Here is a 288,358-nt window from a genome sequence, read left to right as displayed (position 1 = left end):
AGTTCGTTAGATTATATTCAACAGGGAGTTAGATATGGCCCTTATGGCCAAAAGGATCAAGGGGTATGGAGAGAAAGCAGGAAAGGGGTACTGAGGGAATGATCAGCCATGATCTTATTGAAAGGTGGTGCAGGCTCGAAGGACCGAATGGCCTACTCCTGCACCTATTTTCTATGTTTCCCTCAGCACTGCACTGGGAGTGTCAGCCTGGCTTTTCTTCTTTTAAAGGTTGCTTTTGTTGCATATACACATAGTGAGCAACAGAGGGCAGCACTGAGAGGGGAACCGGGACAAGGTGACATTCCTTCTCTTTCTCTGTAGCATTTAATACAACGTGTGAGGGGTTCACTGCTGGGTGGGGGAACCTTCCTCTTGCTAAAGTCAGCAGAATTCTCTCAGCTTTTGGAACGTGCTTAACGTGATTCCATTCAGAGACATTAGAACAGAGTGGCTGAGCATTTAAAAAAAGACTTGCATTTATATAGCGCCTATCATGACTTGGATGTTACAAAGTGCTTTACAGCCAATGAAGTACTTTTGGAGTGCAGTCACTAGTGTAATGCAGGAAACACAGCAGCCAATTTGCGCACAGCAAGCTCCCACAAACGGCAATGTGATAATGACCAGATCTTCTGTTTTATTGATTGAGGAATAAATATTGGCCCCAGGACACCGGGGATACCACCCTTGCTCTTCTTCAAAATAGCACCACAGGATCTTTTATGTCCACCTGAGAGGGCAGACGGGGCCTCGGTTTAATATCAATCTGAACAACAGCACCTCCAGCAGAGCAGCACTCCCTTAGCACTACACTGGGCACGTCAGCCTTAATATTTTTGCTCTCGAGTCACTGGAGTGAGACTTGAACCCACAACCTTCTGACTCAGAGGTGAAGGTGCTGCTCACTGTGCCACAGTTGACACTGCTGTGTCTGTGCTGAGCACTTGAACAAAGCAGGCTGATCTGAGAATGCCGACGTTGGTTTGTGAACGGTTTCAAGTCTCATGCGAAAGGCAGCACCTCCACCAGTGCAGCCCTCCCTCAGCACTGCACTGGAGTAGGGAGTTGGTTAAGAGGTAAGAGCCAGAGAGTAGGGATAATGGGTATGTACTCCAGTTGGCAGGATGTGACTAGTGGTGTGCCCCAGGGATCTGCGCTGGGTACCTTCAGCTTTTCACTATAATTATACGGCAGACATTTCAAATTGCTGGAGAAATACCATTAGCGATGCCTCCACAAGATCCTGCAAATCCCCTGGGAGGACAGACGCACCAACGTTAGTGTCCTCGATCAGGCCAACATCCCCAGCATCGAAGCACTGACCACACTCGACCAGCTCCATTGGTCGGGCCACATCGCCCGCATGCCCCGACACGAGACTCCCAAAGCAAGCGCTCTACTCATGCCGGGAATGTGTGAAACGGTTTTGTGGGATCCAGTGGGAGAACATGTTGGAAAGTCAGAACTTGTGAAAGAGTAGTTGGGATGGACGCAGGAAAAGCACTTCGTGGTTCAGTAACATGCTGGGGTTTTTCCCAGAGAGGTTATTGGCATCAGACATATCTCAATGCTGATGGTATATACCTGGCTTGTCAGAAATCTTCTGGCACCTGTGCTGAATGGTTTAAGGGAGAGAGTTATGAAATGAGACTGCACGGAAACTTAATTGGGAAATTTTAAATCAGGAAGTTACGATTGGCATCGGGGTCGGTCTTTGTTGTTTTTAATCTAAAGATTTGGACAAGGGTTTTGTCATGTCTGTAGACCATGTATACTAACTGTATAGTCACATAAGGTGTACCACCAGAGGGCACTGCAGTGGGAGACCTGAGGGTCACCTGCCTAGGTGTGCAGGGCCCAGTATAAAAGGCTGCCCACCATGCTTGTGCCTCACTCTGGAGTTACAATAAATGGGACTAAGGTCACAACAGCTCAAGTCCAATACTAGACCTCGTGGAGACATTCATGAGAGTATTAAAGGCATAACACGAACAATTGAAAACACCGGCGCATACATGAGGGAACATGTGACGTCAAAAAAAACTGGTCTAGAAAAATCGTAACTAAGTCAGTTACGCCGGCGCACAGCGCAGGGGGAAACTTTGAAAAAATTAAATACGCCCAAAATAGCAGCCTGCTCCAAAAAAACGGCGCAAATCGCTGGGGAAAATTGAGCCCATTGAAAGTAAACTAGCACAAAATATAAAACCAGATAGTAAGAGTTTCTACAGGTACATACAAAGGAAAAGAGTGGCTAAAGTAAATGTTGGTCCCTTAGAGGATGAGACTGGGGAATTAATAATGGGGAACAGGGAAATGGCAGAGACTTTGAACAAGTATTTTGTATCGGTCTTCACGGTAGAAGACACTAAAAACATCCCAATAGTGGATAATCAAGGGGCTATAGGGAGGGAGGAACTAAATACAATCACTATTATGAAAGAAGTAGTACTCATTAACATAATAATGGGACTAAAGGGGGACAAGACCCCGGGACCTGATAGCTTGCATCCCAGGGTCCTAAAAGAAGTGGCTGCAGAAATAGTGGATGCATTGGTTGTAATCTACCAAAATTCCCTGGATTCTGGGGAGCTCCCAGCGGATTGGAAAACCGCAAATTTAACACCCCTGTTTAAAAAAGGAGGCAGACCGAAATCAGGAAACTATAGACCAGTTAGTCTAACATCTGTCGTTGAGAAAATGCTGGAGTCCATTATTAAGGAAGCAGTAGCAGGACATTTGGACAAGCATGATTCAATCAATCAGAGTCAGCTTGGTTTTATGAAAGGGAAATGGTGCTTGACAAATTTGCTGGAGTTCTTTGAGGATGTGACGAGCAGGGTGGATAAAGGGGAACCAGTGGATGTGTTGTATTTGGATTTCCAGAAGGCATTCGATACGGTGCCATACAAAAGGTTACTGCATAAGAGAAAAGTTCACGGGGTTGGGGGCTATATATTAGCATGGATAGAGGATTGGCTGACTAACATAAAACAGAGGGTCGGGATAAACGAGTCATTTTCTGGTTGGCAAACAGTAACTAGTGCGGTGCCGCAGGGATCAGTGCTGGGTCCTCAACTATTTACAATCTTTATTCATGACTTGGATGAAGGGACCGAGTGTAATGTAACCAAATTTAATGATGGTACAAAGATAGGTGGGAAAGCAAGTTGTGAGGAGGACGCAAAGAATGTGCAAAGAGATTTGGACAGGCGAAGAGAGTGGGCAAAAATTTGGAAGATGGAGTAAATTGTGGGAAAATGTGAGATAATCCACTTTAGTGATTTGTGTACTCGGACCCTGAATCTCTCTGCACCTCCACAGTTCCTAGCTTCTCACCATTTAGAAAATACCCTGATCTATCTTCCGTGGGTCCAAACTGGATGGCCTCGCACTTCTCCACACTGAGCAGCATCTGCCACAGCTTTGCCCACTCACTTAATCTCTCAATATCGCTTTGCAACGTTCTGCTCACGTTGAGGAGCAGGCAATTCGGCCCTTCGAGCCTGCACCACCATTCAATAAGATCATGGCTGATCATTCACCTCAGTACCCCTTTCCTGCTTTCTCTCCATACCCCTTGATTTCTTTAGCCATAAGGGCCATATCTAACTCCCTCTTGAATATATCCAATGAACTGGCATCAACAACTCTCTGCGGTAGATAATTCCACAGGTTAACAACTCTCTGAGTGAAGAAGTTTCTCCTCATCTCGGTCCTAAATGGCTTACCCCTTATCCTTAGACTACATCCCCTCGTTCTGGACATCCCCAACATCGGGAACATTCTTCCTGCATCTAACCTGTCCAGTCCCGTCAGAATTTTATATGTTTCTATGAGATCCCCTCTCATCCTTCTAAACTCCAGTGAATACAGGCCCAGTTGATCCAGTCTCTCCTCATATGTCAGTCAGCCACGATTTACGGAGGCTCCTAACTGGGAGTCGTCAGCAAACCTGGATGTACGGCGCTTTGTTCCTTCATCTGTGTTACTTATTGAAACTATAATTGATTCAGTCAGGATGTCAGCGACGAGCAGATCCTATTATGTGACGGGAGTCTCCAGCACGTCCTGTTATTTAGCGCAGGGCCCGGTTCCCAAAGTCGGTTAGCAAATGAATCACAGACCGATGCACAATTGGCAAAGGGATATAGACAGGCTAAGTGAGTGGGCAAACATTTGGCAGAAGGAGTACAATGTGGGCAAATATGAGGTTTATCCATTTAGGCAGAAAAAATAGAAAAGCAAATTATAATTTAAATGGAGAAAAATTGCAAAGTGCTGCAGTACAGAGGGACCTGGGGGGTCCTTGTGCATGAAACACAAACAGTTAGTATGCAGGTACAGCAAGTAGTCAGGAAGGCAAGTGGAATGTTGGCCTTTATTGTGAGGGGGATGGAGTGTAAAAGCAGAGAAGTCCTGATACAACTGTACAGGGTATTGGTGAGGCCACACCTGGAGTACTGCGTACAGTGTTGGTCTCCGTATTTAAGCAAGGATATACTTGCACTGGAGGCTGTTTAGAGAATGTTCACGAGGTTGGTTCCGGAGATGAGGGGGTTGACTATTGAAGATAGATTGAATAAGTTGGGCCTTTACTCATTGGAGTTCAGAAGAATGAGAGGTGATCTTATCGAAACATATAAAATAATGAGGGGACTCGACAAGGTGGATACAGAGAGGATATTTCCTCCCTCATTATTGCCACTCCAACAGTGCAGCAGTCCTTCAGTACTGTCCCTTCGACAGCGCAGTGCTCCCTCAGTACTGCCCCTCCGACAGTGCGGTGCTCCCTCAGTACTGCCCCTCCAACAGTGCGGCGCTCCCTCAGTACTGCCCCTCCAACAGTGCGGCGCTCCCTCAGTACTGCCCCTCCAACAGCGCAGTGCTCCCTCAGTACTCCCCCTCCGACAGTGCGGTGCTCCCTCAGTACTGCCCCTCCAACAATGCGGCGCTCCCTCAGTACTGTCCCTCCGACAGTGCAGTGTCCCTCACTCCACTGCAGCCCGTGTGGTGAAGGTGCTCCCACAGTGCTGTAGGGCGGGAGTTCCAGGATTTTGACCCGGCGACGATGAAGGAACGGCCGATATATTTCCAAGTCAGGATGGTGCATGACTTGGAGGAGAATGTGGAGGTGGTGGTGTTCCCATGCGCCTGCTGCCCTTGTCCGTGGGTTTGGGAGGTGCTGCCGAAGAAGCCTTGGCGAGTTGCTGCAGTGCATCTTGTAGATGGTACACACTGCAGCCAGGGGGCGCCGGTGGTGGAGGGAGTGAATGTTGAAGGTGGTGGATGGGGGGGCCGATCAAGGGGGCTGCTTTGTCCTGGATGGTGTCGAGCTTCATGAGTGTTGCTGGAGCTGCACTCATCCAGGCAAGTGGAGAGTATTCCCTCACACTCCTGACTTGTGCCTTGTAGATGGTGAAGAGGCTTTTATCTTCCAGTTCTAGTTCTTCAATCTCTCTTATTCCCAATCCACCTTTGCTTCTTGGGAATTAGCACGTGTTCATGCTATCCGGAAGGAGATTCCTCCCACCTTCCTAACCATTCTTACATCCTTATGTCCTTAACTCTAGAAGTGTCAGCTGTGACTCAGTGGGAAGCACACTCACCTCTGAGTCACAAGGTTGTGGGTTCAAGCCTCTCTCCAGGGACCTGAGCACATAAATCGAGGCTGACACTCCCAGTGCAGTGCTGAGGGAGTGCTGCACTGTTGGAGGTGCTGTCTTTGGATGAGATGTTAAACCGAGGCCCCGTCTGTCCTCTCAGGTGGATGTAAAAGATCCCATGGCACTATTTTGAAGAAGCGCAGGGGATTTATCCCCGGTGTCCGGTGGCCAATATTTATCCCTCAATCAACATAACAAAAAACCAGATTATCTGGTCACTATCACATTGCTGTTTGTGGGAGCTTGCTGTGCACAAATTGGCTGCCGTGTTTCCCACAATCAATCAATCATAGGTGGTCCCACAAATGAGGATGACTTGCTTCCACAAACGTTCACAGGTGTTTCGATGAAGGACCCGATGTTCCAGTCCTGAACTCCAATTGAGGGGGTGGAAGATGCCTGTGTGTGGATGTTTTTAACATGCGGTGATAGTTGCACATCAGCCTCCATACCGGGCTGGACAGAGCTCGGCCTTTATCCAGTGGCAAGGGCTGAACCAGGACGACTGGAGACCTGCTCCGCTGCACGGACCTTCTCCCACGATGTTCCAGGGCCCAGCGTTCCAGCTCTATTTATAGCCCCGACCTACGGTGATGTTCTCACATGGGGTGGGGCAGCTCACGATGTTGACAATATAGAACCATTTACTCACAACTTTCGTTGTGCAGATGAAGATGGTTACGGATAAAGTCCCTGGATTATATACAATGTTTCCTACATTACAACAGTGACTACACTCCAATAGTACAGCATTGGCTGCAAAGTGCTTGGGACATCTGGTGGTCATGAAGGCGCTATAGAGATGCAAGTCTTTCCTTCAAATTATCCAACATGTTGGAAGCAGTGAGGTAATCCATGTTTAAGACTGGTTATAGAATACGGACCGAAGAACACAAAGGGGGTCATCTGGATTCTGTGCGATAATGTAAAACGCATGATAACAAGTTAGCCCTCCTTACATCTCTCCACATTTTTTGTCCCGTTGACTTCTTTAACAGCAGTGCTTTTAAAGCACTTCATTGGCTGTAAAGTACCGTAGGAATGCCCCGTCATTTAAACCACTTTTACGGGGGTTTCAAAAGAAAAAAGAATTACCTGCATTTATATCGAGCCTTTCACGACCATCGGACATCGCAAAGCGCTTTACAGACAATGAAGTATTTTTGGAGTGTAGTCACTGTTGTAATGTGGGAAATGCGGCAGCCAAATTGCGCACAGCAAGCTCCCACAAACAGCAATGTGATAATGACCAGATAATCAGTTTTTTTGTTATGTTGATTGCGGGATAAATCTTGCCCCAGGATACTGGGGATAACTCCCCTGCTCTTCTTCAAAATAGTGCCATGGGATCTTTTACGCCCACCTGAGAGAGCAGACGGGTGTAAGATTAATGCCTTATGTGAAAGACGGCACCTCCAACAATGCAGTGCTCCCTCAGTACTGCCCCTCCGACAGTGTAGCGCTCCCTCAGTACTGTCTCTGAGACAGTTCGGTGTTCCCTCAATACTGCCCCTCCGACAGTGCAGCGCTCCCTCAGTCCTGCCCCTCCGACAGTGCAGCATTCCCTCAGTACTGCCCCTCCGACAGTGTAGCGCTCCCTCAGTACTGTCTCTGAGACAGTTCGGTGTTCCCTCAGTACTGCCCCTCCGACAGTGCAGCGCTCCCTCTGTACTGCCCCTCAGACAGTGCAGCGCTCCCTCAGTACTGCCCCTCCGACAGTGCGGCGCTCCCTCAGTACTGCCCTTCCGACAGTGCAGTGCTCCCTCAGTACTGCCCCTCCGACAGTGCAGCCCTCCCTCAGTACTGTCCCTCCGACAGTGCGGCCCTCCCTCAGTACTGTCCCTCCGACAATGCGGCGCTCCCTCAGTCCTGCCCCTCCGACAGTGCAGTGCTCCCTCAGTACTGCCCCTCCGACAGTGCAGTGCTCCCTCAGTACTGATCATCGGGACATTAGGGAACCTCCCCCTCGACCCCCTCAGAAATTCTGTCCTGCAAAGTCCATGGGAACCAGGTCGGGCTGGTTGCTGCTGGAGTCGGTGAGGATTTGGGTGCTTTGCTCTCGGGGCTAACTGGGACGTAACCCCAGCAAGAATCAGGACCTGCGGGCGAGCAAGGGCAGGTAACTGGGTAAAAACAAAAGCACCGGCTCTCTGCGGCCAATACATAGGCCACCTCACTGATTCAGAACGGGATGCGTCTTTCCGGATTACTGAAGACTCTGGGATATCCAGGTTGTGAATCAGCTCTGTATCAATCAAGGATAGAGTCCGGTTTAGCATCCCTTGGCTACGGAGGGGGAAAACGAGTCCAAAAAAGTACACAAGGTACAAACTGAAGCACGTTCTGCTCATCCCTTGGAAAATACTGGCAACGGTTTCGGCCGACACTCCAGCTTAATGTTGACGCGGCATAATCAATTCTGTCAAATATTGCAGCTCAGAGTAACACTGCTGGACGATGCATACAGGGTCAGATGTTGGACGACACTACCAGACAGCGGCGGACACTGTCAGCCGTGGCTCAGTGGGCAGCACTCTCGTCTCTCAGTCAGAAAGTTGTGGGTTCAAGTCACCTCCAGGGACTTGAGCACAGAATCCAGGCTGACACTCCCAGTGCAGCACTGAGGGAGTGCAGCACTGTCGGAGGGACAGTACTGAGGGAGAGCCTCACTGTCGGAGGTGCAGTACTGAGGGGGCGCCGCACTGTCGGAGGGGCAGTACTGAGGGAGAGCCTCACTGTCGGAGGTGCAGTACTGAGGGAGAGCCTCACTGTCGGAGGTGCAGTACTGAGGGAGAGCCTCACTGTCGGAGGGACAGTACTGAGGGAGAGCCTCACTGTCGGAGGTGCAGTACTGAGGGAGAGCCTCACTGTCGGAGGTGCAGTACTGAGGGAGAGCCTCACTGTCGGAGGTGCAGTACTGAGGGAGAGCCTCACTGTCGGAGGTGCAGTACTGAGGGAGAGCCTCACTGTCGGAGGTGCAGTACTGAGGGAGAGCCTCACTGTCGGAGGTGCAGTACTGAGGGAGAGCCTCACTGTCGGAGGGACAGTACTGAGGGAGAGCCTCACTGTCGGAGGTGCAGTACTGAGGGGGCGCCGCACTGTCGGAGGGGCAGTTTTTTTTATTTCAAAATATACTTTATTCATATAAAAATTTGTACAGTACATTCAAAAGCAGTTCAGTACGTTTAGCTACGGTCAGCAATCCCATACACTACATTTGGGTGCTGACGGCAGTTCCGTTCGATACATTTCCTCGCTTTTCAGTTCAAGTACAATTCGGTCCAATATGGGATACATTGTAGTACATTCAAACAAATTACATTACATGTGTCACTATACAGTACACGGAATGGGTGACGATACATTTACATTTTTTTTCAACGTGCATTACGCAACAGACCTTGCATTGTACATGGCACTACATAGGTGTTTACTGATCATGGTGCTCCATGTACACAAAAAAGAAGTTACAAGTACGGCCCGAGGGGAGTTTTATACTGATTCCAGCCCCTGGGTTTACCGTGGCGGAAGGGCTTTAAACTGTGGCCCTTCCCCACCGTGCCTTTGCGGCGACTGCACCAATTTTCAGTGCGTCCCTCAGCACGTACTCCTGGATCTTGGATTGCGGCAGTCTGCAACACGCAGACGTGGACATCTCCTTGCTCTGGAAGACCAGCAAGTTTCAGCAAGACCAAAGAGCGTCTTTGACCGAGTTGATGGCCCTCCAGCAGCAGGTGATGTCTGTCTCGGTGTGTGTCCCTGGGAACAGCCCGTAGAGCACAGAGTCCTGTGTTACGGAGCTGCTCGGGATGAACCTCGACAGCAACCACTGCATCTCTTTCCAGACCTGCCTTGCGAAGGCGCAATCCTGAAGGAGATGGGTGACAGTCTTGTCCGCCCCGCAGCCGACTCAGGGGCACCGTGCCGTGCTGCTGAGACGTCGGCTGTGCATGAAAGCTCTGACGGGTAAGGCCCTCCTCACCGCCAACCAAGCTACATCTTGGTGCTTGTGTGAAAGCTCTGGCGATGAGACGTTCTGCCAAACGAGTTCGACAGTCCGCTCAGGGAACCAACCGACAGGGTCCCCCCTCTCCTTTCGTAGGGCGTCCAGGACCTTACGTGCTGACCACTGTTTTATGGCCTTGTGGTCAAAGGGGTTTCTTGTGAAAAACTTTTCCATGAAGGACAGGTGGACAGGCATGGTCCAACTGGTGGGGGCATTTCACAGCAACATGGCCAGACCCATCCTTCGCAACACCGGGGACAGATAGAACCTCAGCACGTAGTGACACTTGGTGTTTGCGTACCGGGGGTCTGTGCACAGCTTGATGCAGCCGCACACAAAGGTGGCCATCAGGATGAGGGCCACATTCGGAACGTCCTTTCCTCCACTGTCCAGATATTTGTATATCGTGTCTCTGCGGACACGGTCCATTTTGGATCTCCAGACAAAGTGGAAGACGGCCTGGGTGACTGCCACGGCGCAGGAGCGTGAGATGGGCCAGACCTGTGCCACGTGCAGCAACCCGGAGAGCACCTCACTCCTGATGACCAGGCTCTTGCCTGTGATGGAAAGGGAGCGCTGCTCCCACAATGCCAGTTTTTGTTTGACCTTGGCGATATGCTCGTCCCAGTTTTTGGCGCACGCCCCGTCCGCTCCGAACCATATTCCCAACACCTTCAGGAAATCTGGCTTGACGGTGAAGGGAATGGAGGCTCGGTTGGTCCAGTTGCCAAAGAGCATGGCCTCGCTCTTGCTGCGATTGACCTTTGCTCCCGAGGCCAGTTCAAACTGGTCGCAGATTGTGAGCAATCTGCGGACCGACCGCGGATCCGAGCAAAAAACGGCGACGTCGTCCATGTACAGGGAGGTCTTGACCTGAGCGCCTCCGCTGCCTGGGATCGTCGCCCCTCTAATGTCCTGATGGACTTGGCAAAGGGCTCGATACAACACACAAACAAGACAGAGGAGAGGGGACAGCCTTGCCTGACTCCAGATCTGATTGGAACGCTTTCAGTTTACCACCCGTTGATTAGAACTGCACTACTGATGTCTGTGTAGAGCAGTTGGACCCAATTGCGGATACCCTCCCCAAACCCCATTTTGGAGAGCACGTCCATCAGGAACGTGTGCTATAATCTGTCAAAGGCTTTCTCCTGGTCTAAGCTGATTAAGCAGGTGTCCACCCTCCTGTCCCGTATGTAGGCGATCGTATCCCTGAGTAGCGCGAGGCTATCAGAGATCTTCCTGCCGGGGACAGTGCAGGTCTGGTCCGGGTGAATCACCAGCTCAAGAGCAGACTTGACCCTGTTGGCGATGACCTTTGACAGGATCTTGTAGTTCACATTGAGCAGCGAAATGGGCCGCCAGTTTTTGATTTCCTCCCTCTCCCCCTTCTGCTTGTAGATGAGGGTGATGATGCCTTTCCTCATTGATTCTGACATACTGCCGGCCAGAAGCATACCCCCGTACACTTCCAGCAGGTCTGGGCCCATCCAGTCCCACAGAGCTGAATACAACTCGACCGGTAAGCCGTCGCTTCCGGGAGTTTTATTCGTCTCGAAGGACCGGACCGTCTTTGTCAGCTCGTCCAGAGTTAGCGGGTGGTCCAGACTCTCCCGCTCGCTGTTGTCTAAGACCTCCGAAATAGACGACAGCAAAGACAGAACACCTTTGAGGATGAAGAACAGCTTGATGTTCGTCTTGATTGTTTCTCACCAGTGCATTGGCCGAGAAGCATGAAAAGAGACAGCATTCTCTTTCAGGACTTCCTCCGATGGTGCTTATTCTGTACAACTGAGTGGCTTGCAAGGCCTCTCGCAGGTCAGGGTAGCACACGATGTTCCAGTCTCAGAGACAGTACTGAGGGAGCGCCGCACTGTCGGAGGGGCAGTACATGGGAGCACCGCACTGTCGGAGGGCAGTACTGAGGGAGCACTGCATTGTCGGAGGTGCCGTCTTTCACATAAGGCATTAATCTTACGCCCGTCTGCTCTCTCAGGTGGGCGTAAAAGATCCCATGGCACTATTTTGAAGAAGAGCAGGGGAGTTATCCCCAGTATCCTGGGGCAAGATTTATCCCGCAATCAACATAACAAAAAAACAGATTATCTGGTCATTACCACATTGCTGTTTGTGGGAGCTTGCTGTGCGCAAATTGGCTGCCGCATTTCCCACATTACAACAGTGACTACACTCCAAAAATACTTCATTGTCTGTAAAGCGCTTTGCGATGTCCGATGGTCGTGAAAGGCTCTATATAAATGCAGGTATTTCTTTTTTCTTTTGAAACCCCCGTAAAAGTGGTTTAAATGACGGGGCATTCCTACGGTACTTTACAGCCAATGAAGTGCTTTAAAAGCACTGCTGTTAAAGAAGTCAACGGGACAAAAAATGTGGAGAGATGTAAGGAGGGCTAACTTGTTATCATGTGTTTTACATTATCGCACAGAATCCAAATGACCCCCTTTTGTGTTCTTCGATCCGTATTCTATAACCAGTCTTAAACATGGATTACCTCACTGCTTTCAACATGTTGGATAATTTGAAAGAAAGACTTGAATCTCTATAGCGCCTTCACGACGACCAGATGTCTCAATGCACTTTGCAGCCAATGATGTACTATTGGAGTGTAGTCACTGTTGTGATGTAGGAAACATAGAAACATAGAAAATAGGTGCAGGAGTAGGCCATTCAGCCCTTCTAGCCTGCACTGCCATTCAATGAGTTCATGGCTGAACATGCAACTTCAGTACCCCCTTCCTGCTTTCTCGCCATACCCCTTGATCCCCCTAGTAGTAAGGACTTCATCTAACTCCCTTTTGAATATATTTAGTGAATTGGCCTCAACAACTTTCTGTGGTAGAGAATTCCACAGGTTCACCACTCTCTGGGTGAAGAAGTTTCTCCTCATCTCGGTCCTAAATGGCTTACCCCTTATCCTTAGACTGTGACCCCTGGTTCTGGACTTCCCCAACATCGGGAACATTCTTCCTGCATCTAACCTGTCTAAACCCGTCAGAATTTTAAACGTTTCTATGAGGTCCCCTCTCATTCTTCTGAACTCCAGTGAATACAAGCCCAGTTGATCCAGTCTTTCTTGATAGGTCAGTCCCACCATCCCGGGAATCAGTCTGGTGAATCTTCGCTGCACTTCCTCAATAGCAAGAATGTCCTTCCTCACGTTAGGAGACCAAAATTGTACACAATACTCCAGATGTGGCCTCACCAAGGCCCTGTACAACTGTAGCAAAACCTCCCTGCCCCTGTACTCAAATCCCCTCGCTATGAAGGCCAACATGCCATTTGCTTTCTAAACCGCCTGCTGTACCTGCATGCCAACCTTCAATGACTGATGTACCATGACACCCAGGTCTCATTGCACCTCCCCTTTTCCTAATCTGTCACCATTCAGATAATAGTCTGTCTCTCTGTTTTTGCCACCAAAGTGGATAACCTCACATTTATCCACATTATACTTCATCTGCCATGCATTTGCCCACTCACCTAACCTATCCAAGTCACTCTGCAGCCTCATAGCATCCTCCTCGCAGCTCACACTGCCACCCAACTTAGTGTCATCCGCAAATTTGGAGATACTACATTTAATCCCCTCGTCTAAATCATTAATGTACAATGTAAACAGCTGGGGCCCCAGCACAGAACCTTGCGGTACCCCACTAGTCACTACCTGCCATTCTGAAAAGTACCCATTTACTCCTACTCTTTGCTTCCTGTCTGACAACCAGTTCTCAATCCACGTCAACACACTACCCCCAATCCCATGTGCTTTAACTTTGCACATTAATCTCTTGTGTGGGACCTTGTCGAAAGCCTTCTGAAAGTCCAAATATACCACATCAACTGGTTCTCCCTTGTCCACTTTACTGGAAACATCCTCAAAAAATTCCAGATTTGTCAAGCATGATTTCCCTTTCACAAATCCATGCTGACTTGGACCTATCATGTCACCTTTTTCCAAATGCGCTGCTATGACATCCTTAATAATTGATTCCATCATTTTACCCACTACTGAGGTCAGGCTGACCGGTCTATAATTCCCTGTTTTCTCTCTCCCTCCTTTTTTAAAAAGTGGGGTTACATTGGCTACCCTCCACTCGATAGGAACTGATCCAGAGTCAATGGAATGTTGGAAAATGACTGTCAATGCATCCGCTATTTCCAAGGCCACCTCCTTAAGTACTCTGGGATGCAGTCCATCAGGCCCTGGGGATTTATCGGCCTTCAATCCCATCAATTTCCCCAACACAATTTCCCGACTAATAAGGATTTCCCTCAGTTTCTCCTCCTTACTAGACCCTCTAACCATTTTATATCCGGAAGGTTGTTTGTGTCCTCCTTAGTGAATACCGAATCAAAGTACTTGTTCAATTGGTCCGCCATTTCTTTATTCCCCGTTATGACTTCCCCTGATTCTGACTGCAGGGGACCTACGTTTGTCTTTACTAACCTTTTTCTCTTTACATATCTATAGAAACTTTTGCAATCCGCCTTAATGTTCCCTGCAAGCTCCTTCTCGTACTCCATTTTCCCTGCCCTAATCAAACCCTTTGTCCTCCTCTGCTGAGTTCTAAATTTCTCCCAGTCCCCGGGTTCGCTGCTATTTCTGGCCAATTTGTATGCCACTTCCTTGGCTTTAATACTATCCCTGATTTCCCTTGATAGCCACGGTTGAGCCACCTTCCCTTTTTTATTTTTACGCCAGACAGGAATGTACAATTGTTGTAGTTCATCCATGCGGTCTCTAAATGTCTGCCATTGCCCATCCACAGTCAACCCCTTAAGTATCATTCGCCAATCTATCCAAGCCAATTCATGCCTCATACCTTCAAAGTTACCCTTCTTTAAGTTCTGGACCATGGTCTCTGAATTAACTGTTTCATTCTCCATCCTAATGCAGAATTCCACCATATTATGGTCACTCTTCCCCAGGGGCCTCGCACAATGAGATTGCTAATTAATCCTCTCTCATTACACAACACCCAGTCTAAGATGGCCTCCCCCCTAGTTGGTTCCTCGACATATTGGTCTAGAAAACCATCCCTTATGCACTCCAGGAAATCCTCCTCCACCGTATTGCTTCCAGTTTGGCTAGCCCAATCTATGTGCATATTAAAGTGACCCATTATAACTGCTGCACCTTTATTGCATGCACCCCTAATTTCATGTTTGATGCCCTCCCCAACATCACTACTACTGTTTGGAGGTCTGTACACAACTCCCACTAATGTTTTTTGTCCTTTGGTGTTCTGCAGCTCTACCCATATAGATTCCACATCATCCAAGCTAATGTCTTTCCTAACTATTGCATTAATCTCCTCTTTAACCAGCAATGCTACCCCACCTCCTTTTCCTTTTATTCTATCCTTCCTGAATGTTGAATACCCCTGGATGTTGAGTTCCCAGCCCTGATCATCCTGGAGCCACGTCTCCGTAATCCCAATCACATCATATTTGTTAACATCTATTTGCACAGTTAATTCATCCACCTTATTGCGGATACTCCTTGCATTAAGACACAAAGCCTTCAGGATTGTTTTTTTTAACACCCTTTGCCCTTTTAGAATTTTGCTGTACAGTGGCCCTTTTTGTTCTTTGCCTTGGGTTTCTCTGCCCTCCACTTTTCTTCATCTCCTTTCTGTCTTTTGCTTTTGCCTCCTTTTTGTTTCCCTCTGTCTCCCTGCATTGGTTCCCATCCCCCTGCCATATTAGTTTAACTCCTCCCCAACAGCACTAGCAAACACTCACCCTAGGACATTGGTTCCGGTCCTGCCCAGGTGCAGACCGTCCGGTTTGTACTGGCCCCACCTCCCCCAGAACCGGTTCCAATGCCCCAGGAATTTGAATCCCTCCCTGCTGCACCACTGCTCAAGCCATGTATTCATCTGCGCTATCCTGCGATTCCTACTCTGACTAACACGTGGCACTGGTAGCAATCCCGAGATTACTACTTTGGAGGTCCTACTTTTTAATTTAGCTCCTAGCTCCTTAAATTCGTTTCGTAGGACTTAATCCCTTTTTTTACCTATGTCGTTGGTACCAATGTGCACCACGACAACTGGCTGTTCTCCCTCCCTTTTCAGAATGTCCTGCACCCGCTCCGAGACATCCTTGACCCTTGCACCAGGGAGGCAACATACCATCCTGGAGTCTCGGTTGTATATAATCCAGGGACTTTATCCGTAACCGTCTTCATCTGCACAACGAAAGTTGTGAGTAAATGGTTCTATATTGTCAACATCGTGAGCTGCCCCACCCCATGTGAGAACATCACCGTAGGTCGGGGCTATAAATAGAGCTGGAACGCTGGGCCCTGGAACATCGTGGGAGAAGGTCCGTGCAGCGGAGCAGGTCTCCAGTCGTCCTGGTTCAGCCCTTGCCACTGGATAAAGGCCGAGCTCTGTCCAACCCGGTATGGAGGCTGATGTGCAACTATCACCGCATGTTAAAAACATCCACACACAGGCATCTTCCACCCCCTCAATTGGAGTTCAGGACTGGAACATCGGGTCCTTCATCGAAACATCTGTGAACGTTTGTGGAAGCAAGTCATCCTCATTTGTGGGACCACCTATGATTGATTGATTGTAGGAAACACGGCAGCCAATTTGTGCACAGCAAGCTCCCACAAACAGAAATGTGATAGTGACCAGATAATCTGTTTTTTTTGTGAGGTTGATTGAGGGATAAATATTGGCCCCCGGACACCGGGGATAACTCCCCTGCTCTTCTTCAAAATAGTGCCATGGGATCTTTTACATCCACCTGAGCGGACAGACGGGGCCTCGGTTTAACATCTCATCCAAAGACAGCACCTCCAACAGTGCAGCACTCCCTCAGCACTGCACTGGGAGTGTCAGCCTGGATTTATGTGCTCAGGTCCCTGGAGAGAGGCTTGAACCCACAACCTTCTGACTCAGAGGTGAGTGTGCTTCCCACTGAGTCACAGCTGACACTTCTAGAGCTAAGGACATAAGGATGTAAGAATGGTCAGGAAGGTGAGAGGAATCTCCTTCCGGATGGCATGAACACGTGCTAATTCCCAAGAAGCAAAGGTGGATTGGGAATAAGAGAGATTGAAGAACTAGAACTGGAAGATAAAAACCTTTTCACCATCTACAAGGCACAGGTCAGGAGTGTGAGGGAATACTCTCCACTTGCCTGGATGAGTGCAGCTCCAACAACACTCAAGAAGCTCGACACCATCCAGGACAAAGCAGCCCGCTTGATCGGCACGCTACCCACCACCTTCAACATTCACTCTCTCCACCACCGGCGCCCCCTGGCTGCAGTGTGTACCATCTAGAAGACGCACTGCAGCAACTCGCCAAGGCTTCTTCGGCAGCACCTCCCAAACCCACGGACAAGGGCAGCAGGCGCATGGGAACACCATCACCTCCACATTCCCCTCCAAGTCATGCACCATCCTGACTTGGAAATATATCGGCCATTCCTTCATCGTCGCTGGGTCAAAACCCTGGAACTCCCGCCCTACAGCACTGTGGGAGCACCTTCACCACACGGGCTGCAGTGGACGCAGTAAAAGACGCCAAGCTGTGCGACGTCTTCAGCAACCCTGCAGACGGAGCACCGCTCAGATACACCTGGTCGAGACCAGACGGGTCCGTCCGTTCCAGAATAGACTTCCTGTTTGTGTCCCACACGCTCAAGGTCAGATCCACCAACGTCACGCCGGTGTTCTTCTCTGACCACTGCCTCCTACTGGCCGACTGTCGCCCACAGGAAAACCAGAAAGTTGGCAGAGGGATATGGAAGCTGAACGTGAAACTGTTGACTCTGGAAAACGTTGAGGAACTAAAGAGGGATTACAAAGGTTGGAGAACCGTAAAGCCCCTCTGCGATTCCCCGATGCATTGGTGGGAAATAATCAAGAGGTTCTTCATCCTCAAAGGTGTTCAGGAGGCGAGAGGGAGACAGAGGGAATTGTCCCAACTCCAGACGAATATGCAAAACCTGCTCCTGTCGATTGGGGTCGATGTCGCGGAGGAACTCGAAGAGGTGAAGGGCCAGCAAGCCTCGTTCTTTGCCTCAGAGTCCTCCAAAATCATTTTCCGCTCCAGAGTCCGCTCCGTCGAGCAGGATGAGACGTGTTCGTGCTTCTTCTTCCAAAAGGTACACAGGGGGAGCTCTGTGATCACCAGCCTAAAGGAAGAAGAAGGTTCTGTGACGTTTTCGCAGCCTGACGTGCAGAGGATCAGCAAATCCTTCTATGCCAGGCTGATTGACGTCAAGCCCACAGACCGCGCGGCCTCCCAGTCTTTCCTGTCGTCTATCATGGAGGTCCTAAACGACAGCGAGCGGGAGAGTCTGGACCACCCGTTAACTCTGGACGAGATGACAAAGGCCGTCCGGTCCTTTGAGACGAATAAAACTCCCGGAAGCGACGGCTTACCGGTCGAGTTGTATTCAGCTCTGTGGGACTGGATGGGCCCAGACCTGCTGGAAGTGTACGGGGGTATGCTTCTGGCCGGCAGCATGTCAGAATCGATGAGGAAAGGCATCATCACCCTCATCTACAAGCAGAAGGGGGAGAGGGAGGAAATCAAAAACTGGCGGCCCATTTCGCTGCTCAATGTGGACTGCAAGATCCTGTCAAAGGTCATCGCCAACAGGGTCAAGTCTGCTCTTGAGCTGGTGATTCACCCGGACCAGACCTGCACTGACCCCGGCAGGAAGATCTCTGATAGCCTCGCGCTACTCAGGGATACGATCGCCTACATACGGGACAGGAGGGTGGACACCAGCTTAATCAGCTTAGACCAGGAGAAAGCCTTTGACAGGATATCACACACATTCCTGATGCACGTGCTCTCCAAAATGGGGTTTGGGGAGGGTATCCGCAATTGGGTCCAACTGCTCTACACAGACATCAGTAGTGCAGTTCTAATCAACGGGTGGGAAACTGAAAGCTTTCCGATCAGATCTGGAGTCAGGCAAGGCTGTCCCCTCTCCTCTGTCTTGTTTGTGTGTTGTATCGAGCCCTTTGCCGAGTCCATCAGGAAGGATGCGGGCATTAGAGGGGTGACGATCCCAGGCAGCGGAGGCGCTCAGGTCAAGACCTCCCTGTACATGGATGACGTCATCGTCTTTTGCTCGGATCCGCAGTCGGTCCGCAGATTGCTGACAATCTGCGACCAGTTTGAACTGGCCTCGGGAGCAAAGGTCAATCGCAGCAAAAGCGAGGCCGTGTTCTTTGGCAACTGGGCCGACCGATCCTTTATTCCCTTCACCGTTAAGCCAGATTACCTGAAGGTGTTGGGAATATGGTTCAGAGCGGACGGGGCATGCGCCAAAAACTGGGAAGAGCGTATCGCCAAAGTGAAGCAAAAACTGGGATGGTGGAAGCTGTGCTTCCTCTCCATGGCAGGAAAGAACCTGGTCATCAGGAGTGAGGTGCTCTCGGGGTTGCTACACGTGGCACAGGTCTGGCCCATCTCACGCTCCTGAGCCGCGGCAGTCACCCGGGCCGTCTTCCACTTTGTCTGGAGGTCCAAAATGGACCATGTCCGCAGAGACACGATGTACAAATCTCTGGACAGTGGAGGAAAGGACGTTCCGAATGTGGCCCTCATCCTGATGGCCACCTTTGTGTGCGGCTGCATCAAGCTGTGCACAGACCCCCGGTACGCAAACACCAAGTGTCACTACGTGCTGAGGTTCTATCTGTCCCCGGTGTTGCGAAGGATGGGTCTGGCCATGCTGCCGCGAAACGCCCCCACCAGTTGGACCATGCCTGTCCACCTGTCCTTCGTGGAAAAGTTTTTCACAAAAAACCCCTTTGACCACAAGGCCATAAAACAGTGGTCAGCACGTAAGGTCCTGGACGCCCTACGAAAGGAGAGGGTGGACCCTGTCGGGTGGTTCCCTGAGCGGACTGTCGAACTCGTTTGGCAGAACGTCTCATCGCCAGAGCTTTCACACAAGCACCAAGACGTAGCTTGGTTGGCGGTGAGGAGGGCCTTACCCGTCAGAGCTTTCATGCACAGCCGACGTCTCAGCAGCACGGCACGGTGCCCCAGAGACGGCTGCGGGGCGGACGAGACTGTCACCCATCTCCTTCAGGATTGCGCCTTCGCAAGGCAGGTCTGGAAAGAGATGCAGTGGTTGCTGTCGAGGTTCATCCCGAGCAGCTCCGTAACACAGGACTCTGTGCTCTACGGGCTGTTCCCAGGGACACACACCGAGACAGACATCACCTGCTGCTGGAGGGCCATCAACTCGGTCAAAGACGCTCTTTGGTCTTGCCGAAACTTGCTGGTCTTCCAGAGCAAGGAGATGTCCACGTCTGCGTGTTGCAGACTGGCGCAATCCAAGATCCAGGATTACGTGCTGAGGGACGCACTTAAAATTGGTGCAGTCGCCGCAAAGGCACGGTGGGGAAGGGCCACAGTTTAAAGCCCTTCCGTCACGGTAAACCCAGGGGCAGGAATTAGTACAAACCCCCCTCGGGCCGTACTTGTAACTTTTTTTTTGTGTACATGGAGCACCATGGTCAGTAAACACCTATGGAGTGCCATGTACAATGCAAGGTCTGTTGCGTAATGCACGTTGAAAAAAAATGTAAATGTACCGTCACCCATTCCGTGTACTGTATAGTGACACATGTAATGTAATTTGTTTGAATGTATTACAATGTATCCCGTATTGGACCGAATTGTACTTGAAATGAAAAGCAAGGAAATGTATCGAACGGAACTGCCGTCAGCACCCAAATGGAGTGTATGGGATTGCTGACCGCAGCTAAACGTACTGAACTGCTTTTGAATGTACTGTACAAATTTTTACATGAATAAAGTATATTTTGAAATTTTAAAAAAACACGGGCTGCAGTGGAGTGAGGGACACTGCACTGTCGGAGGGGCAGTACTGAAGGAGCGCTGCACTGTCGGAGGGGCAGTACTGAGGGAGCACTGCACTGTCGGAGGGGCAGTACTGAAGGACCGCTGCACTGTCGGAGGGGCAGTACTGAGGGAGCACTGCACTGTCGGAGGGGCAGTACTGAGGGAGCGCCGCACTGTCGGAGGGGCAGTACTGAGGGAGCACTGCGCTGTCGAAGGGACAGTACTGAAGGACCGCTGCACTGTTGGAGTGGCAATAATGAGGGAGGAAATATCCTCTCTGTATCCGCCTTGTCGAGCCTCCTCATTATTTTATATGTTTCGATAAGATCACCTCTCATTCTTCTGAACTCCAATGAGTAAAGGCCCAACTTATTCAATCTATCTTCAATAGTCAACCCCCTCATCTCCGGAATCAACCTCGTGAAGATTCTCTAAACAGCCTCCAGTGTAAGTATATCCTTGCTTAAATACGGAGACCAACACTGTACGCAGTACTCCAGGTGTGGCCTCACCAATACCCTGTACAGTTGTATCAGGACTTCTCTGCTTTTACACTCCATCCCCCTCACAATAAAGGCCAACATTCCACTTGCCTTCCTGACTACTTGCTGTACCTGCATACTAACTGTTTGTGTTTCATGCACAAGGACCCCCAGGTCCCTCTGTACTGCAGCACTTTGCAATTTTTCTCCATTTAAATTATAATTTGCTTTTCTATTTTTTCTGCCTAAATGGATAAACCTCATATTTTCCCACATTGTACTCCTTCTGCCAAATGTTTGCCCACTCACTTAGCCTGTCTATATCCCTTTGTAAATTGTGGATCGGTCTGTGATTCATTTGCTAACCGACTGTGGGAACCGGGCCCTGCGCTAAATAACAGGACGTGCTGGAGCCTCCCGTCACATAATAGGATCTGCTCGTCGCTAACATCCTGAATGAATCAATTATAGTTTCAATAAGTAACTCAGATGAAGGAACAGAGCGCCGTACATCCAGGTTTGCTGACGACTCCCAGTTAGGAGCCTCCGTAAATCGTGGCTGACTGACATATGAGGAGAGACTGGATCAACTGGGCCTGTATTCACTGGAGTTTAGAAGAATGAGACGGGATCTCAAAGAAACATAAAAGATTCTGACGGGACTGGACAGGTTAGATGCAGGAAGAATGTTCCTGATGTTGGGGAAGTCAAGAACTAGGGGACACAGTCTAAGGATAAGGGGTAAGCCATTTAGGACCGAGATGAGGAGAAACTTCTTCACTCAGAGAGTTGTTAACCTGTGGAATTATCTACCGCAGAGAGTTGTTGATGCCAGTTCATTGGATATATTCAAGAGGGAGTTAGATATGGCCCTTATGACTAAAGAAATCAAGGGGTATGGAGAGAAAGCAGGAAAGGGGTACTGAGGTGAATGATCAGCCATGATCTTATTGAATGGTGGTGCAGGCTCGAAGGGCCGAATGGCCTGCTCCTGCACCTATTTTCTATGTTTCTATGTGTCAATGTGAGCAGAACATTGCAAAGGGACATTGAGGGATCAAGTGAGTGGGCAAAGCTGTGGCAGATGCTGTTCAGTGTGGAGAAGTGCGAGGCCATCCAGTTTGGACCCACGGAAGATAGATCAGGGTATTTTCTAAATGGTGAGAAGCTAGGAACTGTGGAGGTGCAGAGAGATTCAGGGTCCGAGTACACAAATCACTAAAGTGGATTATCTCACATTTTCCCACAATTTACTCCATCTGCCAAATTTTTGCCCACTCTCTTCGCCTGTCTATATCTCTTTGCACATTCTTTGCGTCCTCCTCACAACTTGCTTTCCCACCTATCTTTGTACCATCATTAAATTTGGTTACATTACACTCGGTTCCTTCATCCAAGTCATTAATAAAGATTGTAAATAGTTGAGGACCCAGCACCGATCCCTGCGGCACCCCACTAGTTACTGTTTGCCAACCAGAAAATGACCTGTTTATCCAGACCCTCTGTTTTATGTTAGTCAGCCAATCCTCTATCCATGCTAATATATAGCCCCCAACCCCGTGAACTTTTCTCTTATGCAGTAACCTTTTATATGGCACCGTATCGAATGCCTTCTGGAAATCCAAATACAACACATCCACTGGTTCCCCCTTATCCACCCTGCTCGTCACATCCTCAAAGAACTCCAGCAAATTTGTCAAACACCATTTCCCTTTCATAAAACCAAGCTGACTCTGCTTGATTGAATCATGCTTGTCCAAATGTCCCGCTACTGCTTCCTTAATAATGGACTCCAGCATTTTCCCAACCACAGATGTTAGACTAACTGGTCTATAGTTTCCTGATTTCAATCTGCCTCCTTTTTTAAATAGGGGTGTTACATTTGCGGTTTTCCAATCAGCTGGGACCTCCCCAGAATCCAGGGAATTTTGGTAGATTACAACCAATGCATCCACTATTTCTGCAGCCACTTCTTTTAGGATCCTGGGATGCAAGCTATCAGGTCCCGGGGTCTTGTCCCCCTTTAGTCCCATTATTATGTTAATGAGTACTACTTCTTTCATAATAGTGATTGTATTTAGTTCCTCCCTCCCTATAGCCCCTTGATTATCCACTATTGGGATGTTTTTAGTGTCTTCTACCGTGAAGACCGATACAAAATATTTGTTCAACGTCTCTGCCATCTCCCTGTTCCCCATTATTAATTCCCCAGTCTCATCCTCTAAGGGACCAACATTTACTTTAGCCACTCTTTTCCTTTTTATGTACCTGTAGAAACTCTTACTATCTGGTTTTATATTTTGTACTTTCAATGGGCTCAATTTTCCCCAGCGATTTGCGCCGTTTTTTTGGAGCAGGCTGCTATTTTGGGCGTATTTAATTTTTTCAAAGTTTCCCCCTGCGCTGTGCGCCGGCGTAACTGACTTAGTTACGATTTTTCTAGACCAGTTTTTTTTGACGTCACACGTTCCCTCATGTCTGTGCCGGTGTTTTCAATTGTTCGTGTTATGCCTTTAATACTCTCATGAATGTCTCCACGAGGTCTAGTATTGGACTTGAGCTGTTGTGACCTTAGTCCCATTTATTGTAACTCCAGAGTGAGGAACAAGCATGGTGGGCAGCCTTTTATATTGGGCCCTGCACACCTAGGCAGGTGACCCTCAGGTCTCCCACTGCAGTGCCCTCTGGTGGTACACCTTATGTGACTATACAGTTAGTATACATGGTCTACAGACATGACAAAACCCTTGTCCAAATCTTTAGATTAAAAACAACAAAGACCGACCCCGATGCCAATCGTAACTTCCTGATTTAAAATTTCCCAATTAAGTTTCCATGCAGTCTCATTTCATAACTCTCTCCCTTAAACCATTCAGCATAGGTGCCAGAAGATTTCTGACAAGCCAGGTATATACCATCAGCATTGCGATATGTCTGATGCCAGTAACCTCTCTGGGAAAAACCCCAGCATGTTACTGAACCACGAAGTGCTTTTCCTGCGTCCATCCCAACTATTCTTTCACAAGTTCTGACTTTCCAACATGTTCTCCCACTGGATCCCACAAAACCGTTTCACACATTCCCGGCATGAGTAGAGCGCTTGCTTTGGGAGTCTCGTGTCGGGCACGCGGGCGATGTGGCCCGACCAATGGAGCTGGTCGAGTGTGGTCAGTGCTTCGATGCTGGGGATGTTGGCCTGATCGAGGACACTAACGTTGGTGCGTCTGTCCTCCCAGGGGATTTGCAGGATCTTGTGGAGTCAGCGCTGATGGTACTTCTCCAGCAATTTGAAATGTCTGCTGTATAATTATAGTGAAAAGCTGAAGGTACCCAGCGCAGATCCCTGGGGCACACCACTTGTCACATCCTGCCAACTGGAGTACATACCCATTATCCCTAATCTCTGGCTCTTACCTCTTAACCAACTCCCTACTCCAGTGCAGTGCTGAGGGAGGGCTGCACTGGTGGAGGTGCTGCCTTTCGGATGAGACTTGAAACCGTTCACAAACCAATGTCGGCATTCTCAGATCAGCCTGCTTTGTTCAAGTGCTCAGCACAGACACAGCAGTGTCAACTGTGGCACAGTGAGCAGCACCTTCACCTCTGAGTCAGAAGGTTGTGGGTTCAAGTCTCACTCCAGTGACTCGAGAGCAAAAATATTAAGGCTGACGTGCCCAGTGTAGTGCTAAGGGAGTGCTGTTCTGCTGGAGGTGCTGTCGTTCAGATGAGATATTAAACCGGGGCCCTGTCTGCCCTCTCAGGTGGACATAAAAGATCCTGTGGTGCTATTTTGAAGAAGAGCAGGGGTGGTATCCCCGGTGTCCTGGGGCCAATATTTATTCCTCAATCAATAAAACAGAAGATCTGGTCATTATCACATTGCCGTTTGTGGGAGCTTGCTGTGTGCAAATTGGCTGCTGCGTTTCCTACATTACACCAGTGACTACACTCCAAAAGTACTTCATTGGCTGTAAAGCACTTTGTAACATCCAATAGTCATGATAGGTGCTATATAAATGCAAGTCTTTTTTTTAAATGCTCAGCCACTCTGTTCTAATGTCTCTGAATGGAATCATGTTAAGCACGTTCCAAAAGCTGAGAGAATTCTGCTGACTTTAGCAAGAGGAAGGTTCCCCCACCCAGCAGTGAACCCCTCACACGTTGTATTAAATGCTACAGAGAAAGAGAAGGAATGTCACCTTGTCCCGGTTCCCCTCTCAGTGCTGCCCTCTGTTGCTCACTATATGTACATGCAACAAAAGCGACCTTTAAAAGAACAAAAGCCAGGCTGACACTTCCAGCACAGTGCTGAGGGAAACATAGAAAATAGGTGCAGGAGTAGGCCATTCGGCCCTTCAAGCCTGCGCCACCTTTCAATAAGATCATGGCTGATCATTCCCTCAGTACCCATTTCCTGCTTTCTCTCCATACCCCTTGATCCTTTTGGCCATAAGGGCCATATCTAACTCCCTGTTGAATATAATCTAACGAACTGGCTTCAACAACTTTCTGCGGTAGAGATTTCCACAGGTTCACAATTCTCTGAGAGAAGAAGTTTCTCCTCATCTTGGTCCTAAGCTTACCCCTTATTCTTAGACTGTGACCCGTAGTTCTGGAACTCCGCAGCAACAGGAACATTCTTCTTCCTGCCTCTAACCTGTCCAATCCCGTCAGAATTTTATATGTTTCTGTGAGATCCCCTCTCAGTCTTCTAAACTCCAGTGGATACAGGCCCAGTTGATCCAGTCTCTCCTCATATGTCAGTCCTGCCATCCCAGGAATCAGTCTGGTGAACCTTCGCTGTACATCCACCACCCAGCTTAGTGACATCTGCAAACTTGGAGATATTACATTTAATTCCTTCATCTAAATCATTGATGTATATTGTAAATAGCTGGGGTCCCAGCACTGAACCCTGTGGCATGCCACTGGTCACTGCCTGTCATTCTGTAAAGGAAATGTTTATTCCTACTCTTTGCTTCCTGTCTGCCAACCAGTTCTCTATCCACATCAATACATTACCCCCAATACCATGTGCTTTAATTTTGCACACTAATCTCTTGTGTGGGACCTTGTCAAAAGCCTTTTGAAAGTCCAAATATACCAAATACTCCCATCCACTCTACTAGTTACATCCTCAAAAAATTCTAGAAGATTTGTCAAGCATGATTTCCCTTTCATAAATCCATGGTGACTTGGACCGATCCTGTCACTGCTTTCCAAATGAGCTGCTATTTCATCTTTAATAATTGATTCCAACATTTTCCCCACCACCGATGTCAGGCTAACCAGTCTATAATTCCCTGTTTTCTCTCTCCCTCCTTTTTTAAAAAATGGTGTTACATTAGTTACCCTCCAGTCCATAGGAACTGATCCAGAGTCGATAGAATGTTGGAAAATGATCACCAGTACATGCATTATTTCTAGGGCCACTTCCTTGAGTAATCTGGGATGCAGCCTATCAGGCCCTGGGAATTTATCAGCCTTCAATCCCATCAATTTCCCTCACAAAACTTCTGACTAATAAGGATTTCCTTCAGTTCCTCCTTCTCGCTAAACTCTCGATCCCCTAGTATTTCCGGAAGGTTATTTGTGTCTTCCTTAGTGAAAACAGATCCAAAGTATTTGTTCAATTGGTCTGCTCTTTCTTTGTTCCCTATTATAAATTCACCTGATTCTGACTGCAAAGGACCTACGTGGTCTTCACTAATCTTTTTCTCTTCACATATCTATTGAAGCTTTTGCAGTCAGTTTTTATGTTCCCAGCAAGCTTCTTCTCACTCTATTTTCCCCCTCTTAATTAGACCCTTTGTCCTCCTCTGCTGAATTTTAAATTTCTCCCAGTCCTCAGGGAGCTATCTTCCCCATTTTATTTTTACTCCAGACAGGGATGTACAATTGTTGAAGTTCATCCATGTAATCTATAAATGTCTGCAATTGCCTATGCACCGTCAACTCTTTAAGTATCATTTGCCAGTCTATCCTCGCCAATTCACGTCCCATACCATCGAAGTTACCTTTCCTTAAGTTCAGGACCCTTCTCTGAGTTAACATTGTCATGCTCCATCTTAATAAGGAATTCTACCATATTATGGTCACTCTTCCCCAAGGGGCCTCGCACAACAAGATTGCTAATTAGTCCTCTCTCATTACACAACACCCAGTCTAGAATGGCCACCTGTCTATTTGGTTCCTCGACATATTGGTCTAGAAAGCCATCCCTAATGCACTCCAGGAAATCCTCCTCCACCGCATTGTCACCAGCTTGGTTAGCCCAATCTATATGTAGATTAAAGTTGCCCATGATAACTGCTGTACCTTTATTGCACGCATCCCTAATTTCTTGTTTGATGCCATCCCCAACCTCACTACTATTGTTTGTTGGGCCCCGCACTGTCGGAGGTGCCATCCTTCGGATGAGACGTTAAACCGAGGGCCCACCTGCTCTCTCAGATGGGACGTAACAGATCCCATGGCACTATTTTGAAGAAGAACAGGGGAGATATTCCCGGTGTCCTTGGGCCAATATTTATCCCTCAATCAACATAACAAAAACAGATTATTTGCTCATTTATCACACCGCTGTTTGTGGCAGCTTGCTGTGCGCATAAGAATATAAGAAATAGGAGCAGAAGTGGGCCATTCGGCCTCTCGAGCCAGCTCCGCCATTTAATAAGATCATGGTCGATCTGATCTTGGGCTCAGCTCCACTTTCCCGCCCGCTCCCCATAACCCTTGACTCCCTTATCGTTCAAAAATCTGTCTATCTCCACCTTCAATACATTCAATGACCAAGCCTCCACGGCTCTCGGAGGCAGAGAATTCCACAGACTTACAACCCTCTGAGAGAAGAAATTCCTCCTCATTTCTGTTTTAAGTGGGCGGCCCCTTATTCTGAAACTATAGCCCCCCAGTTCTGGATCGCCCCACAAGGGGAAACATCCCTCTCTGCATCCACCTTGCTGAATATTGGCTGCCGCGTTTCCCACATTACAACAGTGACTTCAAAAGTACTTCATTGGACTGTAAAGCGCTTTGGGACATCCTGAGGTTGTGAAAGGCGCTATATAAATGCAAGTTTTTTCCCTTTATTCAATAAGCCGCTGGCTGCTGCTCTGTCGAAGCTTCAACAGTGAAATCGGTATAACGTGAAATGGCCGTTTGCTGACGTCATTGCTGTGAGGACCAATGTGTCTTTCTACCCACCTGATGAAATGGAACAGGATGCATTTAAATTACTGCTACGTGTGACTATCTGTGTGTGTGAGAGAGACGAGTAGTACCCGCCCTCTTTCAATGGCATAAAGCTTTAAGGCCACAGCACGAGACAGCAGAGGTAGAGACCGAGGGACCCTCAGACTGAGCAAGTGCCGGCACTGAATCGATAACTTGCAGAGTCTGTTGTTCCAGCGACACCAGATGAAATCGGGTAGGTGCTTTATGTTTATTTTTAAATTGATATCCGTTAGATTATAACTCGTTCATCGTATTTAATATCTACGTTTCCTAAAGGCACAGCTGAGAGTCCCCGGGTTTCGTTCCCAGTCTGCGCTGAGTTAGCTGGGGTTGGGGGCAGGAGAATGAGTGAAGGGGATGGAAATATCAGCTAGGGTTCCAGTTCCTGATCTCTCTGCAGGGATCTGAGCTGAAAAGATGACTGTGTGTGGATGCTGGTTATGGAGGGCTCGGGCTGAGCCATGGGGCAACCCCCCCACCACCCCCCAATGACACCGGTCTCACGCCAGGAGGGAGGCTGCTTTGGTCTGCGAGACCAGAACGCCCTGTCGGATATCGCGCCGGTGTTATCTCTGACAGGTGAGCATTAGCTGGTGAGCGCTGCTGGGCTATTCAACCGTGAGCATCCTCGCAGCCGAGCCCGATCCGGAGAGGCTATTCAACCACGGGGCACCTCGCAGCCAAGTCCCGATCTGAGTAGGCTACTCAACCACAGGGCACCTCACAGGGTTAGATGCAGAGTAAAGCTCACTCGACAGTGTCCCATCAAACACTCCCAGGGCAGGTACGGCACTGGGTTAGATACAGAGTAAAGCTCCCTCTACAGTGTCCCATCAAACATACCCAGGGCAGGTACAGCACGGGTTAGATACAGCGTAAAGCTCCCTCTACACTGTCCCATAAAACACTCCCAGGGCAGGTACAGCACGGGGTTAGGTACAGAGTAAAGCTCCCTCTACACTGTCCTGTTGATGTGGGTTATCCCCTCACTGCAATTCCATTTACCAGGTGAGATTGCTGGGTGAGTTTGCCAGTGCAGTAACCATGCCTTGCAATGGACTCACTCACAGCTGCCAGGGAATTATTGGAGTTTAAATAGGAACATTGTATATTGTTCACGTTGAGCAATCATTGACCATAAATCACGCGACAATGGCGGTGAAGGTGTGTTGACAATCTTTATAGTTTAATGCAAGAGAGGTGACACATGTTAAAACAGTGATAACATTTCAAAAGTACTTCTTATCTGTCTCATAACATGGTTGGCCAAATCATCAATGGAATGTCCCAACTCCTCCCTTACCTTACCTCGGCTGCAAAGCACTTTGGGACGTCGTGAGTTTGTGCAAGGCACTATATCAATGCAAGTCCTGCTACTCTATCTCTTTCTGTCCATAGTCCCTCTCTCAAACCCAGGTGTTGTGAGCCGGGCTTTCTGCTCCTCACTGCCATCTGGTGCCCACTGCTGGACAGTGCACGTGTCTGCCTGGAACCTCACCGACTCACCTGATGCTCAGCGTCTGGGCTTGGGGAGCGGGCTAGGGGTTAGGGGGGGAGTGGTGCTGGGGATGCAAGGGGGCAGTGGGGGGTAGGGGGACAGTGGGGGAAGGGAGACAGTGGGAGGAGGGGGGCTGGGGAGTAGGGGGGGTGGGGGGGGAGTGGGGCTGGGGGGCAAGGGGGGAGTGAGGGGTAGGGGGACAGTGGGGGGTGGGAGACAGTGGGAGGAGGGGGGTTGCTGTCGGGATGTCGGGGCCGGCAGATACCCCGCCAAGAAGCAGGGCCGGACCGTTCACCATCTCAGGACGTCACAAAGCGCTTCACAGCCAATGAAGTACTTTGTGGAGAGCAGTCATCAGAAACACAAGAAATAGGAGCAGGAGTCGGCCATTTTCGGCCCCTTGAGCCTGCTCCGCCATTCAATAAGATTCATGGCTGATCTGTCGCTGCTGTAATGTGGGAAACGCGGCAGCCAATTTGCACATAGCAAGCTCCCGCAAACAGCGACAAGGTAATGAGCAGATCATCTGTTTCCGTGATGTTGCTTGAGGGATAAATATTGGATGGGGGCGGGGCACTGGGGAGAACTCCAAACCTTTCACACGAGAATGTGTAAAGTTCCCCGGGTAACTGCGGAGCGTAGTATTGGGGACGGCCAGCTGCTGAGGCCCGTAGCAGCAGTTACCATGACCCTGAGCCTCGTGGACTCCCGCATCCGCTGGAGAAAGCCTCTCCCACTCAGCAAAGGGTGGACGGGTCAGCGTGGGCCCGGTTCCCGCGTCTCCCCATCGCAACACGCTGCTCCCGGTACAATGTGATTAACGGTGCAACCTGTGGGTTTTCAGATCGGGTGACCATGGCGTTGATGCTTGTCCTGGTCGCAGTGCTGTATTTACAGACCGGAGCTCTCGGCGAACCACAGGGGCCAGAGGACACCGACAGGTGAGAGATCGCCGCACACCTCTGTTACATTCGGGTCTGTTTGCAAACAACAACAGCGCACCTAACGCGGTGAACAGTCCATGAGGCGCTCTGCAGGAGTGTAATCAAACACATAGTGGACCCAGAGCCTCTTCGGCCGATATTAGGACAGGCTGGGTCAAAGAGGGAGGTTTTAGGGAGTGTCTTGAAGGAGCCTTATGATGATAGATTGAGTAGACTGGGTCTTTACTCGTTGGAGTTCAGAAGGATGAGGGGTGATCTTATAGAAACATTTAAAATAATGAAAGGGATAGACAAGATAGAAGCAGAGAGGTTGTTTCCACTGGTCGGGGAGACTAGAACTAGGGGGCACAGCCTCAAAATACGGGGGAGCCAATTTAAAACCGAGTTGAGAAGGAATTTCTTCTCCCAGAGGGTTGTGAATCTGTGGAATTCTCTGCCCAAGGAAGCAGTTGAGGCTAGCTCATTGAATATATTCAAGTCAAAGATAGATAGATTTTTAACCAATAAGGGAATTAAGGGTTATGAGGAGTGGGCAGGTAAGTGGAGCTGAGTCCACATCCAGATCAGCCATGATCTTATTGAATGGCGGAGCAGGCTCGAGGGGCTAGATAGCCTACTCCTGTTCCTAATTCTTATGTAGGAGAGAAAGGTGAGCTCACAGTGCTGGAAGCACAGGTGCAAACTCATTTAACACATATTCAGCACAGTGGAAAGACTTGCATTTATATAGCACCTGTCACGACCACTGGACTTGCGTCACAGCCAATGAAGTACTTTTGGAGTGCAGTCACTTTTGTAATGTGGGAAACGCGGCAGCCAATTTGCGCACAGCAAGCTCCCACAAACAGCAACGTGAACAACGATCCAGATAATCTGTTTCTGTTGATTGAAGGATAAATATTGGCCAGGACACTGGGGATAACAACCCCTGATCTTCTTTGCAATAGTGCCACGGGGTCTTTTACATCCACCTGAGAGCAGACAGGTTGCAGTTTAATGTCTCGCGCGAAAGACGGCACCTCCGACAGTGCAGCACTCGCTCAGCACTGTACTGGGAGTGTCAGCCTGGATTTTTGTGCTCAAGTCCCTGGAGTGGGACTTGAACCCACAACCTTCTGACTCAGAGACGAGAGTGCTCCCCACTGAGCCACAGCTGACAGTGTGGCTCACTCCAGCACAGTGAGTGTGAGACCTGTCAGATATCTCGGTCAGGTTGTGCAGCTGTGTATTGAAGGTGCTGTGACAGTCGAGACTGACTGGAGGGTCTAATTTTTCTTTCTCTTGCCTTTCTCCCCCTCCCCCGCCTGCAGACTGATGCCCTCCCTCCTCCCACTCCTCCAGAAGCTGAAAGACTCCAGGGTGGATGTGCTGGAAAATTACCCCAGCTCCCCTCGAGAATTCCTCAACTTGAAATCGGAGGACACTGAGGAAAGCACCGATGACAGGTAATCAGCGATTACTGAGGCTGCCGGGTGTAACGCCCCCTATTGGTTCGGTTGGGGTGTGGGCACAGTCTGCCGTGGCGCTGAGCACGGACAGCATAGGAAGATCCCACACAGGGCCCTTTGGCCAACGTTCCTGCTCCCGATGGCCAGCCGCTAATCCCGGCCGGAAAGTGGGCACTGGGACAGAATACCAATGGCTGTGATGCCCTCACAATCGAAGAACAGAAGAATTAGGAGCAGGAGTCGGCCATTCGGCCCCTCGAGCCTGCTCCGCCATTCAATGAGATCCTGGCTGATCTTCGACCTCAACTCCACTTTCCTGCACTATCCCCATATTCCTTGATTCCCTTAAAATCCAAAAATCTATCGATCTCTCAGTCGTTGAATATACTCAAAGACTGAGCCTCCACAGCCCTCTGGGGCAGAGAATTCCAAAGATTCACCACCCTCTGAGTGAAGAAATTTCTCCTCATCTCAGTCCTAAATGGCCGACCCCTTATTCTGAGACTGTGCCCCCTGGTTCTAGACTCCCCAGGCAGCCTCCCTGCATCTACCCTGTCAAGCCCTGTAAGAAATTTGTATGTTTCAATGAGATCAACTCTCATTCTTCTAAACTCAAGAGAATATCGGCCTAGTCTGCTCAATCGCTCCTCATAGGACAATCCCCCCATCCCAGGAATCAGTCTGGTGAACCTTCGTTGCACTCCCTCTACGGCAAGTATATCCTTCCTTAGCTAAGGAGACCAGAACTGTGCACACTACTCCAGGTGTGGTCTCACCAGGGCCCTGTATAATTGCAGTAAGGCGTCTTTGCTCTTAGACAGGTGCAACGTCCCCAATCCAGAATTCTGACAACCGCAATTGTCTGAAAACCGGACATTTCGGCGGGTGCCGAGGTCCGAAATCCGGCAAAACCCCAAATCCGGCACGGATTCGGTCCCGAGGATTCCGGATTTCAGTCATTGTTGCTGTACTCAAATCCTCTTGTAATAAATCGCGATTAAATGCTGCTGTTGTTGTTGTTGTGAGAGTCTACGGTTACACCGACGGACGGACTGACTGACTGTGTGTGTGTTTTTTTTCCGTTTGTGTTTTGATTCCAGCCACACGCCGCACAGCCGAGTCAAGGGGAACAAGCAGGGCTCGGGGCACCGCCTCAGCCCCCACTCCAGATGCCCGCTGAGCATATGCGCGACCCAGAGACTGCTCCACGTTCTGTTCCTGCTGTCCAAGGACAATCCCAACAACGAGGAAATCGGCGAAAATACCGGCCCCTTCAGCTTCGGCAAGAGACGGAGACGTCGGAGGTCCCTCCTCCCTGCGGACCACGCTGACAGCCTGCCCGCCCGCGCGGGGGCCTGACGCTTCGCTAGACACTGGGCTCGACGCCTCCGCTCCCCTCTCCCCTTGTGCAGCGAGAGAGGGGAAGGCGGCGGGGGAGGGGGGGAATAAGGAAGAATCACCCCACGCCTCAAAATAAAAAAAAATCGCAGGGTTTTAAACAACAAACACATTCAAATCAAATAAATAAATAAATAAGCAAGTTACTCTCTCGCTGTGATTATATCCACTCCGCTCCTGCGTCAGCTATTTATTTGTTATGTATTCCTTTTTTTCTTTTTAATCAAGTGCCCCCTGATTAAAGGAGGGCGGGGCACTAAAAACATAGAAACATAGAAAATAGGTGCAGGAGTAGGCTATTCGGCCCTTCGAGCCTGCACCACCATTCAATAAGATCATGGCTGATCATTCACCTCAGTGCCCCTTTCCTGCTTTCTCTCCACACCCCTTGATCCCTTTAGCCGTAAGGGCCATATCTAACTCTCTCTTGAATATATCCAATGAACTGGCATCAACAACTCTCTGCGGTAGGGAATTCCACAGGTTAACAACTCTCTGAATGAAGAAGTTTCTCCTCATCTCAGTCTTAAATGGTTTACACCTTTTCCTTAGACTAAGTCGCCTGGTTCTGGACTTCCCCAACATCGGGAACATTCTTCCTGCATCTAACCTGTCCAATCCCGTCAGAATTTTATATGTTTCTATGAGATCCCCTCTCATCCGTCTAAACTCCAGTGAATACAAGCCCAGTCGATCCAGTCTCTCGTCATATGTCAGTCCTGCCATCCCAGGAATCAGATTGGTGAACCTTCGCTGCAATCCCTCAATAGCAAAAACGTCCTTCCTCAGATTAGGAGACCAAAACTGAACACAATATTCCAGGTGAGGACTCACCAAGGCCCTGTACAACTGCAGTAAGATCTCCCTGCTCCTATACTCAAATCCCCCAGCTATGAAGACCAACACACCATTTGCCTTCTTCACTGCCTGCTGTACCTGTATGCCAACCTTCAATGACTGATGAACCATGACAACCAGGTCTCGTTGCACCTCCTCTTTTCCTAATCTGCCGTATTCAGATAATATTCTGCCTTCGTGTTATTGCCACCAAAGTGGATAACCTCACATTTATCCACATTATACTGCATCTGCCATGCGTTTGCCCACTCACCTAACCTGTCCAAGTCACCCTGCAGCCTCTTAGTGTCCCCCTCACAGCTCACACGCCACCCAGCTTAGTGTCATCTGCAAACTTGGAGATATTATACTCAATTCCTTCATCTAAATCATTAATGTATATTGTAAATAGCTGGGGTCCCAGCACTGGGCCCTGCGGCACCCAACTAGTCACTGCCTGCCATTCTGAAAAGGACCGGTTTATCCCGACTCTCTGCTTCCTCTCTGCCAACCAGTTCTCTATCCACGTCAGTATCTTACCCCCAAGACCATGTGCTTTAATTTTGCACACCAATCTCTTATGTGGGACCTTGTCAAAAGCCTTTTGAAAGTCCAAACACACCACATCCACTGGTTCTCCCTTGGCCACTCTACCAGTTACATCCTCAAAAAATTCTAGAAGATTTGTCAAGCATGATTTCATAAATCCATGCTGGTTTGGACTGATCCTGTCACTGCTTTCCAAATGCGCTGCTATTTCATCTTTAATAATTGATTCCAACATTTTCCCCACTACTGATGTTAGGCTAACTGGTCTATAATTACCCGTTTTCTCTCTCTCTCCTTTCTTAAAAAGTGGTGTTACATTAGCTACCCTCCAGTCCATAGGAACTGATCCAGAGTCGATAGACTGACACATTAAATAAATTAAACTTTGGACAGTAACTTAAATCAATGTAAAATTTGGTTGCCGGGGGTGATGATGCACTCCAGTCCCTCCGGCGCCCATCTCTCGCGGAAGGCCGCGAGTGTACTAGTGTATGTATTCCTTTTTACTGATGGGAAGTTGTCGATTTGTAGGACAGGAACGTCCTCTAGTATTAGCATAACAAAAAAACAGATTATCTGATCGTTGTCACATTGCTGTGTGTGGGAGCTTGCTGTGTGCAAATTGGCTGCCGCGTTTCCCACATTACAACAGTGACTACACTGCAAAAAGTACTTGATTGGCTGTCATCATCATAGGCAGTCCCTCGGAATTGAGGAAGACTTGTTTCCACTCTTAGAATGAGTCCTTAGGTGGCTGAACAATCCAATACGAAAGCCACAGTCCCTGTTACAGGTGGGACAGACAGGCGTTGAGGGTAAGGGAGGGTGGGACAGGGTTTGCCGTAAGTTCTTTCCGCTGCCTGCGCTTGATTTCTGCATGCTCTCGGCGATGAGACTCGAGGCGTTCAGCGCTCTCCCGGATGCTCTTCCTCCACTTAGGGCGGTCTTTGGCCAGGGACTTCCAGGTGTTAGTGGGGAGGTTGCACTTTATCAGGGAAGCTTTGAGGGTGTCCTTGTAACGTTTCCTCTGCCCACCTTTGGTTCGTTTTCCGTGAAGGAGTTCCGAGTAGAGAGCTTGCTTTGGGAGTCTCGTGTCTGGCATGCAGACAATGTGGCCCACCGAACGGAACTGATCGAGTGTGGTCAGTGCTTCGATGCTGGGGATGTTGGCCTGATCGAGGACACTAATGTTGGTGTGTCTGTCCTCCCAGGGGATTTATAGGATCTTGCGGAGGCATCGTTGGTGGTATTTCTCCAGCGACTTGAGGTATCTACTGTACGTGGTTGTTGGGGCAAAAGGAATGCTTCTCTCCCTCGGGGCGGAGTGCCTGATACAGGTAATCCACACCTCACCCATCGCCCTCCGTATAACGACCATGGAAGTAAACAAACAAAACCGGCTTTATTTCCAGCAATGTAAGGGAAAGTTCAATCGTGGAACCTTCAAAATACAAGAGGCTTTGAGTATAATTTATACAGGTTTTGGAGAGGTGCTACCCTGCTACAAAATCATCGATAGGTCTATTGCTATCGGCGGAGTTACATTGATTTGTCGACTCTTATCAGGCTGGCTCTGAGTGGTACATGCAATTGTCCATCTCCCATCATATCTTAATTGTGTTGGTCCATCATTTGCACTTTGCCACAGTCTGAATGTTACCGAAAGTAACTGTTCCCAAAATACTGACTTTCTTATCTCTTCCTCAGAGACTTCTAATCAAAATTAGCAACTGCTGACTTCGCCTGTTTTAGTGTTACTAAGATTAACCATAGAGTTTTAATGTGATATAAGTGTGCTATACCGACATAAGCAAGTGTTACATATATAGGCAACTCCTCAGACCCTCCTAATACTGATTAGTTCACCACTTTCAGCATTGTGTTGTGACCACCTATCTGTCTGTCTGCTCTTTTGCCTGCTACAATTTATATCCCTTACAATTCCCCCTAATGGCCCTTGGCTATATGCTCAAGATAGGCCATTTCCCAATTAATTCCTCATGGGTGAGCTTCCAGGTTTGTCCTTTCGCTTGGGGAGTGCTACTTCCCGAGCTGCAGGACCTACCTGTTACCTTTCCCATCAAGGTTATACTAAATAAGTCCTTTCTGCCGGACTGTCTATATTCCCTTTATTGAATGTTTAACTATAGTATGGGCTAGGGCCTTCCTCTTATGCCGGTTACACCTTTTTACAGGATAATACCAGCAAGGTGAGTTCCCTTGTACCATTCATAGATGTTGAATGAAACCGGCATTCTCTTCCCCCGGGTGCAGTATCTTTGTCCCTCCTGATTATAAGACACACCGTGGTCTTATTCCCACCAATTATTGGTCCCGTATTACTGGCCCATCACCAATGTTGTTTCGTTTCCTTGTTACGTTGTTTTATGCCCGTTATTTAAGTCTACTGTTGCTCCATCCGTCACCATCAATGTTTTTGATTCTCTATTAAACTAATATTGCCCGAGTCCCTGTAATACAGGCCTTGCCGTCCCTCAGCCTGTTGTCCTTGATATGAGGCTGCGTTATCCCACGTTGTTGCCACGAGTAGCAGAGTCCCGCAAAAAAACAATATTCTCCGGTCGTTACCGGTTAGTTCGTGACCATGCTTTTTTAACTGGGTCCGGTGTTTCCACTTGCCGATACCCCTTATAACTACACAGGCGCACATGTCCCTAACCATCCTCACCATCACCTGATTGGTCCCTTTGGGGTATTTGGGCCTTCTATTCCTTAGCGTTCTTCTCGAAATCCTTGATTACTTGCTGATCTCTAGCCTGTGCTTTTAAGTCATGTAACTGTTTACAGAGTTCCATCACCAACCTCCGTATCCTGTCTTTATTAGGTCCTTCGTCGTCGCTTCCTGTAACCAAGACTTCCGGCAGTCTCATTGCCCTTCCAGTCATTAGTTCAAAGGGTGTCAGTCTTGTCGTCCGACTAGGGGTTACCCCGAGCTTCATCAGTACTCGGGGTAGCATCTCTACCCATCCTTTCCCAGTTTCCTCGGTTGTTTTAGCTCGGGTTGCTTTTAAGGTCCTATTCATTGGTTCCACCAATCCGGAGGATATGGAACCTTTGCCTAAATCCCTGGTAAAGCGCAGGCCTGTTTCATCACCTTCCCTGTGAAGTGGGTACCTTGATCTGAGTCTAGCTACAGTGGCATTTCCTGTTGGGGTATTATCACTGGGCAGTATGCCTTCCCCTTGTTGCTGGGTAACGGTCCAGTAAAATCTATCTGTAAGTTTTCCCAGGGTCCTTTCGGTCGGGGCTGATGTCCCATTCTGACCTTTACTTTCCCCCCTGAGTTGTATTTTGCACATGTCACGCACCTTCTACAGTGATCCTCTATATCTCTACCCATTCCCTTCCATCCATTCCCTTCCATCACCAGCATCTGGACATCGAGCTTATCATGTTGGTTCTACCTGTATGGACATACCCATGGTATCAATTTAGTCGGCTCCCCTGGATACATTCCAGGGCCACCACATTCCCGTCTTTCCTCCATATCCCATCGGTCCCTTGTTGGGCCTCTGTTGATGTTGAGCGGTAATTATCGCACACTCTTGGGGTAGGAGGGAGGCTTCCATTCATTGTTTAACAATCTCCTCATGTTTAATTGGCCCTCCTCCTGAGGTCATGTATCCCCGTCCACTCCAGGCTATCATATGATCCTGCACTACTCCAAAAGCATACCGACTGTCTGTATAGATATTTACTTGTTTTCCCCTAGCCAGCCTCAGAGCCTCAGTGAGAACCGCCAATTCAGCCACTTGAGCTGATAGACCCCCTTCTAACCGTCCTTCCCTTTTGACCTCTCCGCTGCTATCTACCACGGCCCATCCCGTCCGTGGTGTCCCGTTGATATAGTGCCGAGACCCATCGACATGTCGATCCATGTCTGCCTCCTCAAGCGGGGTTTCATTCGGCTGACTACTTTCCTCGTCTTCTCCTGTCGAGCGACATTGATGCTCGTCTCCCTGCGTAATGATCCACCCTGCAGGGTTGTTACAGTTGTCTTTTATTGTTACCATCCCGTTGGGGGGGTAAGAGCATTGCTTCCCACCTCGCCCTTCGCGTGTCGGATACCGGTTTTAGCCTTCCTGTGTTAAGCAATTCTACTCAGGTATGCTGGGTATGTGTCCCGACATTACTATGCCACTGGCCAAGGCCTGTCCCCATGTAATGATCTTTACTGTGGTGGGTGTAGATGTGGAAGGGCCTATTCTGGTCGGGTAATCCCAGGGCTGGAGCACTTGTGAGAGCTTGTTTTAACCTTACAACCATAATTTCCTGATCTTGGCATTTCTGCAGTAGTTGAATAGCCTGAGTAGCTGCCTGACTCCCTTCATGGTTCCTGGCCTGGCCATTGATTGAATTGCCCCCTTTCTGTTCTCAGGCATCTGTCTTTTCCCTTTGGTATTATGTATCCTAGATATGTTACTTCGCTCCTTCCCACCTGCACTTTCCTAGGATTTATTTTTAATCCAGCACTCTGTAGAGATCCTAGCACTGTAATTACAGCTAGTACGTGTTGTTGTTCGGAGCTGGAGGCAGTAAGGATATCATCCACATACTGCAAAAGGGTGCTTCCTTCTCCTACGTCTACTGGTTACACAATCCCTGACAATACTCGATGAAATATGCTCGGACTATTACGGAATCCCTGTGGCACTCTGGTCCATGTGTATTGTTTTCCCTTTACAGTGAAGGCAAATTTTCCTTTGGACTCATCGTCTAAGGGTATGGCCCAAAATCCATTCGCTATATCCAGCACGGGGAATATCTTATGTTCTGGATCCAGGCCATTAAATATTGTGACCGGACTGCCACGAACGGGTGTTCTCGGGGAGTCCCCTTATTCAGGGCGGTATAATCGCTAGTCGGTCGGTAAGACCTGCCGGCTTTCTTTACCGGCCACACAGGTGAATTAGTGGAGACTATTACCTGTTTCACTCCCCCTTGCTCCTCTAATTCCTGTACTATCTGACAGACCGCTGCCTCAGCTTCGGATCTTAGTGGGTACTGTCGGTGAGCTTTGTGTTCGCGTCCAGGAATTCTGATGGGTGGTATCTCTGCTAATCCACAACCCTGCTTGTATTGAGCCCTCAGAGTCGGGTATAATTGGCACACGCCACACTCCATACACCCTTTGTTTGGATTAGGATTATTCTGGCCACTCGTTGCTGCTGGTGTCCCGGGTGTTCGAACTTCATTTGGTTTTCCTGCTTATCCCCCAAAATTATCCGGTTACGCTGGGGATCTATCAGTACCCCTATCTCCCTTAATGTATCGATTTTTTTTTTTTTTTTTAAATTCGTAGCCAATCGTTCCAATTCTTTGTCAAATCACAAACGCCAGAGGTCACCTTGCACATGCCAAGGATCACTGTGCGCCAATGCTCTTAGCCAAAAGGCCTAGAGCCACTGCACCGTTCCTGGAAGTACTGCAATACCAGGTTCGTGCCATGGAGGTGGATGGGTCAAGCCACCCCACACACCTCCGTGGAGGTGGATGGGTCAAGCCACCCCACCCACCTCCTGTTTCCAAAAAAGCAAGCATATACCTTCCTGACCAGGGAGAAACCACCCGGAGGTCATGGTGGCTGGTCAGGTCAGTTACGCATGATCTTAGCCAAAAGGCCGAGAAGCCCAATATGGTGCCCTCTGTGTTCTGACAGCAGCAGAACTGAGTAGGTAGCATTACTCCCTGTACTTTGAACAACACCATCTCACTTAGGGTTGCTTTCTGATATCCCCCACCCACTCCTTGTATGTTGACGGTCCTACGGGTCAGAGGCAAATCTAAGTTGGTTATGGAAATGGACGCTCCTGTGTCTACTAGCATATCGCAGTGCTGTCCCCCTAACACTGCGCTTGGTGGTAGATTTGAAGGCCTGGTCTGCAAACACTCTTTTCCTCAGGCAGCCGAAGGTTGCACTGGTGCACGGGAGGCATGTTGAATCTCCTCGTCACTGTCTGCTTTTGTTGATAAAAGGCTCCCGGTGTCCAGAGCCGCGCTGTGGATCTTGATGACTGGGGGGCAGTGCTGTGCGGCGAGGATAGGCTGGTGGTGGACCTTTGTCTTACGGATGTTTAGCGTAAGGCCCATGCTTTCATACGCCGAGTAAATATGTCGACTATGTCCTGGAATTCAGCCTCTGAATATGCGCAGGCGCAGGGGTCATCCGCGTACTGTAGCTCGACAACAGAGGTTGGGGTGGTCTTTAATCTGGCCTGGAGACGGTGAAGGTTGAACAGCTTCCCACTGGTTCTGTCGTTTAGTTCCACTCCAGCGGGGAGCTTGTTGGCTGAGAGGTGGAGCATGGCAGCGAGGAAGATTGAGAAGAGGGTTGGGGCGATGCGCAGCCCTGTTTGACCCCGGCCGGACGTGGATTGGGTCTGTAATGGATCCGTTGGTAGCAGGCGGATGATGTTGACAAACCTTTGGGGGCATCCAAAACGGAGGACGACGGTCCATAGACCCTCGCGGTTGACACTGTCAAAGGTCTATGTAAGGCCGAAGAAGGCCATGTATAAGTGTAAGGTGACCTTGGGGTGTAGGTTCGAATCCACACTCCCCTGAGGTTCTGTACGTGCGATTTATGAGGATGGGTGAGTAACGAGGCACCAGACACAGTGGGTAAGAATGCAAAATGGCTAATGTTGTTTATTTAGAAGAGTAAACACAAAGATAGAGGGCATAGGAAGAGGTCGTAAATAGCAGTACTGGCACAATCTCACTCAACAACACAAAAAATTCTCGCAACAAAGATGGGGAAGATAAGAGGTTGAAACATTCTACTCACACACAACCACACCTCCCACTTCCACCCAATTACTATCCTAAATTGAGTCTGTGAGGGGGTTTGAGCTATACTCACAATCCTATCAACTCCGGGGTTCTGGGGGCACTTATTTCAGCTCGGGGTCCCTCTGGGGTGGGTTTTACCTTGTTGGTCGGTTCGGTTTTCCTCCTCGATGTTGCGTCGGTTTCTTCTATTTGCCTCTCGGTTGGCTCCTGAGCAAAAACCTGCTGGAGTTAAGCACACCTTCCCCAGAGCGAGGGCCCTGTGAAAAGCTGACTCAACTCCCCTTTAACTCAACTCAACCACAACAAAAACTGACTCCCACCTTCTTAACTCAACTCTACAACTCAATGCAAAAGCTGACTCCAACCTCCAACCTCCAACCTCCAACCTCCAAAACCTCCAACCTCCAACCTCCAACCTCCAACCTCAAAAACCTCCAACCTCCAACCTCCAACCTCAAAAACCTCCAACCTCCAACCTCCAACCTCAAAAACCTCCTTGTGTGTTTTTGCAGCTTTTTCTGATAGTCCGTTCATCTTCGCGCCAAAACTGCATGCCGTTGTCTTGGGTCTTCCTTGAATAAAATGGGGTGTGAATGGCAGTTCGATGTGTATCGATCTGTCTGGAATGGGAGATTAGCCACACCTCCTGTATCCTGTCGCTCGCTGATGGGGTGAATGAAGATGATTGTTCACTATCTCGACAGAGGTGCCACTCTATCTGGGCTGGTCAAAATGATTGCATCAGACCTGTGGGCCTTTGTTTAATTATTCAAACTGATACCCTTTGTGTTGCCTTGTGTATTACTGGGCAGATTTTGCCTGGACATGTTGCCTCTTCTGTGAGGGTTTTACACGAAAAGCTGGAGAAATGTCCTTTTAAAATATAAAGTTGCCTTGTATCTATTTTTCTGGAAGAACTGAATGTACCCTTTACCCCCTTATGGTAGCTGGCTGATCCCCCGTTCGGGTTCCGTGCCCCTACAACACTGTCTGTTCCTGTACAGGATGGCCAGAGTCCCATCATCCTCCACGGGTTACAGGCTGTTGGCTGCAGTTGGTCATTTGAAACATGGCATCTTCCCATTCTCCCTGCTGCATGTCTCCGTGGTTGGTTTTGCAGAACCTTGCACCGATGCTAGGAACCACGGCATCAGCCCCAAGAGCAGGCAACTTGAGCAAGCACAGCGCCACCACCAGACTGCAGGGACACCATCCAGCAGTTCTGGAACTAGTTGTCCTTACGCACCGGTCACCGATCCCCACTACGCATCGATAAGGTATCTCATCAGTCGAACGTACTTGTCTCACAACTGAACCGCAAATATAATACAAACTTGTTTTTCTGATATGAGCTTCTGGCATAATGTATATGTAGTGTGGGGAGGGGTCGGGGGGGGGGTTGAGGGTGGAGAGAATGGAGTGGTCAGGGACACACACACAAACAGCAACCACCAGCACTCTACTGCGCCAACCACTCACACAAGCTTGAAACGACCTGCCAAGAGTCAATCAGATAGAGCCCAGATAGAGCTAAGCTCAGAGCACGGTCAATGCAGAGGCGATTTACACTAAAGGCTTGGGGGAGGGTGATGTCATGTGTCCTACATGGCTACTGTTGGTACTATCACAAGGTGTGCCACCAGAGGGCACAACAGTGGGAGACTTGTAGGTTACCTGTACAGGTGTGCCTGGCCTAGTATAAAAGGCAGGTGTGATCCTCACTCTGGAGTTAACAAATAAAGGACTAAGGTCACTACAGTTCAAGTACAACACATTGCCTCGTGGAGTCATTGTTAGAGCATCTAAGGACACAGTGTGCAGGTACAACAAGTGATCAGAAAGATTAATGGAATCTTGGCCTTTATTGCAAAGGGGATGGAGTATAAAAGCAGGGAAGTCTTACTACAGTTATACAGGGTACTGATGAGGCCACACCTGGAGTACTGCGTGCAGTTTTGATTTCCATATTTACGAAAGGATATACTTGCTTTGGAGGCAGTTCAGAGAAGGTTCACTCGGTTGATTCCGGAGATGAGGGAGTTGACTTATGAGGAAAGGTTGAGTAGGTTGGGCCTCTACTCATTGGAATTCAGAAGAATGAGAGGTGATCTTATCGAAACGTATAAGATTATGAGGGGGTTTGACAAGGTGGATGCAGAGAGGTTGTTTCCACTGATGGGGGAGACTAGAACTAGGGGGAATGATCTTAGAATAAGGGGCTGCATATTTAAAACTGAAATGATGAAGAATTTCTTCTCTCAGAAGGTTGTAAATCTGTGAATTTGCTGCCTCAGAGAGCTATGGAAGCTGGGTTATTGAATATATTTATGACAGAAATAGACAGTATCTTAACAGATAAGGGATTAAGGGGTTATGGGGAGCGGGCGGGGAATAGGACCTGAGTCCATGATCAGATCAGCCGTGATCTTATTGAATGGCGGAGCAGGCTCGAGGGGCCGTATGGCCTACTCCTGCTCCTATTTCTTATATTCTTATGTACTTATGTACATTCCCCCCTAACTTTGATAGGCTGCCTGATAGTGAGGGTGGGTGGGTGAGGTGGGCATCTGGATATATAATTGGGTCTTGAGTTTCTGTACTGACCAACCCCCAATCAACCCCTCTCCTCAGCACGCAGTCAACCTCTTGGTCAACCTGCCTCTGACATGCTCCTCGTTCCGAAGTTTGATCCGGGATCCGCAGAGTACATGCGAATGAACATGGACACGGTGCAGATTCTGCTGGACTTCATGGACAAGAGGTTGGACAGGATAAGGGACAAGGAAAGGTCACAGGGCATAGGTCACTGAAGAAAGATTGGATAGGCTGGGGTCTGTTTTCTTTTGTACAGAGGAGGCAGAGTGAAGATCTGATTGAGGTGTATAAAATTATGAGGGGCCGAGATAGTCGGAGGGGCAGTACTGAGGGAGTGCCGCACTGTCGGAGGGGCAGTACTGAGGGAGTGCTGCACTGTCGGACGGGCAGTACTGAGGGAGCGCTGCACTGTCGGAGGGGCAGTACTGAGGGAGTTCTGCACTGTCGGAGTGGCAGGACTGAGGGAGCGCCGCACAGTTGCAGGGGCAGTACTGAGGGAGCGGCACACTGTCGGAGGGGCAGTACTGAGGGAGGGCCGCATTGTCGGAGGGACAGTACTGAGGGAGGGCCGCACTGTCGGAGGGGCAGTACTGAGGGAGCGGCGCACTGCCGGAGGGGCAGTACTGAGGGAGAGCCACACTGTCGGAGGGGCAGTACTGAGGGAGCGTTGCACTGTCGGAGGGGCAGTACTGAGGGAGGGCCGCACTGTCGGAGGGGCAGTACTGAGGGAGGGCCGCACTGTCGGAGGGGCAGTACTGAGGGAGAGCCGCAGAGTCGGAGGGGCAGTACTGAGGGAGAGCCGCACAGTTGGAGGGGCAGTACTGAGGGAGGGCCGCACTGTCGGAGGGGCAGTACTGAGGGAGGGCCGCACTGTCGGAGGGGCAGTACTGAGGGAGAGCCGCAGAGTCGGAGGGGCAGTACTGAGGGAGAGCCGCACAGTTGGAGGGGCAGTACTGAGGGACTGCTGCGCTGTTGGAGTGGCAGTACTGAGGGAGTAAATATCCTCTCTGTATCCACCTTGTCGAGTCCCCTCATTATTTTATATGTTTCGATAAGATCACCTCTCATTCTTCTGAACTCCAATGAGTAAAGGCCCAACTTATTCAATCTATCTTCATAAGTCAACCCCCTCATCTCCGGAATCAACCTCATGAACATTCTCTAAACAGCCTCCAATGTAAGTATATCCTTGCTTAAATACGGAGACCAACACTGTATGCAGTACTCCAGGTGTGGCCTCACCAATACCCTGTACAGTTGTATCAGGACTTCTCTGCTTTTACACTCCATCCCCCTCACAATAAAGGCCAACATTCCACTTGCCTTCCTGACTACTTGCTGTACCTGCATACTAACTGTTTATGTTTCATGCACAAGGACCCCCAGGTCCCTCTGTACTGCAGCACTTTGCAATTTTTCTCCATTTAAATTATAATTTGCTTTTCTATTTTTTCTGCCTAAATGGATAAACCTCATATTTTCCCACATTGTACTCCTTCTGCCAAATGTTTGCCCACTCACTTAGCCTGTCTATATCCCTTTGTAAATTGTGGATCGGTCTGTGATTCATTTGCTAACCGACTGTGGGAACCGGGCCCTGCGCTAAATAACAGGACATGCTGGAGCCTCCCGTCACATAATCGGATCTGCCTCGTCGCTGACATCCTGAATGAATCAATTATAGTTTCAATAAGTAACTCAGATGAAGGAACAGAGCGTCGTACATCCAGGTTTGCTGACGACTCCCAGTTAGGAGCCTCCGTAAATCGTGTCTGACTGACATATGAGGCGAGACTGGATCGACTGGGCCTGCATTCACTGGAGTTTAGAAGGATGAGAGGGGATCCCATAGAAACATAAAAGATTCTGACGGGACTGGACAGGTTAGATGCAGGAAGAATGTTCCCGATGTTGGGGAAGTCCAGAACCAGAGGTCACAGTCTAAGGATAAGGGGTAAGCCATTTAGGACCGAGATGAGGAAAAACTTCTTCACTCAGAGAGTTGTTAACCTGTGGAATTTCCTGCCACAGAGAGCTGTTGATGCCAGTTCATTGGATATATTCAAAAAGGAGTTAGATATGGCACTTATGGCTAAAGGGATCAAGGGGTATGGAGAGAAAGCAGGAAAGGGGTACTGAGGTGAATGATCAGCCAAGATCTTATTGAATGGCGGTGCAGGCTCGAAGGGCCGAATGGCCTGCTCCTGCACCTATTTTCTATGTTTCTATGTGTCAATGTGAGCAGAACATTGCAAAGGGACATTGAGGGATCAAGTGAGTGGGCAAAGCTGTGGCAGATGCTGTTCAGTGTGGAGAAGTGCGAGGCCATCCAGTTTGACCCACGGAAGATAGATCAGGGTATTTTCTAAATGGTGAGAAGCTAGGAACTGTGGAGGTGCAGAGAGATTCAGGGTCCGAGTACACAAATCACTAAAGTGGATTATCTCACATTTTCCCACAATTTACTCCATCTGCCAAATTTTTGCCCACTCTCTTCACCTGTCCAAATCTCTTTGCACATTCTTTGCGTCCTCCTCACAACTTGCTTTCCCACCTATCTTTGTACCATCATTAAATTTGGTTACATTACACTAGGTCCCTTCATCCAAGTCATTAATAAAGATTGTAAATAGTTGAGGACCCAGCACTGATCCCTGCGGCACCCCACTAGTTACTGTTTGCCAACCGGAAAATGACTCGTTTATCTCGACCCTCTGTTTTATGTTAGTCAGCCAATCCTCTATCCATGCTAATATATTGCCCCCAGCAGTGAACCCCTCTAAAATTGTATTAAATGCTACAGAGAAAGAGAAGGAATGTCACCTTGTCCCGGTTCGCCACTCAGTGCTGCCCTCTGTCGATCACTATGTGTACATGCAACAAAAGCGACCTTTAAAACAACAAAATCCCAGATGACACTCCCAGCGCAGTGCTGAGGGAAACATAGAAACATCGAAAATAGGTGCAGGAGTAGGGCATTCGGTCCTTCGAGCCTGCACCACCGTTCAATGAGTTCATGGCTGATCATTCCCTCAGTACCCCTTTCCTGCTTTCTCTCCATACCCCTTGATCCCTTTGGCCATAAGAGCCATATCTAACTCCCTGTTGAATGTAATCTAACGAACTGGCTTCAACAACTCTCTGTGGTAGAGAATTCCACAGGTTAACCACTCTCTGAGTGAAGCAGTTTCTCCTCATCTCGGTCCTAAATGGCTTACCCCTTATTCTTAGACTGTGACCTCTGGTTCTGGAACTCCCCAGCAACAGGAACATTCTTCCTGCTCTAACCTGTCCAATCCCGTCAGAATTTTATATGTTTCTATGAGATCCCCTCTCATTCTTCGAAACTCCAGTGGATACAAGCCCAGTTGATCCAGTCTCTCCTCATATGTCAGTCCTGCCATCCCAGGGATCAGTCTGATGAACCTTCGTTGTACTCCCTCAATAGCAAGAATGTCCTTCCTCAGATTAGGAGATCAAAACTGAACACAATATTCCAGGTGTGGCCTCACCAAGGCTTTGTACAACTGCAGTAAGATCTCCCTGCTCCTATACTCAAATCTTCTAGCTATGAAGGCCAACATGCCATTTGCCTTCTTCACCGCCTGCTGTACCTGCAAGCCAACCTTCAATGACTGATGTACCATGACACCCAGGTCTCGTTGCACCTCCCCTTTTCCTAATCTATCACCATTCAGATAATATTCTGTCTTCCTGTTTTTGCCACCAAAGTGGATAACCTCACATTTATCCACATTATACTGCATCTGCCATGCATTTGTCCACTCATCTAACCTGTCTAAGTCACCCTGAAGCCTCTTCGCATCCTCCTCACAGCTCACACTGCCACCCAGCTTAGTGGTATCTGTAAACTTGGAGATATTACATTCAATTCCTTCATCTAAATCATTGATGTACATTGTAAATAGCTGGGGTCCCAGCACTGAACCCTGTGGCACCCCACTAGTCACTGCCTGTCATTCTTAAAAGGACTCGTTTATTCCTACTCTTTGCTTCCTGTCTGCCAACCAGTTCTCTATCCACATCAATACATTACCCCCAATACCATGTGCTTTTATTTTGCACACTAATCTCTTGTGTGGGACCTTGTCAAAAGCCTTTTGAAAGTCCAAATAAACCAAATACTCCCTTGTCCACTCTACTAGTTACATCCTCAAAAAATTCTAGAAGATTTGTCAAGCATGATTTCCCTTTCATAAATTCATGCTGACTTGGACCGATCCAAATGAGCTGCTATTTCATCTTTAATAATTGATTCCAACATTTTTCCCACCACCGATATCAGGCTAACCGGTCTATAATTCCCTGTTTTCTCTCTCCCTCCTTTTCCAGTCCGTAGGAACTGATCCTGAGTCAATAGAATGTTGGGAAATGATCACCAATACATCCACTATTTCTAGGGCCACTTCCTTAAGTACTCTGGGATGCAGCCTATCAGGCCCTGTGGATTTATCGGCCTTCAATCCCATCAATTCCCCGAACACAATTTCCTGACTAATAAGGATTTCCTTCAGTTCCTCCTTCTCGCTAGACTCTCGGTCCCCTAGTATTTCTGGAAGGTTATTTGTGTCTTCCTTTGTGAAGACAGATCCAAAGTATTTCTTCAATTGGTCTGCCATTTCTTTGTTACCCATTATAAATTCACCTGATTCAGACTGCAAAGGACCTATGTTGGTCTTCACTAATCTTTTTCTCTTCACATATCTATTGAAGCTTTTGCAGTCAGTTTTTAAGTTCCCAGCAAGCTTCTTCTCACTCTATTTTCCCCCTCTTAATTATACCCTTTGTCCTACTCTGCTGAATTCTAAATTTCTCCCAGTCCTCAGGGAGCTACCTTCCCCATTTTATTTTTACTTCAGACAGGGATGTACAATTGTTGAAGTTCATCCATGTAATCTATAAATGTCTGCAATTGCCTATGCACCGTCAACTCTTTAAGTATCATTTGCCAGTCTATCCTCGCCAATTCACGTCCCATACCATCGAAGTTACCTTTCCTTAAGTTCAGGACCCTTCTCTGAGTTAACATTGTCATGCTCCATCTTAATAAGGAATTCTACCATATTATGGTCACTCTTCCCAAAGGGGCCTGGCACAACAAGATTGCTAATTAGTCCTCTCTCATTACACAACACCCAGTCTAGGATGGCCAGTTCTCTATTTGGTTCCTCGACATATTGGTCGAGAAAGCCATCCCTAATCCCTAATGCACTCCAGGAAATCCTCCTCCACCGCATTGCCACTAGCTTGGTTAGCCCAATCAATATGTAGATTAAAGTTGCCCATGATAACTGCTGTACCTTTATTGCACGCATCCCTAATTTCTTGTTTGATGCCATCCCCAACCTCACTACTATTGTTTGATGGGCGCCGCACTGTCGGAGGTGCCATCCTTCGGATGAGACGTTAAACCGAGGCCCCGCCTGTTCTCTCAGATGGGACGTAACAGATCCCATGGCACTATTTTGAAGAAGAACAGGGGAGTTATTCCCGGTGTCCTTGGGCCAATATTTATCCCTCAATCAACATAACAAAAACAGATTATTTGCTCATTTATCACACCGCTGTTTGTGGCAGCTTGCTGTGCGCATAAGAATATACGAAATAGGAGCAGGAGTGGGCCATTCGGCCCCTCGAGCCAGCTCCGCCATTTAATAAGATCATGGTCGATCTGATCTTGGGCTCAGCTCCACTTTCCCGCCCACTCCCCACAACCCTTGACTCCCTTATCGTTCAAAAATCTGTCGATCCCCACCTTCAATACATTCAATGACCCAGCCTCCACAGCTCTCGGAGGCAGAGAATTCCACAGATTTACAACCCTCTGAGAGAAGAAATTCCTCCTCATTTCCGTTTTAAGTGGGCGGCCCCTTATTCTGAAACTATAGCCCCCCAGTTCTGGATTGCCCCACAAGGGGAAACATCCCTCTCTGCATCCACCTTGCTGAATATTGGCTGCCGCGTTTCCCAAATTACAACAGTGACTTCAAAAGTACTTCATTGGACTGTAAAGCGCTTTGGGACATCCTGAGGTTGTGAAAGGCGCTATATAAATGCAAGTTTTTTCCCTTTATTCAATAAGCCGCTGGCTGCTGCTCTGTCGAAGCTTCAACAGTGAAATCGGTATAACGTGAAATGGCCGTTTGCTGACGTCATTGCTGTGAGGACCAATGTGTCTTTCTACCCACCTGATGAAATGGAACAGGATGCATTTAAATTACTGCTACGTGTGACTATCTGTGTGTGAGAGAGAGACGAGTAGTACCCGCCCTCCTTCAATGGCATAAAGCTTTAAGGCCACAGCACGAGACAGCAGAGGTAGAGACCGAGGGACCCTCAGACTGAGCAAGTGCCGGCACTGAATCGATAACTTGCAGAGTCTGTTGTTCCAGCGACACCGGATGAAATCGGGTAGGTGCTTTATGTTTATTTTTAAATAGATATCCGTTAGATTATAACTCGTTCATCGTATTTAATATCTACGTTTCCTAAAGGCACAGCTGAGAGTCCCCGGGTTTCATTCCCAGTCTGCGCTGAGTTAGCTGGGGTTGGGGGCAGGAGAATGAGTGAAGGGGGTGGAAATATCAGCGAGGGTTCCAGTTCCTGATCTCTCTGCAGGGATCTGAGCTGAAAAGATGACTGTGTGTGGATGCTGGTTATGGAGGGCTCGGGCTGAGCCATGGGGCAACCCCCCACCACCCCCCAATGACACCGGTATCACGCCAGGAGGGAGGCTGCGTTGGTCTGCGAGACCAGAACGCCCTGTCGGATATCGCCCCGGTGTTATCTCTGACAGGTGAGCTTAGCTGGTGAGCACTGCTGGGCTATTCAACCGTGAGCGTCCTCGCAGCCGAGCCCGATCCGGAGAGGCTATTCAACCACGGAGCACCTCGCAGCCAAGTCCCGATCTGAGTAGGCTATTCAACCACAGGGCACCTCGCATCCGAGCACAACCCCCCAGATAGGCTATTCAACCACAGGGCACCTCATAGGGTTAGATACAGAGTAAAGCTCCCTCTACAGTGTTCCATCAAACACACCCAGGGCAGGTACAGCATGGGGTTAGATACAGAGTAAAGCTCCCTCAACACTATCCCATCAAACACTCCAGGGCAGGTAAAGCATGGGGCTAGGTACAGAGTAAAGCTCCCTCTATACTGTCCCATCAAACACTCCCAGCACAGGTACAGCATGGGGTTAGGTACAGAGTAAAGTTCCCTCTATACTGTCCCATCAAACACTCCCAGGGCAGGTACAGCACGGGGTTAGATACAGAGTAAAGCTCCCTCTATGCTGTCCCATCAAACACTCCCAGGGCAGGAACAGCATGGGGTTAGGTACAGAGTAGAGCTCCCTCTACACTGTCCTGTTGATGTGGGTTAACCCCTCACTGCAGTTCCATTTCCCACGTGGGCTACCTGTGTGGTGTTGCCAGGTGAGATTGCTGGGTGAGTTTGCCAGTGCAGTAACCATGCCTTGCAGTGGACTCACTCACAGCTGCCAGGGAATTATTGGAGTTTAAATTGGAACATTGTATATTGTTCACGTTTAGCAATCATTGATCATAAATCACGCGACAATGGCGGTGAAGGTGTGTTGACAATCTTTATAGTTTAATGCAAGAGAGGTGGCACATTGTTAAAACAGTGATAATATTTCAAAAGTACTTCTTATCTGTCTCATAATATGGTTGGCCAAATCATCAATGGAATATCCCGACTCGTCCCTTACCTTACCTCGGCTGCAAAGCACTTTGGGACGTCGTGAGTTTGTGCAAGGAACTATATAAATGCAAGTCCTGCTACTCTATCTCTGTCTGTCCATAGTCCCTCTCTCAAACCCAGGCGTTGTGAGCCGGGCTTTCTGCTCCTCACTGCCATCTGGTGCACGTGTCTGCCTGGAACCTCACCGACTCACCTGATGCTCAGCGTCTGGGCTTGGGGAGAGGGCTGGGGGTTAGGGGGGAGGAGGGTTGGGGAGTGGGGGGGAGTAGTGCTGGGGTGGCGGGGGGAGTGGGGCTGGGGTGTGGGGCGGTGGGGGGTGAGTGGGGCTGGGGGGTGGGGGGTAGTGGGGCTGGGGGTGTAAGGGGGGCTGGGTGGCAAGGGGGGAGTGGGGCTGGGGGGTGGGCGTTGGGGGGGTGAGTTAGGCTGGAAGGTAAGGGGGGAGAGCGGGGTGGGGGTAGGGGGGAGTGGGGATTGGGGGGGGAGTGGGGCTGGGGGTGAGTGGGGCTGGGGGTGTAAGGGGGCTGGGTGGCAAGGGGGGAGTGGTGCTGGGGGTAGGGAGGGATTGGGGCTGGGGGTAGGGAGGGAGTGGGGCTGGGGGTAAGGGGGAGTGGGGGGAGGGGGAGTGGGGCTGGGGGTAGGGGGGAGTGGGGGGAGGGGGAGTGGGGCTGGGGGTGGGGGGGAGTGGGGCTGGTGGGTAAGGGGGGCTGGGGGGCAAGGGGGGAGTGAGGGGTAGGGGGACAGTGGGGGGTGGGAGACAGTGGGAGGAGGGGGGGTTGCTGTCTGGATGTCAGGGCCGGCAGATACCCCACCAAGAAGCAGGGCCGGACCGTTCACCATCTCAGAACGTCACAAAGCGCTTCACAGCCAATGAAGTACTTTGTGGAGAGCAGTCATCAGAAACACAAGAAATAGGAGCAGGAGTCGGCCATTCGGCCCCTTGAGCCTGCTCCGACATTCAATAAGATTCATGGCTGATCTGTCGCTGCTGTAATGTGGGAAACGCGGCAGCCAATTTGCGCACAGCAAGCTCCCACAAACAGCGACGAAGTAATGAGCAGATCATCTGTTTCCGTGATGTTGCTTGAGGGATAAATATTGGCCGGGGGTGGGGGCACCGGGAAGAACTCCAAACCTTTCACACGAGGATGTGTAAAGTTCCCCGGGTAACCGCGGAGCGTAGTATTGGGGACGGCCAGCTGCTGAGGCCCGTAGCAGCAGTTACCGTGACCCTGAGCCTCGCGGACTCCCGCATCCGCTGGAGAAAGCCTCTCCCACTCAGCAAAGGGTGGACGGGTCAGCGTGGGCCCAGTTCCTGCGTCTCCCCATCGCAACACGCTGCTCCCGGTACAATGTGATTAACGGTGCAACCTGCTGATTTTCAGATCGGGAGACCATGGCGGTGATAAGAACATAAGAACATAAGAATTAGGAACAGGAGTAGGCCATCTAGCCCCTCGAGACTGCTCCGCCATTCAATAAGATCATGGCTGATCTGGTCGTGGACTCAGCTCCACTTAGCTGCCCTCTCCCCGTAACCCTTAATTCCCTTATTGGTTAAAAATCTATCTATCTTTGACTTGAAAATATTCAATGAGCTAGCCTCAACTGCTTCCTTGGGCAGAGAATTCCACAGATTCACAACCCTCTGGGAGAAGAAATTCTTTCTCAACTCCCCCGTATTTTGAGGCTGTGCCCCCTAGTTCTAGTCTCCCCTACCAGTGGAAACAACCTCACTGCCTCTATCTTGTCTATCCCTTTCATGATTTTAAATGTTTCTATAAGATCACCCCTCAACCTTCTGAACTCCAACGAGTAAAGACCCAGTCTACTCAATCTATCATCATAAGGTAATCCCCTCATTTCTGGAATCAGCCTAGTGAATCATCTCTGTACCCCTTCCAAAGCTAGTATATCCTTCCTTAAGTAAGGTGACCAAAACTGCACGCAGTACTCCAGGTGCAGCCTTACCAATACCCTGTACAGTTGCAGCAGGACCTCCCTGCTTTTGTACTCCATCCCTTTCGCAATGAAGGCCGACATTCCATTTGCCTTCCTGATTACCTGCTGCACCTGCAAACTAACCTTTTGGGATTCATGCACAAGAAGCCCCCTGGTCCCTCTGCACCACAGCATGTTGTAATTTCTCCCCATTCAAATAATATTCCCTTTTACTGTTTTTTTTCCCAAGGTGGATGACCTCACACTTTTCGACATTGTATTCCATCTGCCAAACCTTAGCCCATTCGCTTAACCTATCCAAAGATCCTTGCAGCCTCTCTGAGTCCTCTACACAACCCGCTTTCCCACTAATCTTAGTGTCATCTGCAAATTTTGTTGCACTACACTCTGTCCCCTCTTCTAGGTCATCTATGTATATTGTAAACAGTTGTGGTCCCAGCACTGATCCCTGTGGCACACCACTAACCACTGATTTCCAACCGGAAAAGGACCCATTTATCCCAACTCTCTGCTTTCTGTTCGCCAGCCAATTCTCTATCCATGCTAATACATTTCCACTGACTCCGCGTACCTTTATCTTCTGCAGTAACCTTTTGTGTGGCACCTTATCGAATGCCTTTTGGAAATCTAAATACACCACATCCATCGGTACACCTCTATCCACCATGCTCGTTATATCCTCAAAGAATTCCAGTAAGTTAGTTAAACATGATTTCCCTTTCATGAATCCATGTTGCGTCTGCTTGATTGCACTATTCCTATCTAGATGTCCCGCTATTTCTTCCTTAATGATAGCTTCAAGCATTTTCCCCACTACAGATGTTAAACTAACCGGCCTTTTGCCTGCCCCCTTTTTTAAACAGAGGCGTTACATTAGCTGCTTTCCAATCCGATGGTACCTTCCCAGAGTCCAGAGAATTTTGGTAGATTATAACGAATGCATCTGCTATAACTTCCGCCATCTCTTTTAATACCCTGGGATGTATTTCATCAGGACCAGGGGACTTGTCTACCTTCAGTCCCATTAGCCTGTCCAGCACTACCCTCCTCGTGATAGTGATTGTCTCAAGGTTCTCCCTTCCCACATTCCTGTGGCCTGCAAATTTTGGCATTGTTTTTGTGTCTTCCACTGTGAAGACGGAAGCAAAATAAGTGTTTAAGGTCTCAGCCATTTCCACATTTCCCATTATTAAATCCCCCTTTTCATCTTCTAAGGGACCAACATTTACTTTCGTCACTCTTTTCCGTTTTATATATCTGTAAAAGCTTTTACTATCTGTTTTTATGTTTTGCGCAAGTTTACCTTCGTAATCTATCTTCCCTTTCTTTATTGCTTTTTTAGTCATTCTTTGCTGTTGCTTAAAATTTTCCCAATCCTCTAGTTTCCCACTAACCGTGGCCACTTTATACGCATTGGTCTTTGATTTGATACTTTCCTTTATTTCTTTGGTTATCCACGGCTGGTTATCCCTTCTCTTGCCGCCATTCTTTTTCACTGGAATATATTTTTGTTGCGCACTATGAAAGAGGTCCTTAAAAATCCTCCACTGTTCCTCAATTGTGCCACCGTTTAGTCCTTGTTTCCAGTCTACTTTCGCCAACTCTGCCCTCATCCCACTGTAGTCCCCTTTGTTTAAGCATAGTACGCTCGTTTCTGACACAACTTCCTCATCCTCAATCTGTATTACAAATTCAGCCATACTGTGATCACTCATTCCGAGAGGATCTTTTACGAGGAGATCGTTTATTTTTCCTGTCTCATTACACAGGACCAGATCTAAGATGGCTGGTCTTGGTCGCAGTGCTGTATTTACAGACCGGAGCTCTCGGTGAACCACAGGGGCCAGAGGACACCGACAGGTGAGAGATCGCCGCACACCTCTGTTACATTCGGGTCTGTTTGCAAACAACAACAGCGCACCTAACGCGGTGAACAGTCCATGAGGCGCTCTGCAGGAGTGTAATCAAACACATATTGGACCCGAAGCCTCTTCGGCCAATATTAGGACAGGCTGGGTCAAAGAGGGAGGTTTTAGGGAGCGTCTTGAAGGAGGAGAGAAAGGTGAGCTCACAGTGCGGGAGGCACAGGTGCAAACTCATTTAATACATATTCAGCACAGTGGAAAGACTTGCATTTATATAGCGCCTGTCACGACCACTGGACTTGCGTCACAGCCAATGAAGTACTTTTGGAGTGCAGTCACTTTTGTAATGTGGGAAACGCGGCAGCCAATTTGCAAGCACCCACAAACAGCAAGTGACAATGATCCAGATAATCTGTTTTTGTTGATTGAGGGATAAATATTGGCCAGGACACCAGGGATAACTCCCCTTGCACTTCTTCAAAATCGTGCTGCGGGATCTTTTACATCCACCTGAGAGCAGACAGGTTGCAGTTTAATGTCTCGTGTGAAAGACGGCACCTCCGACAGTGCAGCACTCGCTCAGCACTGTACTGGGAGTGTCAGCCTGGATTTTTGTGCTCAAGTCCCTGGAGTGGGATTTGAACCCACAACCTTCTGACTCAGAGACGAGAGTGCTCCCCACTGAGTCACAGCTGACAGTGTGGCTCACTCCAGCACAGTGAGTGTGAGACCTGTCAGATATCTCGGTCAGGTTGTGCAGCTGTGTATTGAAGGTGCTGTGACGGTCAAGACTGACTGGAGGGTCTAATTTTTCTTTCTTTTGTCTTTCTCCCCTCCCCCGCCTGCAGACTGTTGCCCTCCCTCCTCCCACTCCTTCAGCAGCTGAAAGACTCCAGGGTGGATGTGCTGGAAAATTACCCCAGCTCCCCTCGAGAATTCCTCAACTTGAAATCGGAGGACACTGAGGAAAGCACCGATGACAGGTAATCAGCGATTACTGAGGCTGCCGGGTGTAACGCCCCCTATTGGTTCGGTTGGGGCGTGGGCACAGTCTGCCGTAGGAAGATCCCACACAGGGCCCTTTGGCCAACGTTCCTGCTCCCGATGGCCAGCCGCTGATCCCGGCTGGAAAGTGGGCACTTGGACAGAATGGCTGTGATGCCCTCACAATCGAAGAACAGAAGAATTAGGACCAGGAGTCGGCCATTCGGCCCCTCGAGCCTGCTCCGCCATTCAATGAGATAAGAACATAAGAACATAAGAATTAGGAACAGAAGTAGGCCATCTAGCCCCTCGAGCCTGCTCCGCCATTCAACAAGATCATGGCTGATCTGGCCGTGGACTCAGCTCCACTTACCCGCCTGCTCCCCATAACCCTTAATTCCCCTATTGGTTAAAAATCTATCTATCTGTGACTTGAATATATTCAATGAGCTAGCCTCAACTGCTTCCTTGGGCAGAGACTTCCACAGATTCACAACCCTCTGGGAGAAGAAATTCCTTCTCAACTTGGTTTTAAATTGGCTCCCCCGTATTTTGAGGCTGTGCCCCCTAGTTCTAGTCTCCCCGACCAGTGGAAACAACCTCTCTGCCTCTATCTTGTCGATCCCTTTCATTATTTTAAATGTTTCGATAAGATCACCTCTCATCCTTCTGAACGAGTAAAGACCCAGTCTACTCAACCTATCATCATAAGGTAACTCCCTCATCTCCGAAATCAGCCTAGTGAATCATCTCTGTACCCCCTCCAAAGCTAGTATATCCTTCCTTAAGTAAGGTGACCAAAACTGCACGCAGTACTCTAGGTGCGGCCTCACCAATACCCTGTACAGTTGCAGCAGGACCTCCCTGCTTTTGTACTCCATCCCTCTCGCAATGAAGGCCAACATTGCATTCACCTTCCTGATTACCTGCTGCACCTGCAAACTAACTTTTTGGGATTCATGCACAAGGACCCCCAGGTCCCTCTGCACCACAGCATGTTGTAATTTCTCCCCGTTCAAATAATATTCCCTTTTACTGTTTTTTTTCCCAAGGTGGATGACCTCACATTTTCCGACATTGTATTCCATCTGCCAAACCTTAGCCCATTCGCTTAACCTATCTAAATCTCTTTGCAGCCTCTCTGTGTCCTCTACATAACCCGCTTTCCCACTAATCTTTGTGTCATCTGCAAATTTTGTTACACTACACTCTGTCTCCTCTTCCAGGTCATCTATGTATATTGTAAACAGTTGTGGTCCCAGCACCGATCCCTGTGGCACACCACTAACCACCGATTTCCAACCCGAAAAGGACCCATTTATCCCGACTCTCTGCTTTCGGTTAGCTAGCCAATTCTCTATCCATGCTAATACATTTCCTCTGACTCTGCGTACCTTTATCTTCTGCAGTAACCTATTGTGTGGCACCTTATCGAATGCCTTTTGGAAATCTAAATACACCACATCCTTCGGTACACCTTTGTCCACCATGCTCATTATATCCTCAAAGATTTCCAGTAAATTAGTTAAACATGATTTCCCCTTCACGAATCCATGTTGCGTCTGCTTGATTGCACTATTTCTATCTCGATGTCCCGCTATTTCTTCCTTAATGATAGCTTCAAGCATTTTCCCCACTACAGATGTTAAACTAACCGGCCTATAGTTACCTGCCTTTTGTCTGCCCTCTTTTTTAAACAGTGGCATTACATTAGCTGCTTTCCAATCCGCTGGTACCTCCACAGAGTCCAGAGAATTTTGGTAGATTATAACGAATGCATCTGCTATAACTTCCGCCATCTCTTTTAATACCCTGGGATGCATTTCATCAGGACCAGGGGACTTGTCTACCTTGAGTCCCATTAGCCTGTCCAGCACTACCCCCCTAGTGATAGTGATTGTCTCAAGCTCCTCCCTTCCCACAGTCCCGTGACCAGCAATTTTTGGTGAATTCCACTGTGAAGACCGAAGCAAAATAATTATTTAAGGTCTCAGCCATTTCCACATTTCCCATCAATAAATCCCCCTTCTCATCTTCTAAGGGACCAACATTTACTTTAGTCACTCTCTTCCGTTTTATATATCGGTAAAAGCTTTTACTATCTGTTTTTATGTTTTGCACAAGTTTACTTTCGTAATCTATCTTTCCTTTCTTTATTGCTTTCTTAGTCATTCTTTGCTGTTGTTTAAAATTTTCCCAATCTGCTAGTTTCCCACTAACCTTGGCCACCTTATACGCATTGGTTTTTAATTTGATACTCTACTTTATTTCCTTGGTTATCAACGGCTGGTTATCCCTTCTCTTACCGCCCTTCTTTTTCACTGGAATATATTTTTGTTGAGCACTATGAAAAAGCTCCTTAAAAGTCCTCCACTGTTCCTCAATTGTGCCACCATTTAATCTGTGTTTCCAGTCTACTTTAGCCAACTCTGCCCTCATCCCACTGTAGTCCCCTTTGTTTAAGCATAGTACGCTTGTTTGAGACACTACTTCCTCACCCTCAATCTGTATTACAAATTCAACCATACTGTGATCACTCATTCCTAGAGGATCTTTTACTAGGAGATCGTTTATTATTCCTGTCTCATTACACAGGACCAGATCTAAGATAGCTTGCTCCCTTTTAGCTTCTGTAACATACTGTTCTAAGAAACAATCCCGTATGCATTCTATAAATTCCTCCTCAAGGCTACCCCGTGCACTTTGATTTGACTAATCGATATGTAGGTTAAAATTCCCCATGATTACTTTTTCACATGCCTCCATTATTCCCTTGATTATTGCCCGCCCCACCGTGAAGTTATTATTTGGGGGCCTATAAACTATGCCCACCAGTGACTTTTTCCCCTTACTATCTCTAATCTCCACCCACAATGATTCAACATTTTGTTCATTAGAGCCAATATCGTCTCTCACAACTGCCCTGATATCATCCTTTATTAACAGAGCTACCCCACCTCCTTTCCCTTCTTGTCTATTTTTCCGAATTGTCAGATACCTCTGTATGTTTAATTCCCAGTCTTGGCCACCCTGCAACCACGTTTCTGTAATGGCCAGCAAATCATACCCATTTGTAATGATTTGTGCCGTCAACTCATTTACTTTATTTGGAATGCTGCGTGCTGGTTGATCTTTTACCTCAACTCCCCTTTTCTGCACTATCCCCATATCCCTTGATTCCCTTAAAATCCAAAAATTTATCGATCTCTGTCTTGAATATACTCAACGACTGAGCCTCCATAGCCCTCTGGGGCAGAGAATTCCAAAGATTCACCACCCTCTGAGTGAAGAGGTTTCTCCTCATCTCAGTCCTAAATGGCCGACCCCTAATTCTGAGACTGTGACCCCTGGTTCTAGACTCCCCAGCCCGGGGGAAACATCCTCCCTGCATCTACCCTGTAAGAATTGTGTATGTTTCAATGAGATCACCTCTCATTCTTCGAAACACTAGAGAATATCGGCCTAGTCTGCTCAATCGCTCCTCACAGGACAATCCCCCCATCCCAAGAATCAGTCTAGTGAATCTTTGTTGCACTCCCTCTATGACAAGTATATCCTTCCTTAGGTAAGGAGACCAGAACTGTGCACACTACTCCAGGTGTGGTCTCACCAGGGCCCTAATTGCAGTAGGACGTCTTTGCTCTTATACAGGTGCAATGTCCCGAATCCAGAATTCTAAAAACCGGAATTGTCTGAAAACCGGACATTTCGGCGGGTGCCGAGGTCAGAAATCCGGCAAACCCCAAATTCCGGCACAGATTCGGTCCCGAGGATTCCGAATTTCAGACTCTCGATTTTCTTGTCTGAAATCCGGCAAAACGCAAAAACCGGCACGGATTCAGTCCCGAAGATTCCGAATTTCAGTCATTGTTGCTGTACTCAAATCCTCTTGTAATAAATCGCGATTAAATGCTGCTGTTGTTGTTGTTGTGAGAGTCTACGGTTACACTGACGGACGGACTGACTGACTCTGTGTGTTTTTTTCTGTTTGTGTTTTGATTCCAGCCACGCGCCGCACAGCCGAGTCAAGGGTAACAAGCAGGGCTCGGGGCACCGCCTCAGACCCCGCGCTCCCTGCATGCTGACCACATGCGCGACCCTGAGACTGGGCACCGTTCTCACCCTGCTGACCAAGACCAAGGGCTTGGACACCTCGGCGCCCATCGAAATGAGCAACCCCTACAGCTACGGCAAGAGACGGAGACGTCGGAGGTCCCTCCTCCCCCCGCCTGCCCGCCCGAGCGTGGGCAGTGACGCTTGGCTAGACACTGGGCTCGACGCCTCCCCTCCCCCCTCCCCTCTCCCCTTCTGCAGCGAGAGAGGGGAAGGTGGCGGGAGAGGGGGGAATAAGGAAGAATCACTCCCCCCCCACCCCTCAAAATAAAAAAATCGCAGGGTTTTAAACAACAAACACATTGAAATCAAAGAAATTACTAAATCAGCAAGTTACTCTCTCGCTGTGATTATATCCAGTCCGCTCCTGCGTCAGCTATTTGTTTCTTATGTATCCTTTTTTTTTAATCAAGTGCCACCTGATTAAAGGGGGGGCACTAAGAACACAGAAACATAGAAACATGCTATGAATTCTTAATCAAAGAACACAAAAAGCAAATATAGTACAGTAGGAAATAATCAACAATCACAAGGGTTCATAGAAACATTGAAAATAGGTGCAGGAGTAGGCCATTCGGCCCTTCGAGCCTGCACCACCATTCAATAAGATCATGGCTGAACATTCACCTCAGTACCCCATTCCTGCTTTCTCTCCATACCACTTGATCCCTTTAGCCGTAAGGGCCATATCTAACTCCCTCTTGCATATATCCAATGAACTGGCATCAACAATTCTCTGCGGCAGGGAATTCCACAGGTTAACAACTCTCTGAGTGAAGATGTTTCTCCTCATCTCAGTCCTAAATGGCTTACCCTTTATCCTTAGACTATGTCCTCTGAATCTGGACTTCCCCAACATCGGGAACATTCTTCCTGCATCTAACCTGTCCAATCCCGTCAGAATTTTATATGTTTCTATGAGATCCCCTCTCATCCTTCTAAACTCCAGTGAATACAGGCCCAGTCGATCCAGTCTCGCCTCATATGTCAGTCCTGCCATCCCGAGAATCAGTCTGGTGAACCTTCGCTGCACTCCCTCAATAGCAAGAACGTCCTTCCTCAGATTGGAGATCAAAACTGAACACAATATTCCAGGTGAGGCCTCTGTACAACTGCAGTAAGACCTCTCTGCTCCTATACTCAAATCTCCTAGCTTTGAAGGCCAACATACCATTTTCCTTCTTCACCACCTGCTGTACCTGCATGCCAACTTTCAATGACTGATGTACCATGACACCCAGGTCTCGTTGCACCTCCTCTTTTCCTCATCTGCTGCCATTCAGATAATATTCTGCCTTCGTGTTTTTGCCACCAAAGTGAATAACCTCACATTTATCCACATTATACTGCATCTGCCATGCATTTGCCCACTCACCTAACCTGTCCAAGTCACTCTGCAGCCTCTTAGCGTCCTCCTCACAGCTCACACCGCCACCCAGCTTAGTGTCATCTGCAAACTTGGAGATATTATACTCAATTCCTTCATCTAAATCATTAATGTATATTGTAAATAGCTAGGGTCCCAGCACTGAGCCCTGTGGCACCCCACTAGTCACTGCCTGCCGTTCTGAAAAGGACCGGTTTATCCCGACTCTTTGCTTCCTCTCTGCCAACCAGTTCTCTATCCACGTCAGTACATTACCCCCAATACCACGTGCTTTAATTTTGCACACCAATCTCTTATGTAGGACCTTGCCAAAAGCCTTTTGAAAGTCCAAATACACCTCATCCACTGGTTCTCCCTTGTCCACTCTACCAGTTACAACCTCAAAAAATTCTAGAAGATTTGTCAAGCATGATTTCCCTTTCATAAATCCATGCTGACTTGGACTGATCCTATCACTGCTTTCCAAATGCGCTGCTATTTCATCTTTAATAATTGATTCCAACATTTTCCCCACTACTGATGTCAGGCTAACTGGTCTATAATTACCCGTTTTCTCTCTCTCTCCTTTCTTAAAAAGTGGTGTTACATTAGCTACCCTCCAGTCCATAGGAACTGATCCAGAATTGATAGACTGACATATTAAACAATTAAACTTTGGACAGTAACTTAAGTCAAAGTAAAATTTGGTTGCCGGGGGTGATGATGCACTCCAGTCCCTCCGGCGCCCATATCTCGCGGAAGGCCACGAGTGTACTAGTGTATGTATTCCTTTTTACTGATGGGAAGTTGTCGATTTGTAGGACAGGACACTTCCTCTGGTATCAGCATAACAAAAAAACAGATTTTCTGATTGTTGTCACATTGCTGTGTGTGGGAGCTTGCTGTGTGCAAATTGGCTGCCGCGTTTCCCACATTACAACAGTGACTACACTGCAAAAAGTACTTCATTGGCTGTCATCATCATAGACAGTCATAGAATCGAGGAAGACTTGTTTCCACTCTTAGAATGAGTCCTTTGGTGGCTGAACAGTCCAATACGAAAGCCACAGTCCCTGTCACAGGTGGGACAGACAGGCGTTGAGGGTAAGGGAGGGTGGGACAGGGTTTGCCGTAAGTTTTTTCCGCTGCCTGCGCTTGATTTCTGCATGCTCTCGGCGATGAGACTCAAGGCATTCAGCGCCCTCCCGGGTGCTCTTCCTCCACTTAGGGCGGTCTTTGGCCAGGGACTTCCAGGTGTCAGTGGGGAGGTTGCACTTTATCAGGGAAGCTTTGAGGGTGTCCTTGTAACGTTTCCTCTGTCCACCTTTGGTTCGTTTGCCATGAAGGAGTTCCGAGTAGAGAGCTTGCTTTGGGAGTCTCGTGTCTGGCATGCAGACAATGTGGCCCACCGAATGGAACTGATCGAGTGTGGTCAGTGCTTCAATGCTGGGGATGTTGACCTGGTCGAGGACACTAATGTTGGTGTGTCTGTCCTCCCAGGGGATTTATAGGATCTTGCGGAGGCATCGTTGGTGATATTTCTCCAGCAACTTGAGGTATCTACTGTACGTGGTTGTTGGGGTAAAAGGAAGGCTTCTCTCCCTCGGGGCGGAGTGCCTGATACAGATAATCCACATCTCGCCCGTTGCCCTCCGTATAACGACCATGGAAGTACACAAACTAAACCGGCTTTATTTCCAGCAATGTAAGGGAAAGTTCAATCGTGGAACCTTCAAAATACAAGAGGCTTTGAGTATAATTTATACTGGTTTTGGAGAGGTGCTACCTGCTTCAAAATCATCGATAGGTCTATTGCTATCGGCGGAGTTACATTGATTTGTCGACTCTTATCAGGCTGGCTCTGAGTGGTACATGCAATTGTCCATCTCCCATCATATCTTAATTGTGTTGGTCCATCATTTGCACTTTGCCACAGTCTGTATGTTGCCTAAAGTAACTGTTCCCAAAATACTGACTTTCTTATCTCTTCCTCAGAGACTTCTAATCAAAATTTGCAACTGCTGACTTCGCCTGTTTTAGTGTTACTAAGATTAACCATACAGTTTTAATGCGTTATAAGTGTGCTATACCGACATAAGCAAGTGTTACATACATAGGCAATTCCTCAGACCCTCCTAATACTGATTAGTTCATCACATTCAGCATTGTGTTGTGACCATCTATCTGGTTGCTCTTTTGCCTGCTACAATTCATATCCTTTACAATGGTCCATGTCTCTGATCCATACAGGAGGGCGGGTATTACTACAGCCCTGTAGACCATGAGGTTGGTGGTAGATTTGAAGGCCTGGTCTGCAAACACTCTTTTCCTCAGGCGGCCGAAGGTTGCACTGGTGCACGGGAGGCATGTTGAATCTCCTCGTCACTGACTGCTTTTGTTGATAAAAGGCTCCCGGGGTTGGGGAAATGGTGTCCAGAGCCGCGCTGTGGATCTTGATGACTGGGGGGCAGTGCTGTGCGGCGAGGATAGGCTGGTGGAGGACCTTTGTCTTACGGATGTTTAGCGTAAGGCCCATGCTTTCATACGCCTAGTAAATATGTCGACTATGTCCTGGAATTCAGCCTCTGAATATGCGCAGACGCAGGGGTCGTCCGCGTACTGTAGCTCGACAACAGAGGTTGGGGTGATCTTGGACCTGGCCTGGAGACGGTGAAGGTTGAACAGCTTCCCACTGGTTCTGTAGTTTAGTTCCACTCCAGCGGGGAGCTTGTTGGCTGAGAGGTGGAGCATGGCAGCGAGGAAGATTGAGAAGAGGGTTGGAGCGATGACGCAGCCCTGTTTGACCCCGGTCCGGACGTGGATTGGGTCTGTGATGGATCCGTTGGTCAGGATCACGGCCTGCATGTCGTCGTGGAGCAGGCGGAGGATGGTGACAAACTTTTGGGGGCATCTGAAACGGAGGACGACGCTCCATAGACCCTCGCGGTTGACACTGTCAAAGGCCGATGTAAGGCTGAAGAAGGCCATGTATAAGGGCTGGTGCTGCTCCCTGTATTTTTCCTGCAGCTGTTGCGCTGCAAAGATCATGTCCATTGTGCCCCGTAGGGGATGAAATCCGCACTGTGACCCCGGGAGGTGTAAAGCACTTTGGGACGGCCAGTGGTCATGAAAGGCGCTATAGAAATGCGAGTCTTTCTTTTTTTCTATCCAGCGCAGCCTCAGCACCAGAACCAACGCAGGCGTGGGATTACCAGCCTTAAAGGGGCCCTCCCGCCACTCCTCCCGTCACTCCCCCCGCCACCCCCAAAAAACCCTCAATTATTACTTGGAGACCTGTGGGCCCAACGCATTACGAAAGCTGGCCCTGCAGCGAGTGGATTCGCTTGTCGTGTGGAGCCGGTGAACTTGTGGGCCCCACCCTCCCTCAGACAGAGAGTCGATACCTTTTTAATTTGACCAGACCTTGATGTACGTGTTAAATTTCTCAGCTTTGAGCCTGCTCCGGGTTCTATCACTCCCGCTGCGAGATAGTAAAATGACTGTCGTTGATGCCGTGCTGGAGAAATACCACCAGCGATGTCTCCGCAAGATCCTGAAAATCCCCTGGGAGGACAGACGCACAAACATTAGTGTCCTCGTCCAGGCCAACATCCCCAGCATTGAAGCACTGACCACACTTGATCAGCTCCGCTGGGCAGGCCACATAGTTCGCATGCCAGACACGAGACTCCCAAAGCAAGCGCTCTACTCGGAACTTGTCCATGGTGAACGAGCCAAAGGTGGGCAGAGGAAATGTTACAAGGGCACCCTCAAAGCCTCCCTGATAAAGTGCAACATTCCCACTGACACCTGGGAGTCCCTGGCTATTCCCTAAGTGGAGGAAGTGCATCCGGGAGGGCGCTGAGCACCTCGAGTATCGTCGCCGAGAGCATGCAGAAATCAAGTGCAGGCAGCGGAAGGAGTGTACGGCAAATCAGGCTCCCTGCCTACCCTTTCCCTCAACGACTATCTGTCCCACCTGTGACAGAGGCTGGTTCTCATATTGGACTGTTCAGTCACCTGAGAACTCATACTAAGAGTGGAAGCAAGTCTTCCTCGATTCCAAGGGCCTGCCTGTGATGATTATGATGATGATGATGATTGAGATTGTGCCTCCCGGCAGTCCCAGTGTATATGCCCTACCCTCTGCCAAGAACTTGCAAAAACCGTGGGGTGTGTGAAGGTTGCATCAGCAGGAAGAGGAATGTTATTCTCTCTCGCTGGGTGCTAAAAGCTCTTTGCCTCAATGCTGGCAGATGTTATATGGCCACCGGGTTGTGGGCTTCGAGTCTCAGGATTGCCTGTCACTTCAATCTGTCTCAGGACCGCACCCTCCCCACACCTCCCCCCCGCAATTTAACAAGTAGTTCATCACTTTGTTCTCAGGTTAGTGGAGCAGCTCTGCCCCAAGTGGCGGTGGAGGGGAATGGCAGGGGACAATGAAAGAAAGGCAGGTTTGGATTTATATAGCGCCTTCCACGGCCACCGGACGACTCAAAGCACTTTAAAGCCAATGAAATACCTTTTTGAAGTGCAGTCGCTGTTGTAATGTGGGAAACGCAGCAGCCAATTTGCGCACAGCAAGCTTCCGCAAACAGCAATGTGATAATGACCAGATCATCTGGGGTTTTTTTGTTATGTTGATGGAGGGATAAATGTTGGCCCAGAACACTGTGGATAACTCCCCTGCTCTTCTTCAAAATAGTGCCATCTGAGAGAGCAGAAGGGGCCTCAGTTTATCGTCTCATCTGAAAGACGGCACCTCCAACAGTGCAGCACTCCCTCAGTACTGCACTGGGAGTGTCAGCCGAGATTTTGTGCTCAAGTCCCTGGAGAGTGAACCCACAACCTTCTGACTCAGAGGCGAGAGTGCTGCCCACTGAGCCACGGCTGACAGAGACCAAAGCCAGCGGCTGTAAATATAAGATAGTCACTAATCAATCCAATAAATAATTGAGGAGGAACATCTTTACCCAGAGAGTGGTGAGAATGTGGAACTCGGTACTGCAGGGAGTGGTTGAGGCGAATAGCAAAGATGTATAGAAACATAGAAATTTACAGCGCAGAAGGAGGCCATTTCGGCCCATCGTGTCCACGCCGGCCGACAAAGAGCCACACGGCTCTCGGTCAACAGCCCCGAAGGTTACATATAAACCTATGAACAATGGCGGAAAGGCAAAGAGCACCCGGCCCAACCAGTCCGCCCCACACAACTGCGACACCCCTTACACCGAAACATTCTACACTCCACCCCAACCAGAGCCATGTGATCTCCTGGGAGAGACAAAAACCAGATAAACACCCAGGACAATTGGGGGATAAAACAAAAATCTGGGAAAATTCCTCTCCGATCCATCCAGGCGATCGAAACTAATCCAGGAGATCACCCTGGCTGTATTCGATTCCCTGCAGTACTTACCATCGTATCTACGCTGGCCAACAAGAGGTTATCCAGTCTAATCCCAATTGTCAGCTCTAGCTCCGTAACTCTGCAGGTTACGGTACTTTAAGTGCCCATCCATACACCTTTTAAACGTGGTGACGGTTTCTGCATCCACCACCCTTCCAGGCAGCGAGTTCCAGACCCCCACAACCCTCTGTGTGACGAAGCGCTCCCCCCCACCCCCCCCAAATCCCCTCTGAACCTTCCACCAACCACATTAAAACTATTCCCCCTCGTAATTGACCCTTCCACCAATGGAAATAGGCCCTTATTATCCACTATATCCAGACCTCTCAAAATTTTGTACACCTCAATGAGGTCTCCTCTCAACCTCCTCTGTTCCAATGAGAACAAACCCAGCCTATCCAATCTTTTCTCATAGCTAAGTTTCTCCATTCCAGGCAGCATTCTAGTAAATCTCCTCTGCACCCTCTGTAGTGCAATCACATCCTTCCTATAATACGGCGACCAGAACTGCATGCAGTACTCCAGCTGTGGCCTAACCAGAGTACTTTACAATTTAAACATAACCTCTCTGCTCTTGTATTCTCCGCCTCGGCCAATAAAGGCAAGATTCCGTATGCCTTCTTAACTACCTTATCCACCTGGCCTGCTACTTTCAGAGATCTGTGGACAAGCACTCCAAGGTCCCTTTGTTCATCGACATTATTAAGTGGCCTACCGCTTAATGTGTATATCCTTTCCTTATTAGCCCTCCCAAAGTGCATTATCTCACACTTCTCCGAATTAAATTCCATTTGCCACTGCTCTGCCCACCTGACCATTTAAGGAGAAGCTGGATCAGTAGCTAGATGAGGGAGCATGGTCTAGAAGGTTATGCTGATGGGGTGAGATGAAGAGGGGTGAGAGGAGGCTCGTGTGGAGCGTAAGCACCAGCACGGACCTGTCGAGCCGAATGGCCTGTTTCTGCGCTGTACATTCAATGTAATTCTGTGTCAGAATTATGATGGAGATCAGCATGAGAATCAGAGCAAGTAACCGACACAGCAAGTACATGCATCTGCAAGACTTTTAACACATTAAATATATACACAGACAGCACAGGAAGGAAATATAACCACCCATGTATATAAATAGGTTTGCAATCAGTCATCCCTTTTTGGATACAATGAAAGCAGAACACTGCGGATGCTGGAAATCTGAAATAGAAACAGAAAATGCCGGACACACTCAAAGAGCTAACGTCAATCATACCTTTCATCAGAACTAGAAGACGTGGGAGATGAACAGCTTTTTTGCAAGTACAGAGCCAGGGGAAAGGGGGTTAACAAAGAAACAAAGGGAGAGGTTTGTGATAGGGTTGAGGGCAGGGGTGATTATAGGACAAAATGGATAATGAGGCAAGGCAAAAGGAGGTGATAACGGGACAAGTAAAGAACCTGAAAGATGGGTCTAGAGTAAGTGTAAATGTTACAGGATGTACGAGAGGGCTGAAGCTGTTAAACTCAATATGGTCAAACAACCACGGTGTCATATTTGACCTTGAAATGAGCTTCCGACCACATATCTGCAGTATAACTAAGGCCGCCTATTTCCACCGCCTGTCTCCGCCCTTGCCTCAGCTCATCCGCTGCTGAAGCCTCATCCATGCCTTTGTTACCTCTAGACTTGACTATTCCCACACACTCCTGACTGGCCTCCCACATTCTACCCTACATAAACTAGGGTTGATCCAAAACTCGGCTGCCCGTGTCCTAACTCGTACCAAGTCCCTTAAAAGGTGCGATGTAAGGTCGTCGACCTGAAACGTTAACTCTGTTTCTCTCTCCACAGATGCTGCCTGACCCGCTGAGTATTTCCAGCATTTTCTGTTTCTTTATTATCTATTGGCCGAGGCATAGGGTACAAGAGCAGTGAGGTTATGCTTGAACTGTGTACAACACCAGTTAGGCCACAGCTGGAGTACTGCGTGCAGTGCTGGTCACCACATTACAGGAAGGATGTGATTGCATTCAGCATCATCATAGGCAGTCCCTCGAAATCAAGGAAGACTTGCTTCCACTCTAAAAGTGAGTTCTCAGGTGATTGTACAATCCAATACGGGAATTACAGTCTCTGTCACAGGTGGGACAGACAGTGGTTGAAGGAAAGGGTGGGTGGGGAGTCTGGTTTACCGCACGCTCCTTCCGCTGCCTGCGCTTGCTTTCTGCATGCTCTCGGCGACAAGACTCAAGGTGCTCAGCGCCATCCCGGATGCACTTCCTCCACTTAGGGCGGTCTTTGGCCAGGAACTCCCAGGTATTGGTGGGGATGTTGCATTTTATCAAGGAGGCTTTGAGGGTGGCCTTGAAACGTTTCTGTAAAGTCCTTACACAATACCACAAATCCACACGAGGCACATTCTATGAACAAGGTCACTCTGTGACCTGCACCTTTATTCACAGTACCAAGAAGTGATGACCCTGCGTGGGACCTCCCTTTATATACCTGGATGACCAGGTGAGGAGTGTCTCCCACAAGTTCACCCCCTGTGGTCAATGTGTGCATTTCTCAAGTATATACAGTATTGCAGTGTTGTTACATGAAGGTTACATACATGACATCACCTCCCCCCAACGTCTTATTGGGATCACAGGTTAAGTCTTTCGGGTGGTCTGCGCTCCCTCGTGGAACGCCGCAGTTGGGGCTCTGGCTGTTGAGCCTTGGTATGCGTCTCTGTCCCCTGTGGTGATTCCGGCCTGTCCGGGCTGACCGCAGGGACTGTGAATGCGGCTGAATTTTCTTGTTGCTCGTTCACTGGCGGTGGTGTGAATACCATCTCATGATCTTCCTCAGGTTCCTCAGTGTCCATGCTGAACCTTTTTTAAAACTTGGTCCAGATGCTTGCGGCATATCTGTCCATTGTTAAGTTTAACCACGATGACCCTATTCCCCTCTTTGTCTATTACAGTACCTTCAAGCCATTTGGGCCCCAAAGCGTGATTGAGAACAATTACGGGTTCACCAAATTCTATACATCTCCCCCTTGAATTACGGTCATGGTACTCATTTTGGGACTGGCGCTTGCCTTCAACAATGTCGGACAAGACAGGATGAATGAGGGAAGCCGTTTCATAAGGAGCTCCGCAGGCGGGACCTCCGTGAGCGAGTGCGGTCGGAAGCTATAGGCCAGCAGGAGGTGTGATAGGCGGCATTGAAGGGAGGGACCTTGAATCCTGAGCATGCCTTGTTTTATGATTTGGACCGCACGTTCCGCCTGGCCATTGGAGGCCGGCTTGAACGGTGCTGTCCTGACATGGTTGAATCCATTACCCGACATGAACTCCCGGAACTCGTAGCTAGTGAAACATGGGCCATTATCGCTAACTAGGATGTCCGGCAAACCGTGGGTCGCAAAGGGCGCACGTAGACTCTCCACAGTGGTGGATGTCGTGCACGAATTCAAAATGATGCACTCAATCCATTTCGAGTACACATCAACCATGATGAGAAACATGGGCCCGCATAGTCTTTGTGAATGCGTGACCATGGCCTGGTGGGCCAGGGCCACGGGCTGAGCGGAGCCTCCCTGGGGGCATTTCCCAGCTGAGCACACGTCGTGCACCTGCGAACACAGTGTTCCAGGTCTGAATCAATTCCCGGCCTGGGCACTCGTCGAATTGCCTCCGGTTTGGATTCGGTAGGCCGAATCCCGTCTGCAGCAACCCTCCTGCCCAGAAACTCGACTTCGGGAGCCAAAAACACACACTTAGGTATCTTGAGTCGCAGGCCTACCCGGTCCAGTCGGCGCAGCACCTCTTCCAGGTTGTGGAGGTGTTCCTCGGTGTCCCGACCCATGATGAGGATATCGTCCTGGAATACGATCGTTCCAGGAATGGATTTGTGCAGGCTTTCCATGTTTCTTTGAAAGATCGCAGCTGCTGATCGAATGCCAAACGGGCACCTGTTGTAAACAAACAGTCCCTTGTGCGTGGTGATTGTGGTCAGTAGTTTGGATTCGTCGGCCAGTTCCTGGGTCATGTAGGCTGAAGTGAGGTCCAACTTGGTGAACAGCTTGCCGCCTGCCAGCGTAGCAAAAAGATCCTCCGCTCTCGGAAGCGGGTATTGGTCTTGTAGGGACACCCGGTTGATAGTGGCCTTGTAGTCGCCACAGATCCTGACCGAGCCATCCGCTTTTAGGATGGGAACAATGGGGCTCGCCCAGTCGCTGAATTCAACGGGCGAGATGATGCCCTCTCTCAGCAACCGGTCCAACTTGCTCTCAATTTTCTCCCGCATCACATACAGCACAGCTCTGGCTTTGTGGTGCACTGGTCTGGCGTCCGGGGTGATGCGTATCACTACTTTGGTACCTTTGAACATCCTGACGCCAGGTTGGAATAGTGATTCAAATTGCTGTAGGACCTGTGCGCATGAACTTCGCTCCACAGATGACACTGCGTGCACATCCCCCCATTTCCAGTTCATCTCAGCTAACCAGCTCCTCCCCAACAGTGCGGGTCCATTGCCCGGGACAATCCAGAGAGGCAGCCGGTTCACTGATCCATTGTGTGTGACAGCCAACATTGCACTGCCTAGCACTGGAATGATTTCTTTGGTGTACGTCTGTAGTTGAGTCTCAATGCGTTCTAGTTTGGGTCTGCTGGCTTTGAGTGGCCATAGCTTTTCGAATTGTTGAACACTCATGAGTGACTGGCTGGCCCCCGTGTCCACCTCCATGCATACCGGGATGCCGTTTAATAGGACTTTCATCATCATAGGTGGCGTTTTGGTATATGAGCTGTGAATGTTTGCTACGTGAACCCGCTGAACTTTAGCATCCATTGATTTGCCCCACACGTCATCCTGCCTCACAGACCCCTCTTCTGGTCCATCCACCTCATAAATTAGCCTGGTCACAGGCTTCCTGCACATTCTAGCTAAATGGGCCAGTGAGGTTACAATTTCTGCAGGCGAACTGTTGAACCCTGCAAGTCCTGGCAGCATGTCTGCCCCCACACCTCCAGCATGAACTGAGATTCCCATTGTTGTGAACAAAAGAGCTGTTACCAGGCATTCCCCGCTGATTGTCCCTTTGACTGCTCTTGAGCACCCTGTTAGTGGGTGTCAATGGCCCCATCCCAGAACACATTGTCCACTGGGATGACATAAATGTCCGTTCAGCCTGCCATTGTCTGTGTTGAAAACCTGTTCTGGGGTCTATTGCTGCCTGGGGTGTGTCAAACTGCACTTGCCTGCCTGCTGGGCTCTGAGTCGTGTTTATGATATTGACCCCCGCCACATTGGAGTCAGAGTTGCGCACGTATATTATCTTGGTTTCCTCCTCCCCCGCCATAAAAGTCTGAGCCAGCAACACCGCCACTTCCAAGGTCAAGTCCTTGGTCTCAACTAACTTTCTGAAAATCCCGGCATGACCGATGCCCTCAAAAAAGAAATCCCTTTGCATCTCCCCCTGCAGGTGTCTGTGAACTTACAGAGGCTGGCCAAGTGCCGGAGGTCCGCAACGAAGTCCGGTATGCTCTGTCCTTCCCAACGTCGGTGGGTATAAAATCTGTGTCGGGCCATGTGTATGCTGCTCACCGGTTTGAGGTGCTCACTGATTAGCTTGCTGAACTCATCAAAGGTTTTGTCTGCTAGCTTCTCGGGTGCTAGCAGGTCTTTCATGAGCGCGTAAGTCTTAGATCGACAGCTGGTCAGTAGATGAGCCCTTCGCTTGTCGGCCGCTGCATCTCCCAGCCAGTCCTTCATGACAAAGCTCTGCTGAAGCCTCTCAATGAAATCGTCCCAGTCCTCACCAACACAGTACCGTTCCTCTGTGCTACCGGTGGCCATTCTCGTGGGTCGTTGATTCCTGTTTCTCGTCGCCACTGTAAAGTCCTTACACAATACCACAAATCCACATGAGGCACATTCTATGAACAAGGTCACTCTGTGACCTGAACCTTTATTCACAGGTCCAAGAAGTGATGATCCTGCGTGGGACCACCTTTTATATGCCTGGATGACCAGGTGAGGAATGTCTCCCACAAGTTCACCCCCTGTGGTCAATGTGTGCATTTCTCAAGTATATACAGTATTGCAGTGTTGTTACATGAAGGTTACATACATGACAGTTTCCTCTGCCCACTGGAGAGGCACAGAGGAGATTTACGAGGGTGTTGCTAGGACTGGAGAGTTTTAGCTATGAGGAAAGATTGGATAGGTTGCGTTTGTTTTCTTTGGAACTGTGGAGGCTGAGGGGAGACCTTATTGAGGTGTACAACATTATGAGGAGCCTGGATAGAGTGGATAGAAAGGACCTATTTCCCTTGGCAGAGGGGTCAACAACCAGGGGGCATAGATTGAAAGTAATTGGTAGGAGATTTAGAGGGGCGTTGAGGGGACATTTATTCACCCAGAGGGTGGTGGGGGTCTGGAACTCAATTGCTGGAACATAAGAACATGAGAAATAGGAGCAGGATTAGACCATTTGGCCCCTCCGCCATTTAATAAGATCATGGACTCAGCTCCACTTCGCTGCCCGCTCCCCATAACCCCTTATCACTCAAAGATCTGTCTATCTCCGCCTTAAATATATTCAATGTCCCAGCCTCCACAGCTCTCTGGGCAGAGAATTCCACAGATTTACAACCCTCTGAAAGAAGAAATTCTTCATCTCCGTTTTAAATGGGCGGCCCCTTATTCTGAGATTTAGTTTTAGTTTCCTAAACTAGTTTTAGATTCCCCTATGAGTGGAAATATCCTCTCTGCAACCACCTTGTCGAGACCTCTCATTAGCTTACATGTTTCAATAAGATCACCTCTCATTCTAGTGAACTCCAATGAGCATACCTACAGGGCTACGGACCAAGAGCTGGAAAATTGGATTAGGCTGGATAGCTCTTTGTCGGCTGGTGCGGACACGATGGGCTGAATTGGCCTCATTCCGTGCTGTAAATTTCTATGATTCTATATTGGCTATGGACATAAATAATATAAACATTGAGTAGGGTTGGGTATCTTATGTCACCCATCCCATCCAAGGTGCAAAAAAAAATAAATCCATCTCTATAAATAAACGTTTTCATGAAAACTTTCCCCCCCCCTCTCCTCCTCTCTTCCCCCCCTTCCTTCCTCCCCCACCCCCTTCCTTTATTCCCCCCACCTCCTTCCTTCCCTCCCTTCCCCCCCTCTCCCTTCCTTCCCCCCCCCTCTCCCTTCCCTTCCCCCCCCCTCTCCCTTCCCCCCCCTCTCCCTTCCCTTCCCCCCCCCTCTCCCTTCCCTTCCCCCCCCCTCTCCCTTCCCTTCCCTTCCCCCTCCTACACCCCCCCTCTCCCTTCCTCCCCCTCCCCTCCCCCTCCTTCCCACCCCCCCTCTCCCTTCCCTCCTCCCCTCCCCCTCCTCTCCCTTCCCTTCCCACCCCCCCTCTCCCTTCCCTCCTCCTCCTCCTCTCCCTTCCCACCCCCCCTCTCCCTTCCCTCCTCCTTCCCCTCCCCCCCACCCCCCCTCTCTCTCTTCCTTCCCTTCCCCCCTCCCCTCTCACCCCCCCTCTCTCCCTTCCTTTCCTTCCCTTCTCCCCTCCCCTCCCCTCTCCCTTCCTTCCTTCCTTCTTCCCCCTTCCCCCTTCCCCCCTCTCCCTCTCCCTCTCCCCCCCCAAGGTGCAGTGCATGCCTCTGGGACATTGCTCTGGTTAAGGAAGCCTCTCCCTTTACATTCATTGGCAACATTTGCCTTGGGATGAGGTGTCGGGGGGGGGGGGAAGCGAGCTCTTCCGCGTCACGTGACCAAACACGTCGTACGTCGCGGCGGCCCGAGTCCGGGGGACCCGCTGGCCGATGACGCGCGGGGGCGGGGTCAGCAGACGCGGCAGTTTGGCGCGCGCTACTGGCCCGAGGCACGGATTGGCGGAGAGCGGGCGGCGGAGGGAGAGCGCGAGAGCAGCGCGAGCTGGGGCGGAGAGAGAGAGAGAGAGAGACAGGCGGCAGCTGCCCCTCCACCCCGGGCCGGCCGGTGAGTGAGGGACACACACAGCACAACACAACCATCGGCATCCGGTGCTGGGGATCAGCGGCTCAACGCAGGTGGAAGGCTGACCGAGTGAGGGAGTGAGGGGAGTGGTCGCCGAGTGAGTGAGGGAGTGAGGGGAGGGGTCACCGAGTGAGGGGAGGGGTCGCCGAGTGAGGGAGTGAGGGGAGGGGTCGCCGAGTGAGGGAGTGAGGGGAGGGGTCGCCGAGTGAGGGGAGAGGTCGCCGAGTGAGGGGAGGGGTCGCCGAGTGAGGGGAGGGGTCACCGAGTGAGGGAGTGAGGGGAGGGGTCACCGAGTGAGGGAGTGAGGGGAGGGGTCGCCGAGTGAGGGGAGGGGTCACCGAGTGAGGGAGTGAGGGGAGGGGTCGCTGAGTGAGGGAGTGAGGGGAGGGGTCGCTGAGGGAGTGAGGGGAGGGGTCGCCGAGTGAGGGTGTGAGGGGAGGGGTCACGGAGTGAGGTCGCCGGAGCTTCACTTTTAAAGGTCTCTAAGGGCAGGGGTCAGTGAGTAGGGGAGGGGGGTTATATTAATGGGAGACGTCAGCATAAGGGGCATCACTTTAAGGGAGGGTGGTCAGTGAGGGAGGGGTCACTTTAATAACAACTTATTTATATAGCACCTTTAACGTAGTAAATTGTCCCAAGGTGCTTCACAACAGCGTTACAAGGCAAAACAGATACATTTGATACCGAGCCACAAAAGAAGAAATTATGACAGATGACCAAATGCTTGTTTAAAAAGGAAGGTTTTAAGAAGCGTCTTGAAGGAGGAAAAAGAGGTAGAGGCAGAGAAGTTTAGGGTGGGAGTTCCAGAGCTTAGGACCCAGGCAGCTGAAGGCTCATCCACCGATGGTTGAGCAGTTATAATGAGGGATGGTCAAGAGGCCAGCATTCGAGGAGCGCAGAGATCTTGTGGGGTTGGGAGGCTGAAAAAGATTAGAGATAGGGAGGGGGTGAGGCAATGGAGTAATTTGTAAAGAAGGATGAGAATTTTGAAATCGAGGCGTTGTTTAACTGGGAACCAATCAATGTAGGTCGGCAAGCACAGGGGTGATTGATGGGTGATCACTTTAAGGGGAGGGGTCACTTGCACAGAATCGGTGTGGCCTCAACTGGCTGAATGGTCTTCCATGCTGCAACCATTCTATGATTCTATAATCACTTGAAGGGGAGGGATCACTTGAAGGGGGTCACTTTAAGGGGAATCACTATAGGGAACGGTAACGTTAAGGGAGGGTCACTAAGAGGAGGGTGTTACTAAGAAGGATCATGATAACGGAAGGGATTAATTTACCAGGTGTCACTTTAAGGGCGAATCACTTTAAAGGAGGGGTCACTAAGGGGAATCACTTTAAGGGACGAGGTAATTGAAAGGGGAAGGATTCCTCTGGGCAGTGTCTTAAGTCCAATGATCTTCTCATCATCCTAGGCAGTCCCTCGGAATTGAGGAAGACTTGCTTCCACTCCTGAAGTGAGTTCTTTGGTGGCTGAACAGTCTGATTCATCAATGACCTTTCCTCTATTAAAAGGTCAGAAGTAGGGATGTTCACTGATGACTGCACAGTGTTCAGTTCCATTCGCAACTGCTCAGATAATGAAGTAGTCTGTACCAGCATGCTGCAAGACCTGGATGACATTCAGGCTCGGGCTGATAAGTGGCAAGTAACATTCGTGCCACACAAGTGCCAAGCAATGACTATCTCCAACAAGAGAGAGTCTAACTACCTCCCCTTGACATTCAATTACTTTACCATTGTCAAATCACCCACCATCAACATCCTGGGGTCACCAGAAACTTAACTGGAGTAGCCACATAAACACTGTGGTTACAAGAACAGGCCAGAAGTTGGGTATTCTGCAGCGAGTGACTCACCCCCTGATTTACCAAAGCCTTTCCACCATCTACAAGGCACAAGTCAGGGGTGTGATAGAATAACACTCGAGAAGCTCGACATCATCTAGGACAAAGCAGCCTGCTTGATCAGTGCGCCATCCACCACATGGACTGCAGCGGTTCAAGAAGGCTGCTCACCACCACCTTCTCGAGGGCACTTAGGGATGGGCAATAAATACTGGCCTTGCCAGCGACGCCCACATCCCATGAATGAATTTTTAAAAAAAAGGAGAGGTGTCAGGTTGATGGGTCATAAAGTGAGGGGAGGTGTCACAAAGTGATGGACGTGTCACAGATTGAAGGAGAGGTCACATTTTGAGGGAGGGGTCACAGGGAGACAGGTCACAGACTGAGGAATGGTTTTATGGGAAGATTGGTCAAAGAAGGGGGGGGCGGGTGTCACAGAATCACTGTCATCATGGGATGGGTCATGCGGACAGGAAGGGACCAAGGAGACGGATTACAGATGAAGAGGTACCATGGGGATATTAGTCACAGACAAAGAAGGAGGGGGTCATGGGCTCATAGAATCAAAGGATTGTGAGGAGCTGGGTGACAGAGGGGGCTGGCAGACCTTAAGAGGGTTGATGGAGACACACAAAATCAGGGGAGCCTGAGATATCAACCAAGGACAGAGGGGTAATAGACAGATTGGTCACTGACTGAGGGCTTCACGGGGATGGAGAGACGGGTCACAGACTGAGAACTGTGTCAAGGGACAGGTCACAGACTGGGAGAAGTGTTGGGGGAGGCACTGACAGAGGAGGGTTACAGAGATGGGTCACAGAGGAGTGACAGAGGACGTGAGTCACAGACTGAGAGAGGGGTGACTGGGGAGCTATGTCACAAACTCAAGGACAGCAGGCGGTGCCATCCATGAGGGAGGTAGATGAGGTGGTAGTGGAAAAGGATTTGGAGTAAGAAGGAACAGGTGGATAAATGCCTCGGTGAGGAAGAGAGAAAAACCCTGACAGGTGCATTTCACACGCTTGTACACATTCCAGTCAGGAATTCAGGCAAAACTGCTTTACCCAGAGAGTGGTGAGAATGTGGAACTCGCTGGGAGTGGTTGAGGCGAATAGCGTAGATGCATTTAAGAGGAAGCTTGATAAGCACATGAGGAAGAAAGCAATAGGATATGCTGTAAGGGTGAGATGAAGAGGGGTGTGAGGAGGCTCGTGTGGAGCATAAACACCGGCACGGACAAGTTGGGTCGAATGGCCTGTTTCTGTGCTGTAAATACTATCTGTCGATCAATTTTTTTTCCTGTCACTTATGAGAGACGTCAAATTGAGGAATACAGCTCTGGGTTTAAAGTAATGGGTGATAATTTGCGTACTGTGTTTGCTTGAGCTGTGTAAAACAGCTAGCAGTATGAATGCAGATTTTTCTCTGCTAAACTTGGATTGTGCTTCCAGTGAATATTTTAATTTATATATTTTATAACTGTTGGCTATTTCCCTTCTTGGTACAGTTACTGCCAGAATGCCTTGTGGTGAGTTATAGACAGGCTCAAATGGGAATAGGGTGGTTAGCGACACTCAAGGTGTAAATTGGGATGCAGAATGTAATTGAAGTCAAACTTAAAACTGTTAAAGGGGAGTGCCACAACATTCTGAAAGACTTTGCAGAAATGCTCCCTGTATGCTGCACTTTGTTCTGCGCGGTCCGTTTCTTTTAATGCGCCGTCCCTTTAAATTTCAGCGCATGTAAAAGCCGGTGAGTGGTCCGCGGGGGGTCTTGCAGATGGCGCTGATCCGGGAGGGCGCTGAGCACCTCGAGTCTCATTGCTGAGAGCATGCAGAAATCAAGCGTAGGCAGCGGAAAGAGCGTGCAGCAAATCCGTCCCACCCACCCCTTCCCTCAACGACTATCTGTCCCACCTGTGACAGGGACTGTGGCTCTCTTATTGGATTGTTCAGCCACCTAAGAACTCATTCTAAGTGTGGAAGCAAGTCTTCCTCGATTCCAAGGGACTGCCTATGATAATGATGATGATGATGCAGATGGCTGCGCGTGCACAGCTTAGCGGGAACATTTCTTTGGAGAGCCTCGGTACGCATTTAAACCTATTACTGTATCAGTCTTTGCCATGACTAAAGTGCACTAAAGAGCAGCAGGGGACTTGGAGGCAAAAATGAAGGTACATGAAACTCAAAAAGTGAGTATGCAGCTACAGCAAGTAATCAGGAAGGAAAATGGAATGTTGGCCTTTATTGCAAGGGGGAGAGAGTATAAAAGCAGGGAAGTTCTGCTACAACTGTACAGGATATTGGTGAGGCCACACCTGGAGTACTGCGTGCAGTTCTAGTCTTCATATTTAAGGAAGGATATACTTGCATTGGAGGCTGTTCAGAGAAGGCTCACTAGGTTGATTCCGGAGATGAGGGGGTTGACTTATGAAGATAAGTTGAGTAGGTTGACCCTATACACATTGGAATTCAGAAGAATGAGAGGTGATATTGAAACATAAAATAATAAGGGGGCTCGACAAGTTGGATGCAGAGAAGATATTTCCACTCATAGGAGAAATTAAAACTAGGAGGCATAGTCTCAGAATAAGGGGCCACCCTTTTAAAACTGAGATGAAGAGGAATTTCTTCTTTCAGAGGGTTGTAAATCTGTGGAATTCTCTGCCCCAGAGAGCTGTGGAGGCTGCGTCATTGAATATATTTAAGGCGGAGATGGACAGATTTTTGAGAGGTAAAGGGTTATGGGGAGTGGGCAGGAAAGTGGACCCGAGTCCATGATTAGATCAGCCATTAAATGGTGGAGCAGGCTTGAGGGGCCAAATGGCCTACTCCTGCTCCTATTTCTTATGTTCTTATGTAAAGAACACCCAGGCATGTGTGCAGGCATGTGTCAGACGAGATGAGGACTGAACTGCGTATTTGCTGGCTGTTGAAGTAGAGCTGGTGCTGCATGAGGTGATTAGTCTCTTTGATGCTCCACTCTATCATCCCCTTGTGTTCGTTTGGCAAGTGTGCCTTTGTTCTTGCAGCAGACAAATAAAATAACTTGGCCAAGCAGACATTTGTTGCGGTAGACAAATGCTTGCACCTCTGCTGATCCACATCCTGAGATGCCTGCTGCCAACGGTCATTGCCAGCAAGGTGTGCCAGGGCCCATAGAAATAGCGGCAGAAACGGCAGCATCTTTGTAGTGTCAGCTGTGGCTCAGTGGGCAGCACACTCGCCTCTGAGTCAAAAGGCTGTGGGTTCAAGTTCCACTCCAGGGACTTGAGTACATAAATCTAGGCTGACACTCCCAGAGCAGTGCTGAGGGAGCGCTGCACTGTCGGAGGTGCGTCTTTCAGATGAGACGTTAAACCGAGGCCCTGTCTGCTCTCTCGGGTGGACGTAAAAGATCCCGTGGCCACTATTTTAAAGAAGAGCAGGGGGAGTTATCCCTGATGTCCTGGAGCCAATATTTATCCCTCAGTCAACATAACAAAAAAAAAACACATGATCTGGTCATTATCACATTGCTGTTTGTGGGAGCTTGCTGTGTGCAAGTTGGCTGCCGCGTTTCTCATATTACAATAGCGACTACACTTCAAAAGTTCTTCATTGGCTGTAAAGCGCTTTGTGACATCCAGTGGTTGTGAACGGCGCTATATAAACGCAAGTTTTCTTTCTTTGACGGGTGGAGCTAGTTGGGCTCTTGATAACTCTGACATGCCGCCTTTCATGCATTGCGCTGAAAGCATGGCATACAGCGATTTGGAGTCCTTATGAGGAAGCATCTTAACTGTGAGTCAGTCATTCTCTGGCAAGAGGAACCTCCGCCCGCTCCAGTGGTCTGCTTGGCTGTGTTATTTTAAACTCTGCTTGTAGATAACCACCGAATATCTCTTGTGCAGCCCGACTTGCCTGGCATCCCTCATCCATAGACCCATTTCTTTCAAATGGGGGGGGTGCGAATTCCCATCAGAAACCCTCAGGTACCTGCAGTAATCTTGGAGGAGGGAGGAAATTTCTAATTCACATCGGTTGACACAGTGGCTCATGACAAGCTAACTTTTGACGGGGGGGGGGGGGGGAAGAAATCAGAAAGAGTTAAGAAATGGCTAAAATACACTTAGCCATGTGTGACAGCAGCCTTTCCGTGCCCCCCAGGATACGCCCCCAGGGGTATGTGTCGGAATCTCCTGCACGTCTGCCCATTTGAGACCAGCACTTCTGCCATCCATGATTCCTGTCACTGCCGATGTGCTGAAACGCAAACCCTGCTGCCTTCCCGCCGTGGCAGCACTTCTGCTGATTTTCCCTATCCACCCGCTGTAATCAACAACAACTTGTATATATATAGTGCCTTTAAGGTAGTGAAATGTCCCAAGGTACTTCACAGGAGTATTGAGAGATACTCTCAATTGGTAAAGATGAGCAACATATAGGCATATATGTCTGTCGCTGGTGGCAGTAGCAATTTGTGGGGGCGGATTGAGTGATACACAAAACGTTTATTGCCCAGAACTTCATTACAACAGTGACTAGAATTTCAAAGTACTTCATTGGCTGTAAAGCGCTTTGGGACATCCTGAGGTTGTGAAAGGTTTTCTTTCTATTAAGTGCAGTGATTAAAGTGTAAGTAGGCCCCTGTCCAAGCAAACCCTGTAATACTGAAATGCCAGAATTATCGAACAGTTCAAATGGCTGCCCATCTGCTTTTCAAAGCCTCCTCCATCTATTTCTCCATTGATCAGCGTTTTAATTAAATTGAATTTAATCAATTGACATTGCACTGCCAGTCACAGCTGGTCTGACAATCAATATGAGTTCAATCTACTCCTTGACACTTGCATTCAGACACTCATTGAAACAGTGGTTGAACCATGTGGTTGGCTGTAAGACCAGCTGGTTACAGTAAAAGAAAGACTTGTATTTATATAGCTCCTTTCATGACCACCGGACGTCTCAAATCGCTTTACAGCCAATGAAATACTTTTGAAGTGTAGTAGTCACTGTTATAATGTGGGAAGTATTACCAGCTAATAACCTTCTTCAAGAGGGAAAGGCAGAACACCAGCATTTTAAAACACTCTTATGTTTAAACAAAGGCGCTGTTAAGTGGAGAGGCCTTTCACAGCATCAGAACTCGGGTGGACAAACAACCTTCTGAAAACAACAGTGACACAACCATTGCTGCTAAATGTTTAGTTAATTGAATGGATTCTGGCTCGGACCACTCTGGTAGGGTCCATCTGGTAGGACACTGAGAAGTGTAGAGGTACAAAGGGGATCTTGCAGTGCATATCTCCAAGTTTGCAGATGACACTAAGCTGCGTGACGGTGTGAGCTGTGAGGAGGATGCTAAGAGACTGCAGGATGATTTAGACAGGTTAGGTGAGTGGGCAAATGCATGGCAGATGCAGTATAATGTGGATAAATGTGGGGTTATCCACTTTGGTGGCAAAAACAGGAAGACAGAATATTATCTGAATGGTGACAGATTAGGAAAAGGGGAGGTGCAACGAGACCTGGGTGTCATGGTACATCAGTCATTGAAGGTTGGCATGCAGGTACAGCAGGCGGTGAAGAAGGCAAATGGCATGTTGGCCTTCATAGCTAGAGGATTTGAGAATAAGAGCAGGGAGGTCTTACTGCAGTTGTACAGAGCCTTGGTGAGGCCACACCTGGAATATTGTGTTCACTTTTGGTCCCCTAATCTGAGGAAGGACCTTCTTGCTATAGAGGGAGTGCAGCGAAGGTTCACCAGATTGATTCCCGGGATGGCAGGACTGACATGAGGAGAGACTGGATCAACTGGGCTTGTATCCACTGGAGTTTAAAAGAATGAGGGGATCTCATAGAAACATATAAAATTCTGACAGGATTGGACAGGTTAGAGGCAGGAAGAATGTTCCCGTTGCTGGGGAGTTCCAGAACTAGGGGTCACAGTCTAAGAATAAGGGGTAAGCCATTTAGGACCGAGATGAGGAGAAACTTCTTCACTGAGAGTGATTAACCTGTGGAATTCTCAACCGCAGAAAGTTGTTGAGGCCAGTTCGTTAGATATATTCAAAAGGGAGTTAGATATGGCCCTTACAACCAAAAGGATCAAGGGGTATGGAGAGAAAGCAGGAAAGGGGTACTGAAGTTGAATGATCAGCCATGATCTTATTGAATGGTGGTGCAGGCCCGAAGGGCCGAATGGCCTGCTCCTAATTTCTATGTTTCTATCCCTGAAGATAGCAGGACAGGCAAATAAGATGGTTAAGAATGCTTGCCTTTATTAGCCAAGGCATAGAATACAAGAGCAGGGAGGTTATGCTTGAACTGTATAAAATGCTAGTTAGGCCACAGCTTGAGTACTGCATGCAGTTCTGGTCACCACATTACAGGAAAGATGTGATTTCACTGGAGAGGGTACAGAGGAGATTTATGAGGATGGACTGGCGAGTTTTAGCTATGAGGATAGACTGGGGTTGTTTTCTTTGGAACAGAGGAGGCTGAGGGGAGACCTAATTGAGCTGTATAAAATTATGAGGAGCCGAGATAGAGTGGATAGGAAGGACCTGTTTCCCTTAGCAGAGAGGTGAAGAACCAGGGGGTATAGATTTAAAGTAATTGGTAGGAGATTTAGAGGGGATTTGAGGGGAAATGTTTTCACCCTGAGGGTGGTGGGAATCTGGAACTCACTGCCTGAAAGGCAGAAACCCTCATCACATTTAAAAAGTACTTGGATGTGCACTTGAAGTGCCGTAACCTACAGGGATATGGACCAAGAGCTGGAAAGTGGAATTAGACTGGCGTGGACATGATGGGTCAAAATGGCCTCCTTCCGTGCTGTAAATTTCTGTGAAGTCAAATACTATTCTCCTTACTGTTCACTACAAGTTTAGTGTCATCTACAAATTTTGAAATGATGGTCTGTATACCCAAGTCCAGGCCATTAATATACATCAAAAAGAGAAATAGTCCTAATACTGACTCGTAGGGGTACCAGTCGCATACTTCCCTCCAGTCTGAAAAACAACCGATCACTGCTCTCTGTCTTTGGATTCACGTTGCCACTGTCCCTTTAATCCCATTGGCTTCAGGTTTGCTAACAACTCTATTATGTGGCACTTTATCAAATGCCTTTTACACACTGTTGATATTATCAGCGTTCCCGCTGCAGCTTAAACACTGAAGGTTGTGTGCTTAAGTCCCACTCCAGAGACTTGAGCAAATAACTCAGGAGATCTCAAAATGCTTTAGAGCCAATTCAGTACTTTTTTTTTTTGAAGTGTAGTCATTGTTGTAATGTCGGAAAAATGCCAACCAATTTGTGCACGGCAAGCTCCCACAAACAGCAATGACCAGATTGTCTGTTTTAGTGATGTTGGTTGTGGGATCAATATTGGCCAGCACACCGGGGATAACTCCCCTGCTCTTCTTCGAAATAGTGCCGCGGGATCTTTTAAGCCCACCTGAGAGGGGCTTTGCTTTAAAGTCTCATCGGAATGACCGGCACCTCCGATAATGCAGGACTCGCTCAGCACTGCATTGAAATGTCAGATTAGATTACGTTATCAAATTCCTGGAGTAGGACTTGAACGTTTTGACTTGGAGGCAAGAGTGCTGCCCACTGAGCCCAGGCTAATAACCAAAATGAAATCTTTAGTTGGTCCTTGCCTAAATATTAAATTCAGTTTCACAATTTGCCGTAGTATGATTTGAACTCATGGGGGGGGGCAGTAATTGCCTTTTTTTTTTTAAGAGCAGTGAGGCGTTAATGACGGGGAAAAACTCATTGGACTTTCCGACTTTCGGGACATTGCCCTCCTGATTCTTTGAGGAGGACCGCCTGCTCCCCGCCCTGGAAGCGACATTGACCTCAAATAATCAAACGACTGCTTGCCGGTGCCCCTGACAGCTTCACGTGGCAGGAAGCTGCCAGTGGCTGGGCGGCACATCCGCCCTTAAAGGCGAGGGCACACCGCTGCGGCCGCCATTTTATTTTAATTGTCGGCCGACTCTGCAATCGGTCCGACAGTGGCGGCAGCGGGTTCGGCCGGGCTTGTAGCCCGGCACCCCCTCTTGGGTGCCAGCCCGCTGGCCTGGCCAAGGCCCTCCCTGGTGGCCCAGTTGACGTCAAGTAGGCCTCGCAGCCTCCCTCCCCTTTAAGTGAAGTGGAGGGACGTAGCTAAGCGTCAGTGTGACGCGGTCATCAGCATCGCACTAACTTGCTCACCGCGGCGCTGATGGCACCTTCCACCCCGCTCCCGACTCGCTTCTGCCCCTCTGCCACGCCACACACCGTCTCAATGATTTTTCCGAAGAAGTGGGCAATTTCCCTCTGTTCCCCGTCCCATCGATTGGGGCGGTAACTCACTAGATAATTTTAATTATCCGCCCCAAATGGGGCAGAGGGCAAATTTGGCCCATGATCTTTGCTCATCCAGTATCACTAGTGTATTGGGTGGGCACTGAGCCAGGCTCTGTTGGTGGGTGGGGGGTGCATTCTTGTGAACCTCTTTCACAGAGCTCACGACAGGCATGTGGAGTGGGCTCATTGTTTGGCATATCATGAATTGCATGATTGTTAGGCTTGTAAGTTTGAATATTCGGGACGCCTGTTACTCAAACATAATTGCTATAGTTTGGCAGGGACTTGTCTGTTGGCACTGTGGCTCAATGGGGTGTTGAATAAAGCAAAGGGAGATGGCATTGGCACCAAGGAGTGGAAAATATTTGTGCTGATTTTGAGAGTGTTCGCAACTGGAGCTCTTTTACAAACCAGATATACGAAGCTTGTTAATTTTTGACTTCATTTAAATTGTGAGCACAAATTGCATCTTTGAGCCCTAAATTCGACGGCATTGCTAAGTTTCTGTAGTGTAGTGCGAACACTGGCAGTGATGCTTCTCTCGAACCTATCGAATTCAATTAGTCTATCCACATGGACGCAGTTTAATCTTGTCATTATTCTAAAGACCTCAAATGTTGTTTGATAACGCTCCAGTGAAGCACGTTAGGAGGTTTTACTCCGTTAAAGGCGCTATAGAAATGCAAGTTGTTGTTGTAATCAAATACCATTCTATGGCTTTGCAGCCCACTGGAAAACATTCAAGTGCAAACTTAACAAACTACTCTCGGTATGTCGTTGTCCCTGTTACTGTGGAATGCACGAACTGCATGTTTGCATAATGACCGGTATTTCTTGTTCCCTCTTTCCTTTCCCCCCCTCCCTCCCTCCCAAATTATTCCTGAATGTATTTGGCTGTTTGAGAAATGGTTGTTTCACAATGAGACTGAATTTGGGCGGATCCAGTAAATATTTTTTTCTTGGCAGTGGATTCGACACGGGTAAATTGAGACAGTAATGCTACCTTCTGCATGCTCGTTATCCCTGGGATCATTGTTGTTGACGCCGTTTTTTGGCTGCGTGGCCTGTTCAAATTTTTACATTGAAAAACTGGTGAGCGACCTGTGCGGGATCTCCAGACCGCTGCCTGTGTTGGCTGCACAGCTTTGGAGATATTTGGGCAGATGACCCAAAGCTTGGTCAAAGAGGTAGGTTTTAAGGAGCGATTTAAAAGGAGCAGAGAGCGGCGGAGAGGTTTAGTGAGGGAATTCCAGTGCTTAAGAGACCAGCGGGACCGTTGGTTATAGACCTGTGCCTTATCTGTGAATGCATTCTGGCAACCTTGAGCCACAGGCATTTGTGAGGGATTGCATAGAATTTACAGCGCAGAAACAGGCCATTTGACCCAACTGGGCTCTACCAGTTTTTATGCTCCATACGAGCCTTCTCCCATTCTACTTTATCTCACCCAATTTGCCGATCCTGTTTCTTTCTCCCTCATGTATGTATCCAGCATCCCCTTAAATGCATTTATGCTAATCGAATTGAAACAACAATAAGAATGAAAGACTTGCATTTACATAGTGCCTTTTTCACGACAAACGAGCCAAAGGTGGGCAGAGGAAACGTTACAAGGACACCCTCAAAGTTTCCCTGATAAAGTGCAACATCCCCACTGACACCTAGGAGTCCCTGGCCAAAGACCGCCCTAAGTGGAGGAAGTGCATCTGGGAGGGCGCTGAGCACCTCGAGTCTCATCACCGAGAGCATGCAGAAATCAAGCGCAGGCAGCGGAAGGTGCGTGCGGCAAACCTGTCCCACCCACCCCTTCCCTCAACGACTATCTGCCCCACCTGTGACAGGGACTGTGGCTCTCGTATTGGACTGTTCAGCCACCTAAGGACTCATTTTAAGAGTGGAAGCAAGTCTTCCTAGATTCCGAGGGACTGCCTATGATGATGATGATTCACAAGCACTGGACGTCTCCAAGCACTTCACAGCCAATGAAGTACTTTAGGAGTGTAGTCGCTGTTGTAAAGTGGGAAACGCGACAGCCAATTTGCACAGCAAGCTCGCACAAACAGCAATGTGATAATGACCAGATAATCTGTTTTTGTTATGTTGATTGAGGGATAAATATTGGCCAGGACATGGGACAGTCAGCATAGATTTGTTCAGGGAAGGTCACGTCTGACTAACTTGATTGAATTTTTCGAGGAGGTAACCAGGAGGGTCGATGAGGACAGTGCGTATGATGTAGTGTATATGGATTTTAGCAAAGCTTTTGATAAGGTCCCACATGGCAGACTGGTCATGAATGTAAAAGCCCATGGGATCCAGGGCAAAGTGGCAAGTTGGATCCAAAATTGGCTCAGAGGCAGGAAGCAAAGGGTAATGATTGATGGGTGTTTTTGTGACTGGAAGGCTGTATCCAGTGGGGTTCCGCAGGGCTCAGTACTGGGTCCCTTGCTTTTTATGGTATATATCAATGACTTGGACTTGATATGATTAAGAAGTTTGCAGATGAGACTAAAATAGGCTGTGTGGTTGATAATGAAGAAGAAAGCTGCGGAATGCAGGAAGATATCAATGTACTGGTCAGGTGGGTGGAACTGTGGCAAATGGAATTCAATCTGGATAAGTGTGAGGTAATGCATTTGGGGGAGGTATAACAAGGCAAGGGAATACACATTAAATGGTACGACACTGAAAAGTGTAGAGGAACAAAGGGACTTTGGAGTGTAGGTCCACAGATCTCTGAAGGTAGCAGGTCAGGTAGATAAGGTGGTTAAGAAAGCATATGGAATACTTGCCTTTATAAGTCGAGTTATGGAATACAGGAGCAAGGAGGTTATGCTTGAACTGTATAAAACACTGGTTAGGCCGCAGCTGGAGTACTGCTTGCAGTTCTGGTCACCACACTACAGGAAAGATGTGATTGTACTGGAAAGGGAGCAGAGGAGATTTACAACAATGTTGCCTGGACTGGAGAATTTTGAGATGCTGGGTCTGTTTTCTTTGGGACAGAGGAGAGACCTGATTGAGGCGTATAAAATTATGAGGGGCCTGGATAGAGTGGATAGGAAGGACCTGTTTCTCTTGGCAGAGGGGTCAACAACCAGGGGACACAGATTTAAAGTAATTGGGGGAGATTTAGAGGAGATATGAGGGGAAATTTCTTCACCCATAGGTAGTGGGGGCTTGGAACTCACTGCCTGAAAGGGTGGTAGAAACCCTCATCACATTTAAAAGATTCTTGGATGTGCAGTTAAGGTGCTGTAACCTACAGGGCTACGGACCAAGGGCTGGAAAGTGGGATTAGGCTGGAAAGCTCTTTGTCAGCCGGCACGGACACGATGGGCCGAAATGGCCGCCTCCTGTGCTGTAAATTTCTATGATTCTCTGAATTCCCCAAGCTTCATTCCCTGATCTGAACAGGGTTAGCCGATCTGAATAAATGCTGCAGTACAGAGGGACCTGGGGGTCCTTGTACATGAAACACAAAAAGTTAGTATGCAGGTATAGCAAGTAATCAGGAATGCAAATGGAATATTGCCCTTTATTGTAAGGGGGATAGAGTAGAGAATTCCTGCTAAAGGGTATTGGTGAGGCTACATCTTGAGTACTGTGTACAGTTTTGGTCTCCGTATTTAAGGAAGGATACGGGGTGGAATTCTCTACCCCAGAGGACTTGTGGAGACTCAGTCGTTAAGTATATTCAAGACAGATTAATCAGAGAAGGTTCACTAGGTTGATTCCGGAGATGAGGGGGTTGACTTGCGAAGATAGGTTGAGTAGATTGAGCCTATACTCATGGGATTTAGAAGAATGAGAGGTGATCTTATTGAAACATATAAGATACTGAGGGGGCTCAACAAGGTAGATGCAGAGAGGATATTTTCACTCATAGAGGAAACTAAAACTAGGGGACATAGCAGTCTCAGAGTAAGGGGCCGCACATTTAAAACTGAGATGAGGAGGAATTTCTTCTCTGAGAGTCGTAAATCTGTGGAATTCTCTTCCCCAGAGAGCTGTGGAGGCTGGGTCATTGAATATATTTAAGGCGGAGATAGACAGATTTTTGAGCGATAAGGGAATAAAGGGTTATGGGGAGTGGGCAGGGAAGTGGAGCTGAGTCCATGATCAGATTAGCCATGATCTTATTGAATGGCGGAGCAGGCTCGAGGGGCCAAATGGCCGACTCCTGCTCCAATTTCTTATGTTCTTAATAGGACTGGCAGTAGGGGTGCTGCAGTCAGTTAGAATTCCCACTTTGGCTGCAAAAAAGTGCGCACGCGGATACTGGATGAGGAAGGATCAGGCTTAGCTGTGATGCGCCAAGTGCTCGAATTGACCACCAACACGATCAAGGATGACACATGAAGAATGGCAGCATTGAAAGGTGCACCATGACAGTTTACTGTCTATGAAAATCTCTCAGCAAAACTGAATGCCTTTGGGAGAAAATTGATGGGGAAAAAACTCAGTAACTGTACTGGTAAATCAAGTGCTGAGTGGCAACTTTTCATGTTTTCATCATCATCATAGGCAGTCCCTCGGAATCGTGAAAGACTTGCTTCCACTCCTGAAGTGAGTTCTTTGGTGGCTGAACAATCCACTTCGAGAGCCACAGACTCTATCACAGGTGGGACAGATATTCGCCGAGGGAGTGAAACTGGTTTGCTGCACGCTCCTTCCGCTGCCTGTGCTTGACCTCTTCACGCTCTCGGCGTTGAGATTCAAAGAGCTCAACGCCCTCCTGGATGCACTTTCTCCACCTAGGGCGGTCTTCGGCCAGGGACTCCCAGGTGTCAGTGGTGATGTCGCACTTTATCAGGGAGACTTTGAGGGTGTCCTTGTAACGTTTCCGCTGCCCACCTTTGGCTCATTTGCCGTGAAGGAGCTCCGCATAGAGCATTTGTTTAGGAAATCTCGTGTTTGGCATGCGAAATATGTGGCCTGCCCAGCGAAGCTGATCGAGTGTGGTGTCGAAATCTCGAATCTCCGATAAATGACTCAGACACCTTCAGCTCCGGCAGAAGTTTCTTTTAATTTACTTGCTAGCAAGGGAAAGGTCACACTCAGTCAATGGTTAAGTGAACACCTCCGAAATGGTACAGTTTCACAAGATATTTATACAGTAAAACCCAAGTTATGGCCTCTCCCTGTGTATTGGCTCTGTCTCGCAGTCAGTGAATACAGATAAAGAGTTAATTACTACATCCTTGTCCTGACATGGTTTCCAGATATTTCCTTTTGTCAGGGTTATTAGTTGGCCAGCCGGCCATTACTCCATGAGAGTGTGGTAATGAGCTATTACCTGTCTTGCATTGTGTCAGGATTGTCCAGTTTCCTGGTCAGTTATCTTTTTGCATCAAATGGATGAGGTCTCTACAAGAGATAATGGCTGGTGGTTCGAGTACTTCGAAAAGGGTGGGGTGGAGTGGAGTGGAACTGGTGTTATATAGACAATAGGAGAGCACCATGGGGTTGGGGGGGGGGGTGTTACTTGTCTCAGCAGGACTTGCCTCCTAGCTGTCTGGTGGCTATCAGCCCTTTCAAGCCAGGTTTAGCTGTTTATGCAAGCCGACTGCTTTATGCAGAAATTTCTGGAAGGACCAGGACTCCATTTTGTTATATATTAAAAAGGGCACAAAAATACCTGTGGTTCCAGCTTAGATAAAAATACATTTCCACAGTGGTCAGTGCTTCAATGATGGGGATGTTAGCCTGGACGAGGACACTGATGTTGGTGCGCCTGTCCTCCCAGGGGATTTGCAGGATCTTGCAGAGGTGATATATCTCCAGTGACTTGAGGTGTCTTCTGTACATCGTCCATGCCTCTGAACCATACAGGAGAGTGGGTATTACTACAGCCCTGTGCTTTGTGGTAGATTTGAAGGCCTGGTCTTCGAACATTCTTTTCCTCAGGTGGCCGAAGGCTGCATTGGAGCACTGGAGGTGGTGTTGAATCTCTGCACCAGCAGAGTGGACAAGGGAGAACCAGTTGATGTGGTGTATTTGGACTTTCAGAAGGCCTTCGACAAGGTCCCACACAAAAGATTAATGTGCAAAGTTAAAGCACATGGGATTGGGGGTAGTGTGCTGACGTGGATTGAGAACTGGTTGGCAGACAGGAAGCAAAGAGTAGGAGTAAATGGGGACTTTTCAGAATGGCAGTGACTAGTGGGGTACCGCAAGGTTCTGTGCTGGGGCCCCAGCTGTTTACATTGTACATTAATGATTTAGACGAGGGGATTAAATGTAATATCTCCAAAGTTGCGGATGACACTAAGTTTGGTGGCAGTGTGAGCTGCGAGGAAGATGCTATGAGGCTGCAGAGTGACTTGGATAGGTTAGGTGAGTTAGCAAATGCATGGCAGATGCAGTATAATGTGGATAAATGTGAGGTTATCCACTTTGGTGGATAAATGTGAGGTTATCCACTTTGGTGGTAAAATAGAGAGACAGACTATTATCTGAATGGTGACAGATTAGGAAAAGGGGAGGTGCAACGAGACCTGGGTGTCATGGTACATCAGTCATTGAAGGTTGGCATGCAGGTACAGCAGGCGGTTAAGAAAGCAAATGGCATGTTGGCCTTCATAGCGAGGGGATTTGAGTATAGGGGCAGGGAGGTGTTACTACAGTTGTACAGGGCCTTGGTGAGGCCACACCTGGAGTATTGTGTACAGTTTTGGTCTCCTAACTTGAGGAAGGACATTCTTGCTATTGAGGGAGTGCAGCGAAGGTTCACCAGACTGATTCCCGGGATGGCGGGACTGACATATCAAGAAAAACTGGATCAACTGGGCTTGTATTCACTGGAGTTCAGAAGAATGAGAGGGGATCTCATAGAAACGTTTAAAATTCTGATGGGTTTAGACAGGTTAGATGCAGGAAGAATGTTCCCAATGTTAGGGAAGTCCAGAACCAGGGGTCACAGTCTAAGGATAAGGGGTGAGACCGAGATGAGGAGAAACTTCTTCACCCAGAGAGTGGTGAACCTGTGGAATTCTCTACCACAGGAAGTAGTTGAGGCCAATTCACTAAATATATTCAAAAAGGAGTTAGATGTAGTCCTTACTACTAGGGGGATCAAGGGGTATAGCGAGAAAGCAGAAATGGGGTACTGAAGTTGCATGTTCAGCCATGAACTCATTGAATGGCGATGCAGGCTCGAAGGGCCTATTTTCTATGTTTCTATGTCTGCTCTTGTTGATAAGAAGCTCCCGAGGTATGGGAAATGGTCCAAGTTGCCGAGGGCTGCGCCGTAAATCTTGATGACTGGGGGACAGTGCTGTGCGGTGAGGACAGGCTGGTGGAGGACCTTTGTCTTACGGATGTTAAGCATAAGGCCCATGCTTTCACATGCCTCAGTGAATACATTGACTATATCCTGGAGTTCAGCCTCAGAATGTTTTATGACTTGCATAGCTACAGTGATTTATGAGGCGATATGAGTGATCTTTTGCAGTGGTTTTGCTTGCAACATTTTTTAAAATGTTAATTGGCTCTTTTTTTAATTCATTCACAGGATCTGGGCGTCGCTGGCAAGGCCAGCATTTATTGCCTATCCCTAATTGCTGCTTGAGAAGGTGAGTCACCTTCTTGAACCGCTGCAGTCCATGTGATGAAGGTACTTCCGCAATGCTGTTAGGTAGGGAGCAATGTTCCATCTTTTTTGGGGGTGTGCATGACCCATTCAAACTTCCGCACATGCACGGTTTTTCCATTGAAAAACGGGCAAGCATTGGTATGGAGTTTCAGGATTTTAATCCAGTGACGATGAAGGAACACTGATACAGGTTGAACCTCTCTGGTCTGGGACTCTCTGGTCCGGAAACATCCGTGGTTCGGCAATAGGTTGCGGAACTGCCGCTTTGCGTGGGTGGCGTCCCGGTTTCTCGCACTTCCGCAAAGTTTGTTTACATCCGGCCGGCTGTCCTGGCTCTCAGTGTTCTGTTATTATTTCACTCTAATTCACCCCTAAATGAGAAGGAGCGCGGTGAGCAGCACTCTACAAGTGTATGCTCATGTCGGGTGTATCGGTACAGTTATATACTGATCTCCCGTGGTTCGGAAAATTCTCTGTTTCGGCACCGGTCCAGTCCCAAGGGTGCCGGACCACAGAGGTCCAGCCTGCATATTATATGTATCAGAATGGTGTGTGACTTGGAGATGGTGGTGCCCTTGTCCTAGTTGGTATAAGTCGCAGGTTTGGGAGGTGCTGCCGAAGAAGTCTTGGCGAGTTGCTGCAGTGCGTCTTGTAGATGGAACACATAGTAGCCACGGTGTGCCGGTGGTGGAGGGAGTGAATGTTGAAAGTGGTGGATGGGGTGCCGATCAAGCGGGCTGCTTTGTCCTGGATGGTGTTGAGCAAGTGGAGAGTATTCCATCACACTCCTGACTACCATAACTAAAACAAACACTTGCTTTATTCAGGTGAATGAGCTTGTATTGTCACTGGGCTGATTTTTTTTTCATAGTGTGATTTTTGGCAACAATATGACCGTAAAATTTATGCCAATGTTCCATTCTTCCTAACTTACTACTGGCGTGACATGTTGAAAAATGCAGTTCTGACAAAGGATGTACATCTGAAACGTTCACCAATATCTTCCTCTTGAAATACTAAATTAGCTGCTGTGTACTTCCACCAATTTTCTGCTTTTACTTCCAGCACATTTTTTATCTTTTGTCATTACTGATCTGTGCAAGTCTGACCTCTGAAAAACCACTAGTGATGCAAAATGATTCCAAAACGTCAAATAGTTTTAAGTTAACAAAAAAAAAAATTGAGACTCGAAATATAAATGTGAGTCTTGCCCCACCCTCCTGATGTCCCTTCCCTTTTCCTGCTGGAATTGCACGTTACACAGTGAAGGTGCCAGCTTGTTAAGCCTGTCTGTGAAGAACCGGTTGTATTTAACTCTGTGTGTAGCTTGACTACTTGCTGGTGGTGTTTTACCTTTATCGAAGGCAATGCAAAACACTAGGTAAGAAAATTCAATGACATAACTCGGTTAATCATTCCTTGGGACTTGTGGAGTATGAAACTGGATGGGAATGTTAGCAATATGGGCTTTACTCTGTGGCAGCTCTGTATGTAAAAGCACTACTGCCTGGAATTGGTCCTTCCAGATTGTGACATACCCCTGTGACTCCTACACTAAAACTCAGCACTTGTGGATCATGTTACGAGTTTAGTACACAAACCCATTGACCTCATTGCTTGGATTCCTTGTTTTGAGCTTGGCAATCTGTAGGAGAGCACAGTGGGCAGTCTGAATGAGAGGCTTGTGGCAAAAAAATTCTGTTCCTAGTGAGGCATGAATTTCACCAACTAGCCAAGAGGGATCACAATGAGAAGTTGGTTTTGGTAGATTCAACACTAGTTCATTTAGAAACTCTAAATTCCTCCAGGGAATGTTGATTGTTGCTGAGGTACAAAACACCTCACTTAAGTGGCCATTGTGCATATACGAGTGGAATTGGGCTGTTCAGTCATGGGGACCACCATAGTTGAACCTCAGCTCTTCACTTGATGTATGCAACAATGCGCTTTCAAACACAACAAATTGTACTTATATAGCACTTTTAAAGTAGTGAAACGTCCCAAGGTGCTTCACAGGTTATTGAGATAAAGAATTTGACCTGCGCTAGTAGAAATTAGCGCAGGTGAGCTTGGTGAAAGAGTTAGGTTTTAAGGAGTGTCTTGAAGGAGGAAAGAGAGGCGGAGGGGTTTAGACAGGGAGTTCCAGAGCTTGGGGCCTTGGCAACAGAAGGCACGGCCACTGATTGTTGACTGATTATAATCAGGGATGCTCAAAAGGGCAGAATTAGAGGAGCGCAGACATCTTGGTGACGGGTTGGGGGGGCGGGGGGGCTGGAGGAGATTAGAGATATGGAGGGGTTTGAAAACCAGGATGAGAATTTTGAAATCGAAGTATTGCTTAACCGGAAGCCAGTTTAGGTGAGTGAGCACAGGGGGTGATGGGTGAGCGTGACTTGGTGCGAGTTAGGACACGGGCAGCCGAGTTTTGGATCACCACGAGTTTACGTAGGGTAGAATGTGGGAGGCCAGCCAAGAGTGCGTTGGAATAATCAAGTCTAGATAACACAGGCATCGACAAGGGCTTCAGCAGCGGATGAGCTGAGGCAAGGGCTGAGACAGGGGATGTTACGGAGGTGCAAATAGAGGGGTCTTAGTTATGCTTCAGGGTGGATCACTGGGTAATGATGGGTGCACTAAGGATGCATGTTTGTATTGTCCCACCCTCCCCTTACCTCTCACTCTGCCGTTCCTGATCTCAGCCACCGCCACCCTCCTACGGGGGGTGGGGGGGGGGGTAGATGGGGGGATGCTGAGCAGAAACCACAATTAGAGAGAATGTCATCATCTCCCAGCAGCTAGTCCAGAGCAACTTTGCTGGAGCACTGGGACTGCGTTCCTTGCTGAGCTCCAGGAGCAAGCCCATCGGAGAGTCGAGAGAAAAATAATTTAATGATTCATTCTTGGCCTTGGTGATCCCGGAAATGGATCAATCCATTGGCTAGTGTGGTGCTAAGGCATACTACATATCCGAAGAGTCCAACAACATCTCCCTATATTGGAGAAGAACCATGTTGGCAAACGTTAACAAAGCCACATGGTGCTGGAGGCTGCCTATCTTTTCTTTTTGACTGCTTACAGCCTCTGGTTTTACCTTATTCAGGTTTTGCAGAATTGCACCATTTGCATAGCGCTAAAAAGAATGCATGATGCATTCTTTCAGCTTCTGGATTTCTAAATTGAGTGCCAAGATTGCAAAGAATAAAGAATTTCTTGCCTTTCTGTAGCGCCTTTCACGACCACCGGACATCCCAAAGCGCTTTACAGCCAATGAAGTATTTTTAAAGTGCAGTTACAGTTAATGTAGGAAACGCGGCAGCCAATTTGCATTCAGCAAGCTCCCACAAACAGCAATGTGATAATGACCAGATAATCTATTTTCGTAATGTTGATTGAGGGGTAAATATTGGCCCCAGGACACCGGGGTTAACTCCCCTGCTCTTCTTCGAAATAATACCGAGGGATCTTTTACACCCACCTGAGAGAGCAGATATGGCCTCGGTTTAATGTCTCATCTGAAAGATGGTACCTCCGACAGTGCAGCGCTTCCTCAGCACTTCACTGGGAGTGTCAGCCTAGCTTTTTGTGCTCAAGTCTCTGAACTTGAACCCACAACCTTCTGACTGAGGTGAGGGTGGTACCCACTGAGGCATGGCTGACATTGCAAATAATCTAGATTGACACTGCAGCGCCGCTGAGAAAGTGCTACGTTGTCGGTGAAGCCAACCTTCAGATGTGACACTAAAGCAAAGCCTCATCTGCCTGTTCTCATGGGATCAGGTGGACATTAAAGAACCCATGACACTATTTTTAAAGAACAGAGCGTTCTCCTGATGTCCAGGCCAACATTCCTTCCTCAAACAACACCTGCGTGTGTAATGTATGCATCTGTGAGGATGCTCACAGGTTTGTAGAGCTGTTGAGTTGGGAGCGGCTTAGCCAGTCACGTGATGTTCACAAGACTCAATAAAACCCCAGCCAGTTGGGTTCGGGGGATCCACTGCGAGGCAGGTGAAATGTGAGCCTGGTGGATGAACTGGTAGCGCGTAGTGTGATTGTTAAACCGTTGCTAATAAACCAATTAGTTCTTAATAGCAATGTGTTGCTATGAATTCTTAAGCAAAGAACACATGAAGCAAATACATTACAGATTAACTGTTTCTTTCCCATTTCATTGCTGTTTGTGGGATCGCACTCTGCGATGGTTGCCGTATTTACTACCTACATAACATTCTGTGATGGTCTCTATGCATTATTTGTTGTATGTGAAAAACTTTGGGACTTCAATGTTTCAATATAAGGGGTGTCGCAGTTGTGTGGGGCGGACTGGTTGGGCCGGGTGCTCTTTGCCTTTCCGCCATTGTTCATAGGTTTATATGTAACCTTCAGGGCTGCTGACCAAGGGCCGTGTGGCTCTTTGTTGGCCGGCGTGGACACGATGGGCTGAAATGGCCTCCTGCGCTGTAAATTTCTGTGTTTCTACGTTTACTGAAATACATGATACGAGTTCAGAGCGAGATATTGGATGTGTTCGCCTTGAGCTTTAATCCAGTATTAGTTTATTTAAATTTTACTGGTCATATTCAGCAGCCATGGACAATTATTTGCAGTCTGCTTTATGCATATATATTCTGGCAAGTTTGAAATGCGTCCTACTTGTGCATACAGCTACGTCCTGGTAGTAACTGCCTGTGGTTAATTTTAAAACCTTGCCAAGTCCCCTCCCAGCGTGCGTTTTTGCTGGCTATAACCTCTCACCTACTTTTCTCAGTCATATGCCTTGTCAGCGTAGTGCAGCTCCCGCCTCACGCTGCATTGACTCTGCCCTTTGGCAAGCTTGCTCAGTCTGCTCAAACTGGAGCTACGAAACTACTGTAAGCGTGAGGCACACTGTAACTTTGAGCTCCGGCTGGCTGCTGAATTCGGGTGACATCCTTTAAACATCGGCTGGAGTTCACAGGGTACATTGTATTCTGCTTTTTGTAAAATTGTATTTTTAGTTTCCTTATTGCCATTAACCAGCATCCATAATTAAACTGCATGATTTGGACTGAAGTGATTTAATTATAGCATGTGATTTGAAGGTGTAGTATTATTGCACTGTGTTCTATAGAAAATGATACATTCTGTGTTTATTATCACAATAGATGATATATTGCTGTTGATGAATGATAAGGCAGTGGCTATAAATTGACCAGTATATTTGTCAATAATTAACTGTTCTCCCTGATTGCCTTAAATCTCTGGCAATCCTCTATTATTATTTGCAATGTTAAGAGGATGTAGTTTAAAAAAAGAGATTTATCCAGTGTTCTCCCATCTTCTCAAGGCATCAATGTGTGCTGGGATGACATGATTCTGTGGGCACTGGCTATTTTCATGCGTGGGCTGGGACAGAGAGTGTTCATTCGGGCTATTTGACCGCAGAGGGCATCGTAAGCAAGCCAGACTCTGCACCTGACGTTTATATATGTGAATTTAGATAGAGTAAATAAAGAGAAACTGTTTCCAATGCCTGAATGGCCGAAATCGAGGGGGCACAAGTTTAAGGTGATTGGCAAAAGAACCTTTTTACCAGTAGTTGGGTATTGGAATGCGCTGCCTGATAGGGTGGTGGATACAGATTCAGTAGTAGCCTTCAGAAGGGAATTGGATAAATACTTGAAGGAGAGGAAATTGCAGGAATATCGGGAAAGAGCGGGGCTAACTTGATTGCTCTTCGAAAGAGCGGGCGCAGACTCAATAGGCGGAATGGCCTCCTTCTGTAATATACTATTCTATGATTTATGTGCACTTCCCAGCAATTGATATTGGATGGCAATCAGGAGTTAGGAAACCACCTTCTCCCCTGCTACAGAGAATAGTGTGCGTATCGAGGTGTTATAATAATGTTAAATCCCATGAATTCTTACAAATGATGCTTTTATTGTAGTTGATGGTGAATTTTCAGATAATTCTGCATGTTGTATAATTTAGTTGACCTGATTACTGCCTAAAAGAAAGAGCTACTCTGGATGACCCTAAGTTCTTTACAGCCAATTAAGAACTTTCTTATTTGAAAGTGTGGTCACTGTTGTATTGTGGAGGCTGAACCAGACTGTTCGCAACCTTGGAGTTATATGTGACCCTGAAATGAGATTTCAACCACATATCTGCAGCATAACTAAAACCGCCTATTTTCATCTCTGTAACATCGCCCATCTCTGCCCTTTCTTCAGCTCTTCTGCTGCTGAAGCCCTCATCCATGCCTTTGTTACCTCTAGACTTGACTATTCCAACTCCTGGCTGGCGTCCCACATTCTACCTTATGTAAACTTGAGGTGAACCAAAACTCAGCTGCCCATGTCCTAATTCGCACCAAGTCCCGCTTATCCGTCATCATCATCATAGGCAGTCCTTCGGAATCGAGGATGCTTCCAGTCCTGAAGTGAGTTCTTTGGTGGCTGAACAGTCCAATACGAGATCCACAGACTCTGTCACAGATGGGACAGATAGTCGTTGAGAGAAGGGGTGGGTGGGACTGGTTTGCCGCACTCTCTTTCCGCTGCCTGCGCTTGATTTCTGCATGCTCTCGGCATTGAGCCTTGAGGAGCTCAGCGCCCTCTCGGATACACTTCCTCCACTTAGGGCGGTCTTTGGCCAGGGACTCTCAGGTGTCAGTGGGGATGTCAGTCTTTATCAGGGAGGCTTTGAGGATGTCCTTGTAGGAATTTCCGCTCCCACCTTTGGCTCATTTGCCGTGAAGGAGCTCCGAGTAGAGCACTTGCTTTGGGAGCCTTGTGACTGGAAGGCGAACTATGTGGCCTGCCCAGCGGAGCTGATCGAGGTGGTAAGTGCTTCAATGCTGGGGATGTTAGCCTGGATGAGGACGCTGATGTTGGTGCGCCTATCCTCCCAGGGAATTTGTAGGATCTTGCGGAGACGTCGTTGGTGATATTTCTCCAGCAACTTGAGGTGTCTGCTGTACATGGTCCATGTCTCTGAACCATACTGGATGGCGGGTATTACTACAGCCCTGTAGACCATGAGATTGGTGGCAGTTTTGAGGGCCTGATCTTCAAATACTCTTTTCCTCAGGTGGCCGAAGGCTGCACTGGCACACGAGGCGAAGTTGGATCTCGTCGTCGATGCCTGCTCTTGTTGATAGGAGGCTCCCGAGATATGGGGTATGGTCCAGGGCTGCGCCGAGGATCTTGATGACTGGGGGGCCGCAGTGCTGTGCGGTGAGGACAGGCTGGTGGAGTTACTTTGTCTTAGACGTTTAGCGTAAGGCCCATGCTTTCGTACGCCTCAGTAAATATGTCGACTGTGTCCTGGAGTTCTGCCTCTCCGCGTACTGTAGCTCGACGACAGAGGTTGGGGTGATCTTGGACCTGGCGCGGAGACGGCGCAGGTTGACCAGGTTCCCACTGGTTCTGTAGTTTAGTTCCACTCCAGCGGGAAGTTTGTTGACTGTGAGGTGGAGCATGGCGGCGAGAAAGATTGAGAAGAGGATTGGGGCAATGACACAGCCCTGTTTGACCCCGGTCCGGACGTGGATTGGCTCTGTGATGGATCCGTTGGTAAGGATCATGGCCCGCATGTCGTCATGGAGCAGGCGGAGGATGTTGACGAACTCTTGGGGGCATCTGAAATGGAGGAGGACGCTCCATAGACCCTCATTTGACCGTGTCAGGGGCCTTTGTAAGGTCGAAGAAGGCCACGTATAAGGGCTGGTGCTGTTGCCTGCATTTTTCCTGTAGCTGTCGTGCTGCAAAGATCATAGATCATGTCCGTTGTGCCACGTAGGGGACGAAATCTGCACGGTGACTCCGGGAGGAGCTCTTCAGCCATGGGAAGAAGACGGTTGAGGAGGACTCTAGCGACGACTTTCCCAGTGGCTGATAGCAGGGAGAGTCCTCTGTAGTTGCCGCAGTCGGACTTGACCCCTTTCTTAAACATGGTCATGATTACTGCATCTCTGAGATCCCCGGCATGCTCTCCCCCCTCCAGATGACAGATATGAGGTTGTATATTCGCGCCAGCAATGCCTCTCCGCCATACTTCAGTGCCTCAGCAGGGATTCCGTCCGCAGCTGTAGCCTTGTTTTTAAGCTGTCTTATGGCTTTTTCTACCTCGTGCAGTGTTGGGGTCTCACTGAGGTGGTGGCGGGTCGCATGCTGCGGGATGGATACTCGAGTCAAAGTCAGAGTCTCGATTGAGGAGATCTTCAAAGTGCTCCTTCCAGCGGGCCCTGACTGCCTCAGTGTCCTTGATGAGTGTTTCCCCGTTCTTGGTCAGCAATGAGATGGGGCCTTGGGTGTTTGGCCCGAAGATAGTCTTGGCTGTGATGAAGAATCCTCGCACATCATGGTTGTCGGCCAGCTGCTGTATCTCCTGTGCTCTCTCCATCCACCACCTGTTCTTTAGGTCCCGGGTTTTTTGTTGGACCTCAGCCTTGAACCGTCTGTAATGCTGATTTGCTGTTCCCGCGTGGGTTGTTGTTCAAGGCTCAGAAAGCTCACCCATCACCCCCTGTGCTCGCTGACCTACATTGGCTGCCAGTTCGTCAGCGCCTCGATTTCAAAATTCACATCCTTGTTTACAAATCACTCCATGGCCTCGCCCCTCCCTATCTCTGTAATCTCCTCCAGCCCCACAACCCCCCGAGATGTCTGCGCTCCTCTAATTCTGCCCTCTTGAGCATCCCATTGGTGGTCGTGCCTTCTGTTGCCTAGGTCCCAAGCTCTGGAATTTCCTACCTAAACCTTCTCTTCCTCTCTCTCCTCCTTTAAGACACCTTAAAACCTACCTCTTTGACTAAGCTTTTGATCACCTGCCCTAATTTCTCCTTATGTCAAATGTTTTGTCTCATAATACTCCTATGAAGCGCCTTGGGACGTTTCACCACATTAAAGGCACTATATAAATACAAGATTTTGTTGTTGTAGGAATTGCGGCAGCCAATTTGAGCACAGCAAGCTCCCGCAAACAGCAGTGTGATAATGGCCAGATAATTTGTTTTTGTTATGTTGATTGAGGGATAAATATTGGCCCAGAACACCGGGGAGAACTCCCCTGCTCTTCTTCAAAATAGTGCTGTGGGATCTTTTACGTCCACCTGAGAGCAGACGGGGCCTCGGTTTAACGTCTCATCGGAAAGACGGCATCTCCGACAGTGCAGCGCTCCCTCAGCACTGCACTGGGAGTGTCGGTGTAGATTTTTGTGCTGAGCCACAACCTTCTGACTCAGAGGAGAGTGTGTTACCAGTCTTACAATTAATAAATAAGTTACTGGGTTGTAAATTGCATTTGTTGATATTGTAATATTGGGCAAATTGCGTGAGAGGAAGCATATTTAATTAGGGCAAGTAACATGGTACCCATTTAGAATTTCCCAGCAATCAATTGTATAATCCATCATTATGCTTTACTGATAATGCCCCTCCCTTATTCTATGGGCTTTCCAGTTTGCTTGTACTGGACTTTAGCTCCTGGACTTCAGTTACGCTGTTCTGAATATATGTCTCCAACATATGGAAGGCTTGGCTCAGGAGGAGTATTTGATGATCAGGATAATTAATTGCAGACTTTGTGAGGGAGAGACATTCTCTTTAAAAACAACGGCGTTTTACAGTTGGCTTCGTAGATATAAGCGGTGAGGTGCCGTGCTCTTTAGACGAGAGTGTTGGAGGCCGGACCCTAGTTTGTGTTGTTATCTGATTTCAATCCGGGTGGCAGTGGAATGCTGTAATGGGCCACAGTGAACCCGGGATATGAAGTGGGAAATCGACCTTGGTCGCCTTTTCTGATTTGTCATCCAGTGGAAAAGAAACACTTGCATTTATATAGCACCTTTCACGACCTTGGGACGTCCCAATGCGCTCTACAGCCAACGAAATGGTTTTTAAGTGTTGTCACTGTTGTAATGTAGGAAACGCGACAGCCAATTTGTGCACATCAATCTCCCACAAGCAGCAAAGTGATAATGACCAGATGCTGATTTAAGGGATAAATATTGGCCAGGACACCGGGGATAACTCCCCTGCTCTTCTTCGAAATAGTGCTGTGGGATCTTTTACGTCCACCTGAGAGCAGACGGGGCCTGGGTCTAATGTCTCATCTGAAAGACGGCACCTCCGACAGTGCAGCACTGCCCTGGAGTGTCAGCCTAGATTTTTGTGCTCAAGTCTCTGGAGTGGGCTTTGAACCTACAACCTCCTGACAGAGGCGAGAGTGCTGCCCAATGAGCCACGGCTGATGTGGATGCTGAATGAGGATAGAATCGGGTCGGTACTGTAGCCTAACATAATCAATAGCCTTCTAATGTTCATTATATATGGTAGGAGAGCTGTGGAGCCAAGTTCCATAATTAGTAACTGCCTTTGGAAGGGCAGGGCAGTTAAGAGGAGAAAAATCCTAGTGAGAAAAGAAGAGAAGGCATTGCCAGATAATGAGCATCCCACATCAGATGGTTCAAACAAATCTCACCTGTCAATACTGTCCTCCTCTGAACCTCAGGAACTCACCGGGCCAGAAGTTGTAGCAAGATAGCAATCACTCTACTTTTCTGTGTTCTATTGTCAGCACTTCCCCTCTGATTATAGTAAATAGTCACTGAGTGTGCTGTTAGTTTACTTCCTTTGGAGCAGTCAATCTCTTCTGATAAATATTTCCCACATTACAACTGTGACTACACTTCAGAAGCACTTCATTGTCTGTCAAGTGCTTTGCGACATCCTGAGGTGGTGAAAGCCACGATAAAAATGCAAATTCTTTCTTGCTTTCTTTCAGTAATTGAAATTGGAAAAAACAGGTAGTCTTCAAAGCGGTCATTTTGGAGAATTTTCAAAATGGCTGTATTGGGCAGGGTGTTCAGCATTGTCGGTGGGAGACCAACAATAAACTCTTCTCACGGCTAACATTTTGAAAAAAACAATGGCAATTTGTGACGTCAATGGCATTTTCTAATTTAGGTTTAAATGATGGAACTTGGAGTGAAGGAAAGGTTTGCATTTATATACTACCTTTCACATTGTCAGGATGTCACAAAGTGCTTCATAGCCAACAAATTGTTTTTAAAGTGTAGTTCCTGTTGGTGTGTAGGGAAATGTGTCAGCCAATTTGCACATAGCAACCTCCCTCGTTCAGCAAAAACCAGTTAATCTGTCTTGGCGATTGAATGAGGAATATTGGACAGGACAGCTTCCCTTCTTCAAATTGTGTCATGGGATCACATTATACATCGAGCTGCACAAGGACTTTGATTTAACGTCTCATCCAAAAGATCGCACCTCTGGCAATGCAGCGTCCCTCAGGACTGCACTGAAGTGTTTCTCTGGATTATGTGCTCAAATCAGTAGCAAGGCTTGAACTCTGATTCAGAGACAGGAGAGATGCTATTGAGTCAAACTGACCTATTTAGATTACGAAGAGCAAGTTTGTTTATATGCTGATGGGGGATGGTGGACTTTGGAGGAACACTCCGTTTTATAAAAGTGCAAAACTGGACCCGTATGCAAATTGGGGGCCGGGAAGAGAAGCTCAGCCAACAATGCATGAAGATTTTTACTAATCTAATTATCTCATTTTGCAGTAGCCAATCTGATCCTGTTTAAACACTGGGGCAGCTAACTAAGTACAGTTCACTAGTAGCTTTTGTCGAAGTCAAGCCAAGGACGGTGTGCATTTTCAAAATAGAGACTGACAGAGTCATAAGGAGTTGTTGTTTCTGATTCACTTTTCACTAGCCAATCTCCTGTTTTGGTTGCTCGCTACTACTGGAAGTGTGGTTTGTGCACTCAAATCTAACAGCAGTTTGCCTGTGTTCTGATAAAGCAAATTCACTGAAGCAACCGGTCAGATGATTGTGCAACATTTTGTGCCATAGTACTGATCCTGAAAGAGTAGGGCTTAAAGTTACATTACTGATCATAAGATTGATTGCTGGGATGAAAGAGCTGTCTTATGAGGAGAGATTGTGTAGACTGGCCTACACTCTCTGGAGTTTAGAAGAATGAGAGGTGATCTCATTGAAAGATTCTGAGGGGGATTGACAAGGTAGATGCTGAGGAGGCTGTTTCCCCCTGATTGGAGTGTCTAGAACCAGGGGGCACAGTCTCAGGATAAGGGGTTGGCCGTTTAAGACAGAGATGAGGAGGAAATTCGTCCCTCAGAGGGTGGTGAATCTTTGGAATTCTCTGCCCCAGGAGGCTGTGGTTGCTGAGTCTCTGAATCTATTCAAGGCTGAGATAGATTTTTTTTGGAGTCTAGGGGAATCAAGGGATATGGAGATCGGGCGGGAAAGTAGAGTTGAGGTTGATGATCAGCCATGATCTTATTGAATGGCGGAGCAGGCTCGAGGGCCGAAGGGCTGCTCCTCTCCTATTTCTTATGTTCTTATGATCATGCTATTTTACCCACATTATTGCTGAAATTGCTTAATGCACATAACTGTTCTTCTATCAAACAAAACCCCTCTTGTTCTCAGTTCCTTGCAGAGTAAAATGTATATATTTTTTTCTTTTTAAAAATTCGTTCTTGGGATGTGGGGATCGCTGGCAAGGCCGGCATTTATTGCCCAACCCTATTTGCCCTTGAACTGAGTGGCTCGCTCGGCCGTGTCAGAGGGCAGTTAAGAGTCAACCACATTGCTGTGGGTCTGGAGTATCTGTGTCGACTCCCAATGATAGACATGCAAGAATTGCAAGTATTCGTACATGTTCCTCTCTTCCTTCCTCAAGCGTTTGGTTATTGGTTACATGCGTAATTTAAAAAGATGAACTGAAACGGAGCAGGAGACAAAGGGTCAGAGAGCGGTTAACAAGTATAGAGAAGCTGCAGGACAGAGACTCTATGGCATGGGAACTGAACTGTACTCTTGTGTTTCATGGTGTGACGATCCAGTTGTTATCTGTTGCACCTTACTGCGCACATCCCCACTGGTTTGATTGAAAAGTTGAAAATTTGAAGACTTGGGAGAGGAGAAAAAAGGGACGAGTCTTACATTTATATACCCATAACTTTTTAATTTCCTTGATTTATGTGAGTTTGTGGAGTTGCAGTTATTTGCTACCATTGGCTCTGCAAGGTCAGTTGAACAAAGGTTGTTTGCAAGATTTGCACTGCTCAACTTGAGATAAGGTCACATAATGCAACTGATTAAACATGCTGCTGATTCTAAAATAAAGCAAAATAGTGTTTAAGCAGCGACCCGATGATTTCATCTTAATGTACTAAGCTGTATAGATCAGAAGATTCCATGTAGCATAGTGGGTTATGTTATGTTACTAGACTAGTAATCCAGAAGCCTGCATTAATGATCCGGAGATATGTGTACAAATCCCACCACGGCAGCTGGGGAATTTAAATTCAATTAAATACATAAATCTGGAATAAAAAGCTTGTCTCAGTAAGAAACTAACAGATTGTCGTAAAAACCCATCTGGTTCACTCGTCCTTTAGTGAATAAATCTGCCGTCCTTTACCCGGTCTGGCCTATATGTGACTCCAGACCCACAGCAATGTGATTTACTCTTGACTGCCCTCTGAAATGGCCCAGCGAGACACTCAGTTGTTTTCATGAAGGCAGCTCACCAGGTTCTCGAGGGCAGGTAGGGATGGGCAATAAATGCCGGACTTGTTGGGACACCCACATCCCGTGAATGAATTTAAAAAAAAAAGTTCAGTTCCTGGACTGTTCCAGACTGAGATAGCTGGTCTGATTTGAAACATTCCTCAACATCGCAGGAAGGCGGGATCGAGTCCGGTTCTGAGTTCCTTCACTGTCGAATACCGTGCCTACACTCTTGTCTAGGCTCCCTCATTAAGGATGGTAACTTGGTTGCTAAGCGATGCTGGTGCCTGTGGAATAGTTTCAGGAGATGAGAGGGGAAATGATCCTAATGTAGATGGATTCGCCTCGGAATCATTGATTCGAGGAAGGATTTGTTTACAAGGGAACAGGTTGCAGTTGAATGGCTTGTCTCAGTTCCCGTGGATGTTGATTATTATATTGTGGGTGATATGCCGGCACACATTTTACTGACTGCACCACATCCACCAACCGCCATCTGCGCAGTCAACCTGTCCACCCCACTCCGAACACTCCCCGCACCAAGGCACAGAGCCCCCAGTCCTGACCCTCCAACACACTTCGCTGCAATGTGGCCCCTCCTGTCCCCTGCCCTGGGTTTCTCCGCCCCCCCACCTCCACCACTCTCCCCTCCATCCCCCGCCCCCGTCTCCCCATATCTTCCCTCTGCCTCCCCCCATCTTGGGGGCGGTAACCTTCTGAGGCAGGGAATTTTAGCTCCCAGCGTGGAAGTCCTGCTCCCGCCGCAGAATTGGCCTTACCACCCCTCAATGGAAGCGGAGTGCAATTTCCCACACTCCACTGCCTTTGGGGGCAGTTACCGGGGTACGACTGGGTGCTCCTGTGACAGTGGGAACTGGTGCCCTTCACTCTCTGTCCTGTGACAGTGGAAACTAGTGCTCTCCACTCTCTGTCCTGTGACAGTGTGAACTGGTGCTCTCCACTCTCTGTCCTGTGACAGTTGGCGTCGCGGGGGCATGGTTCCGGGGTGGCCGGTTTGGTCCGGAGCCCGGGGGGGGGGGGGCGGGGCATGCTCTTGGGATGGGGGGTGGGCTGTTTGGGGCTGGGATTGGGAGAGACGACTTCACTCGGGGAGTTGTTGGCCTGTGGGGTTCCCTGCCGCGGAGAGTTGTTGATGCCAGTTGATTGGATGTGTTCGGGAGGGAGTTGGATGTGGTCCTTGCGGCTGGGGGGGTGTGGAGGGGGCGTGGGGGGGAGGTGCTGCGGTGGATGATCTTGTTGAATGGTGGTGCAGGCTCGAAGTGCCGAATGGCCTACTCCTGCACCTATTTTCTATGTTTCTATGTTACTATTATCGTGCTACAGTAAGGTATGAAGCAAAGTTACAGAAGGACTAGTGACTGGCAGGGAAACTTGCACCTGAGAGAGACATCTGTGCAAGTAAATGATGCTGTTTCATATTGTCTAGCACACTGCAGTTGGTGCACCGTCTCCTTCAGTACCTCCCTGGTGCACGCTGTCCCTCAGTACCCCCCCCCCCACCCCCAGTGCACACTGTCCCTCACTACCCCCCCCCCCCCCGATGCACGCTCTCCCTCACTACCTCCCCTGATGCACGCTCTCCCTCACTACCCCCCCCCCCCCCCGATGCACGCTCTCCCTCACTACCTCCCCTGATGCACGCTCTCCCTCACTACCGCCCCCCCCGATGCACGCTCTCCCTCACTACCTCCCCTGATGCACGCTCTCCCTCACTACCGCCCCCCCCGATGCACGCTCTCCCTCACTACCTCCCCTGATGCACGCTCTCCCTCACTACCTACCTCCCCTGATGCACGCTCTCCCTCACTACCGCCCCCCCCGATGCACGCTCTCCCTCACTACCCCCCCTGATGCACGCTCTCCCTCACTACCCCCCCTGATGCACGCTCTCCCTCACTACCCCCCCTGATACACGCTCTCCCTCACTACCCCCTCTGATGCAAGCGCTCTCCCTCACTACCCCCCCCGGTGCACGCGCTCTCCCTCAGTACCGTCCCGGTGCACGCTGTCCCTCAGAATACTCCTGCTGTTGTACTGTTGGTCTGGTTAATATAATCCAAGTGAACAGTGGACTGAAGTGTAGAAAGCAACAAAATATTTGGATGCTCCATGGAAATATTTTCATTGTTAGAGTCATTACAAAAACAGATTATCTGGTCATTATCACGTTACTGTTTGTGGGAGCTTGCTGTGCGCAATTTGTCTGCTGCGTTTTCTACATTAGAACAGTGACTACACTCCAAAAGTACTTAATTGGCTGTAAAGCGCTTTGAGATGTCCGGTGGTCGTGAAAGGCGCTGTATAAATCCAAGTCTTTCTTTCAGGTAATGCCAAACTGGATGATATTGTTACTAATGACACCTACATAACAATATGAGAACTAGGAGCAGGAGGAGGCCATTCGGCCCTTCGAGCATGCTCCACCGTTCATCAGATTATGGCCTCAACTCCACTTTCCCACCCGATCCCCATATCCCTTGATTACTGTATTGCCGAAGAATCTATCTATCTCAGCCTTGAATGACTGAGCATCCACAGCCCTCTGTGATAGAGAATTCCAAAGATTCACAACCCTCTGAGTGAGGAAATGCCTCCTCCTCATAGTCCTAAATGATCCCTACTGACAATTAACCAGTGTGGCTAAGTATTAGGGTGAGGAGGTTGCTTTTAAATAATGGAGGCTGTTTTACATTAGCTGTATAAGAGGAAAATGATCAAAACTGTGTCTGGTAATTAATAGCTTGAGAGATCTGTAACATCTTGAAGACTTTTAAACTGCAATCTACATTTAATTTGAATAATTGGATAATTTGAATATTTTTTCGAGGTTAAAAAAAAATTAAAATTAACAGGAAGCAAAGTACTGCTGGATATTTGAAACAGAATCAGAAAAAGCTATGAATGCTGAGCAGGTCAGGCAGCATCTGTGGAGAAAGGAAGGTAGAGTTAACATTTCAGCTTTATGACCCTGCGTCAGAACCACAAGATGTTACAGATGAACAGCTTATAAGGAGGAACTCAGTGTGCTAGGGAAAAGCAGCAGGGAGGCGAAGAATAAAAGTGACCTTGTCCACAAAAAATATGAGCTGTAAAATGATCGTGGAGGACAGGAGATGCTTAAAGGACAGAGTGATAGTGCAAGACAAAAGAAAGACTTGCATTCATATAGTCCCTCTCACGTCTCATAAGAACATAAGACATAGGAGCAGGAGTAGGCCATACAGCCCCTCGAGCCTGCTCCGCCATTTAATACAACCATGGTTGATCCGATCATGGACTCAGCTCCACTTACCTGCCCACTCCCCATAACCCTTTATTCCTTTATCGGTTAAGAAACTGTCTATCTCTGTCTTAAATTTATTCAATGTCCCAGCTTCCACAGCTCTCTGAGGCAGTGAATTCCACAGATTTACAACCCTCAGAGAAGAAATTTCTCCTCATCTCAGTTTTAAATGGGCAGCCCCTTATTCTAAGATTATGCCCCCTAGTTCTCGTCTTCCCCCTATCAGTGGAAACATTCTCTCTGCATCCACCATGTCAAGCCTCCTCATAATCTTATATGTTTCGATAAGATCACCTCTCATTCTTTTGAACTCCAATGAGTAGAGGCCCAACCTACTCAACCTTTCCTCATAAGTCAACCCCCTCATCCCCAGAATCAACCTAGTGAACCTTCTCTGAACTGCCTCCAAAGCAAGTATATCCTTTCGTAAATATGGAAACCAAAACTGCACGCATTGTTCCAGGTGTGGCCTCACCAATACTCTGTATAACTGTAGCAAGACTTCCATGGAGTGTGGTCACTGTTGTAAAGGAGGCAATAATGAGAGAAATGAAAGATATATCCGAGACGCGGTGGCTATGTGAATGGTTACAGCAGAGGGGGAGGGAAGCATGGAAAATCTGATAAGTGGACACTGCTCTGGTGCCACAGTAATGTTAAAGACAGATGGACACCAGGGATGTGGACCTCCTTGCCAGCCTTGCACAGATAGGGGATTCCCCACCCCAAGCACTAACCCACACTCCCTCCCCTCATCTTGGAAGCGCTGATTGCACCCACCATCAGCTAACCGAGAATAAAGGAGAGCTGTGGTTAAGGCCTGAAGCTGTTCAAATCAGCGTTGAGTCGAGAGCGCTGCAAAGTGCCAGTTAGAAACTCTAGGTGCTGTGTTCCTCTCGAGCTTGAGTGGAACTTTATTGCAATGGTGTCGGAGGCCAGGGACAGAGGTCAGTTTGTGGGGGCTGGGTCAAACTATTAAAGTGGCAAGCGTCCGGTAGATATCTGTTTCCTCCATTGAACAATGTGGCTAATAGCTGGGGAAAAAAGTAATGCTGATCGTCCACAAATGATTTCCTCTTGCACGCAGAATACAATACCTGAGGTAGGATAACTCCACATCACAGTCACAGACTGAAACACGTTGGGCCGGTCCAGCTTTACAGAAGGAATCGTCTTTCTCGTAGCAATCTGATCTTTGTGGAGTTATTTGTGGTATGCACTACTATGGAAACTCAAACCATATAGAAATAGGTTGGGCAGCTGCCAGGCTAGACCGCACAGTACAGTGGCATTGATTGGCCATTAAGGGAAGATTTTAAGATTGTGTCCTTTTTATGAGCTTTCTCCTTGATTTGCTTCCACATTTTCTGCCAAATCATTCCTGTGTTTTTAATTTCAATGGCTCAAGCACTTTGTTAATTGAGGTGAGAGCTCAGACAATTCAGGGGAAAGTTTTACTGTTTTGCCTCAATCTCCCTGTCCCCGCCCCACCTCCGCCCTTTTAACAATCCTCAGGCCAACAGTCAATACGCTACCCCCTGTATTAGTTGCTCTCCCCTTCCAGCTGTCCTTGAGGCCTCTCCCAATGAGATTGCTCATTTATACTGAATCGCAAACACTTTTGCACCGTTGAGTTGTGCTCTGATGCGCTGAACCTATACAGCTGTCACACGGAGGAATCTTGTATTTTTCTGGGTGGTCGGGAGTCCCAAATCTGCGATAGCTGACTGCACCGTCGTTCCCCAGTCAGACCTCATTCCTGTACTGTAGGTGCTCATCTGTTTAATGTCAGACAAGTAAGCTGTTAAACTGAGTGAAAGGCACGAGTTTTTATTGCCACTTGTCGCTAACTGCAGAAAGAGAGGGTGTGAAGCAATTGGTTGGAACGCAGGTTTGTTCTGGCATCGTAAAGCAATAATACTCCTGGCACAGTCCAGTTATTTCGATGTGTGGAATGCGCACCTGAAACATTAACTGTCTGCTCTCTCCTCCTGAGAGGCCGCCTGACCTTCTGAGTGTTTCCAGCCTTTTCTGTTTTGTCTCAAATTTCCAGCATCTGCAGCATTTGAACTTTTTTGTTCGTACTCCTAAAACGTCCACTTAGAACATAAGAAATAGGAGCCGGAGTAGGATCCTCGAGCCTGCTCCGCCATTTAATACGATCATGGCTGATCCGATCATGGACTCAGCTCCACTTCCCTGCCCACTCCCCATAACCCTTCACTCCCTTATCGCTCAAAAATCTGCCTTAAATATATTCAATGATCCAGCCTCCACAGTTCTCTGGGGCAGTGAATTTCAAAGATTCATCACCCTCAGAGAGGAAATTCCTCCTCATCTCAGTTCTAAATGGGCGACCGCTTATTCTGAAACTATGCCCCCTAGTTCTAGATTCCCCCACAAGGGGAAACATCCTCTCTGCATCTGCCTTGTTGAGCCCCCTCAGTATCTTACATGTTTCAATAAGATCACCTCTCACTTGCTGTCTACTGCCACCCCTCCCCCTTGCCTGTCGCCCTCAGCATACCTGCCTCGTGCTGTATGACTGTAACTCAAGCACACTGCTTGCTAGTTTTGGGATGTAACCAGAGCCAGAAAATTGGGTGGTGGGGGGGGATGGGGAGGTGAGGAAAAAACAATTAAAAAAATTGCTTTATGGTACGTCTCAGAAAATTGATTTGAGAAAATCACTGCTGGGATTGTGGCCTGAGGGGGCCGGACAGGGTAGCTGCAGAGAGAATGTTTCCCCTCGTGTGGAAATCTAGAACTAGTGGGCATAGTTTCAGAATAAGTGGTCGCCCATTTAAAACGGAATTTCTTCTCTCAGAGGGTCATGAATCTGTAGAATTCTCTGCCCCAGAGAGCTGTGGAAGCTGGGCCATTGAATATATTTAAGGTGGATTTTTGAACTACAGGGGAGTCGAGGGTTATGGAGAGCAGGCAAGGAATTGGAGTTGAGGCCAAGATCAGATCAGCCATGATCTTATTGAATAGCGGAGCAGGCTTGGGGGGCCAAATGGCCGACTCCTGCTAATTGTTATGTTCTTATGACCCTCAGCAAAGGGTTAACGTTGTCCCTGCTCAATTTTTCCCTTCCTTCTGTGTTGAAATTTCTTAAATAAGTCGATTACTTTCTGCAGTGGCGAGAATCTCGAACTTGTTGCCACATGGGATGTGTTGAAGCAGATTGTTGCATAAAAGAGAAAGAAGGGGATAGAGGGGCACCGAGGCAGGGTGGGAATGGGTAACTAGAATGGGAGGCTCGTATGGTGTATAAACAGTTGGGCTGCATGGCCTATTTCTGTGCTGTAGATTCTATGCACTTCTCTAGTTGCTGCAGTCGTTTCAATGCTACTTTTGATGAAGTCTCCCATGTGAAAGGACGCTAACAGTGTTTAAGTCTGGTTGATGTGGAGAAAACAAAAATATGATTGCCTCACCAAAAAAAATGTTTCAAAGTAGGTAGAGACATCGGAAAAACTGAGACAGGAACAGATGGCCTTTAGGATGTATCAGCTGTGGCCCAGTGGGTAGCACTCTCGCCTCGTGAGTCAGAAGGTTGTGGGTTCGAGTCTCATTCCAGGGAATTGAGCATAAAATCTACTCCAGTGCAGTGAGCGAGTGTTGCGCTATCGGATGTGCAGTCTTTCTGGCGTTAAACCGAGGCCTGTCTGCTTTCTAAAGTGGATGTAAAAGACACTGTGGCACTATTTTGAAGAAAAGCAGTTGAGTTATCCCCGGTGTCCTGGCCAATATTTATCCGTCAATCAACATCACTAAAAACAGATTATCTGTGTCATTATCACATTGCTGTTTTTGGGAGCTTGCTGTGCGCAAATTGGCCGTGTTTTCTACATAACATTAGTCACTACACTTTAAAAGTACTTCATTGGCTATAAAGTGCTTTGGAACGTCCTGACATCATGAATTCGCTATATAAATAAACAGAAAGTCTTTTTCATTCTATCAGTAGCTGTAATGGTGCCGTCCTCCATTGTTGTTTTGCAGGTAGTTGCATAACGTGCGAACATGGCAGAAGCTCATCAGGCCGTCGCATTTCAGTTCACAGTCACTCCAGAGGGCATCGATCTCCAACTCAGCCATAATGCATTGAAAGAGATCTACCTCTCGGGCATCAGGTCCTGGAAGAAGAAATGTATCAGACTCAAGGTAAGTGCTTTCCATTCAAAATCAAGTGTACCCATAGAGTGAACCCTCTGCGTATTTTTTTATAATTTGTTCCTGCACTATGGGTGTCACTGATAAGGGCATTTATTGCCCATCCCGAATTGCCCTGGAGAAGGCGGTGCTTCTTGAACCGCTGCACTCCCGTGTGGTGAAGGTGCTCCCACAGCGCTGTTAGGGAGGGAGTTACAGGATTTTGACCCAGCGACGACGAAGGAACGGCCGATATATTTCCAAGTCAGGATGGTGTGTGACTTGGAGGGGAAAGTGGAGGTGATGGTGTTCCCATGCGCCTGCTGCCCTTGTCCTTCTAGGGGGTAGAGGTCGCGGGTTTGGGAGGTGCTGCCGAAGAAGCCTTGGCAAGTTGCTGCAGTGCACCTTTTAGATGGTACACACTGCAGCCACGGTGCGCCGGTGGTGGAGGGAGTGAATGTTGAAGGTGGTGGATGGGGTGCCGATCAAGCGGGCTGCTTTGTCCTGGATGGTGAATATGATTATGTGTGCAAAATGTGGGGGAATAATTCATCAAGATAGTAGAGGTAAAAGCAGTGGGTTGTTTAAAATATGCCATGACGGGGAAGTTAATGTACTGCAGGGTTAAGCTTTGATGGGCCTTTCCCCACTTGTGATAACCAAAGGCGTTTTCACACTCACTTTCCCCCACCCCCCACATCTCCCTTCTCCCTTCCACGCAAGCCCCATTTCACCCCAAGAAAGAGCACATCCGATGATTCACATCATCTTGTAGCCAGCGACAACAATATTCACAGAGGCCCTGGAAGGCGGGGCGGGGTGACTGCCTGCTCTCTTGGGATGGTGAAACCGAAGAAGAAAGAGGTAAAATAGAAAATAAATAAAAACTGAGGCAAAAACCCTTGCTGTATTTGAGCTGCTGCTGTTCCACAATGGGGCAAGTATGGAGTTTTCTGTGTCCAGTGCAATCTTCTATAAATATATATTTATGTAAATAATGTTTGAGAAATGAAAGGGTAATTTAACATTATATATGATGCTGGGAAATTTTAGGCTGTGGTTTTGTTACCCCACTATAAGATGTGACTGTATGGTCTGACATAAGCTCGTGCAAACTTCCTTCTTGTATTAAAGGGATTTTTTTTTTCTAATATTGTTTTTTTTTCCTTTGCCTCTTTGCAGAACAACTTTGTGAGCGGTGTTTACCCTGCCAGCCCATCCAGCTGGCTCTTTGTAGTGTTGACTGTCGTCGGTACGATGTATACACGGGTCGATCCCTCGATGGGAATGATAGCCAAGCTCAAGGACCACCTCCCTCTACAGTGAGCGGCTCTCAGTGACTTGGACTTGAGCTTCACGCGGCGGTCTGGAGCTCCTGTGCAGCAGGCACACCGGCTTTTCAAATGGGAAAAAACGCGCATGTGCGGAATTTTGAATGGGCCGCGTAGCCCGTTAAAGGGGCCGCGCGGCTCCAAAACTAAAATTGGAGGGAACATTGCCTAGGACGTTTTGTTACATCAAGGGCTTTTGGACTCCCATTACCCTTTGGTTTTTAGAGTAACAGAAAAAACAAGTCCTTCCCCTGATGATCCAACAGTGGGATTTGTTAAGAGGGACACTCGCACTTGTGTCATCTTTAACTCCCTCAAGCCAACAGTAACTACGCTTCAAGAGCTCTTTGTTGGCTCTGAATTACTTTGGGATGCCCTGCAGATTTGCTATTTTACAACCACCTTTTAACATATTGTGTTTGTCTGTCTTTTATAGAAGATACTTATCACACCAGGGTCAGAGCGTGGTGAGCGCACTGCTGTTTGCAACGGGGCTGTGGCTGGCACTGATTTTTGTGATGCAGCAGATCCTCAAATCCCTCCTCTCCTACCACGGCTGGATGTTTGAAGAGCATGGCAATGTGTCCGCTACCACCAAAGTCTGGTTTGTAAGTGCTGACGCATCACCTTCGTGTCACTGCCCCATGCATGAAATAACCAAATTTCTTCCCATTTTCTCCCTTTTGCGTCTCCGTGCCCGCTGTCGTGAATGTGTTCGACTGCTTGCTGTGGACACCGTTCCACTGGCAGCCTCTGATCCCTTGTCCAAGTTGCCCTGTGTGAGCATGACCATGAATGTTGATAATGATAGTCAACCACGGGAACAGGAGGAAGCCATTTAGCTCCCCTGACCCAGTTCCGCCATTTAATTAGATCATGGCTGATCTGTGACATAACTCCATATACCCACCGTTGCCCCATATCTCTTAATACCGTTGCTTAATAAAAATCTATTTGTCTCAGATTTAAAATTAACAATTGACCCAGCATCAATTGCCTTTTTGCAGAAGAGTGTTCCAAACTTCTACCACCCTTTGCATGTAGAAGTGTTTCCTAACTTCACTCTTGAAAGACCTGGCTCTAATTTTTCGACTATGTCCCCAGTCCGAGATTCCCCAACCAGCAGAAATAGTTTCTCCCTCTACCCTATTAGTCACATATGAGCAATGACGAACAGGTAAAGACCCTCTGGTCCATCAAGCCTGTCCCACACAATTGCGATACCTTGTGCATCGCAACATATACACTCTCCGCCCCACCTGAAACCATGTGATCTCCTGGGAGAGGCAAAAAAAACAGATTAAAAAAAACCCAGGCCAATTTGGGGGGAACTAATCTGCTTAATACCTTGAAAACTTTGACCAAATCATCCCTTAACCATCTAAATTCCAGGGAATGCAACCCTAGTTTGTGTAATCGCTCCTCGTAATTTTACCCTTGCGGTCCAGGTATCATTGTGGTAAACCTAAGCTGCACTCCCTCCAAGGCCAGTATATCCTTCCTAAGGTGTGATGCCCGGAACTGAATACCAGTATTCCAGGTGTGGTCTAACCAGGGCTTTTTATAGCTGTAGCATAACTTCTACCCCCTCGGATTCTAGTTCTTTAAATATATTAGCCTTTTTGATAATTTTCTGTATCTGTCCTTGACATTGTAATGATATTGAGCTATATTCTGTGTTTGGCTGCCACCCACCAATGTGCACTTGCAGCGAGAATTGCTTTATAGACATCAGGAGTGGTAGCCTGGCTGACTTCTCTCTTCCTAACTCAACCGTTCTAATGCCTATTGCAGTGCCCCTATCATTACTGTGGCTCAGACCCAACACCAGCGGCGCACCATGGCAACACCATCAGCTCAAGTTCAACCCAAATCACACATCATCCTTACTTTCAAATTTATCGCCGTTCCTTCATCGTCGCAGGGTCAAAATCCTAGAACTCCCTCCCTAACAGCACTGTGGGAGCATATTCACCAACAGGACTGCAACGGTTCAACAGGCGGCTCCTTCTCAAGGGCAATTAGGGCTGGGCAATAAATGCTGGCCTTGCCAGCGATGCCCACATCCCGTCAATTAAAAAAATAGCACAGACTGTGGTTTGAACTTGGGACCCTCCTAGTTTGTGCATCTTAATTACTCACCAGCTGAATTTATGCAACAATGAGGCAATAGCAATAGGAAGAGCCATTTTTGAAAACCTATGAATTTCAAACAGAAGAAACTAGTGAGTAAGAAATGCAAACACAAGTAGAACTGAGTTGCTTGAGCTTACTGGGCTGGATTGCCATGACCTCTGCACCAATATTCTCCCTCTAAGCTGTGCGGCTGCATAGCAATGGGAAAGGTTACGTGCAGGCCGCTCACTGACTTACATTTATATAGTGCCTTTCACGACCCTGGACGTCCCAAAGTGCTTTATAGCCAATGCAGTATTTTCAAAGTGAAGTCACTGCTGTAATGTAGCCAATTTGCACACAGCAAGCTCCCACAAACAGCAGTGTGATAATGACCAGATCATTTGTTTTTGTTACGTTGATTGAGGGATAATAATTGGCCAGGACACCAGGGATACCTCCCCTGCTCTTTGAAATAGTGCCACAGGATCTTTTACGTCCACCTGAGAGAGTAGACGGGGCCTCGATTTAAAGCATCAGCCTCATCTGACAGTGCAGCACTCCCTCAGCACTGCACTTGGAGTGTCAGCTTAGTGCTCAAGTCTCTGGAGTGGGACTTGAACCCCCACAGCCTTCTGACTCGGGTGAGGGAGCGACAGCAGAAATTTAAAGGGACGGCGCACTAAAAGAAACAGGCCGTGCAGAACAAAGCGCAGCTCACAGCGAACATTGTTGTGCTCTGCAGGCGGCCCTCGAGTCTTTGATTAGATACTCTTGCATTCAGCAGTGCAAACTAGGACTCTTGATTCCCTGCCTGGTCTCAGCTAGCTGAGCCCAGCTGGGGTAGAAGTTGGGAGTGTTAGAGTGGCCTCAGTACACTGGACGAGGGAGAGGAGAAATCTTTCAGGGTTGCCACTCCTGATCACTGTTCCTCACCCCTAATGCGGAGTACTGGGTGTGGATCTTGGCTGAGGACAGGCTGAGCTCTGATAGCTCCCACGAGCGAATAGCCTGCTGACTGATTCATCTTGCATGTGAAAAAGGTTCAAGCGGGTCCCCAGCGCCAATGGATCTGCACCTCAGAAGGAATCAGTCCTTCAGGAAAGTCTGGGAGTAAAGCTGGAAAGAAGGAAAAATAACTTATAGTTTATATATTTTTTTTCAGACTCTGGTGAAGATCTTCTCGGGTCGTAAACCGATGTTGTACAGTTTCCAGAACTCCCTCCCACGTCTGCCTGTTCCATCGGTAAAAGACACCTTACGAAGGGTAAGGTGAAGATCTTTAATAGTCAAGCGAAGTTTGGCTAGCTGTGGGGCAAGAGCAAAGTACTTGATCAACTCTCAACCTAGTCAAGTATAAAACCTATGAATCATTAACTTGAGCCTCTGAGGCTCAATGAGATTTTATCAGTATGTTTGTAAGTCTGGGAGAAACACCGGGGAGTTAAATAACAAGATCCAGCTTGGACAGAAACCTGGAATTGGGACAGAGCAGAGTTATATGTGGGCTAGTTTAAGATTTTCTGTTTGCTTTAGGTAGGATTTTCCTTATTGATGCATGTTTAATTTTAATTGCTCCACCATCGGCGGCCATGCCTTCAGCTGTCAAGGCCCTAAGCTCTGGAACTCCCTCCCTAACCTTTCTGCATCTCTACCTCTCTTTCCACCTTTAAGATGCTCCTTGAAACCTACCTCTTTGACCAAGCTCTGCCCTTGTATCTCCTTGTGTGGCTCGGTGTCAAACTTTGTTTGATAACACCCCAGTGAAGCGCCTTGGAACGCTTTACTATGTTAAAGGCGCTGTATAAATGTAAGTTGTTTAATATGTAGTGTTCCAGCCTTGGTTACAATATTCATCTTTCCTTGAAATTGCTTTATGTTAAGAGTTCCCTTCTACCCCCCCACCCCCAAAAGAACAATAAATCTCAGGTGTAAGTATTTTTATTCCAAGATAAAAGTGTCATTTATTTAAAATGAGTGTGTACCACATTGAGGTCAGTGAAATGCATGACGTGCAGAGATTGCTGGCTTCGACCTCCTTCAAAGACAGTGTGGACAGCGCTCAACTGAATCCACACAGGGTCTTCTTAGGCGGTCTCTCGTATCGAGGATGACTTGCTTCCACATCATAAAGGGATGAGTTCACAGGTGTTTCGATGAGGACCTGATATTCCAAGTTCTGAACTGCATGAAGGGTGGAAGATGCCTGTGCCTGGATTTTTTTAACGTGGGGTGGCCGTTGCATACCAGACACCACACGGGCTTGACAGAGCTAGGTCTTGGTCCAGTGGCAAGGGTTAACCAAGATGACTGGAGACCAGCTCTGCTGCACGGACCTAGTGCGCACACATATCGCAGTGTGGGCTGGGCCCGTGCTGTCCCATGGCCCACGCCTCTCCTGCGCCCCGATCATGTCGCTCATGTGCCCCAATCGCGCTCCATTTTTCTGTCCCGATCATTTGCCGCACCTCTGCTGTACCTAGGCCCCGCCGAAGTTCCTGCCCATACTCCAATAGGCGACGTTTTGGTGACGTCGCCCAGTATGACGCATAAGGTATGGCCAATGCGGCCACCTGCCCCACAAGTGGAAGATGAAGGATGACCCGAAGTGTGGCCATAAGTCCCAGACCGCTGAACACATGACATCAACCTGCCCGCTGAGATCTGTTGCTTCACTCGGCATCTCAGGAGGCCGTCGAATGGATAGACATCCCATTATAAGCTTTTCCCGTCATTCGAAACAAGAGAATGAATACACTTGCACTAATTGTCTTTGAGCAGCAGATTTTAAACTTCAGAAGCACCTTGATGCATTCCATAGTACAGACAGGGTTAAAAGATGTAGGACCAAAATGCTTCACACATCATGGAATGCCCAGAGCTTGGTCACTCCAATGGACTTTTTCCTATTCCTGCACTTCATATTTTCTTACCCTGGGACTCTAACCCACAACATTCACAGCCAGAAGGCAAATCCACCCTACACTGCTTTTTGTACACTTAGCCCCGGTAGCTTACGAACATACGAAATAGGAGCAGGGGTCGGCCATTTGGCCCCTCGAGCCTGCTTCGCCATTCAATAAGATCATGGCTGATCTGATCTTGGCCTCAACTCTACTTCCCCGTCCGCTCCCCATAACCCTTGACTCCCTTATCATTCAAAAATCTGTCTATCTCCACCTTAAATATATTCAATGATCCAGCCTCCACAGCTCTCTGGGTAGAGAATTCCAAAGATTCACGACCCTCTGAGAGAAGAAATTCCTCCTCATTTCCGTTTTAAATGGGCGACCCCTTATTCTGAAACTATGAAGAAAAGTTGAGCAGTTTGGGCTTGTACTCATTGGAGCTTCGAAGAATGAGAGGTGATCTTACTAGTTCTAGATTCCCCCACGAGGGGAAACATCCTCTCTGCATCTACCCTGTCAAGCCCCCTCAAAATCTTACGCGTTTCAGTAAGATCACCTCTCATTCTTCTAAACTCCAATGAGTACAAGCCCAACCTGCTCAACTTTTCTTCATAAAGACAACCCCTTCTCTTCGGGAATCTTGTGTGCTCTTCAGTGAGTGTGTTTGAAATGTGTTCATCTTTTTCCTCCTATTTTCCCCCCCATCCCCCTCAAGTTTTTGGAGTCGGTGAGGCCTCTGATGAACGAAGAGGACTTCGGACGAACAAAGGCCTTGGCGAAAGACTTTGAACGGAACCTGGGTTCTCGGCTGCAGTGGTACCTTAAACTCAAGTCTTGGTGGGCTGCCAACTATGTGAGTTAAGTGCTGTATTTTAGTTAAATAATGCCTTCTAAAATGGCTGGCTGCATATTTTTCCACACCAGGGCCCACGTAGATTAACAATTAATCGGGCTGCTTTCAGTAACTGGCTCTAGGTACTGATTTGGTCCTACTTGTTTAAATCGAGCCTTGGCTGTCAGCTTTTGCACTTGGGAGTGGTGCAGCCTGTTGATTCTTTGTGCTCAGTTAATGGGAGCGACCAGAGAAACGGGTTGATCTCCTTCGAGCAGAGAAGGTTGAGGGGCGATTTGATTTGAGGTGTTCAAAATCGCTAAAGGGTTTTGATAGAGTAAATAAGGAGAAATTGTTTTCACTGGCAGAAGGATCAGAAACCAGAGGACACAGATTTACGGTAGTTGGCAAAAGAACCAGAGGCGACACGAGGGAAAAAAAAATTAGCCAGCGTGTTATGATCTGGAATGCACGACCTGCAAGGTCGGTGGAAGCAGATTCAGTAATAACTGGGAATTGGATAACTGTTTGAAGGGGGAACTTTTGCAGGGTTATGGGGAAAGAGCAAAGTAGAGGTGCCAATTGGATAGCTCTTTGAAAGAGCCGGCACAGATGGGTTGAATGCTGTATCAGTTTATGATTCTAATGGCTCAGGATCTGTGCTCGTATGAGCTGGTCCATTTTTCATGCCACATGTTGTTCAACTGTGGGAGCTGTACAACCTGGGGCGGCCACTCTGGATGAAAAATTAGGCTTGGTCCTTGATGAGTGGGGGCCCCTTGCTCTTTGGAGTTTAAAATTATTGCTTTAATTGACTTGTGCAGCAAACAAACTCTCCGAATGGAGGGGACGACGCAGCGCAGGGTTTTATTAATGGGGCTATTTTACTGTCCTGTCATTGCACCATTCCAGGTGAGCGACTGGTGGGAGCAGTACGTCTACCTGCAGGGTCGAGAGCCAATTATGGTCAACAGCAACTACTATGCCATGGTAAGGATTTCATGTGAATATCATGCATGGGGTTAGGTTCGAAGTATCTTTCAATTTGAGGGGCCAAAGTCCACTCTCGCCTCTGAGTCAGAAGGTTGTGGGTTCAAATCCCACTCCAATGAGTTCATGGCTGAACATGCAACTTCAGTACCCCATTCCTGCTTTCTCGCCATACCCCTTGATTCCCCCTAGTAGTAAGGACTACATCTAACTCCTTTTTGAATATATTTAGTGAATTGGCCTCAACAACTTTCTGTGGTAGAGAATTCCACAGGTTCACCACTCTCTGGGTGAAGAAGTTTCTCCTCATCCCTGGTGTCCTGGAAAATATACCACAATCAACATAACAAAAAACAGATTATCTGGTCATTATCACATTGCTGTTTGTGGGAGCTTGCTTGTAAGCAAATTGGCTGCTGCGTTTCCCACATTTTAACAGTGACTACACTTTTTTTTTTTAAAAGCACTTCATTGGCTGCAAAGCGCTTTGAGATGTGCTGTGGTTGTGAAAGGCGCTATATACATCCAAGTCTTTCTCTCTTTCTATGGCTCAGTGTTGTTCTGGTCTCCAAGCCATGGTGGGGGAGGGGGGGGGCAGTTTAATGTATTCTCTCGAACTGAGAATAATTGCTATCTTTCTAACTTCAGGATTTCTTGTATGTGACTCCAACAACAATTCAAGCTGCACGCGCTGGTAATCTGGTCCACGCTTTGCTCCTTTATAGACGGAAACTTAGTCGTGAGGAGATCCCACCGGTAAGTACTTAACCTTAATGATGCACCGATGTACTCTTACAATGACTGACTGGATGTTTGAAGGGCAGAGCGTCTGAGCAGAGAATAGCAGGGAGTTCTACCACTGCCTGAGCTGCAGGATGGGGTTATTTTAGCTGGATTTTTCCTCTAGTTCCTTCCAGTTGTAATTGCAGAAATGCCTTCCAGAAACTCCCTGCTCTTTTCTCCCAGCCTGGTTGAGAACCAGCAATATTCCATGCAAACTTAATATTGAATAGGCAAGCTCTCATATTGACAGCTGTCATCTAATAGGGCTGGGGAGCTGCCTGCGGTATGGCTGGAGTAACTGGGCGAACCTCTGCCCATCTCCCCACGTGAAAGTATCAGCTATTATTACGGTATAGTTCCCCTAATCCCGGTCACCCGCTGCGCCCGTGACTATTCTTACTGTACGAAACAGTACAGGCAGAGTGTTGACAGGCTGTTTGACCATGAAGGGCATCACAAGCCGAATCCTGTCCCCTCCTGATGTTCAGACATATTAGACTGGGTCCTTCCCGGTCTTTATGGCTCACTCAAACACTGCCTTTACCAACTGACTCATCGGGGGACTGTTACTTTCACGGTTTGGTGTCTATGCACTCCATTACTGTTCGGTGAATAAACTGTATTGTCCTATATTTTTGCCTACATTGCACATTTGGAGGACTGGATCTGCTCTTACTGGGGTAGGTGGATCTCACCAGGTTTTTAAATTGTATTGAAAGGAATGAGACGGAACTTGCTGCCTCTGACTGGGGCCTTATCAGTTTGCTCAGCAAACACGGCTCAAACCGCACTGAAGTTAGGACCTGGGATTTGCATCTGCAATTCGTTGCAACCAGTTCCCAGTTGTGTTTATGGCAGAGGGACGCATTGCACTCCACTCAAGGCCACACTCTGAGGGATGGGGAAGTCTGAAGGCTGATTGAATATACCCTATTCTTGCACATCCTCTGGCAGCTAGTTATGGCGCAGATGCCTTAAAACAGGTGGTGTACCAGCCCTCTCTGTCAGGAATGGTGCTTTGAATTTAGGGGAGGGGAACATAGGAACAGAAGGAGGCCATTTAGCCCCTGGAGCCTGTTCTGCCATTCAGTGAGATCGCGGCTGATCTGTGACCTAACTCCATATACCTGCCGTTGCCCCAAATCCCTTAATACCTTCTGGTTGACAAAAATCTATCAATCTCCGATTTAAAATGAACAATTGACCCAGCATCCATTGCCGTTTGCGGAAGAGAGTTCCAAACTTCTACCACCCTTTGCGTAGAACTGTTTCCGAATTTCACTCCTGAAAGGCCTGGCTTTAACTTTTAGGCTATGTCCCCTAGTCTTAGACTCCCTAGGGAGTGGGGGGAAGAACATTGCATTAGTAATTGGGAATTACTTTTAGATTTTAAAAAAAAAGTAATTTACAAGCAGAAATGGGAATTGGTGTTTTCAGAGTTGATTGTAAATAAGTTGATTGTTTACTGAGAAAAATGGTAAAATATTAACTATTTATAGTTATAGGGTATTAGCAACAACTTGCATTTATATAGCCTTTCACACAGTAAAACGTCCCTCCCAGGTAATGTTGGTGTCAATCACACTGGACATCATTCAGGGTGATCTTTATTTTAGGTTGTCACCACACAGCTATGCAAGACAGGAACACTTGCTCTATTTTCCAGGTGGCAAACCCACATCCCTGTAAGACATGGTATAGGAAAGGGGACTGTGTTTAATCCAGTGTATCATTTATTTAAGCTACCAAAGGGATGAGCTTCAGTGGGCTGAATGGTCCTTTTAAAAAAAAAAATAAATAAAAAAAAAAAAATTCTTGTCCTTCAGCTGCCCAGTTTCTAAGCTCTGGAACTCCCTCCCTAAACCTCTCCGCCTCTCTACCTCTCTTTCCTCCTTTAAGATGCTCCTTAAAACCTACCTCTTTGACCAAGCTTTTGATCACCTGCCCTAATTTTTCCTTATGTGGCTCGGTGTTAAATTTTTGTCTCCTGTGAAGTGTCCTGGGATTACTACGTTAAAGGTGCTATATAAATACACGTTGTTGCTGCAAAAAAGTAATTTGGGGACGGGAGGCTGGGATCTTGCCTGGAATTGAGGGCTAAAATCAATCGGTTACTGTGGCAACAAATGCATTTTGTATAGATTAAGTTTTCTTTTTAATGATTGCATAGAACTAAAATGAAAGGACAAAGAATTTTTACCCCCTCCCCCTTATTTCCTCAGCCTCCACCGCTCCCCTGGAAGGCACTGTTGGGGTGCGTTTCCACTGGGGGCAGACAGCCCTCTGGGTACTTAGTTTAGATGAAGTAGGGTGGGAGAAGGCTCGTGTGGAGCATAAACACCAGCACAGAACAGTTGTGCTGAATTACTTGTGTCTGTGCTGTAAATTCTATGTAAATTGGAAAGTGAGCATCAGTGGACTATTCGACAGCGAGGGCATCACCACGAAGCCCGGTCCAGCCCTCGCCTGCCACCCATACTTGTGCATCTTCCGGCAGGAATCATTGTACAGTGATCAGGATCTGATTGCACTTTTTAAACAAGCAGTAAACGAAGCAGCTGGATCATTATTTTAAAATGTGTTTCTTGCCATTTTAAGCTTCCCTTGTATTTCCTTTTAGGACCCTCATGTATACCACCCTCTTGTCTCCCAACTGTGAGGGCCTGGTAGGGCCTGGTCTGTGCAGCCTCTGACTTGCCCTCTCTGCCTGATGGTGCCACTGAGATTAGCCGTTCCAAGTCTGTGGGTACTTACGGGCACACCAAGCTGCGAACGATTCAAATTGAGAGAGCAAGTAGCAATCTTGCCCCCAGGTGCCCCCAATGCTAGTGCAGCAGGGTTAAAGGTGGTTTATTACCTCCGCTTAGTGTCTCCCCCAAGTGGTCCTCAAGCTAGATCTGACTGGTTCAGAGCTGAGTCCGACCACTTTGCAGTGTGTGGACAACTCCGTAACCTGCTGTACCAACCTGTTCACTCATTTTTAATTACAGCTTAGATTTATAACTATAGTTTTTTTTTAAAAAAAGGGTTGTTGTCTTGTCTATTAGTTTTGCTTTTTTAAAAAAACAATGTCATAAAATAGAGGATAAACTAATTTATAATTTTTTTTTTTTTACATTTTTTCCCCCCCCCTCCAATATCTGCCCATTTATGGCGATGTGAACTGACTTTTTCCACCTCCTAACATCTAACACTAATTCCGTGGGTCTTGAATGCCTCCCCTGCCCCGCCCTCCCCTGCCCCCACACACACTGTTTGGGCGCAGAGTACTCTGCCAGGGTTCCCAATACCTCTGTGTTCAGCACAGTGGGAACGAATGTTCAACACGACGCGACTGCCAGGCGAGGAGACAGGTAAGATTGAAAGGCTGTGGACGCAGTGCTGCTTGTAACCGCTCGGGGCAGGGGTGGTGGGGAAAGCTGCCCACATGTCTCACACGATTCGCGATTCCGCAGCTGCCTTACTAACACTGATGGGTTAATCAGTACAGAGCGAATTAAACCACATTGGAATATTTAGGGGCAAGCCCGGTGGTAGAATTCATCGGACCTCCAGTTGACAATGCTATGGAGCAGCAGGTTTGCACTCCTATATGGCGAAGTATTAGTAACAGGCGTGCCCTCACAGACAGGGGATGAGCAGGGACTAGAATGTCTCCAGAGAGGCAGAGTCCCAATCAATCTTCCCCCTAATTTTTTTTTGGGGTGGGCATCGTTGCTTTAACCGGCTACACAGCCCACTCACAGTTTCACGCATGCGCAGCGTTTAACATCGGAAAGGCCATTCATGACCACTGGATGTCCCAAAGCGCTTTACATCCAATCAGGTACTTTATTGAAGTGTAGTCACTGTTGTAACATAACATAAGAAATAGGATCAGGAGTAGGCCATACGGCCCCTCGAGCCTGCTCCGCCATTTAATACGATCATGGCTGATTCGATCACGGACTCAGATCCACTTCCCTGCCCGCTCCCCATAACCCTTTATCCCCTTATCGTTTAAGAAACTGCTTATTTCTATCTTAAATTTATTCAATGTTGCAGCTTTCATAGCTCTCTGAGGCAGCAAATTCCACAGATCCACAACCCTCTAAGAGAAGAAATTTCTCCTCATCTCTGTTCTAAATGGGCGGCCCCTTATTCTAAGATCATGCCCCCTAGTTCTAGTCTCCCCTATCAGTGGAAACATCCTCTCTGCATTCACCTTGTCAAGCCCCCTCATAATCTTATACATTTTGATAAGATCACCCCTCATTCTTCTGAATTCCAATGAGTAGAGGCCCAACCTAGGAACGTAGGAAACGTGGCAGCCAATCTGTGCACGGCAAGAGCCCTCAAAACAGCAATGTGACAATGATCAGATGATCTGTTTTAGTGATCTTGATTGAGGGATAAATATTGGCTCGGGCACCGGGGATAACTCCCCTGCTCTTCAAAATTTAACGTCTCATCCGAAAAATGGCGACTCCGACAGTGCAGTGCTCCCTGTGGATTTTTGCATAGCTTGGTATGGAGGCTCTTAAACATGGCGACATGTTTCTGCCCATGTTGGACAGCCGCTGACAAAAACAAAATGTAACCACACTTGTGCGGTTTTGCTGGGCGGTCTCGATACTTGCAGCTAATGCTGGAGAAGCCGTCTGGGCTCGAGAGTGCAACGTAGCCCATTACAGACAGCTAACAGGGCCAACAGGTGTCAAGGGAAGGGAGATCCATTCGCTGCCAACTAGTAAGAGGTCCTTAAAAAGAAGTATTTTTAAACAAACAAATCTGCACTTGCTAGTATTTATCGGCAATTGTCAGTGTTACACAGTCAGTGTTGGACTCCCGCATTGTGTGGCATGCCTGGGTAGTTACTGCTCTCTCTTCATGCTTCTCACGGCAGCATTTCCAATGGGCCTTTGGAGCCCTGTTTGTTTCTCGGTGGAATCTATCCCCTCCAGTTCTCTCCTTCAGCTTTTTTTTGTTGAATAACTTGTTTCAGTGAAGGTTCCTGTTACATGTCTTCTTTGAAATACTTGTCCTTTAAATGAAGTTGTGTGTTTGTTTTTCCTCCCTGTCTACTAAAATTATCCTTGATCCGTCAGAGCATCCGTCTTCTCGAGGGTATCCAGACCTGTTGCCAGTCCAGATCTGGGAAAACTAATCTCAAAATAACAAATTGAAAAATATTTCAATCCAAGGTTTGCACTGCTTACAATGGAATAACAAGACCAAAACTTTAACTCACAGTTTATAAGTAAAACTGATGATCCACTCCGAAACCATTGGCCAAAACTACCATTTTGTGCGTGCGCGTACGAGAGTGTATGTGTGTGTGCGCTTACGAGAGTGTATGTGTGTGTGCGCGTACGAGAGTGTATGTGTGTGTGCGCGTACGAGAGTGTATGTGTGTGTGCGCGTACGAGAGTGTATGTGTGTGCGCGCGTATGAGAGTGTATCTGCGCGCACGCACGCGAGTTTTTAATTTATTTCACACCGCCAGCCTTAACCCATTCACTTTCTGTGCGATAACGCCAATTGGAAAATCCAGGCTCGAGTTTCCTAACCCTGTAAATTATTCCTGGGGTTAACATTTTGGGTGGAGACCTTCCGTTGGAGCTTTGCCGAAGGTGTCCACCCCAAAATGTTAAACTATCCATCTCTCTCGGATGCCGATGGACATCCAGCATTTTATGTTTTTGGTGCACCATTTACACTTTTTCTTTTTATCCGCACCACTGGAAGTAACGGTCCGCGCGGTGCTGGGGCTGTCCTTTTGGCACTCGCACCATTTGGGAAGCCTCTGCTCAGTTCCGAGCCCACAGCAAAGAAAATCAGCTCACCATTTGATCAAAATTGGCACCATAACCCGGAGAAGCCATAAGGATCGATGATCCTTGGAACGGAAATGCCATGCCGATGCTACGATTTGGGTTATTTGGAGTGATTTGATCGGGCAGTCGCAGGAGGTTTGTGCTCCGTAAAACCTGCGCCGTACTTGAGTCAGTGAGTGTTTGTTGCTGGGTGCACAGGGTTGGAAAATGCCACTGCACCCACACACACCCCGCCCCCCGCCCCCCCCCCCCGGCCCAGCCACGACCACAAATTGGCACTCGTGTAAACCTCTTGCTGCCATTTTGGACTCAAAGTCAAGTCCCAAACATAAGATTGTCAAAACTGCTTCTGCGTTGTAACCTCGCCGATCTGTACCTGAATTGGCTCCATATTACGAAGGGGAGCAGGTTCATAATCTACTCCGGGGAATGGTTTCTTTTGTTCAAATTGATCGACTTAATCTTGGTGATCTCACTACAAATAGCACACAGAAGAAATCTTCCTGTCTGCTTCATTAGTTTCCCGTCTCCCATTTTAATTTTGTTCCTCCCCCCATTCGCACGCTATTAACGCTCCACCTCCTGGGCACAATTCCCTGGTACCTCGACTGACTAGAGTTGTGATGTGTTCATTGTCTCTGTTTACACTTCTACAGGTGGAAGAATCTGACTTGCTGTGTTTTTTTTATTTCCTCTTTCTCTGCCGCATTTATAGGTGTGTTGCTTGCAGTTTCTTTGCATGTCCATGTGTTATTCTTTCCTGTTTTTTTTTTCTGCCTCTCTTCAGCTTTTGATTCGAGGTGTTGTCCCCATGTGTTCTAATCAATATGAGAATGTATTCAATTCATCCCGCATCCCAGGTGTAGAGGCAGGTACGATGTCAATTCTTTTCTGGGGCTGCTAAAACTTTGCGCTTATGATTATGCTGGGCTCTCAAAGCAAGTGGGCTGCGTAGAGTGGCTGGAGGGCGGGAGCCCCTCAGTCCCGCTGCTGACGGTCACCGACCGAAAGGCTGCCTTGGGAGCCTCGAGTTGCAGATCTGTCGGTAAGGATTGGGGTCGCAGCCGGCACAGGATGCTGGGAGGCAGCGGCCTGTCAGTCCCGCTGACGAGGATCGCTTGCAAAGGCTGCCAGAGAATGCCCGGACCCAGCAGCGTCTCACTGTTGCCGGTGACGGTGTGGACCGCAGCTCGCCTGAAGATTTGAAGCATCTCTGCACCGCAGCACGCTTGCTTGATTCCAGAATGCTAAAGATATCCGGAGGCAGGATCTCTCGGCTTTGCTGATGCTGGTTTCATTAAAGGAACATAAGAACATAAGAAATAGGAGCAGGAGTAGGCCATTTGGCCCCTCGAGCCTGCTCCGCCATTTAACACGATCATGGCTGATCCGATCATGGACTCAGGTCCACTTCCCCGCCCACTCCCCACAACCCCTTATCCCCTTATCGGTTAAGTAACTGTCGCTCTCTGTCTTAAATCCATTCAATTTCTCAACTTCCACAGCTCTCTGAGGCAGCGAATTCCACAGATTTACAACCCTCTGAGAGAAGAAATTTCTCTCAATGAAAGCGCTAGCTCCTTCCCACTATATTAATGGGCTTGTGAAGACCTGTCACTTTGGACCTGCTCCCATTGCAAGCTGCTCCAACAGTGTCAGTTGCTGGGGTGGTGGCCTATGAGTGTTCTCCTGAGCAGCTTCATTGATTTTAATGGCCTGGTGGTTTAATCTGGAGCTGCCCACGTTGGTGGGGTGGGGGGGGTACTTTGCACAGAAAGTTGCACCCTCAAGCCTTTCCTCCTTTTGATAGCTTATTCATTTTGTTTAAAAAAAAATTAAGCATGCCAATTTTATTCACCGACCACGTTGAATTTGCAGACCAGTTACAGCACCGTTTGGACAGCAAGCACGTCATTGTCTATCACAAGGGCCGTTACTTTAAGGTTTGGGTGTATCAAGGCGGACGCCTCCTGGAGCCCTGTGAGCTACAGATACAGTTCCAGCACATCTTGGATGACACTTCTTCACCTCAGCCAGGTGAGAAGTACCTGGCTGCACTGACCGCAGGAAACAGGTGAGAGCTTTGTTGGTTTACGTTTTTATTGCCAGTATTTGACACCTCAGGGCACTGACTCTTAATGGATGGTTCCATGGGAGCTGCCAACACTCGTGGCACATCATCAAACTGCACAGTGACAATGCAAAAAAGATTTACAAAGGTGTTGCCAGAAATGTGAGGATATACCTATCAGGAAAGGATGAACTGGCTGGGTCTCTTTTCTCTTGAAACATAGAAACATAGAAAATAGGTGCAGGAGTAGGCCATTCGGCCCTTTGAGCCTGCACCACCATTCAATAAGATCATGGCTGATCATTCATCTCAGTACCCCTTTCCTGCTTTCTCTCCATACCCCTTGATCCCCTTAGCCGTAAGGGTCATATCTAACTCCCTCTTGAATATATCCAATGAACTGGCATCAACAACTCTCTGCGGTCGGGAATTCCACAGGTTAATTTTGAGTGAAGAAGTTTCTCCTCATCTCAGTCCTAAATGGCTTACCCCTTTATCCTTAGACTATGCTCCCTGGTTCTGGACTTCCCCAACGTCGGAAACATTCTTCCTGCATCTAACTTGTCCAATCCCGTCAAAATTTTATATGTTTCTATGAGATCCCCTTTCATCCTTCTAAACTCCAGTGAATACAGGCCCAGTCGATCCTGTCTCCTCATATGTCAGTCCTGCCACAGGGGTCAAAGCAAATAGTATTGTTGCATTTAAGGGGAGGCTAGATCAACATATGAGAGGTTTATGCTGATAGATTTAGATGAGGAAAGATGGGAGGAGGCTCGAATGGAGCATAAACGCCGATATGGACTGGTGGAGCCGAATGGCCTGTTTCTGTGCCGTATATCCCATGTAATCCTATGTAGCGTCAACTGAGGAGGACATTGTAACTCAGCATCTTACTGTATAATGATTAGAATAGGAACTGATGAATTTCTTTTCCTTGCCTAGTCCGGAGATGCTGAAACAGATCGTAATGCCCCGTCACATGCCCTGGCTATAGTCATCTAATTCAGCACAAGCTCATAAAACCTGGGAGTTCCTGATCTATATGGCAGAGGTACAAGACCCAAAGTGGTACCTTCGCCCACTGGGCTGTTGTGCTTTTTAAAATTCAACTTCCACTCTTCTAACCAAGCAGGTCTTTGACCTGGAACTAATTTCCAGCTTGCTTTCGATAGCCTCCGCAGTACTTTCTCCAACACATTTGATTTTCCCTTTTTTCTTCATCAGCGGGAAGCTCTTTGAGATCTTTTTCTGCAAAAGAAATACGCTGTTTTTGTTACTTTATTGGAATATCACTTTTTTTTTTTATCCTGTCCTCTAAGCAGATTTATTTTGGCCCTGAAATTGCGGTCGGAGGCTTCCTGCAAGCATTTGCCTCTGACCACAAAAACATTTACGAAAGTGTCTGGTGGTCCCGCAGGAACGAATACTTGCGCTACGAGGCCACCATGCTCAGCCCAGTGCAGAGGCCCATGTATTCCAGTAGCGTATGTGCAGCCTGGGATCACATGGGCCGGACCAACCAATGAAGATGCCGTATTCCCATTCACAGTAATGGTTTGTACGGAGATCACCATTTCTATGAATGGGGATACCCCCAAAAACTCAAAACATTTTAAATAAATAAGAAAAACACTTCCCATATTTAAAATTAATTCAAAGATCCCACAGCACTATTTTGAAGAAGTGCAGGAGAGTTATCCCTGGTGTCCTGGCCAATATTTATCCCTCAATCAACATATTGGCTAGGGCACTGGGGATAACTCCCCTGCTTTTCTTCGAAATACTGCCACGGGATCTTTTACGTCCACTAGAGAGAGCAGACGGGACCTCGGTTTAACGTCTCATCCGAAAGACAGAGCCTCCGACAGTGCAGCACTCCCTCAGCACTGCACTGCAGTGTCAACTTAGATTTTTTTTGTGCTCAAGTACTGGAGTGGGGCTTGAACCCACAACCTTCTGACTCAGAGGTGAGAGTGCTGCCCACTGAGCCACGGCTGACACTATAAATAGGAGGCGATACGGAGCCGTGTCGATCAGGAAGATTTCAGGTTTGATTGCATTCTGTGCTGATACAGCAGGTCTCGGTCAGGTGGATGCGATTATAGTATAGTTGGCTTCAGTGCTTCTGGGCTAGGAAGGGGGGCAGAAGAAGCCAGGGCTCCAACTTCTGATTGCGGTTCAGTGACCTCTCTTGCGGTGTGCATGCGGAACTAGAGTTGGGGCTCAGGATCGAAATCAAGTGGATCGCATCCCACAATCTAAATACTCTGCCGACAGTCGGCATCTCGGCAGAATAATGACCATTTGAGCAAGAATGCTGGAGGGTTGCCTGCACCTATACAGCCGAATTGCCATTAGTTGGTGCCTTTGGGGGAGGAGGGTGGGGGAGAAAAGATGGAAGAATATTGATGTCAACTGTTTTATGTTCTGCCGCTGAGCAGAGTTCCCTGGGCTAAGGCGCGGAAATCCTACTTCAGCTCCGGGAAGAACAAGAGTGCGCTGGACAGCGTGGAGAAGGCAGCATTCTTTGTCACTTTGGATGATCTGAAATTTGACCTGTATGTGCAGAAGCAGGTGAAGTCACTGGATGAATATGCCAAGTCACTGCTGCATGGCAAGTGCTATGACAGGCAAGTGCGGTTTTCTTTGAATGTCAATCTGTGGTAGAAAAATGTTTCTGTATTGGGAGTACTGTGAAAAGGGAAAACTGTGGCTCGAAGCTGCTCTTTAATGCACTCGAAAGCTTATTTAAAAGAAAGCATCAAATGTAATTGCCTCAGGAAAATGTTTGATTCTTTATCTCTTGACTTGTCACATTTATCAATTATTTTCCTCATATGTTTCACCCCGACTCTCCTGAAGGCAGTCACTCCTACTGGTGTACAATTCCACTTAAAGCTGCCTGGTAATATTACCTAAATGGTTAATTATGTTTAAAAACGAGGCAGTAAATATTGGCTGGCTATTCAACAAGGAGGAGCATCATATCCGAGCTTTTTCCTGACCTGGCCGAATAGCCACACCTTCTTGCTTTCCAACAGCAGGATATCTGGCAGATTGTTGCCTCCATAGCTGGTTATTAAGGGAATAACCCCTCCCTAAGAAACACAATCCCTATTCCTTGCATCAGAACTTTCTAAAGTAATAGAAGCCGCTGTTGTTTCAAATTATCCGTCACTTTGAAAGTTTTGACCTAATCCATGATTCCAGTATGCTGCCCCACTGGTCTTGACTATGTTAAGCATCTGATTGTCTCCAAAAAGTTTGATGGAGTGTTGGCCATTGTACTGCTAAATGGGCTAACTTTGTCTGGTCTCCCATCAGAGGTGTGTCATAGCTCCTCTAGTTCACTCTCGCATGTTTCTATCTGCGCTGTAATTCGTTGTCTTCCCCCCCAATCTCTCTTCTCCCCCATCCCAATTCTCCCCTTCTCACCACACCACCCCAATTCTCTCCTTCTCACCCCCACTCCCCCTCCGTTCTCCTCACAACCCCCCCCCCCCCCCCTCGGACTGCTGACTTTCTTCCCATAAATGACTTTCATTCATCATCTAGCCTTATCCACTTTTGTTTTTACTAACTATTTCAATCTCCAGTGATCAAAGTCCTACATGTTGCACACCCAGCCTCCTTGCAGTGTAATTACTAAATCAGAGTATGTCGTTCTCCCTAAGGCGCAATGGGCCAATTAACATGCATCAGAGACTCAGTTCTCGCTTTGTGTCTCTCCCAAACCAACTAACAGCTTTCGCATTTTACCTTTTGTGTCTCAAACTTGATTTATTACCATTCTGAGCCGCAATACCTCAAGTGTAATTTCCACGTCTCTGGCACTCCCAAAGTGGCCTCCGAAAAGCTTGTTTTCCTCTTTTGTGCCAAGCTGGTGAATTACTATAAAGCTGAAGACTCTCGTACCACTTCCCTGCCAAGGAGTGCTTCTCTTGTACACTAAGACGAGGTACAAGAAAAGGCTTATCCTAAGTGTCAACTGTGGCTCAGTGGATAACACCCTCACCTCTGAGTCAGAAGGTCGTGGGTTCAAGTCTCACTCCAGGGACTTGAGCACATAATTCTAGGTTTGCACTTTCCAGTGCAGGGCTGAGGGAGTGCTGCACTGTCGGAAGTGCCGCCTTTCGGATGAGACGTAAAACCGAGGCCTCATCTGTCCCCTCAGGTGGAAGTAAAAGATCCCATGGCACTATTTTGAAGAAGAGCGATGAGTTCTCCCCGGTGTACTGGCCAATATCCCTCAATCAACAAAACAAAAACAGATTATCTGGTCATTATCACATTACTGTTTGTGGGAGCTTGCTGTGCGAAATTGGCTGCTGTGTTTCCTACATTACAACAGAGACTACACTCCAAAAAGTACTTCATTGGCTGTAAAGCACTTTGAGACATCCGGTGGTTGTGAAAGGCACTCTATAAATGCAAGTCTTTCTTTTATTCATTAATCGTCTACCGTCTTTTACCTCTAGGCTCCAACCCTCTACTTCCATGCACATCGCTTTTCTTAATTTTTCTCTCTCCCTCCTAAACTGACAACATGCCATCATATATACACGCATTCTCCCCGCAACCTCACTGTTCTGACTTCTATCACAAACTTGTCACATTCTTTACCTCCTTCAGTCTCTCTTTAAAACCTAAACTTAATCACGAGAAGAAGACAGAAAGAACTTACATTTATATAACAGCTTCAGGATGTCCCAAAGCGCTTCACAGCCAATGAAGTAGTCACTGTTGTAATTTAGGGAAACATGGCAGCCAATTTGTGCACAGCAAGCTCCCACAAATAGCAATGAGATAAATAACTCGATAATTTGTTTTAGTGTTGTTGATTGAAGGAAAAATATTGTCGGGACACTTTGAGATCTTTCCAGCTCGCCTTCACATAGTGCCATGGGATCTTTAACGCCCACCTGAGAGAGCAGATGGGGTCTCATTTAAAAGGTGGCACCTCTGACAGTGCAACACTTCCTCAGCGTTGCACTGAAATGTCAGCCTGCATTCTGTGCTCAAGTCTCTAAAGCTTGGCCCACCGATTTCTGACTCGGAAGTGAGAGTGCTACCAATAAGCCAAGACTGACATAAGAAACAGGAGCAGTGGTAGGCCATATTGCTCCCCGAGCCTGCTCCGCCATTCAATAAGATCATGGCTGATCTTCAACTTTCAACTCCACTTTCTCGCCCGATCCCCATTTCCCTTAGAGTCCAAAAATCTATCTATCTCAGCCTTGAATATACTCAACGACTCAGCATCCACAGCCCTCTGGGGCAGAGAATTCCAAAGACTCAGAACCCTGCTGTCACTACTTACTGATTTAACCATATCTTCTCTACTATTTTTAGCCTGGGTGGAGTCCTGCACTATAGCCCTTCACCTAGGTTTGTCAGTGAAATAGGTAATATTGACCCTGTCGGGGCTGAGATTAGCTTCAGCGTGGACCAGGGATCTTTGTGCTCGGCATAGTTTGGCATGCTAGGTTGTAATTTATTTCACAAAAGCTTGAAGGGAAGTAGGAAAGAATTTGAAAGCAGGTTCATCATCGTCGCTCAGGCCTGTCATCTGTCTTGGAGTGACATTGGTAGAGCTTTAGGATAAGGTTGCATGGGTATCGTGAGTTAGGGAAATGGTACATTGTACACGGAGGAAGGAGCCTAAAGTGCGCGCTCGTGTGTGGTGCGTGCGCATATGTGGTGCGCGTGTGGTGTGTTTGTATAGTGGGCGCACGTGGGTGGTGGTTGTGTGGTGGGCGTGCGCATGTGGGTGGTGCGCGCGTGCGTATGTGGTGTGGGTGGTGGACGCGCGGGTGTAGTCTGCCTGGGTGGTGTTTGTGTGTGGTGGGCGTGCGCGTGCGCTATGCCACAATCATTAACACATTTAAATTATTCCTATTATTGATTTATTTTCGTCCAGGTGGTTTGATAAGTCATTCACCTTCATTGTGTTTGCAAATGGCAAAGTAGGATTGAACGCAGAACATTCCTGGGCTGACGCACCAATCATAGGACACTTGTGGGAGGTAAAGGAACTGTCTTATTTCTTAATCAGATGAACCTCTTAAGTACAATGTCCTAACCAAAAACGCAATGGTGTTTCCTGATAAATATCTGGGTCTTTATTCTAAAATAGTTGAACGTGCCCTAGAATATGGTCCTTCAATAATTTTATCTGATTAATTTTACCATTATATGAAGAGTAATCTTTCTCAAAAAACAATCCAAAGGAGAAATAATTAAACTTTGTGTCAAAGGTGTCAAGGCTTTGGAGAGGGTGCAGAGGAGATTTACTTGAATGATACCAGGGATGAGGGACTTCAGTTATGTGGAGAGATGATGGAAGCTGGGATTGCTCTCCTTAGAGCAGAAAAGGTTAAGGGGAGATTTAATAGAGGGGTTCAAAATTATAAAGAGTTTTGACAGAGTAAATAAGGAAAAACTCTCTACTGGCAGGAGGGTCGGTAACCAGAGGACACAGATGTAAGATACAGTAATTAGCAAAAGAACCAAAGGTGAAATGAGAATTTTGTTGCGCAGCGAGTTGTAATTTGGAGTACAGTGGAAGCAGATTCAGTATTAACTTTCGAAAGAGAATTGGATATATACTTGAAAACATTTACAGGGCTGTGGGGAAAGGGGAGGGGGACTAACTGGATAGCTCTTTCATAGAGCCGGCACAGGCACGATGGGCCAAATAGCTTTCTTCTATGATTCTGTGGGGTCCCACCGCCCGAAACGCATAACACCTACCACCCCAATGCATGGCGCGGCCAATCCGGAGAAATTCAGCTTTTTGGCTGATGTTTCTGGTCGGAGCGGTGTTGGTGTGGGGGGGTGGAGCGGAAGTGGGAGCTGCCGATCGAAGTCATCAGCGCCGGCACGTCACAACGTCCCTCTCCTTCAGTTAAAGGGTAGGGCCGCTGCGAACTCTGCAGCCACTTCAGTGGCAAACACCGGGCCACCAGGGAGGGTTTCGGCTGGGCCAGCAGCCTAGCACCCAAGTGGGGGTGGCAGACTGCCTGTTGGCAGCCAGGCCGAACCTGCGGGCATAAAAAAAAATGGAGTAGCCGGCAGCGCCACCTCCCCTTTAAGGGCAGCTGGGCTGCCAAGCCACAGAAAGGGTACCGACAGCAAAAGCTGTTGGGGGCACCGACCGGCAGCGGGGCCGCTCCCGCGGGGCAATTTTTGGTGGGGCAATTTCGGGAAAGGGTCGCCGCCGGTCGATAAGGGGTTGGTGCATGCACGCTGCGGCGGGAAAACAGGCAGAGCGGTCCCCGACACCGCTCCAAAACTGAGAGAGGGCGATTTATAAAATGGCGGCCCCTCCTCGGTGACCAGTCCGCAACAACCCGTGGCCGCCACTTTCAGGCCCCCGTGATTTTTACCCAGTACTGTCTTTGCTCTTGATGATGACCATTATATGGCTTAGCAGAGCAGTCCGGGAAAGGGGCTTTTAGAAGGAGATTCTAAGCCAAGGAATGTTGGATGGGATCGTTCAGGCTGCGAATGGAAAAGTAGTACAGGTGGGGTTTTGAACGCTTTGCAGGATTTTGACGCCAAGATGCAAAAAATTCCAGCAGCAGATATTTTTATTCATGAGTAAAAAAAAAAATCCAATCTGAATTCACCGACTATAATTTTGCGTGAATGCTCAAACCAGCACTGTGAAACTCTTGGCCTATTGCAAGTGACTTGTTTTCCCACTCTGCACAGATGGCAAAATGGTATCGAGTGCAGACATGCATCAAGAAGCGCATCAGTTTCATTGTGGCACTCAAAATACCTAAACAGCTTTGTGAAATGGGAGAGATTTCTATCTAGGCACAGCATGTCAAAACGCCAGCCATTCGAAAGCCATTGACGGAGTTAGTTTGTTGCAGCCAGAAGCAAAAAAAAAAAAATCCCAGCAAAAGTTGCTAGCAGAAGATTGCAGGAGGTGCCTCAATGACTTGTGTTGAATAACTGGGTAAAACTGAGTTCAACAGAAAAGACATATGTGCACCTAAGGAGGGGGAAAAAAAAAAGCTAAGGATGGCTGGAATATTCCACCTTGTGCAAGAAAGGACCTTGACGCTTCATCCGCCTCCAGTAATTTTCTGGTAAGTTGATTATTTTATGAATCCTCCTCTAATACTTCAGGTATTTCAGTTTTGACTATTGCTATTAAATCTTGAATAACCGACTCCTGTAGCTTTTATTGTGCCACAGGTGAAGCAATCCTTCCTGCCTGTAATTATTCTTGTATCCTTGTGGATGTAGTAACTTGCCCACCAGTAGCTATTTGTGTATTTGACGCAGAAAAATCACGACAGAAGCGATGTTCCCGCTCATTTTTTCTTGGGCCCATTCAAAATATCATGCGTGCGCGATTTTTCCATTTAAAAGGCGGTGAGCAGGCTGTGCAAGAGTTCCAGAGCACTGCCCGGCCACGCAGCTTAAAGTGAACAGTGGCTGATCTGGTCGCGTTTATAACAAAGCCGCCTGTAGCCTTCAACCTTTTTGGAGCTGTTTTTCGTGCAGTCAGAGGATAACATTTCTATATAGGTCCTACCCCTATATAAAAAAAAAGTTGGGTTGATATAGTGCTTTATCGAAACATCTCAGGCTTTGCATAATTAATGACTCTCAAAGCAGAATAACTCTTGTTCTGTCCACGGAATGGACAGTGGGGTTGCAACAGCAGAGGAAAATAGGAAAGAAAAAAAGAAAGATTTTATACGGCGCCTTTTACGACCACGGACGTCCAAAAGCGCTTTACAGCCAATGAAGTACTTTTGGAGTGCAGTCACTTTTGTAGTGTAGGAAACGTGGCAGCCAATTTGCACACAGCAAACTCCCACAAACAGCAATGTGATAATGACCCAGATAATCTGTTTTTGGTGATGTTGGTTGAAGGATAAATATGTGTTCTCGGTCTACAAATCAGTTACTTTTCCATAAGTTCCACCTAGTAATGTTCCACATTTCTGCCAAATGTTACTGTTTTATTGTCTGAATGAAACGAAAAACTTTTCCTCTTTATCCCCGCAGATGATGCTTCCACATCTTGGTGTTTGAACAGCAGTGAACCATTGTGGCTTCAGAGGAGATCTCCGCCCCACATGAGGAACTGGGTGTGGTTAAGGAAGGTGTGGATATGCAACAAAGTCCTTTCAGTGTAAAAAATCATTTTAATTTTTTTTAATTTTCCTGACTATACAGTTTTTAAAATGTCGAATAAAACTTTGTATTGATCACTTCCTTATCCTGTGTCTTCTTTCATTCACCATGTTCATATTTCAATTGCTATTTTGTATAAAAGGAGCTCCAACCAGGTAATGCAGCCTGATGGTTCTGCAGTTGAATATGTTTTGGGAAGATCTGTGCCACATTGGGTGTTCCTGGCTGTTCATTCTGGTGTATACCGTGTCACGAAACTTACAGAACTCTGCACCAAAAATATAACTTACCGGATCCACATTTTGCAACTGTGAACCAAAGTAAACTATGTAGGGTATAAAGCACAGAAACAGGCCATTCGGCCCAACCAGTCCATGCCGGCATTTATGCTCCACTCAAGCCTCCTCCCGTCTTTCCTCATCGAAATCTTATCAGCATAACCCTCTATTCCCTTCTCCCTCACATGCTTGTTTAGCCTCCCCTTAAATGTATCGATGCTATTCACCTCAACCACTCTCTGTGGTAGTGAGTTCCATTCTCAGCACTCTCTGGGCAAAGAAGTTTCTTCTGAATTCCCTATTGGATTTCTTGGTGACTATCTTATATTGATGGCCTCTAGTTTTGCTCTTCCCCACAAGTGGAAACACTCGCTCTGTGAGTATCCTATTAGAGTATCCCCAACTACTTACAATCTATATTAACGACTTGGAGGAAGGGACTGAGTGTAACGTAGCAAAGTTTGCCGACGATACAAAGATGGGAGGAAAAGCAATGTGTGAGGAGGGTACAAAAAAATCTGCAAAAGGACATAGACAGGCTAAGTGAGTGGGCAAAAATTTGGCAGATGGAGTATAATGTTGGAAAGTGTGAGGTCATGCACTTTGGCAGATAAAATCAAAGAGCAAGTTATTATTTAAATAGAGAAAGATTGCAAAATGCTGCAGACAGCAGGACCTGGGGGTACTTGTGCATGAAACACAGAAGGATAGTATGCAGGTACAGCAAGTGATCAAGAAGGTCAATGGAATCTTGGCCTTTATTGCAAAGAGGATGGAGTATAAAAGCAGGGAAGTCTTGTTCCAGCTGTACAGGGTATTGGTGAGGCCACACCTGGAAAACTGCATGCAGTTTTGGTTTCCATATTTACAAAAGGATATGCTTGCTTTGGAGGCTGTTCAGTGAAGGTTCACTAGGTTGATTCCGGGGATGAGGGGGTTGACTTATGAGGAAAGGTTGAGTAGATTAGGCCTCTACTCATTGGAATTCAGAAGAATGAGAGGTGATCTTATCGAAACGTATAAGATTATGAGGGGGCTTGACAAGGTGGATGCAGAGGGGATGTTTCCACTGGTGAGGGAGACTAGAACTAAAGGGTATGATCTTAGAATAAGGGGCCGCCCATTTCGAACTGAGATGAGGAGAAATTTCTTCTCTTAGAGGGTTGTGAATCTATGGAATTCACTACCTCAGAGTGCTGTAGAAGCTGGGACATTAAATAAATTTAAGACAGAAGTAGAGGGCTAGACTTTCCACTTTACATCGCCCATCTAAGGTTTATCTATCGCCCAAAACGGACCTCTATCGCCCATTTTGAGCAAAAAGTGGAAACTAGGCCAGAAAGATCGCCGGAAAAACTGGTGCCCAAGTTTCCACTATGATCGCCCACACATAGCCCATCCCATGTTTCAGCACCTAGCATGCACTTCGCTGGGCTGATGCAAGGCCCAAAAGAGTGCTGAAAAATAGTTGTTTTTACTGGGCATAACAAGGAAATGGGCACTACGAACACCATTTTGAAGATTGGAGGAAGAGTGGAGGCAGCAGAAAAGAAGGAGCTAAATAGTTGAGTTATTTAGAGAGCTAATTTAAAGTTAATTCTTCTCAGAATATTAGATCAGGGTATATAAAGTAGGTATTATCAACTTATTTTGGAAATAGGTTTTATATATTGACATTATTTTGGAAATAGCTTTTACTTAGTGAAATTATTTACTGATATTGTTATTAAACTGACTGGTATACAGCGTAGCGAGTACAGAGTACAGTGATTAGAGAGTATAGAGTACAGAGATTATTAAAATTAGTGAAAGTAATTATCGATAGTGATGGGGCCTATGCTTTCCCAGCCATTAATTGTAACTGTTCACACACTGGTTACTGAAAGGATCAATCGAAGAGGTGGCAGAGTAATGCGTAAACGGAGACGAAGACAGAGGAGGAGTCCGTACAGCCAACGAAGGTACTTGGAAAAGCAATCTTACCCGAACTTGACTGAAAATGCTTGTCTTAGGAGGCTGTGATTCCGGAAGGAGGTCATCGATGAGATATGCCTGTTCATCAAAGTTGATTTGCAGCCTTCCAGCACCATCAGAACCACACTGTCCGTCGAGATGAAGGTTACTGCAACCCTAGCCTTCTATGCAACTGGATCTTTTCAGGCTTCAGCTGGTGACATCTGCCATATCTCTCAGCATGCTACACACTGCTGCATTTGACAGGTGACTGAAGCCCTTTATGCTCGCAGGATGGACTTCATAAGTTTCCCAATGACCAGGGAGGCACAGACCGAGAGGGCTTTGGGTTTCTACAGGATATCTCAGTTCCCCAAGGTACAGGAGGCAATAGACTGCACGCACATTGCCCTGAAAGCACCCTTAAAGAACGCAGAGGTGTTTCGTAACAGAAAGGAGTTCCACTCACTAATTGTGTAGCTTGTTGTCGACCACAATCAAACAATTCTGACAGTAAATGCTACATTTCATGGCAGCATCCATGATGTGCACAGCTTACTGAAAGTGCTATCCCTGACCTGTTTGTCAATCAGCCAGAAGGTCACGGTTAGATGCTGGGTGATAAAGGATATGGCCTTGCCAGTTGGCTGCGTAATCCTGTAGCTGAAGCACAGAAATGTTATAATGAAAGTCACATAGCAACTCGCAACATAATTGAAAAGACAATTGGAATCCTAAAGCAGCGCTTCAGACGCCTGGATCATTCTGGAGGCAGCCTACAGTACCACCCTGACCAGGTCGCAGAGTTTATTGTTGTGTGCTGCATGCTGCATAACCTAGCTAAAATAAGAGGACAAGTAATGCCAGATCGGGCTCCAGAAGGAGGGGAGACAGAAGAGCCAGCTGGCGAGGAGGAAGAGGCGGAAGAGGACGCAGGCGAGGACAGAGAGGAGCGCAATCAGCGATCTAGCACCGGGACCACCACCCCCTCCCGAAGACCAGTAGCCAGGGGCAGTTACATGGCCGCTAAGCTATTGCGTCAGCAGCTAATTAATGAATGCTTTGCGTGAACTATCATTGTGGATTTTCAAATGTTCATTTACAGTTATGGTTAATCAAAAGTTTCATTTGCGTGGGGTTTCATTGTTGTCTTGCCTGTACTGGCCTATCATCGACATTAATGCTTACTTTAAGTAAAGTACTGCTACAGTAAAAGAATAAACAAATAAGGATGAACAACTGTAAATTTGTTAACTAATGTAACGAAGAGAGAAGGCACAAAAATATTTGTTGAATTAAAGATTTTTTTTATTCACAAAAAAACTATTGCCCTCCCTCCACCCACTCCACCGCCCCCCCCTCCCCCCCCCCCCGCCACACAACCCACCCTTCCCTCAAATCCCAATGAACATTGAACAAACCGATAACGATAAAAATTTTAATGCAACAATTAAACAATGATAAACACACCCCACCCTACCTGCGGCCACATTTCCCTCCAGGCCCTTTCCCGCCCCGTGTTCTTGCCTCACCAACCAGTTTTGGTCTACGCTGACCGACACGAAGACAAGTGGGACGGCAAGACTTCCTGCCATGGTGGAGGTGAAGGAGAGGAAGTTGAAGCCTGAGGCTCCACTTCCGAGTCAGGTGGAACTCTGTCCTCCGTACTCGCTTGCGTGCTCGGGATCTCGCTGCGAGCTGACACGACACCTTGGGGTGCTGCGCCACGTGCAGCCATCAACGCATGCCGAAGGGCATTGGTTGCGGCGGTTTGCTCACGAATTGACTCCCAACGTCTCCCATGCTGTCTGTGTTTGCACGTAAGACGTTCGTGCTGAACTTGCTCCAGGTTGTGGAGAACTGGCTCCAGTTTGCTGATAAACCTGCGAAACCCTGGATAAGGTCGCGATTGATCTCGACCGTCTCCCTGCACAGAGATATCAAGCTCTCTGTCAGGCCCTCCATGGTAGGCGATTGCCCACCCCGCTGACCTGACCTCTGTGGGGTTGGCGTTGGCAATAGTTCGTGCCTTGGCGTCACCGCCTGTACACCGCTTGGTCCCGGTGCCTCATCCATCTCAATTGAGATGGCCGCAGGTTGTTTCCCCCCCCCACAAAAACAAGATCGTCCTCTTCCTCCTCCTCCTCCAACGCCACCTCCTTTCTGCTCTTCCTCCACATTTGGAAGGTGTTCCTCGTCTTCCTCCTGCGAGGTAGTTGACGTTCCAGGAGGAGTTGTAGATTCTAACGACACTTGACCTTAAAAAGACGAATGACATTTCTAAACATTTCAAGACAACTTATTAGGACATTAACGGTGCTCATTATTATTAAACATACCTATCAATACATATCAATTTTTCACTAGCCCATTACATAAGAATAATTTTCAACACCCCATATGCACAATGGTTCACCACGGCTGACCTGACCTCATTTGTGAATCATGATTACCTCAAAAGTATATATCATGAAGCATTATCATTGCAGGACATTACATACGTAATTAAGATATTTTAAAGATGTATTTGATAATGTTTGATACATTGCACAGTTCCCATTACTCACGAGACCCGAGGGTGGGTTCGATTTGTGACCGAACGGCTATCAGGCCCCACTAAGGCAACCGCAAGCACTTCGTATTCAGAAAGTTGTTGAAGTTGAGCCCAGCCACCGCCTGTTCTCCTCTGCTTGGCTCTATTCATTGAAATCTCTTCTTCTGTAAATGATAAGATAACATTGCATGGCATAAGCTAATTGACTTGGTAATAAACATTTAAAATTGACATATTTAAATGTTCGATTAGAACCTTGCATTGCATTGCATATGAACAATATTCCATAATATAAAATTCAACTTAGTGTTAGGATGCATAAATGATTTCATAATGTAATTAATTAATACTATAACGAAATTACATTGAAGATTCCAATTAAAATTTCCATAAATCATTTAAATATTAACTATGTATAATTTTAAATATAAAATGCAACTTACTCTGGCTGCTGCCAGCAGGCTGTTCCATCTTTTACGGCACTGGTCTGGTGACCACATCGGCAATCTCGGCGCAGATTCTCCTATATGCATGAGGTGGAGGTTTCCCCTGCCCACTCCGTGTTAAATCAGCCCACCTGCCGCTCACGATATTTACCAACGCCTCATTGGCCTCCTCGCTAAAGGGTTTAGCCCTTTTACGTTCCATTTCTCCCTCCATTCTAATATATAGTTAAATATATTTTTAATTATATTATACAATATATTGTGTATTGTATATTATGTATATATATTAGTCAAAAAAAATATTTAAAACACAAAAAGAATGAATACTTAACAACATTTCGATTTTCAATTCACAGACACTCGAACAGTTACTCCTCCCTTCCTTCCTCTCTCTCTGACCCTCCCTGTGCTTCTGAGCATGTGTGATGACCCCTGACCTCTCAAAACGCGGCAAAGAAACTCAACCACAATAAAAAAATCCCACAGATGCGCACAATAGCGTTGCTAGGGAAGCGCTTTTAAAAATTTCTGTTTTCGTGGGCGATCGTGAGATCGGCGAAAAATCACATCGCCCATTTGACATCGCCGGGGTAAGGGCGAGTGGAAAATCGCGAGGAAAAAAAATGGGCGATGTGCCGGTGATCAGCAAGGCCGAGACGTCCCACATCGCTGGAACATCGCCCACTTTTTTGGGCGAAGGCCCCCAGTGGAAAGTCTAGTCCAGACAGTTTCTTAAATGATAAGGGGTTATGGGGAGCGGGCAGGGAAGTGGAGCTGAGTCCATGATCAGATCAGCCATGATCTTATTGAATGGTGGAGCAGGCTCGAGGGGCCGTATGGCCTACTCCTGCTCCTATTTCTTATGTTCTTATGAAATCTTTCATAATTTTAATGACCTCCATTAGGTCACCACTCAGCCTTCTCTTTTCAAGAGAAAAGAGACCCAGCCTGTTCATCTTTTCCTGATAGGTGTAACTCCTTTCCTGACGGGTATAACTAGGTAATCTAGGCCGGAATCATTTAGCGAGTTCGGTAACTTTTCTATTTAATTTAGGGCCTGATGGCCTTCGATAAAGCTGCAGCATTGTTCCTACAGTGTTACAATGGGAATGTAGTGGGGAAAAAAGGCATAAACAACAACAAACTTGCATTTATATATGTTTCCTGTAACGTAGGAAAATGTCCCAAGGTGTTTCACAGAACTGCAGCATACAGATCAGTCACTGGATTACAGTTCTCACTGTTTTATCCTCCTTCAGGACGCTCCTTAAAACCTACCTCTTTGACCAAGCTTTTGGTCACCTGCCCTAATTTCTCCTTATATGACTCAGTGTCAAATTTTTGTCTCAAACGACTTCTGTGAAGCACCTTGAGACGTTTGACTATGTTAAAGGCGCTATATAAATAGCAACAAGTTGTTCTTGTTGTTTGTAGTGGAAGGAGGGGAGGGTGGGGAGAGAAAAGAGTTAAAAATGCATGTTTTTTCTCATTAAGTTGTACCAAATTTTACAAGCTTTCTTCAGTGTGGAATGCATGGTATGTTGCAGACAGAAATATGCAATGAGCCTCTGACACAATTCAGTGCACTCTTGTACTACTTCCCAGCATGATTCGGGTTGCTCCTGGCAGGGGTGGACAAGGAGAAAATGAAAGACTTGCATTTATAGAGCGCCTTTCGCGACCACTGGACGTCCCAAAGCACTTTACAGCCAATCTACTTTTTTTTTGAAGTGTACTCACTGTTGTAGGCAGCCAATTTGCGCACAGCAAGCTCCCACAAATATCAATGTGATAATGACCAGATAATCTGCTAATTAAGGGATAATTGGCTAGGACACGGGAGAGATAACTCCCCTGCTCTTTGAAATAATTCCACGGGATCAGTTGAGAGAGCAGACAGGACCTCGGTTTAACGTCTCGTCCGAAAGACGGCATTTCCGAGTGCAGTGCTCAGGTCTCTTTAGTGGGACTTGAACCCACAACCTTTTGACTCAGAGGCGGAGCTACCGACTGAGCCACAGCTGACACTTGGGTGATACATGGCCACTGTGGGTGTTCAGCAAGTGGGAGGGATGCTGTCAACCTTGTGTTAATTGAATGGCCTTGAATTCCCTTTGATTTGGGAGTTTGACAGTTTTTTGGGAGGGGGTTTGAGTTATGTGTACTAGCAGGAAGGAAGAGGGGGGACCTCTGCCTTGAACATTTGTATGAAAACTAACATCACTGGCAGTCTGTGGTGCCTCACACAAGTGGCCAGTCTTCACCGTAAGTTTCAGCAGGCTGCTCAGTCATAGAGTCCAATCCTGTTCTTGACCAACATCAAGACATTTTCCAGCAGAAACCCCATGAAAGTGATCAGGGGCAGGAATGCTGGCTGATTTTTCTTCCCTTCCCCTCCATGGCCCACGTGCATTGAGGCCATTTGTAGCAACCCTACTGCTGCCCTTGTTCTTCTCAGCTAACCTCACATGCCAGGGACTGAAGCTGGCACCTTCTGATCTATATAGGTCAGTACCAGTGTCAGCTGTGGCTCAGTGGCAGCACCCTCGCCTCTTGAGTCAGAAGGGTGTGGGTTCAAGCCCCACTCCAAGGACTTGAGCACAAAAAATATAGACCGACACTCCAGTGCAGTGCTGAGGGAGCGCTGTTTTTTGGATGTGACGTTAAACTGAGGCCCCGTCTGCTCTCTCAGGTGGACGTAAACGATCCCACGGCACTGTTTCGAAGAAGAGCAGGGGAGTTATCCCCGGGTGTCCTAGCCAATATTTATAACTCAATCAACATAACAAAAAAACATTATCTGATCATTATCACATTGCTGTTTATGGGGGCTTGCTGTGCGCAAATTATCTACTGTATTTCCTACATTACAACAGTGACTACACTCAAAGTACTTCATTGGCTGTAAAGTGCTTTGGATGTCTCTGATCATGGAAGGCGCTATATAAATCCAAGTCTTTTTTTTACTGCTGGTACACAGGGGTGATCTTATAGAAACATTTAAAATAATGAAAGGGATAGACAAGATAGAGGCAGAGAGGTTGTTTCCACTGGTCGGGGAGACTAGAACTAGGGGGCACAGCCTCAAAATATGGGGGAGCTAATTTAAAACCGAGTTGAGAAGGAATTTCTTCTCCCAGAGGGTTGTGAATCTGTGGAATTCTCTGCCCAAGGAAGCAGTTGAGGCTAGCTCATTGAATGTATTCAAGTCACAGATAGATAGATTTTTAACCAATAAGGGAATTAAGGGTTACGGGGAGCGGGCGGGTAAGTGGAGCTGAGTCCACGGCCAGATCAGCCATGATCTTGTTGAATGGCGGAGCAGGCTAGATGGCCTACTCCTGTTCCTAATTCTTATGTTCTTATGTAAGACCTTGAGACTGGGTATTTGTTTTTGCCAAATAGACAGTGTGTATAATTGGTTCTGCCGAAAGAACAATTCTCAATCTGGCAGAAAATGTACTAATGCCTGCATGACTCATCGAGTCATATGTAGCCTTGGAACTGTTGTGAAAATGTTTGTTTCAATTTGGGAGGGGAGAGTTAAGGTTGAGGTCAGGTACTGTGTGGTGAATTATTAAAAATATTTTTGTAAAATATAAGTTTTATGAACTGGGCACTATCAGTATCAAAGATTGGTTCGTGCTCTTCTAAACAACAGGGAACAGCTATGCAAAGCCCTGGTTAGACGAAACCTGGAGTATTGCGAGCAGTTTGGGGCACCATATCTTAGGAATGATATTATGGCTTTGGAGGGAGTGCAGTGGAGATTCACCAGAGTACAAACATACAAACAATGACAGACAGGTAAAGACGCTCTGGTCCATCGAGCCTGTCCCACACAATTACGATACCTTGTATATCACAACTTATACCCGGACTCCAGGGGTGAAGTTACGAGGAGCGATTACACATAGTAGGGTTGTATTCCCTGGAATTTAGAAGATTTTTTTTCTCGACCAATATGTCGAGGAACCAACTAGAGGGCTGGCCATCCTAGACTGGGTGATGTGTAATGAGAAAGGACTAATTAGCAATCTTGTTGTGCGAGGCCCCTTGGGGAAGAGTGACCATAATATGGTAGAATTCTTTACTGAGATGGCGAGTGACACAGTTAATTCAGAGACTAGGGTCCTGAACTTAAGGAAAGGTAACTTCGATGGTATGAGACGTGAATTGCCTAGAATAGACTGGCGAATGATACTTAAAAGGTTGATGGTGGATAGGCAATGGCAACATTTAAAGATCACATGGATGAACTTCAACAATTGTACATCCCTGTCTGGAGTAAAAATAAAACGGGGAAGGTGGCTCAATCGTGGCCAACAAGGGAAATTAGGGATAGTGTTAAATCCAAGGAAGAAGCATATAAATTGGCCAGAAAAAGCAGCAAACCTGAGGACTGGGAGAAATTTAAAATTCAGCAAGAAGGACAAAGGATTTAATTAGGAGGAGGAAAATAGAGTAGGAACATAAAAACTGACTACAAAAGCTTCTATAGATATGTGAAGAGAAAAATAGTGAAGACAAACGTAGGTCCCTTGCAGTCAGAATCAGGTGAATTTATAATGGGGAACAAAGAAATGGCAGACCAATTGAATAAATACTTTGGTTCTGTCTTCACAAAGGAAGACACATATAACCTTCCGGAAATACTAGGGGACCAAGGGTCTAGCGAGAAGGAGGAACTGAAGGAAATCCTTATTAGTCAGGAAATTGTGTTTGGGAAATTGATGGGATTGAAGGCCGATAAATCACCGGGGCCTGATGGTCTGCACCCCAGAGTACTTAAGGAAGTGGCCCTAGAAATAATGGATGCAGTGGTGATCATTTTCCAATAGTCTATCGATTCTGGATCAGTTCCTATGAACTGGAGGGTAGCTAATGTAATGCCACTTTTTAAAAAAGGGAGAGAGAAAACGGGGAATTATAGACCGGTTAGCCTGACATCAGTAGTGGGGAAAATGTTGGAATCAATTATTAAAGATGACATAGCAGCGCATTTGGAAAGCAGTGACAGGATCGGTCCAAGTCAGCCTAGATTTATGAAAGGGAAATCATGCTTGACAAATCTTCTAGAATTTTTTGAGGATGTAACTAGTAGAGTGGACAAGGGAGAACCAGTGAATGTGGTGTATTTGAACTTTCAAAAGGCTTTTGACAAGGTCCCACACAAAGATTGGTGTGCAAAATTAAAGCACATCGTATTGGGGGTAATGTATTGACGTGGATAGAGAACTAGTTTGCAGACAGGAAGCAGAGATAGGGGATAAATGGGTCCTTCTCAGAATGGCAGGCAGTGACTAGTGTAGTGCTGCAGGGCTCAGTGCTGGGATCCCAGCTATTTACAATATACATCAATGATTTAGATGAAGGAATTGAGTGTAATATCTCCAGGTTTGCAGATGACATTAAGCTGGGTGGCGGAGTGAGCTGTGAGGAGAACGCTAAGAGGCTGCAGGGTAACTTGGACAGGTTAGGTGAGTGGGCAAACACATGGCAGATGCAGTATAATGTGGATAAATGTAAGGTTATCCACTTTGGAGGCAGAATATTATTTGTGTGGCGGCAGATTAGGAAAAGGGGAGGTGCAACGAGACCTGGGTGTCAATGTTACATCAGTCATTCAAAATTGACATGCAGGTGCAGCAGGCGGTGAAGAACCCAAATGGCATGTTGGCCTTCATAGCTACGGGATTTGAGTATAGGAGCAGGGAGGTCTTAATGCAGTTGTATAGAGCCTTGGTGTGGCCTCATCTGAAATATTGTGTTCAGTTTTGGTTTCCTAATCTGAGGAAGGACATTCTTGCTATTGAGGGAGTGCAGCGATGGTTCACCAGACTGATTCCCGGGATGGCAGGACTGACATATGAGGAGAGAATGGATCGAGTGGGCCTGTATTCACTGGAGTTTAGAAGAATGAGAGGGGATCTCATAGAAAAATATAAAATTCTGACGGGACTAGACAGGTTAGTTGCAGGAAGAATGTTCCTGATGTTGGGGAAGTCCAGAACCAGGAGTCACAGTCTAAGGATAAGGGGTAAGCCATTTAGGACCAAGATGAGGAGAAATGTCTTCACTCAGAGTTGTTAACCTGTGGAATTTTCTACCACAGAGAGTTGTTGATGCCAGTTCGTTAGATATATTCAAGAGGGAGTTAGATATGGTCCTGATTGCTTAAGGGATCAAGGGGTATGGAGAGAAAGCAGGGAAGGAGTACTGAGGTGAGTGATCAGCCATGATCCTATTGAATGGTGGTGCAGGCTCGAAGGGCCGAATGGCCTACTCCTGCACCTATTTTCTATGTTTCTATGTAAAGGGATGATTTGATCGAAGTTTTCAAGATATTCAGGACAACAGGTAGGGTAGATAGAGAAAAACTATTTCCGCTGGTTGGGGAGTCTAGGACTAGAGGCATAGTCTATAAATTAGAGCCAGGCCTTTCAGGAGTGAAGTTAGGAAACACTTCCACACGCAAAGGGTGGCAGAAGTTTGGAACTCTGTTCCGCAAACGGCAATTGATGCTAAGTCAATTGTTAATTTTAAATCTGAGATGGATAGATTTTCGTTAACCAAAGGTATTAAGGGATATGGAGATAGGTCGCAAATCAGTCATGATCTCATTGAATGGTGGAACAGGCTCGAGGGGCTGAAAGGCCTACACTTGTTCCTATGTTCTTAGAACAGAATATTGATTCCTAGTTATTTTTTCCCCTCCCATAGTTTTCTTATTCTGCATCTTTCCACAGTATGCGTTGGCCACAGACTCCTTCCAACTGGGGTACAAGGAAGACGGTAACTGTAAAGGCGAACCAGACACCAGTGTGTTGCTACCACAGAGACTGAAATGGGACATCCCAAATGAGGTGAGATCTTTACTTTTCTACTTCTGCCATTGTATTAACAATTAAATTTTGAAAAAAGACTTGGATTTATATAGCGCCTTTCACGACCACCGGACGTCTCAAAGCGCTTTCCTGCCAATGAAGTAGTTTTGGAGTGTAGTCACTGTTGTAATGTGGGAAACATGGCAGCCAATTTGCGCACAGCAAGCTCCCACAAACAGCAACCAGATAATCTTTTTTTTGTTATGTTGATTGAGAGATAAATATTGGCCAGCACACCGGGGATAACTCCCCTGCTCTTCTTCGAAATAGTGCCACAGGATTTTTAACGTCAGGGCCTCGGTTTAAGATAGGTTGGGCCTGTACTCATTGGAGTTCAGAAAAATGAGAGGTGATCTTATTGAAACATATAAGATAATGAGGGGGCTCGACAAGGTGGATGTAGAGAGGATATTTCCACTCATAGGGGAAACTAAAACTTGGGGGCATAGTCTCAGAATAAGGGGCCACCCATTTAAAACTGAGATGAGAAGGAATTTTTTCTTCTCAGAGGGTTGTACATATGTGGAATTCTCTGCCCCAGAGCTGTGGAGGCTAGGTCATTGAATATATTTAAGGTGGAGATAGACAGATTTTTGAGCGATAAGGGAGTGAAGGGTTATGGGGAGCGGGCAGGGAAATGGAGTCCATGATCAGATCAGCCGTGATCTTATTAAATGGCGGAGCAGCCTCGAGGAGCCAAATAGTCCATTCCTGTTCCTATTTCTTATGTTCTTAACATCTCATCCGAAAGACGGCACCTCTGACAGTGCAGCACTTCCTCAGCACTACACTGGAGTGTCAGCCGAGATTTCTGTGCTCAAGTCTCTGGAGTGGGACTTGCACCCACAACCTTCTGACTCCAAGGCGAGGATGCTACCCACTGAACCACGACTGACCATGCTTTCCATTCTAATGGCTTTATACGTGAGCGGAGACAGCCGAGTCTGTACTTGAATTCATTCGCCGTCTACACGCACACTTTTCAACAGAGGATCATCGGTAAAGATCAGGATTGGGAACACAAAACTCATTTTTTTTTTATCCCTCGGGGTGTTAAGACCATAGCATCGCAACTGTTGCTTTGAGTGAGATTATCTCACTTAGGAAAGACTGACGATCAAATCTGGAACCTTGTGATCTGTATGACTCAGTGATGCAACATGTGCTACATTTACCCTTGAGGCGATTGAGTGCTGGGAAGGAAGTCTGTGTATATAACACAATATTTTGCGTGTGGAGGGTGCCCGACAGTTTTTTTTAATGCTTTTTCATTTTCTTCTTCCTTATTATTTAATTTTTTACATTTTTCCCCTTTCTAGTTGGTTAATTATCCGTCAAATACCACACATAGAATCGTAGAAATTTACAGCACGGAGGGTGGCCATTTCGGCCCATCGTGTCCACACCGGCCGACAAAGAGCTACCCAGCCTAATCCCACTTTCCAGCTCTTGGTCCGTAACCCTGTAGGTTACGGCGTTTCAAGTACACATCCAAGTACTTTTTAAATGTGGTGAGGGTTTCTGCCTCTACAACCATTTCAGGCAGTGAGTTCCAGACCCCCACCACCCTCTGGGTGAAGACATTTCCCCTCAAATCCCCTCTGAACCTCCTACCAATTACTTTAAATCTATGCGCCCTGGTTCTTGACCCCCTCTGCTAGGGGAAATGGGTCCTTCCTATCCACTCTATCTAGGCCCCTCATAATTTTATACACCTCAATAAAGTCTCCCCTCAGCCTCCGCACAATCGCAGCAAAACAAATCCTCCCAAGTGTACAGTAGCAAAAAGGTTACAGCTATTCTTCACTTGTCCCACTTTAAACCCTTATGGCCCAGCAGCTCCAGGACACTCATAAGAACATAAGAATTAGGAGGAGGAATGGACGATAAGGCCTTTCAAACCTGCTCCACCATTCAATAAGATCACGGCTGATTTTCCATCTCAACTTCACTTTCCCGCCTGATCCCCATTATCCCTTGATTCGCCAAGAGTCTAAAAATCTCTCTATTTCAGCCTTGAATATACTCAATGACTCAGCAACCACAGCACTTTGGGGTAGAGAATTCCAAAGATTCACAACCTACCGAGTGAAGAAATTCCTCCCTATCTCAGTCTTCAGGCCGACCCCTAGTTCCAGACTCTCCAGCCAGGTGAAGCAGCCTCTTAGCATCTACCCTGTCAATCCCCCTCAGAATCTTGTATGTTTCAATGAGATCACCTTTTATTCTTCTAAACTCCAGAGAGTATAGGCCCATTCTACTCAATATCTCCTCATAGGACAACCCTCTCATCCCGAGAATCAAATTTGTTGCACCGCCTCTAAGACAAGTATGTCCTTTCTCAGATAAGGAGACCAAAACTGTGCACAGTACTCCAGGTGTGGTCTCACCAAAGCCCTGTACAATTGTTGTAAGACTTCCTTACTCTTGTACTCCAACCCCTTTGCAATAAAGGCCAACATGCCATTGTCCTTCCTAATTACTGGCTGTTCTTGATCTCTGGACAGAGCCTGTTGTCCCGATGCCAATAAGGCCCGGCCCTCAGAACGGACTGGCCCTCCCGCCCGGGCTATCGGGCAGCTGGCAGGCACGCTCCGCAAGCTAGCTGCCCGGAGTCCACTTGCGAAGTGGAAAGCCATCCCAATAATTCCACTTCCACGAGCCTAGAGTGAGCTACTCGTGATTAAGGTCATTCACTGCTAAAAGACTTACATTTGTATAGCGCCTTTCACGACGACTGGACATCTCAAAGCGCTTTACAGCCAATTAAGTATTTTTGGAGTGTAGTCACTGTTGTAATGTAAGAAATGCGGCAACTAATTTGCGCACAGCAAGCTCCCACAAACAGTAATGTGATTAATGACCAGATAATCTGCTTTTGTTTTATGTTGATTGAGGGATGAATATTGGCCAGGACACCGGGGATAATTCCCCTGCTCCTCTTCGAAATATGGTCGCGGGATCTTTTATGTCCACTTGAGAGAGCAGGTGGGGTCTCGGTTTAACGTCTCATCCGAAAGACAGCACCTCTGCACTGGGAGTGTCAGCCTAGTGTGTTCAAGTTCCTGGAGTGGAACTTGAACCCTCAACCTTCTGACTCGGCAAAAGTGCAAACCACTTCACCACAGTTGACACTACTAATGGTATTGGCGGGAGCAATTTTGAGTGGATGAATTGAGTATCACACACGAAAATATATATTGAGTTAAATATTATTTTTCCCCCTGTATTGTATTGCTACCAGTGGACTGATTAAGCCCAATAACAACCGTGTTTCTGGTTCCCTACCACTCCCTCAGTGCCAAGAAGTAATCATGCATTCATTGTCGGTGGCGCAGAAACTGGCCGACGATGTTGATTTCAATGCCTTCACATTCACTCGGTTTGGCAAAGGAATGATTAAGAAGTGCCGAACCAGCCCTGACGCCTTCATCCAGATTGCACTGCAGCTCGCCAACTTCAGGGTAAGGACAGAAAAAAAGAATGTGTGGCCAGATCAGCAATGTTCTCGTTATTGGGGTTGGGGATGGAGCGAAGGTAGGTGTAATGTATACACCTGTGAGTAAGCCCACAGGTTTGTAGAGCTGTTGAAGGGGATTCCTGTACGGGCTGCTCTTGCACACTCTCCACGTTGCCATCCTCGTCTGCCGCCCGGACGCACCATCTTGCCGTCCAGACGAGGCGGGGGTCCCCGATGGAGTGCACTCTACGCGGGAGGCTTCCCTTTATTTAGAGGCTTCCCTTTATTTATTGGGGCTTAGCCTGGAGGGTGTTGACGGAGCAGTCCCGTGTAATCGATTTTTAAGTCGGTTTACCAGGCTCCCAGGCCACCTGTAATTTCTGCGGTCAAGATGAGTCCGTGTTCCATATTTATGTTGAGTGTGCGAGGTTGCAGTCCCTGTTCTTACATTTGAAGGGGCTGTTCCTCAAATTCTGGTTGCACTTCAGTACCACACTCCTGATCTTTGGGCACCCTGTGTGCGGAGGGGAGCGGGCAGGTGAGAAGGCCGCCTTGTAGGACTGCTCCTGGGCACGGCCAAGGGGGCCATCAGCTGGTCCAGGCAGCGGGCCATCGAGAGGGTCGTTCAACCCGACTGCCTGCCTCTCTTCCGCGGTTACATCCGAGCCAGGGTGTCCCTGGAGATGGAGCAGGCGGTGTCCATCGGTACGGTTGTAGCCTTCAGTGAGAGGTGGGCGCCGGAGGGACTGGAGTGCATCATCACCCCCGACAACCAAATTTTAATTTGATCCAGTTGACTGTCCAAAGTTGAATTTGTTTAATTGTGTCGGATTTAGTGTGCCCCTTTAACCAGGGGGCACTTGATTTATTTGATTTACAGATGCAACTTAAAATAGTTGTCGAGCTGTTGAGTTGGGAGTGGCTTAGCCAGTCATGCGATGTTCACAAGACTCAATAAAACCCCAGCCAGTTGGGTTCGGGGGATCCATGATGAGGCAAGTGGTTGTGAGTCTGGTGGATGAACTGGCAATGTGTAGTGTGATTGTTGAACCTTTTGCTAATAAACCTACTAGTTCTTAATAGCAATGTGTTGCTATGAATTCTTAAGCAAAGAACACAAAAAGCAAATATAGTACAGTAGGAAATAATCAACAATCACAAGGGTTCATAGAAACATAGAAAATAGGTGCAGAAGTAGGCCATTCGGCCCTTCGAGCCTGCACCACCATTCAATAAGATCATGGCTGATCATTCACCTCAGTACCCCTTTCCTGCTTTCTCTCCGTACCCCTTGATCCCTTTAGCCATAAGGGCCACATCTAACTCTCTCTTGAATATATCTAACGAACTGTCATCAACAATTCTCTGCGGTAGAGAATTCCACAGATTCACAACTCTTAGTGAAGTAGTTTCTCCTCATCTCGGTCCTAAATGGCTTACCTCTTATCCTTAGACTATGTCCCCTGGTTCTGGACTTCCCCAACATCGGGAACATTCTTCCTGCATCCAACCTGTCCAGTCCCGTCAGAATTTTATATGTTCAAACTGGGTCATCCAGTTGCTGGTGCAGGTTAGAGAGGGACCCCATGTTCTGCCGTTCCACAGAGGTGGGTCATCCCTCAGCCTTCTCTTTTCAAGAGAAAAGAGACCCAGCCTGTTCATCCTTTCCTGATAGATGTACCCTCGCATTTCTGGTATCATCCTTATAAATCTTCTCTGCACCCTTTCCAGTGCCTCTATACCCTTTTTATAATATTGTACACAGAACGAAGATGACCCAACAAGATGTATAACTTATCTTTCTTCATTCTGCATCATCCACATATCGTAGCAACATATCAAACTTATACAGATTTAGAAGAGGTGGCCCTTGCAACAAAGCCATAACACTAGCTATCAGAATCTGCCAAATGCACTGCAGTTATATCTAGAAAGTAATATTTATTAAATGTGTACCACTTTTGTGTAGTAGCATTTCAGGCGCCATCAGTTAGAACCTGATTGTGAAACAGCTGTGGAACATGTGGAATCGCCCATTGCGTGACCTTTGGGCATCTTGCTTGCAAGGTTGTAACAGTGCAGGGTGCACTCAACCATCTATTTGTCTAACCGCTGTTTAGTTTCCAGTCCGCCTTGGATCCTGCACAAAAATGAGCAACTGTCTAGACTGCTAAATTGATCTGTGCCAGACATGCAATGACGTTAACAATTTTGCAACTGATTAGATTTCAGCTTGCAACTCGCTCCCAGGTAGCTGTTGTTATTCTGTACAAAAAAAACTGTATCACTTTAAGATTCTATTATTTTTTTCAATACATAAGCCAATTGAACTCCTTGATTAGGTTATAGTCTGTAACTCACTGCAAGGCATCCATCATAAGAACATGAGTTTGCAGCAGGAGTAGGCCACACGGCCCCTCGAGCCTGCTCCGCCACTTAATACGATCATGTCTGATCTTCGACTTCCAACACTTTTCCGCCCGATCTCCATACCCCTTGATTCCCCTAGAGTCCAAAAATCTGTCCATCTCAGGCTTGAATATACTCAACGACTCACTTTGGGGTAGAGAATTCCAAAGGTTCACAACCCTCTGAGTGAAGAAATTCCTCCTCATCTCTCTTAAATGGCCGACTCCTTATCCTAAGACTGTGACCCCTGGTTCTAGACTTCCAGCCAGGGGGAAACAACCTCTTAGCATCTACCCTGTTAATCCCCCTCAGAATCTTGTATGTTTCAATGAAAAAGATAGACTTGCATTTATATAGCGCCTTTCACAACTGCCGGACGTCTTAAAGCGCTTTACAGCCACTGAAGAACTTTTGGAGTGTAGTCACTGTTGTAATGTGCGAAACACAACAGCCAATTTGCGCACACCAGGCTCCCACAAACAGCAATGTGATAATGACCAGATAATCTGTTTTTTTTTAATACTGATTGAAGGATAAATATTGGCCAGGACACCGGGGATAATTCCCCTGCTCCTCTTCGAAATAGTGACAAGGGATCTTTTACATCCATCGGAGAGAGCAGGCGGGGCCTCGGTTTAACGTCTCATCAGAAAGACAGCACCTCCGACAGTGCGTTGCTCCCTCAGCACTGCACTGGGAGTGTCAGCCTAGATTTAAAATTTTTTTTTCACCTCTCATGCTTCTAAACATGTATGAACCATCTGCACCCCTCTATAAGATTCCAACCTGCAACTCACTGTCAGATTTCCACTATTCTATATGTAAACCATAGGTTTTCAAACAGATTCCCCAGATCCTAAGAGTGCGTAAAGTCATCAGAATCCTCTCTGTCTATCAGATTTCTGTACTTATTGACTTATTAATGTGTTATTTTAGAGTGGAAGCAAGTCTTCCTCGTTTTCGAGGGACTGCCTATGATGATGATGATTTCTGTTGTCGTGTGCTAATAATGTTTTCTGTAATTATATCACTCTGTCCCTATCAGTAGCTCGTGGTTAGTTATCCAGTATTCTACATAAAAATTATCAGAACCTCACAATTAGATTCCAGTCTGTAAATTGCTCCTGGATATCTGTTCTATTTATAAATTAGTGGTTAAAGAAGAATTTGTTACAAACCCCCAGCTTTTGATTCTGCCTTCTTTTCACATGGACATGCACGGCACACAATCTCTTGTTTCTTTCCCCATCTTTCATGCTACCTCAAATTGTTTCTGTCTTCCTGACCCATATCTCTGAACCACGACCCTTTGCAATTCTCTCCCACAGCTTTCTTTTGCCCCATTTATTTCCCCCCTCTCTCCACATCTTATTCCCCCAATGCTTTCTTTTCTAAAAGCGTCCTATCTCAACTTTCTTCCCGCTCTCTCTCTCTCCTCTTTTGTTTTTGCATCTTCCTCCTCATCCTCCATTTTTGGCCTCCCCCCCCCCCCCCCCTCCACTCCCGTGCCCAGCCCTTCTTTCTCATTACCCTTGTTTGTCTTGATCTCACTTTCTTTTCATTCCTTAACTCACTTGTAATGAATCCTCCTCAGCCTCCTTTACTGTGTCTCTCTCTCACTCTGCACCTCTTCCAACCTGTGTCTCTCTATTCCTCTTGCTCTCCACAAAATTTAGTCAGGCAGAGTCAGCATGGATTTATAAAGGGGAAGTCATGTTTGACAAATTTGCTGGAATTCTTTGAGGATGTAACGAACAGGGTGGATAAAGGGGAACCAGTGGATGTGGTGTATTTGGACTTCCAGAAGGCATTTGACAAGGTGCCACATAAAAGGTTACTACACAAGATAAAAGTATGCAGGTACAGCAAGTGATCAGGAAGGCCAATGGAATCTTGGCCTTTATTGCAAAGGGGATGGAGTATAAAAGCAGGGAAGTCTTGTTTCAGCTGTACAGGGTATTGGTGAGGCCACACCTGGAATACTGCGTGCAGTTTTGGTTGGGGCTAATATATTAGCATGGATAGAGGATTGGCTGATGAACAGAAAACAGAGAGTCGGGATAAATGGTTCATTCTCTGGTTGGCTTTCAAATAACTAGTGGGGTGCCACGGGATAAGTGCTGGGACCCCAACTATTTACAGTCTATATTAATGACTTGGAAGAAGGAACCGAGTATAACGTAGCCAAGTTTGCTGATGATATAAAGATGGGAGAAAGGGCAATGTGTGAGGGGGACATAAAGAGGCTGCAGGAGGATATAGATAGGCTCAGTGAGTGGGCAAGAATTTGGCAGATGGAGTATAATGTTGGAAAATGTGAGGTCATGCACTTTGGTAGAAAAAAAATCAAAGAGCAAGTTATTATTTAAATGGAGAAAGATTGCAAAGCGTTGCAGTGCAGCGGGACCTGGGGGTACTTGTGCATGAACCACAAAAAGATAGTATGCAGGTACAGCAAGTGATCAGGAAGGCCAATGGAATCTTGGCCTTTATTGCAAAGGGGATGGAGTATAAAAGCAGGGAAGTCTTGCTACAGCTGTACAGGGTATTGGTGAGGCCACACCTGGAATACTGCGTGCAGTTTTGGTTTCCATATTTACGAAAGGATATACTTGCTGTGGAGGCAGTTCAGAGAAGGGTTCACTAGGTTGACCCCGGGGATGAGGGGGTTGACATATGAGGAAAGGTTGAGTAGGTTGGGCCTCTACTCATTTGAATTCAGAAGAATGAGAGGTGATCTTCTGGAAAAGATTATGAGGGGGCTTGACAAGGTGGATGCAGAGAGGATGTTTCCACTGGTGGGGGAGACTAGAACTACAGGGCATGATCTTAGAATAAGGGGCCACTCATTTAGAACTGATATGAGGAGAAATTTCTTCTCTGAGAGGGATGTGGATCTGTGGAATTCGCTGCCTCAGAGAGCTGTGGAAGCTTGAGATATTGAATAAATTTAAGACAGAAATAGACAGTTTCTTAAACGATAAGGGGACAGGGAAATGGAGCTGAGTCCATGATCAGATTAGCCATGATCGTTTTAACTGGTGGAGCTGGCTCGAGGGGCCTTATGGCCTACTCCTGCTCCTATTTCTTATGTTCTTATTACAGCTCTTCCAATCTGTGTCTCACTATTACCACCACAACCTTTTTATATGAACATAAAACATAGACATCTCACCCCCTAAATGCAGCAGCCAGTTGCACTCTGAACTGTGCCTTCTACCCAAATCCCATGTTAATAGACAGCTGTGATTGGCTGTATCCCTGTGCAACCTTTAGTCAGCTTTACCGGGACGACAATGGGCTGTGCCGTACCTGAATCAGCAACACGAGATCTCACTGCATCTGAAACCTGCATCTCCTTTACACTCCCCATGGGAGAACGGAGACTGCTAGAAGCTAGTTACAGTGCAGACACTTGAGTTTAAGAGCTGGAAAGTTGAACCTGAATGATTCTGGACCACTTGAAGTACTGTTATAAACTACCTGAACATTTAAACTTGATTTCAGCATTTCTCTCATCCAAACTCCTTGATTATACTCCAGTTTGTACCCCATTATTCTATCATTCACTCTTAACTCTTCAGTAGCCTGTACTGTAGATATCTATTCTTCCTTCTGCAACTCTCTCTTTGTTTGTTCATTTACAGTTGAAATGATAAAAACAGCATTTTCATCAATGGTTTGAATAGTGTATTGTACTTTCCACATATTGCTGATAAATATAATTGTGTTTTTTTTTTCATGAATTCTTTTGCTTTTTTTTTTGTTTTCTTGGTTGCAGGACAAAGGTTCATTCTGCCTGACCTACGAATCTTCGATGACCCGGCTATTCCGTGAGGGGAGGACCGAGACCGTGCGTTCGTGCACGGTTGAGACGTGCAACTTTGTGACCGCAATGGAGAGCGCGAAGTTTTCGGTGAGGGGAGGGTACTGTAGGGGTGTGGAGTGGGTGGGTGAGCGGAGTTGGGAGTATTAAGTTTCTCTCATTAATTAAGACGTACAACCTCAAACGTGGGCATGACAAGGGAGAGGCTATTTCCTCTGGTTGATGAGGCAGTGCTGAGGGGTGGAGGTCATTTATTCAAAATTGTCACTGAAAGGGAAGAGAAGGGTTAGGAGAAGTTAGTTTGTGCAGCGCTTTGTTGGGAAATGGAATGCTTCACCATGGAGAGAGGTTGAGAGAGAAACCATTGTGCCAGTTAAGGAAAACTTGATAAATATTTGAAGCAGAGCAGTGGGATTAGTTTTGAATTGCACTAGCAACTAGTTGGCACAGACACAATAGGCCGAATGGCCACCTTCTGTGTTACGGTTCTATGGACTCCCAGCCAGAAGATGACGGGTTTTAATCTCTGAGGAAGTCCATTACTTGGAACCCCTCTGTTAATTACCAGATTGAATTGTTAATTTTGCATTCCTGGTTCGTAATACCCAAACAGTAGTGATGGGGAACGAATTCCCTGTGTTCAATTTGCACCAAAGTCATGAACACTGTTAAATAATAAAACGCATTTACAACAAATTGTCACTGGAGGAAGTCTATGCTGAATAACCCAACCTTCAGCCAGAGCTCGATATTTTGTGAAGAGGATTACATCGGATATACGGCACAGAAACAGTTCATTCGGCCCAAACAGTCCATGCCGGCGTTTATGCTCCACTCGGGTCTCCTCCTGTCTTTCCTCATCTAACTCGATCAGCATAACCCTCTATTCCCTTCTTCCTCATATGCTTGTCTAGCCTCCTCTTGAATGCATCGATACTATTCACTTCAACCCCTCCCTGTGGTAGCGAGTTCCACATTGTCACCACTCTTTGGGTAAAGAAGTTTCTTCTGAATTTCCGATTTGATTTCTTGTTGACTATCTTATATTGATGGCCTTTAGTTATGCTCTTCCCCACAAATGGAAACATTCTCTATCAAAACCTTTGATAATTTTAAAGACCTCTATTAGATCACCTCTCAGCATTCTTTTTTCAAGAGAAAAGAGACCCAGCCTGTTTATCTACTCCTGATTATGTATACCCTCGCATTGTAAGAGCCTGCAAGAGGGCAAAAATTGGAGAAAAGTCCATATATGGGGTCCAAGTTTCCACAGGATAAAAAACGGGCGCCCCTCCGAGCTGGGCACCCATTTTTCGCGCCTAAAACGGCGCCAGAAAAAAAACGCGCTATTCTCGAACGCTTTGCAGCTCCTTGTCTGTTTGGCGCGGCGCCCAGGGGGGCGGAGCCTACACTTGCGCCGATTTTGTAAGTGGGAGGGGGCGGGTACTATTTAAATTAGTTTTTTTCCTGCCGGCAACGCTGCGCGTGCGCGTTGGAGCGTTCGCGCATGCTCAGTGTGAAAAAAAACATTGGCACTCGGCCATTTTTGTAGTTCTTTGTAGCTGTTTAATTTTTGAACATTTTTTAATAAAAGCACATTGCCATCAGCACTGAGGCTTCCTGCAGCCTTCTCACTGTCTCCTTCCCCTCCCCATCCTCCACGGCAACAAACGGTTGTCTCCTTCCCCTCCCTCCCCTCCGCGGCAACAACCCGCTGTCTCCTTCCCCTCCCTCCCCTCCGCGGCAACAACCCGCTGTCTCCTTCCCCTCCCTCCCCTCCGCGGCAACAACCCGCTGTCTCCTTCCCCTCCCTCCCCTCCGCGGCAACAACTCGCTATCTCCTTCCCCTCCCTCCCCTCCACAACAACAACCCGCTGTCCCCTTCCCCTCCCTCCCCTCCGCGGCAACAACCCGCTGTCTCCTTCCCCTCCCTCCCCTCCGCGGCAACAACCCGCTGTCTCCTTCCCCTCCCTCCCCTCCACAACAACAACTCGCTATCTCCTTCCCCTCCCTCCCCTCCGCAGCAACAACCCGCTGTCTCCTTCCCCTCCCTCCCCTCCGCGGCAACAACCCGCTGTCCCTCCCTCCCCTCCACAACAACAACCCGCTGTCTCCTTCCCCTCCCTCCCCTCCGCGGCAACAACCCGCTGTCCCTCCCTCCCCTCCACAACAACAACCCGCTGTCTCCTTCCCCTCCCTCCCCTCCACAACAACAAACGGCTTTCTCCTCCCCCCCCCCCCCCCCCACTCCCGCTCAGCGGCACGAACGGCTGCAGAATTCTCCCTGGCTGAAGCACTTTCACACAGGTAGGAAGATGGTTTATTTAATCTTTTCTTTGCTTATAAATGTTTATTCAGGTTGGATTTATTTGTATAATATTTGTAGAAGTATAACTAAGGATTTATTGTAGAATTTAATGAGTTCCCTTCCCCCCCCCCACCTCGTTCTGGACGCCTAATTTGTAATCTGCGCCTGATTTTTTAATGTGTAGAACAGGTTTTTTCAGTTCTACAAAAATCTTCACTTGCTCCATTCTACTTTAGTTTGGAGTACGTTTTCACTGTGGAAACTTTCAAATCAGGTGTCAGTGGCCGGACACGCCCCCTTTTGAAGAAAAAATTCTGTTCCAAAGTAGAACTGTTCTACCTGACTAGAACTGCAGAAAAAAAAATGTGGAGAATTGCGATTTCTAAGATAGTCTGTTATCCACCAGTTGCTCCTAAAAATCAGGCGCAAATCATGTGGAAACTTGGGTCCATGGAGTTTGTCAGTAACTACAACATAAGACTCCAGATTAACAGAGGCGTATTCAAAGTCATAAGGCTGGATTTTCTGCTCCTCGCCTCTCCGTTTTTCGCCCCGGGAGCGGCAGCAATGGCGGCGGTGAAGTGTTCTGGGCGGGCGGTCAGCATCCAGCGCCCCGCGCCGATCCTCGGGTCCAGCTTAGCAGCGGCTCGGAGCAGAACCGCCCAGAAGAGCTGCGCCGGTGTGCAACGCCCCTGGATGCAACACCAGCACGAGTTTTGACTCCTGCCCGACCCGTATGCCCCTCGATGCGCTCCGCACTGACCGCCTGGGAAATTGGGGCGGTCCAACGTTCCTGACAGCGGAGAGGTATGTAATGGATTCCTAATGTATATATGATTGTTTTTTCTTTTAATTTTTTTTTGCAATTTGTCTTATGGTGACATGGGCAATGTTTTGGAAATGTTTTAGTGGGGTGTTTTTTCGTTTTCTTTTCCCCCAGGCGTCTCTCGGAGCGCTGCCAGCCTGACTTTTTAGCTCGGGAGTTTCCCACGCTAACGCCCCATGAGAAGTGTACAACGCCTCACTGAGCGCTGTACCCCTGACTCAGGGCCCAGCTGCTCAGGTTTGATGACTGAAGCGCAGACTGTTCCCGGGCACAAAATTTACCGCCCCGCCGCCATTACTGCCCCAAAAATATCAAAACTGAAAATCTAGCCTTTTATTATTTCGTTCCCATTTACTCCCCGCGCTCTCTATAATTGGGATTCATGCTGTCTTTCAGTTCCACTGGTGCCGAAGTCTTCCAGTACCTTGCCCACGAGGCTGTCCGTGACCCTAAACTGAGCATGTTTGGTCCCAGCAGTCGAGGACAGTCTCTGCTCACCTGACAACCACACGTACAGTTCCAACAGGGATCACGAGATAGCAAGCATCGGTGGGAAGCTGAGACCAGCTGAGTTAAAAAAGGCCAGAGATTGAACTGATCTGCGTGGCTCCCAAACCCGTGACCTCTACCGCCTAGAAGGCCAAGGGGAGATGGCGCATGGGAACACCACCACCTCCACGTTCCTCTCCAAGTCACACACCATCTTGACTTGGAAATATATCGGCCGTTCCTTCATCATCGCTGGGTCAAAATCCTGGAACTCCCTCCCTAAAAGCACTGTGGGAGCACCTTCACCACACGGGACTGCAGCGGTTCAGGAAGGCAGTTCACCACCACCTTCTCAAGGGACTTGGAGGGGAACTTGGAGGTAGTGGTGTTCCCATGCGCCTGCTGCCTTTGTACGCTTAGGTGGTAGAGGTCGTGGGTCTGGGAGGTGCTGTCAAGAATGGCCATGTGGTTAAAGTGCCAGAGAGAGAGGTTAGTATTTATGGAGCAGTATTCCAATGTGAAAAACAGATGTCCGATTGGGGCTCATTGCTGGGGTTATAAGTCACAAGGACTACCGAAGATTGGGAGAAAGAAATTCTTTGTCTCTCGAATAATATTCTAGGAAAGATCTTTGTTATCGCTTGAAAAGTTATTTAGATAACATTATGGTTTTTAAAAAATTCTCTTCACAGGTTAAAGAGTGCCTACACCTATTCCGTATTGCTGCCAAAAATCACCAACACATCAGCCGACTTGCCATGACCGGATGTGGAGTTGATCGCCATCTCTTCTGCCTCTACGTGGTGTCCAAATACCTGGGAGTCAACTCGCCATTCCTTCAGGAGGTAAGGGATTGTCAACTCCGATGCAATCCAGTTTGGGAAATTATACCAGGGTACGGTAAGCCGAGGATTTGTATCCATATTTCCCTACAGGGCACGTTACCAATCTCGCCATTGCCAACTTGCAGGTGTAAAAGGGGGTATAATTTATTTGCTTCCTGGGTTCTTTGCTTAAGAATTCATAGCAACACATTGCTAATAAAGCACCTAGTTCTTAACAGCAAAGGTTTAACAATCACACTACACATTACCAGTTCATCCACCAGACTCACAACCACCTGCCCCATCGTGGATCCCCCGAACCCAACTGGCTGGGGTTTTATTGAGTCTTGTGAACATCACATGACTGGCTAAGCCACTCCCAACTCAATAGCTCTCCAAACCTGTGAGCATAGAAATTTACAGCGCGGAAGGACACATTTTTGGCCCATCGTGTCCACGCCGGCTGACAAAGAGCCGCACGGCCCTTGGTCAGCAGCCCTGAAGGTTACATATAAACCTATGAACAATGATGGAAAGGCAAAGAGCACCCAGCCCAACCAGTCCGCCCCACACAACTGCGACACCCCTTATACTGCAACATTCTACACTCCACCCCAACCGGAGCCATGTGATCTGGGAGAGGCAAAAACCAGATTAAAAACCCAGGCCAATTTAGGGAGAAATAATCTGGGAAAATTCCTATCCAACCCATCCAGGCGATCAAAACTAGTCCAGGAGATCACCCTGGCCGTATTCTATTCCCTGCAGTACTTACCATTATATCTGCGCCGGCCAACAAAAGGTCATCCAGCCTAATCCCAATTACCAGCTCTAGGTCCGTAACCCTGCAGGTTACAGAACTTTAAGTGCCCATCCAACCATCTCTTAAAAGTGTTGAGGGTTTCTGCATCCACCACTCTTCCAAGCAGTGAGTTCCAGATCCCCACAACCCTTTGCGTAAAGAAGCCCCTCTCAAATCCCCTCTAAACCTTCCACCAACCACCTTAAAACTACGCCCCCTCGTATTAGACCTCTTCACCAATGGAAATAGACCCTTATTATCCACTATGTCCAGGCCTCTCAATATTTTGTACACCTCAATGAGGTCTCCTCTCAACCTCCCCTGTTCCAATGAGAACAAACCCAGCCTATCCGATCTGTCCTCACAACTAAGATTCTCCATTCCAGGCAGCATCCTAGTAAATCTCCTCTGCACCCTCTGAGTGCAATCACGTCCTTCCTATAATACGGCGACCAGAACTGCACGCAGTATTCCAGCTGTGGCCTAACCAAAGTATTATACAATTTAAGCATAGCCTCCCTGCTCTTATATTCTATGCCTCGGCCAATAAAGGCAAGCATTCCGTATGTCTTCCTAACCACCTCATCCACCTGGCCTGCTACTTTCAGGGATCTGTGGACAAGCACTCCAATGTCCCTTAGTTCATCTACACTATTAAGTGGCCTACCCCATAATGTGTATACCCTTTCCTTATTAGCCCTTCCAAAGTGCATCACCTCACACTTCTCTGAATTAAATTCCATTTGCCACTGCTCTGCCTACCTGACCAGTAGATTGATATCCTCCTACAGCCCATGACTTTCCTCTTCATTATCAACCACACAGCCAATTTTAGTGTCGTCTGCAAACTTCTTAATCATACTCCCTATATTCAAATCTAAATCATTGATATATACCACAAAAAGAAAGGGACTCAGGAGGACGTGTCACTCTCAGCTCCTGTGTCACACATTCCAATGTCTGTCCCAACAGCATAACAACAGAGCAAATCATATACTTGTATACTTTGCAGGAAGTCAATATTGGTTCAAAGAGTCAAATGAAGAAAAAGGCAGGAATCATCTCCGAGATACCTTTGTCACGCTTCGCAAATTAAATGCACAGCAGTGAATGAATAAATAGCAATAGGTAGTTACAAAGCATCAGAAAGTTTCACTTTATTGTAGTGAAGCATCTGATTTTATTTAGTTGTTGAGATACCAAGGCGAGAACCTGAGGTGCGGGACTGGACTGGGGTTGAAAAGATTAAAGGGGATGTTGGGATAAATTGGGAAACAGTGATTAGGTGACAGCGACTTTAGAAAGAAAGAAAGACTTGGATTTATATAGCGCCTTTCAAGACCACTGGACGCCTTGAACCGCTTTACAGCCAATTAAGTATTTTTGGAGTGTAGTCACTGCTGTAATGTGGGAAATGCGGCAGCCAATTGCGCATAGCAAGCTCCCACAAACAGCAGTGTGATAATGACCAGATAATCTGTTTTTAGTGATGTTGATTGAGGGATAACTCCCCTGCTCTTCTTCGAAATAGTGCCATGGGATCGTTTATGTCCACCTGAGAGGGCAGACGGGGCCTCGGTTTATCGTTTCATCTGAAAGACGACACCTCTGACAGTGCAGCACTCCCTCAGCACTGAACTGGGAGTGTCAGCTTGGATTTTTTTGTGCTCTGGTTCCCGGACTGGGACTTGAACCCGCAACCTTGTGACTCAGAGGCGAGTGTGCTGCTCACTCACTGTTTAGGTTTGATAATAGATTGTGAGAGGAAGGGAAGACCAACTAAGATGAGGAGATCTGCCATTTTGAGATTCTGGGAAAGAATAAGCAGAAGTGTAGGACACTAAAGTGTCTTGATCTGAAGCCAGTGACAATTCTGCAGATTGTCTTTCAATCACCGGAGTCTCATGGTTGATTTGGATTCTTGTGTCCTGAAGCTGTTCTTTTGTCTGAACTTAAAAGTGTAATTTCTTTGTTGTTTTAGGTGCTTTCAGAACCATGGTGTCTCTCAACGAGCCAAACACCCATCCAGCAGATTGAGCTGTTCGACCTTGTAAATCATCCAGAATACATCTCCATCGGAGGAGGTTTTGGCCCAGTGAGATAAATGACTTTTTCATTATTATACTTAGTATTTTACATTTAAGTTCTCTCTTTTCTCCCTCTCCCTTTCCCCTCAGCTTGCTCAATTGAGAGTTGGGCGATCTACTTTCAGTTCAGTGGCTGTGGCTCTGTTGAATTGGCCAGGCTAGCAGCTGTGCAAGAACAGTGCAAATTGACTCTCCCTTTGAAATGTAGGAAGTCGCTGTTTGAGTGGGAATATTGCTCTTAGCTTTAATGAAACAATGCTGTGTGCTTATGGTGTGCTGTAGTATCAGTAGACGGTGCTATGTGTTCAGAAGGCTGTATTTGCTGCACTGCACTATAGAGCACAGTGTCTTCAATGAAAACATGCAAAGATACTGTTTAAATTAGTTCAATCTCAGCACCCCTGTGGTAGAGAACTGAAAAGGTCAGCCAGGGTTCCAATCCTGGTCACAATCCTGGAATCCCTGCTGGAAAATGCACATGTGAGGATGTTGTCGGGTAAGACTCAGCAATGGGTTTGGCAGTGATATCCACACTGTTGAATAGCCTGTCGATGCTCACTGTCTAGGCCCAGCCATGAAGAATGGCCACTAGGGCAAGCTTTCAGAGCACCCATGGAAGCATGCCATAAAACAACTGACGGGCAATCAGGATGTGGCGTTGGGAACTAGCAACTACAACCTAGATAGACTCAGTAAGAATACACAAGGCTATGAAGAGACAAAGATAAAGGTGCTGGGCTGGAGAAGGGCAAAGTTCAGGGAGATAAGATTAAAATGAACAGGAAATTCAGGCATATTTTATGAGAAAATGCAGCAACATGATAGAAAGTTGGTTGATTGACAAGAAAGAGTTTCGATAAAGTCATGTTTCTTGGATTGGAGAAGGATGGAACTGGTGTATTTCAGGGTCAGTGCTGGGCCAAATTTTGTGGGTACTTATAACTGATTTCGACGGGCAATAAGAAGCATCATTTCAACATTTGGTAATGACATAAAAGTATGGAGTTTTGCAGCACCAAGGAGGTCTGCAAAAGATTTCAGGAAAACATCGCGGAATGGGCAGACTGGTGGCAGGTGCAGTTTACATAGAAACATAGAAAATAGGTGCAGGAGTAGGCCATTCGGCCCCTCGAGCCTGCACCACCATTCAATAAGATCATGGCTGATCTTTCACCTCAGTACCCCTTTCCTGCTTTCTCCCCATACCCCTTGATCCCTTTAGCCATAAGAGCCACATCTAACTCCCTCTTGAATATATCCAACGAACTGGTATCAACAACTCTCTGCGGTAGGGAATTCCACAGGTTAACAACTCTCTGAGTGAAGAAGTTTCTCCTCATCTCAGCCCTAAATGGCTTACCCCTTATCCTTAGACTGTGTCCCCTGGTTCTGGACTTCCCCAACATTGGGAACATTCTTCCTGAATCTAACCTGTCCAGTCCTGTCAGAATTTTATATGTTTCTATGAGATCCTCTCTCATCCTTCTAAACTCCAGTGAATGCAGGCCCAGTCGATCCAGTCTCTCCTCATATGTCAGACCAGCCATCCTGGGAATCAGTCTGGTGAACCTTCGCTGTACTCCCTCAATAGCAAGAACGTCCTTCCTCAGATTAGGAGACCAAAACTGAACACAATATTCCAGGTGAGGCCTCACCAAGGCCCTGTACATCAGCAGTAAGACCTCCCTGCTCCTATACTAAAAACCCCTAGCTATGAAGGCCAACATACCATTTGCCTTCTTCACCGCCTGCTGTACCTACATGCCAACCTTCAACGACTGATGTACCATGACACCCAGGTCTCATTGCACCTCCCCTTTTCCTAATCTATCGCCATTCAGATAATATTCTGCCTTCGTGTTTTTGCCCCCAAAGTGGATAACCTCACATTTATCCACATTATACTGCATCTGCCATGCATTAGTCCACTAACCGAACCTGTCCAAGTCACCCTGCAGCCTCTTAGCGTCCTCCTCACAGCTCACACCGCCACCTAGTTTAGTGCAATCTTGGAGATAATTACATTCAATTCCTTCATCTAAATCATTAATGTATATTGTAAATAGCTGGGGTCCCAGCACTGAGCCCTGCAGCACCCCACTAGTCACTGCCTATCATCCCGACTCTCTTGCTTCCTGTCTACCAACCAGTTCTCTATCCACGTCAGTACATTACCCCCAATACCATGTGCTTTAATTTTGCACACCAATCTCGTGTGGAACCTTGTCAAAAGCCTTTTGAAAGTCCAAATACACCACATCCACTGGTTCTCCCTTGTCCACTCTACTAGTTACATCCTCAAAAAATTCCAGAAGATTTGTCAAGCATGATTTCCCCTTCATAAATCCATGTGACTTGGACTGATCCTGTCACTGCTTTCCAAATGCACTGTTATTTCATCTTTAATAATCGTTTCCAACATTTTCCCCAGTACTGATGTCAGGCCAACCGGTCTATAATTACCCTCTTTTTCTCTCCCTCCTTTTTAAAAAAAGTGGTGTTACATTAGCTACCCTCCAGTCCATAGGAACTGAGCCAGAGTCGATAGACTGTTGGAAAATGATCACCAATGCATCCACTATTTCTAGGGCCACTTCCTTAAGTACTCTGGGATGCAGCCTTTCAGGCCCTGGTGGTGTAGACAAATGTGAGATAATAGCATTTTGGAGTAGAGGAAACAAGGAATGGCAGTGTACACAATGGAAAGGCACTGAGGGGTGTAGATGAACAGAGAGAACTAGGAGTTCAAATACTTAATTTCCTGAAAGTGAAGATGAAAAGGCCAACAGCATTTTGGGTTTTATAAATTGAGGCACAAAGAACAAGATTAATGCACAAATGATTAATTTGACAAAGCCTTGGCCAGGCCACTTTGTGCAGCTTTAGGAGCCCTGTTACAGAAAGGACAGAGAAGATACAGCAAAGATTTTTTGGGATGATGCCAGGGATAACAAACTATAGTAATGAGTTGACAAATGGGAACTGTTTCGACTGGAGTAGAGAAGACTATAAGGGGCTGAAATTGCTCCTTTCTTTAAGAGACGTGACTGACTCAAAGAGGTGGCCGGGGTCAGTAAGGACTCACCGCCTAGTTGGCGCAGAGCCACCGACATTTATCAAATTGCCCCCCCCATTTGTTTACCGGTGGTGATCGTCACCCCGCTGCCCTGTCGGGCACACGCCGACCCCCCCCCCCACCGACCGGCAGCAACCCTTTTCCGCCCCATGTGCCCCCGGCAGCTTTCCCCGGCGGGAAGCTGTGTGTGGCTGTGCGGTGCGTCCGCCCTTCAAGGGGAGGGCACTCTGCCGCGGCTGCCATTTTATTTAAATTGCCGGCCTACTCCGAGGTCGCCCCAACAATGGCGAACCCACAGGTTCGGCCGGGCCTCCCAACAGGCAGCCCCCTCTTGGGTACTGGGCTGCTGGCCTGCCCGAAACCCTCCCTGGTGGCCCAGTGGGCAAAACTGAACTAATTGCAGAGTTCGCAGCGGCCCTCCCCTTTAACTGAAGCGTCAGCGCTACCAGACACGTCCGCGTTGCACTGGCGACTCTGAACAATGTGCACTTCCACCCCGACCAGGAAAAATATCGGCCGACTCTCTGCCCCATGGATTGGGGCGGAGAAATAAAAATGGTAGTGGCGCCACTTTTTAGACGGGGGGCAATTTCGGCCCCTTAAGAACCTTGAGATTCAATAGAATTTTTTCAAATGATGAAGTGTTTTGATGGTATGAATAGGAAAAGGCGCTTTCCTCTGTTTGGCAAGTTAGTGACGAAGGACTCATCAATTTAAAATGATGACTGAGGGTGACGAGAGAGGTAAGGAGAGATTTTAGGTAAAGGATTGTCGGGACATGGAATACTTTCTATGTAGGGCATGGTTGACGCAGGGACCATTTCTTCTTTTAAGGGAAAATTGGATAAATATTGGAAGCAGAGAAAGCTACAGGGCCATGTAAGAAGCACGGAGCTTCGATTTCGATTACGCTAGCAAAGAGACGATGGGCAGAATGGCCTCCCTCTGTGCAGTAAATTTCTAACAATCAGCGTCTTCGAGCAGTAAGAGGAAAAGAATCGAACCATAACATTTTCACATGTTGATTCTCAATAAATACTTTATTCCACTCCGTGGCTGTTAACGATGAAAACACTCATTGTAATCTCACACCCACGTTGGCATGACTTCATTTGAGAATCATTTAGGAAATGATCACAATTTTTAAAACAAAATGATGTCGGTCCCTGTGGAATTATAATGCATTCTGCCTGGTATGTGTAGAAACATTTGTTTCTTGTCTAAGAAAACACTTGTTTTATATTCTTTACCCTGCTATTTGTTTTCAAGAAGGTATCTGCACCATGCAGCATAACCTGGCTGAAAGGATGGACAATTGGACTGCTCCCATGAGTCTTGTCAATGTTACTCAGTACCCAGCTGCTAGGAAGTATATAGTCGTGACTTTGCCTCCACTCAGTGACAACACGGACGAATTCAATTGCCGGAGCAAACTCAGGTCCCAGCAGTTGCACGGAGCCCTGCGTTAGACATTTTTAAAAAAACTCATTCACGGGATGTGGGTGTCGTAGGCAAGGCCGGCATTTATTTCCCATCCCTAACTGCCCTCGAGAAGGTGGTGAGCCGCCGCCTTGAATACAACTGAGTGTCTCGCTGGGCCATTTCAGAGGGCAGTTAAGAGTCGACTGCATTGCTGTGTGTCTGGAGTCACATATAGGCCAGACCGAGTAAGGGCGGCAGATTTCCTTCCCAAAAGGACATTAGTGAACCAGATGGGTTTTTACACCAATCCAGTAGTTTCATGGTCACCATTACTGACACTAAATAAACACAGAGATAAGATATATTGCTACTGTAATAATATGTAGTTGGGTTACTGACTTTACAACTCACTAAACTGGAGCCTCTGTGTCTCTGTTGCTCAGGTCGCAGACGATGGCTATGGTGTATCTTACATTATCGTCGGAGACAATCTAATCAACTTCCACGTCTCCTGCAAAGTCTCCAGCCCGCTAACGGTACAGTCTCTGCGTCTACTCCTTACTTACCTTTCCCTGAGTTTATTTGTGTGGGAAGAGGGGTTATGCTCAATAAGGTAATAGATATTTGCCATGCAATTTATACCGCGTCTTTCACGACCTCAGGACGTCCCAAAGCGCTTTACAGCCAACGAAGTACATTTACGTGTAGTCACTGTTGTAATGTAGGAAACACGGAAGTCAGTTTGCACACACCAAGCTCCCACAAACAGCACTGGTGGTAATGACCATTTAACAACATTAGAATTAGGAACACGAGTAGGCCATTTAGCCCCTCCAGCTTGCTCCGCCAATCAATAAGATCATGGCCGATCTTCAACCTCAATTCCACTTTCTCTATATGCCTAGGTTCCCCTCGAGTCCAAAAATCTATCGATCTCAGCCTTGACTGAGCATCCACATCCCTCTGGGGTAGAGAATTCCAAATATTCAGAACCCTCTGAGTGAAGAAATTCCTCCTCATCTGAATCCTAAATGGCCGACCCCTTATCCTGAGACTGTGACCCCTGGTTCTAGACACTCCAGCCCGGGGGGAAACAGCCTCTCAGCATCTACCCTGTCAATCCCCCTCAGAATCTTGTATGTTTCAATGAGATCACCTCTCATACTTCTAAACTCTAGAGAGTATAGGCCCAATCGACACAATCTCTCCTCATAGGACAACCCTCTCATCCCGGGAATCAATCTAGTGAACCTTCGTTGCACAGCTAAGGCGACCAAAACTGTGCATAGTACTCCAGGTGTGGTCTCACCAAAGCTCTGTGCAACTGTAGTAAGACTTCCTTACTCTTGTACTCCAACCCTCTTACAATAAAGGCCAATATGCCATTGTCCTTCCTAATTACTGGCTGTTCTTGATCTCTGGACAGAATCTGTCGTCCCGATGCCACAGAACGGACTGGGCCTCCCACCCGGGCTATCAGGCAACCAGCAGGCACGCTCCAATGAGATCACTGCTCATTCATTCATCTAAACGCCAGAGAGTATAGGCCCAATCCACTTAGTCTCTTATACAATGTGTACCTGGTGTTTTGTTCATTTTCACAGTTTATCCTCTCTGTTTCGGGTCACTCATTTGTACCCATATTATCGGCAGTCTGAGGGAGCAGGCAGACAGCCTTTTAGTGGCAGTGTTCTCCTGACTAATTTCTGCGCAGCCTGGGTGAGGGGTTGATTCACCATCCTAGATTTTAACCCCTCTTCTCTCTTTGGAAGATCACCCTAATGTCCCCGATGTCATTCAAAATCTGCTGGCGAGGGAATTTATTGGAATGAACACTGCATTGTCCCACTCTGCAGCTTGCTGTTGGTATTCTGGGTTTATGGGCCGAGGCCGAGAGTTTCCCCAGGAGCCGTGTTGATGAAGCAGACTGGAGCCTGTATGTGCTGCGCCACAGAGTAGATGGGAGTCAGATCTGCGCCTGGAATTCCTGTGCGCTGTGCTGAGGTGTGCAGAGTAGCCCTCGTCTCAACAACAACTACTTGCGACTGTAAAAGCCTTCAAAGGAGGAGAAGTGAGCGGGAGAGGCGGAAGGATTTAGGGAGGGGATTCCAGAGCGTTGGCTGGCTACCAATAGTGGGGCAAAGGGGGATGGACAAGAAAGGAAGACTTGCATTTATGTAGTGCCTTTCTCGACCACCAGATGTCTCAAAGCGCTTTACGGTCAATGAAGTACTTTTGGAGTGTAGTTAGTGTTGACCCCATCCCAGGCGGTCCCTCGAACGAGTAAGCTGGCTTCCATACGAGTTCACAGATGTTTCAGTGAAGGACCTGATATTCCAGTCCTGAACTCCAATTGAAGGGGGTGGAAGATGCCTGTGTGTGGATTGTTTTAACGTGGGGTGACCGTTGCACACCAGCCACCACACGGGCTTGACAGAGCTAGGTCTTGGTCCAGTGGCAAGGGTTAACCAGGACGACTGGAGACCAGCTCTGCTGAGTTAGTGCTATAATGTAGGAAACGCGGCAGCCAACTTGCGCACAGCAAGCTCCCACAAACAGCAATGTGATAATGACCCAGATAATCTGTTTTTTGTGATGTTGATTGAGGGATAAATATTGGCCCCAGGACACCGGAGATAACTCCCCTGCTCTTCTTCGAAATAGTGCCGTGGGATCTTTTGTGTCCACTTCAGAGAGCAGACGGGGCCTCGGTTTAATGTCTCATCCGAAAGACGGCACCTCCGACAGCGCACGCTCCCTCGTCAGAATATGAGGGGGTGGGTTGTTGGGCTTGAGGTACAGAGAGGCGGTAAGGATTTAAGCATAAGGATGAGAACTTGAAATGTTGTCAGCGCGACCAGACAAACAGAAGACCTTGAATGAATTGGGTTCAGGCAGACATGATTGTCCAGGAGAACGACGTGTGCTGCAAGTGGCGAGCACTGAGGCTAAATTACTTGCAGAAGGCCGGGGGGTGCAGGGGGAATGTACGACTCTAACACTACTGACTCAATCCTTTTTTAAATTTTTGAAAGGATGCTCATCGTTTCGGCGGACACATCATCCGAGCGATGGTGGACATCCTCGCCCTCTTCAATTTGGAAAAGAAAACGCCCTAAATGTAGTAATTCTACCTGCCCAACACAGCAAAAGGGAGGGGAAAGAAACACTGAGGATCCTGCACACCCAAGGTTGCTCGAACATCCGTTCTGCTAAAGGACTTGGCGTGCGTATGCACTGTTTTTTTTTGTGCGTCAACTTTCATTATTTATTCATTTGTGTCAAGGGGGGCTGATTTTAAATTAAAACAACAAAATGCAACAACAATGCAAAGGAAAGGGACTTACCGTTGGAATTCTGGTGCATGTAAGAGGCAGGGCTTGAACTTAGCATTAACTATTTTTAAAAAGCCATTTTTCCCCCCCCCCCTGTAAAGAGCCATTTTACTCTTCGGATTATTCTGCGTTTCCCCGCATGAGTGACGCAGTGTACACAACTACAGCTTCACACGTTAAACTTGGGATGTGCTGCAGGACTGCAGTGAACTCCCTCACCTAACCCGGGGGGTGGGGGGGCGGAATACCAGCCTTAGGCACGATCGGCAAATGGGGAGGTATTGGTTGGGCCGGGGCAGGAGGGAACGCTCGTCTTGGGAGCTTTACAGTTGTTATTCCCGAGTGTCCCAGGCCTGTAACGCACAGGTGCAAGTGGGGTCATGAAAATCTTTTTTTGTTTTAAACTTGCTGCAGCTTTCTGTATAAACTCAAGGTATCGGTGGCCCAGGGCACAAAAGTAAGTGATCACTTCACGTGCTTTAGAATCATAGAACGCTTACAGCACAGAAGGAAGCCATCCGGCCCATGCCGGCTCTCTGCAAGAGCACTTTAGAACATAAGAAATAGGAGCAGGAGTGGGCCATACGGCCCCTCGAGCCAGCTCCGCCATTCAATAAGATCATGGCTGATCTGATCATGGACTCAGCTCCACTTCCCCGCTCGCTCCCCATAACCCCTTATCCCCTTAGCGCTCAAGAAACTCTCTATTTCTGTGTTAAATTTATTTAATGTCCCAGCTTCCACAGCTCTCCGAGGCAGCAAATTCCACAGGTTTACAACCCTCTGAGAGAAGAAATTCCTCCTCTTCTCAGTTTTAAATGGGCGGCCTCTTATTCTAAGATCGTGCCCTCTGGTTCTAGTCTCCCCCATCGGTGGAAACATCCTCTCTGCATCCACCTTGTCAAACCCCTCATCATCTTCTACATTTCGATAAGATCACCTCTCATTCTTCTGAATTCCAATGAGTAGAGGCCCAACCTAACAAACCTTTCTTCATAAGTCAACCCCTTCATCCCCGGAATCAACCGAGTGAACCTTCTCTGAACTGCCTCCAAAGCAAGTATATCCTTTCATAAATATGAAAAACAAAACTGCACGCAGTATTCCAGGTGTGGCCTCACCACTTCAGCCAGTCCCACTCCCCCCGCCCTTTCCCCGTAGCCCTGCAATTTTTTTTCCTTCAGGTACTTATCCAACTCCCTTTTGAAAGCCACGATTGAGTCAGGCAGCGCATTCCAGATCCTAACCACTCGCTGTGTTTAAAAAAAAAAAGTCTTTCCTCATGTCGCCTTTGATTCTTCTGCCAATTAGATCATGACTGAGGAAGAAGTGTTTCATTCAAAGCCCAGTGGATAAATGGAGAGGAAGGGATCCCAGATTTGATTGCGGCACAGACACTCTGTACCTAGTTACATGGAAAATATGGCAGAGGAGAGCATGAGTGCAGAACATTCAGACCCTTTGACTGTGCACAATGATGCATTCCCTTTGTAGCTCAATTTTAAAACCAGGGGTACAAATGATACTTGAAACATATTAACACTGTTTTAGGGACGGCATTGCTTCCTCCCCTCTCCACTTCTACTATAGCCTTCTTGCAGTGTCACACCCATAACATCACTGGTACCTTTGGATCGGGGAACTGCATTCAGCAATCAGCACCTGATCAGAGTGGTTGAAGCTGGCCCAGCAGGGAGAGGGGATTCCCCCCCCCCCCCGGGTTAGTGAGAGAACAGCAGAATTTACAAATAGTAGCTATAAGAAGCTGGGTACCACCGAGCAGTTCAACCGTTATAGAAACAAAGAAAATAGGTGCAGGAGTAGGCCATTCGGCCCTTCGAGCCTGCACCGCCATTCAATGAGTTCATGGCTGAACTGAGGAGACAATGCACAAAGGCTGGCAGGTGCTGGGAAGTGAGCAGAGTGAAGGTTTGTAGAAATGTCAGTGTCAGTTCCTGCCATTTGAAGGTGCAGTGCTTCGAGGATCTCTGAGAGCTGATCCTCCAGCTCAGGGTCACACTGAAATGACCCGAGCTATTTCTCTTGCCGTCGCTGGGTTTATTCAGTGTACTGAATCTGAATCACCGGCGATTAACAAAGAAACGAGAGCTGTCTCCTCCAAATCTTTATTTTAAAAACTCAGTTCAGTTAGGGCCCAGTAAGCGGCTAGAAGAATCTCCCCACAGGCAGAAAATGCCCAGCAGACCAGCAACTTCACATTTGGCCAACCATCAAGCCTAGGTGTAGAGAAACAGAAAGCTGCAATAAGCCAGATTATTTTATCCAATTGTGTGCAAACCTTTCGTGACCTACCCGCACCTATTAAATATGAACCCATCTTTGGCCTCCTGGCATATTTATTTTTTTATTTCTGACTTGCAGTATTTGTGGTTAATCTGTATAGTTTGGAAAAAAAACATTCCCTCTCCCCACCACCCCCCCCCCCATCCCCATGGCTGCTATGTTTTATCCCAATCATTCTCGGTTTTTAAGACGCTGTTAAATTCAAGCTCTGTCTGTTGAAGCTGGTGCCTTAAATGCAGTTATTAAAGATGGAACTGACTTTTTTTTAATTAAACTGGCCTCTGGTTAGCTAGCATTCCATTTCTGCATGATGGGAACAGCCCTCGCTGATCGCAGTCTGTGTGTGTGTGTGGGGGTGAGATTAATTGGGATCACCCTGACACAAACTGAATCCTACTGACCCCCAATTGGAACAAAATTCACTGACTGAGGGAGAAAAGTCCAGGGTGAGGGAGGAATCTTACATTGAATAAGCGCTGCTATTGAGACAAATCTGTTGCCACGTCTAGGAATTATAGAACATAAGAAATAGGAGCCGGAGTAGGCCATTTGGCCCCTCGAGCCTGCTCCGCCATTCAATAAGATTGTGGCTGATCCAATCATGGCCTCAACTCCACTTTCCTGCCCACTCCCCGTAACCCTTGCCTCCCTTATCTGTACTTTGCACAGCTCTGATCGCTGTGTGTAGCAACATTGTGAAAGTGTTTGTGGCGATTTCCTGTGTTTGGTATTTTTACCAAATTGTATATGCTTGTTTCACAAATGCACTTGTTTCGCTACCCGTTAAACCGAGAGGAGTTCGTCCCCGCTCGCCCCTACCCCACTTTATATTCACGGTCCTAAAATGTCCCTGAGAGACATTTCTGACAACCAACCGCTCGGTGTTGACCTCAGCGTAGCGGAGCGAACCTCACCACAACAGAGTCCCCAGGAGAAAAACGTGCGTTGGCGCGGATGTGAATGGCTGGCTAACCAGAAGCTAGGGGCAGGGGGTGGGTCTAAGACCGTGGTATTTATACTGTATTTTGTACATGTTCGATTACACTAACAATTCCTTGAAGCCATTACTACGAGACGTCAGGGCGGCCTGGCAGGAGAGCTACACCCCAAAAAGGAAATAAAAGCTAGGAATCTCGAATCCTTGAACTAGGTCAACAGACACTGAATTAAGAACTGGTTTTTAACAATGATTAAACGACAATCGCATTTAAAATAATTTATTGTGATATTTGCAAAAATTGTTATCATAGTTGATAAAATGTAGAACTGAAACCCTGGATTTCGGTAGGGATCGCAACGGGCCCTCCTTGTGATGCTTTATATGTAAAAGGAAATGAGTAGGACGATTTATTTTGGCAAGGGGTGTTTTCCAAAGAGCGGTGTAACCAAAGGACCACACGATATGATTGCAGTGCTCAATCAGACGAGCACACACTTACCTCCACGGCGCACCTCTGGAAACAAGTGTGTTTTGTGTCAAATTTTAATTCATGTCACATCAACATTTTGCTGTTCGCAGATTGTGCCCGTAAATCATTACAACTCGTAACTAGTTGTGGGACAGTGCTAACCGAACTGACGGGGTTAAATCAAGGCAGACCGTTGGCCCTGGACATTTCCCCGTGGACAACCACAGCATAAAAGCACACAACCTGAGGCTTGGCAACTGGCTCAGAGAGCCCACAGAGAGGCTGGTGTGGGCAATCGAGGTACCACGGTAGAGCACGTTCAAATACCAACCCTGTTGGAAGGATTTGCAAGCTGATTGACAGTCCTGGAGGTCCTCTGTCGCCAGAGGCACATACTCGTTTCCACTGTGCACCGGCACAGCGGGAGGGTTATACATGGGCTCCTGCAACCCGTACCATGAGGAAGGGGGATGAAAGGACACAGGTATCGCTGAATTCCGAGCCACAGTCGGAACTGTCCGGAGCGGGATTAGAACACTGCGCCCTCTCACTTCGAGGCAGGAGTGCTGATACTCGCTCCAACTGAGGAGGCAACTTGCCTGACAGTTTTCATCCTGTGTACGTTATAGCTCTCTTGTTAACGTCAAACGCTATTAAAGAACTGCCACACCAGGTGGTGAAAGGCCATTTAGAAATGATATGTGATCGGCCCTTTTAATTGCTCAGCTATTTGAGGCAGAGAGTAGACCAGGAAATGTTACCGACATGATGCGGAGCCTGTGCAGGGATGGCTTGGTCTCACCCAGGGTGGTGGATCAGGGCTGGCCAGCCACTGGGCTGGAGAGGGGAAAGATCCACCAGGTGGCCGCTGAGGGTTACCCAGGTGGCAGCTGCTGGAAAATGCCCGTGTGTACGTGCGTACACGAGTGTGTGTGTGTGTGTGTGTGGCTGTCATGATCGGGTTCAGCTGTGATGTCGAATGGTGCTTTCTACATCAGCCACTCCCCTGGGTTCCCCGCTGCACAGAACAGCAAACAATAATTCACCAGTCTACATGTGCTGTTGGTTTGTCCTGGGAGCTGGGCCAAATTCCCCCCCAAAATGTGGCCCGTTCTTTCAAAATCCTCGAGTTGATAAAGTCCCAGTTCAAGAACATGTAGCTGCCGATTTATCTCTTACACTCCAGCAAACTGCTGAAGAACATTACATTATTCAGAGTCCACCTTCAAAAAATATAAATTCCTACATGGTAAGGTGATTTCAGGATTGAAATCTTACTGAACTTTGTCTCTCTGCAAAGCTGGTGCCTCCGCAGTTCATGCCCTCTGCCATTCCCTTTCATGTTTATCGTCACTGCTGTCAATGATTCCCGATTGCAACTCCCAGCTCTTTTTAATGTCGGAGTGAAATGGGAACAACAGCAACCAGCGTAGAATTTTTTTCTTAAGCGCATTTTGAGCAGAGCGTTTTTAAGATAATCAGCTGGAACATGTACGGGAAGAGGCAGGCGCGTAGGTGAACGCACGGGCTATAATCGCACAAACTCGTGTCAGAGATACAAAGTTGCCAATATTGTGCATAATACCCACTCGGTGGGAACGGGTACCTCACTCCTTTCGGTGCTCTCGTTTTCAGTGTCATTAGAAGAATCGTCTGTCTCCATTTTGTTAAGTCGCATTTATTTGCATCATTGTTTAATTTTTATTCTCTCACTTATGACTTCTACTTTGTTTCTTTTTTGTAAATGTCTATGCAGGTATCAATGCAATCAGTAAGGGACACTCAGAAGTAAAATGTCAGTTGCCTGAAACGATCTGTGACCTGCCTCTTTATTTTTTCCGGCCGGCGTCTTGTGCCTGATGATATGAACGAATTTCGGAATGTGTCCATTTCTTCTTAGGCGATCCCTCGTATCGAGGATGGCTTGCTTCCACACCAAAAAACGGCTGAGTTCACAAGTGTTTCAATGAAGGACCCAATATTCCAGGTCCCGAACTACATCCTGAAGGGTGGAAGATGCCTGCGCGTGGATTTTTTTAACGTGTGGTGACCGTTGCACACCAGCCACCACACGGGGCTTGACAGAGCCAGGTCTTGTTCCAGTGGCAAGGGTTATCCAAGGCGACTGGAGACCAGCTCTGCTGCACGGACCTAGTGCACACACATATCGCAGTGTGGGCTGGCCCGTGCTGCCCCTGGGCCCTCGCCTCTCCTGGGCCCCAATCACGTCGTTCCACATTAAATGTGCAGATGGATGTCAGTGTGTGTGTGTGTGCATCTGGCTGGCTGTGAGTGTGCATGTGTGTGTCGGGCTGACTACAAGTGTGTGTGTGTGTGTGTGTGTGGCTGACTGAAATTATGGCCTAAAATTTAATGAGGGAAAAAGGAAGACTTGCATTTATATAGCGCCTTTCACGACCACTTGACATCGCAAATGCAAAGATCCCTTTAATCCCATCTAGTCACAGCCATTCATCTTGTTTGATCGTGAGATATGTGACAACGTTGGGACCGTTACTGGACCATGCTCTTCAGAAGTGAGCCTCCTCACTTTAAAAACCCACATTTACACAATTTATTTAGCAACAGGATAATGCTTACTGCAGAGAGAAAAGATTATCCATTGCTGTATTTTCTCCCCCTTCCTCAAGACACAATCCTGAAGATTCTTATTTGGGTTAAGTTCTCCGGTCCTGACAGCCTCCCAGTCCTTTTCCCCAAGTAGCCGTCCTACTAGGAGCCGAGCTATTCGGCTGTGGGCAGCATGGCAGCGGAGCCCAATTCTGCCCTTACCTGATGGCCACGCACCACTCCAGCAGGAGTCACTGTTTCATCGGAGGGGGGCATCACAGCCATGTCCAGTCCTGTTCTGATCCAACACCACATACACACACTTACCAGAATCATGGACATTTACAGCATAGAAGGAGGCCATTTGGCCCATTGTGTCCGTGCCTGCCGACAAAGAGCTACCCAACTTAATCCCACTTTCCAGCTCTTGGTCCGTAGCCCTGTAGGTCACGGCTCTTTAAGTGCACATCCAAGTTCCTTTTAAAGGCGATATAGGTTTCTGCCACCACCACCCTTTCAGGCAGTGAGTTCCAGACCCACCACCTTCAGGGTGAAAAGAGTTCAACTCAACTCCCCTCTAAACCTTCTACTAATTACTTTAAATCTATGCCCTCTGGTCATTGACCTCTCTGCTAAGGGAAATAGGTCTTTCCTATCCACTCTATCTAGGCGCCTCATAATTTTATACACCTCAATCAAGTCTCCCCTCAGCCTTGCCTGTTCCAAAGAAAACAAACCCGTACCCTCTCTAGTGCAATCACGTCCTTCCGGTAATGGGGTGACTGATTAACGATACTGACTTTACTCAGGGTGGTGTACTGAGGCCAACCAACGTAGCACAGATGGACTTCAAGCCTGTTGCAGTGGATACTGTTCTTCAAAATGGAGCCTCCGGGGGAGCAAAGACTCCCGCTTATAACGACAAGCTCAAGGCTTCGTGGAAGAATTTCATCATAATTGGCACAGTGACTGAAAACGAAGAAGACACAACTATTATAGGTACAACCCTGAGATGAAGAGCCTTATAGGTGAGTCCAGGGATGAGGCTGGTGAATTATCATTCCCCATTCACCACAGCGTGAAGCCCCAGATAATGGGTGATGCAGTGAGGTTTTGGCCATTCCCCTCTCTCGGTCTGAGCCCTGGACGCTGCCGGCTGTGCCGCCTGACTTCCTACCCGTTCCGAGCTCTGCTCCGGCACTGCCGGATGGGAACACAGTTCACTGAGGTGTCACACTCTCCTCCGAGTCAAAAGGTTGTGGGTTCGAGTCCCACTCCAGGGACTTGAGCATAAAATTCTAGGCTGACACTCCCAGTGCAGTGCTGAGGGAGCGCAACACTGTCGAAGGTGCCGTCTTTCGGATGAGGCATTAAACCGAGGCCCCGTCTGCGCTCTCAGGTGAACGTAAAAGATCCCATGGCACTATTTTGAAAACGAGCACGGGAGTTCTCCCTGGTGTCCTGGGCCAATATTTATCCCTCAATCAACATAACAAAAACAGATTATCTGGTCATTATCACATTGCTGTTTGTGGGAGCTTGCTGTGCACAAATTGGCTGCCACGTTTCCCACATTACAAGTGACTACACTTCAAAAGTACCTCATTGGCTGTAAAGTGCTTTGGGACGTCTGGGGGTCGTGAAAGGCACTATAGAAAGGATGCGTTTTTTGTACTGTAAAAATGGCAGCTTCTTGTCTCTGGTCCCCTTAGAGGATAAGCCACACCCTGAAGTTTCTCTGGACTGTGCAACTGGAACCGCCCAGCCCAAGTTCTCACTGACTTCGCAAATTGTAACTCGATCAACTTTGACTTCCAGAAGCCACAGAGGATAGATCTCCCCAGAAGCCACCAAGTGCCAACCGAAGTCCCTTACCCCAGCGCAAGTGCATCCCTCCCCTAGCCAAAGTCTCGTACTCCAGCGCAAGTTCATCCCTCCCCCAGCTGATGTCCCTTGCCCCACAGCGCAAGTGCCAAGGTAAAAGTTCACGGGGTTGGGGGTAACATATTAGCATGGATGGAGGATTGGCTAACTAACAGAGAACAGGGAGTTACGATAAATGGTTCATTCTCGGGTTGGCAATCAGTAACCAGTGGGGTGCCGCTGGGACCCCAACGATTTACAATCTGTATTAACGACTTGGAAGAAGGGACTGAGTGTAACATAGCCAAGTTTGCTGACGATACAAAGATGGGAGGAAAAGCAATGTGTGAGGAGGGTACAATAAAATCTGCAAAAGGACATAGACAGGCTAAGTGAGTGAGAAAAAAATTGGCAGATGGAGTATAATGTTGGAAAGTGTGAGGTCATGCACTTTGGCAGAAAAAAAATCAAAGAGCAAGTTATTATTTAAATGGAGAAAGATTGCAAACTGCTGCAGGAACTGGGGGTACTTGTGCATGAAACACAAAAGGTTAGTATGCAGGTACAACAAGTGATCAGGGAGGCCAATGGAATCTTGGCCTTTATTGCAAAGGGGACGGAATATAAAAGCAGGGAAGTCTTGCTACAGTTATATAGGGTGTTGGTGAGGCCACACCTGGAATACTGCGTGCAGTTTTGGTTTCCATATTTACGAAAGGATATACTTGCTTTGGAGGCAGTTCAGAGAAGGTTCACTAGGTTGATTCCGGAGATGAGGGGGTTGACTTATGAAGAAAGGTTGAGTAGGTTGAGCCTCTGCTCATTGGAATTCAGAAGAATGAGAGGTGATCTTATCGAAACGTATAAGATTATGAGGGGGCTTGACAAGGTGGATGCAGAGAGGATGTTTCCACTGATAGGGGGAGACTAGAACTAGAGGACATAATTTTAGATTAAGGGGCCGTCCATTTAAAACTGAGATGAGAAATTTCTTCTCAGAGGGTTGTAAATCTGTGGAATTCGTTGCCTCAGAGAGCTGTGGAGGCTGGGACATTGAATAAATTTTAGACAGAAACAGAGTTTCTTAACCGATAAAGGGATAAGGGGTTATGGAGAGCGGGCAGGGAAGTGGAGCTGAGTCCATGATCGGATCAGCCATGATCTTATTGAATGGTGGTGCAAGCTTGAGGGGCCGTATGGCCTACTGCTCCTATTTCTTATGTTCTGATGTAAGTGCATCCCTCCCCCCAGCCAAAGTACCATACCCCAGTGCAAATGCTGTCTCCCCCAGCCGAAGTGCCTCCCTTACCCCAGCGCAAGTGCTGCCTCCCCCAGCTGAAGTGCCTCCCGTACCCCAGCGCAAGTGCTGCCTCCCCCAGCCGAAGTGCCTCCCGTACCCCAGCGCAAATGCTGCCTCCTCCAGCCGAAGTGCCTCCTGTACCCCAGCGCAAATGCTGCCTCCTCCAGCCAAAGTGCCTCCTTACACCAGTGCTAGTGCTGCCTCCCCCAGCCGAAGTACTGCCTTCCCCCAGCCGAAGTGCCTAAATATCCTGCGCAAGTGTTGCCTCCCCCAGCCGAAGTGCCTGCGCCCCAGCCCAAGTTGTGACCTTACTCCCCCCCCCCCCCCCCCCCGCACCATAGATGTGGCATTGGATGCGGATTGTGAACCGGTTTATTGGGGATGAGGAGATCATCCACTCCAAGGATGTACCTTGTAGGGAGGCTTAAATGACCGTGATCCGTCTCCCCCGAGTTCCCCATCTCTCACCCCTCCCCAATGATCAGGAGAGCCTGTGCCCGCAGACCCTCACATTGTGCAACAGGCGGTCTCGAAGGAGGCGGGGCGCTGTTTGACGTCGGTGCTGGCCAACAGGAAGGGAGTGCGGCCCGTCCATCATTCGCGGCTAGACCAATGAACAGGAGGTGGTGGGGCGGGGGCTGCCGGGCGCGAGCCAATGAGAATGCGGCGGGCGCCGACTCCTCGCCAATTGGCGGGTGGTGTGCGAGGGCGCGTCAATTGGAGGGGGGGGGGGTGGTGCCGTGGACCAATGGCAGGGGTTGGGGGAAGTCAGGCTACGCGGACCAATACGGATGGAGGATGTCGGAGCGTCGACCAATGGCGGGGGAGTGGCTCGGAGCGCCGACCAATGGCGGGGGAGTGATTGCCGGCAAGGGGGGGCGGACATTGGCGGCGCGGTCTTCAGGCGGCGCGGGGCAAGCGGAGCCGAACGGTTGGTGCGGCGGGAGCGGGAGAGCGGCGGCCGGGCCCCGGGGGAGAGAGAGAGACACGGCGGGGTGAGCCTGGGGCTGGGGGGAGAGGAAGAGGAAGTCCTGCTCACCAGGGCTCATCCTACTGCACAAGGCGCGCGTGCATTATTAATCATATCCTGGGCCTGGAAACGTCTAGAACCTTCGAGAAACGGGTCGTGAGGGTAGCCCTCTCTTCCCCCCCCCCCCCCATCCCATGCTCTCTGTGGTTACTATGGTTTCGGGGTTGCCTTGGTATCAACTCTTCCCATCCCATGCCCCCTCTAGTTGCTGTGGTAATGGCGTTGCCTTGGTATCAATGCCCCATCCCATGCCCTCTTTGGTTGCTATGGCTCTAGTGTTGCCTTGGTATCACCGCCTCCCCCTCCATCCCATGCCCCCTCTTTGGTTGCTATGGCACCGCCGTTGCCTTGTTAAGACTACTCTCTCCATCCCATGCCCTCTCTGGTTGCTATGGCTCTAGTGTTTCCTTGGTATTACCCCTTCCATCCTATGCCCCCTCTTTGGTTGCTATGGCTCTAGTGTTTCCTTGGTATCACCCCCTCCATCCCATGCCCCCTCTGGTTGCTGTGGCACTGCCGTTGCCTTGGTAAGACCTCTCTCCCCATCAATCAGTCATTGAAGGTTAGCATGCAGGTACAGCAGGTGGTTAAGAAAGCAAATGGCATGTTGGCCTTCATAGCGAGGGGATTTGAATACAGGGGCAGGGAGGTGTTACTACAGTTGTACAGGGCCTTGGTGAGGCCACACCTGGAGTATTGTGTACAGTTTTGGTCTCCTAACTTGAGGAAGGACATTCTTGCTATTGAGGGAGTGCAGCTCCACTGCACCTATTTTCTATGTTTCTATCCCATTCCCTCTCTGGTTGCCTTGGTATCACGATGCCCCAATGCTGCTGATTTCCCCCCCCCCCCTCCCCTCCCCCTCCCATTCTCCTCTCTGTCTGCCATCCAGCAACCGGCTTCTGCCTCCAGTGTCTTTGCCTACAGGCTCATTGGCCTTTTAATGGGGCAGTGGAGCTTTCCCTCTGAGCTAGGGTCATGATCATAAGAATATACAGCCATTTGGCCTCTCGAGCTTGCTCCACCATTCGTTAAGATCATGGCTGATCTTCAACCTCAGCTCCACTTTCCGCACCCAGTCCCCATATCCCTTGATTTCCCCTTGTGCCCGAAAACCTATCTATCTTAACCTTCAATACACTCATTGTTCGTGTCCTAACTCGCACCAAGTCCCATTCACCTATCACCCCCTGTGCTCGCTGACCTACACTGGCTCCCAGCAACGCCTCAATTTTAAATTTTCATCCTTATTTTCAAATCCTTCCATGGCCTCGCTCCCTCACTCCTCCAGCCCTGCAACCCTTCGATAAGTATGCATCTCCAGTTCTGCCCTCTTAAGTATCCCCGATTTTAATCGCTCAACCATTGGTGGCCGTGCCTTCAGCTGCCGAGGCCCCCAGCTCACAAATCAGATTTTTTTCCATCAGTGGTGGAAGATGAGGAACTGTGGAGGAACAAAGCGCTTTGGATGTCCAGGTGCATAAATCTCTCAAAGCTAGTGCACAAGGTGCATCAAAAAAAGCTAACCGCTTTTATCTCAAGAGGCCTTGAATACAAAGATTACGATGCTTCAGTTATACAATGCCTTGGTCAGAGCCCATCTGGAGTACTGGGCTCTGTTCTGGGCATATCACCTCAGGAAGACTATATTTACCTTCGAGCAGATTTGCCAGAATGATACCAGGGATTCAAATTATAAGAGCAGGTTGCATAAACTTGTCCTGTATTGCCGTGAGTTTAGAAAGTTGACTGTTCTGATCGAGCATCCCTGATTATAATCGCTCAACCATCGGTGGCCGTGCCTTCTGCTGCATGGGGCCCCAAGCTCTGGAACTCCCTCCCTAAATCTCTCTACCTTTCTTTCCTCCTTTAAGGCGCCCCTTAAAACCTACCTCTTTGACCAAGCTTTCGGTCACCTGCCGCAATTTCTTCTTGTGTGGCTCAGTGTCACATGTATCTGTTTTGTCGTTATAACACTGCCGTGAAGCATCTTGGGACGTTTTACTATGTTAAAGGCGCTATATAAATACAAGTTGTTGCGGTGTTTAAAATGTTAAAAGGATTCAATAGATCGATACAGAGAAGCCATTTCTTCTGATGGGGGAAATCAAGAACAAGAGGGCACGACCTTAAAGTTAGACTCAGCCCATTAAGGAGAGAAAGCGTTTATTCACTGAGGATAGTGGAAATATGGAATTCTCTTTCTTTCTCCCCCCCCCCAACTTGAGATCGACTGATTTTTATTGAGTAAGGGTATCAAGGGATATGGAACGAAGTTTGGTAAATAGAATTGAGGTATAGATCAGCCACAATCTGCTCGAATGATGCAGTGAGCCCAAGGGGCTGAATGGCCTACTGCTAGGTTCCGTTTCCCATTGAACTGTATGTCAACAAAAGTTGCCACCTACAGGGAAGAGAGGTGACATTGGGAGGCTGGTAAATCCTGGGCTGTCGAGATGAAGTTAAGGGGTGATCTTAATTGAGATGTTTTAACTAAGGAGAATTGGCAAGTTAGAGGGGGCATGCCTGTAGTGGGGAAATCTAGAACCAGGAACATAAGGGTGTAAAATGCAATGCCCCAAAAGGCAATCGATGCAGAATTAATTGGGCTGTTAAAAATGGAGACAACTTGGGAAGTAGGATATTTATGGATATAGAGGCGGGCCAATACATTTGAGAAAGGGCTGCCACGACTGGCAAAATAGTGTCAAATGGACTACAGTTTTGAAAAGGCCAACTCCAGCATAGGGAAATGTGACATTGTAAAGGACCATATGATGTTGCAAGGGCCACATTATATTTCGTTACTGAAACCCCACTCGTTCACATCGAGTAAAGGGGGTCCAGCTTGAATGTCTGTGTGTTGGTAATGCTACAGCTCTGGCAGTGTGAGGTGGTCATGGTGCTGTGACTGATGAGTCCAGGCAGGATGGAAATAGTCCATCAAGAGCCTCCAGCACACAAGACCAGCAGTGTCTGTATAGTAAATAGAATGTCATTAGGGCATTGAATCTGTTGAGTTCAGATAAGCTGCTCGTCAGGGGTGGAGGTTGGTTGTGTTCATAGATCACAAGGTTTTAGTTGTATTTTCTTCATGATGTCGGAAAGCTTGCTCCAACAGCCTGACTATCACCAGATTCCCTTTGTACGGAGCCATTTGCTTCTGTTGTGCATTCAGTGCTATGCTGCACATCTTGGGGGCGGCACACAAAGGTTCACTAGTTTGATACCTGGGATGAGAGGGCTGTCTTATGATGACAGATTGAGTAGAATGGGCCTATCCTCTCTGGAGTTTAGAAGAATGAGAGGTGATCTCATTGAAAGATACAAGATTCTGAAGGGGATTGACAGGGTAGATGCAGGGAGGCTGGAGAGTCTGGAACCCGGGGGTCACAGTCTCAGGATAAGGGGTCGGCCATTTAAGACAGAAATGAGAGGAATTTCTTCACTCAGAGGGTGGTGAATCTTTGGAATTCTCTGCCCAGAGGGCTGTGGTTGCTGAGTCTCTGAAAATATTCAAGGCTGAGATAGATGGATCTTTGGAGTTAGGGCAATCAAGGGATATGGAGATCGGGTGGGAAAGTGGAGTTGAGGTCGATGATCAGCCATGATCTTATTAAATGGTGGAGCAGGCTCGCTGGGCTGCATGGCCTACTCCTGCTCCTATTTCTTATGTTCTCCAGGGATACTTCCACCAGTGTGATTAGTGGGCTTTTAGTGAAGAATTGTCTGGTTACAGGATTATTTGAATTTATTTTTTGCCAGCACTCTTCCATTGTCTTGGGACCAGCATAGGCTGTGTCGTAGCTTGCCCAAGTGACCCTTCATCGTGTTGTGAGGCTGGATGGTGAGTTTCTGCAGGCTGATCCACGACCAACACCCACTCGCTTACCCTGTCTATATCCCTTTGCAGATTTTTTGTGTCCTCCTCACAATTTTTTTTCCCACCCATCTTTGTATCATCAGTAAACTTGGCTACATTACACTCAGTCCCTTCTTCCAAGTCATTAATATAGATTGTAAATAGTTGAGGCCCCAGCACTGATCCCTGCGGCACCTCACTCCCTACCTTCTGACCCTGGGGACTATTTGGATTTCACAGTGAACTGCAGCCTTCCATTCCGCCTTCCCACACAAGGCCCATGTTGCCAGGCTCAAGTAAAGACACGTGGTAGTCTTTTTGAGGGGGAGGAGACAGCTGAAGTCACAGCCTTAGTGTGCACGTTACACACACTGACACTTTGCAGCCTGTTCTGTGCTCACTTAGGTCAAGGGTTCCATTATCGGACTATAAAGAATTTCTCTTGCGTGCTTTGGCACTGTGACCATGTCAATAATTTCAGTTATGTTGACGGCAACCTTTAATATTGACACTGGTAACAATGGCGTTGAATTATGAGAATGTAATTCAATCGATGGGCTTGATATCATAAACCACTTGTACCTCTTGGATTGACTTGCAGCTTGGAACCAGCTATTTCTTATTGTGTGTAAGGTACAGTAATCTGGTCACTGACATAGATTACTGGCTACCCCCAAAAAAAACACTGCTCACTAAAGCTAAAGATGCTTCTGCTGCGCTTGTGCAGGTAACTGCGCACATGGGGCCTTGTACCAGTGTGAGCACATAAGGTCTTGCTGTACCTGTGCAGGTGTGTGTGTGAGAATGTGGGGTCTTGCTGTACCTGTGCAGGTGTGTGTGAGCACATAAGGTCTCTCTGTACCTATGCAGGTGTGTGTATGTGAGGATGTGGGGTCTTGCTGTACCCGTGCAGGTGTGTGTGTGGGGCCCCACTGCAGATAACTATGTGTACATGGCACTCTGCTGCATCTGGACAGGTATATGCATGCGAGTCCCTACTGCGGGAGTGCATGTGTGTGTTTGAGAGCTTTGTTATGAGTCCAATCGGTGTTTGGTCCCCTGATATATTCCTACAGGGGTGTCCAACCTGTAGCCCCAGGAGCACCAGCGTTGAGCCCTGGAAATCCAGCCATGAGGCCAAGATCCTCTTTATGCTTGCTCGTTATTTGCTGGTCTGTTCTGTTTTAAGTTTCCTGGAGGTTCAGAAAGGTTTGCTGTTTGCTCATTGGTAAAGAAATCTTGAATCTGAACACCTGTTACTATCAGTAACTTGACACATACACAAATTACAGAAACATGGGGTGCAGTTTTCTATGTGGCCCCGAAACAAGAAAGACTTGCATTTATATAGCGCCTTTCACGACCACCGGCCATCCCAAAGCGCTTCACAGCCAATGAAGTACTTTTGGAGTGTAGTCACTGTTGTAATGTAGGAAATGCGGCAGCCAATTTGCGCACAGCAAGCTCCCACAAACAGCAATAATGACCAGATAATCTGTTTGTTATGTTGATTGAGGGATAAATATTGGCCTCATGACACCGGGGAGAACTGTCCTGCTCCTCTTCGAAATAGTGCCATGGGATCTTGCACATCCACCTGAGAGCAGACGGGGCCTCGGTTCAACGTCTCATCCGCAAGAAACCGAAACATAGAAAATAGGTGCAGGAGTAGGCCATTTGGCCCTTCGAGCCTGCACCACCGTTCAATATGATCATGGCTGATCATGCTACTTCTGTACCCCATTCCTGCTTTCTCTCCATACCCCTCGATCCATTTAGTCTGCAAGGCGAGAATGCAGCACTCCCTCAGCACAAAACTGGAGTGTCCGCTTAGATTTTTGTGCTCGAGTCTCTGGGACTTGAACCCACAACCTTCTGATTCTGAGGCGAAGGTGCTATCCATTGAGCCAAGGCTGACCATGAAGCTTCACGGTATGCACAAATACAAATGCTCAAATCTTCCTGAATCAAGTATGGCTGGCCTGGTTGCACAGTGCAGGAACAGCAGGCGAGGGGGCACTTGTTTGTTTTGTCCCCGTGTGGAGGGTGAGTCCGTGCCATGCCAGTTTTTGCTCAGGTGATAAGAGGGTGGTTACCGAGAAGGATCAGTACAACCCCGGAAGCCAATCACTCCTGCACTGCCCTGGTCAGGCCGGAGCATTCCACGCAGCAAGGTACGATGCCCCCTGAAGGAGGAAAGCGTTTGCGTGACGAGCTCGTGTAATAACCTACCCGTTTTGTTACTGTTGGATTCCAGGTCGCAGGATGGAGGGGGAGGTCAGTTTAGATTCGGTCTACCAAGCTGTTCAAGCTTTGTACCATCATCCAGACCCACAGGGTAAAGAGAGGGCCTCTGCCTGGCTGGGTGAATTCCAGAAGTCGGTAAGTAGGTGTTTCAGTGAAACAATGTGTGATTCATAGGCACATGGTCCAGGCTTGTGTTGGTTTGCATATGGTAAATGATTAGGAATGAAAGTCTAGCTGTTTTACATTGACTTATCAGAATTTCAACACTCCATACCGACCGCTACAATGCCCTCTATTATGAGGACAAATTGGATAGGCTTGGTTTGTTCTCATTGGAACAGAGAAGGTTGAGAGGAAACCTCATTGAGGTGTACAAAATATTGAGGGGCCTGGATATAGTGGACAGTAAAGGTCTATTTCCATTGGTGGAGGGGTCTGTTACAAGGGGGTAGAGTTTTAAGGTGGTTGGTGGAAGGTTTAGAGGGGTTGTGAGTGGCGGTGTGCTTCTTTACTCAGAGGATTGTGGGGATCTGGAACTCGCTGCCTGGAAGAGTGGTGGATGCAGAAACCCTCACCACTTTTAAGAGATGGTTGGATGGGCACTTAAAGTGTCGTAACCTGCAGGGTTACGGACCTAGAGCTGGTAATTGGGATTAGACTGGATGACCTTTTGTTGGCCGGCGCAGATATAAAGATAAGTACTACAGGGAATCGAATATGGCCAGGGTGATCTCCTGGACTAGTTTCGATCGCCTGGATGGGGTCGGAGAGGAATTTTTTATGCAGATTTTTTTCTCCTGAAATTGGCCTGGGTTTTTATCTGGTTTTTGCCTCTCCCAGGGGATCCCATGGCTCCAGTTGGGGTGGAGTGTAAAATGTTTCAATATAAGGGGTGTTGCAGTTGTGTGAGGCGGACTGGTTGCGCTGGGTGTTCATTGCCTTTCTGCCATTGGTTTATATGTAACCTCCAGGACTGCTGACCGAGGGCCGTGTAGCTCTTTGTCGGTCGGCACGGACACGATGAGCCGAAATGACCTCCTCCTGCGCTGTACGTTTCTATCTTTTTCCCCTCAGTACTGCTGAGAGGATTGGTGGGGTGGTGGGGGGCGGGTGATCTGATCGAGGTCTTTGAAGGTTATGATAGCTAAATAGCGATGGATTATTTCCACTGGGCAGTGAGACAGTAACTAGAGGATACAAATTTCACAAAACAAAATAAAGTTAAGATTAGAATAAATTCTTTACACGGAGTATGGCTGGAATGTGGAATTATCTTGAGTTTGCCTTTTACCATCGCGTGATGTGATAATCACAGCAATCGATCCCTATCGACGAGTCTACACCAGACCCAGAGATGAGGTGAGGAAAGCCCCCAGTGGTGGAGAACTTTGGGAACCACCGGCCCAAAGGCACCTGTTCCTCCCGAGCTCGCTATCCACACCATGCGTCTCGTCGCAAATTGCTTGCATAATATATCACCAAATGTAATTTTCTGAAGGAAATCTATCTAATGCACATTTGATTGAATCAATACTTGAGGTTTCCACTATGTCCTGAGGGTCTGTTTAATTTTACAGTTTTGAAAACGTTAACCAACTTCCTGTCGCTTCTCTTCTCTTCTGGCCAGATGTTTTCGTGGCAGATTTCCGACCAGCTGCTGCGTCTCCAGCGTGACATCGAGTCGTGCTACTTCGCCGCCCAGACCATGAAGATGAAAATCCAGTACTCTTTTTACGAGCTGCCCCCCACGATGCACTCCTCGCTCCGCGACTCACTGCTCACCCACCTGGAGAGTCTGAAGGACCTGTCCCAGGCCATCGTCACACAGGTAGGAGCCGTGTGCTTTAGTGAATGAGAGTGTGGGCTTTCCACCCTTGGGTCCCAGCTTCCTGTCCCGCTCTCACGGTGGGTATAAAGGTCCCAGCCAATCCCACAAAGCTGCGCGGCCGCACAGTGATCTGAGCAGTCCTGCTCACCGGCTTTTCCGTCGTAGATACCGTGCATGTGCAAAAATTTGAAAGGGCTGTGCGTTGGGGAGGCAGGCCGTGCAGGGGGCACTGCAGCTTACCAGGGTTGTTGAAAGGATCCCTCTCTTATCCCGCCCCCTCGCCGTTGTCAGCTGTGGCCTCTGAGCCAGAAGGTTGTGGTTTCAAGCCCCACTCCAGGGGCTTGAGCACATCAATCTAAGCTGACTCTCCCAGTGCAGTGCTGAGGGAGCGCTGCACTGTCGGAGGTGCCGTCTTTCGGATGAGACGTTAAACCGAGGCCCCGACTGCTCTCTCAAGTGGACGTAAAAGATCCTGTGGCACTATTTGAAGAGCAGGAGAGTTATCCCCGGTGTCCTGGCCAATATTTATCCTTCAATCAACATGACATAACAAAAAAAAAGAGATTATCTGGCCATTATCACAGTGCTGTGTGCAAATTGGCTGCCATGTTTCCCACATTACAACAGTGACTACACTCCAAAAGTACTTCATTGCCTGTAAAGCGCTTTGAGACATCCGGTGGCTGTGAAAGGCACTATATAAATGCAAGGCTTTGTTTACTATGCCTCTGTTGCTTCAGTATCATCAGCAACTTTGGGCACCGCTTCCTCCTTGGCCTGGATCCAAATCACTGTTGTACACGATGAATAAAAATGACCCACGAACAGAGCCCTGTGAGACACCTCTACCCGCTTTCAACCACTGTAACAAACTGCCTTTAACTCCGAGGGACTCCAAGGCTAGGGGCCATAAAGATAGTCACTAATAAATCTAATAAGGGATTCAGGAGAAACCTCTTTACCCAGAGAATGGTTAGAATGTAGAACTACAAGGAGTGGTTGAGGTGAATAGCATGGATGCATTTAAGAGGAAGCTAGATAAGCACATGAGGGAGAAAGGGGTCGAAGGATATGTTGATGGGGGTTAGATGAAGAGGGGTGAGAGGAGGCTCGTGTGGAGCATGGAACATTTAGGCAGAATGACCTGATTCTGTACTATAAATTCCTGCAATTCCTGCACTTTGTTCTCTTCCTTCTGCTAGCTAGATTTTAAATCCAATTTGCTACCCTTCCCCTATAATCAGTGCCCGTTAATCTTATCCGTTAGCCTCCTGTGTGGTACCCAATCAAAGGCTGGAGGATCTGAATCCTGATTTCAAGGGAACCCAGTAAAGGACACTAGTCGGTAGCAAGGAGCATCTGATAATGCAGGAAAATGTGGCATTAGTTTGAGGAGATTTGCACCAGAGGGTTGCTGCTTGTGCACAGCGCGATGCCAGAAGGGTGTGTTGGTGCCCAGGTGCCCTCGGGGGCCGCTATCGAGCAGTTACGCTAATGTCGGCTGCTCGCTGTATTCTTGGGCCTTGGTCCCAGTGGCGTTCAAAAGAAAAAAAAAACCCAAACAAAAAATGGATCGCTCGTGACGACCTGCTGCCCTGAGTACACTGGTGATTAACCCCAAATTTTCTCTCTCTGGTGCTGCTTTTATTAACAGTAATTCCTTGCTGTCTTTTCTGTTTTGCATCCCAGCTGGCGCTCGCTGTTGCAGACCTCGCCATACAGATGACATCATGGAAGAGCTGTGTCCAGACGCTAATCGAGAAGTGAGTGTTTTTGTATTTTAATGGTGTGTCTCTCCCTCTTTTTCCCCTTCCTCCCTCCTATTCTCCCACAGTGGTTGCCCCGACTGTGGTTAAGGAAAGAGGGATGTTAGAATTTGCTACAGGTAGGCACCAGGCGATGCTGGAAGGAGTGAGGCCTCTCTCATTCACGTCATTGATGTTCACTTCCATCGATGTAAACGGGGCATGAATTGCTGTGCACTTGTTCGTCTTTAGACAGCATTGATGGTTCTCAAGACATGAGGAGAATGAACAAGGAGCAAAATGAGAGGCTTGGAGGGATGACCAAAATCTTGGGAGTCTCTCAGATGTTGATGGCCCTCCTGTGTTTTTCCAGTACCCTCTGTTCCTTTTTATCTCATTGCTAGTTTTGTGACGTGCAACAGTGTCCGCTGGGAAGTGGGTTGCGGTGTCCGTGCACTCATTTCACAAAGGAGACTCATGGCTGAGGAAAGGTTTGCCCCACTAGTCAACGCTGAATCCAAATCTAGGCCTCGCGGCAGGATGCAACACACTTCTCCGCCTAGAGCCCCAGACTTGCACCGTTATAGAATGAGCTGATGCATTTGTCTCTCTCTGCTGGTTTGTTTTCGGTGTGAAGCCGGTGCAATTGATCTCCCTGCACGCGCTGTGTCTCGCAGGTACGGCAACGATGAATCGGCGCTTCCGTTCTTGCTAGAGATTCTGACAGTGCTCCCGGAGGAGGTGCACAGCCGCTCGCTGCGAATTGGCACCAATCGAAGGACTGAGGTCATCGAGGACTTGGCATACCATGCCAGCATGGTGATCGGCTTACTGGTGAGTCAATGTGGGCAGTGAATTCCATCTAACTGCAGTACATGTGCACACGTGTCCCTATGTGCATAGAAAATAGAGGTAACCGAAGCACTGGCCAATCAACCATGGCTCAGAAGATTGTGTGTTTAAGGCCCACTCCAGGGACTTGAGCACAAAAATCTAGGCTGACACCGCCAGTGCGGTACTGAGGGAGCTGTTAAATCGAGGCCCTGTCTGCTTTCTTGGGTGGACGTAAAAAATCCCACGGCCACTATTTTGAAGAAGAGCAGGGAAGTTATCCCCGGTGACCTGGCCAATATTTATCCCTCAGTCAACATCACACAGATTATTTGGCCATTGTCACATTGTTGTTTGTGGGAGCTTGCTGTGCGCAATTTGGCTGCCATATTTAAGAACATAAGAAATAGGAGCAGGAGTAGGTCATTTGGCCCCTCGAGCCGGCTCCACCATTCAATAAGGTCATGGCTGAACTACATTACAACAGTGACTACACTTCAACAAGTATTTCATTGGCGGTAAACGCATTGGGATGTACAGTGTTTGTGTTGGTGAGAAACTTGATGTTGCACCCGGGGAATTTTTTCAGACGGCATACATGGAGCGCTGCAGTCACGATGAGAAGTTGGTGATTAAAGTCTTCCGATGTTTGATGAGCTGGATTAACCTGGGCATCCTGCACACCGACCACATTGCCAACAGCCAGTTACTGGTGGCGCTCTTTCAGGTTCTCGTGAGTATGAGCTAAGCAGCCAATTGGCTTCCCAGTGTCTGCATCTGCACTACGCCACCACAAGGAGCCCCGGTTTTAATTGGGAGAGCAATTCCAGCATCCCCGTGACTTTTGCCTGTCCTTTTTACTCTGCCCAATTTCCTTGGCTCCTCTTCTGAAGTCTCTGACCCTTGCTGGGTGCCGTTGCATGGGCAGCAATCGAGAGCCAGGAACCCTGTCTCCTTTCCCCTCCCCACAAAGTAAGGGGAGCCGAGGGCATTGTAGCACCCCGATTGCAGTTCATGCCCCTGTGATCAGTTAACTCCGCACAGACTGCTTTGTGCAACAACAACAACTTGTATTTATAGAGCGCCTTTAGCGTAGTGAAACGTTCCAAGGTGCTTCACAGGAGTATTGTGCGCTAAGAATTTGACACCGAGCCGCATAAGTAGAAATCAGCGCAGTTGACCAAAAGCTTGGCCAAAAAGGTACGTTTTAAGGAGTGTCTTGAAGGAGGAAAGAGAGGCGGAGAGGTTTAGGCAGGGAGTTTCAGAGCTTGGGGCCCAGGCAGCAGACGGCACGGCCACCAATGATTGAGCGATTATAATCAGGGATGCTCAGGAGGGCAGAATTAGAGGAGCGCAGACATCTCTGGGGTGGGGGGGGGGGGGGCAGTTGTGAGGCTGGAGGAGATTACAGATCGGCAGGGGTGAGGCCATGGAGGAATTTGAAAACAAGGATGAGAATTTTGAAATGTGAACTGCTCAGTATGGCAGCACCTTTACCCACAAACAATGTTCTCGTTGAGCCAGGCAACGCACAGCGGTGTGGAGATCTCAGCACAGGTCGGTCACCGGCCTTTGAATAGAAAAACTACACGTGCGCGGAAATTTGAATGCCACACAGCGCGTAGAAGGGGCCGTGCACCCAAAAAATCTACACGGTGCATTGCCCAGAAGGCCAACATTTCTTCCTCAGTGGGCAGCACCCTCGCCTCTGAGTCAGAAGGTTGTGGGTTCAAGTCCCACTCCAGGAACTTGAGCACACAAATCTAGGCTGACACTCCCAGTGCAGAGCTGAGGGCGGTGCCGTCTTTCGGCTGAGATGTTAAACCGAGGCCCCGTCTGCTCTCTCGGGTGCAGGTAAAAGAGATTATCTGGTCATTATCACATTGCTGTTTGTGGGAGCTTGCTGTGCGCAAATTGGCTGCCGCGTTTCCCACGTTACAACAGCGACTACACTCCAAAAGTACTTCACTGACTATAAATCACTTCCGGTGGTCATGAAAGGCGCTATATAAATGCAAGTCTTCCTTTTGGCATTGTGCCATCCTTGTCCTGCCAACTTGGGGGAACTTGTGCCCTTTGGCATCATACCATTCTCATCCTTATCAGTCCTTGCTTGGCCTCTATTGTATTCTTTAATTTTAGTTGATTGGAACTGTGCTCAAGTTTGTTTACGGCTTCATTGACCGCGCCTGCATCGATGTTGCCTTGAGATCCCATTAGCTGCTTGCTCTCCAGCAGATGAACTCTCCTGTCCGAGGATTTGAACAGGAACAAATGAGTTAAATTCTGGTTAGAGGATTAAAAACTGCCGCAGATGGCTTTTAATTCATATTTTTTTTAAAAAGTGAAATGTGCAGTGCTGTGGTACCGTTTGGGGGTCTAATTGTGAATCTGCTGAGCCTGACTGAGAAGGACCAGAGCTAGAGGTAGAATCATTAGCTCCAGTTTCAAGAACCACCATTTCTTCCCTCCACTCCTGAGGGCCCTGCTCTTATCCAGGGTGCCGGCCATTGTGCCATGAGCTCATTTATTGGTCCATTCTTCATGTGTGAGCCTAGGCTGCTTATTGTCGGCAGGCTATTTGACAGAGTAGTGCTTCACAACCGAGCCTGGTGCTCTTTTCACTCACACTCCAAAGCGGAACGACCCCCAGCCAGAAATTCGAGTCCCACCTCCGGCCCACGGAGCTGAAACCAGTGCAGCATCCCAACCAGGGGTGAGATCAGCCAACCCTTCCCTGACTGGGAATCGAACTGGGGACCTTGTGTTCCCTGTGGCACAATGCTGCATTTGGCAGTTTAACGTGGCTTCAAGGCCAGCCTTTGTCTTTTCTGTTGATAACTCCTCTCCAGTTGGCATTGTGTTGCTTTTGTCCTGCCAACCTGGGAAACTGGTGACATCACATCACCCTCGCCCTTTTGCCTGGCCTCTGCAATTTTTAATCCCAGTTGATTGTTTCCGTGCTCCGGTTTGTTTGAGGTCTCGTTGACTGCGCCTGTATTGACGTTGCCTCTAACAGAGCTTGGCTTTTCTCCTCTTATTAAAGGAACTTGCCCCATGCCCGAGCATTTGACAGGGAATGCGTGGGTTTTATACTGGTTCGAGAGGGGTCCCGTTGCAGGAGGCAACACAAATTGGATGAGCCTCTTGGCGGAGTCAGTGGTGGGGATAGCAGGGGAGGAGTTGATCAGTGGTCAGGCGGTTTCACCGTGCGGGTGGAGGATTGTCCTCTGGTTGTTCTGGTTCACATCCCAGTGACCTGTATTATACACCACGCAGGGGGAGGGGGAGGGGGAGGGGGAGTGGGGTGGAGGCAGGGAGCAGTTGGCTTCGGTTAATGGATGGTCTAGGGAAACGCCCTTGAGTACTAATGGAGGCAAAATAGGGACTCTGCATCAGGACCTCATTTGAAAATTAGCCATGGAGCTCCTCTAGTGGCCCAGAGAGGTTAAAGGAACCATAAGATCAGCCATTCAATAAGATCACGGCTGAACTTATGGCTCCTCATTCTTATGTTCTTGTGAATCGTTTAGTGTCGCACTAAAACCAGATCAATTGGAAGGCGCTTTGTTGTTTGTGCTGAAATAACTGATCTCAACGCAGGGTTACCCCAGTGCCCCAGCTTAGTGAGGGGAAAAATCAGCCAGAGCTCCTGCGATCCAGCAACCCCTCCAGGAGAGTGCGTGTGCTGTGAATACCAGGTCTGAGATGGTCTCCGCGTGCTCACACGAGGAACAAGTCCTTGGGTGAGTTGCGGGAGGCCTGCTGGTTGAGCGGACACCCCAGCAAGAATCAGCGCCATCACAAGAGGAGGAGACATTGGGAGAGGGCGGGGTACGTACTGAACAGTTTGAAGCATCGTTAACTTTTTTTTCTTTTTTTTTGTATTATTTTTGTTGAAATGGTTGATGTCTTTGAGGGGATGGAAGCTAGTAGGAAAACCACTGAGCCTGATCAGAGGTGAACATCAACCCTAGGCATGGGTGGGGTGGGGGGGGCGCGTAGTTAGCCTGGATCAAACAACCACCTTGCTCTTGCCAGTCAGTGGGTTACTCAACCACGGGCCCTTGAGACTGTAGGCAGCACTCCTAGCAGGCATCACTGGATGCAGATTGGGTGCAGGAGCCTTGGGATCAAACTAATTTAACAGTACAGGACCAGAGTTAAACCATAGGCCCTCCTGGTGGTACATCACTATCACGTGCCACAGAAAGCGCTTACCCACAATGTTCCCCTTGTGGAGGTGCGAGGCCAAGTGGCCACAAATCAATCATTGGGTCCCACGCATGCCGCTCACCAGCTACAGCAAACCTAAAGGGCCCGCAATGGGTAAAAAAAAAATTAGAGGGAACATTGTTTACCCGTTAAACCATCGGGAAGCTGCAGTTTTTAGTGTTTTCTTACTGCTGATGTGGTGACTCACTGGGAACTTAACCTGGAGCCAACTCTGTCTCCTTTGGAAACCCACGTAAGGACCGAAGCACACAATCCAGACTGACGGCTGACAGTCCAGCTCACTACCGAGGGTATGTGGCATTCTTTGGATGAGATGTTAAACCTGACTGCCTGTTATCCCGGGTCAATGGGTATTAAAAATGGCAGGGCGCTTTTCAAAGAAGAACGGGCAGTTCTCCCGGTGTCCTGGCCAACGTTTCTCCCTTAACCAGTACTACCAAAAACAGCTTCACCGTGTCATTCACCTCGTCGTTGATTTGTGAGGTTTTGTTCCCCACAAATTGGCTGCCATGTGTGCCTGCTTAACCATGACTGCACTTCAGGGCATTTGTTTGTATGTGAAATGCTTTGGAATGATTCCGAGATGCGTGCAGTAAATGCGAGTTTTTCTTTTGTGTATTTTTTTTTTTGAGCGGGATATGATATAATCAAGAAAATAATGAAACTGTTAACACCTGCAAATGTACAAAGATATTGAAAGAAAAACTGTCCCTGCATTTCAGAGGCACAACCAGACATCATCAAACCTGCACGAGGTGGCTAGCGACTGCGTGTGTGCAGCACTGTATGCAGTCGAAGGCTTGCAGGAGAGTCTACGGCTGGCGCTGCAGCTACAGGAAGGTGTGACTGCACTGGAGGAGGCTTACCACACTGCGGTTGCCTGCGAGGACATGGACAAGTACGTATAGTGTGGTTTCACGCTTTGACTGAACGTATTTGATGGTGTTGAAATTGCTTTTAAGGATCCCCCTTGAGGGATCTGCTGGTCAAGGCAGGTTTGATCCCAGGTCTGTGTTTGGTAAGCTATTGGCATCCAAGCCAGTATTTAGGCAAAGTGTCTGGCTGACACTGCGGAGTCAATAATGAGCTGAAAGTAGGACGGGACTTGCGGCAGGACTCACAGCAAACAGTCTATTTTACAGCAAATAGTGTCTATTTTAACAACGCACTGCAGCAAACAGTCTGCAGAGTCTAGTTAATGAGAGTCTCCACAAATTACAGCAAGCAGAACTCATGACCGAAACTACAGCAACGTCTCCCGATAAAAGCTGGATTATTTCTCCAGCGAAATGCAGTGAGTGGAGGATAGATATATGATACAAATTCCGTGTGTGATCAATCCCAGTCGCTCACAGCAATGATTGACTGGGGAAATTACCCAATCACATCCATTCTGGCCGAGAATAGTGGTGTCATTATATGCAGCCTCAATGTCCCTGTGGCCAGGGAAAGATCAGTCAGGCTTCCCACTCCCGATCTCTAGCCAGTAATTCCTGCTGGAAAGTCCACACGTCTGGATATTGGGGGAGGCTGGGATTTGGGTGTTACTGTGATGCCCATGTGAGTGAATAGCTTCCCAGTCCGGGATTGCATGTGAAGACTGGCCGTGTGCCAGGGTGAGGTACTGAGCACCACAAACGCTCATGGAATGGTACACCCAGCACAAAACACAAAGTATTCAGACCTCCCACGAAGCATCACAAGTAACTCTGGGTCTTTCACACTTAAGAAACAGTTAATCCAATCATAGTAATTTAATTTGAATGCTCTGATAATTCTATTTTAAAGCACTAAGTTGGTTCTATTTTAAAGGACTTGAGCACGAAAAATCTAGGCTGACACTCTAGGGCAGTGCTGAGGGAGCGCTGCACTGTCGGAGGTGCTGTCTTTTGGATGAGACTTTAAACTGAGGCCACGTCTGTCCCCTCAGGTGGACGTAAAAGATCTCGCGACACTATTTCGAAGAAGCGCGGGAGAGTTATCCCCGATGTTCTGGGGCCAATATTTATCCCTCAATCAACACAACGAAAACAGATTATTATCACATTGCTGTTTGTGGGAGCTTGCTGTGCACAAATTGGCTGCCGCGTTTCCTACGTTACAACAGTAACTACACTCCAAAAGTACTTCATTGGCTGTAAAGCACTTTGAGACATAGGTGGTTGTGAAAGACACCAAATTGTGGGGGATAGTTAATACGAAGGAGGACTGCAACAAATTACAGGAAAATATTAATAAACTTACTGTCTAATATGCAGAATGGCTATATAATTGGCAAATGAAGTTCGCCACAGATAAATGTGAGGTAATACATTTTGGTAGGAAGAATAGGGAGGTCACTTATTACTTGGAGGGTGCGAGTCTGGGTGGGGTAGAGGAACAAAGGGATCTCAGAGTACACATGCACAAGTCACAAAGTCGTGACACAGGTTAGCAAGGCCATAAAAAAGCAAACCAGGCACTGGGGTTTATTTCTAGAGGGATAGAAGTGAAGTTATGCTCAACTTGTATCGAACCTTGGCGTACAATTCTGGTCGCCACATTATAAAAAGGATGTAGAGGCACTGGAGAGGGTGCAGAAAAGATTTACAAGGATGATACCAGAAATGCGAGGATATACATATCAGGAATGGATGAACAGGCTGGGTCTCTTCACTTGAAAAAAGGCTGATGGGTGACCTAATTGAGGTCTTTAAAATGATGAAAGGTTTTGATAGAGTGGATACAGAGAGAGTGTTTCCACTTGTGGGGATGAGCATAAATAGAGGCCATCAATATAAGATAGTCACCAAGAAATCCAATCGGGAATTCACAAGAAACTTCTTTACCCAGAGAGTGGTGAGAATGTGGAACTCGCTGCCACAGGGAGGGGTTGAAGCGAATAGTATTTAAGGGGAGGCTGGACAAGCATATGAGGGAGAAGGGAATAGAGGGTTATGCTGATAGTTAGATGAGGAATGACGGGAGGAGGCTCGAGTGGAGCATAAACGCCAGCATGGACTGGTTGGGCCGAATGGCCTGTTTCTGTGCCGTATATCTGATGTAGTTGCAGCTGCTGCCCTTATTTACCCAGTGAGACAATGTGAAACATGTTGCCACATGGAGTCGTTGAGGCCAATAGCATAGAAGCATTTAAGGGGAAGCTAGATAAGGGAGAAAAGAATAGAAGGATAGGCTGATCCGGTGAGATGAAGTAGGGTTGGAGCAAAAACATCGGCATAGACCAGTTGGGCCGAATGGCCTGTTTCTGACTCTAAGTGCTATGTATTTGTACAGGCCTTAGTAGGTACAGGTGATTTCATCTTGTCTAGAGCTGTACTGGTTTTGTTCAACTCCTGTTCAGGTATATTTTAAACTGTCCATAATTCAAGATAAATTCACGCTCAGGTGGCTGGTGAGTTAAATGGAAATGTCACTTTGGATTGCATAGTGAATGGAGTGAAGACATATTTCTGGGGCAGAGCAAAGAGAACTTTACTCTGTATCTAACCAACATTATACCTGATGGGACAGTATAGAGGAAGCCTTATTGTGTATCTAGCCCATGCTGTCATCATAGGCAGTCCCTTGCTCAACTTGTATCGAACCTTGGCGTACAATTCTGGTCGCCACATTATAAAAAGGATGTAGAGGAACTGGAGAGGGTGCAGAGAAGATTTACAAGGATGATACCAGAAATGCGAGGATATACATATCAGGAATGGATGAACAAGCTGGGTCTCTTCACTTGAAAAGTGAGTCCTTAGGTGGCTGAACAGTCCAATACGAGAGCCACAGACCCTGTCACAGGTGGGACAGACAGTAGTTGAGGGAAAGGGTGGGGTGGGACTGGTTTGCCGCGCGCTCCTTCCGCTGTCTGCGCTTGATCTCTTCACGCTCTTTGCGTTGAGACTCGAAGACCTCAACGCATTCCACCTCAGGCGGTCAGCGGCCAGGGTCTCCCAGCTGTCAGTGGTGATGTCGCACTCTACCAGGGAGGCTTTGAGGGTGTCCTTATAACATTTCCACTGTCCTCCTTTGGTTCGTTTACCACGAAGGAGCTCCGCATAACGCATTCACTTAGGGAGTCTCGTATCTGGTATGCGTACTGTGTGGCCTGCCCAGCGAAGCTGATCGAGTGTGGCCAGTGCTTCAATACTGGGGATGTTAGCCTGGGCGAGGACACTGTTGTTAGTGCGTCTGTCCTCCCAGGGGGTTTGCAGGATCTTGCGGAGACATCGTTGGTGATATTTCTCCAGCGACTTGAGGTGCCTTCTGTACATCGTCCATGTCTCTGAGCCATACAGGAGGGTGGGAATTACTACAGCCCTGTAGACCATGAGCTAGATTTGAGGGCCTGGTCTTCAAACACTCTTTTCCTCAGACAGCTGAAAGCTGCACTGACAGACTGGAGGCGATGTTGAATCTCCGCATCAATGTCTGCCTTTGTTGATAAAAGGCTCCCGTGATATGGGAAATGGTCCACATTGTCGAGGGCTGCGCCGTGAATCTTGATGACTGGGGGGGACAGTGCTGTGCGGCGGTGACAGGCTGGTGGAGGACCTTTGTCTTGCGGATGTTAAGCGTAAGGCCCATGCTTTCATATGCCTCGGTGAATACACTGACTATATCCTGGAGTTCAGCCCGTGCTGTACCTGAGCTGAGTGCTTAAGGGACAATAGAGGGAACTTTGGTACCAGTCGTATCCTTTCTAACCTGAGGTCTTTGTGTATTCCAGGGCTCTGAACTATTGCCGGATTTTCACCGAGCTGGCAGAAACGCTGTTGGAGATGGTTATCCGTTCACCGGGACAGGGACTGGGCGACCTCAAAACTCTCAACCTCATCTTAAACTGTGTCGGACACGAGCAGTACGAGGTGAGTTAGTGCTTGCCTTCAGCTCAGGTAGTGCAGGTAGCATGTGCTGGGACTGCCTGTTACTTGGACTCTCCGCTCCAGGGTGGGTATCAGGCTCTGCCCATTCCATTAGTTGCGAACCTAAATGCTGAATGGAACACCAAGTGGAAATGAGGTCAGTCATAAAAAGTAGGACCAGGAACTGACCTTGTCCGGTTCATAACGTCTTGAATTGTGCTGCTGTTGGTTGGCCCTTGAACCCACTGACCAGGAGGGAAGCCTGCCTCAAAGTTAAGCTGCAATCACTAAATTAAATTAAATCAAACCCAGGATAGCTGCTGTAGCACACTCTCGTCTCTGATTCAGAAGGTTGTGGGTACAAGTCCCACTCCAGAGACTTGAGCACATTTTTCATTGCAGTACTGAGGGAGAGCTGCACTGTCGGAGGTGCCGTCTTTCAGATGCGACATTAAACCGAGGCCCCGTCTGCTCTCTCAGGTGGACATAAAAGATCCCATGATACTATTTCGAAGAAGAGCAGGGGCGTTCTCCCCGATGTCCTGGCCAATATTTATCCCTCAACCAATATCATTGAGGACAGATTATCTGGTCATTATCACATTGCTGTTGGTGGAAGCTTGCTGTTCGCAAATTGGCTGCCATATTTCCTACATTGCAACAGTGACTACATTCCAAAAAGTACCTTATTTGGCTGTAAAGCACTTTGGGACATCCTGAGTTCATAAAAGACAATGTATATGCAAGTTTTTCTTAGGGTGCGCTTTATTCTGTATCTAACTTGTCATGTGCCTGACCTCCACAAATATAATAAAACAAAAGGCAAGTTTGGTCTTGCTTGCTGTCATTTTCTCTAATGATCAAGCTGTGTTTGTGCAGGTGGCGGAGATCACGTTCAACTTCTGGTATCGGCTGGCCGAAACACTCCACAAGATGAAGGATCCCTCCGTGAACCAGATCTTCCGGCCGTATTTCCAGAGGCTCACTCAGTCTCTCACCTTCCACTCGCAGATGGACCCCGATCACGTATGTCACCCTGGGCAAATAGGCATGCAAGTTGGTTTGTGCACAATAAGCTCTGAGCAGTGGGCAAAGGATGAAGACCATCACTCCCAAAAAATGTAAAGTCTTGTGTACGAAAGCTTCTCCCGAGACTGTCCACAAAACCCCCTCCGCCCGTGTCTGAAAATGTCTAAGTTTCCATTGTTTGTATAGACAGAGCTTGGGGAAGGGGGCATGGTGGTTTGTTGAGAATTACCACCAGGACCTGACATCAGGTCATTATGTCCTTTCAGTGAAAAACTGGACAAAGTGTCAGCCGTGGCTCAGTGGGGAGCACTCCCTTCCGAATCAGGAGGTTGTGGGTTCAAGTCACACTCCAAAGACTTGAGCACATAAATTTAGGCTGACACTCCCAGTGCAGAGCATGGGCCAGCCCAAACTGCAATTATATGTGCGCGCTAGGTCCGTGCAGCAGAGCAGGTCTCCAGTCATCCTGGTTAACCCTTGCAACTGGACCAAGACCTAACTCTGTCATAAGATCATAAAAATTAGGCCATCTAGCCCCTCGAGACTGCCCTGCCACTCAACAAGATCATGGCTGATCTGGCCGTGGACTCAGCTGCACTTACCCGCCTGCTCCCCGTAACCCTTAATTCCCTTATTGGTTAAAAATCTATCTATCTGTGATTTGAATACATTCAATGAGCTAGCCTCAACTGCTTCCCTGGGCAGAAAATTCCACAGATTCACAACCCTCTGGGAAAAGAAATTCCTTCTCAACTCGGTTTTAAATTGGCTCCCCCGTATTTTGAGGCTGTGCCCCCTAGTTCTAGTCTCCCCGACCAGTGGAAACAACCTCTCTGCTTCTATCTTGTCTATCCCTTTCATTATTTCAAATGTTTCTATAAGATCACCCCTCATCCTTCTGAACTCCAACCAGTAAAGACCCAGTCTACTCAATCTATCATCATAAGGTAACCCCCTCATCTCCGGAATCAGCCTAGTGAATCGTCTCTGTACCCCCTCCAAAGCTAGTATATCCTTCCTTAAGTAAGGTGACCAAAACTGCACGCAGTACTCCAGGTGCGGCCTCACCAATACCCTGTACAGTTGTAGTACTGTCAAGCCCGTGTGATGGCTGGTGTGCAACGGCCACCACACGTTAAAAAAAAATCCACGCACAGGCATCTTCCACCCCCTCAATTGGAGTTCAGGACTGGAACATCGATCAGGTCCTTCATCGAAACACCTGTGAACTCTTGTGGAAGCAAGTCATCCTCGTTCAAGGGACCGCCTATGATGATGACTAGCGCTGAGGGAGTGTTGCACTGTCAGAGGTGCTGTCTTTTGGATGAGATTTAAACCGAGGCCCCCATCTGCTCTCTCAGGTGGATGTAAAAGATCCCACGGCACTATTTCGAAGAAAAGCAGGGGAGTTATCCCTGGTGTTCTGGGGCCAATATTTATCCCTCAATCAACATCACTATAACAGATGATTTGGTCATTGTCACATTGCTGTTTGTGGGAGCTTGATGTGCACAATTTGGCTGCCGGGTTTCCTACATTACAACAGTGACTACACTCCAAAAGTACTTCATTGGCTGTAAACCGTCCGGTGGTCGTGAAAGGCACTGTATAAATGCAAGTCTTTATTGTTGGTGGTAAAGTGGACACTAGCCTTTCCCTTCACAAATATGGGTTCAAATCCAGCCCAGACTGATGGGATGAAAGTCTCCTGTACAATGCTCCCACAATTTTCTTTTTGGGTGTGGGCAGTGCGGCCATTGAGAATATCGCCCATGCGTGATTTTAACCATTCAAAAGCTGGCAAGCGGCCTCCGCAGGATCTCCAGGCCGCAGCTCGGCTCAACGGGAACATTGCTCTGTACGCTGCTAGCTGTGAAGTTCTTGTGTGAAATGAGTTTGATGGTCTCAACTTCGTTCCTTATGGACTAGGGGTGCCCACTGCACAAAACGGCCTCTGATTTGGCACTGAATTGACAAACTTGCTCAGAGGCTACAGAATAGCTGGTGCGTGAAATGGAAATATACAATAGTGGCTGCACTGCTGGGTCTGTGCCGACGTGCATTGGTGAGACTTGAGTTCGAGAAAGCTTTCATCATCATCATCATCATAGGCAGTCCCTTTGAATCGAGGTAGACTTGCTTCCATTCTTAGCATGAGTTCTTGGGTGACTGAACAGTCCAATACGGGAACCACAGTCCCTGTCACAGGTGGGACAGATAGCCGTTGAGGGAAAGGGTGGGTGGGACAGGTTTGCCGCATGCTCTTTCCGCTGCCTGTGCTTGATTTCTGCATGCTTTCGACGACGAGACTCGAGGTGCTCAGCGTCCTCCCGGATGCACTTCCTCCACTTAGGGCGGTCTTTGGCCAGGGACTCTCGGGTGTCAGTGGACATGTTGCACTTTATCAGGGACCTCGAGAAAGCTTTACTTTGCGTCTTATCAGTGCTATCCCTACCTGGGACTCCTCGATACTGACACCGCAATCGAAAATGGAAGTTGCACTATTCTCCAAAGTCAGCACTTTTTGAGTAGGAAATTCACACCATTTTTTTATTTGAAAAATACTTTGAAACCAACAATGGAAAAGCTGTCAGAGCTTGAACGGTTAGTGTTTCTCATACTGCCCCGTGCAGTCTGTCATCGGAGAGGATAAAACGGTGCTGAATTGAGGTGGTTTCCCAGTAAGGGAGGCTGTGAGGTCGAGAATGATGTGCATCATTATCTCTCTGCAAACTCTGGTAATTCCAATGACTGAACTGTTTCTCTAACAGGAGGGAGTTCTGGATGAGACTGATGATTTTTTTGAGTTCAGACTACGGGTTTCCGACCTGCTGAAAGATGTTATATTCCTCATTGGAGCTTCGGAGTTTTTCTCGCGGGTAAGTCAGGATTAAACCCTATCAAGCAGGGGGGGTTGATTTAAAGTAATTGGTGGAAGGCTTAGAGGGGGCGGGGGGGGGGGGTTGGGAACTTTTTTCACCCAGAGGGGGGTTTGGGACTCACTGCCAGATGACATTAAACTGGATGGCGGGGCGAGCTGTGACTTGGACAGGTTGGGTGAGTGGGCAAATGCATGGCAGATGCAGTATAATGTGGATAAATGTGAGGTTAGCCACTTTGGAGGCAAAAACGCAAAGACAGAATATTATCTGAATGGTGGCAGATTAGGAAAAGGGGAGGTGCAACGAGACCTGGGTGTCATGGTACATCAGTCATTGAAAGTTGACATACAGCTACAGCAGGCGGTAAAGAAGGCAAATGGTATGTTGGCCTTCATAGCTAGGGGATTTGAATATAGGAGCAGGGAGGTCTTGCTGCAGTTGTACAGGGCCTTGGTGAGACCTCACCTGGAATATTGTGTTCAGTTTTGGTCTCCTAGTCTGAGGAAGGACATTCTTGCTATTGAGGGAGTGCAGCGATGGTTGGACTGACATATGAGGAGAGACTGGATCAACTGGGTCTTTATACATTGGAGTTTAGAAGGATGAGAGGGGATCTCATAGAAACATACAAGATTCTGACAGGGCGGGACAGGTTAGATGCAGGTAGATTGTTCCTGATGTTGGGGAAGTCCAGAACCAGTGGACGCAGTCTTAGGATAAGGGGTAGGCCATTTCGGACTGAGATGCGGAGAAACTTCTTCACTCAGAGTTGTTAACCTGTGGAATTCCCTGCCGCAGAGAGTTGTTGAGGCCAGTTCATTGGATATATTCAAGAGGGAATTAGATATGGTCCTTACGGCTAAGGGGTATGGAGAGAAAGCGGGAAAGTGGTACTGAGTGAATGATCAGCCATGATCTTATCGAATGGTGGTGCAGACTTGAAGGGCCGAACGGCCTACTCCTGCACCTATTTTCTATGAAAGGGTGGTAGAGGCAGAAACCCTCATCGTATTCAAAAAGTACTTGGAGGTGCACTTGAAGTGCCGTAACCTATAGGGCTATGGACCAAGAGCTGGAAAATGGGATTAGGCTGGGTAGCTCTTTTTCGGCCGACACAGACACAAATGGCCTCCTTCTGTGCCGTAAATCTCTATGTTGGTCCATGCAGGCCAGGACACAATGGGCTGAATTTTAGGCTTTTCTATTTTCGGGGCGAAAACGGAGGTGGGGTGGGAAAGTTATCGGCCGGGAATAGTTTGCGCTTTATTAAGGAATTTTCGCCATCTGGGCCCTGCGCTAGAGTGTGCAGCGCGAGGGAAGGCGCTGTACAACTTTCGAGGCGCAAGAATGGGAAACTCGCGAACTAAAGTGCTGGGCTGTGTGCGCTCAGAGAGATCTTGGGCGAGGTGAAGAGGGTGGGGGAGACGGACGGACCTTTATTTTAAAAAAAAACACAAAAATATTCCCAAACCTTTGCCCACGTCACCACAACACAAATTGCTAAAAATGTAAAGAAAAAGCACTCGCACTTGCCTTTACAGCGCAATACCTTCGACACTGCCAGCGGCGTGGCTGGACCACTCTGGTTTCCCAGGTGGTCATTGCCGATTCCGGGCATACGGGTCGGGTTTGTGTCAAAACACGGACAAGCGTCGCAACGAGAGGCGCGCACCCGGCACAGCTCTTTCCAGAGCTGGCGCAAAATCCAACCCGAAGCTCCCGACCGGACGCAGGAGACCTCGATGCCACAATGTCACGCCGCTCCGGGGCAAGACCCGGAGTGCAAAGAATCGGAAAATCCAGCCCAATAAGAAAATCAGAAAGAAAGTAGAATCGCTAAATGGATCAGGAGACCGGTCTCATTCAACTCACCCATTCAGGCACCCACAGTCCCGTGTCGTCCCCATCCCCTAAAAACACCATCGCCGCATCCCACTGTTAAATGTCTGGACTGCCCTGTTTGGACGTTAACTCTGTGTGCTAATCACTCTTTTTGTTTAAGCAACTTCCTGGCATCAGTTCAAAATGTGCCTTGCATCAGTTTGAATCCTTGTCCCACTGTCTGTTGAGTTTGGAATAGTTTTGGGAACGAAGGTGATGACTTTGGGGCCTCAATTGCATCGTTCTTTTCCAGTTATATTCAACGCTGAAGGAAGGCAGCCCGGCCTGGGAGGAGACGGAAGCTGTGCTGTTCATCATGACGGCGTTGGTCAAAAACTTAAACCCGTGAGTGTCAAATCCACGGAGCAGTTTGGCACGATGTGGAGCCTATCGCAATGGAGTTTGAGTTTGGATCGGTTTTACCAGCAGCCAGTCCCGGGAGGGAGCAGCAGGCAGCTTAGCGATGGGTTTCACTCAGAAGTAACTCCACCTTCCTCATTCCATCAAGTCATTCAGGCGTTGCTGAATGTGATGCACCTTTTTTTTGTGGGATACAGTTCCACAGCCAGACAGCCATCAAACACACGCTAGCCCAGATAGTGACTTGTCCGCAGGGTATCCAACCCGCGGGGGAGGTCCCCTTCTCGTCTAACATCCACATATAAACACATTCTTCCATGGGTCACTGGATAACAATGGGAGCAGGAACATTACTTGTTTTCCCCTCTCTGTAACCTGGGGGGCTGAGATCAGTTGAAGCACCATTGGCTGAGTTTTCCCACCCCCTCTCCCATTTTATTTTGTGAATTTCTTCTCTCTGGGTGTAGCCAAGGGCTGCCAAGACTCGCAGACTTGATTCCACTCGTTCTGCCTACCTCCCTGTGAGCAAGCGCCTCTCAGAGGGCATGAACATTGACGAGGTTGGGAACTCACAGTGTGGGCAATTGTCTTGACAGAATCACAAACCATTAGGAGATGTTTGCTATCTTCATGCTCTGATGATCAGTGGGTATATGCGTTCAGGTCACAGACCTGCTTGGAGCAAGTCACCAGCCCAGTGTCAGCTGTGGCTCAGTGGGCAGCACTCTTGCCTCTGATGTCAGAAAGTTGTGGGTTCAAGTCCCACTCCAGGAACTTAAGCGCAAAAAATCTAGGCTGACACTCCCAGTACCGGGCTGAGGGAGCGCTGCACTGACGGAGGTGCACTGACCGAGGCCCCGTCTGCCCTCTCGGGTGGATGTAAAAGATCCCACGGTCATTATTTCGAAGAAAAGCAGAGGAGTTATCCCCGGTGTCCTGGGCCAATATTTATCCCTCAATCAACTGCACTCCAAAAGTGCTTCATTGGCTGTAAAGCGCTTTGAGATGTCCGGTGGTTGTGAAAGGCGCTATATAACTGCAAGTCCCTCCTTTTAGAGAATGGTGCATCATTTGGAGGGACAGCGTGTGCCGAGGTATATTGGAGGGGGGGGGACACAATTTTCTGTAAGGTAGAGGTTTGATTTTCATCATAGGCCGTCCCTTGAACGAGGATGACTTGCTTCCACGCCAAAAGGGATGAGTTCACAGGTGTTTCAATGAAGGACCCGATATTCTAGTCCTGAACTCTAGGGGTGGAAGATGCCTGTGCGTGGATTTTTTTTAACGTGTGGTGGCCGTTGCACACCAGCCACCACACGGGCTTGACAGAGCTAAGCCTTTATCCAGTGGCAAGGGTTAACCAGGACGACTGGATACCTGCTCTGCTGCATGGACCTAGTGCGCGCACATATCGCAGTGTGGGCTGGCCAGTGCTGCCCCTGGGCCCTCGACTCTTCTGGGCCCCGCACCCTCATTTGCAGCACTTCCGCTATGACCTTCCCGTTCCTCCACTGTGCCTGGGCCTTGATGACGTCACCCAGTCACCCACCTCAAAGTCGTCGCACACTTGAGACGATTCGCGCTGCAAGCTGTAGTGGCATGTTCCAGCTCTTATACTCCCGACCTGCGGTGGTGTCCTCTCGCAGGTTTGACTTTAGGCAAGTGTTAATTACAGAGAATAACCTGACTTTCCTCAGTTCTCTCCATTTACCTCATCCAGCGCAGAACTGGTCCATGTGGATTAGAATATCTTCATTATGGTCCCTAATGCATGTAATACTAGGTTGGCCTTTGAGTTTGGGAAGGAGAAGCAATCAATTGGTCTCCAGTCACCCTGCAAAAATAAAGTACGTGTATATGGATGTTGGGCGAGAAGTGGATCAGGCTTGGCTGTGGGACTCCCACCTGATCAAATATCCCGCTGGCGATCACTGTCTAAAGTGGCTATGTGGATGCAAAACTGAAGGGCAGCAAGCACTTGTGGAACAACACCCCAGCAAGAGTCACAATGCCTTCAGGAAAATTTGGGGAATGGAAAGCGGAGACAGCTGAAGGGGAAAGACATTGCGAGGCTGCAGAGCCTCAAAATTAAAATCTGCTTGGGAGAGTTTTGGCCTTGGTTGAAGCTGTTTGAGAGTAAATTGAAGGTGAAGGGACAAAGCTTGCTGGACATGTCCCGCTGATCTCGTGCAAGCATTCACGGCTGGTGACTTCCACTATTGGGCCCAGTGAGCTTAAAGAATTTAAGAAAGTCTTCAAAATGATTAAAAAAAAATATATTGTCTTTTTTTCTTTTCATTTAGGGAAAAGGAGCAGAGGCTGGGAGATGTGGTTCAGGCAGTGATCAGCCTCCCTGACAATACACACCTAGCGGTGCAGCATTCTGGAGTCCAACTGTTGGGGGAGGTGGGGGAATACATCAACAACAACGTGCACTGCTTAGGTCAGTACCGCGTGGGAAATGCGCAGGTTTTTTTTCCCCTTTTGATTGTCCTGGCGTATATGCGATGCATTGCTCCCAAGTCAATACCAAGTTTGAGTCATATCATGTCATGGTGACTCTTGCACCCTCCTCTCTGCCTTCCGAAGCTATGTTTCCCTGATGACGCATGGCCGAGCAGGGAATTGCCACGTGGGAGAATTGAAGGGGATGTATCTTGCTTGCTGCTGCCCCTTGATTCAGTGCCTCATACTTTCAGAGCTACCGTGCTTCCCTTCATGTGCATTTCTTAGTTGTATGCCAAATGAATGGTCGGAGGCCATTGCCAGCTCATCTCATTAACTAACCAAACTATGAAAGCAAGATTCAATAACTGATTTCTGCTAAGTTAGCCGATCATAGCCAGGATGGCAGGAGGATGTTTCAATTAGTTCTGTACTCCTGGCTTAAGGAAAATTGGCCAGAAATTCCTCTCCTGATCACTGTCCAGGAAATTGGGTATGTGCATACAAGAATCGGATCAGGTTTGACTTTGATTTCCACCTCAGCCGCCCCCCCACCCCCCACCATGGTCAAATAGTTTGCTGGCTATTCCATCCATGAAGGAATAGCTAAGGCACTTGAGTATGACTGGTGCCCATGGGACTGTATCCCAGCTAAGATTAATGTCTTCCGGTGGTAAGTGGAGAAAATTCAAGGTTAATTAAATGGGCGTCTTGGTCAAGTCCAAAATTTTGAGCAATATTCATCCTGAGGTAATCCGTTACATGCTGGCTTTATTAGTTTGGGCTGATGTGTCCAAAGAAGGCAAATTATTACTTTCTGCATCCTTCAAGCAATCAATTCGGTTGACCAAAGCCCTTGGTTAGTTTGTCCTGTTAGCTACAGTCACCCACAATCTAGTCATTACATAGTGTTTACAACATTCTTCCTAGCGTGAGTCATGATCAAGGGTAGGAAGTTCCTGGCTATGGGGTATTCTCCTAGTAGAGCAGGGAGTTCTCACAATGCTCTTGACCCAAACAAAAGATTAACCGGTCAGTCACCTTGTTGCCTTTGTTGTTCCTAAAAGCTGCCAAATTTTCCTACATAACTGAAGTCATAACTTCCAGCAGTGAATTGTATGTAACACACGAGAAGTCCCAACAGAGGTGATGAGGCACCATATAAAGTGCACAATATCTCTTTCTATCCCTCCCCATTCACTCGCTACGGTAGCATAGTGGTTGTTACTGAACTAGTAATCCAGAAGCCTGCACTCAGGATCCAGAGACGCGAGTTCAAATCCCACCTCGGCAACTGGGGAATAAAAAACTAGTACCAGTAATGGTGACCATGATTGTCATAAAAAATTAATCTGCCCTTTAGGGGAGGAAATCTGCCGTCCTTACCCAGTCTGGCCTATGTGTGACTCCAGACCCACAGCAATGGGGTTGATTCTTAACTGCCCTCTGCGCTTCAAGAAAGCAGCTCAAGGGGCAATTAGGGATGGGCAATACATGTTGGCCGTGCCAACGATGCCCACATCCATGAACGAATTTTTAAAAAAACACGCCATGGCCGAGGAACATAGAGGCCATTTGCAACACTCCCACTTCTTCTCCGGTTTGGATCGTTGATCGCAGCACAGACTGCATCTGGGACTTGCTGGCTCTGGCTTAGTACTGCACTACACGGTGCATTTCACCTCGAAGCTTAATCCTTCCTTTACAGCCGTGGTTCAGTGGGTAGCACACTCAAGTCAGAAGTTTGTGGGTTTATGTGAGCACATAAATCTCGGCTGACACTCCAGTGCAGTGCTGAGGAAACATAGAAACATAGAAACATAGAAAATAGGTGCAGGAGCAGGCCATTCAGCCCTTCTAGCCTGCACCGCCATTCAATGAGTTCATGGCTGAACATGAAACTTCAGTACCCCCTTCCTGCTTTCTCGCCATAACCCTTGATCCCCCGAGTAGTAAGGACTTCATCTAACTCCCTTTTGAATATATTTAGTGAATTGGCCTCAACTACTTTCTGTGGTAGAGAATTCCACAGGTTCACCACTCTCTGGGTGAAGAAGTTTCTCCTCATCTCGGTCCTAAATGGCTTACCCCTTATCCTCAGACTGTGACCCCTGGTTCTGGACTTCCCCAACATTGGGAACATTCTTTCTGCATCTAACCTGTCTAAACCCGTCAGAATTTTAAACGTTTCTATGAGGTCCCCTCTCATTCTTCTGAACTCCAGTGAATACAATCCCAATTGATCCAATCTTTCTTGATAGGTCAGTCCCGCCATCCCGGGAATCAGTCTGGTGAACCTTCGCTGCACTCCCTCAATAGCAAGAATGTCCTTCCTCAAGTTAGGAGACCAAAACTGTACACAATACTCCAGGTGTGGCCTCACCAAGGCCCTGTACAACTGTAGCAACACCTCCCTGCCCCTGTATTCAAATCCCCTCGCTATGAAGGCCAACATGCCATTTGCTTTCTTAACCGCCTGCTGTACCTGCATGCCAACCTTCAATGACTGATGTACCATGACACCCAGGTCTCGTTGCACCTTCCCTTTTCCTAATCTGTCACCATTCAGATAATAGTCTGTCTCTCTGTTTTTACCACCAAAGTGGATAACCTCACATTTATCCACATTATACTTCATCTGCCATGCATTTGCCCACTCACCTAACCTATCCAAGTCACTCTGCAGCCTAATAGCATCCTCCTCGCAGCTCACACTGCCACCCAACTTAGTATCATCCGCAAATTTGGAGATACTGCATTTAATCCCCTCGTCTAAATCATTAATGTACAATGTAAACAGCTGGGGCCCCAGCACAGAACCTTGCGGCACTCCACTAGTCACTGCCTGCCATTCTGAAAAGTACCCGTTTACTCCTACTCTTTGCTTCCTGTCTGACAACCAGTTCTCAATCCACGTCAGCACACTACCCCCAATCCCATGTGCTTTAACTTTGCACATTAATCTCTTGTGTGGGACCTTGTCGAAAGCCTTCTGAAAGTCCAAATATACCACATCAACTGGTTCTCCCTTGTCCACTTTACTGGAAACATCCTCAAAAAATTCCAGAAGATTTGTCAAGCATGATTTCCCTTTCACAAATCCATGCTGACTTGGACCTATCATGTCACCATTTTCCAGATGCACTGCTATGACATCCTTAATAATTGATTCCATCACTTTACCCACTACTGAGGTCAGGCTGACCGGTCTATAATTCCCTGTTTTCTCTCTCCCTCCTTTTTTAAAAAGTGGGGTTACATTGGCTACCCTCCACTCCATAGGAACTGATCCAGAGTCAATGGAATGTTGGAAAATGACTGTCAATGCATCCGCTATTTCCAAGGCCACCTCCTTAAGTACTCTAGGATGCAGTCCATCAGGCCCTGGGGATTTATCGGCCTTCAATCCCATCAATTTCCCCAACACAATTTCCCAACTAATAAAGATTTCCCTCAGTTCCTCTTCCTTACTAGACCCTCTGACCCCTTTTATATCCGGAAGGTTGTTTGTATCCTCCTTAGTGAATACCGAACCAAAGTACTTGTTCAATTGATCCGCCATTTCTTTGCTCCCCGTTATGACTTCCCCTGATTCTGACTGCAGGGGACCTACGTTTGTCTTCACCAACCTTTTTCTCTTTACATACCTATAGAAACTTTTGCAATCCGCCTTAATGTTCCCTGCAAGCTTCTTCTCGTACTCCATTTTCCCTGTCCTAATCAAACCCTTTGTCCTCCTCTGCTGAGTTCTAAATTTCTCCCAGTCCCCAGGTTCGCACTGTCAGAGGTGTCGTCTTTCAGATGAGATGTTAAATTGAGGCCCCTGTCTGCCCTCTCGGGTGGATGTAAAATATCCCATGGCATTATTTCAAAGAAGAGCGGGGGAGTTATCCCCGATGTTATTGCCCATATTTATCCCTCAATCAACGTAACCAAAAAAAAAATCTGGTCATTATCACATTGCTGTTTGTGGGAGCTTGCTGTGTGCAAATTGGCTGCCTGTTTCCTACATTACAACAGTGACTACACTCCAAAAGTACTTCATTAGCTGGTCGTGAAAGGCGCTATAAAAATCCAAGTCTTTTATTTTCTTTCAGGGTTGTTAAAAGATTGTGGTTGCTGATCCGGGCTAGGAATAAAACAGTTCGAGGTGACATTTTGTCGTTTTCTTGTTTTCCTCTTTCAGAGCCGGTGCTGAATTTCCTGACCCAGCGTTTGAAGCAGAAGGAGCTGGCGAATGCCGCGGCCAATTCGATCCAGAACATTTGCGCCATGTGCAGCGACGCGATGACGCAGCACTTCGAGGGGCTGCTGCAGATCGCCTCGTCCCTGGACGCCCTCCCCATTTCGCACGACTCCTCCATCGGACTTCTCCGAGGTACAGTAAGCGCTGGAGTTCTCTTGCAGCAGCGAGCGCAGTGAAACGGCTGACCCTGCCGCCAGTGCGTGCAATCGACTGGGTAGATGTTTTTTCCCCCTGGCTGGAGAGTCTAGAACTAGTAGTCTTGGGATAAGGGGTCGGCCATTTTTAAGACTGAGATGAGGAGGAATTTCTTCACTCAGAAGGTTGTGAATCTTTGAAATTCTCTACCCCAGAGGGCTGTGAATGCTGAGCCGTTGAGTATATTCAAGACAGATCGATAGATTTTTCGACTCTTAAGGGCATCAAGGGATATGGGGATCCAGCGGGAAAGTGGAGTTGAGGTCAAATCAGACATGATCTCATTGAATGGCGGAGCAGGCTTGAGGGGCCGTATGGCCTGCTCGTATTTATTATGCTCTTAATCATTACAAGAAAAACAAAATTTGCCATTGCTGAAAATGAAATCAGAAAATGCTGGAAACCATCAGCCAGTTAGGCAGCATCTGAGGAGAGAGAAACATTTTCAGGTTAATGACCTTTCATCAGAACTGGATGAAATCCTGGTCATCGATCTGAAACGTTAACTCTGTTTCTCTCCACATAGATGCTGGCTGAATGGTTCCAGCATTTTCTGTTTTTATTTCAGATAATCTATCCATTTGTTAAATATTTTCTGTCCTTTTTCAGTTTCCTCAGCGTTGTTAACCTTCGACTCGGATTGCTGCGCAGACGGTATACGTTATGGGGCAAAACTGCACTTAAGCCCATACAGCGTGACGCACACAATTCAGTCTCTCGAGTTGCTTACAGCGCCACCTGTGACAGATGTGTAACCATCCGTCCTTCACCCCTAGTGCTGTGCGGCTCAAGGTGCTCAAATTCAGAAGGACAAGCTCTAGTTGTAACTGCTGGGTGCTCCTCTCCATTGAGGCAGACAGTGAAAATTTCACATGCACACTTCACTGAAATCCTAGCCATTGCTCCTGCCCTCCCTCCCCCTGCCACCTGTTATAACTCAACCCCCAAGGACCTGCCCCCAGGGTTGTCTTAATGCCACACAGGAGATCCAAGATTCACCTCCCTTGTCCCTGACATCGCCACAGAAGGATGGAAAGCCTACTGCCATGAGAGTCTGTTGTCCAATTATGACAGCATCTCCCATTAAGCAAAATTTATTAACATTGCTAAATCAATTGGCAATTCACTTGTTTAGTTCAACTGTATTTTTGAATTGACATTGTTCCCATTTAAGGTCCCATACCCCATGAAGAAAAATGTGAAGACAAGTACAATAGAATTCAGTACAATGGTATGTTCATCACCTCCCTTTTTCAGTTTTTGGATCTGATAAACAGTTGCCTGGGCTTAAGACTGAACTACCACATTTTCCCCTCACCCTCACATTTCCCCTCCACCGCTCCATTTTTCCATTTCTTCCCTGCGTGTCTCCCACTATTCCTTGCTGGTATTTTTTTCCTCTGGCCAGCATTTATCCCTCGATCAACATCACTAAAGCAGATTATCTGGGTCATTATCACATTGCTGTTTGTGGGAGCTTGCTGTGCGCTAATTAGCTGCTGCGCTTCCTACATTACAACAGTGACTGCACTTCAAAAAAAATTGGCTGTAAAGCGCTTTGGGACGTCTGGTGGTCGTGAAAGACGCGATAGAAATGCAAGTCTTTTTGTAAGTTACAACTTTTTGATACTGCTTCAAAAGTTCTAGTTGAGGTAAAAGAAAAATGATTGTTAATTGGCTGCCTGGATGGCAGTGTATTACTAAGCCACGTGGGTGCAGGTTTAAATTCTGTTTAGAGCTGATAGATCTCAGCTGGCCCCGCGCTGCCTCAATTAGTCTCGGCACCCCTGGGCGAGGATGGGGGTGAAATCAGGCCAGATTCCCGTTCCTGATCAATAGCCGCTGAGCCCCATTGGGAGGGCCTGTGCTACCCGATGATTAAATAGCCTGCCGATACTCGCTGCCCAGTCTCGCACATGAAGAATGGCCAACTGGTTGTGGAGCCAGAGAAGAGAGCATGCCTCTTGAAGCAAAGCCTCGCGTCAGTCCGCACCTTTACGGGGAGGACCAAGCCAAGATTGATTTTAAAACGAAAGTCAGCGCGACCATTTTGTCTGGTGTGGCATAGTCTGCTCGGAGATGGTAATGTCAGCTCTGTTGTAAAGTGACGAGCGCCCGTTTCATTCTCCCCAGGCATCTCCTTGGTGTTGGCTCGGATGCCATCAGAGAAAATCGAAGAGACCTTCCAGCGCCTCTGTTCCATGCAGGTCACCGCTCTGAAGAAAGTAAGAAATGTTGTGTGACGTTCAGTAGTTTTATCAAATGAAATGTGCGATAACTCCCTCTATTGGATCTAGAAGAAACAGCTCGGAGGCTGGACGGCTTTAACTGACTGACGCTTGTATCACCCTGGGGCGATGGAGCAAGTTCCTTCGGCTTGTGGGCCACTTGCTGGAGAGGGTATGTTTCCCGTCCCTACCTGCCTGCCCTCGGGCTCACCTGGAGGGAGCGAGGGAAGGGAGGGACCTGGGCTCTGCCACATCGTTGAGGAGGGTGGAGTATCTTTGCGAGGGAGGCCCGTCGGTGATCCGCGGGGCCTGGGATTGAACCGTGTTGTAATGCCTCTGGTGTGTCTTGTGCAGTGAATGTTGATCCTCCCACTTTTGTGTCTCTTCAAAGTTGTTGACATCCGAGCTGACCAACGGCATCTCGGCAGACCCAGCGGTGTGGCTGGATAGGCTGGCAGCTATATTCAGGTACAGCCACTTCGGGTTTTGCTGTCTAACTATACAATACTGTAGCCCAGAGGTGTGACGAGTATTCCCTGGATATTGGTGTCTGTCGCCTGTGCTTCTCCAATCTTTTTAGATGCAGACCGAGAAAGCACTTGGCAAAATAAGGCCATCTAAGGCTAATAAGGAATTGTTACGCCACTTTATTTCATGGGAAATGATCATAAAAAAACAACAGTTATAATCAGAATCACTTAGTCAATCATGACTAGTGTTCATGTCATAATTATGCTACAGTTCCCCAAATCAGTGGGTCATCTTGTTTACTTTAATCAAACTAACTTCTAACTTCCCCACTGCATTCTTACTTTGAGTTTTTGGTGATTGCCTGCCCTCGTAGCTTTCTGTTTAAAAACTTGACTGTCCATGAAAGTTCCTGTCTGTGTCAGCTGTGGCTCAGTGGGTAGCACTGTCTCGCCTCTGAGTCAGAACATTGTGGATTCAAGGCCAACTCCAGGGACTTGAGCACAAAAAAAATCTAGGCTGACACTCCAATGCAGTGCTGAGGGAGCGCTGCACTGTCGGAGGTGCCGTCTTTCGGATGAGATGTTAAACCGAGGCCCCGTCTGCCCCCTCGGGTGGATGTAAAAGATCCCATGGCATTATTTCGAAGAAGAGCAGGGGAGTTATCCCTGGTGTCCTGGGCCAATGTTTATCCCTCAATCAGCATAACAAAAACAGTTTATCCGGTGATTATCACATTGCATGTTTGAGGGAATTTGCTGTGTGCAAATTGGCTGCTGCGTTTCCCACATTACAACAGTGACACTCCAAAAGTACTTCATTGGCTGTAAAGAACTTTGGGGCCTCCGGTGATCGTGAAATTGCTAGTGCTGTTGGGGAGGATTTAAACTGATATGGCAGGGGGATGGGAACCAATGCAGGGAGACAGAGGGAAACAAAAAGGAGGCAAAAGCAAAAGACAGAAAGGAGATGAGGAAAAGTGGAGGGCAGAGAAACCCAAGGCAAAGAACAAAAAGGGCCACTGTACAGCAAAATTCTAAAAGGACAAAGGGTGTTAAAAGAACAAGCCTGAAGGCTTTGTGTCTTAATGCAAGGAGTATCCGCAATAAAGTGGATGAATTAACTGTGCAAATCGATGTTAACAAATATGATGTGATTGGGATTACGGAGACGTGGCTCCAGGATGATCAGGGCTGGGAACTCAACATCCAGGGGTATTCAACATTCAGGAAAGATAGAATAAAAGGAAAAGGAGGTGGGGTAGCATTGCTGGTTAAGGAGCAAATTAAGGCAATAGTTCGGAAGGACATTAGCTTGGATGATGTGGAATCTATATGGGTAGAGCTGCAGAATACCAAAGGACAAAAAACGTTAGTGGGAGTTGTGTACAGACCTCCAAACAGTAGTAGTGATGTTGGGGAGGGCATCAAACATGAAATTAGGGGTGCGTGCAATAAAGGTGCAGCAGTTATAATGGGTGACTTTAATATGCACATAGATTGGGTTAACCAAACTGGAAGCAATACGGTAGAGGAGGATTTCCTGGAGTGCATAAGGGATGGTTTTTTTAGACCAATATGTCGAGGAACCAACTAGGGGGGAGGCCATCTTAGACTGGGTGTTGTGTAATGAGAGAGGATTAATTAGCAATCTCGTTGTGCGAGGCCCCTTGGGGAAGAGTGACCATAATATGGTGGAATTCTGCATTAGGATGGAGAATGAAACAGTTAATTCAGAGACCATGGTCCAGAACTTAAAGAAGGGTAACTTTGAAGGTATGAGGCGTGAATTGGCTAGGATAGATTGGCGAATGATACTGAAGGGGTTGACTGTGGATGGGCAATGGCAGACATTTAGAGACCGCATGGATGAACTACAACAATTGTACATTCCTGTCTGTCGTAAAAATAAAAAAGGGAAGGTGGCTCAACCGTGGCTATCAAGGGAAATCAGGGATAGCATTAAAGCCAAGGAAGTGGCATACAAATTGGCCAGAAATAGCAGAGAACCCGGGGACTGGGAGAAATTTAGAACTCAGCAGAGGAGGACAAAGGGTTTGATTTAGGGCAGGGAAAATGGAGTACGAGAAGAAGCTTGCAGGGAACATTAAGACGGATTGCAAAAGTTTCTATAGATATGTAAAGAGAAAAAGTTTAGTAAAGACAAACGTAGGTCCCCTGCAGTCAGAATCAGGGGAAGTCATAACGGGGAACAAAGAAATGGCGGACCAATTGAACAAGTACTTTGGTTCGGTATTCACTGAGGAGGACACAAACAACCTTCCGGATATAAAAGGGGTCGGAGGGTCTAGTAAGGAGGAGGAACTGAGGGAAATCCTTATTAGTCGGGAAATTGTGTTGGAGAAATTGATGGGATTGAAGGCCGATAAATCCCCAGGGCCTGATGGACTGCATCCCAGAGTACTTAAGGAGGTGGCCTTGGAAATAGTGGATGCATTGACAGTCATTTTCCAACATTCCATTGACTCTGGATCAGTTCCTATGGAGTGGAGGGTAGCCAACCCCACTTTTTAAAAAAGGAGGGAGAGAGAAAACAGGGAATTACAGACCGGTCAGCCTGACATCGGTAGTGGGTAAAATGATGGAATCAATTATTAAGGATGTCATCGCAGTGCATTTGGAAAGAGGTAATATGATAGGTCCAAGTCAGCATGGATTTGTGAAAGGGAAATCATGCTTGACAAATCTTCTGGAATTTTTTGAGGATGTTTCCAGTAGAGTGGACAAGGGAGAACCAGTTGATGTGGTATATTTGGACTTTCAGAAGGCTTTCGACAAGGTCCCACACAAGAGATTAATGTGCAAAGTTAAAGCACATGGGATTGGGGGTAGTGTGCTGACATGGATTGAGAACTGGTTGTCAGACAGGAAGCAAAGAGTAGGAGTAAATGGGGACTTTTCAGAATGGCAGGCAGTGACTAGTGGGGTACCGCAAGGTTCTGTGCTGGGGCCCCAGCTGTTTACACTGTACATTAATGATTTAGACGAGGGGATTAAATGTAGTATCTCCAAATTTGCGGTTGACACTAAGTTGGGTGGCAGTGTGAGCTGCAAGGAGGATTCTATGAGACTGCAGAGCGACTTGGATAGGTTAGGTGAGTGGGCAAATGCATGGCAGATGAAGTATAATGTGGATAAATGTGAGGTTATCCACTTTGGTGGTTAAAAACAGAGAGACAGACTATTATCTGAATGGTGACAGATTAGGAAAAGGGCAGGTGCAACGAGACCTGGGTGTCATGGTACATCAGTCATTGAAGGTTGGCATGCAGGTACAGCAGGCGGTTAAGAAAGCAAATGGCATGTTGGCCTTCATAGCGAGGGGATTTGAGTACAAGGGCAGGGAGGTGTTGCTACAATTGTACAGGGCCTTGGTGAGGCCACACCTGGAGTATTGTGTACAGTTTTGGTCTCCTAACCTGAGGAAGGACATTCTTGCTATTGAGGGAGTGCAGCGAAGGTTCACCAGACTGATTCCCGGGATGGCGGGACTGACCTATCAAGAAAGACTGGATCAACTGGGCTTGTATTCACTGGAGTTCAGAAGAATGAGAGGGGACCTCATAGAAACGTTTAAAATTCTGACGGGGTTAGACAGGTTAGATGCAGAAAGAATGTTCCCAATGTTGGGGAAGTTCAGAACCAGGGGACACAGTCTAAGGATAAGGGGGCAGCCATTTAGGACCGAGATGAGGAGGAATTTCTTCACCCAGAGAGTGGTGAACCTGTGGAATTCTCTACCACAGAAAGTTGTTGAGGCCAATTCACTAAATATATTCAAAAAGGAGTTAGATGAAGTCCTTACTACTAGGGGGATCAAGGGGTATGGTGAGAAAGCAGGAATGGGGTACTGAAGTTGCATGTTCAGCCATGAACTCATTGAATGTCGGTGCAGGCTAGAAGGGCCGAATGGCCTACTCCTGCACCTATTTTCTATGTTTCTATGAAAGGTGCTATATAAATGCAAGTCTGTCTTTTCTTTCTTTCAGTACACCTGACTAAATTAATCCTTTAACTATTGACATTTACTGGCGATCAAAATGTGACTCGCTAGGGGTTTCTATCTGGCTTTGTAAGTGGAGCTGCACTGAGCTCCCAATACATTCTGAGAGGCAGGTAGACATCTCGAAAGTTTCATAAGGAGAAGATTGATGGCCTTCACTAGTTGCATGTTGGCTCTCCACACTTACACATGGATCAAATCCTAAAGTTTGCTGCCAATCCAACGTATTCAACTCCGGCATAAACTAGTTTGGCGGTGCTTAATTTAAAAAAAAAAGACAATCTTGAACCATCCCGTCCTCCATTTCAATCGCCTTCTCCTCTTGTACCAACAGACACACAAACGCGACTGTGGGAGAAGGGAGGCCGCACCCCTGTCAGAAGGTCATCCAGGAGGTAAGAAAATTGTTCGCTGACCGCAGGTCACAAAGAGTAACGTGTGTAAACTGGAGTGGAGGGGGTCACGCTGCCAGGAAACATTTCGACAAGAGTGAAATAAAATAAGTGAAATGCTGGGAACGCATGGCAGGTCGATCAACAGCTGAAAGAAGGTCAAGTTCTGGGTGGGGCCCTTCATCCGAACACAGGCCAATTCTCAAGTGGCCCACCTGACGTGCTAATCCGTCTTTTCTCAGATGCTGGTAGACCTGCTGTGCTTTTCTGTTTATTTTTCATGTTTCGGATTCACCCTCTTTGTTCCCATCTCCACTTATGGTGGCTGTAGGGAGAAGGGGGCTCATTTTCACAATTGCAGAGAGTTCTGCTTAACTTCTGTTTGTTCCTTTTTAAATTAAGTTTCAAAAAGTTCGAGGGATAAGCCTTCCTTGAAGCAGGGAATGAAGGCCGTGTCTGATGGAGTCCTGTGTGGAAAGGCTCGGCACAAGCTGCACTTTCACCTCTGGGATTTAGTTTTGCATTCAGACAGACTGGTGGGATAAACGTCCCCTCTTTCTTTGAGCCCGAGCCGTAATGAGCTCCCAGTGGGTATGGGCCCCCAACCGCCCCATTATTCAGCACCGAATTTGACAGTCTTCACATGAGCGGTAAGGTTGGAAAGGTTACAACTGCATTGGGGAGAGCTCTTCCGCGGCGTGGGAAGTTCATTCTGCATCTAACCTTTGCTGTTCCAGAACTGGGAGTGTATAATAGTGTGCATCTGATTTAGAACTGCCTAATTGTGCAGTGTAGAGTTTTACTCTGCACCTAACCCATGTTGTACTACACCTGGGAGTACTTAATGCTGCCGGGGGCTTGGCAAGGGCTCCTTGGCTGTAAAATCTCTCTCCTTGGAAAAATGCAAACATTCCAAAGAGTGTTTTTAAATATTACTACAGGTTGTACCTCTCCAGTCTGGTGGCGGACCAGAGAATTTTCCGAACCACGGAAGGTCACACTGACCCAAGCGTTGGCAGCAGTACCCTAGACTTGCCGTGTACTGCTGACAACGACCCGGCCGCATTCTGCGCAGAAGCCTACTGTGCATGCGCTGCGCAGAAGCCTACTCTGCAGCGTTTCTCAGGCCCAGCCTTGGCGCCTCAGTCAGCCGCCACGCTCCTCGCTCCCTCTCCGCACTGATCAAGGAGGGAACACTGGAAGCAGCAGGGAGAAAAGGAGCAGCCAGCCCCAGGACACAGCGCTGGTCAGGGAATGATGCCGGACCAGGGATATTGCTGGACCAAAGAGTCCCGGACTGGATGGGTACAACCTGTATTTGGTTTTGTGATCACAGACTGAGGATTGGAGAATGGGATTGTGATTCCCAATAAAAATGTTTTTTTTTCTTAAAACTAACTTTCATCAAATCTTTTTTATTGCAGATCTGGCCAGTGATTTCGGAAACCCTGTACCGGCATCAGGCAGATAATCGAATGGCGGAGCGTTGCTGTCGCTGCCTGCGCTTTGCGATCAGATGTGTGGGTAAAGGATCTGCTATGTTGATTCAGCCCCTGGTGTCTCAGGTGTGTGCCCACGTGCATATGAGTCTGTCTGTTTGGTTCTGTGTCCTGTGTGGGATGAATAACTGGGAGTTAGGTGATGGTTGTTGAGCCACAGGGAGACACGAGCTACCTCCTAAACAGGCACTACAAATCTTACACCTGTTTGAACATTAACAACAACAACTTGTATTTATATAGCGCCTTTAACATAGTGAAACATCGCAAGGCGCTTCACAAGAGTATTAATGAGATTTAAAAATTTGACACCAAGCCACATAAGGAGAAATTAGGGAAGGTGACAAAGATAGGGAGGTGCGAGGCCATGGTGGGATTTGAAAACAAGGCTGCGAATTTTGAAATCGAGGCGTCGTTTAACCAGGAGCCAATGTGGGTCAGCGAGCACGGGGTGATGGGTGAGCGGGATTTGGTGCAAGTTAGGACACGCGCAGCTGAGTTTTGGATCACCTCTAGTTTACGTAAGGTAGAATGTGGGAGACCAGCCAGGAGTGCGTTGGATTACTCAAGTCCAGAGGTAACACACACATGCATGAAGACTTCAGCAGCGGTTGAGCTGAGGCAAGGGCGGAGATGGGCGATGTTACGGAGGTGGAAATAGGCGGTCTTAGTTATGCTGCGGATATGTGGCCGAAAGCTCGTTTCAAGGTTAAATATGATGCACAGGATACGAACAGTCTGGTTCAGCGTTCGCCAGAAGTTGGGGAGGGGATTGGAGTCAGTGGCTAGGGAACGGAGTTTGTGGCGGGGACCAAAACAATGACTTCGGTCTTCCCAATATTCAATTGGAGAAAATTTCTGCTCATCCGCATTTCCAACATTACAACAGTGACTACACTTCAAAAGTGCTTTAAAGCGCTTTGCGACGTCCGGTGGTCGTGAAAGAACATAAGAAATAGGAGCAGGAGTAGGCCACCTGGCCCCTCAAGCCTGCTCCGCCATTCAATAAGATCATAGCTGATCTGATCATGGACTCAGCTCCACTTCCCTGCCCGCTTCCCATAACCCTTTATTCCCTTATCGCTCAAAACGCTCTCTGTCTCCGCCTTAAATATATTCAATGACCCAGCCTCCACAGCACTCTGGGGCAGAGAATTCCATAGATTTATAACCATCGGAGAAGAAATTATTCTTCTCGGTTTTAAATGGGTGGCCCCTTATTCTGAGACTATGTTCCCTCGTCTTAGTTTCCCCTTTGAGTGGAAATATCCTCCCTGCATCCAACTTGTCGAGCCCCCTTTTATGTTTTGATAAGATCATCTCTCATTCTTCTGAACTCCAATGTGTATCAGCCCAGCCTACTCAATCTATCTTCATGAATCAATCCCCTCATCTCCGGAATCAACCTGGTGAACCTTCTCTGAACAGCCTCCAATGCAACTATATCCTTCCTTAAATACGGAGACCAAAACTGTACGCAGTACTCCAGGTGTGGCCTCACCAATACCCTGTACAGTTGTAGCAGGACTTATCTGCTTTTATACTCCATCCCCCTTGCAATAAAGGCCAACATTCCATTTGCCTTCCTGATTACTTGCTGTACCTGCATATTAACTTTTTGTGTTTCATACACAAGGACCCCCAGGTCCCTCTGTACTGCAGCACTTTGCAATTTTTCTCCATTTAAATTATAATTTGCTTTTCTATTTTTTCTGCCAAAGTGGATAACCTCACACTTTCCCACATCATACTCCATCTGCCAAATTCTTGCCCACTCACTTAGCCTGTCCATATCCCTTTGCAGACTTTTTGTGTCCTCCTCACAATTTGCTTTCCTCCCATCTTTGTATCATCAGCAAACTTAGCTACATTACACTCGATCCCTTCATCCAAGTCATTGATACAGATGTAAATAGTTGAGGCCCCTGCACTGATCCTTGCGGCACCCCACTAGCCACTGTTTGTCAACTGGAAAATTACCCATTTATCCCGACTCTCTGTTTTCTGTTAGTTAGCCAATCCTCTATCCATGCTAATATATTACCCCCAACCCCGTGAACTGTTATCTTGTGCAGTAACCTTTTATGTGGCACCTTATCGAATGCCATCTGGAAATCCATGGTGCTTTCTTTCCTTTGTCAAACAATTCCAGGAAGCCCCCTCTCCCTTACAGCTAGCATTGGTCCAATTGGTGTACAGGAATTGTGAACCACCTTCCTTTAACCCGGGTGCTGCAATGTCTCAGTTCTACGCTGAACAAAACTCGCCGAACGGTGCCATGATGAGGTTGCATTTCTGTGTCAGGGCCACGCTTCTCTGTGATGGAGAGGTCATGTGTCACAAAATAGGAGACTGAAATCATTCAAGAGACAGTAGGGGAGCAGTGTAAAGTAACTTTTGCCATGTTGTGGATGAACTATAATTATCTTGTGCCTGTCTATCTCTCCCCCAGATGGTAAGCGTGTACCAGTCCCACCAGCACTCGTGTTTCCTGTACCTGGGCAGTATTCTAGTGGACGAGTACGGCAGTGAGGAGAGCTGCACGCAGGGTCTGCTCGAGATGATGCAGGTTAGTTGGTGGCCTTTTGTGTACATTCTTTTATTGGGAGTGCCTTGCAGGTCTCCCAATCTATCCCAGTTCAATTGAGCTGTCTTTTAGGTGGTTCCAAAATATTAGTGATTTTGTCTTTACATCCTAGTCCTGCTGATCCAAATGTGGAATTGTGATTAAGATGTGAGAGTCTGTGGACGTTCCATGTAAAAATCAGAGAGGTCTCTCAAGGTGACCAAATTGGTCAACCTCTTGGCAAAAGACGTCCGTTAGATGTCACTAACACAGTTAGGAATTGCCGTCTTGAGCCATCACGCTAAAAATATGTAGCATCAGGACATTGTTGGTGCAACCATTAGCTACCCTGATCCTCAAATCTATGGTTATTTAAATAGACTCCTAGTTTCAAGATCAAAGATCTGACCATGCTTCCAATGGAAGCCTTCTGTTTCTCATTCACTTCCAATTGTTGCTGGTCTTTTAATATCGGGTATCTCCCTCTTGAGCCACTGACTGTTTTCCTGCAAGCATCCTGCAGCTCTCGCTCGCCTCCCTAATTTGTGACCCCAATCAATAGGCTGTTCTCCTATAGGGGACCTCGCAACCAAGCTCAATCTAAGCCTCCTCTGATGTCCACATGTAGATCTGTTCCAGCAGGAGTTACTGGACAGCAGTCAGGATCCCTGGCGCGCTTGTTTTTCTCCTCTCCCTACTTCAAGGACATCGAAAGCCAACTTCAGCTAACTCAACACCTACAGAGATTCAGATTGGGACTCGCTGCTCTGTACCTCCTTGAGCTACACAGGGCAGTGTGTTTATCCACAGATCCAGCGGTGCAGCTCGTTAATTGTGACAGCTCTCAATTAAATGTTTTGTTGCACTTCTTTCCTTCAGGCGTTTTGTGGACCAACATTCCAGCTTCTAGAGCAACCTAGAGGTTTCCAGAATCATCCTGACACGGTGGACGATCTTTTTCGCTTGGCAACAAGGTAATGAAAGCTGCGAAGTGGCAGCTTTCACTGACAGAGAGAAATGCATATTCTGCTTTTAGTCACTTTTACACTTTCCATATTGTAGGTGCCTCAATAAATATATTGGATACCGATAATTACATTGCTCGGAAGTATTGGTGCCGTATTGCTGAGCAACGACAACTGCTCATGCATTTGGCAAGCTTGATAAGTATTTGGGAAGGTTACAGGGTATTGTGGGATGAGGTCCTTGTAATGGCCCTTGAGTGTATCAGATGTGTTCAGTAAAGTGTAATGGTGCGTGAGTGAAATTTTCTAACTAGGTCCAGTTAAGCTGAAAGCACTCGGCAGTATAATTCTAGTTTGGGTGGGGAAAGACAGGCAAGTTGTCGCTGAGACCAAGCTCGGTACTTTTTCGGCTTTGGGTTCTGGTTCCGGGAGGTGATGGTAGAGAGAAAGTGAGAGGAGTCGGCTGCTGAATGTTCGTCACGTTTATATATTTTTTAAAAATCATTTCTGGGATGTGGGCCAGCATTTATTACCCATCCCTAATTGCCCTTGAGAAGGTGGTGGTGAGCCGCCTTCTTGAACCGCTGCAGTCCGTGTGGTGAAGGTGCTCCCACAGTGCTGTGAGGGAGGGAGTTCCAGGATTTTGACCAAGCAGTGAAAGGAACAGTGTTATATTTCCAAGTCGGGATGGTGTGTGACTTGGAGGGGAACGTGGAGGTGGTGGTGTTCCCGTGCACCTGCTGCCCTTGTCTTTCTAGGTGGTAGAGGTCGCGGGTTTGGGAGGTGCTGCCGAAGAAGTAGATGCCGGATTTGCTTGTTGCATGGCAGATCTTGCATCTCCTGTTTCATTTGAGGGATGCATCGGCTGATTTGCAGCGCGTCGCTTAAGGTGCATCTGTAATTGGGATGCACTCACAAGATTCACACGCAGAAATTCTATGTGCAGTTCTGCTTGCTTTCAACGAGACAGCCTGAGAGGAGCTCTGAAAATGGCAGGCGTTCAACTCTCGGAAAGTGTTATCACTTTGTCGGTCTGGTGCCAGGAAAGCAGTGCTGACAGGCGGAAACCCGTTTCTCTCCCCTTTAATTCCCTATCTCCATTAGCTGCTGGCCCTTATCGGCCCGCTGGGGAGCAAACAGGGTGGAGGCGACATTTCAGAATCCGCCACAAGTCAGATCCTGGACAACTTTTGCCTTCCTTTCTATTGACGAAGTGCAGGCATGTTCCTCCAGGGACTGTTTAGACCAGGCTTCACAGCTTTTCTTCACTTCTGCATTTCAACTTATTCCTCACTCAAAGTCAGAAGGAGATTAAAAGAATCTGATAACGTCAGTCATTTATACAAGTAGATTCCTCCCCTGCCTCTGATCTGCACTTCAAAGCGAGTCACCAGCATTTGTACCGGAGCAGAGGATGAGGAGTAACAACTTTCCACCCACACTCCAGGGTCACAATGATCAATTCCCACGTTGATGCCTTCCTAATATTGTTCTTCTAAAAAAAAATAATCGCAGAGAGTTTCTGAGTCGCAGTAACAAATAATTGTGGTTTTCCTGAGATGTCTATGCTGCTGGGAAACTCTTAAACGTCAGCCTCTGAGATCATGGGTCACTGAAGAGGTCAAGTTATGTGCATGTTTCATGCACTAGCACTGATGGAGCGGTCTCTGAGAGAATGAATGCAATTATGTTTTTAACCCTTTGCATAGTTTGAAATTGCGTCCTGTGGAATAATATGCAGCATTTGTGTTAGGTTTCAAATACTTAGTTTTCCCTAGAATTAGAAAATGGATCTCGAGCCTTTGGGTCCTTTTTGAATTGGTGTCCAGCGCCCTGCCTTTTGGCTTCATTGGTTCTGAGCAGTGAGTGGTTCCAGATGTTTATCTTTGCCAGTTTTTCCATTTTTGCACCTCGGGTCACTGAGTCTTGTAGATCTGTACCACCTATAGTACCTCACGCAAGCACGCGCTCTGTGAGCCGAAACATTAGGTGTCGACAGGCTACCGTGTGAGCGTCACAGTGGAGCTCAATCCTTTCCTCACTGAATGTCCAAGCTTGGGGGTTCCTGGATGGCAATTGGGAATCTTGGTTGGATTTCCCTCCTTTGTTCCGTCCTCGCTGCCCCGTCCCAGACTGCAGGGTTGATGAGGCCAATTGAGAACGTGCAAAAAACAAAAAAAACAAGTAAAACAGTCATTAAAACGAATGTGTTTCTCTTTCCAGATTCATTCAGCGTAGTCCGGTTATTTTAATCCAAAGCCCGGTGATGTCCTTAATCATCCGATGTGCGTTGGCGGCGACCACGCTGAACCACCGCGACGCTAACTCCAGCGTAATGAAGTTCCTGCAGGATCTAGTTCACGTGGCGACAATCAATGAGGTGAGAACGTGGGTCCGAGCAGGCTAAACCATGTGTAAAATCGCGTTTGAAAACAAAATCTGAGGTAGCTGTGATCTCCTCACGGCTTTTAGAAGCAGACTTTGTGTCCATTCAGCTTGGCTTTGTGACTGCATTCTCTTTCAAGTAGTCAGCAGCAAACTTCGTCGCACTTCAAGGCTTAGCGCATAATCTAGGCTGGCTCTGGGATACAGTGCTGCGGGAGTGTTGCATTGTCAGTGATGCGGTCTTTCTGATGAGGTGTTAAGCCTGACTGCCTGTTAGAACATAAGAACATAAGAAATAGGAGCAGGAGTAGGGCATAAGGCCCCTCGAGCCTGCTCCGCCATTCAATAAGATCATGGCTGATCCGATCATGGACTCAGCTCCACTTCCCCGCCCGCTCTTCATAACCCCTTATCCCCTTATCGTTTAAGAAACTGTCTATCTCTGTCTTAAATTTATTCAATGTCCCAGCTTCCACAGCTCTCTGAGGCAGTGAATTCCACAGATTTACAACCTTCTGAGAAGAAATTTCTCCTCATCTAAATGGGCGGCCCCTTATTCTAAGATCGTGCCCCCTAGTTCTAGTCTCCCCCATCAGCGGAGACGTCCTTTCTGCATCCATCTTGTCAAGCCACCTCATAATCTTATACGTTTCGATACGATCACCTTTTATTCTTCTGAATTCCAATGAGTAGAGGCCCAACCTACTCAACCTTTCCTCATAAGTCAACCCCCTCATCCCCAGAATCAACCTAGTGAACCTTCTCTGAACTGCCTCCAAAGCAAGTATATCCTTTCGTAAATATGGTTGAGGTGGGCATATAAATATTCCGTGGCACTATTTGACGGTGAGCAGGGGAGTTCTCCTGTTTTGCTGTCGACGTTTATATCTCAATCAACACCACCAATAAAAAGATTTCGCTGGTAATTTTTCATTGATGTTTGTGGGACCTTGCTGCATGCAAATGGCTGCCACGTTTGCCTATATTACAGCAATGATTCCTTCGTTGTGACGCATTTGGGATGACCTGAAAGGAACTATATGAATGCAAGTTTGTTTTAAGAGAAAGCCAGTTATTTCTGACTAATTTTTACGATATCACTGATCCCTAAACATTTTTGTGCCTCTATACTGCTCTCATTTTAACCTACTACCGTTCCAATATCTCGTGGCTCAGTGTCAAATTTTGTTTGATAACACTTCTGTGAAGTACCTTGGGACATTTTTACATTCAAGGCACTATATGAATGCAAGTTGTTGCTAATGACCTCAATATTCCTATTTAAGAACACAAGAAATAGGAGCAGGATAAGACCATATGGTCCCTTGAGCCCGCTCCACCATTCAAGAAGATCATGGCTGATCTTCGACCTCAGCTCTACTTTCTTCTTATCCCTCGATTCCCGTAGACTCCAAAATCTATAACAATGAAAGCTTGTGTCCTTTAAAAGGACGTTGCACATTGTTCCATATCGGCAGAATAAAGCATTGCGCCTAAAGTGGTACAATGCTGTCCTTGTACATCAGCAGGTACATGGCCTCAGCATTGCCAAATGTTCATGAAGGCTGCCTTTAATCGCCAGGCCGTGCGGTAACTGATTTGTCACATTTCAGCACAAAGAAGATTTTGAGCTACGGAAGAACCTGGTCCACGGATTCCTCGGGGAGAGCGGAGCATTGCTCGTCACGCAGCTCGTACAGGCGTGCTGCTTCTATCTTGTGCCGAGCATGCTGGGAAACGTGGCCGATGTCATGTGGGAACTGCGCATTTTTGACCGGAAGGTGAGTGACGGGAGCCGGGGGTGGGGAGGGATGGAGGTGGCATCTTTATAATTCCCTATTTTCCCTGACGGATCGGTGAGTGTAGTTCGGTACTGAGTCAGACAATCTAGATCTGTGCCTCGTTTGCGCTCGCTAGCAGTGCCCAGATTTGACTGCGGGAAGGGGGGAAATCGGCCAGAATACTCCCTCTTGATCGCCATTTGATGCTCCCCGCTACAAGTCTGTTCGTATGGATGGTGGCAGTGGCTGAGGTGCAACGTCCTTCCGCGCGGCCTGCCTCCCTCAATCATAAAAATGTATATTTATTTACAGCACAGAAGGAGGCCATTTTGGCCCATGTCCGCACCGGCCGACGAAGAGCTATCCAACCTAATCTCACTTTTCAGCTCTTGGTCCGTAGCCCTGTAGATTACAACACTTCAAGTGCATATCCGAGTACTTTTTAAATGTGAAGGTTTCTGCCTCTACCACCCTTTCAGGCAGTGAGTTCCAGACCCCCACCACCTTCTGGGTGAAAAATATTCCCCTCAAAACCCCTCTAAACCTCCTACCAATGACTTTAAATCTTATGTCCCCTGGTTGTTGACCCCTTGCTAAGGGAAATGGGTCCTTCTTATCCACTCTATCTAGGCGCCTCATAATTTTATACACCTCAATAAGATCTCCCCTCAGCCTCCTTTGTTCCATTGTGTGGCCCATTCAAATTTTTGCACGTGTGATATGTTCGATGTAAAAGCTGGTGAGCGACCTGCGCGGGACCTTGCGCATGACTGCGCAGCTTAACGAGAACATTGCTGAGGTGTGATGCTCTGCTTGGTCGAATATCCTGTTAATGCTCACTACGTTCTCGCGCGGAAAATAGCTCCTTGGGCGAGGTGTCGGAGGACAGCCGGTGCCCGATTGCTTGTACAACGTTAGCGCGTTTAGGAGAGATGGGTGTGGAAAAATTGGTAAAAGGAACAAAAAAAAGCTTGGAGTAATATCCAGCATGGACCAACACGGGTGGTTTGCAGAGAGATAAAGTGAAGGAATGCTGGAAATGGACAGCGGGTCAGCCAGCATCTGAAGGGGAAAGGTGGTATCTGTGCAGAGAGACACACCAATGCTGTCTCGACTGCTGAGTATTTCCCGCATTTTCAGTTCAGATTTCCAGCGTCCGAGGTATTTTGTCTTTGTGTCTGAAGGGGAAAAGGCTGGTAAATATTTCTGCTGAGGTCTTCACTGGAACTGTTCTGAGGCGTTCCATTCATAACATGAAGTTCCCTTTCCCTACCAGATGAGCAAGCTGCGTTACCTTTCAATCTGTTTTATTTTGGTTCATACAAGGAGTTGGCTGGGGCAATGAATAAGACACCAAATTCACCTCCCAGACTGGGGTTGAAAACGGGGGGAATTAATGTTTTCTCCCCGCGTTCTTCTCTCTCTCTCTTGCACTTACTCTCTCGTGTTCCCTCGTGGTGCAGTGGTTAGTCACATCTACACTACCAGACAGTATCGACGACCTCTTGTGAAGAGCAGTTACTGATATAACTTGTGGGCTGCCTCCCAGTGAGTGAGGGAGAGTCAGAAAGTCTGCCTTTTGCTAGGCAATGGTCCAAGTCAGCATGGATTTATGAAAGGGCAGTCATGCTTGACAAATCTAGACTTTTTTGAGGATGTAACCAGTGGATGTGGTGTGTGGGACCTTGTCAAAAGTCCAAATACAAGAGATTAAGAGTGCAAAATTAAAGCACATGGTATTGGGGGTAATGTACTGACGTGGATAGAGAACTGGTTGGCAGACAGGAAGCAAAGAGTGGGAATAAACGGGTCCTTTTCAGAATGGCAGACAGTGACTAGTGGGGTGCTGCAGGGTTCAGTGCTGGGACCCAAGCTATTTACAATATATATTAATGAATTAGATGAAGGAATTGAATGTAATATCTCCAAGTTTGCGAATGACACTAAGCTGCGTGGCAGTGCGAGCTGCGAGGAGGCTGCAGGGTGACTTGGATAGGTTAGGTGAATAGGCAAATACATGACAGATGCAGTATAATGTGGATAAATGTGAGGTTATCCACTTTGGTTGCAAAAACAGGAAGGCAGACTATTATGTGAATGGTGACAGATTAGTAAAAGGGGAGGTACAATGAGACCTGGGTGTCATGGTACATCAGTCATTGAAGGTAGGCATGCAGGTACAGCAGGCAGTAAAGAAGGCAAATGGCATGCTGGCCTTCATAGCGAGGGGATTTGAGTATAGGAGCAGGGAGGCGTTACTGCAGTTGTACAGGGCCTTGGTGAGGCCTCACCTGGAATATTGTGTACAGTTTTGGTCTCCTAATCTGAGGAAGGACATTCTTGCTATTGAGGGAGTGCAGCGAAGGTTCACCAGGATGACTGGACTGTAATATGAAGAAAGACTGGATCGACTAGGCTTCTATTCACTGGAATTTAGAAGAATGAGAGGGGATCTCATAGAAACATAAAATTCTGACGGGATTGGACAGGTTAGATGCAGGAAGAATGTTCCCGATGTTGGGGAAGTCCAGAACCAGGGGTCTCAGTCTAAGGATATGGGGTAAGCCATTTAGGACCGAGATGAGGAGAAACTTCTTCACTCAGAATTGTGAACCTGTGGAATTCTCTACCACAGAAAGTTGTTAGATATATTCAAAAGGTACCTTGCAGCTAAAGGGATCAAGGGGTATGGAGAGAAAGCAGGAATAGGGTACTGAAGTTGCATGATCAGCCATGATCTTATTGAATGGTGGAGCAGGCTCGAAGGGCCAAATGGCCTACTCCTGTCTCTATAAGGGTTACAGAACCAAGTGGGTGTGGGTGAAGTTAAGATACAGATCAGCCATGATCTAATTGAATTGCAGAACAGGCTCGTGGAGCTGAATGGCCTATCTGTATTCCTATGCACACCATGAACTGGTCGAGAATGCAGGTGGAGGTCTGAGTACAGTTCAGGCCACATGTGCTGTTGGTAAAGTGACTAGCGTCATCTGAGACCTGCAAGAAATAACAACGTTATTTGGGTGGTTGGCTTGTATATTAAAGTGGGAACACAGCGGCGCAGTGCTGTGATCTGCATGTCTGATTTCTCTTGCCCACCCCCAGTTCCACCAAATTGCTGGCCACAGTCGTGATACTGGGTACAGGCTAGACATGACCTCTGACGAGCCGGCAGGTTACACTCTCACCCCACCTCATGGCCTGCTCAGGCTGGGATACCCAGTGTTAGAGAGACATTTGTTCGCTCGTCTCCTTGCTCCTTCCCTTCCCTTCCCTCCCTCATCATGGAGTTTCAGCAGCAACTTGCATTTATATATCATCATCACAGGCAGTCCCTCGGAATCGAGGAAGACTTGCTTCCAGTCTTAAAGTGAGTTCTCAGGTGGCTGAACAGTCCAATACGAGAACCACGGTCCCTGTCACAGGTAGGACAGACAATCGTTGAGGGTAAGGGAGAGTGGGACAGGTTTGCCGCACGCTCCTTCCAGTGCCTGTGCTTGATTTCTGCATGCTCTCGCCGCTGAGACTCGAGATGCACAGTGCCCTCCTGGATGCTCTTCCTTCACTCAGGGCAGTCTTTGGCCAGGGACTCCCAGGTGAGCCCGCCTCCTGACTGCACATTCTGCGCAGTTCCTGCACGATACCCAGCCAAAACATTGGAACTACCCGTGGCCCCTATCTGAAATGCTATTTGTGTCCGTTTCCTCCCCCCCCCGCCCCCGAACTCCTGCTCGGGTGTCAATAACATGCCTTGTTTGTTTTCTACGTTTATGAACCCAGACGTTCTGTCAGTGGCTGGAGGGTGCTCTCAAGGGCCTCCCGAAGGAGCTTTCGGCCGGGGCCATTACAGCTACAGAGAAGCAAGTGACCGAGTTCCACAAACAGGTCATGTGGTACGTGAAAGTGTAACTAACCGGTTGCACATTACATTTGAGCATGGATGTGATTATCACAGGCAGGTCCTGCGGTAGGCAACGGAAGAATGAATGTGCATTTATATAGCACGTTTCATGTCCTCCAATCATCCCAGACACAATGAAGTGTCGCCCCTGTTGTAATGTAGGGAAACACGACAGCCCTCAAGATCCCACAAACAGCAGTATGATAAATGACCAGATAATCTGCTTTGTGGTGGCTGATGATTAACTGTTGACCAGGGGCACCAGCAATATTAACTGCTCTTCTTCAAAGATCCACAAGAGATCTTTGACGTCTACCTGGGGACTTGGTTTGACGTCTCATCCAAAAGGTACACCAGTCCCGGGCGTGCAGTGGAGTTGTAGTACATGTGTTCATATCCTCATGGCTTCCTGTTAGCTAATTCGAGTTTATTCAGTGATTAGCTGAGTAACGCAGATCTGGAAGAATGCCGGGTTGGATCCACGGTCTGTGCTGCGACGTCAGCCAGGATGAGATGTTAAACCGAGGCCTCGTCTGCTCTCTCAGGTGGACATGAAAGATTCCATGGTACTATTTTAAAGAAGAGCAGGGGAGTTATCCCTGGTGTCCTGGCCAATATTTATTCCTCAATCAACATAACATAAAACAGATAATATGGTTATTATCACATTGCTGTTTGTGGGAGCTTGCTGGGTGCAAATTGGCTGCCATGTTTAATACATTACAACAGTGACTGCACTTCAAAAAGTACTTCATTGGCTGTAAAGCACTTTGGGGTGTCCGGTGATCGTGAAAGGCAAATGCAAGTCTTTCTTGCGTTCTTTGTTTCTGGGATCAATAACATTGTCACAACTGAGAACGCTAGATTTTTATTGGATCGGAGTATCCAGGGATGGGCGGGTAAATGGAGCTGAGTTACAGATCAGCCATGATCTAATTGAATGGTGGGACAGACTCGAGGGGTTGAATGGCCGCCTCCTTCGGCTGAGGTACCAGACCAGATCTGGAACTGGTGGTCGCGAACCTCGGTTAGAGCCAGCGCCTTCAGGAAAATTATCAGGAGATACAAATTCTAATATCCGGTATTTTCAGACGTCAACTCTGATCTAACGGCCAGGAGACGCTGTCACACCAGTAGTAGCACGGCTCCCTCTGACTAAAAGGGCCTTGGGTTGCATTCTGCACCGTCTCCAGCTCTGGTTACGTGTCATTATTTCTAATGGCGGGCCAACATAACAATAATGCTGCAGAACTTGGTGCCATCATGGAGGGCAGCACTGGAAGGTGAGCGGGGCGATGCTGCTGTATCAGGGGGTGTCCTAACCCGCCTGGCGGACTTGAGCATCCAGCCCACTCCTCGAGGTCACAAACTGACCCGATGACTATCAAGGGTTATGGGCAGGGAATAATGATCGTCATCTCTTTCAGAAGAACATATGAAATAGGAGCAGGAGTAGGCCATTGGCCCCTCGAGCCTGCTCCGCAATGATCTGATCTTGGACCAACTCCACTTCCCTGCCCGTTCTCCATAACCCATGACTCCCTTATCATCATTCAAAAATCTGTCTGATGACCCAGCCTCCACAGCTTGCTGGGGGAGAGAATTCCAAAGATTCAAGACTCTCTCAGAGAGGAAATTCCTACTCATCTCCGCCTTAAATGGGCGACCCCTTCTGAAACTGTCCTCCCTAGTTCGAGATTTCCCCCAAGAGGGGAAACATTCTCTCTGCATCTACCCTGTCAAGCTCCCTCAGAATCTTATACAAATGCTGGCAGAGTTGTCCATTGCTCATATGGAGTCCATCCCCTGTATTAACGGGTAGATTCCTTGGACTGAGAGCCATGGCTGTTTACCAAGCTGCTTCCCGCTGCGGCAGTGTTGTAATGCAAGCACATAGTAAGTCAGGTATCACTGTTGTTTAAAGAGTGACAGCTGTCCCCACCTTCTCTCCCCCATGGGCCCGGTGATTTAGCATGGTGATATATTTCACAACCAATCCTGCCCTTACTGCAGGTAACGTGACTTTCTGCCCAGTGCATCACTAAGTCTGAACGATGGTGAAAGTGCCGGTATCGGGACAATGGGTCACTTGTCCAAGTGCTAAAATACTCATTGGCTCTTGCTGTGTAAAATATATATATTATATATATCTGGAGCTTTTACCATCGCCTCACCTGATGTGAGGGTGCACAAACAGGCCCTCACAGACCGTAACGTCTCATCCTTCTGTCCTCCCTATTACCCCAATGTGGTGACTTAAAAATCCTTATACTTGCTTATGCAACCTTCTCCAAATCCCTACTTGCCTCTTTTGCTCTCCCGACTCTGGCTATTTGCCACCAGCAATGGTAGAAACCAGTCACCATGCCCCTTTCGATACCCCTTCCTTCCCTTTTCTGTATGCTTTCAGAAGGCTTGTTAAAAACCTCCTCTTCAACCATCGAATGTACAGCAGAGAAACATGCCATTTGGCTCAACTGGTGCATGCCAGTGTTTATGCTCTATGCCTTCAGTCACCCAAACGCCGCACGGTATCCAGTCCCACTTGGCAAACCGTCCGGGGACATTCCATTCCGTTAAAGGTGCTATGTGAGTGCAAGTTGTTAAGAGTTTCGGTAATCAGATTGTAGAGAGAAAATTTTTTTTAAACTCACTGGCCATCTTTTCTTTTGGCCCTGCAGTGCTGAAGATGCCACAATGATCGGTTGGTCTCTAATGGAATTCTCTGGGTTCTACAGATAGCGTCAGCGAGTTACCAAGGAGATATCATGTAAGTTTCTTTGTCAAGGCCTGCCGTAGTGCTTTACCAACTTTGCCTGTAGAGGCTGTGCCAGCACTCCCATGTCCCACGCGCGCGCGCCCCACACAAACAAGGCCCACGCGCGCCCCCCACGCAAACACGGTCCACTGGCGCGCCCCACAAAAACACGGTCCGCGCGCGCGCCCCACGCAAACACGGTCCGCGCGCCCCACGCAAACACGGTCCGCGCGCGCGCCCCCGCGCAAACACGGTCCGCGCGCGCGCCCCCGCGCAAACACGGTCCGCGCGCGCGCCCCCGCGCAAACACGGTCCGCGCGCGCGCCCCCGCGCAAACACGGTCCGCGCGCGCGCCCCCGCGCAAACACGGTCCGCGCGCGCGCCCCCGCGCAAACACGGTCCGCGCGCGCGCCCCCGCGCAAACACGGTCCGCGCGCGCGCCCCCGCGCAAACACGGTCCGCGCGCGCGCCCCCGCGCAAACACGGTCCGCGCGCGCGCCCCCGCGCAAACACGGTCCGCGCGCGCGCCCCCCGCGCAAACACGGTCCGCGCGCGCGCGCCCCCCGCGCAAACGGTCCGCGCGCGCGCGCCCCCCGCGCAAACACGGTCCGCGCGCGCGCGCCCCCCGCGCAAACACGGTCCGCGCGCGCGCGCCCCCCGCGCAAACACGGTCCGCGCGCGCGCGCCCCCCGCGCAAACACGGTCCGCGCGCGCGCGCCCCCCGCGCAAACACGGTCCGCGCGCGCGCGCCCCCCCCCCCCACGCAAACACGGTCCGCGCGCGCCCGCCCCACGAGTGCCTTGTGCTCACATGCCCTACCCACGCGCCCCTCCACACATGCACGCACACCCCACACCCCCACACTCACCATATGTCGTGAAATGGTACAGGATTGCAACCAATGTTCCCTTTAAGTTTTTTTGGTGGGTGGGGAGAGCGTGCGGCCCTTTTTAAAGGGCTGCCACGACCCATTCAAAATACCACGCACGCTCCGTCTTTGCCCATAGAGAAACTGCTGAGCCGACTGCACGGGAGGTCCAATGTGCCGCATGTCCGCTCAGCTCAAAGGGAACGTTGGTTTCCACTCCCAAGCTGACCCGACAAATACCGGTGAGTCAGCCAAGCTGGGAGGGACATTTAGATTCTCTGTCCTGGTGCAGCTCGGTGGGATCGGGCAGCTCCCTGGCTGCTGTCGGACGGGGTTGCAGCCAAACGTCCCACTGGCACTGAAGCCATGCCAGAGCGCTGCATGTGGTTTATATCGCCGGCGCGGTCTAGCAGCGAGGTACTCGGCGCTCTCCATATCGGCAGGACATTTTTGTTTTAAGTGGAATAATTTTTAAAATGAGTTTCACATTATTCTTCTATAAGGGGGGAATTGCTTTGAATAAATGTTTTTTAAACCACCTCTCCTCCCTTATTGGGCCGAAAATTGCGCACGCACCCGAAGAGGCCTCGCAAACGCCAGTTCTCGGTATGCAATGTGCAAGCGATCTGTCAAAATGTCACGTAGAGCCTACCTTTACCAGCGTAAGAGTTTTAAAACAGGAAAAATTACATTTAATCACTCATCTTTATATTTAAAAACCCTGTCCGTTAAGGCAAGTTAATTTTTAACCCTATTTTTTCTAAAACATTTAATTACATTCGATTTCAATTAATTTTAAATGTGAGATGTTTTTTTATTTATTGTGTTGTGGTTCTGTGTTTTTGGGGGTATTTGCAATGATAGTAATGGGAGCTCATACAAATGGAACTCGCCATTATTATCAATGAAAATACTAGATGTTCATTGGTGGCCCAGGCCCACGTGATCCTAGGATGCGAATACGTACCTGGAGGACATGTTGCCGTACGCCTTTGACCACAATCTTGCATTCCTCCGGGACCACCAAGTATTTTCGTTTAAAACATTTTGGTCGGGGGGGCATTTGCTTGAAGGAAGCCTCCGACTGCAATTTTCCCCCCATTGTGTCACGATGTGACCATGTTGTGCTGCTTTTACTGCTCTATCCTTATTAGCACGCAAACTCCGACATCCCGCTGTCGCTCTGCCCACAACCGGCCAGGGCATTACTGCCGAGTGGCCGAGCGACTCAGTCCTTTTATGCAGTCATGGCCAACAGGACTGCCCCCGGAGAGCCACGCAGTCTGTGGCTCCCCCTTTAAATCCCCTGGGAGGACAGGCGCACCAACATCAGTGTTCTCGCTCAGGCCAACATCCCCAGCATTGAAGCACTGACCACACTCGACCAGCTCTGCTGGGGGGGCCACATCGTCCACATGCCCGACATGAGACATAGAAACATAGAAAATAGGTGCAGAAGTCGGCCATTCGGCCCTTCAAACCTGCACCACCATTCAATAAGATCATGGCTGATCATCACCTCGGTACCCCTTTCCTGCTTTCACTCCATACCCCTTGATCCCTTTAGCCGTAAAGGCCATATCTAACTCCCTCTTGAATATATCCAACGAACTGGCATCAACAACTCTGCGGTAGAGAATTCCACAGGTTAACAACTCTTTGAGTGAAGAAATTTCTCCTCAGCTCTGTCCTAAATGACCTACTCCTTATGCTGAGACTCTGTTCCCTGGTTCTGGACTTCCCCAACATCGGGAGCATTCTTCCTGCATCTAACCTGTCCAGTCCCATCAGAATTTTATATCGTTTCTATGAGATCCCCTCTCATCCTTCTAAACTCCAGTGAATACAGACCTAGTCGATCCAGTCTATCCTCATATGTCAGTCCTGCCATCCCGGGAATCAGTCTGGTGGACCTTCGCTGCACTCCTTCAATAGCAAGAACGTCCTTCCTCAGAATAGGAGACCAAAACTGAACACAATATTCCAGGTGAGGCCTCACCAAGGCCCTGTACAACTGTAGTAAGACCTCCCTGCTCCTATACGCAAATCCCGTAGCTATGAAGGCCAACATGCCATTTGCCGCCTTCACCGCCTGATTGATGTACCATGACCCCTTTTTCTATTCTGCTGCCATTCAGATAATATTCTGCCTTCGTGTTTTTTGTCACCGAAGTTGATAACCTCACATTTATCCACATTATACTACATCTGCCATGCATTTGCCCACTCACCTAACCTGTCCAAGTCACCCTGCAGCCTCTTAGCATCCTCCTCACAGCTCATACTGCTACCCAGCTTAGTGTCATCTACAAACTTGGAGCTATTACACTCAATTCCTTCTTCTAAATCATTGATGTATATTGTAAATAGCTGGGGTCCCAGCACTGAGCCCTGCAGCACCCCACTAGTCACTGCCTGCCATTCTGAAAAGGACACGTTTATCCCGACTCTCTGCTTCCTGTCTACCAACCAGTTCTCTATCCACGTCAATACATTACCCCCCCAATACCATGTGCTTTAATTTTGCACACCAATCTCAAAGTCCAAATACACCACATCCACTGGTTCTCCCTTGTCCACTCTACTAGTTACATCCTCAAAAAATGATCACCAATGCATCCACTATTTCTAGGGCCACTTCCTTAAGTACTCTGGGGCGCAGACTATCAGGCCAGGCCCTGGGGATTTATCGGCCTTCAATCCCATCAATTTCGCGAACACAATTTCCTGACTAATAAGGATTTCCTTCAGTTCGTCCTTCTCACTAGACCCTTGGTCCCCTAGTATTTCCGGAAGGTTATTTGTGTCTTCCTTCGTGAAGACAGAACCAAAATATTTGTTCAACTGCCATTTCTTTGTTCCCCATTATAAATTCACCTGATCTGACTGCAGGGGACCTATGTTTGTCTTCACTAATCTTTTTCTCTTCATAGAAGCTTTTGCACTCAGTTTTTATGTTCCCAGCAAGCTTCCTCTCATACTCTCTTTTCTCCCTCCTAATTAAACCCTTCGTCTTCGTCTGCTGAATTCTAAATTTCTCCCAGTCCTCGGGTTTGCTGCTTTTTCTGGCCTATTTATATGCCTCTTACTTGGATTTAACGTTATCCTTAATTTCCCTTGTTAGCCATAGTTGAGCCACCTTCCCTGTTATTTTTACTCCAGACTGGGATGTACAATTGTTGAAGTTTATCCATGTGATCTTTAAATGTTTGCTATTGCCTATCCACCGTCAACCCTTTTAAGTATCATTCGCCAGTCGATTCGAGCCAATTCATATATCATACCATCGAAGTTACCTTCCCCTAAGTTCAGGACCCTAGTCTCAGAATTAACTGTGTCACTCTCCATCTTAATATAGAATTCTACCATATTATGGTCACTCTTCCCCAAGAGGCCTCGCACAACATGATTGCTAATTAGTCCTTTCTCATTACACATCACCCAGTCTAGGATGGCCAGCTCTCTAGTTGGTTCCTCGACATATTGGTCAAGAAAACCATCCCTAATACACTCCAGGAAATCCTCCTGCACCGTATTGCTACCAATTTGGTTAGCCCAATCTATATGTAGATTAAAGTCGCCCATGTTAACTGCTGTACCCTTATTGCATGCATCCCTAATTTCTTGTTTGATGCTGTCCCCAACCTCACTACTACTGTTTGGTGGTCTGTACACAACTCCACTAGTGTTTTCTGCCCCGTGGTATTCCAGTCCTGCCCAGGTGCAGACCGTCCCACCTCCCCCAGAACCGGTTCCAATGTCCCAGGAATGTGAATTCCTCCCTCTTGCACCATTCCTCAAGCCACGTATTCATCCCTAAGCAAGCGCACTACTCGGAACTCCTACACGGAAAGCGAGCCCCGGGTGGGCAGAGGAAACGTTACAAAGACACCCTCAAAGCCTCCTTGATAAAATGCAATATCCCCACTGACACCTGGGAGTTCCTGGCCAAAGACCGCCCCAAGTGGAGGAAGAGCATCCGGTAGGGCGCTGATCACCTCGAGTCTCGTCGCTGAGAGCAGGCAGAAATCAAGCGCAGGCAGCGGAAGGAGCATGCAGCAAACCAGACTCCCCACCCACCCTTTCCTTCAACCACTGCCTGTCCCACCTGTGATAGAGACTGTAATTCCCGCATTGGACTGTACAGCCGCCTGCGAACTCGCTTTTAGAGTGGAAGCAAGTCTTCCTCGATTTCGAGGGACTGCCTATGTTGATGGCTCCCCTTGGCCCAGCGTTCTCTGCCAAGCCGCTTGTTTTCTTTGCTCTGCGGAAGTGCCTCGCGGCTGGAGGTTTTCGCAGGTCCCCTGTGGTCCCACTAGGTGGGGAGCAGCCACGTTCCACATCGTTGGCTTGACCATTTCCCCAGTAAACATGCTGGCTTCCTGTCTCCTAACCCGCCTGGCGGTCAGCGACGCCGAGATGCAAACACAAGCGGCGCCCAGGGAGCTTAATTTTTTTTTTTTTAAATTCACTTCAGAAATAGCCCGTTGGTTTGACCACATCCAGAAGTTCAAGGGTCGTAAGAGGAGAAAAACCACCCAGCCCAAGCTCAAAATTGCTGGCTGTGTCTGGTTTCAACATCGGGAGAGAGATCAGACAATCTTGTTTTTGTTTGCTGAAGCACAAGTCGAGGGCAGCTACAAGTACATGAATAAATCCACTGCTTGTGGTGCGGCTCGAGGCCACACAGACTGAGAGTCTCTCTACGCTCGCTCTCGGTCCGGGCCAAGTCAGCTGAATCTCGGCAGATGAGGTGGCGGAGACGTTGCTGTAGAATTCAGTGCCTTGAGGCTAGGGAGCGGTAGAGTCAGCCAGGGTTCCTGTCCCTGATCTCTATCTTGGAAAATGTTGGCCAGGATTCCTGTTCCTGATCACTATCCTATTGGAGAGTGTTTGTGTCTGTGACTGTGTGTGCACACGTTTCACCCCATCCACGATTGAAAATGCCACTCCCCCCTTTTTGCTGACTGCTTTTGCCACATATCTGTGCAGAAATTCAGTATAATCATTCATTTGAAAAGCAGCAAAATGTTATTACTAAGAATCGAGCTTCAGATTGGGATCTTGCATTACAAATATGACCCGTTAGACGTCCCGTTTAATGCGTGGACGCACCACTCGTTTTTTTTGTGCAATCTTGCTCCAACCAATCGAAAGCCGAGGTGTGGATATTTCTGCAGAATGTGATGGGTTGATGGGTCTGGTGGTCTTTGAAGCGTGTTAATGTTCTCCCCTTATCTCCTTCGTTTGATGGGTACCTGGTACTTTTCCTAGGTGGCCATTCTTTTTTTATCAGCTAAGTTAAGTGTTGGCAAAGCTGTTCGACTGTGGAGGCATCACAGCCAGTGTTGCCTGTAAGCTGCGCTTTGTTCTGCGCGGACTGTTTCTTTAACTGCGGGGTCCCTTTAAATTTGTGCGCTTGGGCGGTAACTGCAATGGAAAAGCCAGTTAGCGCCCTGCACGGGACCTTTGCCATTACTGCGTAACCGCATAGCTTACATTGGGAAGCATTGCTCACACCCTGATACTCTTCTCATCTGATGCCCGCACGCAGACACTTTCCAGCAGCGATCAGGAGAGCTGGCTGATTTTCGTCATCCCTAACCCAGGATTGCTCAGTTTTAGCCCCACCGACTAGCTTGGAACCATGGTCAGCTGCTCACTGGGCAGCACTCTCTCCCCTGAGTCAGAAGGTCCTGGGTTCCAGTCCTACTCCAGGGACTTGAGCATGCAAAAATCTAGGCTGACACTCCAGTGCAGTGCTGAGGGAGCACTGCACTGTCGGAGGTGCCGTTTTTTGAATGAGATGTTAAACCGAGGCCCCATCTGCTCTTTCAAATGGACATAAAAGATCCCGCGGCCACTATTTCGAAGGACAACAGGGGAGTTCTCCCCGGTGTCCTGGCCAATATTTATCCCTAAATCAACATGACTAAAAAACAGATTATCTGGTTATTATCACGTTGCTGTTTGTGGGAGCTTGCTGTGCGCAAATTGGCTGCCGCGTTTCCCACATTACAACAGTGATTACACTTTAAAAATACTTCATTGGCTGTAAAGCACTTTGAGACGTCTGGTGGTCGTGAAAGGTGCTATATAAATGCAAGTCTTTTCTTTCTATGGTTGAGATCAACTAACTGAGCACAGTGTCGAATCTGCTGACTTATACACTGCCTTTACCAGCCGAAGCCATCTGTGGATGACGTAAACTCTTTCCCTTCCCCCTCCCCCCTCACCCCACAAGCACAGTGATTTCCCTCTGGGCAACTGCTATGTTATGTTTCTGATTAATGAGGCTGAACGGACAGGCAGAGCGGCCCTCTGTTCCGTGCTGTGCATAAATGCACCTCAGCAGCAGCTAGTAAATTATTAGTAAGCTGCTGTCTGATTCCCACACATCCTTCAGGTTCTCTCGTCGGTATTGTCGATGTGGAAAACATAGAAACATAGAAAATAGGTGCAGGAGCAGGCCATTCAGCCCTTCTAGCCTGCACCGCCATTCAATGAGTGCATGGCTGAACATGCAACTTCAGTACCCCATTCCTGCTATCACGCCATACCCCTTGATCCCCCGAGTAGTAAGGACTTCATCTAACTCCCTTTTGAATATATTTATTGAATTGGCCTCAACTACTTTCTGTGGTAGAGAATTCCACAGGTTCACCACTCTCTGGGTGAAGAAGTTTCTCCTTATCTCGGTCCTAAATGGCTTACCCCTTATCCTTAGACTGTGACCTCTGGTTCTGGACTTCCCCAACATTGGGAACATTCTTCCTGCATCCAACCTGTCCAAACCCGTCAGAATTTTAAACGTTTCTATGAGGTCCCCTCTCACTCTTCTGAACTCCAGTGAATACAAGCCCAGTTGATCCAGTCTTTCTTGATAGGTCAGTCCCACCATCCCGGGAATCAGTCTGGTGAATCTTCGCTGCACTCCCTCAATAGCAAGAATGTCCTTCCTCAAGTTAGGAGACCAAAACTGTACACAATACTCCAGGTGTGGCCTCACCAAGGCCCTGTACAACTGTAGCAACACCTCCCTGCCCGAGGGACGCTCTGGTGGTTCCTTTGCACATCCCATTCCCATCTCTGCCCGCGCTCACCGAGGAACAGCAGGGATCAATGCCCATCCCTCAATTCAATCCAATGAACTCTTTCCTTTGCTTCTAACATAGAAACATGTCTTCCGCTTCAAGAGGTAGAAAACGTTACTGCAAAGCGGCCATTTAGGCCCAAACACACCCGTCTCTCGCCTTTATTCGCATCCCAACAAATGCATTCTCTTTTTGTGTTCTCCATTACTAAAATGACACCAAGTAATTGCGATTTATATCTGCGGCAAACTACCTCACAGCCCTGCCTGACTCTGACTGACCGTATACGAAGGAGGGAAGCAGGCGGGTAACATTTGTTTGTGGTGCATTCTAGAGCAGGGGGTGTCCTATCTGTGGGGTCCTCGGGCTATTCGGTCCTCCGTTCGTCCTGTGTGAACTTTGTGGCCCTGAAGGTTTGGAAAGAGCCGTTGTATTTTTTTTTTTATATAAGGACTCCCTGCTGGATAATTCCTAAATCGAAACGTCATGATCTGTGGGTGTCAGCAACATGTAAGCTTATCTGCAATTTAATGGGAACAGAGATTCCAACTCTGTGTGGCCCCTGAGCCTCCCTGGTAGGCATCTGTGCAACACAGGAGCTTGGAGACTCCTATTTCTGGGTGATTGTTTCTGCTGCTGGTGGGGTGTGATTATTGACTCCGAAGGCTTGTATCGATGTCAAGTGACGAAAGGAGGGGGTTCTGACTGGGATTTGAATTTGCTGCCAGGGTGGGGTGGGAGAAATGCAATGTGGATTGCTAGTATAAGCCGGAGTGCTGAGCTGTTGAAAACCTCCGTTGGCTGTGTTTGGAGTAATTAGCTGGGTCGCGATGAGGGGCTCGCCATCAGGATTGGGAGGCTGCATCAAAATACGCCAACCACTAACTTATTTTTGTGTGTTTTTGTTTTTCCTCCCCAGTTTTGTACGCAGTCCCTCTCCGGGACACAGAGGGAGGAATAAATTGCTTGGCGTTCAGTAAACAAAAGAGAAAGAGAAAAGGAACCGAGTGCATTTTCCAGCTTTACTGAAAAGGCTGGATTCCACAAGGGCTTGTCCTGGTGGGGGGGCGGGAAAGGGGACAGATCTGATCCAGCCATCGTGGCTTCAGCAGCAGAGGCTGGGTAGGGATGGGGCCTTGATTGTCTCGATCGATTCATCAAATGAAATTGTTCGATCAGTCGCATCTTGTCTTAACACCGTCATCTGAAACTCTGGCTCGATGTCACCACAGATGACCGAGGCAGAGGGGGGTTATTTCTGTATAAACCGCACAGTATTCATTTAAATGAATACCAGAATATATTGGGTTAAAATAAGGTGCAATTGTATTATAAGGAGGATAGTGTTAGGGAGGGGCAAGTATTTTAAATGTCAATACTGTCACTCTTCCCAACCCCAGCTATCAAAAAGTGAAGTGATTGTTACCCCTACCTTGAATCTGCACCATGTTGGGTGTCTTGCACCAATTTTACGGGTCCCCACAGGGGAGGCAGGAGATTGATGTGTGGATCTGGTCTTTGAGCTCAGCCAGAGATGCATGGTCTGATGAAACGTTCCTCTGGCCCGAAACATGCACGCGACTAACTTTCCCCAGCTTGGACAACTCGCTTGGCTCAGTTGGTGGCACACACTCCCCTCCTCAAGTCAGAAGATCGTGGGTTCAAGCCCCACTGCAGAACTTGAACGCATAATCTAGACTGAGAGTCCAGTGCTGAGGGAGTGCTGCATTGTTCGAGGTGAGACATCGAACTGAGGTCTGTCAATTGAGCTTGGCATTAACGATCCTATTCAGAGATCAGGATTGTCTCCCATGAGGAGGTCAAACTCCATCTAAAACCATTAACTGATTATCTAACTCCCTGTTTGTAGGACTTTTGTGAGCAAGCTAACTGCCTGCCTACACAAGTACCATAGAATTGAATTACTTTGGAAGTATATTGTCCTCCCTGAGAGCTATACAAATTTGTTCCTTTTGTTCAAGCTTCTCAGTGGAGCAGCTCCCTAATTCATGGTAACCATCGCTCGGATACAAAAGGGAACCCAACCTGGTGGGTATTCAATGACAAAGATATCGCTCTCTCTAATTAGATTAGAGATTATTCATACTGAATACACTGCCCTCCTCTTCCCCCACCACTCCCCGACATTTATCCTCCTGCATTAAGAAGGCACGTAATTATTTAAGAACTGTGTCATTGAGATTCTGTTACTGTCTGTCACACGAGCGGAACATGCAACAGGCACTGATCACAATGTAAACAGGCGCCTTTAAATTTATTTTTTTAAAAAGAAGCTCAACACCGCCTCTCCACCCAGGTGATGGTTTCTGCCGATAACCAACTTGGCCAATTGTGTGTGGGCACATCGGCCGCAGTGGCGACCAGCGATATTGGGGGAGCCTGAATGGCGAGGGCAGTGATTGTAGTGAGCACTGGGAGGGAGCTTTTTATTTATATAGCTCTGACGGCGCGTTATTTTGAGCGCTGCGTCTGGCACTGTCTCTGCGCAGGCGATCTTTCATGGCCATTCCACCTTGGTGATTTGCCATTGCTGGTGCCTGCACTCGCCCGGGTAAAGGATGCAACAGGGTCTTGGGCTTCAGTTTATTTCAGACCCCATCACCAAAGCCGGAGGAAGAGCCAAAGGCCGCACAGCCGAGTCAGCACCAAATGGGTCGAGCAGTGGTTATCAGGATCCAGGCGAGTAAGGCAGCAGCCGCGGACTGGGGGATTAGCGCGGGTTTCACAGCAGTCTACGGGCGCTGTCCATTACTGGTATGGCCGTGAATGACCACGACACTGGCGCAAGAGCTCGACCATTACCAACAGGGCAGGCGGGCGACATTAAGCAGTCTGCCGTGTAGTTCGGTGAATGGAGGCCTGGTCGCAGGCCTGAAGATGCATTCAGTGAACTCGCTGGTTTAGGAGGGGGTGGGTGGGACCAGGTTGGACTGGGCTAAGGAGCCCCCACTGTTCAGGTGCCTCAGAACGATGGCACTTTCTCACTCCCGTCACTGAGAGCGGACGCGTCTCGGCAGACTGGCAACGCAGACGGTGCCCACACTGGGAGCAAGCAACACACAAAGCTGGGGACTGGTTTCAAGAGGTGTTTTTTTTTCTAAATAACTGGCTTAACAAATTCAGAACAACTTCTATTTTTTCAGTTTTGCAGCAGTTTGAAAGCAAAAGGTGTAAAAAAAAAGAACCAAATAACATTGTTGTACTGTGCAGTCCTTTCATATGTGAGTTAATTTAAACACTTGTGTCTCGCTGTCTGATTCATGTGAATCGTTTTGTCAGTGTTTGGTGGTACAGACGTTTTGCCAGTGTACAGAACTTTTTGATATTAAATTTTGAAAAAATGTCGCTGCCTCTGTGTGTGTGTTTGTGCTTTTTCATTTTAAAACCAAAAATTATTCTCTCTCTCCATTCCCCCTCCCCTCAACTGGATAACTAATTTAGATCTTAATTGGATAGCTGTATGGGTAACTTTCATCTGTTAAGTTTTGCTCTCTTTTCCCCCCCCCCCCCATGTTATTATTAGTACTTGTAATTAATTAGAAGTTGTTATTCCTTTTTCTTTCACTTTCTTCTTCATCCTAGCTCCGTGGGTAACTTTTATATTTGATAATGGCCACCAATGTAATTTTTTTAGGGGGTGCACAGCCCTTTTAAGAGGCTGCGCAGCCCATTCAGAATACCTATGTGGTTTTTCCTACTTAAAAGTCGGTGGATATAGAAATAGGAGCAGGAGTAGGCCATTCGGCCGCTTGGTCCTGCACAGGAGCTGCAGAGCACTGCGCGGTCTGCGCAGCTTAAAGGGAACATTGATGGCCACCTTCTCATCCTGTCAGTGTGCGCAATCTGTTAATGGGCTTGGGTGCGTGTAATCGCTACCCATTAATGGACCGTTTCTGACCTCATCTCCCTCTCCTTCCCCTTCCGCGTGTGCGAACAAGTTATATTCGGTAAATATGTTGTAAAACGTTTTCTCTGATGCACTCTGGTATGTACGTAAAACTACATGGAAACAGGCCATTCAACCCAACCGGATCGTGCCAGCATTTACCCTTTGCGGGAGCCTGTGGTCTCTTCCCCTTTCTAACCTTACCGTTCTGGGGAGAGGGCAGCCCCCTCCTCTCAATCACTGCTTCTGCTGACACTTCTTAAAATACATTGATCTCATTTGTGGGCCAGCCCCGAGAGGAAAAAAAATGACCACGAGAGCTGTCGGCTTGGCATAAAAACCCAAGGCGGCCTTGGCATGTGTTGCCAATATCCTGAGAATGTATATACTGCACTTGGGCAAGTTGCCAGCAAGTGTTAGCCACCCGTGCAACTTTGCCCCGCCAATGGAGCCGGTGCCTTCAACAGAGGAAGAGAAAGAAATATTTTAATCGCTGTTAAGGCGGATCAATCGAATCGGACAGCGTCTCTCATTATTTTGTTTTTATTTTCATTTTTTTTTTTAAATAGAAAAAGCCCTCAGTCCTTCCTGGGTTCACCACCAAATGTAAACGTATCGTTCACCGTGTATCATGGTGCTGAGGGTCACCAGAAAATGCAGCATTGAGTCAGCCTGACAGCAAAGCAATCCGTCTTTCGGATGAGGTGTTAACCCAAGGTCCCGTCTGCTCTATCGGGTGGACGTAAAAGATCCCATGGGCACTGTTCGAAGAGCAGGGAAGTTCTCCCCTGCTGTCCACTGTTTATCCCTCAACCAATATCGCAAAAATAAACAACATCATCTCATTATTTCATCGCTGTTTGTGGGAGCTTGCTGTGCGCAAATTGGCTGCTGCTTTATGTAACTATACTTCATTGGTTGTTAACCGATTTGGGCCGTCCACAGCTCAGGAAAGGTGGTGATAACAAAGGCAAGTTTTTTTTTCCCCCAATTGTCCCGTCCGCAAGATGCAATGCCGCAAGAAGTTAATCGGTCAGGAAATCCTTTACGGAGCTCAGACTGAAACTGCGGTTGCTCAAGCTCATGGTGGCGGTGGAGGGGATTCTGGGGATCTTGTCCATGAGTTTGGAGGAGACCTTCCGCCGGAAGGCTGACAGTGCCCCACTGGTCGCCAACTCCCGGTAGAGCAGGTTGAAGACGCCCACCGTCTCCTCGTAGCTGTCGCGGGCCGAGATCTCGAAGAAGGGGCACTTCAGTGCCCGGGCGATGCTGTCGCCCTGCTCCGTGGTCACCATCCGGTCGTACTGGAGGTCTTTCTTGTTGGCCACGATCACCACCGGGGGCGGCGCGTCGCTGTGGCCCCGCTTCAAGCCCGCGTGGACATGGCTGATCAGGAAGCGGAGTCTCAGCACCTCGTCGAAGCTGCAGCGGTCCGTCACGGAGTAGGCGATGATGAAGCCCTCCGCCCACTTGATCTTTTCTTCGATCAACATCGCATCTTCTTCCTTTGCAAAAAAAATTAACCTCTGTTATTCCTTTTTTGGTGTGTGAGGTGTGGTAACGGGTACGGGCAGCAGATTATCTGGTCGTTTTAAGAACATAAGAAATAGAAACAGGAGTAGGCCATACGGCTCCTCGAGCCTGCTCCGCCATTCAATACGATCATGGCTGATCCGATTGTGGACTTGACTCCACTTCCCTGCCCGCTCCCCATAACCCCTTATCCTCTTATTGTTTAAGAAACTCTCTCTTTCTGTCTTAAATTTATTTAATGTCCCAGCTTCCACAGCTCTCTGAGGCAGCGAATTCCACAGATTTACAACTCAGAGAAGAAATTTCTCATCGCAGTTTTAAATGGGCAGCCCCTTATTCTAAGATCATGCCCTCTAGTTCTAGTCTTCCCTATCAGTGGAAACATCATCTCTGCATCCACCTTGTCAAGCCCCCTCATAACCTTATACATTTCGATAAGATCACCTCTCATTCTTCTGAATTCCAATGAGTAGAGGCCCAACCTACTCAACCTTTCCTCATGAGTCGACCCCCTCATCCCCAGAATCAACCTAGTGAACCTTCTCTGAACTACCTTCAAAGCAAGTATATCGTTTCGTAAATATGGAAACCAAAACTGCACGCAGTATTCCAGGTGTGGCCTCACCAATACCTTATGTAGCTGAAGGAAGACTTCCCTGCTTTTATACTCCATCCCCTTTGCAATAAAGGCCAAGATACCATTGGCCTTCCTGATCACTTGCTGTACCAGCATACTATCCTTTTGTGTTTCATGCACAAGTACCCCCAGTTCCCGCTGTACTGCAGCACTTTGCAATCTTTCTCCATTTAAATAATTACTTGCTCTTTGATTTTTTTCTGCCAAAGTACATGACCTCACACTTTCCGACATTATACTCCACCAGCAAAATTTTTGCCCACTCACTTAGCCTGTCTATGTCCTTTTGCAGATATTTTGTGTCCTCCTCACACACTGCTTTTCCTCCCATCTTTGTATCGTCAGCAAACCTGGCTACGTTACACTCAGTCCCTTCTAAGTCGTTAATATAGATTGTAAATAGTTGAGGTCCCAGCACTGATCCCTGCGGCACCCCACTAGTTACTGGTTGCCAACCAGAGAATGAACCATTTATCCCGACTCTCTGTTCTCTGTTCGTTAGCCAATCCTCTATCGATGCTAATATATTACCCCCAACCCCGTGAACTTTTATCTCGTGCAGTAACCTTTTATGTGGCACCTTGTCAAATGCCTTCTGGAAGTCCAAATACACATTGTGGTTTGTGGGAGAAAGACTTGCATTTATATAGTGCCTTTCATGACCACCAGATATCTCAAAGCGCTTTACAGCCAATGAAGCACTTTTGGAGTGTAGTCACTTATTGTAATGTGGGAAACGTGGCAGCTAATTTGTGCACAGCAAGCTCCCACAAACAGCAATGTGATATTGACCAGATAATCTGCTTTTTTGTTACGTTGATTGAAGGATAAATATTGGCCCCAGGACACCAGGGATAACTCCCCCTGCTCATCTTCGGAAAAGTGCCGTGGGATCGTTTACATCCACCTGAGAGAGCAGACAGGGCCTTGGTTTTAACGTCTCATCTGAAAGACGGCACCCCTGACAGTGCAACACTCCCTCAGCACTGTGCTGATGTGTCAGCCTAGATTTTTTTGTGCTCAAGTTCCTGGAGTGGGACTTGAACTCATAACCTTCTGACTCAGAGGCAAGTGTGCTACCCACTGAGCCACGGCTGACGCTGTGGGAGCTTGCTGTGTGCATATTGGCTGCTGCATTTCCTATATTACAACAGCGACTACACTTCAAAAAGTGCTTCAAAAGTAAAGCACTTTGGGACATCCTGAGATCGTGAAAGCACTATAGAAATGCAAGCGCTTTTTAATAACATAAGAAATAGGAGCAGGAGTAAGCCATTGGCTCTTCAAGCCTGCTCCGCTATTTAATAAGATGTTGGCTGATCTGATCTTAGACTCAGCTCCACTTCCCTGCCTGCTCCCCATAACTCTTCACTCCCTTATCGCTCAAGAATCTGTCTATCTCCACCTTAAATATATTCAATGACCCAGCCTCCACAGCTCTCTGGGGCAGAGAATTCCACAGATTTATGACCCTCTAAGAGAAGAAATTCCTCCTCATCTCAGTTCTAAATGGGTGACCCTTTATTTGGAAACTATGCCTCCTAGTTCTAGATTTCCCCAGTAGCTCCCTGCCTGCTAATCAGTGACTGCTCTTCTAACTCCTGTTTCTACAGTAAGTGGCACTTGGTCATAAAGACCTCACCTGCTCTGATTGCCTTACCTGTCCTGCAGTATCGAGAACTTCAAACTGCACACATTCACCATCCACCGAGGACACGTGTCTGTATATTGTCTCTGTGAACGAGGGGAAACATTGATTATAGGGTAGAAAATAACCGATTCTCATCGCTCCACCATTGGTGGTCGTGCCTTCAGCTGCTTTTTCTCCAAAGTTGGGGAATTCACTTGCTAAACCTCTCCACCTCTCTTTCCTCCTTTAACTCGCTCCTTAAAACCTACTCTTTGACCAAGCTTTTGGTCCCCTGTCCTAATATCTCCTTATGTGTCTCAGTGTCGACTTTTGTTGCAAGTGCCTTGAGATGTTTTCCTGCTTTAAAGGTGCTATATAAATGTAAGTTGTTACTGTGCGGGAGAGCTGATAAATGGCCAAATAGTGAGGAGTGAGGGCTGGGCGCTGTATCATTTTCTGCACCATTGCTCCGAGTCTGAGCCAGGCCTGTGAGTCACAGCGATGAGGTTGCTGAATACGCTCCATTGTTAGCAGGGTTCTCCTGAAAAGCTGTGCTACTTTTCACTCCTGTCTGCGAAGCTTCATCAGGTTTCATCATGTCGGGGAGATATTTTGCAGCTGCCAATCTCGTGTCTCTCGCACGCTGCAACAGGCTTGCGCAGGGGAGTGAGACATTCCGACAGCTATCAGTCTGTTTCAGAGCAATAGACACTCACTACATATTGTTGAGAGATTCCGGCTAGTGGCAGTCTTGCATATTGATGTATTCAGTCCAATTAGAAATAGAAAATAGGTGCAGGAGTAGGCCATTCGGCCCTTCGAGCCTGCACCACCATTCAATAAGATCATGACTGATCATTCACCTCAGTATCCCTTTCCTGCTTTCTCTCCATACCCCTTGATTCCTTTAGCCGTAAGGGCCATATCTTACTCCCTCTTGAATATATCCAATGAACTGGCATCAACAACTCTCTGCGGTAGAGAATTCCACAGGTTCACATTTCTCTGAGTGAAGAGATTTCTCCTCATCTCGGTCCTAAATGGCTTACCCCTTATCCTTAGACTGTGTCCTCTGGTTCTGGACTTCCCCACCATCGGGAACATTCTTCCTGCATCTAACCTGTCTAGTCCCGTCAGAATTTTATGTTTCTATGAGATCCCCTCTCATCCTTCCAAACTCCAGTAAATACAGGCCTAGTTGATCCAGTCTCTCCTCATATGTCAGTCCTGCCATCCCGGGAATCAGTCTGTGAACCTTCGCTGCACTCCCTCAACAGGCGCGAAAGATCCCACCCAAATACAAAAGAGAGGCACATGCACCAGCACTGACCTATGACTGCGGTACCGTAAATACAACACACCTTTGCGGCCTACACACCAGGTGCTTCATGAAGGGTCTTTTCGGAAACTATTGTGTGCCATACTATCTCACCTCCTGACTCTCCAAAGTCTTCCCACCATCTACAAGGCACAAGTCAGGAGTGTGATGGAATACTCTCCACTTGCCTGGATGAGCGCAGCTCCAAAAATACTCAAGAAGCTCGACACCATCCAGGACAAAGCAGCCCGCTTGATCGGCACCCCATCCACCACCTTCAACATTCACTCCCTCCACCACCGGCGCCCCCTGGCTGCAGTGTGCACCATCTACAAGATGCACTGCAGCAACTCGCCATGGCTTCTTTGGCAGCACCTCCCAAACCCGTGACCTCTACCACCTAGAAGGACAAGGGCAGCAGGCGCACGGGAACACCACCACCTCCACGTTCCCCTCCAAGTCACACACCATTCTGACTTGGAAATATATCACCGTTCCTTCTTTGTTGCTGGGTCAAAATCCTGGAACTCCCTCCCTAACAACACTGTGGGAGCACCTTCACCACACGGACTGCAGCGGTTCAAGAAGGCGGCTCACCACCACCTTAAGGCCAATTAGGGATGGCCAATAAATGCTGGCCTTGCCAGTGATGGCCACATCCCAGAATGAATTTTTAAAAACTCACCCAAAGTTGGATCATACTCGCCAATGAATCTCTTCGTAATGAAGCGCACAGTGATCGCTGCAAAAGGAAAGGAGTGAGAGTTAGACATGATGCCAGAGGCTGTGCTGACTGACCTCACCCTCCCTGCACCGTTGCTCCCTATACTTGGCATCCTTTAAAGTTGAGGTTTAAGATTAGCCATGATCGGTTTGAATGGCGGAGCAGGATTGAAGGGCGGAATGGCCTGCTCCTTGTTCTTGGTGTCAGCCGTGGCTCAGTGGGTAGCACCCTTACCTCTGAGTCAGAAGGTTGTGGATTCAAATCCCACTCCAGGGACTTGAGCACATAAAATCTAGGCTGACACTCCAGTGCAGTGCTGAGGGAGTGCTGAACTGCCGGAGGTGCCGTCTTTTGCATGAGACGTTAAACAGAGGCCCCGTCTGGCCTCTTGTGTGGACGTAAAATATCCCATGGTGCTATTTCAAAGAAGAGCAGGGGGGAGTTCTCCCGGTGTCCTGGGGCCAATATTTATCCCTCAATCAAAATAACAAAAAAAGATCGGGTCATTATCAGGTTGATGTTTGTGGGAGCTTACTGTGAGCAATTTGGCGGCCCATTTCCCACAGTACAACAGTGACTACTCTCTAAAAGTACTTAATTGGCTGTAAAAACGCTTTGAGATGTCCAGTGGTCATGAAAGGCGCTGTATAAATGGAATACTTCTTTCTCTTCTTTCTTTATGTTCTTAACTTGTGTATGCAACTGATTCTCCAGAGAATTACATCGAATTTTTACAGCCACTCGGCCCAACAGGTCCGTGCTGGTGTTTATGCACCACACAAGCCTACTCCCCCTCCTCTTATCTCGACCTATCATATAGGACGAGATGAAGAGGAGATGGGGGGTAGTGCTGGACAGGCTAATGGGACTCAAGGTAGACAAGTCCCCTGGTCCGGATGAAATGCATCCCAGGGTATTAAAAGAGATGGCGGAAGTTATAGCAGATGCATTCGTTATAATCTACCAAAATTCTCTGGACTCTGGGGAGGTACCAGCGGATTGGAAAGCAGCTAATGTAACGCCTCTGTTTAAAAAAGAGGGCAGACAAAAGGCAGGTAACTATAGGCCGGTTAGTTTAACATCTGTAGTGGGGAAAATGCTTGAAGCTATCATTAAGGAAGAAATAGCGGGACATCTAGATAGGAATAGTGCAATCATGCAGACACAGCATGGATTCATGAAGGGAAATCATGTTTAACTAATTTACTGGAATTCTTTGAGGATATAACGAGCATGGTGAATAGAGGTGTACCGATGGATGTGGTGTATTTAGATTTCCAAAAGGCATTCGATAAGGTGCCACACAAAAGGTTACTGCAGAAGATAAAGGTACGCGGAGTCAGAGGAAATATATTAGCATGGATAGAGAATTGGCTAGCTAACAGAAAGCAGAGAGTCGGGATAAATGGGTTCTTTTCGGGTTGGAAATCGGTGGTTAGTGGTGTGCCACAGGGATCGGTGCTGGGACCACAACTGTTTACAATATACATAGATGACCTGGAAGAGGGGACAGAGTGTAGTGTAACAAAATTTTCAGATGACACAAAGATTAGTGGGAAAGCGGGTTGTGTAGAGGACACAGAGAGGCTGCAAAGAGATTTAGATAGTTTAAGCGAATGGGCTAAGGTTTGGCAGATGGAATACAATGTCTGAAAATGTGAGTTCATCCACCTTGGGGAAAAAAACAGTAAAAGGGAATATTATTTGAATGGGCAGAAATTACAACATGCTGCGGTGCAGAGGGGCCTGGGGGTCCTTGTGCATGAATCCCAAAAAGTTAGTTTGCAGGTGCAGCGGGTAATCAGGAAGGCGAATGGAATGTTGGCCTTCATTGCGAGAGGGATGGAATACAAAAGCAGGGAGGTCCTGCTGCAACTGTACAGGGTATTGGTGAGGCCGCACCTGGAGTACTGCGTGCAGTTTTGGTCACCTTTCTTAAGGAAGGATATACTAGCTTTGGAGGGGGTACAGAGACGATTCACTAGGCTGATTCCGGAGATGAGAGGGTTACCTTATGATGATAGATTGAGTAGACTGGGTCTTTACTCGTTGGAGTTCAGAAGGATGAGGGGTGATCTTATAGAAACATTTAAAATAATGAAAGGGATAGACAATATAGAGGCAGAGAGTTTGTTTCCACTGGTCGGGGAGACTAGAACTAGGGGGCACAGCCTCAAAATACAGGGGAGCCAATTTAAAACCGAGTTGAGAAGGAATTTCTTCTCCCAGAGGTTTGTGAATCTGTGGAATTCTCTGCCAAGGAAGCAGTTGAGGCTAGCTCATTGAATGTATTCAAATCACAGATATCTGAGTCCACGGCCTGATCAGCCATGATCTTATTGAATGGCGGAGCAGGCTGGAGGGGCTAGATGGCCTACTCCTGTTCCTAATTCTTATGTTCTTATGTTCTGATATATCCTTCTATTCCTTTCTCACGTAGCTTCCCCTTAAATGCATCTATACTATTCATCTCAACCACTCCCTGTGGTAGTGAGTTCCACACTCTCACCACTCTCCGGGTAAAGAAGTTTCTCCTGAATTCTCTTACTGGATTTATTAGCGACTAGCTTATATTTATGGCCCCTAGTTTTGGACTCACTCCGTCTATTAAACCCCTTCATAATTTTAACGACCTCTCTCAGGTCACCCCTCAGCTTTCACTTTTCTAGAGCAAAGAGACCCAGCCGGTTCATCCTTTCTTAAGCTGAATATTATTGTGAAAGCTTGAAGATGGACACAGCTTCAACAAACATGTCTTAATCCCCAGCACCCCGCTGAATAAATACTGAACTGCCTAAGCATTTTTTAGGAATAAGCCCTTGAACAGTTAACAGCACTCTGCGAGCGTTATCAGTAAGAGTCATCAGGCTACAGGTATTTGACCAGGGGAAACGGGGCAGGTATGGGGGGGGCGGGGGGGTGAAATCACAGCCAACTGTATCCTGTTCTTACCTAGTGTCCACAGGCCCCGTGTCCAGCAGGATTGGCTGGATAACAACAATAGCCCAGGCTGATCTTCCCTCCACCCTAAACTGGGGTCGCTGAGGCCGACTGATATCCCTGTACCACTGCCCCAGTAACGATCATCATTGGCTGGAAATAAGGCCTACAACTTATTGCACTCTATCAGGTCTTACTCCTCACTGCCTTGAGCAGCTGAGGGAAACTCAAAAGAAACTACCTTAATAAACAATGTTTTCATATTTAAATTGTCGGGAGGTGGGAGTCGCTGTCGGGGCCAGCATTTATTGTCCATCTCTGGTTGCCCTGGAGAAGGTGGTGCTGACTGGCTCGAGGGGCCACTTCAGAGGGCGGTTAAGAGTTAACCATGCTGGTGTGGGACTGGAGTCACATATAGGCCCAGACCACTTAAAGTGCCGTGACCTACAGGGTTACGGACACAGTGCTGGGAGGTGGGTTCGGCTCTTCTTCGACCAGCACGGACACGATGGGCCGAATGGCCTCCTTCGGTGTCATAATTTTTCTATGTTCCCAGTCATTGTTTTTTTGGGGAAGCGCGGCCCATTCAAAATATCGCGCACGGGTGGATTTTCCCATTGAAAAGCGTGTGGGCCAACTGCACGGGAGGTCCAGCTTCAAGGGAGTATTGGCCCAGACTAGGTAACGGTTCCTTCCCCAAAGGAGATTAGTGAACCATTTGGGTTTTCATGACAATCCAACAGTTCCATTGTCACTTTTACTGGTACAACAACAACAACTTGTATTTATATAGCACCTATAGCATAGTGAAATGTCCCAAGGCCCTTCACAGGAGTATTATGAGATAAAAATTACAACTCTCCGAGATGTCTGCGCTCTTCTAATTCTGGCCTCTTGCGCATCCCTGATTATAATCGCTTCACCATTGGCAGCCAAGCCTTCAGCTGCCTGGGCCCCAAGCTCTCAAATTCTCTCCTTTTAAGAGGCTCTTTAAACCCTATGCTCTATGACCAAACTTTTGGTCACCTGCCTTAACAACTCGATTAAACTGCTGTGAAGCTCCCTTGAGACGTTTTTCTACGTTAAGAACATAAGAAATAGGAGCAGGAGTCAGCCACCTGGCCCCTCGAGCCTGCTCCACCATTCAATAAGATCATGGCTGATCTGATCATGGACTCAGCTCCACTTCCCTGCCCACTCCCCATAACTCTTCATTCGCTTACCGCTCAAAAATCTGTCTATCTCCGCCTTAAATATATTCAATGACCCAGCCTCTACAGCTCTCTGGAGTAGAGAATTCCAAAGATTCACGGCCCTCTGAGAGAAGAAATTCCTCCTCATCTCCGTTTTAAATGGGCGACCCCTTATTCTGTGACTATGCTCCCTAGTTCTAGTTTCCCCTATGAGTGGAAATATCCTCTCTGCTTCCACCTTGTCGAGCCCACTCATTATCTTCTATGTTTTGATAAGATCACCTCTCATTCTTCTTAAAGGCACTGTATAAATGCAAGTTGAACAGTTTGAAGCAGCCAGGTGCTGAGGTATTGGTTACTGCTCCCCTACTCCCTAATAATGGTCTCCTCACAATTCGCTTTGCTTTGTTGAAAAGGGAATACACAATAAATGGGAGGGTTCTGAGAGGGGTGGAGAAACAGAGGGACCTTGGAGTGCATGTCCGCAGATCCTTAAAGGCAACAGGACAGGTAGATAAGGTGGTTAAAAAGGCATATGGGTTACTTGCCTTTATTAGCCAAGGCATAGAATACAAGAGCAGGGGGGTTATGCTTGAACTATATAAAACACTAGTTAGGCTACAGCTAGAGTACTGCGTGCAGTTCTGGTCACCACATTACAGGAACGATGTGATTTCTGTAAAGAGGGTACAGAGGAGATTTACGAGGATGTTGCCAGGACTGGAAAACTTTAGATATGAAGAAAGAGTGGATAGGCTGGGTTTGTTTTCTTTGGAACAGAGGAGGCTGAGGGAAGATTTAATGCAGGCGTATAAAATTATGAGGGGCCCAGATAGAGTGGGTAGGAAGGACATATTTCCCTTAGCAGAGAGGTCAAGAACCAGGGGGCATAGATTGAAAGTAGTTGGTAGAAGGTTTAGAGGGGATTTGAGGGGAAATTTCTTCATCCAGAGGGTGGTGGGGGTCTGGAACTCACTGCCTGAAAGGGTGGTAGAGGCAGAAACCCTCACCACATTTAAAAAGTACTTGGATGTGCACTTGAAGTGCCGTAACCTACAGGGCTAGGGACCGAGAGCTGGAAAGTGGGATTAGGCCGGATCGCTCTTCGTCAACCGAAATGGACACGATGGCCTCCTTCTGTGTCGCAATTCTCTATGATTCTATGAAAAGAAATGTATGAAAAAGCTTTGACAGAGGTGGACAGCCTGGTCCACGACCCCCCCCCCCCCCCCCCCCCAAACCTGAAACTTGGACCGGGGACACAAATGATTAAAACAGAATCTGAGCGGGGAAAGATACATTGAGTGCAGGGTGATCGCCCTTACCAAAAGCCAGACAACAGGCAGGCTGCGGTTTGGACAGACATGGGAGCTTTGCTGCAGTTCCAATTGTTTGCTTAGCTGCGGCCAAAAGTTAACTGAAAACTTTAATAACTAACCTCTCCGCAGAAAAATGAACTGGGCAGAGAGAAAAGAGGGATAAAAAGGGCTGGATCCAAGCAACAACAAATCTGATGGGAGAAGCAAGGAATTGCTACCAAAAAATGATAGATGGGAATGGTTGGATACTTTGTACCCTGCTGGATAAACAGGAACTCTGTCCAGTTATACAGTGAGTGACCCTTACCCTGCTGGATAAACAGGGACTCTGTCCAGTTATACAGTGAGTGACCCTTACCCTGCTGGATAAACAGGAACTCTGTCCCGTTACACAGTGAGTGACCCTTACCCTGCTGGATAAACAGGGACTCTGTCCAATTACACAGTAAGTGACCCTTACCCTGCTGGATAAACAGGAACTCTGTCCAGTTACACAGTGAGTGACCCTCACCCTGCTGGATAAACAGGAACTCTGTCCCGTTACACAGTGAGTGACCCTTACCCTGCTGGATAAACAGGGACTCTGTCCAGTTACACAGTGAGTGACCCTTACCCTGCTGGATAAACAGGGACTCTATCCAGTTACACAGTGAGTGACCCTTACACTGCTGGATAAACAGGGACTCTGTCCAGTTACACAGTGAGTGACCCTGACCCTGCTGAATAAACAGTAACTCTAGTTACAATGAGCTTCTGTTATTGACTACGCTGAAACAGTTCTGGATTACATTAGAAACAAAGTAGAGATATTCTAATGAAAGCTTACCGGTTTTTCCCACTGCCCCTTGCCCGAGGATGGCCACTCTCACAGTCCTGCACCCAGCCAGGTGCTGAGCTCTCTTCAGAGGCCGGGGCAACTGAAAGTTGGACATGGTCATGTTGTCGCTTCAGCTCAGATTTCCAGCCAGCTTCTCAACCAGGAGGGGCATCACGACTCTCGCTGCAGCGACCCTGATACCACAGGAACCTGGGTCCACCCTCTGCCAAGCATTCCAGCCTCTATCCGTGCGTTTAACGAAACTTAAAAGCGGTCGGGAAAGGCTTATGTCCAACGTCCTGCAAGTGATTTTATTTTCTGAGCAGCCTTCCTGGGCACAGCACGGTACTCGAGCCTCAGTCTGTTTATTGGGAGTGCCAGCACATCTGCTCCTCTCTCCCGAGGATGTGATGCTAAATACTTTGGACCAAACACCTTACAATCAGTTCCACTCTATTTCCACTGGCGACGTCTGTTGATTTCAGCCTCTCGACAGCTCGCTTGGGTCCTAGTGCCCGCCCGATGCTTGCTGTGTCGAGCTTGGTGCAATGATGCCACTCAAAGTGCCTCTGTTCTAAAACAGGACACGGGCTTAGATAATGGGTGGGCTCGGGGGAGGGACCTTGGCTTCCTTTCGCTTGTTTGTTTGTTCTGCTGATGATAACATTTTCACCGTCAACCTCAATAATTGCTGCCTGAATATTGTAAGATGCGACAGATTTATTACAAAATCTGAACTTGGTGCTCAGTTTCTATCTTTATAATTCTCAGGAATCCGAACTGTCCAATCCAAAACGGAACCATTGCACCTTTAAGCATTAGGCAAGAACTGATGCGCACGTGGGTTTCTACTCTGCCTGTACAAGGTGCTGGCATTGAAAGACAGGAGCTGTACAATTCTGTTTTTTTTGCCTGTTTTTTAATTTACTTTGTTCCTGGGATGTGGGTGTCGCTGGCAAGGCCGGCATTTATTGCCCATCCCTAACTTCCCCTTGAGAAGGTGGTGGTGAGCCGCCTTCTTGAACCGCTGCAGTCCCGTGTGGTGAAGGTGCTCTCACAGTGCTGACTTTGTCGTAGCGGTTCGGTACAATGGAGTGTCTCGCTGGGCCATTTCAGAGGGCAGTTAAGAGTCGACCACGTTGCTGTGGGTCTGGAGTCACATAGAGGCCAGACCGGGTAAGGGCGGCAGGTTTCTTTCCCTAAAGGGACATTAGTGAACCGGTTGTTTCACGGTCACCATTACTGATACTAGCTTTTTTTTTTAAATTGCAGATTAACAGAATTTAAATTTCCCCAGCTTGCTGCATTTGAACTCACGTCTCCGGATCATTGGTCCAGGCCTCTGGATTGGTAGTCCAGTAACATAGCCACTATGCTGCCGTACTGCTATTCAACAATATACATCAATGATTTAGATGAAGGAATTGAGTATAATATCACCAAGTTTGCAGATGACACTAAACTGGGTGGCGGTGTGAGCTGTGAGGAGGATGCTAAGAGGCTGCAGGGTGACTTGGACAGGTCAGGTGAGTGGGCAAATGCATGGCAGATGCAGTATAATGTGGATAAATGTGAGGTTATTCATTTTGGTGGTAAAAACAGGAAGGCAGAATATTATCTGAATGGCAGCGGATTAGGAAAAGGGGAGGTGCAACGAGACCTGGGTGTCATGGTACATCAGTCATTGAAGGTTGGCATGCAGGTACAGCAGGCGGTGAAGAAGGCAAATGGTATGTTGGCCTTCATAGCTAGGGGATTTGAGTATAGGAGCAGGGAGGTCTTACTGCTGTTGTACAGGGCCTTGGTGAGTCCCCACCTGGAATATTGTGTTCAGTTTTGGTCTCCTAATCTGAGGAAGGACGTTCTTGCTATTAAGGGAGTGCAGCGAAGGTTCACCAGATTGATTCCCGGGATGGCAGGACTGACATATGAGGAGAGACTGGATCGACTGGGCCTGTGTTCACTGGAGTTTAGAAGGATGAGAGGGGATCTCATAGAAACATATAAAATTCTGACAGGTTAGATGCAGGAAGAATGTTCCCGATGTTGGGGAAGTCCGGAACCAGGGGTCACAGTCTAAGGATAAGGGCTAAGCCATTTAGGACTGAGATGAGGAGAAACTTCTTCACTCAGAGAGTTGTGAACCTGTGGAATTCCCTACCGCAGAGAGTTGTTGATGCCAGTTCAGTGGATATATTCAAGAGGGAGTTAGATATGGCCCTTACGGCTAAAGGGATCAATGGATATGGAGAGAAAGCAGAAAAGGGATACTGAGGGAATGATCAGCCATGATCTTATTGAATAGTGGTGTAGGCTCGAAGGGCCAAATGGCCTACTCCTGCACCTATTTTCTATGTTTCTGTGTACTTGGTGTGTACTGTACATGTACAGGGGCTGATACTGACATACAGATGGGCCCCATGGTGATTTTCTATTCTGTGACACTGCAGCGGTTTACCCGTGCCCAAGATGCACCGATTATTGCTGAGTGCAGTGCAGAGCCACTGAGCAAGTACTAGACCCAAAGTGGAATGGAAACAGCCCCAGTTTGCTGAGGTGACCGTGGGCAACGCTCTCGTCTACGAGTCGGTGGGTTCTGGGTTCAAGCCCCCCCCCCTGGCGACTTGAGCCCATAATCTCGGCTGACACCACTCAGTACTGAGGCAACTGTGCGATTGTTCTGCCTGGAGCAGAGAAGGTTAAGGGGAGATTTGATGGAGGTGTTCAAAATCCTGAAGCGTTTTGATCGAGTAGCGAGGGAGATATTGTTTCCGGTGGGAGGAGCGTCGGTAACCAGAGGACACCGATTTGAAGTCATTGGCAAAAGAAGCAGAGGGAAGGTGAGGAGACCATTTTTTTTACGCAGGAACGCACTGTCTGAAGGGGCGGTGGAAGCAGATTCAATAGTAACTTTCAAAAAGGAAACTGAATTTATATCTAAAAAGGAAAAAAAAGGCCGGGCTGCGGGGAAAGAGCAGAGGGAGTGGGACTGATTGGTAAGCTTTTTCAAAGAGCCGACACAGACTCGATGGGCCACATGGCCTCCTGCTGTGTGATGATTGGTAGCTTCTTAGGCTTGGGGAGGCGGGAATCTGACACAGGACTGGCTTTAGGACCCGAGGGTGCGGGGAGGGAACGTTTGTGACTGCGGGTGGAAGCAATAGTTGTGATGTTACTTTATTCCCATCCCGTTACATTCCTCATTAGTGGCTGAGGAAAGGAGACTGGGCCCCCAGGGGAAACAGAAACTACTCAGTCGCAGAAAACAGCACAGCGGGCAAACAAAGAAATCAGCCGAGCGCCAGAGATCAGCAGGAGGTCACATTCTAAAACCGAAGCTGGGAGGAATTCGCACCAAGTCCCATTCGCCTCTCATGCTCGCCGGCCTACATTGTTCAGCAACGCATCGATTTCAAAATTCTCATCCTTGTTTACAAATCCCTCCATGGACTCGCCCCCTCCCTCTATCACAGTGGCTCAGTGGGTAGCACTCTCTCACCTCTGAGCCAGAAGGTTGTGGGTTCAAGTCCCACTCCAGGGACTTGAGCACAAAAAAAAATCTAAGCTGACACTCCCGGTGCAGTGCTGAGGGAGTGCCGCACTGTCGGAGGTGCCGTCTTTCTGATGAGACGTTAAACCCAGGCCCCGTCTGCCCTCTCAGTTGAACGTAAAAGATCCCACAGCACTATTTGAAAGAGGAGCAGGGGGAGTTATCCCCCGTGTCCTGGCCAATATTTATCCCTCAATCAACATAATTCTCATCCTTGTTTACAAATCCCTCCATGGACTCGCCCCCTCCCTCTATCACAGTGGCTCAGTGGGTAGCACTCTCTCACCTCTGAGCCAAAAAAAAGATGTCCGGTGGTCATGAAAGGCGCTATATAAATCCCAGTCTTTCTTTCTATCTCTGTAAGCTCCAGCAGCACCACAACCCTCCGAGATCTCTGGCTGAATGATCTACTCGTGTAGTCGTGTGCCTATGTTCCACCATCGTTGCTGCGTCAAAGTCCTGGAACTCCCTACCTGGCGGCACTGTGGGAGCACCTTCACCACACGGACTGCAGCGGTTCAAGAAAGTGGCTCACCACCACAACTAGGGATGGGCAATAAATGGCGGCCCTGCCAGCGACACCCACCTCCTGAGAATACATTTTTTAAAGTACCCTGCTGCAACTTGATCCCTAGGGTCACCAGTGAAGCATTGTGTACGGTAACACACCCAACACTTGATTAAACGCATCCCAGCGAGAGCTGGAATCGTCAGGGCAAGAGGTGGGGCATAGATGGAGAGATTTAAAGCCTACATCTTAACTCCTAGGGCCTTCGTTTCAATAATAAATACAAAAGAGCCCTCTTGGGGTCAGGCGTGCTTTGAAGTGACGCAATGATCTGTGACTGCCCAAACTATCTGGCTCACGCCCAGACCAGTCCCAGCGGGCTCCAGTCACCTTTCCCAGGCCCACTGCGAGTGTGTTACATATTCTGACTGCACAAAAAAGGGTGGGTCAGGAAGAGACCAAGGGGACATGCCGGAGGTGGAGGGGGAGGGGGTGGGGGGGGGGGGGGGGCGCGGGGTATCCGATGCCAAGGGTGGCCAACTCTGATTGGACGCCTTCCTGGAGGTTTCATCACATGACCTCCCGCCATCAACCGGCCCACCCCCCCCACCGCTCCCACCATTGGCCATCCAACAGGCCAATCACCCCCTTCCCCTCGCTAACCCTCCAACAGTTTGCATTTAGATGACGCCTTCGACACAGAGAACTGCCCCAAGGAGAAACTAAAGACGGAGCATGGTTGTCAACTCTGGAGGTTCGGTCACATGACATTCGGTCACATGACAGCTGCTAATGTGTGTCTGCATAATCATATTTCCTGGTAAATGCCCTGGGGTTTACCTTGAGTGATAGCACTGGCGATAGCAATGTGATGCCTATTTGAGTCCAAAGTCCAGAGCATTTATTTCCACCAGCAAAGTCACTCACGAATATTTAGATCTATAAGTTTTCAAATTACGCAGGCTTGGCACACTAGTCACAGTCCGATCATTGCCAACAGCTTGTCAGGAGAAACTTGGGAAGCAGATGAAAGTCCACCGAAGATTAGCTCAATTTTTACAATGGGGAAACGATGAGCAGATCTGAGCGAGAGCCAGCACAGGCTCGACAGGCCCAATGTGTTGTGTTCTTGGATCTATTGTCATAGTTACATTTTTTAAAGAAAACTTGCTTGTATTTTAGGAACATGAGGAATAGGAGGAGGCCATTCAGCCCCTCCAGCCTGTTCTGCCATTCAATTAGATCGTGGCTGATCTGCATATTGACTCCATCTTCCCGCCTTGGTTCCGTAACCCTTAATACCCAGCTCCGCTGGGCGGGCCACATCGTCCGTATGCCCGACACGAGACTCCCAAAGCAAGCGCTCTACTCGGAACTCCTTCACGACAAATGAGCCAAAGGTGGGCAGAGAAAATGTTACAAGGACACCCTCAAAGCCTCCCTGATAAAGTGCAACATCCCCACCGACACCTGGGAGTCCCTGGCCAAAGACCGCCCTAAGTGGAGGAAGTGCATCCGGGAGGGCGCTGAGCACCTCGAGTCTCGTCGCCGAGAGCGTGCAGAAAGCAAGCGCAGGCAGCGGAAGGAGCGTGCGGCAAACCTGTCCCACCCACCCTTAGTCTCAACGCCTATCTGTCCCACCTGTGACAGGGACTGTGGCTCTCGTATTGGACTGTTCAGCCACCTAAGGACTCATTTTAAGAGTGGGAGCAAGTCTTCCTCGATTCCGAGGGACTGCCTAGGATTACCCAACAAAAATCTATCAGTCTCACTTGTGACGTTTTCAATTGGCTCACCAGCCTCAACGGCCATTTGGGGGAGAGAGTTCCAGATTGCCACTACCGGTATGTGAAGAGGCGCTTCCTGACATCACTCCCTGAACGGCCTGGCTCTAATTTCAAGGTTACGCCCCTGTGTCCTGGACTCCCCCGCTGGAGCAAATCGTTTCAATCATCTTAAACACCTCGTGGATGATTAAGGGTGTATTGAGACTTCATGTGCACAAATACCTTTCCCGATTTTCTTGCTAAGGGTTTCCGAGGCATTGAAACTGATAAAACAGACACCGCTGGAAACACTCCTCCCAGCTCTGGGAGGTTCCACACCTGAACCAATCGGCTTTTGCTCTTTCAGGGCGCGACCCGGAAATACTTTCCTCCCGGGTCGCCAACAGCAGCAGCCGGGAGGTCGATCATCCGTTCCGGAAGGTTCCCGGGCAATCCGGGAGGGACAGCAATCATTGGTGGTGGTGATGGGAGAATTATTGGAAAAAATTCTGAGGGACAGGATAAACCTTCATTTAGAAAGACATGGATCAATCAAGGGCAGTCAGCATGGATTTGTTAAGGGCAGGTCGTGTCTGACTCACTTGATTGAATTTTTTGAGGAGGTAACCAAGAGGGTCGATGAGGACAGTGCGTATGATGTAGTGTATATGGATTTTAGCAAAGCTTTTGATAAGGTCCCACATGGCAGACTGGTCATGAATGTAAAAGCCCATGGGATCCAGGGCAAAGTGGCAAGTTGGATCCAAAATTGGCTCAGAGGCAGGAAGCAAAGGGTAATGATTGATGGGTGTTTTTGTGACTGGAAGGCTGTTTCCAGTGGTGTACCGCAGGGCTCAGTACTGGGTCCCTTGGGTTTTTATCGATGATCTGGACTTGAATGAAGGGGGTATTATTACGAAGTTTGCAGATGAGACTAAAATCGACTGTGTGGTTGATAATGAAGAAGAAAGCTGTAGACTGCAGGAAGATATCAATGAACTGGTCAGGTGGGCAGAACAGAGGCAAACGGAATTAAATCTGGAGAAGTGTGAGGTGATGCATTTGGAGAGGACTAACAAGGCAATGGAATAACATTAAATGGTAGGACACTGAGAAGTGTAGAGGAACAAAGGGATTTTGGAGTGCATGTCCACAGATCCCTGAAGGTAGCAGGCCAGGTAGATAAGATGGTTAAGAAGGCATGGAATGCTTGCCTTTATTAGCCGAGGCATAGAATACAAGAGCAGGGAGGTTATGCTTGAACTGTATAAAACACTAGTTCTCATTGGTGGAAGGATGGAGAACCAGAGGACACAGATTTAAGGCGATTGGCAGAAGAACCAAAGGCGACATGAGGAAAACCATTTTTACGCAGCGAGTGGTTAGGATCTGGAATGCACGGCCTGAGAGGGTGGTGGAGGCAGATCCAATGGTGGCTTTCAAAAGGGAATTGGATAATGTTAAGTCTTCGATAAAGAGTTAGCCTAGATATTGCAAGCTCAAAGTAAGTGTGACCGTAGTCTTTTATTACAGATCTCAGAGTGCCTCTCCAGCCTTATATACAGGTGCTCCCAAGGGATTGTGAGATCCCTTGGGACTTCAGGGGATAAGCCCTCTGGTGGTTAAACATGGTAATTACAGGTTTGCATACACAACAGATAAGTACCTGAAGGAAAAAAATTTGCAAGGCTACGGGGAAAGGGCGGGGGAGTGGGACTGGCTGAGGTGCTCTTGCAGAGAGCCGGCACGGGCTCGACGGGCCGAATGGCCTCCTTCTGCGCCGTAACCGTTCTATGATTCTATTCTAGATGAAGAGGGGTGACAGGAGGCATGTGTGGAGCACAAACATCAGCACATACCTGATGGGCCGAATGGCCTGTTCCTGTGCTGTGCATTCTACGTAGTGAGCAGGCAGCAGTGATCAGGTGACACCAAGCCGACAGATTACAGGAGAGTGGGGAAGGCTGAACGAGGTGGGATTCCACAGCTTTGCTGTCCGGGGAAAGAATGAGTTAGAATAGGAGAACATAAGAATTATGAGCAGGAGTCGGCCATTCGGCCCCTCGAGCCTGCTCCGCCATTCAATGAGATCCTGGCTGATCTTCGACAACAACTCCACTTTCCCGCCCGATCCCTATACCCTTTGATTTCCGGATAGAGTCCAACAATCTATCGATCTCTGTCTTGAATATACTCAAAGACTGAGCCTCCACAGCCCTCTGGGGCAGAGAAATCTAAAGATTCACCACCCTCTGAGTGAAGAAATTTCTCCTCATCTCAGTCCCAAATGGCCGCCCCCTTTATCCTGAGAGTGTGTGACCCCTGGTTTAGACACTCCAGCCCGGGGGAAACATCCTCCCTGCATCCACCCTGTCAAGCCCTCTCAGAAACGTATATATTTCAATGAGATCACCTCTCAGTCTTCTACACTCCAGAGAGGGTAGGCCCAATCTACTCAACAGATGAGGCAATGAGTCTGGATCTGAGCAGTGAAGAGGTGGGAGGAGGAAGGAATGCCGGATAGTGTACTTGCTGCTAAGGAGGAAGGAGAGGGGAAAGTCCATGGAGCTGTGGAGAGCCTAATCGAAAGGTGAGGTGCTGTTCCTCGAGCTTGCATTGAGCTTCGTTGGAACCGTGTAGGAGGCCGAGGATGGAGAGATCAGAGTGGGAGTGGAGCGGGGAATTAAAGTGACAGGCGACTGGAAGCTCATGGGGTCACGCTTACGCAAAGCGGTCACCCAATCTGCGTTTTCTGTTTGTGTTTCGGACTCCAGCATCCGCAGTATTTTGCTGTTGTATATCTAAGAGTACAGACCACAGTAACATTGATAAAACAGAATATATAATCAAACGCCACTCGCTCTGGACTAACTGTTACAGCACACATGTGGAGGAGTTGAGTCTAGGCTATGCACTAGCTATTCTGAGATGTACAACAACAACTTGTATTGATATAGCGCCTTTAATGTAGTAAAACATCCCAAGTCGCTTCACAGGAGTGTTGTAAGGCAAAATATTTAACACCGAGCCACATAAGGAGAAATTACGACCGATGACCAAACGATTGGTTAAAAGAGGTAGACTTTAAGGAGCGTCTTGAAGGAGGAAAGAGAGGTAGAGAGGCGGGGAGGTTTAGGGAGGGAGTTCCAGAGCTTGGGGCCCAGGCAACAGAAGGTATGGCCACCAATGGTTGAGCGATTATAAACAGGGATGCTCAGGAGGGCAGAATTAGAGGAGCGCAGACATCTCGGGGGGTTGTGGGGCTGGAGGAGATTACAGAGATAGGGAGGGGCGAGGGCCATGGAGGGATTTGAAAACAAGGATGAGAATTTTGAAATCGAGGCGTTGTTTAACTGGGAGCCAATGTCGGTCAGCGAGCACAGGGGGTGATGGGTGAGCGGGATATAGTGTGAGTTAGGACCCAGGGCAGCCGAGTTTTGGATCACCTCGAGTTTTCGTAGAGTAGAATGTGGGAGGCCAGCCAGGAGTGCGTTGGAATAGTCAAGTCTGGAGGTAACAAAGGCACAGATGAGGGTTTCAGCAGCGGATGAGCTGAGGCAAGGGGTGGAGACGGGCGATGTTACGGAGGTGGAAATAGGCGATCTTAGTTATGCTGCAGATATGTGGCCGAAAGCTCATTTCAGGGTCAATTATGACACCAAGGTAGCAAACAGAGTTGTTCAGCCTCAGACAGATGCTAGGGAGAGGGATGGAGTCGGTGGCTAGGGAACAGAGATCACAGTGACAGATGGGAGTGAATCATTCTCTTATACCCAGTGTGTACTGTACGTTTACAGGGGCTGATAGTGAGACACACATGAACTGTAAAGTACCAGATACAAGTGACTTGCTTATTATACCTGATGTATATTGCTCCTCTACAAGAGCTGACAGTGATCTGTAAATTAACCATACAATGCTAGATGTAACTGAATCGCTCCCTTTCACTCATTGTATCCAGTATATGTTCAGGAGTGACACAGACATATTGAAGCTCTACAACTAAGGATAGGAGTGAATCGTTCCCTTTTACCTGGTGTGTATTGTACATGCACAGACACTACGGTGTCAGCTGTGGCTCAGTGGGTAGCAAACTTGCCTCGGAGTCCGAAGGTTGTAGGTTCAAGTCCCACTCCAGGGCCTTGAGTGCATAAATCCAGGCTGACACTCCTCGTGCAGTGCTGAGGGAGCGCCGCACTGTCGGAGGTGCCATTTTTTGGATGAGACGTCAAACCAAGGCTCCGCCTGCTCTCTCAGGTAGATGTAAAAGATCCCACATCCACTATTCCAAAGAAGAGCAGGGGAGTTGTCCTAGGGCCAATATTTATCCCTCAACCACCATCTAATATCACATTATCTGGTCATTATCACATTGCTGTTTGTGGGAGCTTGCTGGGAGCAAATTGGCTGCCGCGTTTCCTACATTATAACAGTGACTACACTCCAAAAAGTACTTCATTGGCTGTAAAGCGCTTTGGGACATCCTGAGGTTGTGAAAGGCGCTGTAGAAATGCAAGTCCTTCTGTCTTTTTGTGACACTAAGGCATATGTGATCCATACAGGGCCAGCCCACACTGCGATATGTGCGCGCACTAGGTCCATGCAGCAGAGCTGGTCTCCACTTAGTCTTGAGTAATCCTTGCCACTGGACCAAGACCTGGCTCTGTTGAGCCCGTGTAGTGGCTGGTGTGCAACGGTCACCCACGTTAAAAAAATCCACGCACAGGCATCTTCCACCCTTCAACATGTAGTTCGGGACCTGGAATATTAGGTCCTTCATTGAAACACCTGTGAACTCATCCCTTTTTGGCGTGGAAGCAAGTCATCCTCGCTTCGAGGGACTGTCTATGATGATGATGCTTTTAGCTAGTGGCCGATACACACTCGAGCTCTCACAGCAACTGCTCTGTATCATTTCAAAGATGAGCCTAGTTCACGGTTGCCAATTCCTTTGGAATATTTCTGTGCACTGACTGAGCCCTTGGGGAGTGTTTGTTGGAGATAAAATGACTGCAGCATGCGCCATTTGGCAGGAGATCAACATGGAGCTGTCTGAAATCAGGACAGGAATGTGGGGAATTTTTGTTTCTGGAAACATTCTGGAAAGGTCATTAACACTGAGGAGGCAACGGGAGTGCGTGTGGTGGGGAGAGCAAGCGAGTAGGGGCGTGCATGTTACCCCTCGAACCCTAACCCCTCCACAACTTGACACCACTGCCCGATCCCCCCAACCCAACCCAAACCTTCCAAAGCTTAAAGCAATCAAAATAATTAGCTCTTGAGTGTTATATAAGTAAACTTGTATTTACTCTGTACAGCCACCAGAGGGCTCATCCCCTGGAGTCCCAAGGGATCCCATAATCCCTTGGGAGCACAGGTATTTAAGGAGGCCTCACAGGTTGGAGAGGCACTCTGGAGACCTACAATAAAAGACTATGGTCACACTTTACTTTGAGCCCACAGTGTTCAGTCTGACTCTTTCTCCATACACAACATTAAGGGCCCAAGTTTCCACACGATAAAAAACGGGCGCCCCTCCGAGCTGGGCGCCCGTTTTTCGCGCCTAAAACGGCGCCGGGAAAAAAACTCGCGATTCTGGAGAGCCCTGCAGCTCCTTGTCTGTTTGGTGCGGCGCCCAGGGGGGCGGAGCCTACACTCGCGCCGATTTTGTAAGTGGGTGGGGGCGGGTACTATTTAAATTAGTTTTTTTCCTGCCGGCAACCCTGCGCGTGTGCGTTGGAGCGTTCGCGCACGCGCAGTGTGAAGGAAACATTGGCACTCGGCCATTTTTGTCGTCCTTTGTAGCTGTTTAATTTTTGAACATTTTTTAATAAAAGCACATTGCCATCAGCACATCAGCACTGAGGCTTCCTGCAGCCTTCTCACTGTCTCCTTCCCGCCCGCCGTCTCGAACGTCTTCCTCCCCCCCCCCCCCCCCCGGGCTGCGTTCGGGCCCGCACTCCCCTCCCTCCCGCCGTCGGGAACGAACGAACGAACTTGTGAGGCTGGCTGAAGCACTTTCACACAGGTAGGAAGATGGTTTATTTAATCTTTTCTTTGCTTATAAATGTTTATTCAGGTTGGATTTATTTGTATAATATTTGTAGAAGTATAAATAAGGATTTATTGTAGAATTTAATGACTTCCCTTCCCCCCCTCCCCTCCCCTCGTTCTGGACGCCTAATTTGTAACCTGCGCCTGATTTTTTAATGTGTAGAACAGGTTTTTTCAGTTCTACAAAAATCTTCACTTGCTCCATTCTAAATTAGTTTGGAGTACGCTTTCACTGTGGAAACTTTGAAATCAGGCGTCAGTGGCCGGACACGCCCCCTTTTGAAGAAAAAATTCTGTTCCAAAGTAGAACTGTTCTACCTGACTAGAACTGCAGAAAAAAAAATGTGGAGAATTGCGATTTCTAAGATAGTCCGTTCTCCACCAGTTGCTCCTAAAAATCAGGCGCAAATCATGTGGAAACTTGGGCCCTAAGTGTCTAAAACTGCGCGTGTTCTGGTTGTCTAAACTTCAGTGATGGGATTACCAGATTAGGGCTGAAATCGGCCAACTCTGATTTTCCATATTGCTTGACGTTTCAACACATGACCTCCCACCTCCTAAAGCCCCGCCCCAATCCAACAGCTTTCGTTCCTCCTCTAATATTTTTCTAACTAATAAGCGTTCAAAGAACATGAAAAAAAAACCTTTCTTTTTTACACCCCGTTAAGTGTCAGCTGTGGCTCAGTGGGTAGTCAGAAGGTTGTGGGTTCAAGTCCCACTCTAGAAACTTGAGCTCATAATCCACACCACGGGAGTGCTGCACTGCCGGAGGTGCCGTCTTTCGAATGAGACGTTAAACCGAGGCCCCATCTGCTCTCTCAGGTGGATGTAAAAGATCCCAGGGCACTATTTCAAAAGAAGAGCAGGAGAGTTATTCCCAATGTCCTGGGGCTAATATTTATTCTTCAACCAACATCACTAAAACAAATTATCTGGTCATTATCACATTGCTGTTTGTGGGAGCATGCTGTACGGAAATTGGCTGCTGCATTTCCTACATTCCAACAGTGACTACACTCCAAAAGTACTTCATTGGCTGAAAAGCGCTTTGGAACATCCTGAGGTCGTAAAAGGCGCTATCGAAATGCAAATCTGTCTTTCTATTTATTTTCTCTCTCCTGGTTTTGCTGTCAACAGTGACAATCCTTAATTCCTGGGAACCCTGATGAGACAACTCAGAAACGTCACCTTGTCCAACGCGATCAACAATGCTCTTGCCGGATGAAGCTCTTTCCCTTCCCCCCACCCCCACCCCCACCATCTCCCTCACCCTCCACTCCCTGTCAGCCTCCTGCCACCCTATCTGCACTCTGTGTACTGTCCCTAGTCCCTACCTCCCTGACCAACAACGGGGCAGAAAGTAAGAAAGACTTGCATTTATATAGCGCCTTTCACGACCAACAGACATCCCAAAGCGCTTTACAGCCAATGAAGTACTTTTTGGAGTGTAGGCACTGTTGTAATGTGGGAAACACGGCAGCCTATTAGCGCACAGCAAGCTCCCACAAACAGCAATGTGATAATGACCAGATAATCTGTTTTTGTTATGTTGATTGAGGGATAAATATTGGCCCCAGCACACCGGGGATAACTCCCCTGCTCGCCTTCGAAATAGTGCCATGGGATCTTTTACATCCACCTGAGAGAGCAGACGGAGTTTAACGTCTCCTCCGAAAGACGGTGCCAAATTATGGCTGCTCTCTCGCCTCAGAGAGCCTATGGAATGGTTACCATGGGGACGGGAAAAGCGTCCCGGTATTGCGGCAGGCGGAACCCTTCCCAGGTTGCAGCAGAGCACAAGGAGCTTTGCTCCGCACCTAACCATTACTTGGAGAGACTGGGGGAGCTGGGATCGTTCTCCTTGCAGCAGAGACGGTCAAGGGGAGATTTAATAGAGGTGTTGAAAACCATGGTAGCATTTTGCTGGAGTAGATCGGGAGAACCTGTTTCAGGGGCAGGAGGGTCAGTAACCAGAGGACTCAGGTTTAAGGTCATTGGCAAAAGAATCGGAGGGGAAGATAAGGACATTTTTTTTCCGCAGCGAGTTGTTGTGACCTAGACCGCGCTGCCTGAAAGGATGGTGGAAGCACATTCAAGCGTAACTTTCACAAGGGAATTGGATAGATACTTGAAGGGGAAATATTTGGGGAAAGAGCAGGGGGATTGGGACTGATTGGATCGCTCATTCACAGAGCTGGCACAGGCACGATGGGCCGAATGGCCTCCTTCTGTGCTGTGCCATTCAGTGCTTCCATTCCTGTAATATATGCACCTGCTGAGGATGCTCACAGGTTTGTCGAGCTGTTGAGTTGTGAGTGGCTTAGTCAGTCACGTGATGCTCACAAGACTCAATAAAACCCCAGCCAGTTGGGTCTAGGTCATCCACGATGAGGTATGCAGTTGTGAGCCTAGTGGATGAACTTGTAATGTGTAATGTGATTGTTAAACCTTTTGCTAATATACCAACTGGTTCTTAATAGCAACGTGTTGCAATAAATGGCTTCAGTCCCACACTCCTGATCTTTGGCACCCTGTGCGGAGGGAAAGTGGGCAGGTCGGAGGGCCTCCTCGAAGGACTGCTCCTGGGCACGGCCAAGGGGGCCATCAGCCGGTCCAGGCAGCGGGCGGTCGAGGGGGTTGTTCAGCCTGACTGCCTGCCTCTCTTCCGCGGTCACATCCGGGCCAGGGTGTCCCTGGAGATGGAGCATGCGGTGTCCACCGGTACGCTCACGGCCTTCCGCGAGAGGTGGGCGCCGGAAGGACTGGAGTGCATCATCACCCCCGGCAACCAAATTTTAATTTGATGTTTGTCTAAAGTTTAATTTGTTTAACTTGCCGGTTTTAGTGCCCTCCTCCCCTTTTAGCCAGAGGGCACTTGTATAATTTGTGTTTCAGTGACAAAAAACCCCCCCAAAAAACAAAAAAACAAGGGGGCACTTGTTTAAAAATGTTTGGTGTGTTCCCCCCCTTTAATCAGGGGGCACTTGATTTATTGTTTTACAACCAAAATAGTTGTAGAACTGTTGAGTTGGGAGTGGCTTAGCCAGTCACGTGATGTTCACAACACTCAATAAAACCCCGGCCAGTTGGGTTCGGGGGATCCACGATGAGGCAGGTGGTTGTGAGCCTGGTGGATGAACTGGTAATGTGTAGTGTGATTGTTAAACCTTTGTTAATAAACCAACTAGTTCTTAATAGCAATGTGTTGCTATGAATTGTTAAGCAAAGAACCCACGAAGCAAATACATTGCAATACCTGACCTGCGAGCGCCTGTTGTTGATTACTGGGTGCTTGCAGTGACAAATGTTGCATACCTCGTCGGAAGTGGTCCCAGACTGTGACCAAAGACCACAGTTTGAACTCCGCACTGCAAGACGGTTAGCGTCTGTCTCTCAGCGAGAAGCAGAGATACCAGGTTGGAGCACGAGATATCTCCCATTTTTCACACCTCAGTTACTGTAGATCTCGAGACACAAGGCGTGAAGATAACACTTATCAGACATCCAGAGGTCAGTACGTGCGCTTTAATGTTGAAACACCGCAGCTCAGGTGTTGTTCCGTTTCCTCTCCCCACCCCCAGGATCTTGCTCAGATTCAAACTTGCGAGGGACTGAAAAATCAAAACTTAGATTTCCTGATGCGCGATGTAACTTATGCACCTATGAGCCTGCTCAGCTCTGCAGAGCTGTTACACTGTGAGTGGCTTAGCCGGTCACGTGATGTTCACAAGACTCAATAAAACCCCGGCCAGTTGGGTCTTGGTCATCCACAATGAGGTATGCAGTTGTGAGCCTGCTGGATGAACTGGTAATGTGTAGTGTGATTGTTAAACCTTTATTAAAAAAATAGCCAGTTCTTAATAGCAATGTGTTGCTATGAATTCTTAAGCAAAGAGTCCATGAAGCAAATACATTACAGGTTGTAAAGCAGAGACCTGCCAAAGCTCAGATTAATATTTGGGTTCCCGATGCTGTATTGAAAAGTGCCACCCAGGTTCCACCCAGTTGTACTGCAGGGTCAGAAGATCCACCACCATCACCCTCTCAATGCAGTTAGGGATAGGCAATAAATATCGGCCTTCCCAATGGCCTTCGTTCCCTCTCCTTGCTCTGGATTTGCTCATAGGCAGAATGGGTGACTGATGATCTTGGGGCATGCAACCATCTTCAACTTGGGGTGCAGTCATCCCGCAGAAAGCTGACCAAGTGTCCACTCCTCAAGTTTGACTACAGAGTAGGCACCAAGGAGCTAAATTCCCCCCGCGCCCCGCTTGGGGGGGGGGGGCGGTAACCGGGTTAAGGCGGGACTTCCTGTGCCCCGTGTGGAAGTCCCGACCCGGCTGCGAAATTGCGGTCACCGCCCCTCACAGGAAGCGGACTGCGATGTCGCGCACTCCACTTCCTGTGGGGGCGGGTTCGGGGGGGGGGGGGGGAGCTGCTGCTCGGACATGGTCAGCCAGCGCTACGCGGGTGTTGCGCATCGGGCTGGCGCGTTACGGCGCCCCTCCGCTGCGCACTCCGCCGTGCCTCTGATGTCCTCCGCCGGGCCGAGGCCACGGCCCGGCCCCCCCCAAAACAGAGCGCGGGGTCGCACGGCGGCAGCCCCGGACCACGCGACACACAAAGGAGGGGCCGACCGGTGAGTCGGCCGGAAAAAGAAAATGGCGGCACGCGGCGCTCCCCACCTTTAACTGCCGCCCCGCGGAGCAGGTGTCGGCTCGGTTCGCGACCCACGAGGCCAATTTCCGCTGCGGGGCGTAAAGGAGTCTCCGCGCACGCCGATGGTGTTATCGCCGGTTGTGTGGCGGCTCGGGTCGCTGCTGTGTCTGTGCTCCACTAACTCCCGCGCAAGTTCGTGGGAGCCGGTAACGCCCCCCCACCATCCCCCCTTCCCCCCCCCCCCCACAGCTTCGCTCATCGTTCACGCCCCCCCCGGGAGGCATGAACGGGAGGCTTCAAACAGAGCAATTCCCGTCCCTTTTGTTTCTTGTTCATTCTCCCGTGTCGCCGTCCCTAGTGTCCCTGGGAAGATGGTGCTGGTCGGACCTCTTCTGGAACCTGAGGTACAATTGAAAGGCTTGGTAAGCCTCCCCTGCACTACTTCGAAATAGTGCCGTGGGATCTTTTACGTCCACTTGAGAGAGCAGACGGGGCCTCGGTTTAACGTCTCATCCGAAAGATGGCACCTTCGACAGTGCGGCACTCCCTCAGCACTGCACTGGGTGTGTCAGCCTAGATTTTGAGCTCGGTCGCAGGACATATAGGGAACGGTAGCATCACGGTGATGTTACTGGAGTAATCCAGAGGCCTGGACTAATTATCTGGAGACGTGAGTTCAAATCCCACCACGGCAGCTGGGGAATTTAAATTCAGTTTATAAGTCTGGGGGGAAAAAAGCTAGCATCAGTAATGGTGACCATGAAACTGCCGGATTGTCATAAAAACCCATCTGGTTCACTAATGTCCTTTAGGGAAGGAAATCTGCCGCCCTTACCCGGTCTGGCCTATATGTGACTCCAGACCCACAGCAATGTGTTTGGCTCTTAACTGCCCCTCTGAAATGGTGGGGCAATTAGGGACAGGCAATACATGCTGGCCTGGCCAGTGATGCCCACATCCCACGAATGAATTTAAAAAAAATCTGTTTCAACAACAACAACTTGTATTTATATAGCGTAGTGAAACGTCCCACGGCGCTTCATAGGAGTATCACGAGAGTAAAAATTTGACACCGAGCCGCATAAGTAGAAATTAGCGTAGGTGACCAAAAGCTCAGTCAAAGAGGTAGATTTTAAGGAGCGTCTTGAAGGAGGAAAGAGATGTAGAGAGGCGGAGAGGTTTAGGCAGGGAGTTCCAGAGCTTGGGGCCCAGGCAACAGAAGGCACGGCCACCGATGGTGGAGCGATTATAATCAGGGATGCTCAGGAGGGCAGATTTAGAGGAGCGCAGATATCTCGGGGGATTGTGGGGCTGGAGGAGATTACAGAGATAGGGAGGGGCGAGGCCTATGGAGGGATTTGAAAATAAGGATGAGAATTTTGAAATCAGGGCGCTGCTTAACCGGGAGCCAATGTAGGTCAGTGAGCACAGGGGGTGATGGGTGAGCGGGACTTGGTGCGAGTTAGGACACGGGGCAGTGAGCACAGGGGGTGATGGGTGAGCGGGACTAGGTGCGAGTTAGGACACGGGGCAGCGAGCACATGGGGTGATGGGTGAGTGGGACTTGGTGCAAGTTAGGACACGGGGCAGTGAGCACAGGGGGTGATGGGTGAGCGGGATTCGGTGCGAGTTAGGACACGGGGCAGCGAGCACAGGGGGTGATGGGTGAGCGGGACTTGGTGCGAGTTAGGACACGGGGCAGCAAGCACAGGGGGTGATGGGTGAGCGGGACTTGGTGCGAGTTAGGACACGGGGCAGCGAGCACAGGGGGTGATGGGTGAGTGGGACTTGGTGCGAGTTACGACACGGGGCAGTAAGCACAGGGGGTGATGGGTGAGCGGGACTTGGTGCGAGTTAGGACACGGGGCAGCGAGCACATGGGGTGATGGGTGAGTGGGACTTGGTGCGAGTTAGGACACGGGGCAGCAAGCACAGGGGGTTATGGGTGAGTGGGACTTGGTGCGAGTTAGGACACGGGGCAGTGAGCACAGGGGATGATGGGTGTGCGGGACCTGGTGCGAGTTAGGACACGGGGCAGTCGAGTTTTGGATCACCTCCAGTTTACATAAGAGAATGACGCAGAGCCCTGAGGGAGAAGCAAGCTGTTTTTAATTTACATTCAAACGCAGAAAGCCATCTTCAAGGCATTATCATTTTGTGTTTGCATTTCCCGCTGCACTCATTACAGGCAAATGGATGATGACATCGACGGATCCTTTCCACCAGTGGCAGTACTGCCTGATCCACCATTTGTTGCAGGATTTCTCCCTGCATTGATCGCTGATTAACGGAACTGCCATATAAACATAAATAAAAGTTAAAGAAAAGCTATTGATCCAAACAAGATACAGGTGCAACGTCTCGAATCCGGAACTCCGGAAACCGGAATCGTCCACAAACCGGACAGTTTGCGCATAGCTGATGGAGTTGTCCGGACTTATTGTCTGAAAACCCGACATTTTGAGGCAAAATCCCAAATCCGGCACGAATTCGGGTCGAGGATTCCGGATTTTGGATAAGGATCAATAGTCTGAAATCCAGAACTTTCCCCAACCTCTCCGTCCCGCCTTCGCTCCTCCTCCTTTCAGACGCTGCTTGAGACCTATTACTTTCACCAACCTCTCCTAATGGCTCCTTCTTTGGCTTGATGTCAAATTCTGTCTTAAATACACTCAGGATATTGTACTAGGCTAGCGATGCTGTATAAATCCAAGCCGTTATTGAATGCTTAACGCACTCATCAGCCTTGAGTACTGTTTTAACAGATGTTAGCCCATGTATGTTAAACTGGTTAATGCCTTTGTTGCAATAGTGGAGAAAGGGATGGGATACGAGTACAACAACATCGCTCAGGGTCATTTCCAACCTCTTAAAGGGAGGTTGATTGTCCATTATAGAATCGTTCCTCTGATGTATTGGCTTCATGGTTTCTTTGCTTAAGAATTCAGAGCAACACATTGTTATTCATCATCATCATCATCCTTGAATCGAGGATGACTTGCTCCCACGCCAAAAAAAAGGACGGGTTCACAGGTGTTTCGATGAGGGACCTGAACTACATCCTGAAGGGTGGAAGATGCCTGTGCGTGGATTTTTTTAACGTGGGGTGGCCGTTGCACACCAGCCCCCACACGGGGCTTGACAGAGCGAGGTCTTGGTCCAGTGGCAAGGGTTACCCAAGACGACTGGAGACCAGCTCTGCTGCACGGGCCTAGTGCGCACACATATCGCACAGTGTGGGCTGGGCCCGTGCTGCCTCTGGGCCCCAGGCCCCGAACTCGCGCCTCCCCCGAGCCCCGATCACGTGGCTTCCATAGTCTCTCGCTGCTGCTCCTGCTGTATCTGCCCACGCTCCAATCACGGTATTAAGAACTAGTTGGTTTACTAACAAAGGTTTAACAATCACACTACACATTACCGGTTCATCCACCAGGCTCACAACCGCATACCTCATTGTGGATGACCAAGACCCAACTGGCTGGGGTTTTATTGAGTCTTGTGAACATCACGTGACTGGCTAAGCCACTCACAATGCAACAGTTCTACAGCTATTTTAGAATAATTTTACGCCAAGCGCCCCCTTTTGGTACAGGCGCTCGAACCCACAAATTTACAAATCAACTGGGAACTTTGCCAAATCAAAGTAAAATTCTGTTCCCGGGGGGTGATGATGCACTCCAGTCCCTCCGGCGCCCACCTCTCGCGGAAGGCCGCGAGTGTACCGGTGGACACCGCGTGCTCCATCTCCAGGGACACCCTGGCTCGGACGTAACCGCGGAAGAGAGGCAGGCAGTCGGGCTGAACGACCCCCTCGACCGGTCTGCTGCCTGGACCGGTTAATAGCCACCTTGGCCAGGACCAGGAGCAGGCCTACAACAGCTCTACAAACCTGTGTGCGAGCATACTCACAGGTGCACACATTATAATTCCCAAAGAATGTAGCCTGCAGTCAGCCTGTTCCCCATGGAGTTTGGAGGAGGCTTTTAGAAAAAAAAAAGCAGGTACTATGAAAGGGGCATGTATATTTGCAGATAATCCTGGTTGACTGACCTTAAGTATCCTTGCTCAATACTCTGTTGGCTTTTTCTAATTTCTAGAAGCTTCTGGATGTTTTCGATCAAGGGCTTGATGTGGCCCAGATTGTGGATGTTCTCCTGGAT

The 288,358-nt window shown here is 47.9% G+C and overlaps 3 protein-coding genes and 1 pseudogene across 9 annotated transcripts; 2 read left to right on the top strand and 2 right to left on the bottom strand.

The window, feature by feature from the left end:
• Positions 1-40,362: 40,362 nt before the first annotated feature.
• On the bottom strand, positions 40,363-40,595 carry LOC139230686 (U2 spliceosomal RNA; annotated as a pseudogene).
• A 35,044-nt stretch (positions 40,596-75,639) lies between these two features.
• LOC139230019 (carnitine O-palmitoyltransferase 1, liver isoform-like) lies at positions 75,640-183,121 on the top strand. Of its 6 annotated transcripts, none has more exons than XR_011587879.1 (21): positions 75,640-75,774; positions 93,510-93,570; positions 114,455-114,616; positions 115,787-115,926; positions 116,372-116,543; positions 119,216-119,317; positions 121,675-121,812; positions 122,704-122,781; positions 123,430-123,537; positions 126,830-126,917; positions 131,259-131,454; positions 133,896-134,084; positions 137,375-137,480; positions 152,597-152,713; positions 156,034-156,198; positions 162,385-162,519; positions 166,745-166,897; positions 169,660-169,773; positions 174,707-174,799; positions 177,299-177,489; positions 183,068-183,121. XR_011587879.1 is itself a non-coding variant. In XM_070861747.1 (20 exons), the coding sequence occupies exons 3-20, from the start codon at positions 114,476-114,478 to the stop codon at positions 177,380-177,382; spliced, it is 2,316 nt and encodes a 771-aa protein (XP_070717848.1). In that variant the 5' UTR covers positions 75,640-75,774; positions 93,510-93,570; positions 114,455-114,475; the 3' UTR covers positions 177,383-183,121. The 6 variants fall into 6 exon arrangements, 4 of the variants coding, with proteins under 4 accessions (XP_070717848.1, XP_070717845.1, XP_070717846.1 ...); XR_011587878.1 differs by having other exon boundaries at positions 181,422-183,121; XM_070861747.1 differs by lacking the exon at positions 126,830-126,917 and adding an exon at positions 130,168-130,252 and having other exon boundaries at positions 177,299-183,121.
• A 4,803-nt stretch (positions 183,122-187,924) lies between these two features.
• LOC139230018 (transportin-3-like) lies at positions 187,925-255,007 on the top strand. 2 transcript variants are annotated; one of them, XM_070861742.1, is made up of 24 exons: positions 187,925-188,040; positions 194,195-194,319; positions 195,812-196,012; positions 197,702-197,775; positions 198,435-198,591; positions 199,178-199,321; positions 203,547-203,722; positions 207,542-207,680; positions 208,557-208,703; positions 211,478-211,585; positions 213,723-213,814; positions 216,133-216,272; positions 220,461-220,652; positions 222,849-222,940; positions 223,335-223,411; positions 227,769-227,829; positions 229,251-229,391; positions 231,778-231,894; positions 232,771-232,865; positions 235,080-235,236; positions 236,855-237,022; positions 240,803-240,915; positions 243,605-243,693; positions 252,563-255,007. In XM_070861742.1, the coding sequence occupies exons 2-23, from the start codon at positions 194,203-194,205 to the stop codon at positions 243,663-243,665; spliced, it is 2,769 nt and encodes a 922-aa protein (XP_070717843.1). In that variant the 5' UTR covers positions 187,925-188,040; positions 194,195-194,202; the 3' UTR covers positions 243,666-243,693; positions 252,563-255,007. The 2 variants fall into 2 exon arrangements, with proteins under 2 accessions (XP_070717843.1, XP_070717844.1); XM_070861743.1 differs by lacking the exon at positions 187,925-188,040 and adding an exon at positions 188,624-188,637.
• Positions 255,008-256,086: 1,079 nt separating this feature from the next.
• LOC139230518 (ras-related and estrogen-regulated growth inhibitor-like) lies at positions 256,087-268,107 on the bottom strand. The gene is made up of 4 exons (XM_070862347.1): positions 267,671-268,107; positions 261,354-261,410; positions 259,381-259,454; positions 256,087-257,055 (listed from the first exon to the last, which is right to left on the bottom strand). The coding sequence occupies exons 1-4, from the start codon at positions 267,780-267,782 to the stop codon at positions 256,576-256,578; spliced, it is 723 nt and encodes a 240-aa protein (XP_070718448.1). The 5' UTR covers positions 267,783-268,107; the 3' UTR covers positions 256,087-256,575.
• Between the last annotated feature and the right edge of the window lie 20,251 nt (positions 268,108-288,358).

This window comes from Pristiophorus japonicus, chromosome 19 (assembly GCF_044704955.1).
Source record: "Pristiophorus japonicus isolate sPriJap1 chromosome 19, sPriJap1.hap1, whole genome shotgun sequence".
NCBI lineage: Eukaryota > Metazoa > Chordata > Chondrichthyes > Pristiophoridae > Pristiophorus > Pristiophorus japonicus.
Note: the sequence above shows the minus strand (reverse complement) of the source record. Positions and strands in the feature narration are given on the sequence as shown.

Coding starts and splice junctions, on each gene's coding strand:
- LOC139230018 (XM_070861742.1), top strand. CDS start 194,203: ATGGAGGGGGAGGTCAGTTTAGATTCGGTCTACCAAGCTGTTCAAGCT. Junction 237,023..240,802: donor TGCGCATTTTTGACCGGAAG/GTGAGTGACGGG, acceptor TTATGAACCCAG/ACGTTCTGTCAGTGGCTGGA. Junction 240,916..243,604: donor TTCCACAAACAGGTCATGTG/GTACGTGAAAGT, acceptor TTGGCCCTGCAG/TGCTGAAGATGCCACAATGA.
- LOC139230019 (XM_070861745.1), top strand. CDS start 114,476: ATGGCAGAAGCTCATCAGGCCGTCGCATTTCAGTTCACAGTCACTCCA. Junction 115,927..116,371: donor AAGGACCACCTCCCTCTACA/GTGAGCGGCTCT, acceptor TGTCTTTTATAG/AAGATACTTATCACACCAGG. Junction 174,800..177,298: donor AAGTCTCCAGCCCGCTAACG/GTACAGTCTCTG, acceptor AATTTTTGAAAG/GATGCTCATCGTTTCGGCGG.
- LOC139230518 (XM_070862347.1), bottom strand. CDS start 267,782: ATGACCATGTCCAACTTTCAGTTGCCCCGGCCTCTGAAGAGAGCTCAG. Junction 261,411..267,670: donor AGGGGCAGTGGGAAAAACCG/GTAAGCTTTCAT, acceptor TTCCTTTTGCAG/CGATCACTGTGCGCTTCATT. Junction 259,455..261,353: donor CGAGTATGATCCAACTTTGG/GTGAGTTTTTAA, acceptor CCTCGTTCACAG/AGACAATATACAGACACGTG.